At 43.5% G+C, this 288358-nt stretch overlaps 1 protein-coding gene across 1 annotated transcript; it reads left to right on the top strand.

Annotated features, from left to right (window-relative positions):
• Positions 1-73973: 73973 nt before the first annotated feature.
• Positions 73974-242649, top strand: LOC147419191 (Transducin/WD40 repeat-like superfamily protein). Its single transcript, XM_086505596.1, has 15 exons — positions 73974-74061; positions 74165-74665; positions 74750-74812; positions 139119-139174; positions 140220-140300; positions 140908-140981; positions 141060-141142; positions 142754-142860; positions 168605-168747; positions 168834-168881; positions 229098-229150; positions 229230-229314; positions 229414-229480; positions 229584-229721; positions 241900-242649. The coding sequence occupies exons 1-15, from the start codon at positions 74030-74032 to the stop codon at positions 242010-242012; spliced, it is 1644 nt and encodes a 547-aa protein (XP_086361722.1). The 5' UTR covers positions 73974-74029; the 3' UTR covers positions 242013-242649.
• Positions 242650-288358: the final 45709 nt, after the last annotated feature.

The following is a 288358-nucleotide window of genomic DNA, read 5'->3' as shown; positions in this document are numbered from 1 at the left end:
ACTAAAGATGCACAAGCTATGGCTGTGATTGCCTTAACCATAAAGAGGACAATCACACCACATATCAGATCTTGCAGAACTTCTGAGGATGCTTGGAACACTCTGCAAGCTATGTTTGGAGGAAGAAACGCTGCCAGAATAGAGTTTTTGAAGAAACAACTTGACAAAATAATGATGGAAGAAGGTGACGATATCGTCGAGCATCTTACAAAAATCAGGGATCTTAAAGAGAAATTGCTTAGCATTGATGAAGTGATTCCAGAGAAGGACTTGGTTTTCAAAACACTCAATTCACTACCACCATCTTATTTGACTTTTCAGACTTCTTTGACTCTGTCGTTGCGAGCTAATCCTGAGCCTCTTCGTTTTGAAGAGTTAGTGGCTTTGTTATTGCAGGAGGATCAATCACGTAAGAACAAGTCTTTACAGGTGGATGGTATGGATCATGCTCTTGTTGTACAGAACAAAAACAAGGGTAACGAGAGTGCTCATCACTCCAAGTCTGGTGCAGGACAGTCTTCAGAGAAGTCTAAAGGTGATTACGACAAGTCTAAGAAGAAAGGTAAATGTCACTACTGCAAGAAACCTGGTCACTACATTAGTGAGTGTAAAAAGCGAATTGCTAAAGAAAAGAAGAAAGAGTCAAGTTTGGTTGTTTCAGCTTCTAGTGATTCTTCTACAGCTAAAGAAGAGTCTGCAAACTTTGTGCAGGATTCTTATGCTTTCATAGTATGTTCAGATTTTTCTGCTTACAGTGTTGACAAGACACAAATGATTTGGTACTTTGATAGTGGTGCATCCAAGCATATTACTTCAAGGAAGGATTTGTTTTGTTCATTGGATGCAGCTCCAGCAGGAAAGAAGGTGACATGTGCAAATAATGCTTCTTATCCAATCAAAGGCGTTGGTAAGATTTTGATTACCATTTCGGATGGTTCAGATTTATGCTTGCCTGATGTCTTATATGTTCCAGGGATCAAGAAGAATTTGTTGTCTGTATCCTCTCTTGCAAAAAATGGTTTTCGGGTCATTTTTTAGGATGATAGATGTATTGTACGAGATCGAGAGAATGGTTATTCTCTTATCACTACAGGTACGCTGGAAAATGGACTATTTTTGCTAGATCTTTATGAAAAGCAGATTCAGGTATGTATTGTAGAAACAAAGACTCAGGCCATGCAGGATACTGAGTTGTGGCATGCTAGATTTGGGCATGTTAGTTATGGCAGTTCGATGACTTTACAACGTCATAATATGGTGCATGATTTGTCTTTATTGGAGATGCCACCAAGACATGTATGTGAAGGTTGCGTTCTTGGAAAGATGCACAGATTTGCATTTTCGCAGGATGGTTCAAGTAGAGGGACACGAAAGTTGCAGCTTGTACACAGTGATGTATGTGGTCCTATGAGGACGCCATCTATTGGAAACAGCCTTTATTTTGTGACCTTCATTGATGACTTTTCCAGGTTTTGTTGGGTGTATCCACTCAAAGCAAAGTCAGATGTGTTTGCAATTTTTCAACATTATGTCGCCATGGTTGAAAATGAAACAGGTTGCAAAGTACATACTCTTCGTACCGATCGAGGAGGTGAATACATGTCAGGTGCATTTAAGGATTTTTTGGGAAAGAAAGGCATTAAACACCAATGCACTATGCCATACACACCACAACAGAATGGTGATGGAGAAAGGAAGAACAGGTCTTTAATGGAGACGGCTAGATGTATGCTCAAGGCTAAGAGTTTGCCTCATAAGCTATGGATGGAGGCAGTTGCTTGTGCAGCACATGTTTTGAACAGGTGTCCTACTCGTGCCTTGAAGACCATTACTCCATATGAAGCTTGGTATGACAGAAAACCTTCAGTCAGTTATCTTCGTGTTTTTGGTTGTCTCGCTTATTCTCACATCCCTCAGCAGTTACGTGGGAAGCTTGATGATAAGGCAATCAAATGTATATTTGTGGGGTACAGTAGTGGAAGTAAAGGTTATAGACTTTACAATCCTGCTACAAACAAGATTTTTGAAAGTCGTGATGTAATTTTTGCAGAAACTACTCCTCAACCTATGGTTGCTTTTGATGTACCTCATATGCAGACACATGATGTATTTGAAGGTTTGCTTCCTTCTTTTGTGGAGAATCAAGAATCACAACAAGTTGATAATCTTGATCAATCTTTTGATCAGCATGTGACACCTCATGATGTAGAGGAAATTGTGCGTGAAGAGCAAGAAGTTCTCAGGGAAGAAAGAACCTTGCCTAAATGGGTTCAAAAAACTTTGCAGGATAGCAAGTTGGATGCACCGTTGCCACGAAAAACACGTGTTGGTACTACTTTTGGCAGAGAGCAAGTAGATTTGGCTTGCTTTAGCACTCTTTGTGATGCAGATGAGCCTGATTCATTTGAACAAGCTTTAGAATGTGTTCAGTGGAAAGATGCTATGCAGCAAGAAATTGATTCTATTCATAAGAATCATACATGGGATCTAGTGGACTTGCCTACAGGTAAAAAGCCTATTGGTACAAAGTGGGTTTTTAAGGTAAAAAGGAAACAAGATGGTACTGTTGACAGGTACAAAGCAAGGCTTGTGGCAAAAGGCTATGCGCAACAGAAAGGCATAGATTATGATGAAACCTTTGCTCCTACTTCTCGTGCGTCCACAGTTAGATCACTAGTTTCAATTTCTGCTCATCATGGTTGGAAAGTGCATCAGTTGGATATCAAAACTGCTTTTTTGAATGGTGATTTGCAAGAAGAAGTTTATGTAAGTCAACCAAGTGGTTTTGTTGTAAAAGGTCAAGAGCAAAAGGTATGTAGATTGCGTAAAGCTTTGTATGGTCTCAAACAGGCTCCAAGAGCATGGTATGAGAAGATACATACTTATTTGATTGGCCAGGGATTTCAGAATAGTCCAACAGAAAGTACTTTGTATGTCAAAAAGAGAGATGGAGTTCTCATTATGCTAACACTTTATGTGGATGATATGCTTCTTACAGGCAATACTGCATATGAAATTGAAGCGTTTAAAGATGCTTTGAGAAAAACCTTTGAGATGTCTGATCTTGGTTTGCTACATTATTACTTGGGAATTCAGTTTGTGCAATCAGAGGATGGCATATACATGTTGCAGGCAAAATATTTGCATAAAATTTTGGACAAGTTTGGTATGAAAAATTGTAAACCAATCTCTACACCCGTAGAAACTGGATCAAAGTTGAGCATGCATGATGCTGGAGAACCTTTTGATGTACATACTTATGCAGCAGCGGTTGGTTGCTTGATATATTTGGCAGGCAACACTCGTCCAGACATTCAATTTGGGGTTTCACAAACAAGCCTAGAAGTAAGGCAGTACAAATAGCCAAACTCACACAAAAATTTAGTGGAGACGGGGATGTGAGAAAGCATATCGAAGTGTTTGAACAAATATGCAATTCTCTAGGAGAACACAATGACCTACATAAGAGCAATGCTTTAAGCCTAACCTTAAGTGGAAAGGCTGGGGATTGGTATAGAACCCTAAGGGTGGAAGAAAAAACGATTTACCCTACTCTTAGGAGACTGTTCTTAAAAGAATACATACGAGAGGGAGTACTTTGGGGTGTAGCTCTCAGCTGCAGAAAGCCCAACGAGAGGAAGGAGAGTCAGTGAGAGACTTTATAAGTCGCTTGAAGCATTGGAATTCTCGTTGTAATCCAAATGAGCGCTTCAACAATAACCAATTGCTTGATAGATTCATTAGGGGGTTACGACATGAGGATATCTACAATGGCCTAGTCATTAGAGGTATCACCACTTGGGAAGCAGTCACCACCAATGCGATCCAATTGGAGGCTAATTTAATGATTCAAGGACAAAGAGTGTCTGTTGAGCCCAAATCTATTAGCTCGCAAGCATCAGGGCATCAGCCAATGACCCTAAAGCCTATTGCTAAGGAGCCAAAGATATCTGAGATGACTTTAGCAGATCTCACCAAGGCTATTCAAGAGAGTCTTAGAGATAATAGTGCTCCACAAAACAATCATATGTTGTGCGCGTATGTCTCACGTGTCAATGCAAGGAACTTGCCGATAAACCGTGTGCGAGCCACAAATGGCTCCAAGCACACAACAAGCCTAAACTAGTAAGCTCAAAGATGACGATGGTGTGTCACTCACCACTCTACGCTTGCTTTGTGGTGGATTCCTCGTCGTGAAGAAGAGGGAGACGCCGCTACGCCGCGCTCAACTTCCTCGCCGCCGTCGTGCCGCCGTAATGCTCGATCGCACTCTCTCTCTCTCTCTCTCTCTCTCTCTCTCTCTCTCTCTCTCTCTCTCTCTCTCTCTCTCTCTCTCTCTCTCTCTCTCTCTCTCTCTCTCTCTTTCTCTCTCTCACGCATACACACACACACACAAGGAGATGAAGAAGAAGAAGATGGAGATGGAGCAAGAGCACTCTTCAATTGCACAAATGAGAGAATGAGTGAATTTTAGGTTTAGTTGACTTTAATATGAGCTCACCCCATTCACACTTGGGCGTCCATGCTTAGCCAACTAATCCCTTGAATGTTCTAGTTAGAGTGCGCCTCTCATCAGCGATCACTCTTACCCTTTTCCTATTGGACCGACAAGCCCGGTACCTGACTCTACCAAGTAAATAGTACAACGTCTGTCGTATGTGATAGGGTGTCCGTTAGTCGTGAGGGTTAACATGCCCCCCTTCCTAATGTAGATTCCGTCCTCGCAAGCTATTGAGTTGAAGCTCGTTCGTCGAGGTGGAAGAGCATTTGAGATGAATGTCCTTAGCCTTCTTCAGTCACTGCAAAATCAAACAACATTGGCACAGTAATTGCATTCTCATATAGAATTAAAAAGCATATGCAGTTGTAGGCAGACAATGTGATTGATAACAGAATTTTAAACCATTTGTCAGCAATAAACATTAAATTGCAATATAATCAAATGCATAAACAGCTGTAAAGGTAGAAAATTAAACAAGTCTGGGATCGCTAATTTAACGGTCGAAAGGCACTAAGGATCGACTATTAGTACCATGGGTAAGCTTCTCAATTTTCTCTGGTCAATTAAGTTGTTTAATCGTGAGAGCCAAGTATTTCATGTTCGAGGGCTGACTAGAGGCTATACCTAGAAGACCTTGTAGTTAAGCTACGATAAAAGGAATTTCTCATGAAATCATTGCCTAGATGATTACCTTTTCTTTGACCCCCCAAAAGTATTTTCTCATTAATTTACTTTTGATGTGTGTGCTTATTTTGTATGCCTTGGGTTTTTTGCTTTTCAAGGAAAAGCGCCCACACTGGGAACCTCTAGGGCTCTAGTACCATAGGCGATACATGTGAGTGGAGTACCAAATCAAGCTGAGATTTCTCTTCCAGCTTAAGATTTTACATTGTGGCACTTTGATTTTTTTGTTTGTTCGTTTTCAGCATTTTAATTTTGTCACTTTGGGGGGTCATATAACACCGTTACCCTCCCCAGGCTCATCACACTAGTAAACTCCCTTTATAATACTTAAGCTAAAGGTCAATAGGGACTAAGCCCACTAGAAAGCCCTAGTACATTTCACACAATGCTGCCAAAATCGGATTAAGAACCTAAGTAACCATTAATTATTAGGAAGGCATTGCCCATGGTATTAAGAGAAGATCTCTAACACCTAGCTTGGTCAAACTAGCTTAGTCGGACTGCTTAATTTTTAAACCTAGACAAGTGATTATGATAAAAAATTACATTGAATTAAATGTTTGATACTAAGCAAATGCGATGAATATTATGCTACCAATCACAATCAAAGCAGACAACCATGGATGCAAAAAAGATAATGGGCAATGCTAATGGACAAGAAACACCTGTTTGTGTTGATGGTCGCGCTTGATTTGAAGTGTGAACGAGAGAAAGATCCCATGAAGGTCCAAATCCTAACCACAGCAACACGTTCCTGTACACACTATGAAACACAAAGAATACCTCTAGGAGGCGCATCAGTGGAAGAAAGAACTTTGCTAATCACTCAACTCTAAAACAGAAACACTCCTCTCGTACTAATCTTACCTACCCTCCATCACTCGAGTGATGAGGATCAAAGGTGTTTGATGACATAGGTTTCTGTTTTAATGTATCGAATGTGAATGTGTAGGTCTGGTCAATGTTTTATTGTGTATACTCGTTTGCTAATTGCTCTTGCTCTTTATTATTTTTGTTTTTTGTGAGTATAAGGCTTTATATATACATTCCCTAAGATTGGTGATTGAGAGGTCACGGAAACAAGGTTGAGAGGGAAGTGAGTGAATGATGACTGTCAGCAAACACTCCCCCCTTCCTTGGGTAGATCATACCGTTTGAAATGAGCTCGTCACCCTTTGAAACCAATTTGTTCCACTTGGTAATAGGTGGGGATTTTTGCCAGTAGTTTTCTATTACCTTAGGTGCCTCGTCGAGTTGCAAGGGTGGTAAGGTACTCTCCCAGGATCGAACTTGAAGTGGTTCATCAGGTGATTCTTGAACACTGGGAGGTGTGGATTCCTTTGTAACTTTATGGAGGTCCACTATTGTAGGTGGAGGCTTTGGAGAAGCTTTTACCTCTATGGATGAATTACATGAGGATCTAGAAGCTTTATTCGTTTTTTCTATGGTTGAGTTGAGCAAAACAAGCCTTTCTCGCTTGGGAACCCATACTAGCTCTGGATCCGGTGTATAGTGTTCTATGATTTTCCCTGTCCCACGATCTTTCATCGGCTTTGTCGTCACAGGGTTTGACTCACATGGGTCAGGTGACAAGTAAGAACACAATCTACATTTTGGCACTCAGATTTGATCATTTCCTTGATAGTAGCCTTGGGCTTCCAATAGTCGTTTAGGAATCCATCGCAACATTTTCTTACTTTTCTTGGAGCGAGTGGTATGTTTCTTACAAGGCCTCTGTTTTTTAGCACTAGCTATGGTCGCTAAAGAAGCTTTAGGGACCCACTTGTATGTTTTCTTTGTTATATGAGGATGAGTCTTGTCAGAAGCTATATACATTGCTTGTAGCATATTTAAGGGTACGGTGTCTGTAATCTGGATCTGCCTAGGTGCTGGTTCTAGATCCCTTTGGGTATCTTCTACCAAACTCCTTAATTCCTTGACTTGCTCAATCTCCTCTATAGGGTTTGGATAAGTTCCTACCTTCTTCTTGGATCCTGGCCATTGTGGCTCATGAAGATCTTCCTTGTTGGTTTCTATCTTAGTGGTCGTTTTGGTCTCCATGGTTTCTCCTGAATCAGAATCCTCTTCAGTGTCATTCATATATACGGGGTCGTCACCAGTCCCTATGTTGGTCTTTGAACTGGGGTCTGACTTCGCTGCTTTTTGCGATCTCTTTCTTCGTGTTTTCTTCTTTTTCTGAGATTGTGCAAGCGATGTCGTGTCTCTTTCCTCAAGAATATAATTTTGTTTTTGGAGCATCGATCGTGTGAGTACGTTTACTGGTACCACAGGTGTACTTTGTGATGGATCCTCAGTCACTTCAATCAAGTTTAATGGCGTGATCTTCGATGCATTTGGATTATTTGGACATTGGGCAATCAAATGATCTATGCCACATCGATTACACATGAGTATCGGAATTGTAGACATGCTCGCTTGATTGGTTTGCATTAGTGAGGCGCTCTTTTGTAGCCTAATAGGACACTCGGCTACATGATGTGGACCTCCACACTCATAGCATTGAAGAGGTGGTCTGTTAGCAGTGTAATTGATATTTTGGCCTCTTGCCGCAAGAGCAGCTACTTGATATACATGTTTGACTTGTCCCCAATAGTCCTCCATGTAGTATTGTGGTCTTTCTTCAAGCACATCCATCCCATAGGCAATATTAGGATCTATATCTTCCTCACAGCCTTCCAAACAAGCAATAGATGACTCACAACCCACTTGATTCACAGAAGTGATTCTCGGATGTGGTGGTTGTGGTCCTAGCACTGGAGGCGGTAAGGGTGTTGTTTGAACAACATTTAGGACCCTAGGGACCATGTGTTGTGCTGTTTGTTCAAGAGGTGGGGCCGGCATCAATGCAGGCACTCGAGGTGTGTCTGTCCATGCTAAGGTTGGTCTATTGGCCATCGCGTGCTTAAATACTATTCAATCCTTAGCTTCATGACCATACCTCCCACAGGCCTTGCAATTCCCATTGAATTTTACTCTAAAGGTAGGGCATTCACTGGTACTATGCGGTCCATAGCATACTGAGCACCATTGTTGCTCCCTTCTTGGATACATATGATTGTTATGCGGAGCACGATTGTCTCTAACACTCTCTTGAATAGCCTTGGTGAGATCTGCTAAAGTCATCTCAAATATCTTTGGCTCCTTAGCAATAGGCTTTAGGGTCATTGGTTGATGCCCTGATGCTTGCGAGCTAATAGATTTGGGCTCAACAGACACTCTTTCTCCTTGAATCATTAAATTATCCTCCAATTGGATCGCATTGGTGGTGATTGCTTCCCAAGTGGTGATACCTCTAATGACTAAGCCATTGTAGATATCCTCATGCTGTAATCCCCTAATGAATCTATCAAGCAATTGGTTATTGTTGAAGCGTTCATTTGGATTACAACGAGAATTCAAATGTTTCAAGCGACTTATAAAGTCTCTCACCGACTCTCCTTTCTCTCGTTGGGCTTTCTGGAGCTAAGAGGCTACACCCCAAAGCACTCCCTCTCGTATGTATTCTTTTAAGAACAGTATAGGGTAAATCGTTTTTTCTTCCATCCTTAGGGTTCTATACCAATCCCCAGCCTTTCCACTTAAGGTTAGGCTTAAAGCATTGCTCTTATGTAGGTCATTGTGTTCTCCTAGAGAATCGCATATTTGTTCAAAAACTTCGATATGCTTTCTCACATCCCCGTCTCCACTAAATTTTTGTGTGAGCTTCGCTATTTGTACTGCCTTACTTGTAGGCTCTCTATCAGGCGTGTTACGCATATTCTCAGCAATAGATCGACCAATAGCTTGAGTAAATGTTGCCAAGTCACCTAAGTGAGCAGGCACCATTGGTGAAGGTGCTCCAGAGACTACATGTGGAGTAGGTATTGGCATTGGGCTTGGCGCATAGGAAGCCCTTGGGTTCCACGTTGGGTACGATGTTGTGCCATGCGGCGGTCCATAGTTCTTATGTGTGGCCCTAGGCATAGCAGACGCCGGATGTGACATGTTAATGCTAGTCGGTATAGTCCCACGGAAATAAGAACTTGGGTATTATGGTTGTGCAGCATAGGTTGTTGAAACAATGGGAGGGGTAGGGACTACATGAGTGCGATGACCCATAGGTGCATACAATTGGTACACACTTGTAGGTACTGTTGCAGGCATTGAGCTACCATGTAGTGGTGCTTTACTAACAAATGAGGTCCATGGCGTGTTTCTTGGCATGCCCATCATTGGGGTAGGCATGGTAGCCATGGTGTCATCAAGGGAAAGATGAGTTAGACTTGGAAAGGTAAAGCTATCACTTGTGGGCTCAGATTGCACCGAGACCCCTGGCGAAACAACATATGGGGGATCCATCGGACTTACCGATGGGAGTCTCCATTTGCGATAAGGTCGATTGTTTAGCCTTTCCTGTATCCAAGAATCTCATGAGACCCGTTGAAGGCATGTTGATCCCCTTGTCCTGTCTCTCTAACTCAATGACCCTATGGATGACCTCACAAACTCTTTGTTGTTGATCCTCCACACTAGTAGCCTCCATTGTGGATTGTAGGACATCTAAACAACCCACGTGATAGGTGTGACCTGTGTATACTTCGGTCAGAGTTTCTGTTTGTAATTCGTACTCCCAGTTCTCATTTAAGAACACTCCATCTAGGATTGAGGTGCTAGGGGTGTCCTTTGAGCTAGATGCAATGTTGCTTTCTAGAGGTTGCCCTTTAGCAGTTGCTAAGTCAGGAGCACTTGATTGCTCTCTTAGCAAGGATATTGACATAGGGGCTTTCGCTTTTACCTCTCGTCGTTGCTCCGCCTTGCGTAAGCTCTCGACTTCCCTTTCCCTCGCTGCAAAGATATATCGCTCAACCTCTTGCACTTCGGCAAGGCTTCTACCATCGGGTAATATGACCTCGGAGGGAAATAACTCTGAAGAGTCAGGAGGTGCAGTGAGGGAAGTATTCACGTGCACATTCTCTAACGGTATAGGGTCTACGTTGGTCACGAATGGAGAATTTACTTCCCCACCCCCCTCATTTACATCCGTAGCTCCATGTTCGGAGCGAGTGGCTCTACTAAAGGTTTCCTTCAGGCAGCTAAGCACGCTCGGCCCGGACCGTGGGCCCATGGCATGCATGTATTGGCTTGAGCTATCGGGATTAGGCATTGGAAAACCCTCCATGACGTCGTACTCAGAGGAGGAGTCACTAGCCGCTATGTTCGGGTCTTGGTTTGTATTGCCTTGGGTCCCCGCCGAGGGCCCGGAACCTAAAGTAGATGGATATTGAGAACTCGTGTAAGTCAAAATTCTCTCTAGTTGCTCCGTCTCTAGCACACGACGAGAGCGTAGATGCATGTGCCTTTGGCACCCTACAAGCGTCGGCGAATAACCTCGAAGGTTAACCACTTACCTTTTTTAAGCGTCCGTTTTCACTCGCGTTTTTTACGTTTTTAATGTTTTTTAATGTTTGACTTTTTTTATTTAAGTGTTGTGATAACTCGAAATGAGCGTATCACTTAGAGGGTCGCCCTGTGCTTTACAGCGCAATTTTCGGGCATCTGAAGTTCTGTTGTCCTCAAAAAATCAATTTTTAGCTACGTGTGAAGCTAAAATTCGTAATTTTAAAAGGTGACTGAGGCCTAGGCCTGAGCATGAGCTTGGGCTTGGGTTATGGCTTGGGTCTGCGAGATATTCCCGATCCCGGTCCTACCTTTAAATTTTTTTTTATTTTTTTTTTATTTTTTTTTTATTTTTAAGATTAAGGTCGCCGCGGCCTGCGCGAGAGCACACACACACTCTATCTACCTACTCTTAACTAATATACCTACTGTTACACACTAACACACTCTATTAACTCTCACAGATCTACTTCCTACCTACTGTACACAAAAAACTAACAACCTTAGTACACAGAGAATAAACACAGTACCTTTCAAAACTTCATTAACAAAGAAAACTAACAACCTTAATACACAGAGAATAAACACAGTACCTTTGAAAACTCCATTAACAAAAAAAAACACAGTATAACACCAAATCCCTCTTCTCAACACACACACCCTCCTTCCTTACCTTTCCTACAATTGAAATTACACCACAAAAGAAGCACAGAGTGCCATTCAAACTTAGTGTACGGCATTCCCCGGCGGCGGCACCAAAAATGTGCGCGTATGTCGCACGTGTCAATGCAAGGAACTTGCCGATACACTGCGTGCAAGCCACAAATGGCTCCAAGCACACAATAAGCCTAAACTAGTAAGCTCAAAGATCACGATGGTGTGTCACTCACCGCTCTACGCTTGCTTCGTGGAGGATTCCTCGCCGCGAAGAAGAGGAAGACGCCGCTACTCCGCGCTCAACTGCCTCGCCATCGTCGTGCCGCCGCAATGCTCGATCGCACTCTCTCTCTCTCTCTCTCTCTCTCTCTCTCTCTCTCTCTCTCTCTCTCTCTCTCTCTCTCTCTCTCTCTCTCTCTCTCTCTCTCTCTCTCTCACGCATACACACACACACACAAGCAGATGAAGAAGAAGAAGATGGAGATGAAGCAAGAGCACTCTTCAATTGCACAAATGTGAGAATGAGTGAATTTTAGGTTTAGTTGACTTTTATATGAGCTCACCCCATTCACACTTGGGCGCCCATGCTTAGCCAACTAATCCCTTGAATGTTCCAGTTAGAGTGCGCCTCTCATCGGCGATCACTCTTACCCTTTTCCTATTGGACCTACAAGCCCGTTACCTGACTCTACCAAGTAAATAGTACAACGTGTGTCGTAGGTGATAGGGTGTCCGTGAGCCGTAAGGGTTAACATATGTATCCAAGAAGGGATCAACAATGGTGCTCAATATGCTATGGACCGCATAGTATCAGTGAATGCCCTACTTTTAGAGTAAAATTCAATGGGAATTGCAATGCATGTGGAAGGTATGGTCATCAAGCTAAGGATTGCATAGTATTTAAGCACGCGATGGCCAATAGGGCAACCTTAGCATGGACAGACACACCTCGAGTGCCTGCATTGATGCCGGCCCCACCTCTTGAAAAAATAGCACAACACATGGTCCCTAGGGCCCTAAATGTTGTTCAAACAACACCCTTACCGCCTCCAGTGCTAGGACCGCAACCACCACATCCGAGAATCACTTCTGTGAATCAAGTGGGTTGTGAGTCATCTATTGCTTGTTTGGAAGGCTGTGAAGAAGATATAGATCCTAATATTGCCTATGGGATGGATGTGCTTGAAGAAAGTCCACAATACTACATGGAGAACTATTGGAGACAAGTCAAACTTGTATATCAAGAAGCTGCTCTTGCGACAAGAGGCCAAAATATCAATTACACTGCTAACAGACCACCTCTTCAATGCTATGAGTGTGGAGGTCCACATCGTGTAGCCGAGTGTCCTATTAGGCTACAAAAGAACGCCACACTAATGGAAACCAATCAAGCGAGCACGTCTACAATGCCGATACTCATGTGTAATCGATGTGGCATAGATCATTTGATTGCCCAATGTCCAAATAATCCAAATACATCGAAGATCACGCCATTAAACTTGATTGAAGTTACCGAGGAGAAATCACAAAGTACACCTGTGGTACCAGTAAACGTACTCACACAATCCATGCTCCAAAAACAAAATTATATTCTTGAGGAAAGAGACACGGCATTAATTGCCCAATCTCAAAAAAAGAAGAAAACACGAAGAAAGAGATCACAAAAAGCTGCGAAGTCAGGCCCCAGTTCAAAGACCAACATAGGGACTGGTGACGACCCCGTATATATGAATGACGTTGAAGAGGATTTTGATTGAGGAGAAACCATGGAGACCCAAACGACCACTAAGATAGAAACCAACAAGGAAGATCTTCATGAGCCACAATGGCCAGGATCCAAGAAGAAGATAGGAACTTATCCAAACCCTACAGAGGAGATTGAGAGAGTCAAGCAATTAAGGATTTTGGTAGAAGATAGCCAAAGGGATCTAGAACCAGCACCTAGGAAGATCTAGATTGCAGACACCGTGTTCCCTACACAACAACAACCTCACCAAGACCATAGACACTTAGCCATACCTAGTGTCATCCAAGAAGAAAGTGATTTAAAGTCATGGGAAAGTGGGCGTACTCACTTGTTGATGGAAAGAATGTTTACAGAGGGACTACTTGATCCTATCAAAGAAATGGAGATCCCATCTTCCCCACGTCAAGGGATTGAAGTCCAGAAGGTGCCGTTAAACATTGCCAAATTGATGGATTTCATGTCTTCAGAAGTTAGAACCACCATCATGCCAAACTATATAAAGACCTTGAGTTAGTCTCAGCTCTTCGAGCCTTCCTCAATGGAGAACTAAAATTTGGGCTACCACAATTTGCATAGATGGATGGAGCTAGGGAGATGCCAATAGAGGAGGAACACTTAGATCCACAACCCAACCTAGATGAGAACCTTGTTATAGAAATACATGTTAACAAGTTGGGACAATACTTTGAGGGTGATGAATCCTATGCGACCATACCAATCACTACTAAGGGATTAACTGTGAAGGGAATCCTTGATGGTGGTGCTGGGGTTAGCATTGTGAATAAAAATTGCTAGGAAACTATGGGAAGACCTCACCTTGCGACCACAACCATAGTAGTGAAGATGGCCAATGGGTCTATTGTTAAACCTATTGGGATGCTAGAAGATCTCAAGATCAAGGTCTTTGGACATAAAATAAGGATTACCTTTATTGTTATGGATTTCTCCAAACACACTATGGCATCGGAGATGATCTTAGGATGTCCTTTCATGAGGGAAGCAAAAATGGTACATGACTGGTCTAAAAACCATGTCTACTTGTAGTTCCAAGATTCTGTCATTCAAGTGGATCTTGTGACTGGTCGAGCACATCCTCTAGGAAACAGGTTTATAATTGATCATAGATCTGACACCACAGTTCACTCGGCCCCATTGCAGTATTGTTACACATGTAAAGCGGACACTGATGTTGGGGAAGATTCTCCTTATATGGATGTACTACCTGGGATGACTGAGTCTGACAATGTGGATTGGGTCCACCTAGCAGCAACCATAGACACTTGGGGAAATAGAGGGACGACGTGGGTAACACCTGAGGGGGATGAAATACCACCACTTGTACCCTTAAATATGCTACAAGCAATGCATATAGCTTCTGACAAGGCTCATCCTAATATAACGAAGAAAACATACAAGTGCGTCCCTAAAGCTTCTTTAGCGACCATAGCTAGTGCTAAAAAAACAGAAGCCTGGTAAGAAACGTCCCACTCGCCCGAAGAAATGTAAGGAAACATGGCATTGGATTCCTAGACGACTATTGGAAGCCCAAGGCTACTATGAAGGAAATGATCAAATCTGGGTGCCAAAACGTAAATTGTGCTCTTACTTGTCACCGGGCCCATGTGAGCTCAATCCTGTGGCTCCAAAACAAATTGAAGATCACGGAAAGGAAAAAATCACGGAATGTTACACACCCGCTCCAGAGCTAGTTTGGGTACCAAAGAAAGAACAAATTGTTCCACCTAGCTCAGGAACAGGGAAATCAAATGAAGCTTCTTGCTCTTCATGTAGTTCCTATACGGAAATAGAAGCATCGACACAACCTCCACCTACCATTGTACATATTCATACAAGCAAGAAAGAGTTTGCACCTCCCGTTGTAAGTTCATCTTCTACAACAATGTTGCAAATAAAATCATGGGAGAGTACCTTACCACCCTTGCAGCTAGATGAAACGCATAGGACGGTCGAAAACTATTGGTTAAATCCTTCACCTATAACAACTTGGAACAACTGGTTTCAAAGGGTGACGACATCATTTCAAATGGTATGATCTACCCAAGGAAGGGGGGAGTATTTGCTGACAGTCATCATTCACTCACTCCCCTCTCAACCTTCCTTCCTGACCTCTCAATCTCTCAATCTTAGGGAATGTATATATAAATCCTTATACTCACAAAAAACAAAAATAATAAAGAGCAAGAGCAATGAGCAAACGAGTATGCACAATAAAAGTCAAAACATTGACCAGACCTACACATTCACATCTGGTACACTAAAACAGAAACCTATGCCATAAAACCCCTTTGATCCTCATCACTCGAGTGATGGAGGGTATGTAGAATTAGTACGATAGGAGTGTTTCTATTTTAGAGTTCAGTGATTAGCAAAGTTCCTTTTTTCCACTGATGTGCCTCCTAGAGGTATTCTTGTGTTTATAAGTGTGTACAGGAACATGTTGCTGTGGTTAGGATTTGGACCTTCATTCTCTCATCCACTTTTCAAATCAAGCACGACCATCAACACAAACAGGTGTTTCTTGTCCATTAGCATTGTCCCTTATCTTTTTTGCATCTATGTTTGTCTGCTTTGATTGTTAGCATAATATTTAGTGCCTTTGTTTAGTACCAAACATTAAATTCAAAGTAATTTTTGTCATAATCACTCGTCTAGGTTTAAAAATCAAGCAGTCCGACTAAGCTAGTTTGACCAAGCTAGGTGTTAAAGATCTTCTTTTAATACCATGGGAAATGCCTTCCTAATAATTAATGGTTACTTAGGTTCTTAATCCGATTTAGGCAGCATTGTGTGAAATGTACTAGGGCTTTCTAGTGGGCTTGACCCTATTGACCTTTAGCTTAAGTATTATAAAGGGAGTTTACTAGTGTGATGAGCCTGGGGAGGTGTAACAGTGTTATATGACCCCCCAAAGTTACAAAATTAAAATGCTGAAAACGAACAAACAAAAAATCAAAGTGCCACAATGTAAAATCTAAAGCGGAAAGAGAAATCTCAGCTTTGAGTTGGTACTTCACTCACATGTATCGCCTATGGTACTAGAGCCCTAGAGGTTCCCAGTGTGGGCGCTTTTCCTGGAAAAGCAAAAAACCCCAAGGCATACAAAATAAGCACACACATCAAAATTGAATCACTGTGAAAAGACTTTGGGGGGTCAAAGAAAAATTAATCAGTCAGGCGATGATTTCATGAGAAATTCATTTTATCGCTACAAGGTCTTCTAGGTATAGCCACTAGTCAACCCTCGAACATGAAATACTTGGCTCTCGTAATTAAACAACTTAATTGACCAGAGAAAATTAAGAAGCTTACGTATGGTATTAATAGTCAATCTCTAGTGCCTTTCGACCGTTAAATTAGCGACCCCAGACTTCTTTAATGTAAGGTCTCCAACCCGCCGACACCAAAGGCGGGATGGTCCCATTGACAAGTCTCTAGGCCTACTAAAGTCAAAGTCTTTAAACAAAAACAAATTCCAGGGAATTCACCCTTACCATTGGCAATGGTTTAGGTTTATAGCCCTAGAAGAGACCTAGTCCTGTCTCGCAGTGGAAACGGGACCCTATAAAAAAAAAATCCGGCCCTAAATCTTCATCCTTTAGATTAAGGTTTTCTTAGCCAACGTTTTTTTCCCTCTAGCATATGTGAGGGCACAGCCGTTGGTGGATTCCTCGTCCAAGTGGAAGAAGTTTCTAAACGTTTTAGTGCGCGGGAATGGATAGTTACCTGACTAATCAGGTCCACCCGTCCATGATTGACAACCTTAGTCAATCCCCACTTACCACCCCGCACTCACACATGATTCTATTGTTGTTTAATTACTACCACATTCTTTCCACAATTAAAACAATGATTCTTTTTTAACTTTTCAAACTGCATTTCCTTAAGACAACCTTTGAAAACAGTATTGAAGACATCTTTCAGAAAACAGGCATCTTTAAACTTAAGACAAGGTACTGTCATTTTAAAGTATCACTGACCAGTACTAACTTGTCTCAAGACCACCTATACAGGGGTGAAAAACGGCACCGATTCCTTATTTATATAACCGGGGTGGAAAAAGTCTTCACCCAAAGTCCGGGCGCCCATACGCCAAAACCAGTTGCCCATACAACCGGACGGTTCCTCTAGGATAAACTTAAAAGTACTATCCATAAACATAAACAAGCACGGGGTAAAGACTCCACACGTGCCGAGGTAACCGACTCCTCCATGATGGTATCTCCATTATTACTCATTACCTGGAGTAAAATATTTCCAAGGAATCAGAGGTGTCATGAGACAAGCTGTCTTAAGGATGGTCAAAAATTTCTTTCCTAATTCAATTAGTCATAACCCAATCATTCCTTTCCTAGTTACAATCATTGCTCGTGGGTTTCGTGGAAGTTACCTTCCATTTACAGCCAGTTTTTTTTTTCCTTCCTAACCTTACGTATGCAATGCTTAACTTAAAATAAACTCTAAAAGCTATTAATGACATAATAGAAATCCACCTGGGACTGATCGGCCATGTACTGTGGGGCAGGTGCCCGTAGACACTCCTTTGTTGGCGTATGGCTAGGCCCTTCTTCATGGTCATTAGTTGCTTTGTTGCGCTTGTTACTAACATCTTCTTCTTCAGTCAGAGGATTCCCCCTGGATCTCTTGGGAGCCATTTCGGTAGCTTTATAAAAAGACTTAATCCATTAGAAGATTAATTGAATAACCTTTATTTTCCTTATTTACCAAAAATAAGGATTTTTGGAATAGATAGGGATCCCATAACTTAATTATGCTATAAGTAATTTTTTTCCCATCCTTCAATAAGGATTTTGGACCTCGGTTAATTATTTGGCAATTAGATAAATTTATTTCCTAATTTTTCTTGTCCATTATGTACCAAAAATCGGTTACTTTTGACCAAAATGCGTACCTAAACTATTTATCTAAAGTTAGGATAATTATCATAGATTCCTCAAGGTATATTCCTTCTCTGGTATTGATATCAAAGGTTTTCGGTTTACTTTACTATATTTCCCTTTTTATTTTTCCCAAAAATTAGAGTAATTTTAATGGGATATATAGTTAAACTAATTTTCTACTGGTAGCATAATTACCACGAGTTCCCTAAGGTCTAATAAACCTCTAATAAATATCTCAATTCAATTTAAATCTATTTGTTAATTTCCCCTATTTAATATGTCTAAAAGTCACAGTTTTTCTACTAAAATAATTAGCTAGATTAATTATCTGAGGTTACCCTAATTATTAAGGGTTATTTAATACCTAATTAACCCTTGATAAATATATCATAGCATTTTAATTCAATTTACTAATTTCCCCTATTTAAATTACTCAAAAAATAGAGTAATTCTGATTAAGTAATTAGCTATATTTATTTTCTGAGCTTCTCCTAATTATCATGGGTTTTTGAACACCTAAGTAACCACTGATTAATATATCACAACATTTGAAATCCATTTAGTAATTTCCCCTATTTAAATTACTCAAAAAACATAGTATTTCTTCTAACTTAATTAGCTAGATTTATTTTCTGAGCTTCTCCTAATTATCATAGATTTTTTGAGCACCTAAGTAACCACTGATAAATATATCACAACATTTGAAATCCATTTACTAATTTCCCCTATTTAAATTACTCAAAAAACATAGTATTTCTGCTGTCTTATTTATCTAGATTAATTTTCTGAGCTGCTCCTAATTATCGCGGGTTTTTGAACACCTAATTAACCACTGATAAATATATCACAACATTTGAAATCCATTTACTAATGTCCCCTATTTAAATTACTCAAAAAATAGAGTATTTTTGCTAAATTAATTAGCTAGATTAATTTTCTGAGCTTTTCCTAATTATCATGGGTTTTTGAACACTTAATTAACCACTGATAAACATATCACAACATTTGAAATCGATTTACTAATTTCCCCTATTTAAATTACTCAAAAAACAGAGTATTTATGCTAAATTAATTAGGAAAACTACTCAAAAAATTATAGGATAATTTTTATAGATTAACAACTATCTAATTCATCTCTGATAATTACTTCAACTTAATCTAACCTTAATTAATATATTTTCCATTAATTCATGGTTAATTTGGCTAATTTCAACCCTAATATGATAGGATAATTAATTAGCTTAATATTACTAAGCTTAATTATAATAATCAACAGAGATTAATTAATTAAGAGAGGTTTTATAAGTATACATAGGCCTAATCTTTTATTTATTAACAAATATCTTAATCTAACCTTGCTAATTAAGAAGAATTAGGCTAATTACCGTTAGGGTTAATCAATTAGAGATTAAACTCTAATGATTTCTGCGTAGTGTTCTCCCTAGATGAGAGATAAAGTATCAAGGCTCCGAGTCTAACAAAATATGAAGAGAAGGGTCCTTTTTATAGCTTTTTCTGGGCACCTGGCAGATTTTGGCAGTTTCCCCACAGTCCAAACAGCCCCCTAGCTTGCAGTTTGCGCCATTTTTAGCTATCACTGTTCTTGGCAAGTTTCCCCAGCTTCCACACTCACCCCATACCTTCCAGAATTTACCTGGTTGATTTTTGCAAATCCTTAATGATGAAAATTGGAATTTTCTATCTAATTCTAGAACCTTAGTGTAAAGAGTCTTTGCTAATGATTAATAATGGAACCATCCAATTTTTGTTACTAATTGAATTTCTATTGTAATTTTCCAGGACCCGTAACTGTTCCCGTTTTTATCAGAATCAGATTCTGAAAATTTCTAAACATAGTAAAGCTCTGCTTATAATTCCAAAAATACCAAAATTAATAGTGTTTGGAGTCCTGCAATAGTGTTTTCTATTAAGTTTTGCAAGCTTTGTACAATCTTTAAGGTTTCGGAAACTGGAAACCTTACATTTAATTTTTACCTTTACATCTGTTTATGCATTTGATTATATTGTAATTTAATTGCTAAAAAATGGTTTAAAATTCTGTTACCAATCACATTGTTTGCCTACAACTGCATATGCTTTTTAATTGCTTATGAGAATTCAATTACTGTGCCAATGTTGTTTGATTTTGCAGTGACTGAAGAAGGCTAAGGACATTCATCTCAAATGCTCTTCCACCTCGACCAACGAGCTTCAACTCAATAGCTTCTGAGGATGGAATCTACATCAGGAAGGGGGGCATGTTAACCCTCACGGCTCATAGACACCATATCACCTATGACAGACATTGTATTATTTACTTGGTAGAGTCAGGTACCGGGCTTGTCGGTCCAATAGGAAAAGGGTAAGAGTGATCGCCGATGAGAGGCGCACTCTAACTGGAACATTCAAGGGATTAGTTGGCTAAGCATGGGCGCCCAAGTGTGAATGGGGTGAGCTCATATAAAAGTCAACTAAACCTAAAAATCACTCATTCTCTCATTTGTGCAATTGAAGAGTGCTCTTGCTCCATCTCCATCTTCTTCTTCTTCATCTCCTTGTGTGTGTGTGTATGCGTGAGAGAGAGAGAGAGAGAGTGCGATCGAGCATTGCGGCGGCACGACGGCGGGGAGGGGGTTGAGCACGACGTAGCGGCGTCTCCCTCTTCTTCGCGGTGAGGAATCCTCCACGAAGCAAGCGTAGAGCGGTGAGTGACACACCATCGTCATCTTTGAGCTTACTAGTTTAGGCTTGTTGTGTGCTTGGAGCCATTTGTGGCTCGCACGAGGTGTATCGGCAAGTTCCTTGCATTGACACGTGTGACATACGCGCACACCTAATCAATCCTTTTTCTGTATAAATCACCTGCTATCGCAAAAAATGGTCTACTCTTTAGAGAAAACTTCCTCCTCTGATTAGTTGTAAAGCACAATCCATCTGGCTAATCTCCTAGTTAACAATGGCTTCTTGATCAGATACAATAGAGCTTGGTGATCTACATGAAAGACCACTCTATTGCTTAACAAGTAGTGCATGAACTTGTTAAATGCATACACCATCCCCAAATCTTCTCTTTCAGTAAACAACATTATTCCTCTCAGCTGGTGTTAATAATCTACTAGAATAATATACAGGTCTAAACCATCCTCGGACTTTCTCCTGCATAAGAACAACACCAATAGAAACATTCGATGCATCCACAAAAACATGAAAAGGCAATGTCCAATCTGGTGGCTGTAATATAGGTGCTATTGATAGCATTTTCTTCAACATCTGGAATGATTTATCTTGTGGCTCATCCCAAACAAATGGAACATGCTTCTTTGTCGAGTCTGTAAGAGGCATACATACATTTGCTAAATACCTAATGTATCTAGCATGCCACTTAACCTGTCCAACAAACCTGCTAACCTCCTTTACATTTTTTGGAGCTTTAGTTTCTTTGATAACTTCAATCTTCTTATCATCAATGGACATCCCTTCTTGGAAAACCACATGGACAAAAAAGAATCCACTTTTAACAGTAATAACACTTTTCTAAGAATTCAGACACATTCTGAACATTCGACACCTTTCAAAACACAGCTTAAGATGATGGAGATGCAAATCCCTTTTACCAAACACTAAGAAATCATCCACAAAAACTCTCATAAAATCTTGCAAATAAGGCTCAAATGTTTTATAAGCTGTAAAATTGAATGATGGTGGTCCATTTTTAAGGCCAAAATTCATAATTGTGGAAACATATGCTCCCCATTCAGCGATAAATGTTGTTTTGTGATGATCCTCCTCAACAACCTTAATTTGATTTTATCATGAAAAACCATCCAAAAAGTTGTACATCTCCTGCCCTGCTACTGCATCTAGAATTGCATCACAAAACGGCGTTGAAAATGGATCCGTTATAGTGGCTTCATTCAACTTCCTATAATCTATACATACTCTAACTTTGCCATTCTTCTTTGGAACCACAATAATAGGTGACAAACGCGTAACCTCATGAATTGGTTCAATGAAACCCACATCAAACAATTTGTCAACTTCTTGCTTGACCTGTTGTGCAAAATTAGGATTCATCCTATACCTTTGCTGCACAATCAAAATAGCATCCTCTTTAAGTCTGATATGATGTTGGTGCAATCGAAGATCTATCCCTTTTACTCCAAAGTAATCCCAAGAAAACACATCCTTATATCCTTATATCCCTCTCAAAAACTACCCATCAACATGAATGCTAACTTTCACCATCTTACGGTCTTCTTCAGTGCCCACGTTCAACTCTTTAAGCTCATCCTGCTTAACTCTAGTTGATCCTCCAAACATTTTGTTGTATATCTTCTTAGCCAAATCTCTTGCCTTCTTTTCTTCTTGCTACAAAACTTCCTTAGAGCTTGAGCCCATATTCTGCTCCACCATCTGTACCAACTCGCATCCCTGTATTTAATGCCCTGGAACCAAATTTGAATCTGGTTCCTCCAAGTCATCCTCCTTCAAAAAAATTCCTTCAATATCTACTTCAAATATAGGTACAATGGTTGGATTAGCCTGCAAAAATGATTCTTCTTTGTCATCTTCAATCTCCTCAGCCAAGTTAATGGTCTGAGCATACACTGTTCTCTTTTTGACATATATAATCTTCCTTACATTCATATGCATGACTGTTACCTGTTTACCTTTCCTCAAAAAACACCTGATTATCACCCCCAATCGTGTTTAGCTTTAGCTGCTATTTGGCGGACGAAGCAACGAAGCTGCGGTTTCTAAAGATAGAATCTACATTTTTTCGAAAATCTTGACCTTTTGTAAAAGAGCTTCTCTGAGCCGAGAACTTGTAAAGGAATTTCTGATTATTTTTCTGGGAGCAAATGTATATAAGAGAGCCAGTTAGAAGTTTAGGAGCTTTTGGCTGGACAAGCCATTTGTAAAGACCTAAACTATAAAGGTCAATTTTGTAAGTTTGAACATTATCTTTTTTATGAGAAACTGAGAAGACAGCGTACGTTTGAGAGCTTCTTCTTGCACCAACTTGTAATCTTCGCTACTGTGGCTACGGTAATCCGAATTCAATTTCGTTTATTGCATTGTGTTCCTCTTACTTTGCTCTTCCATTCAAGTGTATTCATTCAAGATTCGGTGTAGGTTTTCAACTACGAGTTTGAGACCTTGAATCGTTGTTTTGAGTGCTTATATGTGTATTTTATGTTGTTTTGACCCTAGGAGAGGCTTTAGAGACCCTAAAACGACCCTTTAGAATCACCTGTTCACTGTTTTTGCTGACTTTGGGATGAACGATCGCGATCTTTGTACCTCTCCATAATGTTGTGACAGTGACAGGATATGTTCCTGATAGTCCCCTGTAGCTTCCCTTCAAGTTTCGTGTGATTCCGACATGATTTGCATGGTAAACGGGCGTGATGACTGTAGAGCTGTGTAGAAGGACATAGGCAGATTGCTTGGCTTTTGTGCGTACGATTTGCTTGCAGAGTTAGTAGTTGCATCTCATCGAGTTCACTTCATTAGGATTGACACCCTAGTGAGTTTCCATGCCTCATCCTGGTCGCTTCCCTTGTATTGATAATTTATGTTGATGCGTGAGAGCTATGCTATGGACGTCAGTCGCGGCAACCCGCAAACATTGGCACCGTTGTCGGGGAGTGCACCTTAGGTGATGAGTGACCGAGTGCACAGTTAGCTTCCTTAAAAGAAGATCAATCCACAAATCCATTTTGCACCTCAGTTAGGCTGCTAGACAGGGGTTTAGAGCTTAGTGGAGTCTAGAGTCAGTGGACCGGCTAGATCCTCTCTTAGGAGATTTAGGGAGCTGTGAGTGAGAGTGTTCAAAGCATTTTTTCTCTTCAATTTCTCTAATTCGATTGAGTACTAAAATCTCACCCGAAATTCGTCTTGTTTGTTTTGTTTGATTCATTTCTTTATGTTCTTTCATTTCTGTACTTAGGAGTAGGATAAGTAAGTCACATTCCAGTCAGATTTGGGGGCCAAAGTTAGAGTCGAGAAACCAGGAAACCATAACTTTGGCAAAAAGGCCATAAAACTCTGAAATTTAGAAAATCTGACCAAACAGGGTTGATATTGATTCAAATCACCAAGTGGTAGCACCAAACACTGGGAAACACTTGTCAGAGGGAGCAGACAAAATTTCATCAGATTTGGCCCAGGTACTACGATCGCGATCGGTGTACCTTTGTGTCAGAATTGTACAAGATTTGACATGTGCCTTCCTGATAAGATTCTAAACAAGTTTGTCTAAGCAACCACACCCAAAAACATCAAAAATCAAGGAAATCAGGCCACTTGGGTAAAACTAGCCAGACAGACCCAGAAAGTGCAAAATCTTGGCTTTTGGTGATCCAAATGCAAAAAGACTTGGGGGATAGCCTTAAAACATCAGTGCCTACAAGCATGCCAAATTTGGTCTAATTTGGGCTCAGAAGTACGATCGCGATCGGTATACCCAAGTGCCAGATTTTGACCAGATTTCATATGTGGGATCCTCACGTGTATACAAACATAAAAGTCTAAAGGACCTAGAGCCAGAAACCTCAAAATACCTATCAAATCATATGAATACAGATCCAAGTCAAAAAACTGCTAAACTGATAGAAATTGACTTTCACCAGGATCATACACATCAAAACTGGGAAGAAACCATACAGAGGGATAGCTTGTACACAGGACAACCCTAGATAGCTTCCAAATCCCAAAACAAACACCAAAATCAAGTCAAACTGACAGATTCAGAAAAACAGACACTTCCAATCAAGAACTGGTAAAAGCTTGACTTTTAGGAGTCTGAATACAAAAGTATCATGTGGGTAGCCTTAAAATAGCCTAGTGAACAAGCTGGTGAATTTTCATCAAATTTGGGCTCAGAAGTATGATCATGATCGGTGTACCTCTGGCCCAAATCTGACTCATTTTTGACCTATTCATAGACCTAGACTATTTAAGATATCAGGAGTTGTCAAAACCCAAATTGGATATACTACCAATAATCTGCAAGTATTGTGAGTCATTGTGAAAGTGTTGAATCTGCTGACAGTTGGAATGATACAGTGATCTCATAGCCATCAAGTGTATTGATTTGCAGAGACCGATCAAGTAACAATCCATGCAATCGGGAGGTTTGGAAGATAACTCCATTTCTAGGTAAGAGGTTTGGATTCAGTCGGTAAATTCCACTTTCTTCATGTTTTTGAGATCGGGAAAACAAATCAACAACCAACACCGAAATTTAGCGGATCAAGCAAGTGTTTTATCAACGGAGGACGGTGTAAACCAAAGTGTAGTACGACCGTTAGAACCGATCCCTGAAGAAAGTATTTCTGATACTTCTTCAGAGAGATCTTACGAGTATTTCACGGAACACTTGGGACATTTAAACCTAAACGAAAGAGAAAACATGGTAGCAGGACCATCAGACCCCGGCCACAATGAAGCTATTGTTCATCAAGTATCAGTATGACAACAAGCAAGGTGCCAAGATCTACAAAGATGGTATGGACCGCTACTGTGTGAAAATAGAAGATAGACCAAGTGAGTTCAGGACTTAGTGCTTGTGAGCTATAGCGGAGATAGGTACCTAGATGACGAAGGTATCATGTACTTGGTAGTCCTGAATCCTAACATTGTGGACAAGTGGGGATTGATGGGCTTGAAAGCCAAAGTAGATGAGGAACCTGCGGAGAAAGCACCAACAATGATCTTCCCTAATGCGAGGTTAAGGCAAGAAAACGAAACTTTGAGAATCAACACAAGCAACGTCTACGTGGGGTTATACAACTATAATAATGGAGAGGAAGATCTCTATTATAGATGCGAGGAACCCTATGTCCATGAGTTGACGGAGCGGAAAAGGCTTTATGTCTTCACCTACACAGAGGGATCAGAAACGAAAATCACCGCATATGACAAATATGGAAGACGATACGCAACAATCGATAAAAAGGATTTGGAAGGATATACGTACTTTGAAGGACCACTCCACCATTATTATGTCACTCCAAGCCCACTTAGACCAGCACCTACAACAGTCATGCTAGACCCGATGGCAACAGGTGGAGAGAGGACTCATGTAGCGGATTCTTTCAGTCGACCACATTATTCTATGCCAAGCCCCATGGGAACATTACATTCCAGAGAATCAATGGCAACGCATCGAGGTAGTGCGGTTCCTATCTCTACACATACCGCAGTAGGTCCGACATTTGTAGCAACACCATCACGTTTGCCTCCTAGTAGTAGATTCGTGGCAGGGGAGCCAACGAGAGCAACCCATGACATCCATGATGAACGAGAACGATTAAGTCGAGACGCAGGAGCATTGAGATTGGTTGCAGACCAAAGACGGATGAGGCCATCCCAGGTAGCAAAGGGCATGCCAAAGAAGTATAGCGGATCAGGGGATCCATATGCCCATGTATTGCTCTTCAAGCAAGTCTTAAGAGCAGAGCAGATCACTGATTTCCATACTCAATATGAGGGATTCGAGCTGACCTTGGAAGGGACGGCCTTAAAATGTTCAACCTTTGAACCCTGAAACTTGTCCGAATATTGAACATGTATTACGGGAGTTCGCGGAGGAATTCTCAAAACGGGGTATAAGGCATAATACTGTATCACATATATATGCTTTTAAACAAAAGGAGAACAAAAAAGTGAAGGAAGCATCCTTGACATTCAAGCAATACATTGAGAGGTGCCCAGGGAGAGAATTACCGCAAGACGAGAGATTGTCTGTGCTCTTCATTGAAGGACTTAGAAACGAAACCTTGAAAAAGGACCTTCACTTGAAAGCTTGTAGCTCATTTGAACAGGTTGCAAGGGAAGCGTTATATCTTGTTCATAACTGCAAAGCATATGGGAAAGTGTCAGAGGATATTGATTCAGTGACCGATGGCTCTTCATCTATTAAGAGTGAACCCTCTACCAAGAAAGAAGCTCAGGCTTCTTTGATGCCGACAGCTGACCAAATGATAGAGGAAGTAACGAAGAGAATGCAGCAACATATGAGATTAAATACGGGGATGAGACAGCCTCAAATGAGGAAATGTGACATATGTGGGGGAGATCACCCGACGTCGTGGTGCACACAACAGCCGAAAGTACTAGTTGCGAATGGACGAGTACTGAAATGGTGCACCATAGAGCAAAAATGGACAAACCATGGCACGGATGAGTGTTTTTACAACAAAAACTATGTGAGGGAAAGGCCGTATGGACCTCCAGCAGGACAACCCAGCCACCTCCTCTAAGATATCAAGTTGGACCAAATGTGAATATAATAGCAGGAGCAGACATAACTCAACCTGTGTTGGGTCAACAACCTCCATTACCACAAGAAAATAAGGCCATGATTAGGTATGCACAACCTTACGAAGCATCACTAGGAACAAATAGTATGCCTCAAATTTCTTATTTCAAGGAACCGAATGAGCCTTACATAATTGAACCTGAACCACATATGTCCGCAGACGAAGCCTATCAAACGTGGGGAAATAACGAGGGTATGGCACCACCAACGTATGTAGACAACCTTCAAGGGATCAATATTTGGTGGACGAAAGAACGCTAATGTTCATTGCAAACCAGAACTACAAACCAAGAGGATATCCTAACAGGGCAGGACAACCTATGGGACCACCTCCTCAAAATCAACCACCAATTGGACCATGCTATAGTTGTGGAAGTACAGATCATTGGGAGCGTAATTGTCCTTTCAAGGGCGAAACAGTGAAAATTTTTGGGTTTTGTGACGGTTGTGGTGTGAATCACATACTGCTAGATTGCCCAAAGAATCAGGACAACAAGGGAAAAGCAACTATAAATATTGTGGGGGTGTTACCAAGTGCAAGTAGTGGATTAGAAACCGAACCCATGATCCAAATCAATGCGATAACCAGAGCCCAAGCCAAAGACTTAGAGAAAAACAAGCCATTGGGAGAAAAGGTCAAGTTGCCAATACCCAATGAAAACGAGAGTTTATCTACTGTGAGAACACAGCGAAAATCCTGGAAAATGAAACGAGACATAATGAAAACAAGAAGGACGAAAACCCAAATCGCCATGCAAAATGAGTTACATGAAATGAAAGAGCAACTGAAACAAGATAGAGATCGTAAAACTACTGAGAACAACAACAAGCCGAGGAAAGCATCCTCAGGGGGATCAGTCTTGGTCGAGAAAGTGCTAGAGCCTTTAGATGCTCTATTACAAGCGTATGAAGCGAGGCTAAAAACAAACCAAACCCTAGAGCAGAGATGGTTGACTTATCCTCAACCGGAAGTGGAAACGAAGCGTTTGGAAATGTGTAAACACCTCATTGAAGCAACCCAGGCACTGATGGAACCTGATGCGATTAGAACCCCATAACAAGAAGTGTGATTCACAAAGAGCGAGAAAAACTGAAGGTCGATGAATCAGAATATGTAAACAAACCCAGGCCTGAAATGATAGTATCATTGGATCACCGAGTGGTGCCGAACACCACTGATGATACTAAGTCAATGACTATAATGCCAATTCCAGAAGTGGAAGAACCATGGCCACAACACTTATGGAAAATCATCAGAAATAGAAAGAACGAAAGCGCGACGTTACAGTCTGCACCGATTCCTGAGGTTAATATGGACAATGAATTTTATCCAGGAGATATACAATCACTGTATGGAGACGCACGAACGGAGGTATCGATGGAAAGCAAAGCTCAATCCCTGAAAACCCTACCTTCATTTATAGATGAACACGAGGCACAATCGAAGATAAGATTAGTTCCATCCTAGATAAGGGCTATTCCACAAATGATTGACTCAAAAATTCTTCAAGAGATGTTGTCGACACTTGTAACATGCACAATCACCCTGTCAGAACTCTTGAGAGTCAGACCACACTTATGGGAAGACATGGGGAAACATTTGGTGAACAAAGGAATAAAGATTCCTCTTCAGACAAACCCTACGGTAGAAGAAAACAAACGGGAAGGTCAACCCAAAGCCCAAACTGTGCCCATAAACAAGGTCAGAGATTACTGTGAAGGTGAGGAAGGTAATACAACCTTACCTGTTGAGTATCGGGATATAAAGAGGATAGCTATCCTAGACAGTGGAGCGGGAGTTGCGATTGCTACAAAGAAAATCTGGGAGAAATGGGGCCGTCCAGCTCTCAGAAAGACGAGAATGAAACTGCAACTCGCAGATGGGTATGTAGAGAGACCATTGGGAATCCTGGAGCAAATAGTTGTAACTTCGTGTGGAATTCACTATGAGCACACCTTTTCCGTGGTAGATTTTGGAAAAACAAACAACTTTGACATTATTTTGGGGCGACCTTTTATGCGTCAACTCAAAATGATACAAGATTGGGGGTACGACCAAATTTACCTCAGGCATGAGGAGCTAATAACGAAAATCAACATGAAGGATCACAGCTATAGAGACGTTGCAAAAACACCACTGCAAGAATTTGATTCTACCACCGTGAACGGAAAAGAAATACATGCGTGGCTACAAACGAAAGCACATGTTTGGATGTGTGGAGCATCTGAATATGGAGACTTAATCAAAGAGGAATGTGTATTGGAAAGGTCCGTAGAAGACGAGGCTTATCTCCCAGAACCTTTCCCTGAACATTTATTTGATCCATTTGGGTGGACTCAAATATTGTGAACCTTGGATGTATGTGTTAACGAATGCACGCCTACAAAATTTTGTGACGATGAAGGATACGACCTAGTAACGTTGCAAATGGCTAGCGTCATCCTTGAGTCAGGATCAGAGAGCGAGGAACAAGAAGAACCACTACGTGAGACTCAATGTAAAAGAATAGTTGATGAGATATTTGCAACGCACGATAGGAATCGAACAGAGGAGGAATTCACAAATTCACTAAGCGATGACTTTCCATCACTGGTGATAAAATCCAAATGATAGATGCTGATGATGAAAGATCAAGTGGATTAGAGACGAATAGAAAGTATATGTCGAGATCGGATAGATTTTACGAGTTTCTTAACCAAAAACCTAGTCGACAAGAGCGGTATAGATCAAAGAGAACAAGGAAATCAAGAGCGAATAGGCACAAACCCATGCCTCTTGTCAATGACAAAACGGGATATCTAAGGCTTGTAAAAGCTGACGATTGTGTCAAAGACAAGGTCACTGGCCGGTTTATCAAAACTAAACCATGGAAAAACAACAAGAAGAACAAGCGCAAAAAGCAAATGACTGTGACACATAAGGAGGGGGAAACAGCGTTGAGAATGACCAAAACAGAGAGGAAAACAGAATACAATAAGCTCAAATGGACCCTCAAAGGCATATGGACAACTGAAATGGAAACAGATGACGACACGAATTCTGACAAGATGGATGTGCCATCCCATTAAAAGAAGTATACCATACAAGATAGGAAAATCATAGTGCAACAACCTATGAGGGAATTGAAGAAACCTGGTACGTCATACGACGGTCCTGAAAAGGCCAAACGAATAGATCTACCGGAGCCAGGAGAAGATCCAAAACCTGCATATATTGCCACGGATCTTACTGAAGAAGAGGAAAAGCTTTTGATAGCTACTCTTAAACAGTATAGAGATGTGTTTTCTTGGTCATACAAAGATCTTAAGGGGGTGGATCCAAGTATCTGTCAACACACAATACCCCTTAAGAATGACGCCAAACCAACCAGACAACGTCCTTATACTTACAATGAGACGTTTGCAAGGAAGATCAAGGAGGAGATAGATAAGGTGAGAAAGGCAGAGTTTATTTACGAAATTGAGCACACTGACTGAGTTTCACAAATTGTGGTGGTCCCAAAGAAAAATGGGAAGTTGAGAGTGTGTGTCAATCTCAAGAAAGTAAACACTGCTACAATTCGAGATAACTATCCCCTCCCCATTACTGATCATGTAATAGAAAGAGTGGCAGGAAAAGAAGCTTGAAGTTTCTTAGATGGCTTTTCAGGCTACAACCAACTCGCAATTAAGACAGAGGATCAACACAAGACGGCTTTTGCAACAGAATGGGGCATTTTTGCATTCAGAGTAATGGCTTTTGGCTTAACGAATGCACCAGCCTTATTTCAGAGACTGATGGGTCATGCTTTTAAAGAATATCTAAGACAGTTCTTAGAAATTTACATAGATGACTTGTGCGTTCACTCTCTTGTAAGATTGGAGCACATAGAGCACTTGACCAAAGTGTTCAACAAGTGCAGACTGTATCTGATTTGTCTGAATCCGGAGAAATGTGTCTTCATGGTAAGACAAGGCAAAATATTGGGACATATAGTGTCCAAAAATGGTATTTCGACGAATATAGAGAAGATCAGCGTAATTGTTGATCTACCACGACCCATAAAGGTAAAGGAGGTACAGGCATTTATGGGCCATTGTGGATATTATCGCAGATTTATCTACTCATACGCTATAATTGCAAAACCACTTTACGCGTTGATAACCAAATTTGAGTGGACAGATGAGTGCGAGAAAGCTTTTCAAACTTTGAAGAAAAGATTGATATCCGCCTCCAATTTTGAAGGCTCCGGATTGGGAAAAGATATTCCACATCCATGTAGATGCATCAGCCTATGCTATAGGATGCATACTTGCACAACCTGGAGAAAACAACATGGATTTTCCAATAAGTTACTCCAGTAGACAACTAAACAGTGCAGAGAAGAATTACACAACAACTGAAAGGGAGGGTTTGGGTATGATCTATGCTGTGAAAAAGTTTAGACATTACCTGCTTTCCAATAAATTTGTCTTCTTCGTTGATCACCAAGCACTACTGTACTTGGTAAACAAACCTTGCAATATGGGGTGGATTGTACGATGGTTCATCATACTGCTTGAGTTTGACTTCACGGTTGTAGTCAAAAAAGGAACTACACACCAAAGAGCAGATCATTTATCTAGAATGATGCATGGAGAAAACCCTGTAGGAGTTGATGATGATTTGCCGGATGCATATCTCTTCAACATAGAAATGGTTCCAAGATGGAGCGAGGACATAATTTCTTTGTTGACTATTGGGTCATTGAATTTAACAAGACAACCATCTACCATTGCAGCATCCAGATCATTGGTAATGCTGGCTGGAAGCCTATACAAACAGGGATCGGATCAAATCCTTAGGATGTGTGTTGAATCAAGTGAACACAACTTGTATCTCAACTAGGCTCATGTACAAACAACGGGAATTTACAATGGGCATGCACAGACGTATCAAAGATTAATGAGAATGGGTGTATATTGGCCGAAAATGCAACAAAGTGTTCATATGCATATCAAATCATGTGATATCTGCACTTTTCAAAAGCTGATAGAACATGCGACTCTATTCAAATTATATGTAGCACCCCAATGGAGTAACTACATTGTTGAATACCTCACCACCGGGATACTGCCTAAAGGGATGGGTAGATCACGTATCAAAACGATCACGAAAGAGGCAGAAAACTATGTATTGATTGAGGACAATCTTTACAAGAGGGGAAAAGACAATCAATTGAGAATGTGTGCGACGGAAGAGGAATATGTTCCTATCTTAGAGCAAGCACATGGCAGACAAGTTGGAGGACATTTCTCAGCTGACAAAACGGCCAAAGCAATTCTTATTGCTGGTGTATGGTGACCTACACTATTCATGGACGCTGAAGAGTTTGTGAAACGATGTGACGATTGCCAGAGGACAAAAATTCCTAGAGCACGAGATGACATGCCCTTGAGGCCGATGATGGGGGAAAGAGCGTTTGCAAAATGGGGAATAGATTTTGTAAGACCAATTGCGCCTCCTGGATATAAAACGCACGCTCAATACATTATTGTAGCAACAGATTATCTAACAAAATGGGTTGAAGCAAAAGCAACAACTAAAAATGATGCAAAAACGACAGCACAGTTTTTGTATGAGGACATTTTCACCAGGTATGGCTTACCAATAGAGATAGTGAGCGATAGAGGGACTCTTTTCGTCAATGAAGTGATCGAATTCCTATTGGATGAATTCATGGTAATTCACAGAAAGTCAGCTCCCTCTCATCCACAAGCTAAAGGCCAAGCAGAAAGTACAAACAAGATTTTGGTGACAATTCTCACGAAAATTGTTAGTGAATCGAGAGCCGACTGGAATCAGAAGCTGCATTCAGCTTTATGGGCATATAGAGTAGCGTACAAAACATCAATCAGAACGACTCCGTTCAACATGGTTTATGGAATTCAAGCGATTTTGCCACTTGAATTTCTTATCCCCACACTTCCGATAGGTAAAGATTTAGAATGGACGGGCCATGAATTATCCAATCAAATAGATATCCTGAAAAAACTAGATGAAACTAGATTGAGAGCAATTGCATCAAACTACGTGCAAAAACGAAACATGAAACCATTCTTTGACCAACATGTTATCAGCAAGGAATTTGCTACGGGGGATTACGTCTTAATGTATACCCTGAAACAACATTCTCGAAAACTCAAAAAGCAAGGCAATGGACCCTATGTGATTCATGACATATCATCTAGCGGTGCCATTAAGCTTGCGACATTAGAGGGAGAGGAGATGCCTAATTAGATTAGTGGCTTCAGATTAAAGAAGTACAACCTACCACTAACCTCAGAGATGCTTGCAAAAATCCATGCTACGAAGGAGCGCAAGAACAAAGAAAATGAGACAAAATCTCAAGCACAGAAGGAGGCCAAAATCAGTATTTTAAAGAGGAAACAAAAGTTACAGCAACAAAGACTTCCTCAACCAGCAGATACGGCTCAAATTCCTCTTTCTATAATTCACACTGACGAGCAATGGGAAATAGGAATCGATGTTCGCATCAATGTCAGACTTCCGAATGACAGATATCAACGAGCATTGATTGAAACAGGGGCAAGAGTCAATGTGGTCAACTTCTCCACTTACAAGATGCTTACCGAAGAACCCCTAGTGCGACCCACCCGAGATTTACAAGCCGCAAACGGGGCAACAATGCCAACATTGGGGATAGCAAACTTACCGATCAATATTGATGGAAATAGTTGTCCTCATCAATTTTTCGTAATGAAAGACGAAGAAATCATAGAATCAATATGTTTGGGAGTTCCGTGGATGAGAACGTACAATGCAGTTACTGAATGGTTAGAACATGCGCTGATGTGCACACACAATTCCAACACGTACATGACTCCATTCGCCAAAACAGATCACTCGTGGCCGATTATCCCCATCGACAAAAAGCAATCAGCTCATCAGCCAGAAACACAGAAAAAACGGTTGTTCGGAAAGTATGGATAAAGAAAACCGTCGTGCAGAACAAACGAAGATAGTTATGGCTACCCAAGGCACAACTCAAGACGACAGCAACACCATATCAAAGACCTTCAGGAGCTAATCCCGAGTGGAAATGGCAACCAAAATGGGAGACAACCAACAATTCAGCAACCAAGATCGAAGGGAGACAAAAAAGTCAACAGGGGAAGCCTGAACTAACAAAATGGCAATGGAAACCTAAGAAAATTCAGGAACCTACATTCAAATCTGCAGCTATAAAAACCATTGAATACAAATGGGTTCCAAAAATAGTTGCCATCAAAAAGCCAACAATCAAGGAGAGAGCAATTGAATTGCAAGCTCTTTTGTTCCATAAACAGCTAGCCTCGCCATCGAAAGCCACTGAAAATTACATTCAATCCCCGCATCTTGCACAGCACTTTGTTTCCCAATGCATGGTCTCAAACATGAGGATAGGGCCGCATTACACGTCCATGCATAGACACAAACTTCAAAACCCGTGCACATGCACACAACCTTCATCCAGGACGACTCAGTTTAGGAAGGGAGGAGTAACTGCTAAATCTAGCAGCAATCAGGACTATTGAGGGGTCCAACGTGTATATATGTACATAATGCGTGTGTTTGTTTTTTTTTTCATTTTTTTGAGTTCAATTTCGAACAAATTTGATCAAAATCTGGTATTTTTTAGCGTTTTTATCATCCAACCAGCATAATAACGAGCTGTAATGACAAAATTTGGAGCATTGGGATGCTTCTAGTGAAAATATATGCTTAAGGGTGAGTATAATAATTTTTGGCTAATTTTTGCCAGTTAATAAGTATTTTCAATTTATTTTGTTTGATTTTCGTTAATAATCTTCCAAAAATTAAAAAATATCACCCATAGTGTCGGAATCAAGTTCTGGAAGCAAACGCCGAAGTATCATGATAAGGTTATCAAGCATGGAAGATATGAAGCTAATCTGAAGATGTCGAATTTCAGCCTTAATGATCATGACCACATTTCACCAGAATCGCATCAAATGGTCATACGACGCCAGAATAATGAACGGTTCGACCCACATATGGTATGCAGATTTTATAGGGATCAAAGGTAAGGAAAATCAGCCCTATGTCACGAAAACCTCGGGGAGATATAGGTCAGGTAGGCCAAAATCTAACTCATTGTTCATTTTCACATTTTGAGAGAGAAGAAGAGAGCTTCTTGACCTAGAGCGAGCTGCTACATTTCTACCCCGTACGGACGATTGGAGCCAGCATTTCATACCAGATTTCACAGGTATGTTCCTTATCAAGTAAAGATCAAGTCTATTACGCATGCAAGCGCGAATCATTGCACAAACGGGCGAATGGATCAAATCAAAGTCGGATTGAGTCAAATAGGTCAAGGGACCTTAGAGGCATCAAAACAAAACTTTTTTCAAGCACAGAACACATCAATGTGCTCCCCACATAGACAGGAACAAAGCCATGTGGTCAAATCTCAGTTTGGTGGTGGTGCAACGATCGCGATTGGTGTACCCCACTGACCAAACTTGGCACAAAAATTGCAAAAGGCATCCACTCAGCTTCTCCAACAACCTGCAGGTGTCAAAATTCATTTTGGGATCCAAGGTAAGATCGCGATCGGTGCCCCCAGATGCATGTTTTTGCAACTTTTGGCTTGGCCCAGGCTTAGAACTCAGTTAAAGATACACTCTCTTGAATTTTCATGGAAAATGCACAAATTTTGCTCATAGAATGGGCCAAATTTGTCAAACACAACCGAAACGGGAAAATTTGACCTACAACTACCAAAATTCGATTGAAAGTTATGACGGGTGGTTTGAAAGGCATACCTGTCCGACTAGGAGTCAGCACAGTAGTAGAAAACCCTGAATGGAGCTCAGAATCTCCTACAAGGACGCAGATGACCATTTCAGTTTCGAATGATCACACAAGGAAGAATTTGGCAGAACTAATGTCAAAGACTAAAAGGCGACTTAGAGATACCCAATTATCACATTGGTATCCAAAGAATGCCTGAAAAAATGCACAAATCTGAAAAATCTCCCAAGACGGGGTAAAAAGTGTCGGATCAAGTCAGAATTAGACAGCGGAGTAGGCTGATGATAGCAACACATCATGGAAGCAGTAAAAGCTCAAAAACTAACATCACCTAACTCCAGGCTCCAACCAGAAATCATCAGGAAAACCAAATACGGTTAGACTTAGTAAAATAAGGTCAAACAGTGAAAAATTGCTCTAATTTGTTCATTTTAAGTCCAAACTTGAAAATAAATCATCAGTGGGTTAGGCAGGCATAGGGGACCAAGGCCATCCAGTTTTCACCAAAAAAGCCCAAGTACTACGATCGCGATCGGTGTACCTCAGCATCAGATTTTGACCAAAATTTAACAGATCTCTTGTACACATCCTGTGCAAGTCACACATCAAGTTTCAAGCCAGTTGGACATCAAAAACCCCTGAAAAATCAAAAACTAGTCCAAAACTCCCTTGTAACCCAAAATTGGGACTTATAAACTCAAAAGTGGTTCAAATAAAACACAGAGTGGAACAAAATGACCCACTAGCTATCAGCAAACCACTCATGTGATCAAATGTTATTTTCGCCTCTGTACTACGATCGCGATCGGTGTACCTCAGGCCCAGATTTGGCTCAGATTTCAATCAGTCATAGCTCTAGTCTTCCTAGTCCCACTGGTGAAATATGGACAAGAATGGATGAGATTTGTTCAAGTTATGATCAATTTTAACTTTTGAACTGCTTTTTATTAAAAGTCTAAATGCTACTCATTGCAAAAGGAAAATCCTGAGAGCTTGTGATTCTACTGACACAGAATGCCTTGCCAGAAGAAAGAAAGGCAGTGGACAGCAGCACCATATGAAGCGGATGAGCTTGCTACAAATGAAAAAGCTCACATCTCAGATGAAATACTAGCTCAGATCCCTGTTCACATTTTCATCGCAAAGTTTAGGGATGCTGATGATGACATGGTAAAGACGACTATCATGCCATGAGAAATATGGAATCTCCACCGAAGGCCAGAGGTCACAGAAGCCATGCGGGCTGTGCATTTGGAGCAGTTTTTCAGATTGCAGCCATGGGGAACAGACTACATGAGGGCCCACGAGCTCATGAGCGCGATACAGTATGATGGGCAAGCAATGCTCACTGACAAGGATGGATCAAAGGTAAAAGTAAAGATCACAAAAGAAATCATCAACGAAGCTTTACATTTCCTTCCAGAGCAACACGACTTGCTGGCAAAGACCAAGTCACTGGATAACGAGAAGGCATTTATCAAAGCAAAAGGAAACAAGTACAAATACAGTGACATGATATACGGTGAGCTGGAATTATCGATGAGATTGATCTCTCAGCATTTCAGAGTACAAAAGCCTCCTCGTTACACCGAGCCAATCCTGCACATCGCAGTGGTCATGGCTCTAGCAACAGCTGAAAATAGAACCATCCGCTGCGATTATGGTTCTTACATCTTGGAGAACCTAGTCAAAGCAAATTTGAAAGGCTCGGCGAAGAACAAAAGCTACATGAGTGCAGGGCCAATGCTAACAAGAATAGCATACCAAGATTTGGGAATGATTGAAGATCTGCCGATGGCCAGTTCTCAAACAGCCCTGATTCAGAAAGCAAAGCTGGTTGCTCATTCAGTTAGGACGACCACTAGCGCAACATCATCGCGCTCGACCAAGGCATCCAACAAGAGCTCAAGCGATGAAGAAAAGACGGAGACTGAAGACGAGGGAAACTCTCAAGGGTCTAAAGACAAAGGACCGTCTTAAGTTTGAAGAAAGCGAGGAGGAAGACACAAGCACACCACTTGAGAAAAGAAAGAGGGAAAGAAGTACAGTGCCGCAGTCTGACCTTCAAAAAGCATATGCAGAGGCCCAACAAAGAGTTGAGGAAAGAAGGACCAAGTTGCGGGCTGACAGAAAAGTGGGAGCTGCTGCAACACAACAAACAGAGAAACAAAGGTTCGAGAAGGAAAGACGAGAAAGAATAGAAAATGCGGCTCGCATACGGGCTGAAAAGCAAAGGTTAGAAGCGGAACAAAAGGCTGCATAAGTGGACATTTCTTCGCAGTCCACTGAAGGAACAAAGGAGAAAGATGCGGCTAATGATACAAACCAAGGAGAGCAATTAAAGAAAAAGAGAGAGGAATGTGGAAGCACGACGGGCGGCGGATTTGACTCGCTAAAGGATCATAAAGATTTTAAAGAAAAGAAAAGCGGAAGCTTCTGCTTCACAGCCAAGGGAAGACGCACCGAAGAAGAGGCGTGTACAAGAAGCGGAGAAATCACCACCTCCTCCATCGCCTAAATCACCACCTCCTCCATCGCCTAAATCACCACCTCCTCCCTCGCCGAAATCTCCTCCTCCTCCTCCTTCTCCATCAACCCAAAAACCACCACCTCCTCCTCCTTCATCCTCACAAAAAGCGTCTATGCCTACATAAGCAATAGGATACCAAGAAGCCTGTGAGGCTATTGTTGATTTGGACTACAAGAAAACCTTACAGGAATTAGAAAGGCAATTCTAATGCCAGCGCGTGGTGCTGAGAGAAAAAGAAAAGCGGGTGCAGGAGGCTCAACAAAAGCAAGCATCTGGGCAAGAGGAGTTAGAGAGCCTGCGGGCACAACTGGAGCTCACAACGCAGGAAAGAGACACTGAGCGACAGCAGGCTCAGTCTCTCATCAGAGATCTGGTGGATGTCAGGACGGAGTTGACCACCAAGGAAAAAGAATGCCAATAATTGACAACAAAGGTACAGAAAGCAGCGGAGCAGCTTGCTTACGAAAGCGCAAGGTTTCAGAGAATTAATAGTTCATACATCTTAGAGACTCAGAAACAGATCCGCGAGACACTGCTAAAAGAAAAAGAAGACCTGATTTCTCAACAGCAAATCAGAACAAACGCAGCCCAAGTGCAGCAACCGTGACTGCTTTCAGGACAAGAAATGCCTGACTTGCCTGAAACATCACACCACGGAGAACAAGAGCAAGGATCAGCAGAGGCAGATCTAGATATTAGAGATGAGCTCACTGAAAGCATCAAGGACATGCCAGAGGGACCAGCAAAAGAGTACATGATGTATGAAAAGAAGGTAATGGAGTCAGCGGCCCTGGCATTCTTACAGCCATAAGGGTAGGTGAAGGGGTTCGTCCATGAGTACCTACCTTTTCCCTTGATATGCCACGAAGCAATCCTATGGAAGGAGAAGATGCAGCCAACCCTGCCACGAAACAAAGATGGAGATTACGAAGGTGTAGCACTGACAGCTGAAGAATCTCAGGCTCTCGTTGAAGATCACCCAAAGTGGAGGCAGAAGTGGCTGGAAAAGCGGCCACAGGATCTAACCAACTACCACAACGCTCCTCAGCACATTCAAATAGATCCTACTTTCTGCCCAGTCCCTAGAAGACGCACGTGGAAGGACTTTACCACATGGAAAGGCTCAAGGCAGCAAAAGCTGAACTACCCGGTCCTCACAACGCAGCATCCTCCTACAGTAGCCTATGTAGTCAACACCCTGAATTCGACAATCACCTTGCTGTGGGATGTCCCCGACGTGGCCTGTCAGATGCTAGTAAAGATAGCCCGGATGATCATCACCTGCATCCAGGTGTCTAAAGACACTGAAGGCGACGATCATTCGTGGAATCTGTTCTTGGAAGGGCATAGAGGGATCTGTTGGAATCTCCAAGATTCGCCGCCACGACATATTTTGATGGCAATGTACTGAAGGCTAATGTACTTGCCTTCACATTACTTGCAGACTTTTGAAGAGGCCTTCGTCACAGGTTTCTTCAAAATCGACTCAAGGATCTTCCACCCTATGGCGAAAGACCTCAAGGCACGGTACGTACCATACCAGCACACTTTAAGTGAAAATCCTTTCAGATAGCATCAAGAAGCCCTAGAAGCTGTCCTTCGAACACGGAGTTTCTCAGCAACACTTGCTTCCTTGGAGCCCCATCATCGACCAAAGCTCTGAACATGCACAAGGGCGTGCAAGGATAAGGAAGGGGGGAGTGTTTGGCGGACGAAGCGACGAAGCTGCGGTTTCCAAAGATAGAAACTACATTTTTTCAGAAATCTTGACCTTTTGTAAAAGAGCTTCTCTGAGCCGAGAACTTGTAAAGGAATTTATGATTATTTTTCTGGGAGCAAATGTATATAAGAGAGCCAGTTAGAAGTTTAGGAGCTTTTGGCCGAACAAGCCATTTGTAAAGACCTAAACTATAAAGGTCAATTTTGTAAGTTTGAACATTATCTTTTTTATGAGAAACTGAGAAGACAGCGCACGTTTGAGAGCTTCTTCTTGCTCCAACTTGTAATCTTCGCTACTGTGGCTACGGTAATCCGCATTCAATTTTGTTTATTGCATTGTGTTCCTCTTACTTTGCTCTTTTATTCAAGTGTATTCATTCAAGATTCGGTGTAGGTTTTCAACTACGAGTTTGAGACCTTGAATCGCTGTTTTGAGTGCTTATATGCGTATTTTATGTTGTTTTGACCCTAGGAGAGGCTTTAGAGACCCTAAAACGACCCTTTAGAATCACCTGTTCACTGTTTTTGCTGACTTTGGGACGAATGATTGCGATCTTTGTACCTCTCCAGAATGCTGTGACAGTGGCAGGATATGTTCCTGATAGTCCCCTGTAGCTTCCCTTCAAGTTTCGTGTGATTCCGACATGATTTGCATGGTAAACGGGCGTGATGACTGTAGAGATGTGTAGAAGGACATAGGCAGATTGCTTGGCTTTTGTGCGTATGATTTGCTTGCAGAGTTAGTAGTTGCATCTCATTGAGTTCACTTCATTAGGATTGACACCCTAGTGAGTTTCTATGCCTCATCCTGGTCCCTTCCCTTGTATTGATAATTTATGTTGATGCATGAGAGCTATGCTATGGACGTCCGTCGCGGCGACCTGCAAACAGCTGCTCTGAACTAAGGTCTCTCCAATAACATCTCATATGAAGCACATCCTTGCTCCATTTTGAGCACCACAAAGCTCAGTTGAAAATTTATGCCTACAATTTCAATAGTCTGTTGCCTAAAGATTCCTAAGGGGTAAACCCTCTTTGATCTACCATCTTGACCTGAAATGGTGTTGGTTCCAACTTACCTACCTTCATTTTTTAATATACTGATTCAAGAAGACATAATTTACTCCAGATCCACCATCCAACAACACCTCCTCAGACAAAGTTCCCCAAAACACCACCTGTATAACAGGGACTACAAAATCCACCTATGCTGGATCAATGGTGTGAACTAATGGTTCAACAATTTGGTCTGTCTAAATTGGATATTCTTTTGGTTTTAATATTTTCAGCAATCTCTCCTTAAAAGCTGGAACCGTGCATAATAAGGATCTAATGACATCAATAATGGAGAGTTAATTAATACCTCAAACCAATCCTTATCATCTTTTCTTTCTATAGGTCTTTCCAACTTGTGCTTCAGTTGCTCCACTTGAATGTCTAAATTTAGATCCTCGAGAGTTTGATGCTTTTTTTCCTCCTGAACCTGTTTTTGCTCCTTCCAATCAATTGGCCCCTTTTCTTTGGACCTAGTAATTGCCATTACATCAGCATCTTAATTATCAACACACTCATTACACTGACATGCCCACTCATCACAATGATCCCTCATTAGCTGCTCTTGACTTTCTTGGATTTGCACCTGTGGTTCTTTGTGATCAAGTACATCAATAATGATCACATTCTCTTGAGCTTGTGCTTGATTCTGTTGTTGCTAAGGTTGCATTGCCTGCTGATTGTCTTGATTATAAGGCACTACAGGCGTACCTCTTTCTTCTCTATGCTTTACCCATAAAGCACAATTCAAACCAACCCAATGATCTGGTGCATCATAGTAAACAGATGGCATCACTCCTGGTGGTCTTCTCTAATTATTATCCTTATTTTGTCAAGGTCTTGGAGGTCTTTGAAATGGTGGGCTACCTCTAAATGGAGCCACTTGATTAGTTTCAACATCATTTCTACCTCTACCTGCATTAGTACTAGGTCTACCCCTGTTAGTGGGATTATACCAACATTGTGCTGCATTATGACCTTCTCTTTCACAAATGTGACAATACTGCTTCTTCTTTGGAGATACCATAGCATGCCGAATCTTATTTAACTGGGTAATCAAATCCTCTTCCTTATTCTTCTTATCCTTATTCTTCTTAGCACTATGCTTCTTCTTCTTCTTCCCTTGGTACTTTCAGTCTCACTATCTGATAATACATCAAAATCACTATCTTCATCAGATTTAGAGTCAACATCTGACTCATTCTCTGAATTTGAGCTACTCTTACTTTTGACTTTTGTCTTGGTCATACCAAGCCTTTTCTCAACTCTTGTTGTGCAGCTATAACCAAATTGTTAAAACCATTTGTGATGTCAATGTTGGCTACAACATTCTTCAATCCCTTTCTGAAACCTTTCAAGAAATATCATGCTAACATTTCATCTGTGGGCCTTTCATTACCCTATAATCTATTTGTCCAATAAACTTTTGAATTTTTGAGCATAATCTTCCACCAACATATTGCCTTACGTGTTTTTGATTTTCTTCAATATGTCTGCTGGAGTTTTCTCCTTTCGAAACCTCTATAGAAATGCATGTTTGAGTACACCATAAGTTACAAAATGTGCCATGCCATACTGGCTAGACTAGCTCATGGTTGTACCTTCCAATGTTGCTCCAAACTATTGAAGCTTTATAGGATCACCATACATGGCCTAATATCCACTTACTTACCATTTGATCTCAAATTGAGCCACCAATCTGCATCCTCACTAGACTTACCTCTGAATTTTGTTGCCTTAACCTTAGGGTTAGGAGGTGGTTGAGCCATAGGGGGAGGCTGAGGTACTCTCCTAGGTCTTTTTTTGATAGATACCTGTAGTGGGTCAAAGTGGAGTCTTCTCCTACTTCCTGCATATCCTGCTGTCAAGAGTAGAGCTCCAACCAATTGCCTCACCTACCTACCCTCTAGTGCTCCTGAACTCTCCCCTACTTGGAATTTCTAGCTGCACTTGAAAGACATCTGTTTCTCCTTCTTCCTCTATGACTGATCATATTAAAAGGGATCAATATTTCCTGCTTTGGCCTGAGCCCTAGTGTAATAGCCTTGAGATACCCTTCTGGGTCTCTCTGACATAAATCATTATTCAATGTAACCCACAAACCAACTTTGAATGCTGACTGGAAAGATAATCAGACACAACAACCTCAAGACTTATAGCGGGATTTCCAAATGTGTTGGGGTTCATCAACACATGCAGCTCACTTGCAAACATGCTATCAGGTAGCAAACAACCAGCCATCTCATGATCAGACTCGTCATAGAAACACTCTAACTCTCATGTAAAACTCAGGAACAAAATCAGAGTAAGAAGAAACACACATGAGAAAGATTTGACAGCAGAGAGGGAAGCATTTGGGCAACTCAGAGTTTCCTATTCCTCACCAAAACAGAGTTACAACTCTGACTCTCTCACAGAGCCATACAAAGCGTCAAGTCCTCTCTGTCTAACTAGCGTATTTGAATATGGTTATATCCCCACAAGTCCTCTCTGTCTAACTAGCGTATTTGAATATGGTTATATCCCCACAAGTCTTGGCACACATGCTCACCGTAATTATATGATTCAGCAAGATCCAACTAACCAATTGGTGACTAAATAATATCCAACTGAGAAACATAACAAACTCAACGATATCCTACTAAGCATTATCCAATCAACAATTTCTACAAAGGGAATTTGGGAGAAATAGGAAAGACCATCTCTGAGGAAATTGCACATGAAGTTGCAACTAGCACATGGATATGTAGAGAGACCCTTAGGGATGTTGAAACAAGTTATTGTATCCTCTTGCAAAATAGTGTAAGAACACACTTTTGTTGTAGTTGACTTTGGAAAATGCAACAACTTTGAGGTTATTTTGGGATGGCTGTTCATACGTCAACTCAAGATGGTTCAAGATTGGGGCTACAACCAACTCTATTTGTAGCATAAGGGTGTCACGACCAAGGTTGACACCAAGGATCATAGTTACAGGGATGTAAACCAAACTCCCATATAAGACTTTTCGGTCACTATGGACGACAAAATGCAATTACCTGCTTGGTTAGTGAAAGATGTGCATGTTTGGATGTGCGGAGCATCAGAATGTGGGAGTCTTAGAAAGGAAGATTTCATCCTAGAGAGTTCAATAGAAGATGAAGCTGACATTAAGGAGCCATTCTCAGAGGAGTTGTTTGAACCCTTTGGATGGGATCAAATATTGGAAACTCTTGATGTCTGCATAAGTGAGGTGTCCAATACCACATTTTGTGACAAAAATGGCTATGGTATAAGACCCTTTCTAATGGTTTTGACTATCCAAGAAACAGAGAACCTTTTGGAAAAAATTGAAACAAAATAGATAAGCGATTGCAGTGGCTGCATTGTTGTTACCACCCTTTCTTTGAGCAGCAATTAAGGCATATTCAACTATACGCTGTTTAACTCAATTTTTTTGGGAAAGTGACTCTTGCAATAGCAATGTGCATAATGCATCAAACTTGACATCTTCAAAAGTTCCTTGGGTCATAAGTCTCCAAGTACTAGCAAAAGTCTGGTAAGAATGTAGCAAAGCATCAAGAACACTCTGTACAAGGGAACTGTCAAAAATGACTTCACCTGCAGAAATAAGTTGCTCATTTATATCCTTAACACCAGCAAGTAAAGTTTCCATCTCATCTTCCTCATGAATAATCTTCAGCTCCAGCTCTTTACGCAGCAATTCAATTTTAGCCTCCTTGCGACTTGCATAAAGACTAGCAAGAATATCCCAAGCATGTTTTGTAGATTTTGTTGAACGAACATGAGGAGTAATAATGTGCTTCACAGAGAAGGCAATAAATGCATGATCCTATGCATCTCTTACATCCCAATGAGCTTGATCATCCATAGGCAAAACAGTTCTAACAGCAGCAATCCTGCCAGCAAAACCTATAGCATCCCCAACATCGCATGTATCCACAGAACTAGGGCGTACATCAATGCCCTACACAATATTCTAAACACCCTTTGACACAAGGACATGTTGCATCATATAATCCCACATTGGGTAGTTGTCCCTATCCAATTTGTAGCAGCAAACATATTGATAACATATGTGATGTTGTCAGTCATAACACAAATTGTAAAAGATTGTAAGGGACCTGTTATGCAAAAAAAAGGCAATGACAACAATTCTGCACAAAATGACAAAATAGCCTATAGAAGTACTACTTGTAGTGAAAACGGAGGCTAAAATGAACCAAAATGAAAAATTTGAGAAAATTGAGCACTACGAGCTCATTCGAAGTATTTGTTGACCTACTGACGCTCACCAAAACTCACTAAAATTTGAGGAAGTGAGCAGGCATGTAGTGGCAATGCTCATGACTAAGATCGGGTGGATGCAACTTGCTTTGATACCGATTGTTGGAAATAGAGTTACAAAGAAATGCACACAACTTGGAGAAGACAAATGAATCTCAAGGCACACAACAGAGAGTGTATAGATTAGTGTGCAATGAAAAGATAATATAGCCCGGCCGCCCAAGATTATTAGGGCATGGCCAAAGGCCACCCAAATGTTGATGAAGTGGGAAAAAGAGGAAAAGAAGAGAGGAAATGGCACATCCCAGGAAGCCGCAAGCGACGCTGAGGAAAATTGGCTCGCACAGGCCGCAGTGTTTCTCGGGCGGCAATGGTTGGGAGACGAAAGTTCGTCAGCTTACTGAGGTGCACCTTTTTGGTGTTGAAAGCGGCAAATTCTGTGCTACTCAAATTCCCCACTGCCACGTCATCATGAAGCCATTCCCATTAGCGATATCGCTAATGGGATGGCCGAGAATAGGAATTGTTTTCATGCAACCTATATTAAGGGTCTCTCATATGATTTAGAAGCTCTCTCATCATCATTTTTTTGGAAGCTCTTTCTCCGGGAGAAGAGGCCAAGCTCCTAAGCTACCATTAACCGCTCTTAAGCTCATAAGCCAAACCTCTCTAATCTCTCGAGCCAAGCCCAAGCAAAGTAATCATAATCCTCTTGAGCTCTAATCCTAATCTCGAAAGCCTAATCCAAGCCTAAGGGGGATTCATTTTTTTCTCTCCGGAAGAGCAAACTCTAAGCCTTAAGCCTCTCAAACTCATTAGCCGGGATGATCTTAAGCTTAAAGACTCTAAGCCAAAACTCTTCGAATCTCATTCAAACCCTCCTAAACCAGTTTAATCCAATGCTAAACCAACTCTAAGCCGATCCTAAGCTCCAGAACCAACTCTCATGCAGCAAGCTCCCATAACCATATCCAAAGAGAAGATCAAGCTCTTCTTCTCGACTTTGAAGCGGCAAAGGACGGATGAAGGGGAGAAAAATCATCAAGATAATCTTGGTAGGCCAATTAAGGTAGGTGATGCCGTTGTAAGGAACATAAAACTCCACAATAAGCATTTAATTCAAGTAGTGGTATTATTCATTGTCTGTTTTGGGTATTCAAGTTTTGGTGATCAAGTTGTCTGTTTAAAACCCTGTCTCCATTAATTGTGTCTGCTGCAACTCTTTTCCCCACACCTCTCACAGCCAGGGGCCCAGTGCCTTCCCGGCTCACCTTTCGCACAATTATCCCCTGACATTCTTGGTGAACCCAACGTGAAACGAGCCGGGGTGGGAGGTCACGATGGAGATTCCAGTAGAATTGAACTAGTTTATTGCAGATTACAACCTCAATAGATTTGATAAAAATTTGGCAGCAGCAGATCTGTCAAAGATGTTGGGCTTAGTTCAGAGATGTTTGCAAGAAGTAAAAGCTATGAAGATGAAAGAGCAGATTGATGATGCAGTGGAGATGGCACTTGATGCCACTTGATGCCGTCCATAAACATTATGGAATTTTTCAAGGACATGATCCAGATGGACTCCTTGCATGCTATTACCATATACATGTGGTAGTGATGTGTGTGAACACACTAGGACCGCCGGGGCATTTTTTCCCTCTTTAGGAGGTTTTTTCCCCCGTGCATTGTATATACGCCCATCACTCTAGGGCTATCTATTTTTCCATTGCACACTAAGTAACACACTCTCTATTGTGTGCCTTGAGCTTCCTTCATCTTGTCCAAGCTGTGTGTGTTTCTCTGCAACCCTAATTCTAACAATTGGTATCAGAGCAGGTCACGTCCTCCCAGGCTTAGTCGCTAGCTGCTCCAGCACACACCTGCTCACTTTCTCCGATTTCAATGAGCTTTGGCAAGCGTTCGCAGGTCGACAAATATTTTGGGCAAGCTCGAAGAGCTTGATCTGGTCAGAATTTTGATTTGGGCTCATTTCGGCCTCCGTTTCCACTACAGGCAGTACTGCACAGGCTATTTCGTCATTTTGTGTAGAATTTCTGTCAGTGTCGTTTTCTGCATAACAGGTGCCTTATAGTCTTCTACGGTTTGTGCTATATAGCACAGGTTGTTCCCGCTCCGTTTCTCCTATTTTCGGGCAGTTTTCACATCAGGTGCAGCATTTACCATGGCTGACAACAACAACACAGATGTGTTCAAGATGTTTGCTGCTGAGGACAGGTTGGATGGGGACAACTACCCTATGTGGGCTTATATGATGCAACATGTTCTTGTGTCAAAAGGTGTCTGGAACATTGTGTAGGGCATTGATGTACGCCATGGTTCTGAGGATGTAGGCGATGTTGAGGATGTTGCAGGTCTTGCTGCAAGGATTGCAGCTGTTAGAGTTGTTTTTCCTACGGCAGAACAAGCTCTTGAGATGTTAAGGATGCGCAGGCTCATGCATTGATTGCGTTGTCTGTGAAGCGCACCATTGTTCCTCACATCCGTTCAGCAAAATCAGCAAAACAGACTTGGGATATTTTAGCAGGTCTTTATGCAAGCCGCAATGAGGCTAAAATTGCTTTGCTGCGTAAAGAGCTGGAGTCGAAGATTATGCATGAGGAAGATGATATGGACACTTTCCTTGCTAGTGTCAAGGATATCAATGAGCAGCTTATTTCTGCAGATGAAGTCATTTCAGACAGTTCCCTTGTGCAGACTGTTCTTGATGCCTTACCAGATTCTTACCAGACTTTTGCTAGTACTTGGAGACTGATGACCCAAGGAAATCCTGAAGTTGTCAAGTTTGATGCATTATGCACATTGCTATTGCAAGAGTCACTTTCTAGAAAAAACAGGACTAGGCAGCGTGCAGTTGAACAAGCTTTTATTGCTTCTCAAAGAAAGGGTGGTAACAGTAATGCAGCCACTTCTTATGGTTCTACTGCGAGTGGCAAAAATTCTGTTCCTAATGCTTCTGTTGGTAGCACTTCGTCTGGAAATTCTAGTGATAAGGGCAAAAAGAAGATGCGTTGCCATTATTGTAAAGCCAATGATCACTTGATCAAGTCGTGTCCTAAGTTAAAGGCCAAAGAGGCTAAGAAGAAAGAGGGTGGTTCCACTGCAAATGCTGGTTCCACTACAAATGCAACCATTGTTGAGTCTCTACTGAAAGGAGACTGTGTTGCTGATGTTGATGTAGAATGGGCTTTTAGCACAGAGTGCACTTACAATCCTGTTGTCCATGATGCATGCTTGTCAGTTGCTGCAGATTCACATGTGTGGTATTTCGACAGTGGTGCAACAAAGCACATTACCTCACATCGTGAATTGTTTACCTCTCTCGAGTCAGTCCCTCATGGGAATTCAGTCACTTGTGCCAACAACGCCTCTTATCCAGTTCAAGGAGTTGGAAAGATTGTGCTCACTGCTGCTAATGGAAGTTCCTTCACACTTGTTGATGCACTTTATGTACCTGGGATCAAGAAGAATCTCTTGTCTGTATCCGCACTTGCTAGACTTGGACTTGTAGTCAAATTTGTGGATGACAGATGTACAGTTCATGATCTCAGTTTTGGTGATGAAATTGTTGCATCTGGCCTTTTGTGTTGTGGGCTGTATAAGCTCACTTTGTATGACAAGTGTGGACAAAATTTTGCAAATGCTGTTGCAGATTCAATGGCTATTTCAGATGGAAAACTTTGGCATGCACGTTTTGGTCATCTGAATTTTTCCAGTTTGCTGCGTTTGCAGAAATCTGATATGGTTTCTTCTTTGCCGCCTCTTGAAGCACCTGTCAAACATGTTTGTGAAGGCTGTATTTTGGGTAAGATGCAGCGTTCTAAGTTTCCAAAGGATGGTTCAGTTCGGGCCACATGCAGGTTGCAGCTTGTGCATAGTGATGTTTGTGGGCCCATGCAAACTCTGTCCTTAGGCAATTACCTGTACTTCGTGACTTTCATTGATGATTACTCCAGGCATGCATGGGTATTTTCGCTTAAAGCGAAGTCCGAAGTTTTTATGTGCTTCAAACAATTTCTGGCTATGGCTGAAAATGTCTCGAAATGTACTATGGGCACCCTCCGTTCCGATCGAGGGGGGGAGTATATGTCTCATGAATTTAATGCATTTATGGCTAGTCGTGGGATAAAACACCAATGTACAGTGCCTTATACGCCTCAGCAAAATGGTGTTGCTGAGAGGAAAAACAGGTCACTGATGGAAATGGCACGATGTATGGTCAAAAGTCAAGCTTTACCGCATTCTCTTTGGCTTGAGGCCATCATGTGTGCCACTTATGTACTTAACAGGTGTCCTACGAAAGCTTTGCAGTCTATTACTCCATATGAAGCATGGCATGATAGAAAGCCTTCTATTGAGCACATGCGTGTTTTTGGCTGTTTGGCATATGCTTTGGTGCCACAAGTGCAGCGCAGAAAATTGGATGATAAGGCTGTCAAATGTATTTTTGTTGGTTATAGTGCTGAAAGCAAAGGTTATAGGTTGTATCATCCTCAAACAAAACGTATTCTGGTTTCTCGGGATGTAGTGTTTGTGGAAGATTCTGTTCAGCCCTTGCTGTCATGTACTAGAGACAGTAATGTAAGCTCACAGGACATTTATGACACTTTGTTGCCTCTTTTCAGTGGTGGAAATACGAATGTAAGTTCCAATGAGGCAAATGTACAGCCTATGGGGGTTTCTGAAAATGTTTTAGATCAGCCTATTACTGATGCAGATGTACATGATGTACTTGATGAGGAAAGGGCTGAAAATGAGCAGGCTAGAGGTATGCCAAAATGGGTGGTGCACACTTTACGTGACAGTAAATTGGATGCACGTTTGTCTAGTCGTACTTGTTCAGGCTCTCGCCATGCATCTTATGCATCAGATTGTTATGCTTTGGCTGTGACTAGTTTACATGATGTTGAGGAGCCTCTGTCTTTTGATGAAGCACAGAATTCAGAAAATTGGATGGCTGCCATGCAATCAAAATATGATGCACTTATAGAGAATGACACATGGACTTTATGTGATTTGCCTCCTGGCAAAAAGGCCATTGGTACGAAGTGGGTTTACAAGTTGAAACGCAAGCCGGATGGTGAGATCGATCGCCATAAGGCTCGACTTGTTGCAAAGGGTTATGCACAGCAAAAAGGCATAGATTATGAAGAGACTTTTGCTCCCACTTGTCGTATGACTACTGTGCGTTTTCTATGTTCATTGGCAGCTCATTTTGGTTGGGATGTACATCAATCAGACATTGTTACTGCTTTCTTGAATGGTGACATATTTGAGGAAGTTTATGTAACGCAACCTCGCGGTTTTGTCATAAAAGGACAAGTGCACAAAGTGTGTATATGTAAGAAGGCTTTGTATGGGTTGAAGCAATCTCCTCGTGCTTGGTATGAGAAAGCTGACACTCATTTGGTCAAACAAGGCTTTCGTAACAGTCCAACAGAAAGCACATTGTATGTAAAGCGTCAGGGTGATGTACTTCTCATTGTGGTTCTTTATGTTGATGATTTGCTGATCACTAGACCAAATGAGAGACATATTGCTGAATTTAAGGCTGATTTGAATGCTACTTTCAAGATGAAAGATTTGGGGCTATTGCATCATTACTTGGGTATACAGTTTAAGCAGTGTGATGGTGGTATTGCCTTGTGTCAAAAAAGTTACATAGAGACATTGCTATGTAAGTTTGGACTTGAGGATTGCAAACCTATTGCCACTCCCATGGAAACAGGTTTGAAACTGAGTCTACATGATGCTGGCGATCCTACTGATGTCACTCTTTACCAAACCGCTATTGGCTGCCTCATTTATGTATGCAACATGAGGCCGGATATTGAGTTTGCAGTCTCACATGTCAGCAGATTTATGCATAGCCCAGGGTCTAAGCATTGGCAGGCTGTCAAGAGAATTTTCCGCTACCTTAGTGGCACTTTACATCTTGGCTTGTTTTATCCCAAGGGGGGATCATTGCCGCCAGACTTACATGCTTTTTCGGACTCAAATTGGGCTGGTTGTTTTGACACGTGAGTGTCCACAAGTGGTTTTTGTTTCATGCTTGGCAGTTCATGTATATCATGGTTGAGCAAGAAGCAACCTACTGCGGCCACTTCGTGTTGTGAGGCTAAGTACAGGGCAGTCTTCACAGCTACGGTTGAGTGTGTATGGCTCAGACGCCTTATGGCTGATTTGGGTGTTGGACAGGACACTGCCAACACTATCTACACTGAAAGTCAGAGCACATTGGCAGTTGCGAGGAACCCAGTTTTTCATGCTCGCACAAAGCACATTGAGGTGCATTACCACCATGTCAGGGAGAGGCTCTCAGCAGGAGAGATCAGCTTGGCTTATGTGCCAACACAGGACAACCTTGTAGATCTTTTCACAAAGGCATTGTCTCGTGAGAAGCTTGAAGCTTTCTGCAAAGCTTTGGGCTTACTCCCCTTTGTGGACTGATCCTGTCCTCAGGGCATGGCACTTCCCTTTACTCATGTGCCAGCTCTCATTCACCGCATCACTCCAGGGGGGATTTGTTACCATATACATGTGGTAGTGATGTGTGTGAACACACTAGGACCATTGGGGCATTTTTCCCTCTTTAGGAGGTTTTTTCCCCCGTGCATTGTATATACGCCCATCACTCTAGGGCTATATATTTTTCCATTGCACACTAAGTAACACACTCTCTATTGTGTGCCTTGAGCTTCCTTCGTCTTCTCCAAGCTGTGTGTGTTTCTCTGCAACCCTAATTCCAACACACGCTATCAAGCAGAGATGAAGAGCCGAGGAATTCCAAAAGATCGGATGATTTCAACCTTTGAAGAAGTGGTAACCTCTAAGTTTAAATATACGGTCCGAGAACTGGCAGACACATACCCCACACAGTGGGACTATTTTGCAGATGGTTTTGTTCATGAAAGCTCAAGAATTATCGAGTTAACAATGAAGGAGATTACTGAACGAAGTCAAATTGTTTTCTATAAAGAAGAAGGGGATCATATGCAGTTCCTTAATTATGATCAATTTTGGGACCATATTTTTGCAAGAAGTAAAGCCAAGGCAAATACAGCTTTGGAAGTAGCAGATTCAACGACAAAGGACCATATTTTGAGCAACCGAGCAAAGGTACATAATGAATTTACTACTGAAACACAAATGTATGAAATTTTTTCAAAGATTACTCGCATGGAAGTTACCTCGAATAATGGTTCTAGTGAAGATCCAGACTGTACAACAAAAATTTTCAAGCTACTGACCTTGGCATGGGATGCTCTCAACAAGTCTATCAAGAAGATGAGCCACTACAGGCTTCTAATGGATCTATCGGCACTATAGCTAAGGAGGTTATCATATTTATAGAGATGATTGCATAAATAAATCTATTATATATACAATAGTTGATGAAGTGGCCGAGACTGTGAACCTAACATAGGTTGTGCTTGATAATGTCAATGAACCTATGGTTGCTTCTGGCAATATGTTCGCCGATTCTATTATCACGGAAGCAGATTCCATAATTGATGGGTTTTTGGCCCAATCTGAAGGAGAAGGTTATACAGTATAGAAGAGCTTTGTAATGCATGTACCCCTTCAGAGGGGGTGCCTGATGAACCTTTTCAAAGTTATAATGGCTTGCTAAGTAGTATGGATGCATATAAGTAAGTAGAGGACGATATTGAAGATTTCTACATCATGCTGATTGTGAACAGGATATTGACATGGGATTTTATATCTATGCTTATATACGGGCTGCAAGAGGAGCCAACTCCTATAGCTTTGATGAATGTTGAGACTTCCAAGGGTGATTTTCCCAAGGATGTTATGGATAAAGCTATTATTCATTATTAACCTCAAAAGCCAGGTAAAAATCTCTCTGATGATACAGGTCAAGAAAGTCCTAAGGTTTTTCATAATGGTTATGAAGCTAGAGGGGGTGATGATGCTAAATCATCCTTGATACTGCATAAAGTGCACAGGGTTTTTCATTTCTTTGGACAATGTTCCAAATGTGGCTAGATTTGGATATTATTCCTAATTCTTATGTCAGTGATGTCCTGGCTACCAGTAAAAGGGAGTCAGAGTTATTTAATTCTTGCTGGTAACGACCTTAAGTTACCAAAAGTTTATGAGATGTGGTTGTTGCACTATGCTTCAGGTGAAGCTCTAGTATTTTGCGGAGGCCATCAATGCTATGTGATCTTAATGGTATTTGATCCAGGTGATTCGAAAGATCTTCAAAAGCAGGTTCATTATGGATGGGTATTTTTGGGTCTACATTGTGGTTTCTTTCTGCTAGAACCTGGCATAGCATATTTGGAGCAGAAATTCTTGAAGTTCATTGATATAGGATGTGTGTGCTTATGTGGATATTATGTTGCTCCACTATTGGGGCAATTCCTTATTATTCCATTTGATCTTGGGAGCTATTGAAGAGCAGTTGGCAGATTCAAAGATCTCATTTATTTTCCTGTAGCAGGTTACTTGGCAGTAATTTGTTTTTGGATGTATGATAAGGTAGAAGTGTTTTTGGTTATATGATCAATAAGCTTACATGGCCAGCTTCCAGTTGACATCTTTAGATAATTGTTATAGTATCTTCACATCTTTTGAGATGGTTCTGCTACCAGAACTTGAAGTAAAGGACTTGACGACCATTCCGTGTGCAGATAGAGTAACACATACTTGAGCTTGACAGGGTTCCCTAAAGAGAGCTGATGGTCAAGCCGTGTGCATAAGTAACTGGAGCATTTGAGTCTGGCGGGGTTCACTAAACATATTTTTTTCATAATTGAATGCTTTGGAGATACGACCACTACGGTTCAAAGATTTGTGATGGGACAGCTACTAGATAATTGAGCTAGACTATTGATGCTATGATTTACACCTTCTTTTGTTTTACATGCCTTTACCAACTACGTGAGCTTGATGACAAGTAGCTTAAGGTGTTTATAGCAGATACAGCTTGAAGACCAGTTGGCACAGACCGGAGGCTGTGCAGGTTCAGAGGGGGTGGATGTCGTGCCGCTCCGCTCCCATGACAAGAAAATGAGCAAAGCAATGCCAATCAGGTGTATTCGAATCCTACATGATTATTCAGCAGCTATAAGGGCTTGCTAACAAGCCAATTTTAAAGCTAGCAGTGTACCATATGGGACTCTAAGGACCAGAAGATGTCTTGGTAATGCTAAACAGTGAGTATGCTTGAAGTGGTCATAGCTAGGATTTGATTAATTAGAGTTGAAGTACTTGAAGGGCTCTACGTGCCTGTCTTTACGGCTCGTCAATCGGAGCTACCGATAAGAAGTTATGGCAGCTTAAAGTTAGAGTTGATTTGCAGATCCGTGCCGGATTGGACAACTGCAGCTAAGGTGACAGAATTGAAATGAATGTACCGGCCTGAAGTGCTCACTCTGAGGAGCGCGTCGGTCTTTTGAGATTGGTGATCGGATTTACGGTTGCCAAGTTATTGGCCGTTAAAGATTTACCGGGGGCCGGTTCCGTACCAGTCTAGTCGGCTCGGTCGGAGTGCTATCTGGGAATTTTCGAGCTTTATCCAGGTTTTGGAATGCATGAGCAGAAACTGCTTTGAGGAGTCTCGTGTTCGGAATGTGCAATGAGTGCGAAGGGAGTGCTCTTAGGCCAAAGCAATCACCTATGCTTGAATCTTGAAGGCGTAATTTCACTAAGAAGCTGATAAGGGCATTACAACTTTTGACAATATTGTTAGTCAAGGACTACTGAAGGAAGTTGTCGTGCTTGGCGATGCGGTGTCTGGCAATGCTTTGCCAATATGAGTGCCCAATATGAGTGCCTAATGTGGTGCCCATTAAGGCCGGTCGCCCAAGGAGCTAAGCCAAAGGCTGCCCAAGATTATTAGGCCTAAACCAAAGGCCGCCCAAGATTATTAGGTCATGGCCAAAGGCTGCCCAAATGTTGATGAAGTGAGAAAAAGAGGAAAAGAAGAGGGGAAATGGCGCATCCCAGGAAGCCGCAGGCAACGCTGAGGAAACTTGGCTCACACAGGCCGTAGTGTTGCTCGGGTGGCAGTGGCCGGGGGACGAAAGTTCATCAGCTTGCTGAGGCGCACCTTTTTGGTGTCGAAAGCGGCAAATTTTGCACTGCTCAAATTCGGCACTGCCACATCATCACGAGGCCATTCCCATTAGCGATATCGCTAATGGGATGGCTGAAAATAGGAATTTTTTTCATGAAACCTATATTAAGGGTCTCTAGTGTGATTTAGAAGCTCTCTCATCATCATTTTTTTGAGCTCTTTCTCCGGGAGAAGAGGCCAAGCTCCTAAGCTATCATTAACCGCTCTTAAGCTCATAAGCCAAACCTCTCTAATCTCTCGAGCCAAGCCCAAGCGAAGTAATCATAATCCTCTTGAGCTCTAATCCTAATCTCGAAAGCCTAATCCAAGCCAAAGGGGGATTCATCCTTTTCTCTCCGAAAGAGCAAACTCTAAGCCTTAAGCCTCTCAAACTCATTAGCCGGGATGATCTTAAGCTTAAAGACTCTAAGCCAAAAATCTTTGAATCTCATTCAAACCCTCCTAAACTAGTTTAATCCAATGCTAAACCAACTCTAAGACGATCCTAAGCTCCAGAACCAACTCTCATGCAGCAAGCTCCCATAACCATATCCGAAGAGAAGATCAGGCTCTTCTTCTCGACTTTGAAGCGGCAAAGGATGGATGAAGGGAAGAAAAATCATCAAGATAATCTTGGTAGGACAATTAAGGCAGGTGATGCCGTTGTAAGGAACTTAAAACTCCACAATAAGCCAAGCAGTGGTATTATTCATTGTCTGTTTTGGGTATTCATGTTTTGGTGATCAAGCTGTCTGTTTAAAGCCCTATCTCCATTAATTGTGTCTGCTGCAACTCTTTTCCCCCCACCTCTCACAGCTAGGGGCCCGGTGCCTTCCCGGCTCACCTTTAGCACAATTATCCCCCGACACCGTAATATGTGCTTGACTTAGGTATTGGGTTTTCTCTTCAGGATTAATGTATAAGAGCAATATTCCATCTTGATTTCTTTTGTATAACCTTATAGCTAGTAATTGATACATAGCCAATTGCTCAATTAATCCAACTGTAATAGGAAGTGGTATTTTGTGAATCCACTTGAGCTATGGTCATCAATGATACCATGTTTTCTGACCATCAAGGTATCATTTCTACAGAGAACGGATATGCATATGGTAGATAATCGTCTACACCCTTAGGTGGTTCTCCTGAAACAATCCTTGACAAATGATCTTCTCTTTGATGAGTAGTGCCCTTTTTTACAACTACAGTGAAATCAAATTCCAGAAGAATGATGAACCATCTCACTATTCTTCCTATGTTGCATGGCTTGTTGACCAAGTACAATAAGGCTTGGTGGTCCACAAAGAACACAAATTTGTTAGCCAATAGGTAATGTTTATACTTTTTTACGGCATAGATCATTCCTAGTCCTTCCCTTTTGATGGTGGTATAATTCCTTTCGACTAGGTTCAACTGCCGGCTAGCATAAGAAATAGGAAAATCATTTTTCCATCTCCTGGTTGAGCTAGTATCCATCCGATGGAAAAATTGAAAGCATCTACATGTATGTGGAATATCTTATTCCAATCTGGTGCTTCCAATCTGGTGCTTTCAATCTGGTGAGAGCTTGCTTAAGCTTCATGAAGGATTCTTCACACTCATCAGTCCATTCAAAGTGTGTGATCAATCTGTACATGGGTTTTGCAATTATAGCGTACATGTAAATGAACCGTCTGTAATATCACAGTGTCCCATGAAGGCTTGAACCCCCTTGACTATTGTCGGTTTAGGCAAATCATCAATAACATGAATTTTATCTATATCAGTAGCTATGTCATTTTTAGACACTATATGTCCAAGAATTTTTCCTTGTCTACCCATGAATGTGCACTTTTTCGGAATTTCGAATACCTTTTTGAGGTGTTCAAACTGATCAGCCCGGATTGATGAATGTACGCGTAGATCATCCATATACACTTCTAATAAATTCCTAAGATATTCTTTAAGATCATGGCTCATCAATCTTTGGAAGGTGGCAGGAGCATTAGTTAACCCAAAAGGCATAACCCGATAGGCAAAAATACCCCATTTCGTTGCAAAGGCAGTTTTATGCTGGTCTTCTTTGGTGAAACCAAAAGTTGATTGTATTCCAAAAAGCCATCTAAAAATCTGTAAGATTTTTTTCTTGCAACTCATTCTAAAACATACTCAGTGATTGGAAGAGGAAAGTTGTCTCTAATAGTAGCTGCATTCACTTTCTTGAGGTTGACACACACTCGTAATTTTCCATTGTTCTTGTGTACTATCACAATTGGAGAAACCCAATTTGTGTGTTCAATCTCATAAATGAATTCGGCTTCCTTTAGTTTTTCAATCTCTTCTTTGATCTTCCTGGAAATGTCTCATTATACGTGTATGGCCTTTATCTACTTGGTTTAGCATCATCTCTCATGGGTATGGTATGTTGACAGATTTTTGGATCAACACCCTTGAGATCCTTATAAGACCAAGCAATTATATCTCGGTATTCTTTCAGTAAGATTAACAGAAGCTCTTCCTCTTTTTCTGCATTAGGAAGAGAATGGAGTCTAGGAGGGCCTCTTTATTTGGCAGTTTAAGGGAGTCAAACCTTTAGTATTAAGAAAACAATCAAAGGACAACTTTTGAATTCAAACAGGTAAAACGGCTAGTTTATTTGAATTCAAATTTTTCTCCCAAAATGAAATTTAAAATCTAGCTATATCATGTAACATATCTATGGAAAGAGCTCGGCGTGTAGATTCTAGATTCGAAATCTCTGCTCAAATCAGAGATCGTATGTAGGAGTTATGAAAGGCCGAAAATCATAAATTTTTCCTCCCTTTTTTTGGAAGGGAAAGTGCATTCTTTGACCACTCTTACACCTCTCTTACACACCCACCATTCTTGCATACATGGCATGTATCTATTCGTCCAAATGTTAATTGCCTCCATAATTTCATGGCAAGTAAAGAGGCCCTCCTAGACCCCATCCTCTTCCTAATGTAAGGTCATTTGCAATGTAGGCTGGTCTAGGCTCTTCTCTTGGTTATGCCAGATCTATCTTTTTTGCGTTTTCAGGCCCCTCATAGGACTCACCCTGTTTTTGTAGTTCTATGACAAGTTGTTTGACTATGATTTTCCGGTCTTTGAGAGTATATTTCTTGTAATGGGATGGAACACTCATTACATCTTTACCATCCTCTTCTGTGGTTTCCATTTCTGTCGTATATATCTCCTTTAGAGCTTTTTTCAGCTCTTGATACTTCTTTTTTCGTTCAACTCGTGTCCTGGTTGAACCCTTGTCCTGGTTTTTAGGCTTTATTTGAGTTTTCTTTCTCGTTTTTCTCATTTCATGTTCTTCATTTAAAGGATATCTACCAATGATTTTGTCCTTGACACAATCATGTGCATCTATCTGCATCAGGAACTGTGTTCTACTAGAGACTGATGGCATAGGTCTAGCCTTCAAGTTTCACGTGTCTCTTTTGCGTCTATACCATTTTTGTCTTCTTGGTTTCTGGTTTGGAAAGTCAAAAAACTTTTCCTTCCCTCCTTTCATGAGTATCTTAGCTCTCACATGTTCTTTTTCTAACCTTGAATCATCTGAGGTAGCTGAATGTTCTTCTAACTCATCTGTTGCATCATAGTAGAGGTCTAAAAAGACTTGTTAAGCTTTCATCAAGTCCTTGGATTCCGAAATTTTGTCTTCAATGTGAAGGGTTGAGATCATTTGGATGGGAATTATGTCATAGCCGTCCTCATTGCAAAATTGAGTGGGCATAGACGTATTTACACATACATCCATTGTCGCTAAGATTTGGGTCCACTCAAATGGCTCAAACAAATGCTCTGGACAGGGTTCAGGTATATAGGCTTCGTCTGTGCAATCCCTTTCTAAGATACATTCTTCTCGTTTTAAGCTTCCATTTTTTGAAGCTCCACACATCCAAATAGGAGTTTCTTTGTTCAACCAAGATGGAAGCTTAGTTTCAGCCTAAGAGACTAAATCGAATTCTTGTATGGGTGTTTTCATGACATCTCTATAAAGTGTGATCTTTTAGACTAACCCTTGTTATTGATCCCACTTGCTTCAAGTACAGATAATTGTTTTCCCAATCTTGGATGAGTTGTACTTGTCGCATGAAAGGTCTTCCCAAGATGATTTCGTAATTGAGTTTCCAAAGTCTACTATGGCAAAAGTGTGTTGATATTCAATTCCACAAAGGAATTAACTATCACTTTTTCAAGCAGTCTTAAGGGTCTTTCGATATGTCCATCAACCAATTGCAACTTCATTTGAGTTTGTCTAATGGCTGGTTGTCCCCAGGATTCCCATACTGCTTCGTGGCTATGGCTATGCATGCCCCCCTATCCAGTATTGCCATGGTTTCTATATCATTATACCTCACCAGAAGGGTCGTGTTTCCTTCTTCCCTTTCGTAGTATTCTCTGACTTTGTTCATTGGAATAGATCAAATCTCTTTGTTATCCATTGCGTGTTTTAATTTTCTCAAAATTTTTGTGATTAACCCTGCTATTTCCACCTTCTTTAGAGTTTTCTGTAGATCACTCCATAAATATGGTCTGATTTTTAACAGTTCTCCTAAAGTAAGAGTGCATTGGATGGGTGTAGACATGATTGAATGAAGGTTGTCTACCTCTAGGGTCTGTTCAGCTCTTTTTACTTGAGTGGTTTTACACACATGGATTAATCTTCATTATCTCCCACGTAAGAGGGTATTGTTTACAAGGTTAATGGTTTAAACATTCCTGAAGCTTCAGATCCGCAATTCCCATACAAGGATTGTACATCCATGTCCATATCAAGAGGTAGGTTGTCTAACCAAACTTCCTCTATAGGAGCTGACTTCAGAGTTAGGCTCCCATCATTAATCTCTCTAACTTCTTTCCATAAGTGTCCTGGCCAGTCTTCTTCTACGAATGGAATTCTGTCTAAGGCATCTTCATTGTCCGGCACTATAAGTTCTGGATCTTTTGTTTCAAGGTGGGGTTCTACCACCACTTTGGATTTTTCTTTAATGGCTCTTACCACAAGCTCCTCAGGTTTTGCCATACTCTCGAGCTTGGGTTTTTGTTTTTCCAGCATCTCTTGCGTGATTCTTACCAAATTTTGATAAGCTTCAAGCTTAGCTGCTTCCATATCTGGAGAAGGATAGTTTTTCCATTTTTTTTCCATGTTTTGGTATGCTTTAAGTCCCACTTGGTAAGCTTCCAAGGTTGCACTAATAGGCTCAAAAATTTTGTCAACCAAAATTGATCCTCCAGATTTCATAGTGGTTTCTTTGACTTCGCTTTCAGTTTCTTTCACCTTTTCCTGGAATAGCTTCTTTGCTTTCTCCTTGATTTCAGCCCTTTGTTTCTGTTTTCTCATCTCATATCTTTTGTTTCTACTTCTCTTGGTCTTTTAAGAGAAAATTTTTGTATTCTCCGAGTCATCAGAGGAGTTATGTTTCTTTTTCTTAGCTTGGGCTCTGGTGATTACCTTAATTGGAACAATTGGTTCACTCTTAGATGAGCTACTAGGTATCACTTGAACTACGTTCACTACTGTTTTACCCTTGTTCAAAGGATTTTTTGGACAATCTTCAGGGTAGTGTCCTCCCTTTTTGCAACATTGTATGCAATAAGCTTGTCAGGCTCTGGGCATTCGTTTTTCCACTGATCATCTGCACCACAGTTATGACAGTTTTCAGTTCTTGGCTTAATCATGGGTCTTACCATTGGAGGTCTAACACCTTGATTAGCTACATAGTACATTGGTGCAAGCTCTGGTGTAGTGTCACAGGTTCTTCCATTGGTGGTGGATGTGAATTATACCACTCTCCTTCTACTATTATTGTAGATGGACTAGGATCAACATAGGGTGTAATAGGCATCAATGCTTGTTCATCTATGACTCCCTCTGGATGCATGTACTTTACAGGCACTGCATTATGTCCAGGATATGGAGGTTGTTGACCCAACACAAGCTGAGGTCTTTTCATACCCATCAGTGGTCTTTGAGCTTGGGCCATATTAGGTTGATATCTGTACATGGGTTGTCCTTGTGACCTCATAGGCACATATTGAGCATTCCCATCATACTTTGGTCGGTAATAGCACTCATTGGTCCCATGGTTGGTCCATTTATCCTCAATTGTACACCGTTTTTGCGGCCTAATTGGTTGTCCCTGTTGAGGTATCCCTTGTCCTGGTCCCCTCATAGGTGCTTTTTGCATGTCATTCATCCTTTTGAGCATGTCTTCTATGGCTGAAAGCGGTGCTGCAGCAACCGTTCCTACTTGTGTTGGTTTGGTGGATGTTGTTCTCTCACTTTGATTATCCTTATGAATATCTTCTTCATTGAAAATATCACAATTGTCTTCTAAATCAATAGCATCTGACACACTCTTCTACAGTCGTATATTTCTTGCTATACAGTATAGCATGAAGTTCTTTGTTTAGCAGTCCCTCTAAAAACAAAAATACTAGTTGTTCTTCTGTCGGTATCTCTAGCTCTGGTCATCTTGCAATGTTTTGATTCATTCGAGTTGCACAATCCCTAACAGACTCACCTTGGTTTTGTTTTAAGCTGTAGATTTGAGCTACAGTATTGTGTTTGATCCCTATTTTGGAACAAGCAACTACAAATCCTTGAGCTAAAGTATTCAAGTCCATGATTGACCTTGGTGGAATGTTTTGGAACCATATCAAGCTTTTCCTTCTAATGTCATTCCAAACCCCTCGAATTGAGTATAAAAATCAAATATGCGTTTTACTCTTAGCACTTGTTTAAAGCTTGCTAAGTGGTCATATGGATCTCCAAATCCACTGTATTTTCTCACCCATTTCTGAAAATCAGCTGGTCTGACACGTCTATTTGGTTCAACTCCCGGTCTCCTAGCAGTTGGTCATGTTCCGAGTCCTTCAAACTAGTCTATTGGAAATAGTGATTCATGTAGCCCTAGATTGGCCTTAGCGTCACCCGTTTTCTTCGTGATGAGGTGGTTTCTGGTTTCTTAACATTACTCTCAGAAGATCTCTCACGGTGTTCTTCTCTTGGAATAGTTTCTGGTCCTTGGCCTAATATCCAATCCCTTATCGAGTACCCTTGGTATTTGGTTTGTTCCACCTCCTTAGGAATCATCATAGCAAAGTTATTGTTATAACAATCCCTAAACAGGTAGGTTGGTAGATCTGCTAATCCCTTGTTCTTGATTTTGAAGATATAGATGATCTTCATGGGTGTTAGTTGTCCTGATTTGGCATGCAAAGTCTATAGAAGATCTTTGACGTTTCTATCCTCCCAACAATAGACTCCGATCCTAGGATTATCCGTACTAAGCCGTTTCAAAGGCTTCAAATCAACTTGACCATATCCCTCGAATTCTAAAGGCCATATCTGGAATTATGGTATTTACTTCCAACCTCGATTTGTCTATCATGTCAGGGTTTTCGACTTGTAAATACTGAGTTTCGTGATTGTCTCTTCAAACTCAATACCATAGTCATCAATGCGAATAACATACTCTTCGTTAGGATCCAGGTAAACCTAAGCTCCATGGTGATTAGTCTTATAAAAAGAGAGTATATGCTTATAGCGCATTGTCGTTCCTTTTCTGAGTGAGTCGAATAGAAAGACATTTCAAATGTTGAATCTGAAAAAGTGTCTGAGACTTCCTCAAGGATAGTGTGCAAGGGATTGCCTTGATTCACACTTTCTTCGGTGGATACTCTACTAGAGGTTTCTCCAAATATGCCTTGGTTTCCTAGTACAAGACCAGATCTAAGGTTTATAAAGACTTGTGAAGCCCTGGATAGAGTACTTACCATCGGATTGACTTGTTGTCAACTTCTTCTACTTGACTTGATTTGCAACTTCTGTCAAGCTGTCAATTCCTTGTCTGCAACCTGATTCCTATATCAATTTTGGTCAAGTTAGCTATTCTTTCACAACAAAGACTGTACAATTCTTGCTAACTATTGTGACCAATCTATGTGTATCACTTCAAATCGAGCTAAGTGAGTCAGCAGTTGAGACTTTCAGATATCACTTGTGCAAAAAGCCAAAGGAATAATTTGCAATCTGGAAATTGAGTGAACATGTACCAATTTGGATCCTATTGAACCCAAAATTGCCCAGTGGCCTTGTATTATGTTGGTCTAACACTGTACAAGTTCAAAAGTCAAAATTGGTGTCTCTGTGTAGGAGTAATAAATAATCGTGATTATTTACTTTTGTCAAATTTTTGCACTTTTTGGCTTGTTTTGCCAAGTATACAACCTGTTTAGGTCTCTAGACAAGTTTCACTAAGTTTGAACAAAATTCGTTCAAGTTTATCAACTGTTTCGTGTCCGTAGATTCAGATTTTAAGAATTTGGCTTAAGTCTCACTTTTGTGATCCAAATTTTACCAAAATTGATTTGTGTAGTCTACTTGATATGCTTGACCTTGTGATATACTCAAATGTGTAAGATGATCAATTTTTGTAGCAGATCGCGATTATTTACTCTAGCTAACTTTTTACAAGTTTTTGCCCCAAACTTGACACAGATCTGTTAAGTATCTCAGCTTAAGGTCCCTAGCCAAGTTTCATCAAATTTGGACAATTTTTGTTCAAATGGTCATCAGTTTTGTGTCCGCAGACAGACTTTGAAAATTTGGCCACAATTTTCAATCCAATGATCCAAACCTTACCAAATTTGGTTGTAGGCTTATTACAACATGGTAAAGCTAGTGGTATGCTAACTTGGTCAAAAAAGTTGAAAAATGGGGCAGATGTAAATAATCGCGATTATTTATAACTAGCAAATTTTTGCATCTTTTTGGTCAACTGAGCATGTACACGTGTCTATCACATCAATATCAGCCTATGAATCAAGTTTCATTGAGTTTGAGTAAAATTTTTCCCAATTTATACTCAAGTTTCCAAAAGTCAGTACAGACTTTAGTTTTTACCCAATTTTTGGTCAATTTGGTGATCCAAATCCTATGGTCTTTTACAAAAGTTGTAAGTTCTGAAATTCTGCAAGTTCACATAACAACTCACAATTGATTCTTTCGGAGAGAGAAATATTCTGAAACCCATCTCGGATTCTACTTACCCTACTCTTAGGTTCTACTGCAATGGGGTTGTGGAAAGTGTCCACAAACACTCGTTTTCTTGTTTTTTATGGTTTTCTGAGCCTTGATCTTATGACTTGTCTCGTCCATTAATCATTCTCAAAATCCTAACCTACTTCTACAATCCTACAATCCTAAAAGTACTCAGCAAGTACGATTACTTCCAAGCTACCTTTACACAGTAAAAGACGACAATCTTAAGCTATGTGGTTTTAAAATTAAAGTTTTTACTCTAGAAGATCCTAAAGGAAGTTAAAGGATAACTTCACAAGACGCTCGTGTTTTTCCTTAGTTTAGATCTCTTCGATCTCCGGCAGCGACGCCAAATGTGGAACGGGTGTCTAACCTCACTCCTATCTTATTGCAGATGTAGCGAGAACCACAATTAAATTGTCAATCCATGGGATGAAGCTGAGTCGACTAGTACATAAAGGCTACAAGAGGTTGTCAATCTCTTGGAAAACAACAAATAACTCGCATCTAAATCAGGCTACACTCAAGTGATTGAAATCACCAAAAGCCAATCGCTCATTGGCAAACAAATCACATCCGTTACAACATCAAATGACATCCAAATATAGCAAAACTTCTAGGACATGTTTATAAGACTTAAGCACACATGCTTATGGTCTCAAATCCCACTTTATGTCAAGTGCAAAAATCACGATTATTAACAATAGTGGGTTTTTGACCTAGTCGTTTTCGACCCAGAATGTATCTAAATGCTTAGCAGTGATGCCCCAATATCTCGCCTATACTTAATTTTTGATTTTGAAGTGTAAATTCCTACTTATGATAAAATTAGGCCACGGGTCAGTGATGCCAAAAGCTATGAAATATCGTAAAATGCTTACGTCAATGCGTAGAGCTCTTACCTGCAGTTGCAACACAACAGACGTGACTACAATGTGACAACTGGGGAGGGAGTAGGATGCGTGAGAAGGAGAGAAGTGAGCATCGTTAGCTCACGCTGTGTATTTCATATCCAAAAACGTTAAAATAACTTACAAAAATTGGCTTTTATACTTTAGCCAAGGTTTTTGGTGGTCAAAACTAATAATCTGGGAGCTCTAACTAAAGATAGGTAAAGGAAGGTTGATACAATCTGGAAGCTTGTAGCCCCGGCTCATCAATTACAAAGTTTATTCAGAAAATAGGAGTTACAATATTCCCGATTCATCAAAATAATAAATGTTTTTACAAAGAGAGCTCCAAAAAATGGTATCTGAGTTAGCTTGTTGCTAACAATATGTTTTTTTATATATAGTTTTGTTTTACTCCACTAGGCCACATTGGCTATTAAGTGGGAGGTTATTAGGGTAAGATCCAAGTGACCAGTCAGAAAACCCACACACCCCACTCTTCATTCTCATAGACTCTTCATCTCATGAACCATAACCGATTTCCCACACATTAATCGATTGGTCACAACTAATTAGCATTCCAAAATCATAGCATTGCTAGCACATATGCATACCAAAACCTCACATAATCAATCATAGCATAAACTTGTTGGAATTAGGGTTTCATGAAAACACACACAACTTAAAGAAGACGAAGGAAGCTCAAGGCACACAACAAAGAGTGTATTACTTACTTGTGCAATTGAAATATAAGATAGCCCTAGAGTGATGTGCATATATACAATGCATGGGGGAAAAAACCTCCTAGTGAAAAAATAAATGCCTCGAGGGTTCTAAGTGTGTTTACACACATCACTACCACATGTATATGGTAACAAATCTCCCCTGGGAGTGATGCGGTGAACAAGAGCTGACACATAGAGTATAGGGAAGTGCCATACCCTAAGGACATGATCAGTCCACAAAGGGGAGTAATACCAAAGCTTTGCGGAAAGCTTCAAACTTCTCACAAGACAATGCCTTTGTGAAAAGATTTGTAAGGTTTTCATGTGTTGGCACAAAAGCCAAGAAGTTGATCTCTCCTGCTTAGAGCCTCTCCCTGACATAGTGGTAATGCAACTCAATGTGCTTTGTGCAACATGAAAAAACGGGTTCCTCGCAACTTCCAATGCGCTCTCACTATCAATGTATATAGTGTTGGCAATGTCTTGTCCAACACCCAAATCAGTCATAAGGTGTATGAGTCATACACACTCAACGGTAGCTGTGAAGAATGACCTATACTGGCCTCACAACTAGAAGTGGCCAAAGTAGGTTGCTTTTGCTCAACCATGAGAGACATGAACTGTCGAGCATGAAACAAAAACCACTTCTGGACACTTGCATGTCAAAACAACTAGCCCAATCTGAGTCCGAAAAAGCATGTAAGTATGGCGGCAATGATCCCCCCTTGGGATAAAACAAGCTAAGATGTAAAGTGTCACTCAAGTAGCAAAAAATCCTCTTGACAGTTTGCTAATGCTTAGACCCTGGGCTATGCATAAATCTGTTGACCTGTGAGACTGCAAACTAAATATTTGGCCTCATGTTGCATACATAAATAAGACAGCCAACAACAATTTCGTAAAGAGTGACATCAACAGGATCACCAGCATCATGAAGACTCAATTTCAAACCTATTTCCATGGGAGTGGCAATAGGTTTGCAATCCTCGAGTCCAAACTTACATAGAAATATCTCTCTGTAACTTGTCTAACACAAGGCAATACCACCATCATAGTGCTTAAACTTTATACCCAAGCAATGATGCAACATTCCCAAATCTTTCAGGTTGAAAGTAGCATTCAAATCAGCCTTAAATTCAGCAAAATGTCTCTCATTTGGCCCAGTGATTAGCAAATCATCCACATAGAGAACGACAATGAGAAGTACATCACCCTCACGCTTTACATACAAAATGTGCTTTCAGTTGGACTGTTACAAAGCTTTGTTTGACCAAATGAGTGTCAGCCTTCTCATACCAAGCACGAGAAGATTGCTTCAACCCATACAAAGCTTTCTTACATTTGCACACTTTATCCTCTTGACAAAACCGTGAAGCTGCGTTACATAAACTTCATCAAATATGTCAACATTCAAGAAAGCAGTAACAATGTCTGACTGATGTACATCGCAACCAAAATGAGCTGCCAATGCACATAGAAAACACACAGTAGTTATATGACAAGTGGGAGAAAAAGTCTCTTCATAATCTATGCCTTTATGTTGTGCATAACCCTTTGCACCAAGTCGAGCCTTATAGCGATTAATCTCACCATCTGGCTTGTGTTTCAACTTGTAAACCCACTTCGTACCAATGTCCTTTTTGCCAGGAGGAAAATCACATAAAGTCCATGTGTCATTTTCTATAAGTGCATCATATTCAAATTGCATGGCAACCATCCAATTTTCTTAATTTTGTGCTTCATCAAAAGACAGAGGTTCCTCAACATCACATAAGTTAGACACAGCCAAAGCATAACAATCTGATGCATAAGATGCATGGCGACAACCTGAACGAGTACGACTAGACAAAGGTGCATCCAATTTACTGTCACGCAAAGTATGCACCATTCATTTAGCCATACCTCTAGCCTGCTCATTCTCAATCTTTTCCTCATCAAGTACATCATGTACATCAGCATCAGTAATAGGCTGATATGTAACATTAGAAACCCACATAGGCTGTATATTTGCCTCATTGGAATTTTCATTCGAACTTTCACCACTAAAAAGAGGCAACAAAGTGTCATAAATGTCATGTGACCTTACACTACTATCTCTAGTACATGACAGCAAGGGCTGAAGAGAATCTTCCACAAACACAACATCTTGTGAGACCAAGATACGCTCTTGATATGCTTTGTTTGCGGACGGTACAACCTGTAACCTTTGCTTTCAACACTATAACCAAAAAAAATACATCTTCAGCCTTATCATCCAATTTCTTGCGCTATGTTTGTGGCACCAAAGCACATGCCAAACATCCAAAAACATGCATGTGCTCAATAGAAGGCTTTCTATCATGCCATGCTTCATATGGAGTCATAGACTGCAAAGCTTTTGTAGGACACCTGTTAAGTACATAAGTGGCACACATGATGGCCTCAAGCCAAAACGAATGCGGCAAAGCTTGACTTTTGACATACATCGTCCCATTTCATTAAGTGACCCATTTTTCCTCTCAGCAACACCATTTTGTTGAGGCATATAAGGCACTTTGGTGTTTTATCCCACAACTAGCCAAAAATGCATTAAATTCATGAGACGTATACTCCCCCCCTTGATTGGAACGAAGGGTGCCCATAGTACATTTCGAGACATTTTCAGCCATAACAAGAAGTTTTTTGAAGCACATAGATACTTCAAACTTTTCTTTAAGCGGATATACCCAAGCAGGCTTGGAGTAACCATCAATGAAAGTCACGACATAAAGGTAATTGTCCAAGGATGGAGTTTGCATGGGCCCACAAACATCACTATGCACAAGCTGCAACCTGCATGTGGCCCTAGCTGAACCATCCTTTGGAAACTTTGAACATTGTATCTTACCCAAAATACAGCCTTCATAAACATGTTTGACAGGTGCTTCAAGAGGTGGCAAAGAAGCAACCATATCAGATTTCTGCAAACACAACAAACTGGCAAAATTCAGATGTCCAAAAAATGCATGCCAAAGTTTTGCATTTGAAATAGTCTTAGAATCCACAATTGCATTTGCAAAATGTTTCCCACACTTGTCATACAAAGTGATCTTATACAGCCCGTGACATAAAATGCCAGATGCAACAATTTCACCACCGAAATTGAGATCATGTATTGTACATCTGTCATCCACAAATTTGACTACAAGTCCAAGTCTAGCAAGTGTAGATACAAACAAAATATTCTTCTTTATCCCAAGTACATACAATGCATCAACAAGTGTGAAAGAACTGCCATTTACAGCACTAAACACAATCTTTCCAACTCCCTTGACCGGATAAGAGGCATTGTTGGCACAAGTGACTGAATTCCCATGAGGGACATCCTCAAGAGAGGTAAACAAGACAAACATGCATCATGGACAGAAGGATCATAAGTGCACTCTACACTAAAATCCCATTCTGCACCAACATCAACATCATAGTCTCCTTTCACAAAAGACTCAACAATAGCTACATTTGTAGTGGAACTAGCCTCTTTCTTCTTAGCCTCTTTGGCCTTCAACTTAAGAGATTGCTTGATCAAGTGATCATTAGCTTTACAATAATGGAAATGCATCTTCTTCTTGCTCTTATCACTGAAATTCCAAGACCAATTTTTGCCAGTAGAAGCATTAGAAACATGTGATTTACCACTCACAGAAGAACCATGAGAAGTGGCTACATTGTTGTTACCACCTTTTCTTTGAGCAACAATAAAGGCCTGTTCAACTGCACGCTGTCTAGTTTTGTTTTTTCTGGAAAGTGACTCTCAAGAACAATGTGGATAATGCATCAAACTTGACAACTTTTGGACTTCCTTGGGTCATGAGTCTCCAAGTACTAGCAAAAGTCTGGTAAGAATCTGGCAAAGCATCAAGAACAGTCTGCACAAGGGAAATGTTAGAATTGACTTTGCCTGCATAAATAAGTTGCTCGTTGATATCCTTGACACCAACAGGGAAAGTTTCCATGTCATCTTCCTCATGCATAATCTTCGACTCCAGTTCTTTACGCACTAATGCAATTTTTGCCTCATTGTGACTTGCATAAAGACCATCCAAAATATCCCAAGCCTGTTTTGCAGATTTTGTTGAAAAACTGTAAGGAGTAATAGTGCGCTTCATAGACAACGCAATCAATGCATGAGCTTGCACATCTTTTACATGCCAATGAGCTTGCTCAACCGTAGGCAAAAGAGCTCTAGCAACAACAATTTTGCCACCAAAATGTGAAACATCCTCAACATCGCCTACATACTCAGAACCAGGACGTACATCAAGGCCCTGCACAATGTGCCAAATGCCCTTTGACACAAGGACATGTTGCATCATGTAAGTCCACATAGGGTAATTGTCCCCATCCAATCTGTCCTCAACAGCAAACATTTTGAACACATCTGTGTTGTTGTCGGCCATGGCGAATGTCTGCACCTGATGTGAAAACAGCCCGAAAAGAGAAGAAACAAAGTGAGAACAATATGTGCTATATAGCACAAACCGTAGAAGACTATAAGGGACCTACTATGCAGAAAACAACTTTGATACAAATTTTGCACAAAATGACAAAATAGCTTGCACAACACTGCCTGAAGTGGAAATGGAGACCGAAATGAGTCCGAATCAGAACTCTGAGTAGACCAAGCTCTACGATTCTTCCCAAAATAATTGTCGACCTACTGACGCTCGCCAGAGCTCATAGAAATTGATTAAAGTGAGCAGGCGTGTGTTGGAGCTGCTGGCAACTAAGTCGGGCTCTGATACCAATTGTTGGAATTAGGGTTACAGGAAAACACACACAACTTGGAGAAGACGAAGGAAGCTCAAGGCATATAGCAGAGAGTGTATTACTTACTTGTGCAATGGAAAGATAAGATAGCCCTAGAGTGATGGACGTATATACAATGCACAGGGGGAAAAACCTCCTAGTGAGGAGAAAAATGCATCGGCGGTCCTAAGTGTGTTCACACACATCACTACCACATGTATATGGTAACAAAACTTGTTGCATCAAATGAAAATCAAATCAGCAAATTAGTTTTAGAATATTAAAGGGTTCGTGCACTCACAAAGCCACAAGCTTTCCATCAATTCCAAGCTCCCAATGTAAACTATGTCGATGTGTGAGTGCACAAAAATGTTCATCACCACAACTTTGCCTACCAGCAAGAGATCCAAAAATTAAATGATTAGCACAATATTTTTAATTAGCAATAAAATTTCCAAAACTTCCCCAATTACACACTATAAATCACTCGAATCACATGAAATTGATGCAATTTCATAGAAAAAGAATGATTTCCAAGCCTCTATGGGCACATAAACATGTGTAGCACACAAATTGTCAGTGATGTAGTAGATAATTAGTGATGCGATTAGTGAAAAAGAAGACAAAAGCATGATGATGCACATACATTTTCAACACATTCTCTTCAAAAATCAACCATTCTTCTTCCTTAACACATAAATCTACTTCTAATTTAACTAAATAATGGATTTATGACCCTCATACAGAGTAATGTTTCCTCCAACTTAAGAGCTCAATCCGTGACAACGGTGCCAATGTTCAAGGGTCGATCCGACATAATGTCAATCTGGAGGATCAAACCCCGACCGACTAGGTCATGAAGGTGTGGAATCGTGAATGGTACAAGAAAAAGGTCAAGATACTAATGAAGAGCTACAAGAGAGAGAAGCTCTACTCACATGCATAACATAATCTATGACTCATTCAATCTCACAGTCCAAAGGAAAATGGTGTTAACCTTTCATCAATCCACTAATCACTTGTCATGCACACATATGATATACTCAAAAAGCATTAATTAGAACAATGTCATGCTCAAACTTGCACAAACCTACTCTAATATTATCCTAATCACATGACACACAAGATATATTAAACAATCAAGAGAGTGATTAATTAGTAATCAGAGGATACTAATGCATTAATAGTAGCATCATTAACACATCACTATTAGACAAGAGAAAGAAGAGTAATAAGACTTATCTTTGCATTAGAGCTACAATGTTAGTACAATGAGTGGAGAAGCTCTCCTCCATCCTCACCTCCTTCACAAGCTCCATTTCTACTATAAACAATTTCCTTTCCAAATGATCTCATTTTCACTTTTATACCTAGAGTTGCATAAAATATGTCCAACCAACCAAGGCGTAAAAATGAACATATGGATACAATCTGGAGCTTGTAAGAAGCACGAATGCCTATACACTATAGACATGGAAAATGTGCACATGAGTCAATGAGCAATTGCTACAAGTCTTGGAAGGCTTCAACAATATCTAGTTGCCTTCCTTTAAGCGCAAACAACAGAAAACACTAAATTAGTAATTATACTTGTTTGACTACACATCTAGATTTTTAGTTTCATTTGTGCCCTATAAGTGCATATGGACACACCACACATATGATCGTGATGGATGCGTGTGTAAGGGAGGTGGTGCTATTCTTACTTATTTAAACAATAACAAAAATACCGTCCACCTTTCTAGCTTATTACAACAAGTGAGAAGCACTTATATCTATGTCAAATTGTAACAAAGTTTGTGAACTCATATGGCATGTTCATTTCCTTAGAGTTAGATCATTAGTCCAATTATTTAGGCAAATCAAAGTCAGTAATCATGAATGTCCTACTAATCTGCGAACCAATCATATTTTTGTAGAGATAAAAAAGTCTTGGACTATTGGATTATAATTCTTAGTAAAAGTTACTTTTTTTAAATTCCATAACTCTAATCAAAACAAGGTAATGTAGCATCATAATCATCAAACCAACACAAATTATGCTTCTAGATATTGTAATATAAGATACGATAGGAGACAAAACTCAGCCACCATAATTTTTCAATCATATATCAAAAAAGTCCTCAAGAAAATTCAGGTCTATCACTACCATCAAGACCAATTATGGTCTTCTCAATTATATGTCAAAAAGTTCCTCAAGAGTGTTAGATCCTCTTCAAGTCTATCACTACCATCAAGACCAATTATGGTCATCTCCTCTTGCAAACAACACCATGTTAGAATAGCTTGGCTTGTGTGAGGTTGTCATTAACCTCAATTACTCTAAACCTGGTATATTAAATATATGATTCTCCCCAATGCTTCTTATTAAAGTTGTGCTAGCAAGTAGTCAACTTTTTCAAAATTTCTTACTATTCATAAAGCCTATTGTAGAGCAACAACATAAATCAAGCATAATGCACAACATAAAACACCCATGATGCAAATGGGTTTTTTTGTCCAAAAACAATGTTTTTACTTTTTTTTAAAGAGATGAAGAAAGAACTGGATTAGTTGAAGAAGAATACCAAAGCGCCACCCTCTATTTTGAAAGAGAGAGAGAGAGGGAGAGAGAGCTATGCTACGCTATCTTTACCCCTTTTATTCAAGAGAGAGCAACGTGGGCGGTTCAATGTTCTCTCTTTCTATTGATGTATATATATATATATATATATATATATATATATATATATATAGAGAGAGAGAGAGAGAGAGAGAGAGAGAGAGAGAGAGGCCACAAAATTATTATTCCGAGAGTTGCGTGTGTAGTATGTACGGTTTAATTCTAGCTGCTAGCTGAGCTGCCAGAAGCAAGGAAGCCTAAAATCGATGTTAGGCTTCCCGGGTAACCATGTTCACAGGTCTGTCCGGCCAGCACCTGCAAAGACCACAATATTATATTTTTCAGTTTTTGTTTAGAATTGTTTTACAAAAGAATTTGAGCGACTTTTATTGCTGCTGTAGTGCTTTCACGATGGTTGCAGACGTGAGCGAACTCCTACGAGGTGACGATCATGAACAACAACAGGCGCACCAGCAAGCTCAAATAGAAGCAGCACAAGCACAGCCACAAGCAGAGGAACTAGCACAAGCGCAGCCACAGCCAGATGAACAAACACAAGCACAGCCACAAGCAGATGAACTAGCACTAGTACAGCCACAGCCACAGCCACAAGCAGAGGAACTAGCACAAGCGCAGCCACAGCCAGATGAAAAAACACAAGCTGAGGTACAATCACAAGTAGAGGCATACGCACACTCACTCTCACAAGCAGAGGTGCAAGCAGAAGCACATGCAGAGGAAGGACTACAAGAGACGGAGGTAGACCCCTACCAGTATCACTACTCCTGGCCCATCCTCAGCTTTGAAGAAACACCTCAAAGACTCTACCATTTTCATCACCAGTTCAAAGCTGGCATTAACAATAACTATGCCAAGAACAATTTTCTTAAGGGGGCCAAATGGTATGCATGCACTTGGAAGAACTAGCTCATCCTGTGTTTTGGGATCATGCATTTATACTCATTTCCTTCTTGATTACTCTCCAGGTCCCCTGATGGTTCATGTTTCCTCGTCAGCAGCGAAGATTGTTTCTTGCGCGTCTTTGACTTGTAAGGTTTTGTGACCCTTATCTCGTTGATATTACTGCAATGTTGTTTGCGAGAGTGTACACACATGCGTGCACGCTGCATGTATGTGTGTGCATATATATATATATATATATATATATATATATATATATATATATATAGTGTGCATTTATACACATGTGGGTGTGTGTGTCTACTTATTTTACACATAATTTCATGGGGTGTTTAAACATATGTATATGGACCAGCACTTTTTTTCCTGAAAATAATATTTATTTGATTGTAGATATACAATGTGAATGAGCTTTAATGAGAAGCTCATTCAATGACATAAAGAACACAAAAAGAAAGAGGCACACATAGCTTGTAACAATCCAATAGGATTAATGCAATGAACGCCTATGGCCAGAGAGGTGACGACTCTTAACATCCCCTCTTAGCTCCTGGTGTGGAGTTACTAAGTGACATGTGAAGAAGCTCGTCTATCTTGTGCCTTGCCTGAGAAGACATGAAGGCAAGGCACACCTCCATCTGCACTCCATCAAAAATTCTACCATGTAACAGTAACTGGCGTTTGCAATTGCACTCCATAAAATATTCTACCGTGTAATAGTAGCTGGTGTTTGGGAGTGTCAACATGGCAGTGCTCACGTATCTGGTAGAAAATTTAACACGCTTGTATTCCGGAGAGTAACTCCGGTATTTCCACCATTCAACTGAAGCACACTGCTGCTCCCCGCAAATGTAACCACTCTCGTTTGGCACACCAAGAAACATCTGGTCCGAAGGAACTTGCTTGAGAGTAATCTCTACTGGGTATGAGTCCAAATCGGAAGAAAGCGGATCAAGTGGGTACAATCCACTCACTTCTCACCCGCCCCTGGGAAAGTATTGCAATGGATTTCATCTTTGATCTCTAGAGTGGGCATGATGGCATTTGGACTGTCATTGACAGATTTAGCAAGCAAGCTCACTTCATTGCAATCAAGAAAACAGTCAAGCCGGACCATTCAGCGAGACTGTTCATTGCTCAGATATTTCGGTTACATGGCATGCCTGAGACCATAGTCAACGACAGAGATCCTCGATTCTTGAGTTTATTTTGGAAGGCTATTTGGGAGAACAGTGGCATGCGGCTGCATTTCTCGTCATCATTCCACCCAAAGACAGATGGACAATTTGAGATAGCCAATTCAGTGGTTTTGGATTTATTGAAGTCTTACGTTTCTGATCAGAAGACTAAATGGGAAAAATATTTGCCCTTGGTGGAATTTGCCTACAATAATACGGTTCACTCTTTGACGAGGAAGGGGCCATTTGAAGTAATCGAGGTGCTAAGAAGGTCCTTCCCTTCCTAAGCACTAAGGACAAGATCTTTGAACTTTGAAGCCGATCAATATACGAGAGATCTGGACATTGCTATTGCCAAGATTTGAGAGGTTCTCTAGAAGTCTCAAGCACGGCACAAAAAGGCAGTGGATCGATATCGACGCGACTTGAAGTTGAAGGAAGATGATTGGGTACTCTTACATTTTGAAAAGGCACTCCTAAGGAAACAAAAGGGAAAGGAGTGGCTTTTTCCAAAGCTTAGCATGAGATATTATTGTCCTTTCCAGATCAAAGAGAAGATTCGCATTACCTCCTAGTGTTTTGCACCAGCGTTTTTAGTTTTCAGCAGTCAGATCCCGCAGCAGACCCCCGAACCTCGTAGATCTCACCTTCCCGCAGCAGATCCTCGTCGCACGGTCAGATCCAGCAAAGTTTGCAGTTTCAGCCCGGAAAACACAAATTTCAGCATCTGCGTTTTCAGCGCGTTGTCGTCGCATCGTTGTCATCGACATCGTCACTGACATAGAGTCAGAATTCAGCAGATAAAGATTTGCAAATTTCAGCCGTCTCGCTGTCATCCTCGTCGTCGTCGACATCATCGGCAAGTCCAAGCATTGTAGAGATTTGTGCAATCAATAGTAGACCGCTCTCGCCATAGAGAGTGGGGCCTTTGGAGGAGGGTTTGACAACATTCTGGTGTCGTATTCTCTTCTCTCTCTATCTCTCAGTCTCAACACCTTCATTCATAGTGCTCACCACTTTTGTTTGTGTCCATTGCACTCTCTCACTAAAGGAACAGAAGGCTCTCCCTTCCGTAAGTAAAAGGAACCCTTGAGCACAGTCCGGATCACTCATCTTGAGCAAAGTTCAACATTCACTTCCGCTGCACCTTACATTGGTATCAGAGCTTTGACAGTGTTTGGTATCACTTAAGGAAAGAACCACAAGAACCACATAATCTTTTTTGCTTGTTGCGGTCGCACGTAACCCAAGTCTTCTTGGGCATGTCGATTCCTAATTGTGTTTTTGAAGAGTGACAAGAAACCCAAGAAAGAAGGGCTTGTCCAGCCTCCCCTTTGTGCCTCTTTTCAGTCATTGAGAGCGGACCGTGCACTTAGTGGCCGGCCAATCAATGTTAGGTGGGAAAAAGCAACCTTGGTGTGAGCGCAAGGCCGCTAAGGGGTGCGCCCGCGGAAAAGAGCAGAACTCGGGTGAAGAGAAGATCCTTCTCTAACACAGATTGCAAGCTAAAGAATAACCTCAAGAACCTCAAGACTCAAGAACCCAAAACGGAGAAGAACCCAAGTTCCTCATGGACTTAAGAACCCAAGTGCAAGGTGCAGCGGAATGAATGTTGTATTTTCTCAAGATTAGTGATCTTTATTGCTCAAGGTTCCTTTTAGTTCTTAGGGAAGGAGAGAGCCTTCCGTCTTGTGGAGAGTGCTATGATCACGAACAAAGTGAGTGGATATTGTGCGTGCAAGTGAATGAGACTGAGAGAAGGAGAGAGAAGAGATATGACACCGAGCGGTTGTAAAACCCTCCTCCGAAGGCCCCACTCTCGTCGGCGAGAGTGGTCTACTTTGATTGCACAAAGGTGTACAATGCGTATGCAATGGACTGATGCAACTTGGACTATGCCGATGACGACGACGGTGCTGATGACGACGACTTAGGACTGAAATCTGGGATCTTCTATTTGCTGAATTTCATGGACTGTTTTACTGCTGTCTTAAGGGCTGAAAATGGTGGAGTAGTCGGGGGTCATGCTGATGGCAAAAACGCTGAGGTTATGTACCTGTCAGGCTGCGTTTTTATGGCTTTTAGCACCTGCTGAAAACGCTGCAAAAACGCTGATGTCAAGGGGTCCTTTTGCTGCAAACTAGATGAATCTGCAACCGCTAGGTGACTTGGGGGGCGATGACGATCAAGCATGGGCTGAAATCGCCATAGGGCTCTAAAACTGATGAGGGCAAGCAAAAACGCTACAAGGCTGATGTTGATGGCGATGATGCAAGTGAGGAAACGCTGGGAATTTGCTATTGCCGGCGGTCACTGTGAGAGCAAACGCTGGGCTGATATCTGTATCCAAAAACACTAGGACTCTGATGGTGCAGGCGAGGATGGAAAGCCAAAACGCGAGAGGTTCTGGGGGGTACTGTTGAGAAGTTGCCTGTTGAGCGGGAAGCTCCTGCTGCCTCTTCTGCCAGAAAGTGCTAACTTGGGTTTGCTTATATATTAACTTAGCAAAATTGCCCTACCTACTTTTGTTGGAAAGTCACTTAAAAATACTAAGTGAAAATAACCAAAAATAGGAAAATAGGCTAAATGAACTGAAAAATTCCCCCGACTGAATCTGATGGATTTTGAAGGGAATACTGATGATCATGCTGTGTGCAACCGGAGGATATGCATCTACACTCAGTGACTGGGCATGCACGGTCTACGAATAGACTCACAAAAGTGCCAGATCACTGCTAATCTAGAGTGATTGGACTGACTGAACCCTGCTGTGGTGTAGCTTGTCCACGGACACATAGGGTTGGGATGTGTCACGTGACTGAAACCATTTCCAACACAAAACCATGAACATACCTATTCCATGTAAAGTGGAGGAAAAAAATATTGTCTTCTCTAAAGACTGTCTATGCAATGTAGATGAACAAATGGATGGAGTGACAACCCGTTCATCAAAATATGCAAACAAGAAAATCGAATCTTTTCTGTTTGATCAAAAACAATCAACTGTGGCAAATCACAATGGAAATGCCCATGCTTGGTGCTCATAGTGTCATGTGCTCGTTCGGAAACTGTCATGCCAAGGAAGAGACATGGAATGTGACTTCCTGACATACAAACTTTTCAGCTTTTCATGAACAATCTGCATACATTCGTGCTCATCCATGAGAGAAACGTGCTCAACATACAATACGTCATGCCTAGGAAAAGGGATCACATAACGATGTTGACTAAAATACAGGAAACCTTCACGAATGAAACATTCGAACAATGCGTGCATATCAATCATTCGAACACATAATACTTCCTGTGAGGGTGCTTTGGACCAAGGCTCGAGAGCCAACATCCAAGATTGCTTCTTCGGGATCTATCGAATCTTCTTGTGGGGGACCTGTGGACCTCGACTCGAAAGCCAAGATAGATTCATGGTGATTGATCGAATCTACAACGAGGTTAGCTTCGCTAGAAAAAGCATCAACTAACACATCATCTTTGTGAACAATCACATAATCTTCATGCAATTCATCATGCTTGTGAAAAATCACATCTTGATCATGCAAATCATCATGCTTGTCATTGTCATCCAAATCATCATGCAAATCATTATCCTTCAAATCATCATGCTTCTCATAATCATGCAAATCCTGTGTGTCATGTTTTGGAGAAGAAGAGACTGAGAGAGTCTCCTTTTCCCGAATCTCTTCAACCTTGTCCTGCATATTAGCAATGAGAGTCTGTTAGGTGCAGTGGAATGAATGTTGTATTTTCTCAAGATTAGTGATCTTTATTGCTCAAGGTTCCTTTTAGTTCTTTAGGGAAAGAGAGAGCTTTCTGTCTTGTAAAGTGCTGTGATCACGAACAAAGTGAGTGGATATTGTGCGTGCAAGTGAATGAGACTGAGAGAAGGAGAGAGAAGAGATACGACACCGAGAGATTTGTAAAACCCTCCTCCGAAGGCCCCCCCACTCTCGTCGGCGAGAGTGGTCTACTTTGATTGCACAAAGGTGTACAATGCGTATGCAATGGACTGATGCAACTTGGACTATGCTGATGACGACGACGGTGGTGACGACGACGACTTGATGGCTGAAATCTGTGATCTTCTAATCGCTGAATTTCGGGACTGTTTCGGTGGCTGAAAATGACTGTTTTGGCTGCGTTTTATTGGCTGAAAAATGAGGTTTCTTAGGGCTGAAAACTGATGGTCTTCGCGGGCTGAATCTGCTACACTTTAGGTGAATACTGCCGGTCTTAATTTGCTGCTGAAATCCAAAAACGCCAGGGGCTGAAATTGGTCCTTCTGTCGCCGGGGTTCTGCAAATGCAAAAACGCTAGGCTGATCTGCTGTGTCGTGATGACGCTGGGGCTGATCTGCTGAGCACAAATCGCCAAGGCTGATCTGATGCAAAAACGCTAGGTCTTCTGTGGAGAAAACGCCAGAGTAGTCGCGGGGGTTGGTCTTGCTGAGAAGTTGCCTGTTGAGCAAGGTGCTCCTGCTGCCTCTTCTGCCATTTAGTGCTAACTTGGGTTTGCTTATATAGAAACTTAGCAAAATTGCCCTACCTACTTTTGTTGGAAAGTCGCTTAAAAATAATAAGTGAAAATCCCAATAAATAGAAAAATAGGCTAAATGCACTAGAAAATTCCCCTAACTGATGCTAATGGATTCTGATGGGAATTCCGATGATCATGTTGTGTGCAACCGGAGGATATGCATTTTATGCTAAGTGGCTGGGCATGCACGGTCTACGAATAGACTCACAAAAGTGCCAGATCACTGCTAATCTAGACTTTACTTGACTTGACTGAACCCTGCTGTGGTGTAGCTTGTCCACGGACACATAGGGTTGGGATGTGTCACGTGACATCCCCTCCTTTTCAAAGTGAGGTATTGGTACTGAACTGTATGGCGTCGAAGGAGATCGCCAACAGCATCTGGAATCCTAGAAGAGACTCTTCGCCGGCCCACTCTGATGTGTGGGTTGTGCGGTACTTGAACCTCATAAAGGTCTGCAACGCTTGCTTCTTTGGGCCGCGCCGAAAGCGACTCAAAGTCTTCTGAATCTCCTTTCTTGCTTCAACTTCTTCTAGAGTCCTGCTTCTTTCGTCTTCAAGAATCTCCATGGCTGAAAATTCCTGAAACCATCTCCAACACAAAACCATGAACATACCCATTCCATGTAAAGTGAAGGAAAAAATCTTGTCTTCTCTAAAGAGTGTGTATGCAATGTAGATGAACATAGAGACGGAGTTACAACCCGTTCATCAAACACATGCAAACAATGCGGTCGAATCTTTTCTGTTTGATCGAAATCAATCAACTGTGGCAAATCACAATGGAAATGCCCATGCTTGGTGCTCATACTATCATGTGCTCTTTCGGAAACTCTGTCATGCCAAGGAAGAGACATGGAATGCGCCTTCCTAACATACAAACTTTTCAACTTTTCATGAACAATCCGCATTCATCCGTGCTTATCCATGAGAGAAACGTGCTCAACATACAATATGTCATGCCTTGGAAAAGGGATCACATCACGATGCTGACTAAAATACAAGAAACCTTCACGAATGAAACACTCGAACAATGCGTGCGTATCAATCATGCGAACACATAATACTTCCTATGATGGTTCTTTGGACCAAGGCTCGAGAGCCAAGATTGCTTCTTCTTGAATGATCGAATCGTCTTGTGGGGTATCTGTGGACCTTGACTCGAAAGCAAAGATCGAGTCTTGGTGATTGAGCGAATCTACAACGAGGTTAGCTTTGCTAGAAAAAGCATCAACTAACACATCATCCTTGTGAACAATCACATCATCTTCATGCAACTCATCATGCTTGTGAGAAATCACATCTTGATCATGCAAATCATTGGCATCCAAATCATCACGCTTATCCTTGTCATTCAAATCATCATGCAAGTCATTGTCAATCAAATAATCATCATGCTTTACACAATCATGCAAATCCTGTGTGTCATGCTTGGGAGAAGAAGAGACTGAGAGAGTCTCCTTTTCCCGATCCTGTCGCATCTGTGCTTGCATTTGAGAAAAGAGTCGCAACATCTCTTGCCGTATTGCTTTGTTCTCGCGATCAAATCTTGCTTGACTTTCTTTGTTCTCTCGATCAAATTCTGCTTGACTTGCTTTGTTCTCTCAATCTATGGCTGCCCTTCGTTCTTGGTACTTGCGCTCTATGGCTGCCATGTCTTCTTCGTAGGCTTTTCTTTCTGCTTCTCTTTCTTGGGCCAACTCCTCCATAGGAGTTAGTGCAATCTTTGTCATAGATGGTGAAGGGGGAGGGTCGGTAAAACCTCCTGGTGGGGAAAATTCTTCTTCGCCTCTCTCATGCTCATCACCTCCAAGCGAAGTATCCATTCCGCTTCGAGTGATGATCATTCTGCAATCGTGGGTTCTTGTGGGTTCTTGGGGGTTCTTGAGTTCACAAGGAACTTGGGTTCTTGGGGGTCTTGGGTTCTTAAGTTCACGAGGAACTTGGGTTCTTGCGGGTCTTGAGGTCCTTGATTCGTGAGAATCTTGGATTCTCGAGGTTCTTGAGGTTCTTGAGTCTTGAGGGTCTTGGGTTCTTGAGGTTTTCTTTCGCTTGCAAATCGCGTTGAGAAGGATCTTCTCTTCACCGAGTTCTACTCCTTTCTGCGGGCGCACCCCTTAGCGGCCTTGCGCTCACACCAAGGTTGCTTTTTCCCACCTCACGTCGATTGGCCGGCCGCTAAGTGCACGGTCCTCTCTCAATGAGTGAAAAGAGACACAAGGGGAGGCTGGACAAGCCCTTCTTCTTGGGATTCCTGTCACTCTGCAACAAAACACGATTAGGAATCGCCACGCCTAAGTAAACTTGGGTTCGTGCGATCGCAACAAGCAAAAAAATTCTTGTGGTTCTTGTGGTTCTTTCCTTGAGTAATGGAGAACACTTCCAAAGCTCTGATACCAATGTTAGGTGCAGCGGAATGAATGTTGTATTTTCTCAAGATTAGTGATCTTTATTGCTCAAGGTTCCTTTTAGTTCTTTAGGGAAAGAGAGAGCTTTCCGTCTTGTAGAGTGCTGTGATCACGAACAAAGTGAGTGGATATTGTGCGTGCAAGTGAATGAGACTGAGAGAAGGAGAGAGAAGAGATACGACACTGAGAGATTTGTAAAACCCTCCTCGGAAGGCCCCACTCTCGTCGGCGAGAGTGGTCTACTTTGATTGCACAAAGGTGTACAATGCGTATGCAATGGACTGATGCAACTTGGACTATGCCGATGACGACGACGACTTGATGGCTGAAATCTGTGATCTTCTAATCGCTGAATTTCGGGACTGTTTCGGTGGCTGAAAATGACTGTTTTGGCTGCGTTTTCTTGGCTGAAAAATGAGGTTTCTTAGGGCTGAAAACTGATGGTCTTTACGGGCTGAATCTGCTACACTTTAGTTGAATACTGCCGGTCTTAATTTGCTGCTGAAATCCAAAAACGCCAGGGGCTGAAATTGGTCCTTCTGTCGCCAGGGTTCTGCAAATGCAAAAACGCTAGGCTGATCTGCTGTGTCGTGATGATGCCGGGGCTGATCTGTTGTGCACAAATCGCCAAGGTTGATCTGATGCAAAAACGCTAGGTCTTCTGTGGAGAAAACGCCAGAGTAGTCGCAGGGGTTGGTCTTGCTGAGAAGTTGCCTGTTGAGCAAGGTGCTCTTGCTGCCTCTTCTGCCATTTAGTGCTAACTTGGGTTTGCTTATATAGAAACTTAGCAAAATTGCCCTACCTACTTTTGTTGGAAAGTCGCTTAAAAATAATAAGTGAAAATCCCAATAAATAGGAAAATAGGCTAAATGCATTGGAAAATTCCCCTAACTGATGCTAATGGATTCTGATGGGAATTCCGATGATCATGTTGTGTGCAACCGGAGGATATGCATTTTATGCTAAGTGGTTGGGCATGCACGGTCTACGAATAGACTCACAAAAGTGCCAGATCACTTCTAATCTAGACTTGACTTGACTTGACTGAACCCTGCTGTGGTGTAGCTTGTCCACGGACACATAGGGTTGGGATGTGTCACGTGACATCGTCATACTTACTGAAAGTCAACTTTTCTATGACTGGATGGTTGGAATCCGAGTCATGGCTTGCGCCACTTGACGAACTCCCACGATCTTTGGGTGGTTCGGTCTTCGAGGCTAGGACTTGGGCAAGCAACTCTTGAGTGCGTAGCTCTCGTCGAGCTTCACGCTCGGCCTCCAAAGCCAATCTATGAGCTGTACGCTCGGCCTCCAAGGCCACGTGTGTTGCTGCCTCTTCCGCCTTCTTGAGTTGTTTCCTTTCTTTGCATTCGTTGCGCTCGCGTTCTAAAGCAAGTCGATTGTCTTCTTGTTTTGCGGCAAGTCTTGCGTTGCTTTCGTCGCGCTCACTGGCTCTTTCGTTGCGCTCACGGTCCTGGGCAAGGCACTCACGTTCCTGAGCAAGGCGATTTGTTTCTTGTCTATCCATCATGGCCATTATCTGCTTGACCATTTCCTCCATAGGGTTTGGTGCACTTGGTGGCATAGATGGCGAAGGGGGAGGGTTGAAGAAATCATCTCCGGGTGGGGACGAGTCTTCGTCGCCTCTCTTATGCTCATCACCTGTATGCGAAGTATCCATTCCGCTTCGGGTGACGACCATGCACTATGATCTTGGGTTCTTAAGCTCGCGAGGAACTTGGGTTCTTGACGGTCTTGAGGTTCTTGAGGTCCTTGATTCGTGAGAATCTAGGGTTCTTGAGGTTCTTGAGTCTTGAGGGTCTTGGGTTCTTGGGGTTCTTGAGGTTTTTTTTCGCTTGCAAATCGCGTTGGAGAAGGATCTTCTCTTCACCCGAGTTCTACTCCTTTCTGCGGGCGCACCCCTTGGCGGCCTTGCGCCCACACCAAGGTTGCTTTTTCCCACCTCACGTCGATTGGCCGGCCGCTAAGTGCACTGTCCGCTCTCAATGAGTGAAAAGAGACACAAGGAGAGGCTGGACAAGCCCTTCTTTCTTGGGATTCCTGTCACTCTTCAACAAAACACGATTAGGAATCGCCATGTCCAAGTAAACTTGGGTTCGTGCGATCGCAACAAGCAAAAAAAATTCTTGTGGTTCTTTCCTTGAGTAATGCAGAACACTTCCAAAGCTCTGATACCAATGTAAGGTGCAGCGGAATGAATGTTGTATTTTCTCAAGATTAGTGATCTTTATTGCTCGAGGTTCCTTTTAGTTCTTGGGGAAGGAGAGAGCCTTCCGTCTTGTGGAGAGTGCTATGATCACGAACAAAGTGAGTGGATATTGTGCGTGCAAGTGAATGAGACTGAGAGAAGGAGAGAGAAGAGATACCACACCGAGAGGTTGTAAAACCCTCCTCCGAAGGCCCCACTCTCATCAGCGAGAGTGGTCTACTTTGATTGCACAAAGGTGTACAATGCGTATGCAATGGACTGATGCAACTTGGACTATGCCGATGACGACGACGGTGGTGATGACGACGACTTAGGGCTGAAATCTGGGATCTTCTATTTGTTGAATTTCATGGACTGTTTTACTGCTGTCTTTAAGGGCTGAAAATGGTGGAGTAGTCGGGGGTCATGCTGATGGCAAAAATGCTGAGGTTATGTACCTATCAGGCTGCGTTTTTATGGCTTTTAGCACCTGCTGAAAACACTGCAAAAACGCTGATGTCAAGGGGTCCTTTTGCTGCAAACTAGATGAATCTGCAACCGCTAGGTGACTTCGGGGGTGATGACGATCAAGCATGGGCTGAAATCGCCATAGGGCTCTAGTACTGATGAGGGCAAGCAAAAACGCTACAAGGCTGATGTTGATGGTGATGATGCAAGTGAGGAAACGTTGGGAATCTGCTATTGCCGGCGGTCACTGTGAGAGAAAACGCTAGGCTGATATCTGTATCCAAAAACGCTAGGACTCTGATGGTGCAGGCGAGGATGGAAAGCCAAAACGCCAGAGGTTTTGGGGGGTACTGTTGAGAAGTTGCCTGTTGAGCGGGAAGCTCCTGCTGCCTCTTCTGCCAGAAAGTGCTAACTTGGGTTTGCTTATATATTAACTTAGCAAAATTGCCCTACCTACTTTTGTTGGAAAGTCACTTAAAAATACTAAGTGAAAATAACCAAAAATAGGAAAATAGGCTAAATGAACTGAAAAATTCTCCCGACTGAATCTGATGGATTTTGAAGGGAATATTGATGATCATGCTGTGTGCAATCGGAGGATATGCATCTACACTCAGTGACTGGGCATGCACGGTCTACGAATAGACTCACAAAAGTGCCAGATCACTGCTAATCTAGACTGACTGGACTGACTGAACCCTGCTGTGGTGTAGCTTGTCCATGGACACATAGGGTTTGGATGTGTCACGTGACACCAAGACTTCAGTGGATGGTCATCACCCGAAGCGGAATGGATACTTTGCATGGAGGTGGTGAGCATGGGAGTGGCGAAGAAGAATTTTCCCCACCAGGAGGTTTTTTCGACCCTCCCCCTTCCTCATCTACGCCAAGGATTGTACAAACTCCTATGGAGGCTTTTGACAAGAGGATGATGGACAGGAAGTTAGCAATCAAAGAAAGAATAGCAACCATAGAGCGTAAGTACCAAGAAAGAATGGCAGCCATAGCGCGTGAGCACGAGCAAGCACGCTTGTAAGCCAAAGTAAGACAAGCCGAATTGGGTCGTAAAGACGCAGTTAGAGAAGCAGAAAGAAAGGCAGAGCGTGAGCGTGAGCAAGCGCGCGAAGTGGTCGAAGAAAGGAAGGAGCTAGTGAGCGTGAGCAAGCGCGCTTGGCGGCCAAAGAAAGCCTAAACGAATTCGATCGCAAGTGCGAAGACGGTTAGCGTATGAAGAATAGAGCGCCCGACACATGGAGGAGATGTTCTGACTCTTATCTCAAGTGCAGGCACAGATGCAAGAGATTCATGAAAAGGAGACTCTCTCAGTCTCTTCTTCTCTCAAGCATGACAGATATTATTTGCATGATAATGATGAGCATGATGATTTGAATGATGATGTAAGCATGATGATTTGAATGATAATGACAAGCATGATGATTTGCATGAAGATGATGTGATTGTTCACTAGGATGATGTGTTAGTTGATACTTTCTCTAGTTAAGACGATCAATCACGAAGAACTGATCTTGGCTCTCGAGCCTAGGTCCAAAGAACCCCCACATGAAGTACTATGTGTTCGAATGATTAGTTAGCACGCATTGTTCGAGTGTTTTATTCGTGATCATTTCCTGTATTTTAGTCAGCGCCTTTATGTGATCCCTTTTCAAAGACATGCCATATTGTACGATAAGCACGATTCACTCATGAATGAGCACGAATGTATGCAGATTTCTCATGAAAAGTTGACATGTTTGCATTCAAGGAATTTACAGTCCATGTCTCTTCCTTGGCATGACACAGTCTCAAAAAGAGCACAAGAAGGATTTAGCTTCAAGCATCGGCATTTCCATTGTGTTTTGGCACACTTGATTGATTTAGATCAGAAAGTCAAGATTCGACCCCATTGTTTGTGTGTGTTTGATGGACGGTTTGGCACTTCGTCACTTTGTTCATCTGCATTGCATGCACAGTTTTTTCGAAAGACTCGAATTTTTCCAGTCACTTTACGTGGAATGGGTATGTTCATGTTTTTGTGCTAGAAGTGGTTTCAAGAATTTTCAGCCTCAGAGTTTCTTGAAGAAGATAGACGCATGACTATCGACGAAGTTGAAGCATCGAAGGAGCCACATATGACTGTGTCGCTTTCGGCACGGCCCAAAGAAGCAAGCGTTGCAGACCTTTATGAAGTTCAAGTTTGGCATGACCTACGCATCAGAGTGGGCCAGCAAAGAGTCCTTTCCAGGATTCCAGCAGTTGTTAGTGATCTCCCTCGATGCCATACAATTCGGTACCAATATCTCACTTTGAAAACGAGGGGATGTCACGTGCACATCTAACCTTATGTGTACGTGGACAAGCTACTTCATGACAAGGGTTCAGTTCAGTTCAATTAGTCTAGAATAGGAAGTGATCTGCCATTTTTGTGAGTCTGTTCGCAGACCGTGCACGACCAGACACTTAGTGTCATAATAATCAATATCTAATTCTCCTAAATGATTTTCTCATGTTAAACTGATCATTTAATATGGGGAAGTGCCAGGGGAGAAAAAGCTAGAATATTGGTTAAGCTAGCAGACTGGCCACAGTAGGGATCCAAAGGAGGGAAAATAGGGATCCAAAGGGGGGGCCATCTGCAAAAGAGCCATGTGCAACAATGGGCTAAAAAGACCCCAAGGTTCAGCCCATTAAGACTTCCAAAATGCTAAGGTTCCAAAGTTCAAAGGTTGTGTCCAAAGGTCAACCATAGGGGAATTGGATGCTTTGTGTGTGTCCAAAAAAGTCTTTACACATCCCTACTTAGGAGGGGGCGAGCCTTGCTTGTAGGGGATGAGAGAGAAAGCCACACACACACACACACAAGCTCCCTTTACACAAAGGGAATGAGGGACACATGTCAGCTCCCTAGCCTAGATGCCCACAAGGTGTACCCAATTTCTATTGGATGGCCTTGGAGGTGGACCAATGAGAATTAGGCTAGAGTCAATCTAGTTTAATTAATTTAAAAACACTTAATAAAAGAACCAATGAGAATTAAGTCCTCTAGAAGACTATTGGACAGTCTCCCAAAGGGTCCAATGAGCATTCAACAGCCCAATGGCTTGCCTGATTCCTATTGGCCAGGAGGCAAAGGGGTCCAATGAGAGTTTAGTTGAATTATTAGATTACCTAAAGCTCTCACAAAAGGGGAAAGGGGGACACATGTCAGAAGGCTATCACTTATGCTGCTTAATTGTCATTGGCTAGCTCTAGGGAGGTCCAATGAGAGGACATCAAGAGCAAATAGCAAGAGGGGTCGCCCAAGAGAGAGAGGGGGCTGATTTTTGCAAGGCATTATCACACACACACTCACACAATCTCATGTGGGAAGTAAAGAAGACTCTCTCTCCTTCTCAAGCTTTAATGGAAAGCTTACCACCTACTCCAAGCTTGTGAGAAGGGAGGCCTACACCAACAACTCTTGGCTTTGTGATGCAAATCCAACCAAGAGCCAAGCTTCAATGCATGCTCATCTCCTCTACCATGCTAATTACTAAGCTAAGCTATGCTAATATGAGTGATTATGTGAGGAGATGTACATCTTTCTCGTAAGAATACTCCTTCCTCTCAATCTACTCTCATACCCTGCTAGCTCTCACCATCTTTGAAGGTGTGTGAGGTCTTGGGTTTGAGACCGGGGATAAGTGATGTTGTGTTTGCTAAGTGTTTTGCTTAGTGCATGAAGCTTTCATCTTCATTGCACTAGCTAGTCTTGAAGGAACACAAAGAATTGTATTGTACAATGTCTCTCTTGATGGGAGAAACCATAATACAAAGCCTTTTGGAGGGGGGACCGGCTCCATGCAAATCCGGTCCTCAACTGTTGTCAATAGCTTAATTTCTCTCTCTTTTGAAAGTATCGTTCATGCTATCTAACTAGGTGTTATGCATTTTGTTGCTCTCTCCACCCAAGCACTCTTGTAATTCTCATTAGGAATCTATTCTAATGAAATGCCTACTTATGTTCATGCTAATTTCCGCTGCACACAAGTTTTTAGGCCATTAAATGTTACATTGGTATCAGAGCACAAGGTTTCTCTTTTCTTGCTCAAGAAGGGAGGTCCTCAAGCTAGCTATAAATGGTTGGTATTATTAATTGCCTGTGAGTAAGTAGAATAGGGATTTTTCAGCCTTACAGTGCGCCTGCCTTCGTGGAGTTAACGGGGCATCACCGTCGAGAGCTATGGTCTTAATAGTGGAGTCCTACGGGGTAGCCTACGGCTGAACCACTATTGAGCTATTAGAAGCTTGACAGGAGCTGGTGCTGCTTTGATGTTGAACGACCCTCTCTTCTATTCTTCCAATTAATGGTATTCGAGCCACGGGTACAGTAGCTTGAGTGCTTTTTCTAAAGGGGTAAAGAGGAGTAGCAACTAGGGCTTGAAGTGCCAAAGTACACCTAAAAAGTTTACACCTAAAAATTGTTAGAATGGCTGACAATAGTAAAGAGAGTGAAATTAATGTTGATAACTTTGATTTTGCTAATGAGCAAGCTACTAATGATGCTCCGATGCTTGTTAACTATCTTCTTTCTAGGCTTCAACAAGCCATGGGCAATCCATCTCTCCAAAGTGAAGTGCAACAGCAGCTCCGTGCTCACGGGATTCTCCAAGCTCACCACCATGACGAGAGAACACATAGGAAGCCTCCTTGTGAGACTTCCAAAAGAGGTCTCTCTCCGATTCGTGAAGAAGAAGAGAATCCATACGAAGGGCTCAAGAATTTACTTCTTGATGATGCATCTCCTTCCCAAAGGAGAACTCAAGAGCCTCCACCGAAGGAACGAGAAAGAAGTGAGTCTCCCGCCACCTCGGCGGAGATGGCTCCATGAAGACGGCAGGCTAAACGCTCTCCATCACCACCAAAGCGGAGAAGACCATCGCACCCTTCTCCACACCATAATTCAAAGAGGGATGATAAAAAGCAAGAGAAGAAAAAGGCGAGAAAGAGGACACCCTCTTCTCCATCTTCTTCATCCTCTTCCTCTTATGAAAGTGATGGTGAAGACGACGAAGATCAAGACAAGAAAAAGGCGAGAAAGAGGTCACTCTCTTCTCCACCTTCCTCAAATTTTTCACCTTCTGAAGAAAGTGATGGTGCAACCTTTGAACCATCAAAAAGAAGAGGCCATAGGAAATCCTATGCCGCATGGAAGAGGTCGTCCAAGCTCAAGAAGTTCAAAGAGGGAGGAAAGAGTATCTCTTTCCTTACCTATGATGGCACCTTTGGTGCTACGGACAAAGTCTTGGCCTTTATCCAACAATTTGATGCGGCGTTTGGAGATGAGGGCTTCACGGAGTCCTCTAAGCTACGCCATGTAGCTATGCACTTTCAAAAGTCCGCCAGGCAATGGTGGTCAAGCCTACGAGCCAACGGTGAAGCTCCACGAACATGGAAAGCTTAAAGAGCTTCCATTATGAAGCAGTTTTTGGCCACCGATGCCAAAGACAAAGTACTCACCGAATGGCGAAGCTTAAAGCTCTCTCCCTATGAATCCATCCACAAATATGTAGACAAGTTTTGGGAGCTACAACTCAAAGCCATTGTCTTCAAAAAGTTGGATTTTGGAGAGCAAAAGCAACAATTTTGTGCGGGCTTAACCGAAGAAATGGCGGAGTATGTCAACTCCCAAAGGCCACGTACCATATTGGCGGTAATACACCATACTATGGTGGCCTCTCGAATCAATTTCCAAACGGGGGCTAAAAGAAATAATAAGCCCACGGAAAACAAGGGTTCCAACGAGCCTAAGGGGAAGGACAATGTCCAAAAATCTTGTAAGGGCAACTCCAATAAAGCTAAAGAGAAGGGAGTTCACAAAGGTAAAAACAAACTCTCTTGAAGAGCTTGAGCGTTATCGCAAGGATAACCGGTGTTTCAAGTGCGGCGAACAAGGGCATGCGTACCGTGCTTGTCTCCAAAAGAACAACCGCCAAGATTCTCCTAGAGCTACCTTGGTTGAAATCCAAGAGGAGGAGACTCACCAAACTCACCACAAAGGATCTCCTCTATGCCATGCTTGGGGAAAGGTAAGAGAACATGATGCTTTCATTCTCTTTGACCCTGGTTCTACTCACAATTTTATATCTATAGAGTTGGCCACCAAGCTAGGCATACAAGCCTACGAGATGGGAGATGTCTTACCTGTGACAGTGCTTTCAAGGGGCAAAAAGCTTCAGTTACTCCCTTAATCAGGAAATTGAGGCTTCATGTCCAAAGCTATGTGGACAAAGAGTACTTCTTTATCTCTCCTCTCAAGCATGAGGATGTAATCCTAGGAGCACCATGGTTTGATCGCATGGCTGCCAATGTTAAATTCCCTGAAAGGAGAATCTCCTTTAAGTTAAGGGAAAAAGACATGTATATAGATGCTAAGGAAATGGGTAACACTATCCCCATTTTACATACACCAGCTTTCAACAAATCAATAAAGAGCTCTATTTCCGTGTACATGATTTTTGTTAAAGATTCTCAAAATGAACCTAATGCTTTAGCAAAAGAAATTAAAAGAAACCAAAAGAAATTAGAGTTATCTAATTTTCTCAAGGGGTTTCAAGATGTTTTTATTGACGACATCCCTTGTGAGCTACCTCCTAAACGAGGTAATGATGACCATGCAATTGAACTTCTTCCAGGAAGTTCACCGCCTAACAAACCTCCTTATAGAGTTTCTCAAGCTCAACAAGAGGAGATTATGCGGCAAGTGCACGAGTTAGTTGAGAACGGCATGGTTAGGCCTAGCTCATCTCCATTTTGCTCACCTGTGCTATTAGTGCAAAAGAAAGACGGCACATATCGTATGTGTGTCGACTATAGAGCACTAAATAGGATCACTATCAAGAATAGGTTTCCCGTTCCACAGGTAGAAGACCTATTTGATAAGCTACAAGGATCGACCTACTTCAATAGGATTGACCTAAAAAGTGGCTATCACCAAATAAGGATAGTTGATCAAGATATTGTAAAGACCGCATTTCGCACCACATTTGGTCTTTACGAATACATTGTCGTGCCTTTTGGCTTGACCAATGCACCAGCCGCATTCAACCGCTTGATGGAGAAGCTGTTCAGGCCTCATCAAACCTTCACTGGAGTGTTCTTTGATGATATTATCATCTACTCTAATTCATTAGACGAACACAAGCAACACCTCCAGGTAATATTTCAAGTTTTAAGAGAGAATAAACTTTATGTTAATCGAAAGAAAAGTGAATTTTTCTTGCAAGATATTTAGTATTTAGGTCACATTATCTCTCAAGATGGCATCCAAATGGATCCATCAAAGTTAAAGGTAATAAAAGAATGGCCTAAACCAAAGAATCTTCATGAACTAAGAAGCTTTATAGGTATGTGTGCATACTATAGACACTTCATAGAAAAGTTCTCACAGATTGCGGGACCATTACATGACCTAACAAAGAAAAGCGTTAGCTACACATGGTCTGCTAAGGAGAACAATGCTTTCGAAAAGCTTAAAGAAAAGCTTATCTCTCAACCTGTGCTTACACTACCGGATCTCTCAAAACCATTTGAGGTCCAATGTGATGCTTGTGGTGATTGCCTTGGAGCTGTTTTGCTCCAAGAAGGGCACGCCATAGGCTAGCATGAAAGTGAATTTAAAAAAAAAAAAAAAGCCCTGTGTGCCACGGCGCGCACAGAGCTGTTTTGACCAGGGTTGAGCAAGGGCAAATAGCAAGAGGGCTCGCCCAAGAGAGAGAGAGGAGGCTGATTTTTGCAAGGCATTACCACACACACACTCTCACACAGTCGAGGTGAGAAGTAAAGGAAAGTCGAAGGCTTGACCCTGTTGAGCAAGCTCTAGGCATATATGAAAAGGAACTCCTCGCAGTTCTACATGCCTTAGACTCATGGAAGCACTAGTTATTGGGGACTCCTTTCATTCTGCGAACGGATCACCAAAGTCTTAAGTACTTCATGACGCAGACCAAGCTCTCCGACAAACAAATGAGGTGGGCAAATTTCCTTTCGCAATTTCATTTTCATATTGCTCACATTGCTGGCAAGCATAATCAAGTAGCTGATGCACTCTCAAGACGGCCGAGAGTGAATGCGGTTTCCATAGCAACTCGCAATGATCTATCTTCAATGATAGATGAGTATGCTATTGATCCTGATTTTAGAGATGTGATTTCAGTCCTTGCATTAGGGAAGAAAGAAGAACCATTTACTTTACAAGATGGTTATCTTCTCTATGGCAATAGACTATGTGTTACTAACTCACTACGTGAGAAAGTAATGTATGAATCTCATGCTCCACCTTACGCGGGGCATAGAGGGATTCAGTCTATCTTAAAGGGAATTGAAACATGTTTCTATTGGCCTACCATGAAAGTGAACATACAAGAGTATGTTTCTAAATGTGTGGTATGCTAAAAGAGAAAATTTGATAGAGGGAAGCAACTCGGATTGCTTCAACCCTTGCCAATCCCTAATTCACCATGGGAGAGCATATCTATGGATTTTATCTTTGGATTGTCTAAGTCTATCCATGGGAATACGGGAATATGGACGATAGTAGACAGGTTCAGTAAACAAGCTCATTTTATACCTGTCAAAAAGACTATCAAAGCCCATCAAATGGCAACCCTCTTCATTTCACAAATTTTCAGGTACCATGGCTTGCGAATGTCCATAGTGTCGGATAGAGATCCTAGAATGACCAGTAATTTCTGGAAGGGTCTCTTTGAGAATTTAGGGACAAGGCTAAACTTCTCTTCGGCCTATCATCCACAAACGGATGGCCAAAGTGAAATAGCTAACCTAACAATTCTCGATCTACTAAAAGCCTATGTAACGGAAGTAGATCAAAGATCCTAATGGGAGAAGTACTTACCCTTAGTGGAGTATGCTTACAATAACACTGTACATACTTCCACGGGAAAAGCACCTTTCGAGGTAATTGAGGGAAGATCAAAAAGTCCTTTGCTACTTAAGGTACATGGGAAGATCTTCGCTGCAGATGAGTATAGCCGAGACCTACAAGAATCTTTTCAAAAGATTAAGGATGCTATCTCTATCTCACAACAAAGGCACAAGGCTGCTGCTGACAAGCACAGAAGAGCCCAAGCCTTTAAAGAAAATGATTGGGTCTTATTAAAATTCCCCAAGGCTCGATTAAGGCACACGACGGGCAAGAATCCTACGGGCCACCAAAAGTACTATGCTAAGCTAGCAAAAAGGTACTATGGTCCCTTCCAGATTCTTAGGCCAATCAATGAGATGGCCTATCAACTCAAGTTGCCCAATCATTGGCTCATACACAATGCTTTCCATGTGAGCCTATTAAAGCCTTACAAAGGAGAGCCACCTCAAGAACCAACTACTGAAGATCCACCGGAGATCCAGGACCAAGAGGAGGTGCTGCAACCCGAGTCCATTCTCCGACATGAAGACAAGGTACTAAGAGGCGGTAAGACTATCCGACGATATCTTATTAAGTTTAAGAATTATCCTTTTGAAGATGCTAGATGGATGCAAGGCATATAATTAAAGGATAACCTAAACCTTGTCAATCCTTACAATGCTTCCCAAGAGTAAGCAAATGTACAAAATGTTAAGAATGAACAAAGTTTTTGTCTTATAAGACTCTTTTTCTTTATTGTGCACAAAAATGAAGTAGTATGCATGCTTAGATCAAGTTTGCGGAGACGACGTCTCCCAAACACCAAGTAGAGCTTGTCACTCTACTATGGAAGATTGATAGGACTAATGTGCACATGCTTACGGCAGCCTCAGGCTCTCAAGCACCAAATGGACTAGTCATCCATTGTGGAATGATGTCGTAGGGTAACATAGGGATCCTCTACCCGCTAAGAAAAGGACTCATGAATATGCTTTATCTTCTCTACACCATAGTCGAGGACGACTATGATTTCAAGAGAGAGGTAATGTCATAATAATCAATATCTAATTCTCCTAAATGATTTTCTCATGTTAAACTGATCATTTAATATGGGGAAGTGCTAGGGGAGAAAAAGCTAGAATATTGGTTAAACTAGCAGACCGGCCACAGTAGGGATCCAAAGGAGGGAAAATAAGGATCCAAAGGGGGGGCCATCTGCAAAAGAGCCATGTGCAACAATGGGCTAAAAAGACCCTAAGGTTCAGCCCATTAAGACTTCCAAAATGCTAAGGTTCCAAAATTCAAAGGTTGTGTCCAAAGGTCAACCATAGGGGAATTGGATGCTTTGTGTGTGTCCAAAAAAGTCTTTACACATCCCTACTTAGGAGGGGGCGAGCCTTGCTTGTAGGGGATGAGAGAGAGCCACACACACATACACAAGCTCCCTTTACACAAAGGGAATGAGGGACACATGTCAGCTCCCTAGCCCAGATGCCCACAAGGTGTACCCAATTTCTATTGGATGGCCTTGGAGGTGGACCAATGAGAATTAGGCTAGAGTAAATCTAGTTTAATTAATTTAAAAACACTTAATAAAAGAACCAATGAGAATTAAGTCCTCTAGAAGACTATTGGACAGTCTCCCAAAGGGTCCAATGAGCATTCAACAGCCCAATGGCTTGCCTGATTCCTATTGGCCAGGAGGCAAAGGGGTCCAATGAGAGTTTAGTTGAATTATTAAATTACCTAAAGCTCTCACAAAAGGGGAAAGGGGGACACATGTCAGAAGGCTATCACTTATGTTGCTTAATTGTCATTGGCTAGCCCTAGGGAGGTCCAATGAGAGGATAGCAAGAGCAAATAGCAAGAGGGGTCGCCCAAGAGAGAGAGGGGGCTGATTTTTGCAAGGCATTATCTCACACACACTCACACAATCTCATGTGTGAAGTAAAGAAGACTCTCTCTCCTTCTCAAGCTTTAATGGAAAGCTTACCACCTACTCCAAGCTTGTGAGAAGGGAGGCCTACACCAACAACTCTTGGCTTTGTGATGCAAATCCAACCAAGAGCCAAGCTTCAATGCATGCTCATCTCCTCTACCATGCTAATTACTAAGCTAAGCTATGCTAATATGAGTGATTATGTGAGGAGATGTACATCTTTCTCGTAAGAATACTTTTTCTTCCTCTCAATCTACTCTCATACCTTGCTAGCCCTCACCATCTTTGAAGGTGTGTGAGGTCTTGGGTCTGAGATCGGGGATAAGTGATGTTGTGTTTGCTAAGTGTTTTGCTTAGTGCATGAAGCTTTCATCTTCATTGCACTAGCTAGTTTTGAAGGAACACAAAGAATTGTATTGTACAATGTCTCTCTTGATGGGAGAAACCATAATACAAAGCCTTTTGGAGGGGGGACCGGCTCCATGTAAATCCGGTCCTCAATTGTTGTCAATAGCTTAATTTCTCTCTCTTTTGAAAGTATCGTTCATGCTATCTAACTAGGTGTTATGCTTTTTGTTGCTCTCTCCACCCAAGCACTCTTGTAATTCTCATTAGGAATCTATTTTAATGAAATGCCCACTATGTTCATGCTAATTTCCGCTACACACAAGTTTTTAGGCCATTAAATGTTACACTTAGATTAGATGCATATCCTCTGGTTGCACACATCATGATCATCAAATTACCATCATAACCCATCAGGAGTATTTTTACAGTGCATAGACCTATTTTCCCTATTTTTGACATTTTCCATTTATTATTTTTAAGTGACTTTTGTTGGGAACTGGGTAGGACAAATTTAGTAAGATTATATATAAGAAAACCCAGCGCTAGCATTCTACAGCAGAAGAGGCAGCAGGAACTCCACGTTCGACAGGCAACTTCTTAGCAGGACCCCCATCAACAAAGACCTAGCGTTTTTGCTACAGACAGCCCAATGTTTTTGCATGCAATTCAGTCCCTGGCGTTTTTGCGGTGCAAATGAACCCCGGCAACAGCAAGAAGACAGATCAGCCCTAGCGTTAGGAGATTTCCATTGCAAGCACAGAACCAGCCCTAGCGTTTTTGCATCAGCATTACCTCCTAGCGTTTTGCAGATTCATCGTGACAAGATCATCCCTTGCACCAGTGTTTTTAATTTTCAGCAATCAGATCCCGCAGTAGACCCCTGAACCTCGCAGATCTCACCTTCTCGCAACAAATCCTTGTCGCACGGTCAGATCCAACAAAGTTTGCAGTTTCAGCCCGGAAAACGCAGATTTCAACATGTGCGTTTTCAATGTGTCGTCGTCGCATCGTCGTCATCACATCGTCACCGACATAGAGTCAGAATTCAACAGATAAAGATTTGCAGATTTCAGCCATTAGCATTTTCAAATTTCAGCCGTCCCTTCGTCGTCCTCGTCGTCGTCAACATCGTCGGCAAGTCCAAGCATTGTAGAGATTTGTGCAATCAATAGTAGACGCTCTCGCCATAGAGAGTGGGGCCTTCGGAGGAGGGTTTGACAACATTCTGGTGTTGTATTCTCTTCTCTCTCTATCTCTCAGTCTCAGCACCTTCATTCACAATGTTCACCACTTTTGTTTGTGTCCATTGCACTCTTTCACTAAAGAAACGGAAGGCTCTCCCTTTCGTAAGTAAAAGGAACCCTTGAGCACAATTCGGAGCACTCATCTTGAGCAAAGTTCAACATTCACTTCCGCTGCACCTTACACTTTACTGCTGAAAAATGTTGAAGTATTGATGTTCTAAAGGCTGATTTGGTGCTGTCCCAAAAACGCTGATTGCTGGCTATGGAAACGTTGGATTAGCTTGTTTAAAAACGTTGATTTGCTAGCCTTGGGATTGCTGAAGTGCTGCTGATCTGGCATGAAAAACGCTGTCCAAAGGGGGGCTGGAAAGCGCTGTTCAAGGGGCCGAAAGCGCTGTGTAGTCAAGGCTGAAAACGCAAGGGTTCTTGGGGGGTTCTTGCTTGAGAAGCTGTCCAGAGGCTTGCTGCAACAGGTGCCTATGCTCTCCTTGCTCTTTTGCTAGAAAACCTAGCGCTAGCTTTTCCTTATATATTATCTTAGTCAAGTTGCCCTACCCAGTTCCCAACAAAAGTCACCTAAAAATAGTAAGTGAAAAATGGCTAAAATAGGGAAAATAGTTTTTGTGCACTGGCAAATGCTTCTGATAGATTCTGGTGGTAATGCTGTTGATCATGCTGTGTGCAACCAGAGGATATGCATCTACCTTAAGTGTCTGGGCATGCACGGTCTGCGAACAGACTAACAAAAGTGCCAGGACACTTCCTAAGCTAGAGTGATTGGACTGACTGAACCCTTGTCATGAAGTAGCTTGTCCACGTACACATAGGGTTAGATGTGCACGTGACATCCCCTTCTTTTCAAAGTGAGGTACTGGTACCGAACTGTATGGCGTTGAGGGAGATCGCCAATAGGGTGTGGAATCCTGGAAAGGACTCTTTGCCGGCCCACTCTTATGCGTGGGTCATGCGATACTCGAACTTCATAAAGGTCTGCAACGCTTGCTTCTTGGGCCGCACCGAAAGCGACACAAAGTCATCCGTGGCTCCTTCAATGCTTCAACTCATAGTAACAGGGAATGGCCGTTTTCAGGTCTCCGTTCCCCGTTCCCATTCCAAGTTCCCGTTCCGAATCCCCGTTCCGTGTTTCAAACGTGAGTACCCGTAATAGGGAATGGCATTTTGTTCCGCGTTCCCGTTCCGCGTTGCCGTTCCGTTTTCCCGTTCCTGGTAACTATGCAGTTCAACTTCTTCGATAGTCATGCATCTACCTTCTTCAAGAATCTCTGAGGGTGAAAATTCCTGAAACCACTTGCAACACAAAAACATGAACATACCTATTCCATATAAAGTGACTGGAAAAATTTTAATCTTCCTAAACGACTGTGCACACAATGGAGATGAACATAGAGACGTAGTGCCAAACCGTTCATCAAACACACGCAAACAATGGGGTCGAATCTTGACTTTCTGATCTAAATCAATCAACTGTGGCAAAACACAATGGAAATGCCGATACTTGATGCTCAATCCTTCTTGTGCTCTTTCGGATACTGTTTCATGCCAAGGAAGAGACATGGAATGTGAATTCCTTGGGTGCAAACATTTCATCTTTTCATGAGTAATCCGCATACATTTGTGCTCATTCATGAGTGAATCGTGTTCAGCGTACAATATGTCATGCCTATGAAAAGGGATCACATAAGGACGGTGACTAAAATACAGGAAAGCATCACGAATGAAACACTCGAACAATGCGTGTTGATTAATCATTCGAACACATAATACTTCCTGTGGAGGTTCTTTGGACCTCAACTTGAGAGCCAAGATCGGTTCTTCGTGATTGATCGAATCTGCAATGAGGTTAGCTTCACTAGAAAAAACATCAACTAAACCATCATCCTTGGGAACAACCACATCTTTGCCCTGCAAATCATCATGTTTGTGAGTAATCACATCTTGATCATGCAAATCATCATACTCGTGAGAAATCACATCTTGATCATGCAAATCATCATGCTTATCATTATCAAGCAAATCATGTGTGTCATGCTTTGGAAAAGAAGAGATTGAGAGAGTCTCCTTTTTCTGATTCTTTGCAATCTTCGCCTGCAGATTAGAAATGAGAGATGAAGAATGAATAACTTGCTCTCCATGAATGACAAGGGGAGAGTCACTTTTGGCATTGAAAATGAATGTATTTTCCGCCCAATCAATGAGAGGGTTATGCTCACGAAACCATCGAATTCCCAAAAGCATATCACATCCTGAAAGAGGAGAGACTACAAATTTTCTGCGGAAGGACACTTGTTGAACAATGAACAAAACATCAAGGCACTCTTGCGTGATGAAAGAATCCATACCGGGAGAGAAGCCTGACACCTCGAAAGGAGATGTCTTGCGAACCTCCAAGCGGGCTCTTTCGACAAGAGAGTCACTAATCAAATCATGCATGCTACCTGGGTCAAACAATATGACAAAAAGCTGACCCTTCACATGACCATAACACTCAATGAGAGACTCATCAATGGGGGGATCATGAGAGACTTGGGTCACTCATCGTGTTCTCATTTATTGGATTGACAAAGGAAGTGGGTTCTGTGGGTTCTTTAGATTCATTAGATTCAAGCTTAGGACATGTTCTTTTTATGTCATCCTTGATGTGACAATGAAAACAACGACCTTCCTTAGAATAAATGCTTTGTTCTTCCGACATGATGTATCCTCTTAAAATTCCTTGTTCTGCCTTTTCATTTGGAGTGAGCTTAGGTTTAGCAATTGTGTTAGCTTTACCCTTAGGTTCATTTGGAGAGTTCTTTTTTGAGAGACTATTGGAAGATTGGTTAGAAGAGTTACCGTTCTTACCATTCTTACCGTTCTGAGGGTTGTGAGAAGTCTGAGAGGTTCCTTGAGAAGTCTTGTTCTCCTTAGCCTTTCCCTTATTGTGCTTCATCTCATGTGCGAGAGCAATCACTACCGCCTTGTTGAGATCGATTGGATCAAGTATCTCCACATCAAACTTGATATACTCGTCCAATTCATAAAGGAATGCCTCTTTGCGCTCCGCATCCGACTTGCGTAATTGAGTGCCGAGTTGCAAAACACGATTAGAGAAAGACATGACTGGCATACCATTTTGCTTGAGAGCGCGCCAATCGTCCTTCAATCGTGTTAGGTAATGTGGTGGCATGAACCGCGCCTTGGGCTTGTCTTGGAAGTCGTCCAATTGAAGGAAAGGGGTGCGTCTTTGTCGGCTTCCTCTAGGTGCGTGGCCAACTGTGCCTCTTGCCATGTGTGGTACCAATTAATGGCATCACCGGCAAAGTACATAGCTGCCGTCAAAACCTTCTGTCTTCTCAGTTGTCGCAAAATAAGCATTAAATTGATGCAACCAAGAATGAATAATCGTAGCATCCATCTTACCATCATACTTACTGAACGTCAACTTCTCGGTGACGGGGTTGTTGCGCCACTTGATGAACCACCAACTTCTTTGGTTGGCTCTGGTTTCGAGGTGAGAACCTGTCGGACCAATTCTTGCATGCGTTGGTCTCTCTGTACCTCACGCTCAGCCTCCAAGGCCGCTCGTCTTTCTTCAGCCGCTTCACGCGCTTGCTCACGCTCACGCTCAATAGTTGCCTTTCTTTCTTCGGCCGCTTCCTTTTTTGCGTCGGCCGCCAAGCGTGCTTACACAAGCTCACGCTCCATAGTAGCCTTTCTTTCTTTGGCTGCCAAGCGAGCTTGCTCCAAGTCGCCCTCTCTTGCTTCGGCCGCCAAGTGAGCTTGCTCCAAGTCGGCCTTTCTTGCTGCTTTTCTTTCTTTCCGTTCCTCGTCCGCCAAGCGTGCTTGTTCATGCTCGCGATCTTGTCTTTCTTGGCGTTCACGCTCCACGGCAAGGTGAGTCGCTTCTTGTGTACCATCATGTCCATCATCGACTTGACCAAAGCCTCCATAGGATTTGGTGCAATCCGTGGCGTAGATAGGGAAGAGGGAGGGTCGGAAAAACCTCCTAGTGGGGAAAATTCTTCCTCACCTTCTTCATGCCCATCACCTTCATGCAAAGTATCCATTCCGCTTCGGGTAATTCTTGAGTTCTTGAGGTTCTTGAGTCTTGAGGTTATGGAGTCTTGAGGTTCTTGACAATCGTGAGGTTCTTCTTTAGCTTGCAATCCGTGTTAAAGAAGGATCTTCTCTTCACCCGAGCTATACTCTTCCCTGCACCCCTTGGCGGCCTTGTGCTCACACCAAGGTTACTTTCTCTCACCTCACGTTGATTGGCCGGCCGCTAAGTGCACGGTCTGCTCGCAATGAGTGAGAAGCGAGCAAGGGGAGGCTGGACAAGCCCTTCTTTCTTGGGTTTCCTGTTACGCTTCAAAAACACGATTAGGAATCTCGCCCAAGAGGTCTTGGGTTACGTGCGACCGCAACAAGCAATTTTTTTTTTGCGATTCTTGTGGTTTTTTCCTTGAGTGATACAGAAAACTGCCAAAGCTCTGATACCAATGTAAGGTGCAACGGAAGTGAATGTTGAACTTTGCTTAAGATGAGTGCTCCGAACTGTGCTCAAGGTTCCTTTTACTTACGGAAGGGAGAGCCTTCCGTTCTTTAAAGAGAGAGTGCGAGTGATCACAAACAAAGTGGATAAACACTGTGAATGAAGGTGCTGAGACTCAGAGATAGAGAGAAGAATACGACACCAGGCAAGTTGTCAAACCCTCCTCCGAAGGCCCTTGTCTCGATGGCGAGAGAAGTCTATGCTATTGATTGCACGAATCTCGTACAAGATGCTGATGCAAACTTGTGAGGCTATGATGCAGTGTGTGGAGACGACGGTGACGACGGGTGCGGCGACGACGACGTATCTGCTGAAAACGCTGGTTTTTGCTGCTGTCTTTACTGCTGAAAAATGCTGAAGTATTGCTGTCCTAAACGCTGATTTGGTGCTGTCCCAAAAACGCTGATGGCTGGCTATGGAAACGTTGGATTAGCTTGTTGAAAAACGCTGATCTGCTAGCCTTGGGATCGTTGAAGTGCTGCTGATCTGGCATGAAAAACGCTGTCCAAAGGGGGGCTGGAAAACGCTGTCCAAGGGGCTGAAAGCGCTGTTTAGTCAAAGCTGAAAACGCCAGGGTTCTTGCTTGAGAAGCTGTCCAGAGGCTTGCTGCAACGGGTGCCTGTACTCTCCTTGCTCTTCTGCTAGAAAACCTAGCGCTAGCTTTTCCTTATATATTATCTTTGTCAAGTTGCCCTACCCAGTTCCCAGCAAAAGTCACTAAAAAATAACAAGTGAAAAATGGCTAAAATAGGGAAAATAGGTTTTGTGCACTGGCAAGTGCTCCTGATGGATTCTGATGGTAATGCTGATGATCATGCCGCGTGTAACCAGAGGATATGCATCTACTCTATGTACCTGGGCATGCATGGTCTGCGAACAGACTCACAAAAGTGTAGAACACTTCCTAAGCTAGAGTGACTGGATTGACTGAACCCTTGTCATGAAGTAGCTTGTCCACATACACATAGGGTTAGATGTGCACGTGACAGCTAGCAAAGACAAGCCCTAGTGTTTTGGCTCCCAGATCAGCCCGAGCAATTTTGGACTCGATCAGCCAGCGTTTGTGGTTTCCAGCCCTAGCGCTTGCTATTCCTGCAGATCAGCCCTAGCGTTTTCAGATTTCAGCCCTTGCCTCGCCGGAATCGGCTCGGATCTACACACGCTAGCCATCCTGTTGTAGCTTGGTACTTCGGCAGCCCATTCAGCCTCTTCTTGGCCATTCCCTGGCTGCATCGTGTGCTCCCATTGCTGTCCATCATTGGCATTGTCGACATCTGCGTTTTTAGCCCTGCTTTACGCGATAGATCTGCTGCGTTTTGTGTGCCAGATCTGCGTTTTTGCAGCCAGTTTTCAGACCTTCATTCCTCTCACATTGGAAGCGCAATTCAGCTCCATATCTACCCCTTGGTGGCCATCAACAATCCCACATCGAGAAGGATCCAAAGTGCATCAAATCAGCCCTGGAGGTGCCTCATCTTGAGGACTAATGCGGTGACATTCCCCATTCGAGTCAGTCGAGTCTGTACTTGAGGTATTGCATGTGTGTGCATTCCATTTACGCAATCAAAAGCAAATACCACATCGGCAACGGTGTGGGGGGGCCTTGAGAGGGTTGGTTGAGACCCCATTGAATGTCATTCTCCTCCTCTCTCTCTCTCTCTCTCTCTCTCTCTCTCTTTAGAGAAAGCAAAAGGAACCATCATTCAAGCTAAAAGCAACCTATAAGGCAAGAAAAAGAAGTAAAAGATTTGTGGAAGTGTAAAACCTAGATTTTTACCATTTCAATTCCATTGCACGTGACAAGCCCTTCATTCCTCTCACATCGAGATCAGCCCTAGATCTACCCCTTGGTGGCCATCAACAACCCCTCATGGAGACGGATCCAAAGGTGCATCAAATCGGCCCCGGAGGTGCTTCATCCTGAAGAGTTACCGCAGTGGCATTCCCCATTCGAGTCAGTAGAGTCTGCATTGAAGTATTGCATGTGTGTACAATGTACATTCCATTCATGCAATCAAAAGAAAATACCACATCGGCAACGGTGTGGGGGGCCCTTGAGAGGGTTGGTTGGGACCCCATTGGGTGTCATTCTCCTTCTCTCTCTCTCTCTCTCTCTCTCTCTCTCTCTCTCTCTCTCTTTTGTGCACATTTCTATCTCTCTCTCTCTCTTCAGGGAAATAAAAGGAAGCATCTCTCATGCTAAGTAGCAATCACTAATGCAAGGAAAGAAGTAAAGATTCATGGAAGTGTAAAGTCTAGATCTTTACCATTTCAATTCCGCTGCACCTAACAATCCGGCTACACATGGTTTCATCCCGTCTACCTACCCCCGGCTCTTGCGACCTCCCAAAGATTTCAAGGATAGCATTTCTGCTATAAAACTCTTCATTTTGTTAGGTACCAAAGATTCCAAGAATACTCTCAAGTTCCTATAACAATTTGTCATATTTAGCGGCACCAACAATGGTATTGAGGAGTGTAAACTCATTTGTTATTTTTTCTCAAGGATAGTGCCTTGCATGGTGGGTCGCACTCTTTGCAAGCCTATGATCTAAGGACATGGCAAGAATTGAAGACTGCTTTCTATTTGAAACTTCTTAGACGACACATTTGAACTGGGCCTAGTCTCTGCATTGCCCAACCTATGGATGTACCACACCGATACACTCCACATCTACAACCAAAGGTTCAAGGGCTCTGGGATGTCTATTTACGTGTCTACTTTCCAAGATTACAATTTGGCAGATCAGAGTAGGCGTCATACAATGGCTTACCTTTTCCTCCGAGGGACTCTTGTTTTAACAAAGTTGGTGGAAACATAGAGCAATTTATGTCTCATGCCCCAATTGGATACCACAAGATGAGGAGATATTTGGTTAGTGAAGATTTGGCTACTTGTGAGTGTGCGCGTGTGCGGAAGCGTGAGAGGAGAGGAGAGAGAGACAGAGAACACAAATGCCAGAGATGGTGAAGAGGGGGCGATCAGCCTCCCATGGCTACCATGAGCAGAAGACCCTGTCAATACATCAGATGATCTCTGTGTGATGAGATGTGGAAGTGGGTACCCCCTTGGCCCCATATCTAGGTGCCCAGGGGGAGGTAGGGCAAGGCCTGATAAAATCCCCACGACGCAACAGAAAAATGAAATATATGAGGGCGCCTGGACAAGTGGGCGGCCGGTCGAGAAGTGGGCAGACGAACAATGATGCAGCCTAAATGCATATGCAAAGGGTGGCCAGCCTTGAGGCACACTAGCCGTACATGCATGCCCTAGACCTGGGAAGCAGCAGAGTGGTGTAAGTCTTAACACCCCCTCTCAGCATCTGATGCTGAACAAACCGCATGAAGCTGAAGATGTGAGGCAAATGATGAAGATGTCTGCTGCGATGTCCAACAAGGACAATACTGCAACGAATTGTGCGAGTGTAGCAGCAGTCTGGGGTGTCCCACCGCCAAGAAATCTCCGTGGAAAGATGTTGTCACGAGTAGTGTAGCAAACTGCTCTACTCCGCCGATGTAGGGTGAAGATACTGCATGAAGGTCCCGAACTGAGTGTGAAAACAACTCCTTGTCGTAAAAGAAGTGCCAATAGACGTGCAAGTGTCCTGCCCAATAGGATCCGTGGTGTCTGTAGTCGAACCGTCTGGAGAAAATGAGGTAGTGCAGGAACTATCATGAGAATGACTGGAAGCCTGTCAATGCATGAACCTGTAACCCAGTGTGGCCAGGTGCCTAAGCTATGAAAAACTCCAGGAAGGCTAGATGTGGCAATTTGCGCCGTGAATAAAGGAAAGCTAGACTGAGCAGTCTGCACTGTAGAAGCTACCGTAAGTTGCAACAGTCACCGAGAGACCACACGGACCACCACTGGATGTGTCTTGTCAGTAGATAGGGTAATTCAAGATGAGGGTAAAGCCAGACTCAACAGTCTGCGCTATGAAGGGCCTCTAAGAAGAGGCGTGGTCAAACCAAGTTGTCTGCACCGTAATCATCGTGATAAGTAGGGAAGCCAGACTGAGCAGTCTGCGCTGTGAATAATCTATGAGAAGAGAAGTGGCCAGACCAAGATGTCTGCACCGTCTTGCCTGTATCTCCTGCCTCCAATCCTCCGGTGTCAACCAAAAGAGAATCCACACCAACAACGCCACCAAACCGCATCTCGGTGTGGCTTTCAATGTAAATGAGTTGGGAGTGGCCTACTGCCCAAGTTGGGGGATAAGTCTGCTATAAGGTTACCGAGGGTCAATATAAGCAACTTTGAGGGTAGCAATCCAAATGGTCAGGAGTGTAGAAGAGCAACTGCACTACCATCCAAGCCAAACTTCGGTTGACTCCGGACGTAGTCGCGGGATGCCTGATCTTCCGCATCTCGCGGGTAAACTCTCCAAGAGAGTCCAAAGCACTGAAGTCCCACTTGAGTCTGTAGATCCAAGCAATGAACCTGTCCAAGAAGAGATCCAAGATCCTCTCCCTAAGTCCATGTAGATGCTCTTGTGTAAGCAAGTGATCTGACGTGTCGAGGTCAAGTGGTAAGTGTGTAACAGACTTGGACACTCCAAGTCAAGAATCAATCACGACAGCACCAAATAACCACTTCAAACAATTCACAGATCACAATAGATTTGCACTGGCCTGGCGGAGTTCCGTGCCTAGAGATATTGGCCCCAAAGATTGGCGCCCCTTTCGGTATTTCTTTTTGTATTAATCAATCATCAAAGTACAAGAGAGCGGATAGGGTTTCACTCTCAGACTCTGCGTCCAGATGCTCTGAGAAGTGAGGCCCTCACCACTAATTTAAAGGTTACAAGGGATGCCCAAAAGCAGAGCCCCAAAAGCTTCAAATCAAAAGCAACTGCTCTCTCTCTCTCTCTCAGAGAGTCAAAACTTGAAAGCAAAAGCATTCTCTCTCTCTCTCTCTCATTGCATAGAGAAAAAGCAAGATTTGCGTCGCTCATCATTCTTAATTAAAAAAAAAAAAAAGCCTCTGCGATTTCCGGAAATTAGGGTTTTTGGCAGAAATTAGGGTTTTTGTTGTCCGCCACGTCATCACTTTGTGACATAGCCCCCTTTTGAAAGCATTGTAATCGACCGCGATTACGCCTGCAAAACCGACAAAAGCCATAAACCGTCTTAGCAGACACTGACTGTTAGTACCTACATACTAGGAACACACATCTAGCACATGTACAAAATCGACAGTCACATCACATGACATCACAGGACATCACATGACATTCAACATTCATTCGGATCTTAGACCATGATTTATCGACAATGTAGCTAGCAATCACATCTAGGTCCAATCGGGACCTCATCGATGTCCGATTGACTAACCCCTATTGCAACCATGTCTATTCAAGATTAATCAGACTAAAATGCTGCAGTCATTTCGTCTATCAGTTCTTGCACTCACAAGAAGTCAAGAACAAATCAGTATCATAATCAGGAATTCCATTTCATAAAGTCATCCAACAGAATATTGTCAGCTATCAGTATCCCTGAAGCTCAAAGAGACATCAGTGACTTTAGTATCAAAATCAAGGCATCTGTTGACAAAGGAGCAGAGTAACTCCCCTCTTGTGCATCCCACTGCACCAGATCTTCGGCCAAGCTGAATTTTTTGGTTCTGTTTGGAGTAGACTATGCTAAACCAAAACATCGAGGTAAAGTTTCACAATCCGAAGAGTATTTGCTAGGTCCTCCTCCTCCATCCACTTCGCATCAAATGCATGAAAGTTCTTGAACTAAACCAAGAACTACCTTCGGACTTACCTTTCTTAATATCCGTATGTGCCAAAATCTGTTCAGGAACAAGGGTCGCCTTGTTTTCTTCCACTGTGGGTTGCTCATCAGGCTCCCCATCATCAGGCACATCACCCTTAACAGTTTCAAGAGACTCACATGCAATGCATTGTGAATCCTCCAAGTATCTGGCAGTTTCAATCGGAAGGAGACATCATTTATCTTTTCAGTAATGTGGAAAGGTCCGTAGTATCGCATACTAAGCTTTGGAAAAAAGCCTCTCCTTCCCCTTGTTCTTTCTTAGGTGTGCCTTCTCAATATGTAAGAGCACCCAATCATCCTCCTTCAGTTTCAAGGTGCGACGATGGCGATCCGCTGCCTTTTTCTGTCCTTCTTGAGACTCCTGCAAAGTCTCGCGAACCTTGGCAAAAACCGTATCCAAATCTCGCGAATATTCATCCGCTTCAAATATCTAATCTTTCGTGCTCAGGAAGGATGGAACCTTCGCAGCACTTTCAACAATCTCACATGGCGTCTTCCCCGTCGAAGAGTGTATCGTGTTATTGTAGGCAACTTCCACCAAAGGTAAGTTCTTTTCCCATTGAGTCTTCTGATCCGAGATACAAGACTTCAATAAATCTAAAATCACTGAATTGGCAATCTCAGATTGTCCGTCAGTCTGCAAGTGGAACGATGACGAGAACTGCAACTGCGTGCCAATGTTCTCCCAAATTGCTCTCCAAAACAAACTCATAAATCTGGGGTCTCTGTCGGAGACAATCGTCTCAGACGTGCCATGTAATCGGAAAATCATCGTGATCATTCTGTGTTCTCGGGAGATCAAAAATGAAATCCATTTCAATATTTTCCCAGGGGCGGGTGGGTATGGGTAAAGGCTGTAACAATTCCTGTGCCTTATGCCTGTCAAACTTGACCTTCTGGCATACTGCGCACAAACTCTTCCACATCCTTTTTGAGTCTCGGCCAAAAGAAGTATCTCTCTACCCCCTTCATGGTGGTAGCAATGCCGCGGTGAATGGTAAAAGGTGGACAGTGGCATTCAATCATAACCTTTTCCCTCAACGGTTATGTAACGCACAACATAGTCTTTTTTATCAAGTAGCCTTCCCGAAGGGAGTATCCAACTACTGTCTCCCCATCCCCTATTCGTGTGAAAATATCTGCAAAATCTGTATCTGTGGCATACTGATCGACCATATCCTCGAAGCTCCTATGATGTATCGCGGAAATAGCCAGATCCAACGGCTTCCGAGACAAAGCATTTGCCACCACATTCTTCTGTCCCTGCTCATGGACAATCTGGAAGTGAAACTGTGACAAGATGTTCGCCCACTGCATCTGCTTTTCCGAAAGCTGCTTCTGTGACAAGAAGTAGCGCTAACTCTGATGGTCTGTAAAGACAGTAAAATCCGCTCCGAGTAGGTAATGCCGCCACTGAGTAAGAGCATAAAAAACCACCAAAAGCTCTCTCATAAATCTGTGCTGTCATCTCCGGCCTAGAGAACAATCGGCTCTCGTAAGCAATGACATGGCCTTCTTGCATCAAGACCGCACCCAGACTACGACCACAAGCATCACAATATACTTCAAATGACTTCTGCAAGTCCGGCAAAGTCAAAACAGGTTCTGTAGTCAATTTCTCTTTCAAGGTCTGAAAGGCAGTCACCTCTGTGGATCCTCACGAGAAAGGTACTCCTTTCTGTGTCAAGATATGCAAAGGGGAAGCAACCTCTGCAAACTTTCGTATGAACCGCCTGTAGTACGAACACAGTTCCAAGAAGCTTCTAACTTCATGGACATTCCTCAAATCGGGCCAATCACAGATAGTCTCTATCTTGGCCGGGTCCATTTGCACTCCTGCTGTTGACACAATGTGTCCCAAAAAGTGTATCTCTGGTAGGAAAAAATCACTTTTCTTTGCATTAATCACTAACTTGTGATCTCGTAATGCCTGAAAGACTTGAAGCAGATGATCTCTGTGTTCTGCCTCATTCTTGGAGAAAACAATGATGTCGTCAAAGAAAGTGCCAACAAATAGCGTGTACTCTTGAAACATCTTGTCCATTATCCGGTTAAATGTCGCAGGAGCATTGGTTAAGCCAAAAGGCATCACCAAAAACTCAAATAACCCAAAAGTCATCCGAAAAGCTGTCTTGTAGACATCTCCTGGGGCTATCCAAATCTGATGATATCCACTCTTCAAGTCAATGATGCTAAAGCACGAGGATCCATGTAACCTGTCGAGTATATCATCGATCCTAGGAATCGGAAATCTGTTCTTGATGGTGATTTCGTTGAGAGTGCTATAATCGATGCACATTCTCCAAGATCCGTCTTTCTTCAAAACCAACAACACTGGAGAGCAGTACGGTGAAGTACTAGGCTGGACAAGACCCTTTTCCAAGAGGTCTTTCACTGGGTTCATAATCTTTTCATTCTGTACTCGGCTCACACGGTAAGGTGGCCGGTTTGGTGGCATGCTTCCAGGTATCAGATCAATGGTTTGATCTTCAGGCCCTCTGAAAAGCAATCGGCATGAGTGTGGAGAAAAATCTTGGCGTTCTTTTGATCAGGTCAAAACATATTCAACCTTTATCCATCGTTCAGTTCTCTCCCAAAAGAATGAGTAAGAAACTGAAGTTCATCAAGTACAATCTCTAAGCCCTTCATTTATCAAAGTCACTTTCTCGGCTCGGTAGTCAACCACGGCGTAGTTCTTGTGGTACCAAGGGATCCTGAGTAGAACGTCGCGCGCGTGCCCTGAACACCCCTGTCATTGCAAACGAAGTTTGCCAATGCTCGGTGTAATGGCAACATCCCATCCGGGTGCCAGTCGAACTACCTCCGCCTGTGGCGTCAGTCTGTCGGGCGTAATTTTTAAATTGAGCCTCCAATTCCAAGTGAAAAGAAGTTGGCCTTGGCTCCTTCAAAAGAGCTTCTTGATCCTTCACTTTGCCCCAAAAAGCGGCAAAGTTTGTACTTTCATTCATTTGATTCGGTGCAAGTCCCACCCCATGTGGTACTAGTTCTGCTTTTCTATCTGTCTTTTCTGCCACGTTCCTTAGCTGCTCTCGAACTCTCAGGCCTGTCGTCGTTCTTATCATTCTGTTCTTTTTGTGCCTTTTTAGGGCACTTCGCGGAGATATGTCCATGTTCCCCGCATCCAAAGCACTTCCCCTCTCTAATGAAGCAAGCTTTCTCCTGAGGAGTAAGCTTGGGTCGTGCATCCTTCTTCTCTGGGTTGCTCTTTTTCCTTCTACTTTCATTCCTAGAAGTCTGTTCGGCTCGTTGTGTCATGGCCTCATCTGTGGGGTAGGTCAGCCTGCCAGAGTGAATGGCAAAGCACCGCTTCGCATGACTCATCAACTCCTGAATAGAAGCTGACTTCTGTTCCAAGCAGTGATCTCGGATCTCTGTAGGTAGACCCAAGGTAAACCGCTCAATTTGTTGAACGAGATCTTCTTGAATGAAGAGGCGGGTAGAAAAGAGCTCTAGAATCTTTCACGATAAGCATTGATTGTATCTTTCTTGGTCATCCGAAGATGGTTCCAAGCAGCTCGTACATCTCGTTCATATTCTTGCATCTACCAAGAAGAAATAAAAAGCTTCTTAAATTTCAGCCATTTAACTGGCGCAGTCTTGTTTAAAAGAAGCGTGGACCACCAAGTACGAGCATTCCTCTTAAAGTAAGAGGCAGCTCTCCGAATCTTGGAGTGCTCTGAATAGCGTCTTCCCGCGAAAGCCATGTCAAACTGCTGTATAAAAGACAAAGCCTTCGAAGCATCTGAGTATCCTGAAAAAGTATCAAACTTGATCGAGTGGCCACCTTCCTTAAACTCTTGGACTTTCTTGCTTTTATCTTCGAGAAAGTCATACTGGTTAGCTTTGTAAAAATTCTTCTTGTTCGCATAAAAGTTTCCGTCATCGGAATCTGAGCTGTCTGTAGACGGGTCCTTAGTAGAACTGTCAGTCTCTGGGCGAGATGTAGCCTTCTTTGCCTTTTTCTTGCCCTTTCCGAAGCTTTGTTTCTTGCTTCTCTTTTTACCTTTTCTGTCTTCTTCGCTCGAATCTGAAGAGCTAGAAGAGCTGTCAAATGAAGAAGAAGAAGAAGAAGAAGAAGAAGAAGAAGAAGAAGAAGAAGAAGAAATGGGTACTCCTTCAAATCGAACACGCTTCTTCCGTTTCTTTGCCTTGTCAAAGTCGACCGATGACCCAAATATCCCGGGAAGTCAGTTCTTTTCTTTTGCTTTTTGCCTTTCTTTTGCGCGTCAAAAAGCTGAGCAATCCGTGCATCAACCACCTCTTGTAATTCCTTATCTTTGCTCTGCCTGAGTAGGCCGAGGCGGGCCATACTCTCTGTCTGAATCTTCGTTGTGACCCAGCCCGCATCTCCAGATGCACAGGGAGTCGACTGATCCTTGCGTGAAGCCATAGGTGCCGCGGAAAAAAAATTGGGGATCGGATTTCCCGTAGAAGAGAAATCGGCCGTGCTCTGATACCACCGTAACAGACTTGGGACACTCCAAGTCAAGAATCAATCATGACAGCACCAAATAACCACTTCAAACAATTCACAGATCACAATAGATTTGCACTGTCCCGGCGAAGTTCCGTGCCTAGAGATATTGGCCCCAAAGACTGGCGCCCCTTTCGGTATTTCTTTTTGTATTAATCAATCATCAAAGTACAAGAGAGCGGTTAGGGTTTCACTCTCAAACTTTGCGTCCAGATGCTCTAAGAAGTGAGGCTCTCACCACTAATTTAAAGGTTACAAGGGATGCAGAGCCCCAAAAGCTTCAAATCAAAAGCAACTGCTCTCTCTCTCTCTCTCTCTCTCTCTCTCTCTCTCTCTCTCAGAGTCAAAACTTGAAAGCAAAAGCATTCTCTCTTTCTTTCTCATTGCATAGAGAAAAAGCAAGATTTGCGTCGCTCATCATTCTTTAACAAAAAAAAAAAAGAAAAGAAAAGAAAAAAAGCCCTCGTGATTTTTGGAAATTAGGGTTTTTGGTAGAAATTAGGGTTTCTGCTGTCCGCCACGTCATCACTTTGTGACAAAGTGTCTGTCCACCCAAGATGGTGGCGTCGTCTCCAAGAATGTCGGAATCCCATATGCCATGAGCATGGCCATATCGCGTGGGGACTCCTCTGATGAGTGCATAGGTGTGTCCATAGCAAACCACAAGTCACCACCCCCTCTAGAGTCCGTGATCGCCGATTAATGGCTGGAAAAGCCTCGAATGAATAAATCTTCCAAGGATCATATGTCCGTGGATGATCAAGCCAATGTCGAAGATACCGTGTACTGTAGCAACTTAGAGATCGCATGGACCACCATCGGATGGTGTCCTGGCAGGAGGTAACTTGTCACAAACTGATGACGTGGCTCGACCTTTAATAAGTTGTTCCAACTTATGGACCTCTGTCGAGGGGCCTAAGGACACCTAGGCAATAAAATCAAGCGAAGAGCATGTTGACATGGCTGTTGTACGGACAACCGCGATTTCCGCTGACTGTTGTACAGATTGCCGCAAAACGCGTTGGTTGCTGACGTGGCATGACTGTACGGATTTCCGCAATTAGAGCTGACTTCTTTTGGCTGGCAACTTTTGGGAGAAGTTGCTTTTGAGTTTCATGCTTTTGGGGCTTTGCTTTTAGCATCCCTTGTAATCTTTATAAGGACCCAAGGGGGGCTCACTTCTCAGAGCATCTGGACGTAGAGTCTGACTCTCTCTCTCTCTCTCTCTTTCTCTCTCTCTCTCTCTTAAATTGTGGATTGTTTTAAGTGAATCTCTGCTGTGTTGGGACAGAATCTTGACTTGGGGTGTCCAAGTTTGTTTCAGTGGTATTAGAGCACGGCCGATTTCTCTTCTACCGGGAAATCCGATCCCTTTTCTCGCGACACCTATGGATTGCGAAAAGAATCAGTCGACCTCTTCTGCAACCGCTGAGGCGGGAGGAGGCAATACGGCAAATTCAAGCAATTTAGCAAAAGACGAGTAGGGGCCACCTCGGCCTACACAGTATGAACTTTTGGAGATGCAACGTCGACAACAAGTTGACGAGTGCACAAACAGATGCTTTAGTTTGCCAAAGATCCCCAGTTTGCAAAATTTTTGACCCAGCAGTCCATGACTGAAGAGCATACCCAGTGGCAAAAAGCCACCGAACCCATAGTTACCTGGAATGGGAACGGGAGGGTACGGAACGGGACGGGAACGGGAGGGAGGAGGGGGGCCGGAACGGTAGACCAAAGCAACTATATATATTATATGTATTATAGGCTCATATGTTAGTGAAAAACTGTAAGCTAAGCTTTTGAATTTGACCATCCTAATTAGAGCCATTATAGACATGTTTTACGATGATTGAGCTTGAGACAAGGATGGAGTTTGACTCTTGAGAGAGAGAGAGAGAGAGAGAGAGAGAGAGAGAGAGAGAGAGAGAGAGAGAGAGAGAGAGAGAGAGAGAGAGAGAGAGAGAGAGAGGAATGGAGCTTGAGACACGAGAGGGAGGGATGGAGCTTGAGAAAGAGAGGTAGAAGCCACATTTGTTCTTTGAGGGTGTTGTGCTTTCCGCCAAAAAAGAACAGGCAGAAGGCAGAGCTCCATGTCCAAGCTTAGAGCTTTAGCAAGGAGAGTAGCTCAATAGAGATGTTGAGAGCTTGAAGAGGAGGTGAGATGAGCCTCCAAACAACCCCAAATCAGCCCTCTAAATAGCCCCAAATCAGCCCTCCAAATAGCCCCAAACCTGACCCCAAACAGCCCCAAACATGCGCCCAAATGGCTAGTAAAAAAAAGTTGACTTTTTGGTTTGACCGTTCCGGATTCCCGTTCCACCATTCCGGGTGCCATTCTGCCCCTTTCCCCCTCGTTCTGGGTCGCCGTTCCGGTTACACCCCATTCTGGAACGGTGTTCCGTTCCCGAATCCGTTTCGGGAGCCAGACCCGTCCAGAACGCCGTTTCGGAACATTTAGGGTCCGTTCCACCCGTTCCGTGTTATTATGTCCGAACCACCAATCAAACCGGCAATCAAGAAACCTCCTACTCCGAGGATGTTTACAAAAGAAGAACTTCAAGAGGTGGTTCAGATCAGATCAGTCAGCTTTTGGACACGAAGAATCAATCGAAACAGCAATTGAAGAAGCGCAAGAAGGGGACTGACTACCCCGGTTACCTGGGCCATCAATCTTCTTTTGCATCTGCAAGAAAGTAGAAGAAGCGTGTGCGTTTTGAGGGACTACCCAGTTCTTCTTCCTCTTCCTTTGACAATCCTTCTAACTCTTCCGACTCGAATGAGGAGGCAGAAAGGGCAAGAAGCGAAGCAAAAAGCAAAGCTTTGGAAAGAACAAGAAAAAGGCAAAGAAGCTCATATTTTGACTAGTTTCTGATAGCTCTACGGAGGAGTCATCCTCTGACAGTTCGGACTTCGACGACCACATGCTTTATGCGAAGAAGAAGCACTTTTATAGAGCCAACCAATACGACTTCCTCGAAGATAAGAGCAAGAAGGCCAAGGAATTTAAAGAGGGTGGACAATCAATAAAATTTGAATCCTTTTCTGGATTCTGAGATGCTCCGAGGGCTTTGGCCTTCATCTAGCAGTTTGACATAGCCTTCTTTGGAGGGCATTACTAAGAGCACTTCAAGATCAGGAGGGCTGCATCATTCTTAAAAGGAAATGCTCGAACATGGTGGTCCACTCTTCTTCTGAGAAAAGAAGCGCCAGTCAAGTGGTTGAAACTCAAACGGCTCTTTATTTCTTCTTGGTTGACCCGGGAGTACGAACGAGATGTAAGTACCGCTTGGAACCATCTTCGGATGACCAAGGGATATTCTTTGGACGCATATTACGAGAGGTTTTGGGATTCTTTTCTACCGACCTCTTCGTTTAAGGACAGAAAAAGCGGTTTTGCTGCGGACTTCCTACAGAGATCCGGGATTACTGCCTTGAACAAAAGTCTGACTCTATTCAAGAACTAATGGGTCATGCCAAACGGGGTGTAAGGTGCAGCGGAATGAATGTTTGCGCTTTGCTCAAGATGAGTGCTCCGAACTGTGCTCAAGGTTTCTTTTTGTTCTTATGGAAGGGAGAGCCTTCTGTTCTTAATGAGAGAATGCTATGATCACAAACAAAGTGAATGGACATTGTGCATGCAAATGTATGAGATTGAGAGATAGAGAGAGAAGAGAGATACGACACCAGAGACGTTGTAAAACCCTCCTCTGAAGGCCCCACTCTCGTCGGTGTGAGTGGTCTACTTATGATTGCACAAACTAGTACAAACTGAATGCATGTGACTAATGCAAGTCTAAGCTATGTCGATGACGACGACGGGGATGACGACACCGTCCTACGGGCTGAAATCTGCAATCCTTTATCTGCTGTCCAAAAACGCTATGGGCTGAAATCTGCTGCAGGTCCAAAAACGCTGATTCTGGGGCTGTTTCTGTAGGTCTTTGACGCTGAAAATCTGCAAGTCTTATGGCTGAAAACTAGGTTCTTAAGGCTGAAAAAACTGCTGGTCTTTCCGGGCTGAATCTGCTACTCCTTAGGGCTGAATATGCAGGTGCTTCATTGCTGAAAACGTTGCATTGCTGTGGCTGAAAACTGTCAAAAGCGCTAGGTATGCTGAGCTTCTTCAAAAACGCCAGGGGATGGGGTCTGTGGCGATGGTCTCCTGATGCAAAAACGCCAGGTTGATGCACTCTAGAAACGCTAGGTGCTAAAGCTCCAAAAACGCTAGGTGGGGGATGGTCTTTGCTTGGAGGAAATCCACCAAGTTCTTGTTGGAGAAGTTGCATGCTGAGCTTGGCTCCTATTGCCTCTTTTGCCAAATAGTGCTAGTCTAGGTTTGCTTATATACAAACTTACTCAATTTGCCCTACCTACTTTCCAACAAAAGTCACTTAAAAATAATAAGTGAAAAATGTCAAAAATAGGTAAAATAGGCTAAATGCACTGGAAAATTCCCCTAACTGATTCTGATGGGAATTCTTATGATCATGCTGTGTGCAACCAGAGGATATGCATCTACACTAAGTGACTGGGCATGCACGGTCTACGAATAGACTCACAAAAGTGCCAGATCACTTCTAATCTAGATTGACTGGACTGATTGAACCCTTGTCATGCTGTAGCTTGTCCACGGACACATAGGGTTGGATGTGTCACGTGACAAGGGGGTTCTTGATACATTCGGGGAATTTGACCTGCCCCACTAATGAAATCTTGACTCAAAGGACCAGACAACCCTCCAACAATGAAAATAGAAAGAAAAATAATCCCCAGGAAAAGAAAGATACACGACCCCGATTGACTCTTAGAGAAAGGGCTAACTATCTCTAAGAGGGGAAGTGTTTTGGTTGCGGGGAATAAGGGCACATTTCCAAAGTGCCCCAAAAAGGCACAACAAGGACAGACTAAAGATAGGCCAGAGAGTTCTAGACCAGCAGAGGAACGTGGCAGAAATTACTTTCTTTGATGATATTGTAGTTTTCTCCAAGGATGAAGAAGAACATCGACACCATCTGCTACAGGTCTTTCAGGCATTGTGTGATCATAGATTAGTTAGCAATGCCAAAAAGAGTGAGTTTTCTTGCCGAAGGTACACTTTTTGGGACACATCGTCTCAGCTGCAGGAGTACAGATGGACCCGGCCAAGATTGAGACTATCCGCGATTGGCCAGACTTGAAGAATGTTCATGAAGTTAGAAGCTTTTTGGGCTTGTGTTCTTACTACTGGCGGTTCATTCCGAAGTTTGCAGAGGTAGCTCCCCTTCGCACATATTGACTCAAAAAGGAGTACCTTTCTCGTGGGGACCAATAAAGGTGACTATCTTTCAGACACTTAAGGAAAAACTGACTACTAGACCAGTGTTGGCTTTGCTGGACTTGCAAAAGTTATTTGAAGTTTATTGTGATGCTTGTGATCGTAGTCTGAGAGCGGTCTTAATGCAAGAAGGCCATGTGATTGCTTATGAAAGAAGAATGTTTCCAAGGCCAGAATTGGTAGCACAGATTTATGAGAGAGCTATTGGTAGTGATCCCATGCTCTTACTCAATGGCGACATTACCTACTCGGAGCCGATTTCACGGTCTTTATTGATCATCAGAGTTTACGCTACTTCTTGTCGCAGAAGCAGCTTTTAGAAAAGCAGATGCGGTGGGCTAACATCTTGTCACAGTTTCACTTCCACATTGTCCATGTTCAGGGACATAAAAACTTAGTGGCAGATGCATTGTCTCGGAAACCCCTAGTCTTGGCTATTTTCGCGATTCATCATAGAAGCTTCGAGGACATGGTTGATCAGTACGCCACCGATCTGGATTTTTCTGATGTGCTTACTTGGATACAGAATGGGGAGATAGTACCAGGGTATTCCATACGGGATGGCTACTTGATGAAGAAAACAATGCTGTGTGTTACACAGCCGTTGAGAGAAAAGGTTCTGACTGAGTGCCATTGTCCACCTTTTACGGGTCACCGCGGCATTAACACCACCTTGAAAGGTGTGGAGCGTTATTGCTTTTGGCCGAGACTCAAGAAGGATGTGGACGACTTTGTTCGCAGTTGTTTAGTATGCCAGAAGGTCAAGGTTGACGGCATAAGGCACAGGGATTACTATAGCCTTTACCCATTTCCACCCGCCCCTTGGAAAGTATTGCAATAGATTTCATTTTTGATCTCCCGAAGCATAGAGTGGGCACAATGGCATTTGGACTGTCATTGATAGATTCAACAAGCAAACTCACTTCATTCCAGTGAAGAAAACAGTCAAGCCAGATCATTTAGCGAGACTGTTCATTGCACAATTTTTTTGGTTACATGGCATGCCTGAGACAATAGTCTCCGACAGAGATCCCCGATTCACAAGTTTGTTTTGGAGGGCTATTTGAGAGAATATTGGCACGCGCTTGCAGTTCTTGTCATCATTCCACCCGCAGACAGATGGGCAATTTGAGATTGCAAATTTAGATGTTCTAGATTTATTGAAGTCTTTACATCTCTGATCAGAAGATTCAATGGGATTTTTTTTTGCCTTTGGTGGAATTTGCCTACAATAACACGGTTCACTCTTCGACTAGGAAAAGGCCATTTGAGATTATTGAAGGTGCTCCGAAGGTTCCACCCTTTCTCAGCACTAAAGACAAGATTTTTGAAGCCGACCAATACACGAGGGACTTTGGACACTATTTTTGCCAAGGTCTGGGAGGCTTTCGAGAAATCTCAAGAACGATATAAGAAGGCAGCAGATCGACATCGACGAGATTTGAAGTTAAAGGAAGACAATTGGGTGCTCTTACATTTTGAGAAGGCACGCCTAAGGAAACGAAAGGGAAAGGAGCGGCTTTTTTCAAAGCTTAGCATAAGGTATTATGGCCCTTTTTAGATTAAAGAAAAGATAAATGATGTTTTCTTTCGACTCAAGCTGCCCGATACTTGGAAGATTCACAATGCATTCCATGTGAGTCTCTTGAAACCTTTTAAAAGTGAGGTGCCAGTTGATGGGGAGCCTGATGAGCAACCCGAAGTGGAAGAGAGCGAGGAGATACTCGTTCTTGGACAGATTTTGGCACACAACAAAAGAAAGATGAAAGGTAAAGTGATTCGGTGGTTCTTGGTTTAATTCAAGAACTATTCGGAATTTGATGCGAAGTGGATAAAGGAAAAGGACCTAGCAGATACTCCGCAGATTTTGGAACTTTACCTTGAGGAATTCGGTTTAGCTGTGTCTATTCCGAGAGATCCCGCAGATCAGCAGGGTTGAATCTGGTGTAGAGGGATTGCACAAGAGGGGAGTCACTCCGCTCCTTTGTCACAGATTACCTGGATGGAATAGAGTCACCGATATCCCTTTGGGTTTCAGGGATATTGCTGTGCTGACAGTATTCTATTGTATGACTTTATGAAATGGAATTCCTGAAATTGAACATGAATGATTTGTACTCTCTCATGCGACTTGTTTGAGTCCAGGAACTGAAAGACAAAATGACTACAACATTTTTGTCTCGACAATCTCTATAGACATGATCGCAATAAGGATTAGGTAATCTGACATCAAAGTGAGGTCCGGGATGGATCTGAATGCGGATACTAAATACATTGTTGGCAGTCATGGTTTGAGATTTGGAATGATTTTTTTTGTGATTGATTTGTCATGTGGTCTTGTGATGTCGAGTGATGTGACTGTCGTCTTTTTACAAGTGCTAGATGTGTCGTGTCTAGTGTGTTGGTATTTAGATTTAGTGTCTACTGAGACAATTCATGGCCTCTGTCTGTTTTGCAGGCGTAATTGAGGGCGATTACAATCCTTTCAAGAGGGGGTTATGTCACAAACTGATGACATCAGAGGGGTCCTCCAACATGTTGAAGCCACCCCCTATGCACCATTGCTCTGCCTGCGGCAGAGACTCAACAATATGTAACTAAAACTCTGCTCGTGCACTCGCCACATTGGGCGCATAGATGTTCAGGAAGCCCACAAGACAATCCTGAACCTGCATAGTGATCCACTCAGCCCTGCTTGGCACAATAATCCCTCTGCCCACAATGGCATGCTGCAAAGAATCCGCAATAGTCATACATACCCTGCCTTGGATGCCTCCAGGTCCAAAAGCAGCTGACCAAAAAGTATCACATCGTCCACGCAAAAGCTGACCACAACGTCTAATGCCGGCTCTCATACAAATGATACTCGTGTAGCATAAGAAGGTCAATCTCTCCTCCCACAAGGCATCGCGGAAGCTCTTGACGCAATCTGCCCCTCTGACACTGAAATTGGGGCCCACACAATCCCTGTACGTTCCATGAGACGATCCTCATGGGGAGCGAGAGAGAACAGATGCTGCCGCAGCGAGGTTGGCTTGGATGGGGAGTAATCCGCATCCGAGCGTCCTCGAGATAAGCGTGCCTGCAAAGAGTGCCTAGCCCAAGCCCAAGTAGACCCAACCGTGCGTAAAGCAACCTCCTCTGTGCAGGAGTCCTCATGAATGTGTACATAGCATGGTGGGCACTACGTATCAACAAAAAAGTGAACCACAATGTGTCTACATCCTGTTGCGTCTCGAGGTGTCACAACAAACTTGGCCAATGGCCAAAGAGTCTGAAGCATGTCTGTAACCCTTAAGTCTCCCATGTGGTGTGAGAACTCTAGGGCCTGTGTCTGTAGCCACTCCATCACTGAGTCTACAGTCCACTGAGTCTGGTCCCTGCCGCAAAGGGGAAAAGAGAAGCCAACCGCAGAGTCCAAGGCCTCTATTTCCCTAGCTGCAAGGAACAGAACATGAACCCTGAAGCAGGCTGCCACAAGGTCAGGTGAGGAGCCGTCGAGAAAACGTGTAAAGTCGTAGGCAAAAAAGTCCCACCGACGTCAAATGTCGAAGCTCGTCAGACCACGAGGGACTGTTGTCACCAGCGTGTGACTACTATCTATCCTTTTTGTTGATTTCTTTCTTATTATTTATTTACTTTCACTTTTTGGAAACACCCCTCGGGAAATCTAACTGCCCTATATTGCATAGCTAGTGTGGAACTGTCCAGAGGGAGTCCAGGCCTAAGGGCAAGAGAGCACTAAGGTTGGACAAGGACTATGGTTAGCCAAAGTGGGGTCATTGACTAGCCAAAGTGGAATCCTTTGCTACAGAGGCTACATTTCAGTTCTGGGTGTGGCTGCAGTGTACAAAGGGGGTCAGATGACCTAGAAAGATACAATGGCAGCATCTCCTAAAATTTAGGGAACTGCTATTTTGGGACCTGAAAATGTGTTTGCGTCATTACCTCCGGAATGACAAGGAGAACATTTTCTTACTCTGCCGTGAAGTCAACTGGGCAACCGGTTGGGAGATTTTTAGGCGGCAACCCCGAAACGGGAAAATGCTTGTAAATGCGCCAAGTGGCACATTCTGGTGCACTTTCCTCATGCAAGAGAAGGTGGCGCTGAATTTGAAGAGCAAAGAGGCTCATTTTCAGATTTTGTCACAGGTTAAGAGCTATGGAGTGCTTCCTTTCCCTCCTATGTACAGTGCGGTGCCAGGAGTGATGCCCTGCACGCTACGCACTGCCCTCTCTCTCCCCTATGGCCGTATGTTATGACTCACTAGTGGGATTTTCAATTGACCAATGTACAGTTGTGTGGGTTCATGCGCGATTGCCGAGGCAAGAGCCTCTTGCACAGGTACTAGATTAGCTAGCGGCTAATCCCTCCGCAGGTACAGGTGAATTCGGAGAGGTTTCACGCCAGAAATCTCGTCCGATTCAAAGGGCAAGTAGCCCTACAGGTGCGGGAGCTCGAGGACTTGCTACGGATGCGACCGTCACGCGAAACGGAGCCTGAAACAGTAAATTACAGCCTGCTGTGTATTTTTGCAGGTTTAGGGTTTTGGCCCTAAACGGTCCCTAATACCCCCAGGAGGTTCGGGGAGGCGAGGGACTGTTGTACAGGTGATCTGACGCATTTTCGGGGCTGAAAACAGAGAATTCAGCGTGCTGCAGATTCTCGCCAGGTTTTGCAAAGTGCCCATATGCGTCGGGAAAGTCAGTCAATGCGTGGAAATATTGACTGTGAAGGGTCCTAGTACAGTTATGGTGCCGAAATCGGGTTGGAACAGTTGAAATTCAGCCGAGTTTGTGCGGGGCAGTTTGTAGGGCACCACAACGTTTATTCCCTCTTTTAAACAATAAACAATACCGAAAGGGGCGCCTAAGTTAGGGGCCAATCTGGTGTCGGTCTACTCATACAGGTGCAATCTAGTAGCCTGTATCCCTCTCCCCTTTGTTGTGTCTTGAAAGTACAGGTAAAGTGGGCGACAAATTAAATGGGTGAAAGCAACTAAGGTTTAAGTCTAAAGTCTACCGCCCTTTTTGGATTGAACATGCCGGTTTCATGGTTCCATCGACGGGATTGAATCACTTTTTCCCATAGAAGTGAGCCTTGGTTAGTTTGGGCTTGAAGACACAGGGGATCATAGACCAGACACAGGGAATTACAATTATGGCTGACAGACCAGATGATGTGACTGAAGAGGTTTCCTCTTCACAGGGTCAACAGACACATGAAATGGGTGAGTCTTCAAGACCACCACAGACGGATGATGATATATTCAGGACCCAGTTGGCTATTGCTGTGGCTATGTTCACACAACTAATGCAAAACCCGAGGTTCTTAGCCTTTCTGCAACCTCCTGTTCCGTCTCAGCAAGTTGGGTCGCTGGATCATATTCAAAAGCCTGTTAAGGCTCAAGCACAGGTGATTCATACTACACAGTCAATGGAAACACCTGTACATTTGACGGAGAACATGCAGTCTCCACAACCTATGCCTAAGGTGCAAGAACAGGTGGCTGAGATGCCAGTCTTTGAAGCTGTACCAGTTCAGCCCGCCACTTTTCAGCAGCCTATAGCTGGTTCTAAGGGCAGGGAAGCAACCTACAGGCTATGCAACAGGTCTTCCCACCACCTTCATTACACCCAGGCTATTTTGGAGGTGGATCGGTATTCCAGAGCATGGCTGGTCATGCACCTGGAAATCAGTTTTACACGCCAGGAACAGTGTTTGGGGGTGCTCAAACGATGATGCCTAACCCCATGTATGGTGTCACGGGCATGCTACCAGGGTTTCAGAGCACTCAGGGCCAATTTGGGATGCCACAGGCAAATTTTGGTATGGCTGGAATAACAAATCAGCAGCCAAATATGGCATTTCCAGGTCAACTTAATTGCGGCCAGGGAACACAAATGAACCCTAACAGTGTTCCCATGTTTGAGTCACTTCCATATGACAATTTGACGCCGCTGGAGAGGCCAACTCCGTACAAAGAAGGTGGCAAAGGTGTGACTTTCACGACCTTTACAGGGTTTGATGACAGGAAGAAGGCTCTCTCATTCCTCCAACAGTTTGACAAGGCTTATGCAGGGGGAAACTTTACAGTGGCTTCAAAGGTCCGCAAGGCAGCCACTTTCTTGACAGGGAATGCGGGACAATGGTGGACAACTTTATTGCTCCAAGGGCAAGCTCCGTCCACATGGATTTATTTCAAGTAGATTTTTGCAGCAGCATGGTTATCTGATGATTTTGAAGCAGATGTCATGACAGAATGGCACCAGCTTAATGCTGCTACTTGCAAGAATCTGGATGATTACAATCGGAAGTTTTGGAAAGCTCTACTTCCAGTAACTTCCTATAGGTTTGTGCCATTGACAGAACAAATTGAAAAATACTGTTGTGGCCTACCCAAAGGATTGAGAAAATACAAGACCAAAGTCACTACTTTGACGCAGCTCATCGAGGTAGCAAACACTGGCAATGGTTTGCTCTAGGGAGAATGTCCCAAACGGGAACGTATAACAATATAAAATACATTCGGATAAATAGACTTTATCACTTAGTACTGAAGCCAAAGTATATAGAGAGAAATAGATAGAGACAGAGATAGAGAGTGAGAAGATCGACACAGTACTGGGGACGAGAAGATGGGCTGGTCCCCCCCCGTAATAGTATCTTTATTACTGAGGAGAAGTCTATACAAGCACTTGAACCGAACGTATTACCACGTTCGTTCTAGAATAAGACTTGATGGTTCCCGGAAGCCTCGGCTTCCGATTCCTAGAGCAAAACCCTATTCCAAGGAACTTCCGTTCCTTATTCCAAATCCTTGAGAACCAAGGTTCTCGCCTCTGGATCACACCTTCTAGACTCAGGGCATGGCATCCCTGCAACTCTTTTCCAACTCTCTTTCCAGAGTCCTCTTCCCGCAGAACAACTCTGCTTTCCCGGACACGAAGTCCTTACTTGGGAATCCCAACTTCCGGATCACAACTTGAGAGACTACCTCTCTCCGATCCGTGGATCTACTTCCCAAACTCGGGTACGAAACCCTTGGGCTGATCTGGCTCTAGTTCCTCAGAGCGCTTTTCTCCTGCAGAGGCTCATACCTTCCTCTGCTCCTACTCCCTCACTAAGAGGAAGTACACCTGCAAACAAATACTTAGAGTTCATAACATGAAAATCGTTACCTTCAAAGTCTCGACGCTCGAAACGCAACTCCGTTCTCGAAAAGCAATTCCCCGGAAGAGATCTCTACATAGAAAATTCCTAACTCGCGCACTGGGTCTTGGCGACATCGGGTACACTTGGGGCAGCCATGGGCATCACCAGCAACGTTTCTTTACGGCTGAAATCTGCAGCAACATCTCCTCCTTGCAAAGATTGGTCCTCTCCTCTGAGTGAGGGCATGTGATGCTTTTATAGCTCCTAGCCACGGGCACGAATAGCTGCTCGCGTAGAGATCGCGACCGTTTTTTTTTTTTACCGTTCTGCCAGAAAAAGAGAGAGAGAAAACGCAGGCTGATCTGTTGCCCTATTTATCAGATGGCTGCCCACTTATTAAATGGGCGGCCGACGTATTTTAAAAATAGTCTGAACCTGCCCAAAAACTCAATAAAACCTTATAAGTTAAAAACAATGCTTTCACAGCACTTCCCAGGCGTCCCTGGATGCAATCACACGCACAATTGCAATGCAAACATAAACTTCCTCGCGGAAAAGCATTTCCTTTCCCGAAAAGCAATCCGCTTTCTCAGAAAGCATCTGTTTTTTCCTCAAAGTTTCCTTTGAACCCATCTTCATTCAAGTGCTTGCTTTTTCCTTGTGCACAATTCTAACACAGTTCGGAATTTCCTCTCGACTATGGATATTCCCTTTCCGATGCACCCGTCACCCACCTTGTGACGCATCAGGAATACCCATCACCTAGTCCTTTCCTACCGAACTTACGATACAATCTCCTTCACTTACGCACTTGTTTGTACAGTGCCCTGAGCTGGACAATCTCAGAAGCTCAATACGACCCTGTTTGGAACATGCTAGACGGCTGTTAAACAATCCGAGCGGTGAAGATACCGAAGTGTTACTCCTGGGAGGGGAGATTAGCGGAAAGCGATTGCCAGGATGGGTTGTCCCCCGTGGGGCCCATAATGGTCGTCGTGGACCGCAGCTGAGGAGTGCCTATGCGGATAACGTTGCAGCATTCCTCTGCGGGGCCGTACCGCGATACTACAATGCTCTGGCCCGTGAGGGTGTTGAAAGCTCGTAGGGCTTGTAGTTATTGCGTACGGTGCGGTCCCGCCTAACATGGTCCTGGGGCTTTCCGAGCGGGCCTTGGTGACCATGGTTGGCCGGATCGGGATGCCTCCTTTGAGCCGACGCCCACCTTGGGTATGGCAGTCCTACCGGACATCCGCTGGACGGGGGCCTTTTTCTACCAGGCGAAAATCCTGGAGTACCTGGGCAAGATTCAATACGGTCTGTGAGTTACAAGGGTTTGTCCCTCTCTCTCAGCCTTGGTCCTTAAATGCATCATTGAATTCGTTTGGTGATTTCCCGACGTTACCCTCGGGTGGCGTGACTAACAAGGGAACATGGACTGACTAACATGGCATGAAAAGACTTTTTACTCCCCCGAGGGGGAAACTTGCTTCCATTCCCCGTTGACATGCCACGATACGGCATGGAAGCGCTTTTCCCTTTGTCGGCAAGTCCGCAAGGTAATTTGTCTTTGACTCGTTTGCGCGCACGCGAAGCAAAGGCAGCTCCTTGCTGGCTTACCGGCTCTAGCCCAAAAAAGTAAAAAGTAAAAAAATCTCCTTCACGATGCTCTATGTCACCCATCCTATGACGCATCAGAGATGTCCGTTCCCGGATGGTCGGATACTTCTTTCCGATGCTCCCTGTCACCCATCCGATGTGACGCATCAAAAGTACCCGTTCCTGGTGGCCTTACAGATATTCCCGTTCTCAGTGTTCCCGTCATTACTTTAAATGACGCACTAGGAATACTTTGTACTCGGATGTCTCTAGTGAGAAAAGCTCTCTCACTTAAAATTCCAATAATTCATTTAGAATTATTTTTCCTTGGTGTTCCAAGCGAGAAAACCCTCTCACTTATAAATCCAATAATTCATTTAGAATTATTTTTCTGTAAGATAAAGCTAATTTAGCAACATCCCTCTCACTTATAAACAGTTGTCCTCAACTGCAGAGGTCCAACTGAACTGCCGGGGAGAAACCGAAAAGATTCCAAATCTTGCTCAACGGTGAGTTGAGCTAGTCCTTTCTCAGAAGAGAACTTAAAAATTAAATTTAACAAGAATTCACGAATTCAATACTTACCTTACCGGTTCATGTCCTTCCTCTAGTAGCTCGAGGATATCCTTCACCAATCATCAAACTTACGAGCCATGTAAGAACTCGTCATTCACATCTTTCCAACAGATCGGAAGTTTTCCTTATCCGAGAATCTGTTAGCTCAATTCCACCTTCTCAATCCCGAGAAGAATAATTCCTCCTAGAAATCAATCTAGGTCTATGTCCTTGCGCATAACCTTGCGCTATTAGTCCTGAGGATATTAAACCTCTTTTGTCCTCCCGCATAGGGCATGTCGAGAGCATTAAGCTCCTGTGAATCTTCCTGTGGCAGACAAAGTGTGTCATCTTACCAAAGTAAGTTCTTATTCCGGGCCTTTGCTTTGGGTAGGCCAATTGTTTCGAGAAGAATAATCTTCCTAAAAATCAATCTAGGTATTTGTCCTTGCGCATAATCATGCGCTGTTAGTCCAGAGGGTATTAAACCTCTTGTGTCCTCCCACATAGGGAATGCCCAAATCATAAGAGTATTAATCTTGATGTCTACCTTCACAAACAAAGTGTGTGATCACCTTAAAGAAGGTTCTTGTTTCGGGCCGTCGCTCAACGTAAGTAGACGGTTCCAATCCGAAGATTCTTTGTGCACGGCGGCACTTCCTTCCAATCTTTTCCTCCTACGAGTTATTACCACCAACAGGGATTTCCCGACGCCCATTAGCGTCTGTTCCTTACAAAATCATAAAAAAAAATGATTCGCCTTGCGAGCATCAATGACGATTTGCAAAATCTCAGGTAGATAGGATTCTAGCCATAGCATTTTCTGAACGTACGTTCAAACCCGGTTCACAATAGAGCGAACCTTCTTTGATTCTCAGGGATGTTCTCCCATATGTAATTCTTACCATTTTGAAACGGTTGGCGAGCTATATTCTTACGAACATAATAGTTCGAATTTATTCCACCAGCGTGTAAATGCTACTTGACCTGCTCATGGAGAAACATATACTGCAACCAAAAGTTGCTTCTGTAATGGTAAAAGCACATAGCGTACTCAATGATCAACGATCATCAGAAAACCTCTTCTCCGTAGAGAAACTCAAATTCCTTCTACCGAACACATCTCAAATAGAGATTCTCGGGTCAGAATATCCTTGCGCGCAAAAAGGCGCTCAAGAGAGTATAACAAACTCTCGTCCAGTTCCAGGCATAGGTCTGCATCTTCGTGTGTTATCCATGTACTCAAAAGTGTACATAATTCTTAAGCTGTGTTAGAGTTTCGGTGAACCTGGGAAATTTCCTTCCCTTCGTAAGATCCTTAGAGCGAAGACGCTCAACTTGACGATCCCTTGGCTCGATCTTAGAGCAAAACCCGCTCATCACATAATCTAGGATTTCAATCTTTGGATTCCTGGAGCACAGGCTGTAGTCGTCGCTCGTTCCTTCCCTCGTAAAGAGAGTGTTCATTCACTTGAGTGAAAAGCACTACCATATCTTCCCTTACCGGGTAGGGGGTGTGGGCCTAAAGACTATTCAAGCTTAATGAAAGCTTTTCTTTGCTGGAAAGCTCAGAATGGTTCCTTCATAATTTCCTACCCGCAGTAGCAGGTAATCTGTTCGAGAATTACCGGATACCAGATCAATAGTTGACCTTCCGGCTAGTTAAGCAAACCAATTCATCTCAGAAAACAATGTTTCAGTTTGATCTTGCTCTCATAAACACTCGAGAGTGGTAGTCCCGGTTAGACATAACCATATCTTGTGCAAAAGAGCAAACAAGCACAATGCACTTTATGATTTCCTCAAAGATGTAACTTGATTGAAAACCTGCCCTCTCACTTAAAGTTCGAGGGTCTTCTATTCAAGAACTCCGGAGTTAGATTGAATTCCCTTACTCCAAACTTTCTGTGTTCAATGATTCCCGTCCCACTACGGGGATTGGATTCTATGTACACTAAGGTGTACACTTTCAGCTTTTATTGCTGACTCCACCATCTACTGCAAAGTATCTTGCAAATGGGTTTACAAAATTCGGGCAAAAGTCCTCCGTTAAATTTGTTTATCTTTCCTTCCTCAGAGAGGATCAAGAGTGGAGCTACTTTGGCAAGAGTGAACCACTACTTGCTTTGACTCGCTCGTGTTCCTATTGGGCAAACCGATCCCAATCTTCTTGGATGCCTTCCTCAAAGCGTAGAGGAAAAAAATTTCTCGGAAAATTTAGCCTTGAATTGAATCCAAGTCTTGTTGTAAGTTCCTTGCAGAGCTTTGGTATACCACCAAGTACTTGCAATCCCCTTGAGGTGTTTAATCACATGCTTCATCTTCGACGCTTTTCAAAAATTGCTGTTTGCAAAGGCAACTTCAAACTTGTCGAATCAAAGCGGTAGCTTTCAGGACATCTTCCCTTCCGTCAAAAGTATCAAACTTGATTGGTCACTGGAGTGTTCCTAGGTCTAGAGACCTTCTTCATATCCTTCCCGAAATGACGGGATTTCATGGCTATAGTTCTGGATTGACGTTCATGGATATTTTCTGGATTCTGAAGGATCTCGAGCATTCCGCTCCTTGGATTCTCTAGGTTCTTGAGCATCATGCTCTTGTCGCCTTCTCAGAGAATCCCAAGTCTTGTGTCGCCTTCTTGCAGAGAAAGAAAAAATTTCCAACTCTGCGAGCTTTTCCTGCAGGACTTAGGTTTCCGCCTGCTTACTTCTCTCTTGGCTTGTCATGGCTTCTTCCCGTATCTTCCCAGAGTCGTCCTCCTTTACAGAGAAAGAGAGGAGACCATGCTCTGATACCACTGTCACAAACGGGAGCGCATAACAATATAAAATACATTCGGATAAATAGACTTTATCACTTAGTACTGAAGCCAAAGTATATAGAGAGAAATAGATAGAGACAGAGATAGAGAGTGAGAAGATCGACACAGTACTAGGGACTAGAAGATGGGCTGGTCCTCCCCCGTAATAGTATCTTTATTATTGAGGAGAAGTCTATACAAGCACTTGAACCGAACGTATTACCACGTTCGTTCTAGAATAAGACTTGATGGTTCCCGGAAGCCTGGGCTTCCGATTCCTAGAGCAAAACCCTATTCCAAGGAACTTCCGTTCCTTATTCCAAATCCTTGAGAACCAAGGTTCTCGCCTCTGGATCACACCTTCCAGACTCAGGGCATGGCATCCCTGCAACTCTTTTCCAACTCTCTTTCCAGAGTCCTCTTCCCGCAGAACAACTCTGCTTTCCCGGACACGAAGTCCTTACTTGGGAATCCCAACTTCCGGATCACAACTTGAGAGACTACCTCTCTCCGATCCGTGGATCTACTTCCCAAACTCGGGTACGAAACCCTTGGGCTGATCTGGCTCTAGTTCCTCAGAGCGCTTTTCTCCTGCAGAGGCTCATACCTTCCTCTGCTCCTACTCCCTCACTAAGAGGAAGTACACCTGCAAACAAATACTTAAGAGTTCATAACATGAAAATCGTTACCTTCAAAGTCTCGACGCTCGAAACGCAACTCCGTTCTCGAAAAGCAATTCCCCGGAAGAGATCTCTACATAGAAAATTCCTAACTCGCGCACTGGGTCTTGGCGACATCGGGTACACTTGGGGCAGCCATGGGCATCACCAGCAACGTTTCTTTACGGCTGAAATCTGCAGCAACATCTCCTCCTTGCAAAGATTGGTCCTCTCCTCTGAGTGAGGGCATGTGATGCTTTTATAGCTCCTAGCCACGGGCACGAATAGCTGCTCGCGTAGAGATCGCGACCGTTTTTTTTTTTACCGTTCTGCCAGAAAAAGAGAGAGAGAAAACGCAGGCTGATCTGTTGCCTTATTTATCAGATGGCTGCCCACTTATTAAATGGGCGGCCGACGTATTTTAAAAATAGTCTGAACCTGCCCAAAAACTCAATAAAACCTTATAAGTTAAAAACAATGCTTTCACAGCACTTCCCAGGCGTCCCTGGATGCAATCACACGCACAATTGCAATGCAAACATAAACTTCCTCGCGGAAAAGCATTTCCTTTCCCGAAAAGCAATCCGCTTTCTCAGAAAGCATCTGTTTTTTCCTCAAAGTTTCCTTTGAACCCATCTTCATTCAAGTGCTTGCTTTTTCCTTGTGCACAATTCTAACACAGTTCGGAATTTCCTCTCGACTATGGATATTCCCTTTCCGATGCACCCGTCACCCACCTTGTGACGCATCAGGAATACCCATCACCTAGTCCTTTCCTACCGAACTTACGATACAATCTCCTTCACGATGCTCTATGTCACCCATCCTATGACGCATCAGAGATGTCCGTTCCCGGATGGTCGGATACTTCTTTCCGATGCTCCCTGTCACCCATCCGATGTGACGCATAGAAGTACCCGTTCCTGGTGGCCTTACAGATATTCCCGTTCTCAGTGTTCCCGTCATTACTTTAAATGACGCATAAGGAATACTTTGTACTCGGATGTCTCTAGTGAGAAAAGCTCTCTCACTTAAAATTCCAATAATTCATTTAGAATTATTTTTCCTTGGTGTTCCAAGCGAGAAAACCCTCTCACTTATAAATCCAATAATTCATTTAGAATTATTTTTCTGTAAGATAAAGCCAATTTAGCAACAGAGAAGATTGTGAATTCAATACTGGCATCAAGGAAGGATCAACCAAGAAAAATTCAGCGAAGAAGTATGTTCCCAAGGAGGCTCCGAAAGTGACACAGGAGCCGGCCAACGCAGGGAAAGACAAAGCTACGGCTGAATCAGAAAAGGGACCAGTGAAGAAATGGAAAAGACGTTTTCGTCACAAGTCGGAAGAGCAAAAGAAGGTCCCGAGGTCAGAGAACAAATGCTTCATCTGTGAGCAGCCTGACCACATTGCTTACAATTGTCCTACAAAGAAAAGGCCAGTTGATTCTGAAGACAAGGAGGATAGGAAAGGAAAGAAGCCCATGGCTGGTCTAGTGCCGGATATGGTGGGCGACAAGCCAAATTCAGATGCAAGTGAGCTTTGCAGAGCATGGGGAAAGGTCAGGGATCAAACAGTGCTTATCTTCTTTGATCGAGGTGCCAAAGCCAACTTCATTTCCCCAGAATTGGCTTCAAAGTTGGGAATCAGACCTGAAGAGATTGGGTATACAACAGAGGCAGGTTTGGCATGTCCTGGCCATACAGAGGCTGTGACACCCATCATTGGAAAGTTGCGCCTACATATCCAGTCCTATGTAGATGTTGAAGAATTTTACATCATGCCACTGGACGGATGTGATGTGTTGCTAGGTATTCCTTGGTTGTTTCGTGTACAGGGAATCATGGATGCCTACAACAAAAAGATCACTGTACAGAGCAGGGGAAAGACTCACATTCTGGATGTAAAGCTTAAAGGGGAGTCTATTCTCACTGTATTAGCTTCTGCTACTACTTCTGTAATGAAAAAGCATCTTTCTGCGTACTTGGTTTTTGCACGTGAAGTGTCAGATTGTGATGAATCAAATTTATCTGTGGTAGATAAAGAAAGGTCAATGTTTTTACAACAGTATATTGAATGTTTTTCCGATTCATTACCGTCTCAATTACCGCCAGAGAGACCCGAGGACCATGCGATAGATTTGGTGCCAGGCAGTAGCCCACCAAATAAGCCTCCGTACAGGGTTAGTGCGGCTCAGCAGAAAGAGATAATGGGCTAAGTACAGGAGCTGTTATAAAAGGGGCTGATTCAGCCCAGTTCATCTCCATTCTGTTCTCCAGTGTTGTTGGTGGAGAAAAAGGATGGCTCATGGTGTATGTGCATCGACTACCGTGCACTGAACAAGAATACCATCAAGAATAGGTTCCCTATACGTAGAATTGATGATATTCTAGACAAATTAGCAGGAGCAGCTATGTTTAGCACGATAGATCTAAAGAGTGGGTACCATCAGATCCGCATTAGATGAGAGGATGTGCAAAAGACTGCTTTGAGAACAACGTTTGGCCTTTACGAATTTCACAAATGCTCCTGCTACGTTCAATAGGATGATGGATAGAATTTTCTGTCCACACCAGTAGTTTGTTGGTACATTCTTTGATGACATGATAGTCTACTCAAAGAATGAAGAGGAGCATAGGCATCACTTGGCCATTGTGTTCAAAGAGCTACGCAGTCATAGGTTGCTCATCAATGCAAAAAAAAGTGAATTTTTTCTGGAAGAGATTCATTTTCTCGGACACATTGTCTCAAAGGATGGTGTCAGAATGGATCCTGCAAAAGTTGAAGCGATCAAGTGATGGCCAGATTTGAAGACGGTTCATGATGTCCGAAGCTTCTTGGGACTATGCTCCTATTACAGAAGGTTTATCCGAAATTTCGCTGAGATTGCTTCACCTTTACACGCTCTTCAAAGGAAGGCAGTCAGTGACCTTTAGATGGACACAGAAAGAGATTTCAGCTTTTAATCTCTTAAAGGAAAAGATGACTTCACATCCAGTCATTGTGTTGCCAGATCTTAGGAAGTCATTTGTGGTCCAGTGTGATGCCTGTGGTAGTAGCATTGGTGCAATGCTAATGCAAGATGGCAGGGTAGTAGCCTATGAGAGCAGAATTTTGCAAGGGCCAGAGATGACCATGTAGGTCTATGAGAAAGAGTTACTGGCTGTGATTCATGCGCTCTTAAGTTGGAAACACTACCTGCTAGGTGCAGATTTCGTTGTCCAAAAGGACCATCAGACCTTGCGATACTTCTTGACACAGACAAAGTTATCTGAGAAGCATATGCGATGGGCAAATATCTTGTCCATGTTCCATTTTCAGATTGTGCATGTGGAAGGCAAGAAGAACGTTGTGGCTGATGCCTTGTCAAGGAAGCCACAAATTTCAGCTGTGTCGATTCCTTATCATCATGAACTTGATGATATGAGAGAACAGTATGCAAATGATGAAGATTTTGCAAGGGTCTTCGAGCAGCTAATGGATGGACAACGTCATGAACACTATCTTCTCAAAGATGGGTTCATGATGATGCATGGCAGATTGTGTGTCACAAAGCCATTGCGACGCAAAGTTATGGAAGAGAGTCATGTCCCACCGTATGCAGGGCATCGTGGTATCGATGCTACAGTTAAAGCGGTTGAGACATTCTTCTATTGGCCTACATTGAGAAGAGATGTGGATGCCTTTGTGCGAGAATGCCTAATTTGCCAGAAGGTCAAGTTTGGCAGGCAAAAGGCACCAGGGTTATTGCAACCACTACCTATTCTAGATAAACCATGGGAAAGTATTGCTATGGATTTTATCTTTGATCTTCCGAGAATGCAGACAGGAAACGATGGTATTTGGACCATTATTTGCAGATTTAGCAAACAGGCTCATTTTATTCCTTTCAGGAAGAAGATAAAACCAGATCAGATGGCAGGCTTGTTTATGAGCAATATTTTCAAGTATCATGGCATGCCGCAGTCGATTGTTAGCGACCGTGATTCACGCATGACAAGTTTGTTCTGGAGAGCCTTGTTTGAGAATATGGGCACCATGCTCAAATTCTCTTCGTCATTTCATCCTCAAACAGATGGGTAGTTAGAAGAGGCAAATTCTACTGTCCTAGATCTGCTGAAGTGTTATGTGTCAGAGCATAAAGGAAAGTGGGAGCAGTATTTGCCATTGGTGGAATATGCATACAATAATACAGTGCATTCATCAACTGGCAAGGCACCTTTTGAGATAGTTGAAGGTGGCAAGAAAGTTCCTCCCATACTGCATACAAAGGACAAGATATTTGAAGCAGATAAGTATTATCAGGACATGGATGAAATGTACCAGAAGGTCAAAGTGGCCTTAGAAAAGACTCAGGCAAAGCAAAAGAAAGCAGCTGATCGTCACCGTTGTGAAGTGGTATATTCACTTGGTGATTGGGTGCTTTTACGCTTTGAAAAGGCAAGGTTAAAAAAGATGAAGGGCAAGGAAAGACTGTTTCCAAAGCTCAGTGTTGACTGTGAGCATGTACGACATAGATGCAAACGAGGACGTTTGAGATTTCAAGAGGGGGGTATGTCACTAGCGTGTGACTACTATCTATCCTTTTTGTTGATTTCTTTCTTATTATTTATTTACTTTCACTTTTTGGAAACACCCCTTGGGAAATCTAACTGCCCTGCATTGCATAGCTAGTGTGGAACTGTCCAGAGGGAGTCCAGGCCTAAGGGCAAGAGAGCACTAAGGTTGGACAAGGACTATGGTTAGCCAAAGTGGGGTCATTGACTAGCCAAAGTGGAATCCTTTGCTACAAAGGCTACATTTCAGTTCTGGGTGTGGCTGCAGTGTACAAAGGGGGTCAGATGACCTAGAAAGATACAATGGCAGCATCTCCTAGAATTTAGGGAACTGCTATTTTGGGACCTGAAAATGTGTTTGCGTCATTACCTCCGGAATGACAAGGAGAACATTTTCTTACTCTGCCGTGAAGTCAACTGGGCAACCGGTTGGGAGATTTTTAGGTAGCAACCCCGAAACGGGAAAATGCTTGTAAATGCGCCAAGTGGCACATTCTGGTGCACTTTCCTCATGCAAGAGAAGGTGGCGCTGAATTTGAAGAGCAAAGAGGCTCATTTTCAGATTTTGTCACGGGTTAAGAGCTATGGAGTGCTTCCTTTCCCTCCTATGTACAGTGCGGTGTCAGGGGTGATGCCCTGTACGCTACACACTGCCCTCTCTCTCCCCTATGGCAGTATTTTATGCCCCACTAGTTGGCTTTTCAATTGACCAATGTACAGTTGTGTGGGTTCATGCGCGATTGCCGAGGCAAGAGCCTCTTGCACAGGTACTGGATTAGCTAGCGGCTAATCCCCCCGCAGGTATAGGTGAATTCGGAGAGGTTTCACGCCAGAAATCTCGTCCGATTCAAAGGGCAAGTACCCCTACAGATGCGGGAGCTCGAGGACTTGCTACGGATGTGACCGTCACGCGAAACAGTAAATTACAGCCTGCTGTGTATTTTTGCAGGTTTAGGGTTTTGGCCCTAAACGGTCCCTAATACCCCCAGGAGGTTCGGGGACGCGAGGGGACTGCTGTACAGTTGATCTGGCGCATTTTCGGGGCTGAAAGCAGAGAATTCAGCGTGCTGCAGATTCTCGCCAGGTTTTGCAAAGTGTCCGCATGCGTCGGGAAAGTCAGTCAATGCGTGGGAATACTGACTGTGAAGGGTCCTAGTACAGTTATGTTGCCGAAATCGGGCTGGAACAGTTGAAATTCAGCCGAGGTTGTGCAAGGCAGCTTGTAGGGAACCACAACGTTTATTCCCTCTTTTAAACAATAAAGGAATACCGAAAGGGGCGCCTAAGTTTGGGGCCAATCTGGTGTCGGTCTACTCATACAGGTGCAATCTAGTAGCCTGTATCCCTCTCCCCTTTGTTGTGTCTTGAAAGTACAGGTAAAGTGGGCGACATATTAAATGGGTGAAAGCAAATAAGGTTTGAGTCTAAAGTCTACCGCCCTTTTTGGATTGAATAGGCCGGTTTGAACTGTTGCAAAGGGAGACGTATGTACCTAACGAGGGGGTCGCAAGAAAGGCTGTCCCTCTCTCGCCAAGAGACTCGTGGCAAAGGCACTGCCAAGAGATCTCCTAGCAGCCGAGGATGGCCTTGCCTCTTGGTTCGATTGTGAGACTGGAGCCGGGGGAGGGGAGGGGGGGTGTGGGAGTAGGGGTGAGGGGGATCGGCAAAGGTAGAAGGGCGAGGTGGAGAGGCGGAGGGAGCTGGAGGCGGGTGGGGGGCTGTAGAGGAGGGGGGGAACTCGGGGGGAGGGGGGGGGGAACTCGGGGGGGCTGTTGAGGGTGAGGTTGAAGTGGAGGATGGGGCAGAGACCTCGTCCTGCTGAAGAGGGCCGAATCGGTTCCCCGTGGGAACCCATTGTTGTCGGGCAGGCGCCTGAGGACCACTCTGAGTGCTGAGCTGTCGCTGAGGCCCCTGCCGTCGTCGACCACGAACCTGCTACCATCCCTCCTCCGCTTGAGCCCCAGGCTCGGAGGGCGGCTCTGCTTGTGTGCTCTGTCTCTGCCTACTGCTGTTGGCCAGTCCTTGAAGGCTGGGGCTGGGCCTGTGGTGTAGGTCGGGGCCTCCTCCGTGGACAGGCCTTCGCAAGATGGCCCATTTGTCCACAAATGAAGCACTGATTCGGAAGGCCCAAATACTCCACGCTCTGTCTAAACCAACCCCCACTCACCCGAGGAAGTAGGATGAGAGTGTGGGTGTCCCTAACCAGAACACGAACTGAGGGAATGCCAGTCGCCTTGGCAGCTAGTGAGGCTGCCGTGCGAGGTGTCTCCAGGACAGTCCCAATCGCTGAGCCTATCCTGGACAAAAGTGGTAGGTACTCCCTCCTCAAACGAGCAAAACAGACGGAGATGGGAAGGTCTGCCTCCTCTACCAGAACATCTGAAGCTGGGTTTTGCATGTCTCCATTGTCGGAACTGGGCTCGAATTGCGCGGATGGTTAGGGGACTCATCGCGATGACCTTGGACGCCATCTCGGAGGTCTCGAACTCTATCTGATAGTAGCTGCGTCCGAGGAACTGGATGTCCAAGATCTTGCCCACCTCTGCGAGGAGGCGGGTCTGGAGAAGATCACGCAGCTCTCCTCTGCTGGGTTTGGTGTCGAGAATCTTGCAGATGACGGGGGCCCGATGGCTTCTCCTCATAATGGGGGCCTTACAAATGTGCGTTTTTACCACGGAAATTACAAGGGGTAAATCAGGCTCCCTACTTAACAGATACCATATGAGAGTGCACGTGTACAGAAGCGTGAGAGAGGAGAGGGGAGAGAGACAGAGAACACAACGCCTGAGATGGTGAAGAGGGGGTGATCAGCCCCCCATAACTACCATGAACAGAAGACCCTATCAATACATCATATGATCTCTGTGTGATGAGATGTGGAAGTGGGTACCCCCTGGCCCCATATATAGGTGCCCAAGGGGACGTAGGGCAAGGCCTGATAAAATCCCCACGCCCAATAGAAAAATGAAATTTATGAGGGCGCCCGGACAAAGTGGGCGGCCGGCCCAGAAGTGGGTGGTCAGACAATGATGCAACCTAAATGCATATGCAAAGGGTGGCCAGCCCGGAGGCACACTAGCCGTACATGCATGCCCTAAACCTGTGAAGCAACAGAGTGGTGTAAGTCTAACACTACTCCCCAACGAGAGAGAGTTCTATGCCACCTTTTATGGTGGACTTGGCAATTCTTATGAAACAAAGTGACTTGGTACTTTTTAAGAGACACGATTAGGGTCGATTACCTTCTATGCTTTGTTGATAGTCCAACAACAACAGAGTGTCTAGCTAACATTTTAAGCACATAGTTAAACTTTGGATGGACTCATTATGAACAATGCCCTTTGAGGGAGGACGATAGCTTTTCTGGTCATGAGCTTGCTTTCAGAGGTTGTAATCCTATACTTGCGCTACCTTGCAAGTTGTTGGCTAGAGATTTTTTACTTTCCAATGTGGTGCTACTGTAGCAGAAATCTCAATAAATCTCTCGAGCTCACACTCTTTTAAAAGAAAAAGGTTTAAACATGGGACATTGTATGTTCTTCACAAGGGCATGTTCTGTTTGTGTGATTACTACTAATTAAATTTGTCTTTCTGCTGTGTAAATGTTCATAGAAGAGAAAATGTTAGTGTCCAGAAAAAGTATCCCAGCTTTTGTGCGAGTTTCAACGGGCCAATTTATTTTTTGAGATATGAATACGTAAAGTCAACCTCATGTTTTGCAGGCCAAGTAACTCGGATTGTTATGCTCGCACATTGAGTGATGCTGCCATATATGCTGGTAAGCTACTGGATGTATCGGCAATTTTTGTGTGACATATCATGAGTTCTTGATTTGGATAACATATGCTGTTAAGTCATTTTTAAGAATTTATATGTTGCTCAATCTATGTAATCAAGCACGTGAGCCAATCAATGGCTCAAGCATCTGCTAAGGCCCAGCTAGTTGGCTTAACAGTGAAACAAGTGATCGTGTTTGCCTTTGTCCTTTTGCTACATTGATCGCAAAAATTCTTTGACTGGTTTTATATAGTTGACTCTGTTCGTATTTCAGGAAAGCAAGGGCATACTTTCAGTCTATTGAATCAGGGATTTTTTTAAAATTTTTTTATTTGTTTTTGCTTTCTTCAAGGGTCACATGCAATTTATTAGGAAGTGCTGCTTCCTCGTACTCCCATTTAATTATAACAAATACACACTCCAAACCTTGTTCACCATATCTTCACTTACGTATGGGTGTTTTTCTTCCTCTTCTTTTGGCTCTTAATTCTAAAACTCTTGCACTACATTGTTTCAGATGGGCACTTTATATTTGAGTGCCTTATTACTTGGGTAGTGAAGTAAAACCCTAGAAACTTTTGGTGAGAGCAAAAATCCTTAGGAGTTTAGTCTACATTCGACAATGCTGAGCTTCGTTTTGATGGCCACAATTTTTTTCAAAGAAAGTCATTATCCTGGTTTCACTGGCTGCATGAAAGAGCTATGGGATTCTCGATAATAAAATCTTATAAATTCGGAAAGAGAGCTATACAAATTGAGACAATTCTTACATGGAGTTCGCATGTAAAATGCTGAAAGAAAACTATTAAAATTCGGAAGGGTTGACTGCATTTAATTCTATCAAGGGTGAGCAACAGGTTGAAAAATGTCTGCCTCAGAGTTTGGGCGTTTTCAAGTTAGTCAGTATGATGTTTTTCCCTTCAAAGCATCAATTATCAACTCAAAACAAAAACCATTCCACATTTTAGGGAAATTCCAGCTTTTGGTTTTTGCTGTGGCCATGTCAAGTTTTGAAGTGGATGTCAAACCTAAGATCTTTCTTCCAGATTCGTTTGAATCAAATTTGGAGCTCTGCGAAGGTGAATCTGTTTACGATTTCTGCTGGTACCCTCACATGTCAGCCTCAGGTACCTCCTAGATTTTGCACACCACTTTCTGCTTTATCAAATGGTAAAGAGCCCTGGTTTTTAATTGGTTATCCTGACTGATGGGCATGGTTCAAAGTACTAAGTTGTTAGCCCACTGAGTTTTTGAATAATACTTTTTATGTAGACAGTAGGTTGGTTTGTGTTTGAAGTTGTTTGGCATAGTATTCACTTATGAAACTGGTGGGCATGGTTAAAGCACTGAATTGCTAGCTCACTGAGTTTTTGAATGATACTTTTTAGGTAGACAGTAGGTTGGTTCGTGTTTGAAGCTATCTGGCATAGGATTCACCGATGGAAGATATGGGACATTTAAGTATTTTGTGATTGGACCAGTTTGGTGTAAACATGAATGGAGATTACACAGACTATGAAAGACTTTTCCTTCTTGATGAAGGAAATCTTGAGTGATTAGTGTGCAAGTCAAGCTGGTTATATTTGTAAGAAAAGCTGCATATTACCCCTCATGCACCTTGGATGAAGTTTGTAAAGCTTGAATTTTCTTGTTCTGAAGGGCAGTTTTTTTTCTTTCCTTGCCAAGTACTTTCTAGTGATTTGAAAAGTTTTTGACGTCTGTGGTTTACTACAGCTCCTGATAGTTGTGTTTTTGCAACAACAACAAGGGACCATCCAGTTCATCTCTGGGATGCTATAACAGGCCAGGTCTATACTTGGAAAGATTCTTGTTTGTAATATTATCTTTTTGATATTTACTGAAGTCAATAAGGTATTGCAAAACAGCTCCGCTGTTCATATCGAGCATATGATGCTATGGATGAGATAACTGCAGCCTATTCTATTGCATTTGATGTCACTGGAGCAAAGTGAGTCTCTCTTAATGTTTTTGTTCATATGGAGCCCTGCTTAAGTTGTTTACAATGATAAGTCCGTTCTGAAAAAAATGCTTTTCTTTTCTTCTATTGCAAAATAGCATATCTAGACATGGACTGCATGGAAATGTACCACACCCACAGGTGTTCATGTACACATTTTACCCAATCTTTCTTTCACTCTCCAACTCTCCATTCTCACTTACATTTTACCCAATCTTTCTTTCACTCTCCAAGTCTCACTCTCACTCTCACTCTTGGTCTTTCATTATAAAATATTGGCTGGATGGGGCTTTAGGCAAAAGAGCAGTTCTATCTTCATCAGGAGAAAAATTACTGCACGCTATCTTCAGCTAACAAGGTCACAGTAAAAGTTCATGTACCACTGGCCACTCCATGGTGTGTTGCCTCGTTTCTATGGCATGCTTTAGGAAGTTACAGAGGCTTGCAAATTTTGATAAGAAGTATTTACTAGCTCTACTGATTTAAGGGCTGCAAACAGATGGTCACAGAGGTGCAAGGAGCAAGGGTTTCTTGGACATGATGATTGCAACAGCAGTATGAGGTGAATAGGGGATGGAGGTATAACAAAAGAGAGGCAAATTGGTGGTCAAAGCTTTTATTCTAAGTTCATTCGGGCACCTTAGATATGTTCTTTGAAGGGGTATTAGACATTGTACTTCTCTGCTAGATGTTGATTACTAGCTTCAATAATGTGGTCGAAGATTCCTGAGTCCCACCTGCCGATCTTGTCTAACGGTGTCTATGTGGAGCATGGAATATGGTTGTCTAACATTAATAAGTGTTGCAATGGGAGGAGATTGTCTAATGGCCTCCCTTTTTTGTGGAATTTCTTGGTCAGGGATTTATTTAGGATATGTTGGGGGAGAGGACAGTTTCTCTGATTGAACTTTTGATACAAATAGTTAGCATTGTTTGGTTTGGAAGATCCAAATTTTCATCTGATAGGAGTGCCTTATATAACATGATGTAGTGCACAAGATTTGGTGGAAGTTTTGTTCACAAGATGCAGAATAATTTTTAGATACAAGAGTGCAACACCTATCAGTATATCATGGAGAACAGTTGGTGCATGATTCCTTATACGTTGGTTGAGAGTGGGGTTACCATGTAATATACTTTTTGAGAAGTAGCAAGTTGTGAAGCAAGCATTTCGTAAAGAATTTGATAATATGACTACCGTTTTATGAGGTAAGGAATTGTCATCTTGAAGAGGATGATGAACCTCAATGGTGGGCCTCTATCTATATTATGGCTTCATAAGTAGGTTGTATATTATGGCATTATGTCTTGTGTGTATTTGTTTTTTAGTAAAAGAAGCAATTTAAATCGTAATGATCAGAAATCAGGACAAAAACCTCTGTTTAAAATTATCACAAGCAAAAACAGATATATAAATTTCATTTGGTACATTATAAGGAACTGAATTGCCACAATGTGCCTTGTACGCCTTTATAGCATAGATAGCTCTACCTTGGTGTGACCGGAAATAATTGGTCATGTCATTATTAATATCACTTTTTATTGTGTCACTCATCCAATGTGTTGCTTATCCAAGTATTGTACATTGATCTCCTTTTGCAGATTGTTTTGTGGATATAACAAAACTATAAGAGTCTTTGATACGTCCTGTCCAGGTAGAGATTTTAAGCAACAATCCACCATCACGAGTACAAGAGATGGCCAAACTGGTAAGTTAAAGCTTTCTACGCTTTGGACAAAAGAGACATTTGTATGCGTTGAGACAAGTTTGAAATGTGCATTTGCACCTCCAAATTGTCAATTCAACTCATGGTTTGTCGTCCGTAAAAGATGGTTTTGCCCAAAAGTCGTCCCAAAAGTTGGAGGATAATCATCATTGTCCTCATCTTAATGTTCATCCTCATCTTCATCATCTTCCGGATAATCATAATGTTTTTTGTGTCGGCGAGAATCTGCTCTTTTCTTCTGCGGTCTTTCAATCTCTTCCTCATTGCTGTCCAAGTGCTCGTTGTCATAGTCGATTACATCTCTGCAGTGTTTCCAAAAGCACTTCTATGGGTACTCCGAGAACCAAATGCATTGAGACGAGCACCCCTGTTGAAAAAAGCTGGCTTTTTGCTCAAATAACCGGGAAAAGACTTTGACTTTTCAAGTTTGGGACTTGGTACATGTCCCAATTGAACCAACCGCATGTACACTTGACGCTCAATTTCTTTTTACAAATCTCACGGAGTGGTAGAAGAGTTTGACCCTTTCTTGCTGGTAGAAGATGTGGCTTTGCTTTGACTTTCGTTAGCGTTGTTGATTTAGGGTTTACAGTGTTTTGTCACTTCTCAAAAACTTCGGTCATAGACGGAGTTCGCATGTGCTTAGCATAAAGAGGGCCTGAGCACAAGCAAGAAATCGATCCATACAAGCTTGCACTTCCTACTGTCGTCGTGATTGGCAAGAATAGGGTCTTCGAATCTACAAGGTCCTTAGGGTGAGCTTCGTCTCGCTGAACCTCCTCATCCGAGCTTTCTCGTGATCGGTTTCCTCTTCTTCAATTTCTCTCTCAGATTCCTTTGATGCTTTATCTTCAGATTTGGTCTCCTGCTCGTGTTCTCTGTCAGATTTTTTGTCGGAATCTATGGTGTATGCTGTAGAAAATCGCATCGGATCCACTAGGAGAAGAATCAACCTGCTTTGCCCTATCTAACCAATAAGTGCGAGACAGAGCATAGTGCAAGCTTCATACAGTTGAGCACTAGACATGCGCCAAATCTTATATCCGTTGCAAATTTCGCACCGAAGGTTAAGTAGCCTTTCAACGAACTTTGTAACTGGACTTTTTCATACTAGCAGAGGTCATGATGTCTTAAGGTTGATTGTGGCAGCTTGAAGCCATGGCAAAGATCATCTAGGCTCAACTCTTTGCGGAACACTTATATTTGCTATATGGTTCGCCTGAGGTGTTTGACAATAATTGTAGAATGTAGCTCTCTTTTCATTTTTGGCAAATGACTATTCTATGATTGAAAATCTAGTTGTGTGTGTTGTCCGCGGCTTGAGACTGGTGGACAGGCAGAATGCACGCACGCGATGATGGAAGACATGTGCGCGTATGCCTCTTGTCGTTAGAGTAAATGGGAAATGATCTCCTACACATGCGGCCACTAGTTATTGTCCGTACATGCATATGTCAACCATTCAATGCTATTGGATTGCAAGAAGTCAAGATGCAAATTTTTTTTTGCAAGGAAAGAGATCCTTTCATTAGTTAATGAGAACTGCCCGAAGGCTACAAACCACCTCTATGAGAGGGCTACAACAGAAAACATGGGGAGACTGTCCCAGTGAGAAAAAGTATGTACATTGAGGGCTAGATCACGAGATGGGAGGAGGAAAAAGCCACACTGGTGGCCGGTAGTGCCATCTAGGCGCACCCTGAACCATGGTGAAGAAAGGCCTTGGGTGCCATAGTCGCAAGAAAGCCTCACGGCACTCCCGCATGCGGTCAGAGCTGCCCTGAAGTCTCTCATACTGACCCCTGAGTGTGTGTTTCAGCTCCAACCAAATGTCCCGAACAGTCTCTGCCGGTGGAACAGGGCGAGCCTCGAAGATGCGGAAGCAGCGGGCCCGCCAAATGAACCAGAGTGTCAGGCCGCAGATGAGCTCCCAACACCACTCTCATTGCACCACTCCTGAGGGATGAGCTCTGCGGCAAGCTGCAGTGTAGGTTGACCCTCCTGGATCACTATCATCCTGCTGGTGAAAGCCAACTCAAAATGGAGTGCTGGGCCCGTGAGAGTGGACCAAGCTGCAGTACCCCAAGTGTACTGTCGGGCTGTAGAGAGGGATGGCATCAGCCCGAGAATCCGAAGCGAAACCTGATGTGCCATGGGGCAGTCCCACAAACAATGTCCCTGACTCTCCACAGGATGGGCACAGGCTGTCAAAAAGCCGGTGTGTACCAACCACAGCCACTGAAATATAGTAGCTCTCCTTGGCTGCCTGCTGTCCCACAACCGCTCCCAAAAACTTGTCCAGAACTCAGCTGTGAGACCCTCCTCCTGCTAGTGAAGTGCTGCAGCTGGGCGAGCCTCTCTCTGTGCTGTCAATATGTGTTGCCCCAAAAGAGCTGTGTACTGGAAAAAAGGAACCCCTGGGTGATCGGCTGAAGCGAGAGGATCCCTCCAGAACCACTCTCCTGGGTCCCGCTGTACTCGTACCAGCGGGCGGCTCTCTCAAGCCCAAAGCCACCAGTGTCGTGACTCAAGATCTGCTGGGTGAGGATCGATCACATAGGTCCTCCCATAGATGCCCACAACTCTAGTCCTTTGGAAACAACCCTCTGCAACCTGTGGTGCCTCTATTGAGACACTGTGAAGTTGCCTCTCCCCCTGAATCTCAAAAAACATGTGGGGCACAGTCTCTGAGCAAGCCCTAACTGCAATGAGGACCTCCAGGCGTGTGAAGGCCCCCATCCATCTGGGAGCTGCTACCTCGAGAGGGGTGTGCCACTCAGCTGGAATAGCTTCTGTAATATCTTGCACATGCTTTACACCCCCCGCATGCCTCGTAACCGGATGCTCTGAACCTCCTCAGGAAGGTCTGAAAACTCTAGCCAGTCACCGAACGTGCAGGCTGGATCCTCTGCCATGGGACCCCAAGAAACATGACGCTTGCGGCCAACCAAGTGGCCTCTGTGTGTGCTAACCATGGGGTTCCAAGCAAGAGGTTGTCTCAAGCGCTCCTCCATGCAAGTGGGCTGGTGCTGCTCTAGGCCACTCCTTAGATGCTCCCAGGACCTAAGAAGACTCGCGGAAAATCGGTCCTCCCAATTCCTGCTCAAGCCGATCCGGTGCATCTCTGTAAAAATTCAATTGTTGGACGGGCTCCAAGGGCCACCCGTATGAGGGACTCCAGCACGAATCCGATGTAGCAACAAATCCTTCCAGGGCTCCTCTCTTGGAAGAAGTCCTCTGACCACCAACTTCCCAAGGACGGCTCTGCTTTGCCGTGCTGGGTCGATGATCCTTAACCCTCCCTGAGAACATGGTAAGGTGATGACCTGCCAGGACACCTTGGCCCTGGCTGACTGGGTGTCCAGCTTTGACCACAAAAAATTCCTGATCAGCCTCTCCAGTTGGTTGATAGAGGAACTCGAGAAGATCCAACAAGACGTGATGTACCACATAGTAGCCAAAAGCACCTGGTTGGTCACTACCACTCTACCAGCCAAAGAGAGTCGTGTAGAGCTCCAATGTAACAACTTTCTCCTAATGGATAGGAGGAGCGGGGCAGACTGCTGCTCTGGAGACGAATCGAGAACCTAGATATTGTACAGAAGTCCCTGGGAGGATCCACTTGAAGCCCTTGCCCAACGACCAATCAGGCGTAGGAGCACTGCCAAACCAGAAAGCCGCAGTCTTTCTCCAGTTGATCAGTGCCCCTGATGCACAACAAAACACCTCAAGAGCTTGCTCACACTTGTTCAAATTGGCCTCATGGCCCTCCAAGTACATGCCTGATTCGTCAACTCATTTGCGTTAATAGGGAGCTATAAACCACACAAACCAACCTCTTGTGAAGTTAAAAGTCTGGTCATCGCCTCAGCATAGAAGAGAAAGAGGAAGGGGCCAAGAGAGCAACCCTGTCTAACTGAATGCGTGAGCATGAAGCGTTCCCCTCTTCCCATGCCAAGAGCATCTGACTATGCACACATCTGTAGAGACCCGGCACCCCTCTGATCCAAGCATTTGAGAATCCCATCTTGCGTAGAGTGCCCTCCAAGAAATCCAAGTCAACTCTGTCGTAAGCCTTCTCAAAGTCGAGAGGGAGTATCACAAGTTCCTCTTCTTGGAGATGTGCGAGGGCCTACGCCTCCCAAAAGGTAAAGATGTTGTCAAGGATACTGCACTCCTTGACAAGACTTGTCTGAGTCTCATGTATAATGCTCTCAAGTAGCGGCTGAATTCTCAAACTCAGAGCCTTCGCTAAGATTTTGTAGGCTGAGTTGAGAATAGTGATGGGTCGCCATTGCTGAATCTCATCCAAGGAGGGTCCACGGAGCTACCTGTTGATGAAAGGAAAACTCATGGTGCCGCTCCTCAATGGTGGTTAGCTCCTGTCGAGCTTGCTGCATGTGCTCCTCTAACCAAGGATTGTCAGGGTGGCACTCGTGCATCCGCTGTAGGGAAGCAATGCCTCATCTGAGCTGCTTCTCCTTCGCCTTGGCCGCAACCAAACGAGCTTCAGACTCCTGAAGGAAGAAGCGGCTAAGCTCAACAAGTCCAGTGCCACTCTACTAGCAGGGGAGCCCTGAGTGCCAAAGCTCTCTGTCCAAAGTGCTGCCACCCACTCTCTGAGCTCTGTATCTAGCAAGATTCTCTCGGGGATGCGCAACATCACACTCCCACTTCTTTGTCTGTCTGTCACAGTAAGAATCAGTGGCGCATGAATGTAGATAGATCCTTCCATGTCATAGAGACGGTCACTCGCGTAGAAGCGATCTATCCAAGATAGATTCTGTAACAAACTGCTGACGTGTCAAAGCCTAAAGAATGGAGACGACTTATAGATGTGGCCGAGGGCCCTAAACCCTAAGAAGAACAAGTAATAGAAGAAGTCCTACCAACTTATGGGGACCTCGTTTGATGGGGCCTCAAGTGACATAAAGGAAGAAAATAAAGCAGGATCCGGACACACGCAAAAACTGATGACGTGGCAGATTTCCAAAAATTGCGCTGGCATGATGACGTGGCAAGCTGTATGGATCTCCGTAAATTACGTTGGCAGCTTTTGGCATTGCTTTTTGGACCAGAGCTTTTGAGTTTTAAAGGCTTTTTACTGTAACTGCTTTTCAGGCCAAGGGCCTTTAAATATGAGGCTAGGGCTCTTTCTCTGGCATGCTTCCTAGAGAAGGTGCAGAGTTTGGAGTACCAGCTTGTACTGTGTTGATGCAATATAAAGAAATACCCAAAGGGGCGCCAAGGTTTGGGGCCAATGCTCTCTGGGGTGGAATTCCGCCACTCCGTGTCGCGTGTTGTCTCTCTCTCTCTCTCTCTCAGTTCAGTTGTTATTTGAAGTGCTTAAAGTTGTTCAGTCTGTTCTTTTCTATTGGCACGTGGTGCTCGTCTTGTGACAGATTCACTCCTCCTACTCTGCGGTCAGAGCGAGAGAAAGATAAGCTGTCTGGAGGCCACACAAAACCTGCATGTTGCCAAACATCTGAAATTTTCAAGGTCGCCCAAGCTTCTAACTTAGCCCTGTGCACAGTAGAATGACTACCTCGAATCCTGTCCGAGGGGTCCTTTAACTGAAGTCTCCCCCAACACACCATTGCTCTGCATGCGGCAAAGACTCTACAATATGTGACCGAAACTCATCTCATGCACTTGCCACATTGGGCACATAGATGTTCAGGAAGCCAATGAGGCAACCATAAACTTGCGTAGTAATCCACTGGGCCCTGCCTGGCACAATAATACCTTTGCCCACAATGGCCTGCTGCCATGAGCCGCAATAGTCATACAATGCCTCCACGCCCAAAAGCAACTAAGTAAAAAGTCTCATATCTGACCACATCGCCAAATGCATCTCTCACAAAGACGATGCTCCTTGAGCATAAGAATATCAATCATACCACCCACAAGGCATCTCTGAAGCTCCTGGCGTAAGCGACCCCTTGGCGCTGAAACTGGGGCCCACCTAAACACTGTACATTCCATGAGACAATCCTCATGGAATCAATGAGAGAAAACCGAAGCTGCAACAACATCCAATTTCGCTATCTTCGATCCCGGTTTGAATGGGGAGTAATCCACATCTGAGCGACCTCGAGACAAACGCATTTGAAGTGACTGTCCCACGCAAGCCCAAGCAGAGCGTGCAGTTTATAGGGCTACATTCTCTGTCCAAGAATCCTCATGTACAAATACATAGCAAGGGGGGCTCTGAGTGTTAGCAATCAAGTGCACCACAAGGTGTCTACATCCTGCTCCATCCGGTGGCGTCACCCCCATATCCACTGTGTGGTGTGAGAATTCAATAGCCTGGACCTGGAGCCAGTCAAGAACTGTGTGCATGGTCCACTCTATGTGATCCCTGCTGCACAACGGAAAGGAGAATCCCAGGGGACTCCTGCTGTAGGGGGTCAAAACGGCTCCCTGTCGGAACTCAATGCTGCTGAGCTACAGGAGGTCAGCCACCAGGGGGGGACCATGTGATGAGCCCGCCCCTGTCGACGGCGGCTGGGCGCCTGCTGCCAACCGTCAGCTGGCTGGTCGCTCGCCTCTATCGAGGTGCCAACCTGTGTGTCTTGGGTACCTGTTTGCTGGGCATACTCAGCCTTGGGGGGTTGAGCATTAGTTGCGTGTCACCAGCGTGTGACTACTATCTATCCTTTTTGTTGATTTCTTTCTTATTATCTATTTACTTTAACTTTTGGAAACACCCCTCGGGAAATCTAACTGCCCTGCATTGCATAGCTAGTGTGGAACTGTTCAGAGGGAGTCCAGGCCTGAGGGCAAGAGAGCACTAAAGTTGGACAAAGACTATGGTTAGCCAAGTGGGGTCATTGACTAGCCAAAGTGGAATCCTTTGCTACAGAGGCTACATTTCAGTTCTGGATGTGGCCGCAGTGTACAAAGAGGGTCGGATGACCTAGAAAGATACAATGGCAGCATCTCCTAAAATTTAGGGAACTGCTATTTTGGGACCTGAAAATGTGTTGACGTCATTACCTCCGGAATGACAAGGGGAACATTTTCTTACTCTGCCGTGAAGTCAACTGGGCAACCGGTTGGGATATTTTTAGACGGCAACCCCGAAACGGGAAAATGCTTATAAATGTGCCAAGTGGCACCTTCTGGTGCACTTGCCTCATGCAACAAGAAGTGGCGCTGAATTTAGGAGGGGGAGAGCCTCATTTTCAGATTTGTCACAGGTTAAGAGTTATGGAGTGCTTGCTTTCCCTCTTATGCACAGTGCGGTGCCAGGAGTGATGCCCTGCACGCTACGCACTGCCCTCTCTCTCCCCTTTGGCAGTATGTTATGCCCCTCTAGTGGGCTCTTCATTTGACCAATGTACAGTTGTGTGGGTTCATGCGCGATTGCCGAGGCAAGAGCCTCTTGCACAGGTACTGGATTAGCTAGCGGCTAATCCCCCCCGCAGGTACAGGTGAATTCGGAGAGGTTTCACGCCAGAAATCTCGTCCGATTCAAAGGGCAAGTAGCCCTACAGGTGCGGGAGCTCGAGGACTTGCTACGGATGCGACCGGCACGCGAAATGGAGCCCGAAACAGTAAATTACAGCGTGCTGTGTATTTTTGCAGGTTTAGGGTTTTGGCCCTAAACGGACCCTAATACCCCCAGGAGGTTCGGGGACGCAAGGGGACCGCTGTACAGGTGATCTGGCGCATTTTCAGGGCTGAAAACAGAGAATTCAGCGTTCTGCAGATTCTCGCTAGGTTTTGCAAAGTGCCCGTATGCGTCGGGAAAGTCAGTCAATGCGTGGGAATACTGACTGTGAAGGGTTCTAGTACAGTTATGTTGCCGAAATCGGGCTGGAACAGTGGAAATTCAGCCGAGTTTGTGCGGGGCAGCTTGTAGGAACCACAACGTTTATTCCCTCTTTTGAACAATAAAGAAATACCGAAAGGGGCGCCTAAGTTAGGGGCCAATCTGGTGTCCGTCTACTCATACAGGTGCAATCTAGCAACCTGTATCCCTCTCCCCTTTGTTGTGTCTTGAAAGTACAGGTAAAATGGACGACTAATAATGGGTGAAAGCTAAATCAAGGTTTGAAGTAAAGTCTACCGTCCTTTTTGGATTGAATAGGCCTGTTTCATGGTTCCATCGACGGGAGTAAATCACTTTTTCCCATAGAAGTGAGCCTTGGTCAGTTTTGGGCTTGAAGAGACAGGGGATCATAGACCAGACACAGTGAATTGCAATTGTGGCTGACAGACCAGATGATGTGACTGAAGAGGTTTCCTCTTCACAGGGTCAACACACACATGAAGTGGGTGAGTCCTCAAGACCACCACAGACAGATGACGATATATTCAGGACCCAGTTGGTTACTGCTGTGGCTATGTTCACACAAGTAATGCAGAATCCGAGGTTTTTAGCCTTTCTGCAACCTCCTGTTCCGTCTCAGCAAGTTGGGTCAGTGGATCATATTCAAAAGCGTGTTAAGGCTCGAGCACAGGTGATTCATACCGCACAGTCAATGGAAACACCTGTACACTTTACGGAGAACATGCAGTCTCCACAACCTATGCCTAAGGTGCAAGAACAGGTGGCTGAGATGCCAGTCTTTGAAGCTGTACCAGTTCAGCCCGCCACTTTTCAGCAGCCTATAGCTGGTTCTAATGGGCAGGGAAGCAACCTACAGGCTATGCAACAGGTCTTCCCACCACCTTCAGTACACCCTGGCTATTTTGGATGTGGATCGGTATTCCAGAGCATGGCTGGTCATGCACCTGGAAATCAGTTTTACACGCCAGGAACAGTGTTCGGGGGTGCTCAAACGATGATGCCTAACCCCATGTATTGTGTCACAGGCATGCTACCAGGCTTTCAAAGCAGTCAGGGCCAATTTTGGATGCCACAGGCAAATTTTGGTATGGTTGGAATTACAAATCAGCAGCCAAATATGGCATTTCCAAGTCAAGTTAATAGCGGCCAAGGAACACAGATGAACCCTAATAGTGTTCCCATGTTTCAGTCACTTCCATATGACAATTTAACGCCGCTGGAGAGGCCAACTCCGTACAAGGAAGGTGGCAAAGGTGTGTCTTTCACGACCTTTACAGGGTTTGATGACAGGAAGAAGGCTCTCTCATTCCTCCAGCAGTTTGACAAGGCCTATGCAGGGGGAAACTTTACAGAGGCTTCAAAGGTCCGCAAGGCAGCCACTTTCTTGACAGGGAATGCGGGACAATGGTGGACAACTTTATTGCTTCAAGGGCAAGCTCCGTCCACATGGATTTACTTCAAGCAGGTTTTTGCAGCAGCATGGTTATCTGATGACTTTGAAGCAGATGTCATGACAGAATGGCACCAGCTAAATGCTGCCACTTGCAGAAATCTGGATGATTACAATGGGAAGTTTTGGAAAGCTCTACTTCCAGTAACTTCCTATAGGTTTGTGCCATTGACAGAACAGATTGAAAAATACTGTTGTGGCCTACCCAAAGGATTAAGAAAATACTGCACGAAGACAAAAGTCACTACTTTGACGCAGCTCATCGAGGTAGCAAACACTGGGAATGGTTTGCTCAAGGGAGAAGATTGTGAATTTAACACTGGCGTCAAGGCAGGATCAGGCAAGAAAAATTCAGCCAAGAAGCATGTTCCCAATGAGGCTCCTAAAGGGACTCAGGAGTCAGCCAACGCAGGGAAAGATAAAGCTACGGCTGAATCAGAAAAAGGACCCGCAAAGAAATGGAAAAGACGTTTTCCTCGCAAGTCAGAAGAGCAAAAGAAGGTCTTGAGGATAGAGAACAAATGCTTTATATGTGAGTAGCCTGGCCACATTGCTTACAACTATCCTACAAAGAAAAGGCCAGCTGATTCTGAAGACAAGGAGGACTGGAAAGGAAAGAAGCCCATGGCTGGTCTAGTGCCAGATATGGTGGGCGACAAGCCAAATTCAGATGCAAGTGAGCTTTGCAGAGCATGGGGAAAGGTCAGGGATTAAACAATGCTTATCTTCTTTGATCCAGGTGCCAAAGCCAACTTCATTTCCCCAGAATTGGCTTCAAAGTTGGGAATCAGACCTGAAGAGATGGGGTATACAGCAGAGGCAGGTTTGGCATGTCCTGGCCATACAGAGGCTGTGACACCCATCATTGGAAAGTTGCGTCTACATATCCAGTCCTATGTAGATGCTGAAGAATTTTACATCATGCCACTGGACGGATGTGATGTGTTGTTAGGTATTCCTTGGTTGTTTCGTGTACAGGGAATCCTGGATGCCTACAACAAAAAGATCACTGTACAGAGCAGGGGAAAGACTCACATTCTAGATGTAAAGCTTAAAGGGGAGTCTATTCCTACTGTATCAGCTTCTGCTATTACTTCTGTAATGAAAAGGCATCTTTCTGCGTACTTGGTTTTTGCACGTGAAGTGTCAGATTGTGATGAATCAAATTTATCTGTGCTAGATAAAGAAAGGTCAATGTTTCTACAACAGTATAGTGACTGTTTTTCTGATTCATTACCGTCTCAATTACCGCCAGAGAGACCCGAGGACCATGCGATAGATTTGGTGCCAGGCAGTAGCCCACCAAATAAGCCTCCGTACAGGGTTAGTGTGGCTCAGCAGAAAGAGATAATGGGCCAAGTACAGGAGCTGTTAGAAAAGGGGCTGATTCAGCCCAGTTCATCTCCATTCTGTTCTCCAGTGTTGTTGGTGCAGAAAAAGGATGGCTCATGGCGTATGTGCATCGACTACCGTGCACTGAACAAGAATACCATCAAGAATAGGTTCCCTATACCTAGAATTGATGATATTATGGACAAATTAGAAGGAGCAGCTATGTTTAGCAGGATAGATCTAAAGAGTGGGTACCATCAGATCCGCATTAGATCAGAGGATGTGCACAAGACTGCTTTGAGAACAACGTTTGGCCTTTACGAATTTCTAGTGATGCCCTTTGGTCTCACAAATGCTCCTGCTACGTTCAATAGCATGATGGACAGAATTTTCCGTCCACACCAGCAGTTTGTTGGTACATTCTTTGATGACATGATAGTCTACTCAAAGAATGAAGAGGAGCATAGGCATCACTTGGCCATTGTGTTCAAAGACCTACGCAGTCATAGGTTGCTCATCAATGCAAAGAAAAGTGAGTTTTTTCTGGAAGAGATTCACTTTCTGGGACACATTGTCTCAAAGGATGGTGTCAGAATGGATCCTGCAAAAGTTGAAGCGATCAAGTCATGGCCAAATTTGAAGACGGTGCATGATGTCCGAAGCTTCTTGGGACTATGCTCCTATTACAGAAGGTTTATCCGAAATTTCGCTGAGATTGCTTCACCTTTACACGCTCTTCAAAGGAAGGCAGTCACCTTTAGATGGACACAGAAAGAGATTTCAGCTTTTAATCTCTTAAAGGAAAAGATGACTTCAGATCCAGTCATTGTGTTGCCAGATCTTAGGAAGTCATTTGTGGTCCAGTGTGATGCTTGCGGTAGTAGCATTGGTGCAGTGCTAATGCAAGATGGCAGGGTAGTAGCCTATGAGAGCAGAATTTTGCAAGGGCCAGAGATGACCATGCAGGTCTATGAGAAAGAGTTACTGGCCGTGATTCATGCGCTCTTAAGTTGGAAACACTACCTGCTAGGTGCAGATTTCGTTGTCCAAAAGGACCATCGGACCTTGCGGTACTTCTTGACACAGACAAAGTTATCTGAGAAGCATATGCGATGGGCAAATATCTTGTCCATGTTGCATTTTCAGATTTTGCATGTGGAAGGCAAGAAGAACGTTGTGGCTGATGCCTTGTCAAGGAAGCCACAAATTTCAGCTGTGTCAATTCCTTATCATCATGAACTTGATGATATGAGAGAACAGTATGAAAATGATGAAGATTTTGCAAGGGTCTTCGAGAAGCTAATGCAAGGACAACGTCATGAACACTATCTTCTTAAAGACGGGTTCATGATGATGCATGGCAGATTGTGTGTCACAAAGCCATTGCGACGCAAAGTTATGGAAGAGAGTTATGTCCCACCGTATGCAGGGCATCGTTGTATTGATGCTACATTTAAAGCGGTTGAGACATTCTTCTATTGGCCTACATTGAGAAGAGATGTGGATGCCTTTGTGCGAGAATGCCTAATATGCCAAAAGGTCAAGTTTGACAGGCAAAAGGCACCAGGGTTATTGCAACCACTACTATTCTAGATAAACCATGGGAAAGTATTGCTATGGATTTTATCTTTGATCTTCCGAGAACGCAGACAGGAAACGATGGTATTTGGACCATTATTTGTAGATTTAGCAAACAGGCTCATTTTATTCCTTTCAGGAAGAGGATAAAGCCAGATCAGATGGCAGGCTTGTTTATGAGCAATATTTTCAAGTATCATGGCATGCCACAGTCGATTGTTAGCGAGCGTGATCCACGCATGACAAGTTTGTTCTGGAGAGGCTTGTTTGAGAATATGGGCACCATGCTCAAATTCTCTTCGTCATTTTATCCTCAAACAGATGGGCAGTCAGAAGAGGCAAATTCTACTGTCCTAGATCTGCTGAAGTGTTATGTGTCAGAGCATAAAGGAAAGTGGGAGCAGTATTTGCCATTGGTGGAGTATGCATACAATAATACAGTGCATTCATCAACTGGCAAGGCACCCTTTGAGATAGTTGAAGGTGGCAAGAAAGTTCCTCCCATACTGCATACAAAGGACAAGATATTTGAAGCAGATAAGTATGTTCAGGACATGGATGAAATGTACAAGAAGGTCAAAGTGGCCTTAGAAAGGACTCAGGCAAAGCAAAAGAAAGCAGCTGATCGTCACCGTCGTGAAGTGGTATATTCACTTGGTGATTGGGTGCTTTTACGCTTTGAAAAGGCAAGGTTAAAGAAGATGAAGGGCAAGGAAAGACTGTTTCCAAAGCTCAGCATGCGTTACTATGGGCCTTTTCAAGTATGCGACATAATTAGTGATGTTGCATATAGGCTGAAATTGCCTGACAGCTGGAAGATTCACAATGCGTTTCATGTGAGTCTTCTCAGACCCTATGTGGGTGATGTGCCAGAAGATATGCCAGCTCAAGATCAGCCGGAAGTCGAGGAATTTGACGAGATCTTGGTCCCTAAACAGATTTTGGCACACAAAGAAGGGAAAGTGAATGGCAAGGTTGCTAGGCGTTACTTGGTAAAGTTCAGAAACTATCCACCAATGGATGCTAAGTGGATGGAAGAAGGTGAACTTGCAGAGTCACGAACTGTGTTAGCACTTTACCTGGAAGCCTTCGATTTGCAACCTACCTTGACCCCTTGAGTTTCAAAGCTACATGGATTGTCAGTGTGACAATGGCTTCTGAAACAAATGATGTACATGGTATTTAAAGTGAGCTCAAATCAAATACCTGTAACATGAATGTTAGAGCTGTACAGATTGTCAGTTTGGCAATTGCTCTTATGGAATGTCCAAAAGTTTGGTTAGTGCTATAGAAGTGAGTATTTCTTGTCAGTTTGTCAAGGATACAGTGATTGCTTCTATTGAGGAGTACATGCGTAACTGCATTCTTAAACTGTCGGTTTGGGTATGCTCGAAAGTGTTACGGGATCCAACGTGCACTATAAGACAGTGGCAAAATGTGCAGCTACCATTTTGTCATTGGAAAGTTAGTGACTCAAAGCAATGGCAGAGTGCGAAGCTACCACTATGTCATTGGGACAGGGTTCACACGCAGGCAATACATGAGTCGATGAGATGTTGAATACACCAGGGTTGCCAATGAGCATGTATGTGTCGTACATGTGTCGACAGGTGTTGTATACATCACTGTTGACTAGGAGCATGAACGACATAGATGCAAACGAGGACGTTTGAGATTTCAAGAGGGGGGTATGTCACCAGCGTGTGACTACTATCTATCCTTTTTGTTGATTTCTTTCTTATTATCTATTTACTTTCACTTTTTGGAAACACCCCTCGAGAAATCTAACTGCCCTGCATTGCATAGCTAGTGTGGAACTGTTCAGAGGGAGTCCAGGCCTGAGGGCAAGAGAGCACTAAAGTTGGACAAAGACTATGGTTAGCCAAGTGGGGTCATTGACTAACCAAAGTGGAATCCTTTGCTACAGAGGCTACATTTCAGTTCTGGATGTGGCCGCAGTGTACAAAGAGGGTCGGATGACCTAGAAAGATACAATGGCAGCATCTCCTAAAATTTAGGGAACTGCTATTTTGGGATCTGAAAATGTGTTGACATCATTACCTCCGGAATGACAAGGGGAACATTTTCTTACTCTGCCGTGAAGTCAACTGGGCAACCGGTTGGGATATTTTTAGACGGCAACCCAGAAACGGGAAAATGCTTATAAATGTGCCAAGTGGCACCTTCTGGTGCACTTGCCTCATGCAACAAGAAGTGGCGCTGAATTTAGGAGGGGGAGAGCCTCATTTTCAGATTTGTCACAGGTTAAGAGCTATGGAGTACTTGCTTTCCCTCTTATGCACAGTGCGGTGCCAGGAGTGATGCCCTGCACGCTACGCACTGCCCTCTCTCTCCCCTTTGGCAGTATGTTATGCCCCTCTAGTGGGCTCTTCATTTGACCAATGTACAGTTGTGTGGGTTCATGCGCGATTGCCGAGGCAAGAGCCTCTTGCACAGGTACTGGATTAGCTAGCGGCTAATCCCCCCCGCAGGTACAGGTGAATTCGGAGAGGTTTCACGCCAGAAATCTCGTCCGATTCAAAGGGCAAGTAGCCCTACAGGTGCGGGAGCTCGAGGACTTGCTACGGATGCGACCGGCACGCGAAACGGAGCCCGAAACAGTAAATTACAGCGTGCTGTGTATTTTTGCAGGTTTAGGGTTTTGGCCCTAAACGGACCCTAATACCCCCAGGAGGTTCGGGGACGCAATGGGACCGCTGTACAGGTGATCTGGCGCATTTTCAAGGATGAAAACAGAGAATTCAGCGTGCTGCAGATTCTCGCCAGGTTTTGCAAAGTGCCCGTATGCGTCGGGAAAGTCAGTCAATGCGTGGGAATACTGACTGTGAAGGGTTCTAGTACAGTTATGTTGCCGAAATCGGGCTGGAACAGTGGAAATTCAGCCGAGTTTGTGCGGGGCAGCTTGTAGGAACCACAGCGTTTATTCCCTCTTTTGAACAATAAAGAAATACCGAAAGGGGCGCCTAAGTTAGGGGCCAATCTGGTGTCCGTCTACTCATACAGGTGCAATCTAGCAGCCTGTATCCCTCTCCCCTTTGTTGTGTCTTGAACGTACAGGTAAAATAGACGACTAATAATGGGTGAAAGCTAAATCAAGGTTTGAAGTAAAGTCTACCGCCCTTTTTGGATTGAACAGGCCGGTTTCATTGCGGGTCGAAATCTTCTGCGAGGACAGGCCTTCGCTAAGCGGCCCATCTGCCTGCAAATGAAGCATTGGTTCGGGAGTGCCGAATACTCCACCCCCTGGCGTGACCACCTGCCACTCACCCTAGGTAGGAGAACCAGCTTTGGGAGGTGTGAGTGTCACGAACCAAAACACATTCGAGGGGAACATCTTCTGCCTTGGTAGCAATCGAAGCTACCCTGTGCGGGGTCTCCAAGACACTCCCGATCTTGGAACCAATCTTGGAGAGAAGCGGAAGGTACTCCCTCTACTCAGGCCGGGGAAACAGACTAAAACGGACAGATCTGCCTCCCCATCTGCCTGCAAATGAAGCATTGGTTAGGGAGTGCCGAATACTCCACCCTTTGGCGTGACCACCTGCCACTCACCCTAGGTAGGAGAACCACCTTTGGGAGGTGTGTGTGTCACGAACCAAAACACATTCGATGGGAACATCTTCTGCCTTGGTAGCAATCGAAGCTACCGTGTGCGGGGTCTCCAAGACTGTCCCGATCTTGGAACCAATCTTGGAGAGAAGCGGAAGGTACTCCCTCTACTCAGGCCGGGGAAACAGACTGAAACGGACAGATCTGCCTCCTCAACAAGAACATTTGAAGCTGGGTCGAAACCATGGCGCCACTGTCAGAATGAGCCCTGACCGCTCGTATGGCCAACGGACTCATCGAAATGACTTTGCAGCCATCTAGGGAGTCTCAAACTCGATCTGATAATACCCTCACCCAAGGACCTGTATGTTGATGATCTTTCCCACCTCTGCTAAGAGATGGGCTTGAAGGAGGTCCCACACTTCGCCTTCTTGGTCGACTGTTGATGATCTTGCAGATAACAGAGGTGGTCTGGAGGCGCTCGACCTTTGCTGCGAGGCTTGCTTGTTGTGCTGGCGACATAGCAAGTCGAATGGTGGGCTCTGTGGGGTCGGTCGAGGGAGCTTCTTCAGAGTCCCTCTATGGCGAAGCATGAGTCTCCATTCTGCTGTGGAAGGAGGCGAGCGACGGGGGTGATGGAGCGTTTGTTGACAAGCTGAAATCAGCCCACCAACAATGCTGGCGAATGGGGGGATGGATGGATAAGGTGGGCTGGTGGCACGCGGCGCTGGCTGGGGGCAGCGCCCCGCCAGGCTAGCGTGCAACACGAGGCGGGAGGGAGGGGAGAGCGATGTCGAGAGGGGGACTGGTGAAGGGCAGCGGGGGGGATGATGCGCAGGCTAGCGGGAGCAGCAACGAGCTCGTCTTGCCCAGAGCTAATTCATCTGCATTCTGCGTGGTAGATTGATGATGCCTCAAATTTCCGTCAAGATGCAATTTTTTTGCAATCTTAGTAGGAAATGCTCACTATTGGGAAGGAAACCATAAGGATTGCAAATGATTGTGCAGCCTTTTATGCCAGGAAGCATCAACAGCTCTGAGAGCTCCTAGGGAGCATGCATGCATGTCTTAAAATACCCAAGGGCTCTTAAACTCTTCACGCCAACATGTAATCTGCATTATTGATTGTGGACCGTCTCAAGTCTTGGAGAAGATAAGTGCGGTGTCCTATAAGTTGGAGCGAAGCTTACAACTTGGGGTTCACCCAGTGTTCCCCGTTAGCCTTTAAAATGACCATTTTTGTAGGATAAACAGGCTATTCTGCTTGAGGTATTTACCGGGAGGGTATTACTTAGTATATGTTTCACTTGTACCTGAGTTGGTCGTTGAACAAATGGGAAAGTTTTATCGTGAGGTTGGTGAAAAGAGCCGCTACCTTGGTATGATAGCCATCAAACTCTTTTCTGAGGTTTTGGATGAGGATTTTTAGGGCTTCAACAAGAGCTTGGGTGTCACAAGACGGGCACCACGTGCCAATAGAAAAGAACAGGCTGAACAAACTTTTAACACTTCAATAACAACTGGACTGAAAGAAAGAGAGGACACGCGACACGGAGTGGCGGAAATCCACCCCATAGAGTATTGGCCCCAAACCTTGGCGCCCCTTTCGGTATTTCTTTATATTGCATCAACATAGTACAAGCCGGTATTCCAGACTCTGTACCTTCTCCAAAAAGCATGCTAGAGAATGAGCCCTAGCCTCATATTTAAAGGCCCTTGGCTTGAAAAGCAGTTACAGTAAAAAGCTTATAAAACTCAAAAGCTTTTGGTCCAAAAGAAAAGCCAAAAAGCTGCCAACATAAATCACGGAAATCCATACAGCCTGCCACACGATCAGCCAGTGCAGAACGCGGAAATCTCCCTGCTGCCCTTAGGGTTAGGGTTAGGATTTCTGCAGTTTTAGGGTTTTTGGCAGCAGAATTAGGGTTTGCAGGTTTTAGGGTTAGGGTTTCCAGAATTAGGGTTTTCAGGTTTTAGGGTTAGGGTTTCCAGAATTAGGATTTGCAGGCTTTAGGGTTAGGGTTTCCAGAATTAGGGTTTGCAGGTTTTAGGGTTAGGGTTTTTACTCTCGGGCAGCCACGTCATCACTTGGTGACTCTTTATGCCCCTCGGCCACATCTGTAAGTTGGCTCCATTCTTTAGGCTTTGACATGTCAGCAGTTTGTTACATTGGGTATAATCCAATTGGTATTTGGATTGCGAGGGAGGTAAGCTTGGCGGTGAGGACTGCTTGGGCTTGGCTATTCTCTAGATTGAGTCGAGGTGGTTTCATGTTGAGACTAATGGGTGGTAAATGGACTTTATGAAGCTCTTTTAGGTGTTTTACAAAACCAGTGGCTTTAGTTATTTTCTTGTAAAGTTCAAAAGTTCAAAGAAGTCCTCAAGAGAGAGAGTAATGATTTTATCAGACGCTTTTAGGTGTTTCACAAAGGCGGTGGTTTGGTAAGGGAGGTAATGGGGCTAAGAGGGATTTCAGATAAGAGGATTAGCTTTGGGGTTTCAGCTAGAGTAGGGGCTTTTGAGTTTAGATGAGGGGATATTTGGTTTGATTGTAGAAAGGGTGATCCGGAGGTTGGGAGGTTTCTTCTTGATGGCCTATGGGGTTAGGAATGAAGGAGGTAGGGTTTTGGGCGCGGCTTTGGTTGGGTTGGATAATGGGATGCATCTGCCAAGGTTCTTTATGCTCCGGATTAGGAGAGAAATCACAGGAAGATGTCACGAGGACGTGGCAGCTGTTAACTATGTCACGAGGACGCGGCAACTGCTAACTTTAGTTGTTGCTTTCTTTCCAATGGGTTTTGTTTTAGTTTTGAGACCCTCTTTTTGAAGTAGCAAACGATCGGACACATTGTATGGCCAATGTGAATGGTAGTTTCACCCGCAGACGGGAAGTGGTCGGCACTGGAATTCGTAGAGTAAGAGGATGTCTAGGCTCAGAGCAAGATCATATAGGTCCCCCCGTCGCACTTAGCAAGTTGGTGGATACTAGGAAGTGAACTCAATAAAGACACAAAGTCAAGGTGGGACTACCAACAGAAAGTATCCGACAGTTGGGCCACATTACACTTTTGGATGTGGTGCCAATGAGGATAGATGGTCAGATGATCAGTGGGAGCCCAACGAAATCACCTAAAATTTAGGGAACTGATACTTTGGGCCGCGAAATGTGTTCGCGTCATTACCTCCGATATGACTAGGGGAACACTTTGCAACTCTGCCGCGAAGTCAACTGGGCGACCAGTCGGGAGATTTTTAGGCGGCAAACCGGAAACGGGCAAATGCTTGTAAATGCTCCAAGTGGCAGTTTTTCATGAACTTGCCTCATGCTGAAAAATGGGCGCTGAATTTTATGCTGGGAGAGGCTCCTTTTGCATTTTGTCACAAGTTAAGAGCTATGGAGTGCTTCCTTTCCCCCTTATGTACAGTGCGGTGCCAGGAGCGATGCCCTGCACGCTACGCACTGCTCTCTCTCTCCCCTATGAGCAGTGTGTTATGCCCCTCTAGTGGGCTTTTCATTTGACCAATGTACAGTTATGTGGGTTCATGCGCGATTGCCGAGGCAAGAGCCTCTTACACAGGTATTGGATTAGCTAGCCGCTAATCCCCCGCAGGTACATGTGAATTCGGAGAGGTTTCACGTGAGAAATCTCGTCCGATTCAAAGGGCAAGTAGCCCTACATGTGCGGGAGCTCGAGGTCTTGCTACAGATGCGACCGACACGCGAAACGGAGCCCAAAACAGGGAATTACAGCCTGCTGTGTATTTTTGCAGGTTTAGGGTTTCGGCCCCAGACCCTAATACCCCCAGGAGGTTCGGGGATGCGAGGGGACCGCTGTACAGGTGAACTGACGCATTTTTGGGGCAAAAAAACATAGAATTCAGCGTGCTGCAGATTCTTGCCAGGTTTTGCAAAGTGTCCGTATGCATCGGAAAAGTCATCTATTGCGTGGGGATACTGACTGTGAAGCGTCCTAGTACAGCTATGCTGCCGAAATCGGGCCACAACAGGTGTTTCTTAGCTTAGATTGTGCGGGGCAGCTCGTAGGAGATCACAGGTTTTATTCCCTCTGTTAAAGAATAAAGAAATACCTAAAGGGGCGCCAATTTTGGGGCCTACAGGTTGTCGGCTTTTGCTCGGAGCATTCTAGCTTCCGAGCCGTGTGTGTACTTAGGTTTTAATCCCCGTTACAAGTTATCTTTGCAAAGTACTCTGTGTGTTTCTGAAGTAAAGAATTTCGGGTGAAAGCCAACGTTTGCTGCCCCACGAGCTGGTTTCATGGTTCCGTTCCCGGGACATCAATCACTTTTTCCTCAAAGAGTGAGCCTCGGTTGTTTTGGGTAAAGACACAGAGTGCAGGAACGCGGGATTTACACTATGGCCGACAAGGGGAAGGGCATTATGGAAGAGTGTTCCTCTTCAAAGGACAGGCAGGAGATTCCTATGGTTTTCGAGATTGGCGAGAGCTCATGGCCACGTCAGACTGTACCTCCTGTCAATGTGAATGTCCCTCCCATAGTACAGGGCTTTATGACTGGGCAACTTGAGGATGATGCGTTCAAGAGTTAGTTAGTTGCCGCGGTGAATGTCTTTTTGCAGCTGGTGCAGAATCCAAGGTTTCTGGAGTTCTTGCAGGCGCCACCAGTGCAGCAACAATATAGGCAACCTACGCCGCGCACGGAGCTTGTTGAGGCTCAAGCCCAGGTACTTCATGCGGCTTAGGAGGATAGGGAACACTCGCATGTTGCGGAGTTAGGGGCTCCAAAGCAGGTTCCTCCCGTCCTCTAACAGGTGGCTAGAATGCCTATTCCACCGGTTATGCCAGTTCAGCCCGCCACCTTTCAGAGCGAGCATGCTGTCTTGAATGGACAAGGAACTGGTTACCAGGCTATGCACCCAGTTTTTCCACCACCCACGGTACATCCTGGGTATTTCGGAGGTGGATCAGTGTTCCAAAATATGGCTGGTTATGTGCCTGGAAGTCGGCCGTACGTGCCAGGAACAGTGTTTGGGGGTATGCAAGGCATGAGGCCAAACCCCATGTATGGTAGCATCGGCATGCAACAGGGTTTTCAGAGCAACCACGGCCAGTTTGGGGTGCCACAGGGTCATTTTGGCATGGCTGGTTTTTCTTGACAGCAGCCAGATATCGCACCTCGGATGCAAAATGTGAATGGCCAAGATGTGCTGATCATGCCTACTACAGTGCCCATGTTGCATAAATTCCTTATGACAACTTGGGGGCACTGGAGAAGCCGAAAGCTTACAAAGAAGGTGGTGCAGCTGTAAAGTTCAGTACTTTCAGTGGCTTTGAAGATAAAGCAAAGGCTCTTACCTTCCTCCAACAATTTGATACAACTTATGCAGGAGGGAATTTTACAGAGGCCTCGAAAATCAGGAAAGCTGCCACTTTCTTAAAGGACAGTACGCTTACTTGGTGGACGACATTGTTAATGCAAGGAAGGCACCTGCCACTTGGGTTTACTTCAAGCAAATGTTTGCATCTGCTTGGTTGTCAAATGAATTTGAAGCCGACGTCATGACAGATTGGCACCGGCTTACTTCAGCTTCATGCAAGAGCTTGTTGGAGTACAACAGCAGGTTTTGTAAAGGGTTACTCTCAGAGACCTCCTACAGATTTATGCCATTGACAGAGCAGATAGAGAAGTATTGTTGTGGGCTGCCTAAAGGGCTTTGCGATTACTGTACCAAGATTAGAGTGGCTACCCTCACTCAGCTAATGGAAGTTGCTAACACTGGTCTTGCCTTGTTGAAAGGAGAGGACAGTGGGTTTCCGAGCAACGACAAAGGAGGGCAGCAAAAGAAAAATTCAGCAAAGAAGCCCTTTGTAAAAACGGTGCTTAATGCGTCACAGGGGTCAGAAAAGGCCACCAAGGACAAGGATTCAGCCGGGACTTTTGGAGCGCAGGCAAAGAAACAAAAAAGGAAGCCTTTTGTGCGCAAGTCGCTCGAGGAAAAGGTCCTAATGGCTGAAAATAAATGCTTTATATGCGAGCAGCTTGGTCACTATGCTACCAATTGTCCACAAAGGAAAAGACCAGTTGACTCTGATGATAAAGAGGACTAGAAAGGCAAGAAGCCTAAACCCACGACAGGTTTGGTGCCAGACATGGTGGGTGACAGGTCCAGAACAAATGCCAGTGAGTTATGCAGGGCATGGGGTAAAGTTAGGGATCAGACGGCACTCATCTTTTTTGATCCAGGTGCCAAAGCCAACTTTATCTCACCAGAGTTAGCTGTGAAGCTGGGCATCAGAGCTGAAGAGATGGGGTACACAGTAGAGGCAGGGTTGGCATGTCCTGGCCACTCGGAGTGTGTTACTCTCATTATTGGAAAGCTGCGTCTGCATATCCAGTCATATGTGGACATAGAAGAGTTCTACATCATGCCGTTGGAAGGATGTGATGCCTTGTTGGGGATCGCGTGGATGTTCCGAGTGCATGGAGTCTTGGATGTCTACAACAAAAAGATCACTGCACAACATAGGGGCAAAACTCACATCTTGGATGTAAAGATAAAAGGAGAGTCAGTCCCTATTGTATCTGCTTCTGCTATCACTTCTATAATAAAGAATCATCTTTCTGTGTACTTGATTTTTGCACGTGATGTCTCAGATAGTGATCAATCAATTTATCTGTGTTAGATAATGAAAGGTCAGCATTTTTGCAAAAGGTTAGTGACTGTTTTTCTGATTCATTACCGTCGCAATTGCCGCCAGAGAGACCTGAGGACCATCGGATAGATTTGGTGCCAGGGTGTAGCCCACCAAATAGACCTCCCTACAGGGTTAGCGGGGCGCAGCAGAAAGAGATTATGGGCCAGGTTGAGGAGTTATCAGAGAAGGGATTGATCCAGCCTAGTTCTTCACCCTTTTGCTTTCCAATGCTCCTAGTGCAGAAGAAGGATGGCTCATGGCGCATGTGTATTGATTACCGTGCGTTGAATAAGAATACCATCAAGAATAGGTTTCCTATTCCTCGAATTGATGATATTCTCAATCGTTTAGAGGGTGTTGCAATTTTCAGCAGGATAGACCTTAAGAGTGGGTACCATCAGATTCGTATAAGGCCAGAGGATGTGCACAAGATTGTGTTTAGAACAACATTTGGTCTTTATGAGTTTCTAGTGATGCCGTTTGGGCTAACAAATGCTCCTGCCACGTTCAACAGAATGATGGACCGGATTTTCCGCTCGCATCAACAGTTTGTTGGGACCTTCTTCGATGACATGTTAGTGTATTTGAAGAATGAAGAGGAGCATAGGCGTCACTTGACCATTGTGTTCGAAGAGCTGCGCAGTCACAGGCTACTTGTCAATCCTAAGAAAAGTGAATTCTTCCCGGAAGAGATCCACTTTCTTGGCCACATAGTCTCAAAGGATGGTGTCAGAATGGATCCCGCAATGGTCGAAGCTATCAAGACATGGCCAGACTTGAAAACTGTGCACGATGTCAGAAGCTTCTTGGGATTGTGTTCCTACTATAGAAGGTTTATCAGAAATTTTGCAGAGATAGCATCGCCTCTTCATGCTTTGCAAAAGAAAGAGGTCACTTTCAGGGACCCAAAAAGAGATTTCAGCTTTTAGTCTCTTAAAGGAAAAGTTGACTTCAGATCCAGTAATTGTTTTGCCAGATCTCAGGAAGTCATTTGTGGTCTAGTGTGACGAGTGTGGCAGTATCATCGGAGCAGTGCTAATGCAAGATGGACGGGTAGTTGCTTATGAAAGCTGAATTTTGCAAGGGCCGGAGAAGACTATGCAAGTCTATGAGAAAGAGCTCTTGGCCGTGATTCATGCGCTTTCTAGCTGGAAGCACTAACTCTTAGGTGCTGATTTTGTTGTCCAAACCGATCATCAGACCTTGCGATATTTCTTGACACAGTCAAAGTTATCCGAAAAGCATATGCGATGGGCAAACATTCTTTCCATGTTCCACTTTCAGATTATGCATGTGGAAGGCAAGAAGAATGTTGTGGCTGATGCATTATCAAGAAAGCCACAAATTTCAGCTGTGTCAGTTCCTTATTATCATGAGCTAGATGACATGAAGGAATAATATACTGTTGATGAAGATTTTGCAAGGATCTTTAAACAGTTACAAGAGGGGCAACATCACGAGCACTACCTCCTCAGAGATGGTTTAATGATGATGCATGGTAGACTTTGTGTCACAAGGCCACTGCGACATAAGGTCATGGAAGAGAGTCATGTCCCACCGTATGCAGGGCATCGTGGCATTGATGCGACAATTAAAGCGGTAGAGACATTCTTCTATTGGCCTACCTTGAGGAGAGATGTGGATGCCTTTGTGCGAGCATGCATGGTTTGGCAAAAAGTTTGACAGGCAAAAGGCACCAGGGTTGTTACAACCACTGCCGATTCCGGATAAGCCATGGGAAAGCATTGCTATGGACTATCTTTGATCTTCCAAGAACGCCAATAGGGAATGATGGTATATGGACCATTATGTGCAGGTTCAGCAAGCAAGCCCATTTTATCGCTGCCAGGAAGAAGATAAAATTTGATCAGATGGCACGCTTGTTCATGTACAATGTGTTTAAGTACCATGGTATGCCACAATCGATTATCAGTGACCGTGATCCTCGCATGACCAGTTTGCTCTGGAGAGGATTGTTTGAGAACATGGGCATTATGCTCAAGTTTTGGTCTTCATTTCATCCACAAACTGACGGACAGTCAGAAGAGGCTAATTCTACTGTTTTAAATCTGCTGAAATGCTATGTGTCAGATAATGAAGGCAAGTGGGAACAGTATTTGCCTATGCTTGAGTATGCGTACAATAATACGGTGCATTCATCTCCGCTTTCCCTCTGCAGTTTTCCACAAACGGTTCTGGGCTTTTGGCATTCTCCCATCTTCCCTTCAACGATTCGTGGTCTTCTTCACATGGGTCAGATTTTGGGCTCTATTGTCTATGTGGTATCAATGCAATGTTCCATCAGCATGATGTGGATCCCTTTTCTTTGTTCAAGATTTCACCTAGGCAATCCTTACATTTTGCCCTTGATGTTGGGGACATATATCATACAGCCTTCTATGTTTTCTTTTAGAGCCTTCACTTTACGGAACACTTGTGTGTTCTTCCCTTTGTATCTGATCGTTTTATGGTTTTATACAGCCTTCTATGTTGCTTTTAGAGCCTTCACTTTACGGAACACGTATGTGTTCTGCCCTTTGTATCTGATCTTTTTGATGGTTTTTCCTCACTTTGAGGTTTCCCATCTGTAAATTAATCAAGAAAGATTTACAAAACAAGTGTGCGCATGCATGCGCACTAAGTACTGACCTGTATGCAAGTAGTTAGATTTGCTTAGTGTCTATGTTGCGGTGGATGCTATGCTTTATTAGAGGAGAGTGGGCCAAAGATTTTGAAAAGAGTACAGATTCAGAGGCAGGGGACAGATTTCTTCCGGAGCAGCAGCTCTCAGCAGGTGCCAATAACACATCACTTTTTCAGCTCATTGGACTCTCGTGGAGATCTTGATGCCCTTGCCCCCCTCGCAGATCATTTCACTGATATATTTACCATTGCTACATCTAGGCTGTTCTGCAGAGGCAAAAAGAAGCTCCTATGAGGTTCTTTGCAGAGGAGATTGGTGCCATAATGCAGCAGCCCATGAGAAAATTTATGTGATGTTACAGTGGCTTCCTCCTCTGGAGATTAGGCTATGGGAGATATGCTACAAGCTGGCTCTACTGATTCACTTATTTGTTTACATGTTTAGCATCTTTTACCCGAGTATTTTGTATGGGACATTTGGATCTATTGCATCAATAGTGGCGTTGCGAATTTGTTGTTTCGAACACTTTTTGAGTGCTAGCCATTTCAGCATCAATTTAGTTGCCTGGTAACTACGCCGCAAACATTGGTGATGGCAGGGTCGAGGGAATAAATTAGATTCTTGGATGTTGTTAACACTTGGATTGCTGGCGAACTTTTATCCATGCCCTCCTTGTGCAGGTATAATCTCTTGCCTAGCTTTCAATCCTTGCAACACTGGAGTGTTAGCTGCTGGTTCTTATGACAGAACTACTGGTGTATATGCTGAAGATAACATAGAGCCACTCTTTGTTTTGCACGGACAGGAAGGTGGTGTCACACAGGTGATCGTCATTTATATAACATTCATAAATTTGTTTTCCTTTGAGTATTGACAAAACATGCTACTATTCATCAAGTGTAATCACAGGTGCAGTTTTCTAAAGACGGTAACTACCTCTATACAGGAGGGCGAAAGGTAACATCTCTTTACATACAAGTTAGAAATATGATGCAAGTCTTTTTCCAAAACATGCACTATCTGTTTTGATGGTAATGGATGTGTCATATAGCCTTCTTGTTTGATCTGACTTTCTTAAATTTTTTATAAGTGGAAGCATTGTGCTCCCTGTGGAACATTCTAAATTGTTGATTTTTGCCAAAGTTTGGGAATAAGATTCTTTGATCTGTATGTTTCTTGAAAATGTATGTGGGGGCGTGTCTCATCATTTATTGTGCTATTAAGAGGTTGACCCCTTAGGTACCTCAGTGTTTCTGATGGTACCTTGAGCTAACAATTGATGGATTCAAGACTTGGAAGGTGGACTAATGAGCTCTTTACATCACTTGGTGCCATAAGGGCACCTGACAGATTTATGTAGGTGCCACATGGCCATTCCATTCTTTGCCACCTATTACTACTGATCGTATCATTACTTTTCTCGCTGTCCTCCTCTGAGTATAATCCCCCTTGAAGGAACTATATTTTTGTTCATTAGGATTGAGCTCAACTACTATCAACCAGAGAATTACTAGCATTATCCATGTTTTAACCCTGTGCATGGTCCACCTTAACCTTGACTACTCATCAGTGGCCATTCAAAAAGCATTTTTCTAGCTACCTTTAGGTTTAACTAGTTTGCTTTGACTATGTCACACTAGTAATGGTGCAAATTCAAAAAGCAGAGTAGTGTTGTACCTTTCATATCTTATTATCACACTGGAAATGGTGCAAATTCAAAAAGCATAGTAGTGTTATACCTTTCTCTCCTCCAAGATTTTTTCGAAAGCTCTACGACCTTGCCAAATGATTAAAATTTAGAGTTAAACTATGTGTGAAGGAGAAGAATTTGCACATAAAAATGCAAAGAGATGCATTTCGTGCACGAGGATGCCTGTGCCCATAAAAAAAAAGTGCCATACATTGTGTTGACGTATGGTGTGGAGTTGACACCGTTCTCCACATTGTTAATAATACCGTAGGGAATGTGCTCTTCCCCCGCCGCGTCTATCCCCTCTAGTGTTGGAGGGGGACTTATGCTTGCCTCTAGTGTTAAGAGGGACTTTCTTGTAAAAATATTCTAACTGCATAGAGAATAATTCATTACCTTTGATTTCACGTAAACTTGTGAAATTCTTCATGATGTGGATAACATACTCCGGATTACTCTCCTCGTGTCCACACATTGGACAATGCGCATGCTTCTTGGTGTCCTTGTCATCGTCATCTACAACCTTTTAGACACAAACATTGTGGATTGATTGCTTTAATGACAGATGATGTAAATGATCTATGTGCTTTTGAAATTAGACAAACCAAATTGAAATACGGAGTGTAAGTTTACCATTTGTATTGATCGTACCTTTCAAAGCACAACCTTACATGGATTGATACTTGAGCCTTCCACTCGTTGTTCCACCACCAAGCCATTAGAATGTTGCTTTGATAGTAGCCTCCATTACACCATAACCTTCGACGAGTGAAGGAGGAACCAGAGATGCGAAAGAGAATGAAAATAAGGGTTGTGTGAGGATCTCTCTAGCTGAGGAGGTCTTGCACCTCTAAGTTGACCTTTAGAGGCACTTTGCATTATTCCCAATGAGCATGAAGTCATTCGTACCCTAGCTTGACAATATCTAGAACATTGAAGCTTTGAACAATATCTAACTCATCCAGAAAGGCTATAGGTGAAAGTGTCGACATAGTTCTATATCAGTTGGCCATAGGGCATCTTAAGCTCCCAAAGCTTGAGTTGGTATCCAATATGAACTAGAAAACTTGGTGCTTATGCAATGGCTTTGAGCCAACCAATCTTAATGCCACCAAATTCATCGCTATTTGTATAAAATGCAAATATAAGTGGGTACATATAATGCATCTTAGGTAGTAAGGATTGCATATAATCATACATAACTACCAAAGTGGAAGTAATCAAAAAGCTTACCTCATTTTACTGTTCTCTTGGCACCACATAAGTGCACTACAAGAAGGGATAGGAGTTCATATAGCCACAAAAAGGCTTGTAGTGTAGATGAGCATAACTTGACCATCCCTATGCCAACATATTGATGCAGCCCTTCTCAGTGTGTGTCACAAGACGGGCACCACGTGCCAATAGAAAAGAATAGGTTGAACAGACTTTTAGCACTTCAATAACAACTGAACTGAGAGAGAGACGACACGTGACAAGCGGATTTCCACCCCAGAGAGTATTGGCCCCAAACCTTGGCGCCCCTTTCGGTATCTCTTTATATTGCATCAACACCATACAAGCCGATACTCCACGCTCTGCACCTGCTCCAGGAAGTATGCTAGAGAATGAGCCCATGGACTCATATTTAAAGGCCCTAGGCCCAAAAGTAGTTTACATGAAAAGCCTTCAAACTCAAAGCATCTGGTCCAAAAGCAATGCCCAAAAAAAACTGCCAGCGCGATTTACAGAAATCTGTACAATTGCCACGTCAGCAGCGGAAATCGCAGAAATTCGTACAGGCTGTCACGTCAGCATGTCAGTGCGATTTTCGGCCTGTCCGTATAGCTGCTACGTCTCTGGCAAGTCTTTGTGTGTATGTGTGGGTCTTGCTCTATTTTAATTCCTTTATGTCACTTGGGCCCTATTGAACGGGGTCCCATAAGTTGGTAGGTCTTCTTCTTCTACTGTTGCTTGTTCTTCTTAGGGTTTAGGCCCCTCGGCTGTGATCTGGAGGTTGGCTCTTTTTTTCACTGACTTGACATGTCAACAGTTTGTGATATCCCCCCTTCTTGAAAGAAAGTAATTGTCCGCGATTATAGCATATCTGCAAAACAACTCAAGTTAGCTCAAAAATTTCCGAGGGACATCCGGAGGGACAATCAATTCACACTTTTTTTTTGAAGGAGTTGGCTTCTCTTTTCGTCCAAGTCGGAACTTTTGATATTCCGGGGTAGTAAAATTAGCCATCACACTCAGACCCCACCGATCTTCCACGGGTGTCTTGATGCACTAAAATTATATACCCAAGCAATCTTATCCAATTAGGAATATTCAGTAGTTGACACATCACAATACAACACAAATGCTGACATATTCATGTTACAAGACACAACAAATAGCGCCGCTGAGCACTCCCCCGAGACAAACGGTCTGTGGTATGAAGCTACTCAACGACTACCTCGTCATTCCCCCTGCAAATAACCTAAAAAGGTTCGGCTTATGAGCTCAGAGGACTGTACAACCAAACGCTCCCTAGACCGCAGTCTTCGTCGCTTGGAGGTTCAAGCATACAACTAAACGCTCCCCAGACATCGGCCTGTGTCGTTCGGAGGTTTTCTAGCATACAACGGAACGCTCCCCAACATCGGCCTCCCTCATTCCGAGGTTTTCAAGCATACAACGGAACGCTTCTCAAACATCGGCCTGCGTCGTTCCGAGGTTCAAACAATACCAAAACAGTATTTCTCACTTCTCCATCTAGGAGTAAAATCAGCAATCAATGAAAACCAATATTAAAACCAGAGTCAAACTGTTCAAATCCACACCAAGACAGGTTTAAAACAGATAGCATTTATTTCAAACAAATTTCAAACAATACTGTCTCAAACAATGTTCAAAAGTATCTAACTAGAAAACCACTAGAGAGGTCATTCGGGGCTTTGTTCGGACAACCAAACTTTGAAGACAACTGGCTTGCCCTTATGCATCACGGTGATGGTTCGGTTCCGAACCTTGAGAGTCGCATCATTCTTGTCGTGCCAGGGCATGCCCAAGAGAACGTGGCAATTGCCCAACTTCATAATGTGAAAATTGGCTTTTCCATGATAATCTTGTATAGTCACTGGAAGAGCACCAATGAGCGGTACCACTTTCTGAGTTTGCCTCGTGGCTAACTCAGCTTCAATGTCTCCACCCTCTGCATCATAATCAAGGTGCATCTGCTTCAAAAATTCTGGATGGATGAAGTTCTTTGTAGCGCCGGGGTCAACGAAAATAAGGGCTTTCAAGCCGTTGACTTTGCCATATGCTCGACACAATTCATTTGTACTTTCAAGGCGTATGCCATAGATATCAGGGACTAGCCTCTTAGCCGGAGGCAGCCGTTGGGATCTGTCTGTCGTGGGAGCAGAAGGTTGCTCTGAGGATGTCGAGGTTTGCTCAGGACATGTATTGAACGTATGCTCTGTTTGGAAACATTCGAAGCATCGGCCTTCTTGTAACAAGGTGTCTCGTTGACGATGTGTCAGGCGAGGCCGTTGAGGCTAGTTTTCACGGGGTTTCTGAGAATTTGTTCGTTGTTGGCGGGAGTTTTGATTAGTGGCTGGAGTTGCTTCCATGGTAAACTCCAACTTTCCATTCATCATTTTGTAGTCGACCGCGGCATGGTCCATAAGCTCTTGCATGGTTGAAACTTGCTTGGACAAACAATATTCCTGCAATGGTGATGGTAATCCAATGGTGTAGCACTCACATTAGTCTTCAAAGGGAATGAGCTTAAAGGACATCGGAAGGTAGACATCGAGAAACGTTTGGTTATAGTCCTCCATGGTCTCTATGGTAAGCATTTTCAAGTTGCCCCATTCTGACCTAATTTGGACTTCGAACATAGAAGTCATGTAACTACGTGCAAAAACTGTCTTGAAAGCTTTCCAGGTCCTTGGAGCATGCGGTTGTGTCACGATTGAGCTCCACCGTTGCATAGCATTATCTTTAAGAAATCCCGTTGCTCGAGAAATCTTGGATTCTTTTGGATAGTTCCCCAAAGCATAGATGTTGTCGAATTGTTGTAGGAACTGCAATGCTTTCTTCCGATCTTTCACCCCGAAAAAAGTGAAAAATTTGACTCTCGTGCCGCCATCCTTGAAATCTTTGGGATGGTTAGGCACGTATCCCGTGTACGGATAATAAGGGTATCCATATGGGCTCCAACCATTGTAGCCTGGTGGCGGCGGTGGTGGGGGAGGTTGGGGCAACGGCGGTTGCATTGGATTAGGGTCAGATGGCTGCACCATATTCCTGAAAACTCCCCTGATCGGCATAGACGGCTAGGAAGGTTGCCGGTTGGAAGCTCTCGTACTTTCTGGTGCCAGAGGAGGAGGTACCACCTGAGGCATCAGAGGGAGTAACATGTAATTCAAAAATTGTTGAAAACTTTGCAGCATCGAAAGGTTCTGCTGAGGATGCCGTGAAAGAATATCACGAAGCTCATCGAGAAGAAACTGCAAATATTCTGCTGAATCCATGAACGCCATGTCTTGGGTTCTTTATGACTTTATGCCCTGTAAGACACAGTGATGAAGACGGAAGCGTACCCGATGCGCGATGAAGGAAGGGTGGGAGTTGCTAATAAGTCCGGGGTCGGGCCCCGAAGATACTTCAAAAAAAATTCCAGTAGTCTCTGGTTTGCTGTCTGCTCTTTTGTAGGACAGATATGCTTTCAGAAAAGCACACGCCTGATGCTTTGATACCATTGCCACAAGACGGGCACCACGTGCCAATAGAAAAGAACAGACTGAACAAACTTTTAGCACTTCAATAACAACTGAACTGAGAGAGACGAAACGCGACAAGGATTGGTGGAATTCCACCCCAGAGAGTATTGGCCCCAAACCTTGGCGCCCCTTTCGGTATCTTTTTATATTGCATCAACACCATACAAGCCGATACTCCACGCTCTGCACCTGCTCCAGGAAGTATGCCAGAGAATGAGCCCATGGACTCATATTGAAAGGGCCTAGGCCCAAAAGCAGTTTACATGGAAAGCCTTCAAACTCAAAAGCATCTGGTTCAAAAGCAATGCCCAAAAAAAACTGCCAGGGTGATTTACGAAAATCTATACAATTGCCACGTTAGCAGCGCAAATCGTAGAAATCCGTACAGGCTGCCACGTCAGCAGCTGCTGCGCAAGTCTTTGTGTGTGTGTGTGTGTGTGTGTGTGTGTGTGTCCTGCTTTATTTTAATTCCTTTATGTCACTTGGGCCCCATCGAACGGGGTCCCATAAGTTGGTAGGACTTCTTCTTCTACTGCTGCTTGTTCTTCTTAGGGTTTAGGCCCCTTGGCCATGATCTGAAGGTTGGCTCTGTTTTTCACTGACTTGACACGTCAGCAGTTTGTGACAGTGTGTTGCAGGTGAGAAATATCACACACCCCATCGTAAGCATTGTGCATAGGCCGCACTTTCACTCCCAATCGGCCTTGTTAGTGTAGAGCTGCCTTACCATAGTCATGTTAGAAATATTGTCCTCCAACCAAGGCACTCCAAGAGATGGCACATTGGTGAGGACGACACATTTGGCATACTTGCAACCAAAGCACCGCAAAGCCAGACATGTTTCTACCAAAGCTTGAGAGAATTTCATGAGCTTTGGTAGCGCAAAGCTTCCTTACCGCAGTCATGTTGGACATGCCTACAATTGTTACACTCCAAGAGAGAGTAGTCTGGAGAGAAAGCTGATGAATAACTTAAATTTGTGCTGTCGTTAGGATGACACATTTGGCATATTTGTCGGCCAAGCAGGATATTACAAAGCTCGCAAGAATTTCATAAGCTTTCGCAGCACAGAGCTGCCTTACCACAGTAATGCTGGATATATCCTACAACCAATGCATTCCAAGAGCGGCATTCTGGACAAAAAGCTGATCAAGAACTTTTTGTGCTTTTGTGAAGAGGAAAATTTGGCATACTTGTCAATCAAAGCATCACCAATCAAGACATTTTTTCACAAAAGCTCAAGAGAATTTCATCAGCTTTGGTATGCTGAAAGGTAGGAATCACCTGCATGGCTAGGATAGGGCAGCTTGGTTGAATGATATGAAGCTAAGGAACTTTGTGCCCTGCTCACATGATCGCCGGTGTATCAAGGAGAAGAGTTTAAAGTATAATTTCTATAGATGCAGAGAGATCCAATATGTGCCCAGGTATGCTTGTGCTCATAAAATAAAAGAAAACCTATACACACATATGGTGCGGAGTTGACATCTCTTGGAGACAGGCCTATGATTCTCCTCCATGATAGGAAGTCCTTTTTTTTGTTAAAAAAACAATGCACTTGTAGCACCTTTGAGTTCATGCAGATTCATGAGCTTCTTGTTGCTGTGGCTGCCATGCTGCGGAAACTCTCCATGTCAACTTCAATGTCTTCTCCAAGAAATCTGTGATGCTAATTAGCCTGAGCATGTAGTTTGTACACCTTTCTCAATTGCTCCAATAGTGCCACATGTCTTCTAGGTGATCGTTCACATCTTCAGGACCTCTCAATAGTTTCTAGTCAAAGATACTATATTGCACAACGGAGATTGCAGAGATTTCCTTTCTGATTCTTTAAAAAGTCTTTGTACTGGGTTATATTCACTTAGATAGGTCTTCTGGTTTTTTGTGGCTAAGAAGGAGAAGGCGCAGAGCCTAGGCCGGGTGGAGGTGGCGAGAAGAGGAGGCGCAGAGCTAAGGCTGGGTGGAGGTGGCGAGAAGAGTAAGCGTCTGCAACTTGGGCTGTGCATCATCGACCTGCATAGCTCCTGATTATGCAAAGGGAGGGTGTGCACACGACGTAGCTACAACCCTACAGTGAGCAGCACGTCTGCTGGCCCATCTTAACCTCTACTTTTCTTAGCCATGCAACTCCCCAATCTCGCAACTTTCGCTTTTAATTTTCTTTGTCAAATGAATTGATGCCAAGTGGCATGCCTCTCCTTGCAGCGTTCTCAAAACCGCTCTTAGACAATCAAGGTAAAGAGGAGATAGATCATAGTAACAGGGAATGGCCGTTTTCAGGTCTCTGTTCCCCGTTCCCATTCCAAGTTCCCGTTCCGAATCCCCGTTCCGTGTTTCAAACGTGAGTACCCGTAACAGGGAATGGCATTTTGTTCCGCGTTCCCGTTCCGCGTTGCCGTTCCGTTTTCCCGTTCCTGGTAACTATGAGATAGATGAAAATATGTGAATCCCTATGAGAAGAGTATAAGCTCTCTCTCTCTCTCTCTCTCTCTCTCTCTCTCTCTCTCTCTCTCTCTCTCTCTCGGCATGTACCCAAAGTGGAATGTAAAACCTAATGTATATGGTTTTCCCTATAGGTCGACACTTTGGCCTCTAAAGGACGTTAATATAATCTCCCTGTATCAGATATTGTATAACCCCCCCCCCCCCCCCCCCCCCCCCCCCCCCCACACACACACACACACACACACACACACACACACACACACTCATCGTCTAGTAGGAAGAGATTTTTGATATTTTTTTCAGCACCCCACTTTTTATCTTTTGTACCCAGACATTGTACTAGATTCCACGATGTTGTAACTTTGTGGTCTCATAGGTCATTTTGGCCTTTTCAAGACGTTAATGTAGCATTTCACTAGATCTCTCTCTCTCTCTCTCTCTCTCTCTCTCTCTCTCTCTCTCTCTCTCTCTCTCTCTCTCTCTGGTTACGCTGACTATGCGAGAAAAGCTGCACGCAAGGCTGGTTGATGTGCACAATTGACGGTGGATAGCAATAGGAAAAGCCTCACACGAGGTGCCTAAGGATGGACCAATCAGTTGACCTCAGGGATGACGTTATCTATGAAACCCCGCCTAAATCGAAAGCGACATTTAGGCAAAGGATTTGAGAGAGTACACTTTCGCCACGTTCTCTGAGAGCAGAGAATTTTTTTGGAGTCAAAGATGACTTTATGTATGAGAAGATACAAGTGATGATTAAGGCGGAGCTAAGCCTTTTGAGGGGTGACATTAAAAAAGAGATGTATGCAAATGTGGAGACTTACAAAAAAGCTATGTATGCAGATATGAGGAAAGAGTTGGACAAAGAGATGCTTGGTATGCATGACTTAGATGTACACATCATTGAAGGTCGAAATGCAGACTATAGTGAGGGCAGAAGTGAATATACTGGAATGCATGATGCAAAAAAGATTAGAAGATGCACTTGCTGCTTTCAAATCCGGAAATAAAAAATGGAAGAACGCATGAATGAAAAGGATGCATTGATTGAAGCACTTAAGAGAGAACTCGCAACTTGCAAAAATACCCCCGGAAAGGAGGGAGAAATCAACCTTCAATGATAAAGGAGCTCAAAAGCACTATGGAGCAGGTGAAAACTCTACGGGAAAAGGAAGAGCAGAAGGCACGAACAACCTCTTCATGGGCGGAGCACCTATTCAAAACACAAGAGAAAGTTGATAAAGCTGAAAAGTGGATCAAGGACGTAAGGAAAGGAAAAGATAAGATGCATGAAGCCACAGCGGCATCCACTATCATCAATATGAAAATTGAGGAGGAGCAAAAGAGGAAGACTAGAGCCCTTCATGTGTGTGTTACAGGTCTCAAATGTTACAGGTCTCAAAGACACAGGAAAAGTAGACGAAGAAGTGCAAGAGCTCTCGAAGCGCATGGGTATTTCTGAACCCCCACACACAGGTGCTTGGAGAGCTAGCAAGAAGGGAAGTGAGGAAAGAGCACTAATTGTACGTTTCCTTATGCTGGAAGCTAGGAAGGAGTTCCTGAAGAAGAGACCAACACTCAAACAAACTGGGATATTTTTGGGTGATGACCTAACACAAGTAGCACACATGCAAAAGCTGATGCCAGAGATCAAGGGGGCGAGGGAGAAGGGAAAATTGCATTCTACAGGGGAGAGAGAGTAGTGGTGTTGAAAAATGCACCGCATGACGGTGCGAGACCTAAGGGACCAACTTTAAAATGGCAGCATGGAATGGTAATGGATCAATGAAGCTAGATGTAGGCGCATTTGAGGATAGCTTTAAGGGAAGAGACATTATTTTTTACTCGAAGACGCATCAGGCTCCTGGCAAAGAGCCCTCAAACGTCTGGCCGATGAGTCTTGAATAGAGGACTAGTTATGCAAGAGGGAAACTTCAACAGGGATAACCCATCCACCACACTAGAGCCAATTGGGATGATATAATTCAAAAGTACTTGCACTTCCAGCTATGCAAGAACTCGGTCATTCCTCTCAGTAATTGTAAGCATGTGATCTACGCAAAATAGAAACTCCATAAAGTGGCCAATGACCAAACCACCATTCTCACTCCTAGAGCTGAGCACATAACTTCCAACCATTAGCATTGAAGACTTGCTGCGCTGGGCTTCGACAGAATTTAGATTCTTGGGGTCACCAGATTGGTGGATAGATATACTAATATTCATGGACCCATGACTAAGGGGAAGCCCTCTCTACTGCTCTGTAGCGCGGATAATGTGTCGTGCTCTCTACAATAGGTGCTCCTCAGTGCAATGTGCATGGCAATCTCACTCAAACAGACTGAAAACAAAGGAACAAATAGACAACAAGTTAACAACTGAGCTCGTAGAGACACAACAGCAGACCAGAACATATGACTCGACTATCTCAAAGAACTGATACACACTCTGGCGTGGCAGCACACTCAGCTCCAGCCCAGGACTCACAGGTACAACGGGGGTGTCGAGGCTCAGATGTGTAGGGATGGTGAATAAGTGCTCTGTGTATAGACTCTCTGCTCTCAACGACGATGCTGGACCATATGTGAAGAAGATGATGATCCTGACCCAACCGCTACTACTCACATGTACGATCATAAAGAGCCACCAACGGTGTTGGGGTTAAGGCCTATGTGCCTTGACCGGTCGCCCAGGTCATGGGCGCCCGCCCACTGTTACCCTATACTTATAGTGAGTATACTGTATAGGGGGAGCTGCCACTTCACAGTCTCCCCACCCACATCGTGTGTGTGTCTCCTCTCTCTCTCACTCTCCGTCTGTGGTGCTCCCCGATCCCCTTCAATTGGTATCAGAGCTATGGTGACCGCGGAGAGCACAACGGCTTTGAGAGCTTCGAGGCGATAGCTCGCTCGCTCTCGACGGTAGAGAGATTAAGAAAGCTTGGAAGCTTTGTGAGAATGCAATGGGAGCTTGTGAGCTCAGTTGAGAGTGATGTATGCTCTTGTGGAAGCTCAGAAAGGAGTGTGGAAGATTGTGTGTAAGTGAAGGTGCTGCCCTAAAACTGTGTGCGCAGCAGCACAGTTTTCAGATTCGTTTTTCTCCTTGTAGAATGCAGATCTGAGAATTCTGTCCATTAAGCCCATCCATTTCGACGTGGTCTACAACTTTGCAGAAGAAACTTTTTGCAAATTCCTCACCGTTTTGCTGATATTCAACTCAGACTGACTATATACACAAATTCCAGATTTTCTGTTGTCGCATTGTGTGCGAGTTTGATGCACTTTTGGAAGCACGGGAGATGCTTGAAGTTGAGTGCATATATTCTGAGCTGAAGATGCAATTGCAACTTGTGTTAAGCTTGTGGTTTGAGGGTTTTTGGTAGACTTGGGCAACGAAGTACGGAGACGTTTACACACCACCGAAGCGGTCTCTTGAGAGACGCAGGTTTTTGGAGCACACAGGTGGAGCTTCTTTCACTGGTTTTCACAAAATACTTTGGCAGTGATTTTGTGCTTGGATTCATGGTCTTTGCGGATGGTTTACATATGGTTATGGCACATGGTTGATGCCCATTATATATGCATTTTGGCGAGCACTTTCAAGTGCCGGTAAGCTCTCTTGAGAGCATTGTTTTCGCATTGATCAAGTTTCCGGATTGCAAATCTTTTGGCGTTTGCTTATGCGCAGTCACTCCGTTGATGTACGTTGAGTGCGGATTGCCATTGTATGTGAAAATGTGGAGCCATTTTGGCATTTCTACTCATTGGCATTGAGTAGTGTTATGGTTTATGGTAGAGATTGTACTTGAGTTTTTTGCTCAGTTTTGAGGGGAAATTCTGTCAGATTTTTCCCAGATTCTCGCCATAGTTTGTGATCGAGTGTTTACTCTCACTTTGACAGGTTTTGTCAGTTTGTACACAGTTTTGTGTTTTTGTATCCACTCTCGCAAGAGTGAGGAGTTGTGTATCTTTCTTTGCTTGAGATAATGGTTTGCTCTCAGGTGGGAGAGTCTTGTGATCTCGAGCATTGTTTGCCATAGTTTTGCAGAGCTTATGCATGTATATTGAGTGTAGTTTGATGCGCATTGATTGCTCATTGTATTGAGCTTGCATGACAATGGTTATTTTGTGTTGACAGCCATTGTGCGTCGAAACTCTGGCGAAATTTTCCCAGAGTTTTATGCGTATCATTTATGTGATCTAGGTAGAGATTGCGGGTTGCACTCAGCGTTTGTGTGCGGTGTAACACTCTGCAGGTGGGAGATTTGTGCATGTGTATGCATCGATACCGCATAGTGTGGGCTTCATGATTAGCTCACAGATTGCAGTGTGATACTAGAGCATGCGAGGCTTGTATTGACATTGTGGGAGCTCTATTTTGGAGTGTGTCTCACAGGTTTTACATTGTGTTTCTGGCCATATTGGTAGACAGTTTCCAGGTGTTGTTGGTGAGGTGGTTTTGCTTTCTAGTTTGCTACATTGTGCTCATGGCAGAGACAGGTGATCGATCAGATTGTGACCTCTCACAGATGCGTGTGTTTGATGGGTCAGACTTTGCGGCATGGAGAGAGTGTATGCTTGATGCATTGACACAGCGAGGGTTGCATCGACCATTGGGTGGTGATGCAGGTAGACCTTCAAACATGTCTGACGATCAGTGGCAGGAGCTAGAGGAGATGGCACTATCTACACTCTCTTTGCACCTTGCGGAATCTGTATATGCTCTTGTTATGTATGAGACTACTTCGAGAGCACTTTGGCGCAGATTACATGATATGTATGATAGATCTGAGTCATCACGGACTCGTGTGAGACATGTACATTCACGAGTATGCTGACAGGTGACATGTTGGTATTGTGGTCATTCTGGACACGTTAGACGGCGTTGTTTTCGTCGTATGCGACATCGTAGGAGACATGGCAGTCTCAGAGATGTATGTAGTGATGCCATGGACTCAGTTGCTTTGACAGTTGAGGCACATGTAGTGTCGGAGTATACTAGTGACGGGGATGTCACTTTTACCTCGAGCTATGCACGAGATGCTATACATGTGGATAGTGCACTCCCTTCGCAGTGGTTGCTAGACGTAGATGCTATGTTTCATGTCACGCCGCATCGTACATGGTTTTGTAGCTATTCTAGCGGGATGCTTGGCAGTGTACGTTTGACCGATGGATCGGTGCATGCGATAGCAGGTGCAGGAGATGTGAGACTGTCATTACCGAGTGGTGCATCTTACTTGTTACGACATGTGCGCTATGTACTAGATTTGACAGTGAGTTTGATCTCGATTGGTCAGCTTAGAGATTGTGGATGTCAGATTTCGCTACGAGAGCAAGATTTTGTGATGCATTTGGGTTCGCTAGTGATTGCGAGAGGTGCCAGGAGTGGTACAGGTTACCCATTGCATGTGGATCACGAGAGAGACAGTGTTGTCTCTGTGATCATGCAGCCAAGTAGAGAGCGAAAGAGCAGGCGAGTCTCTTTTGCTTGTGGGTTGCGGGATGCTTTGCATGGAGTGCAGAGCAGTGACCTTGTTGTGCAGGTTGCGTCTACGGATGCACAGGTAGAGCGGGACAGCTCTAGTGAGTCACAGCAGGATGAGTCATCAGAGGTGATGACAGAGATGACTCACATGGATGCTGAGATGTCGGCTATTGTGGAGTCATTTCTTGATATGCTTATGCCAGAGCTTGATGCAGATTCAGGACAGATGGATACTCTTGGTACACATGTGATATGTGGTGGGCACGAGGAGTCACTCCAGAGCTCGGAGTCAGAGTGCCATGGTCTCTATGATAGGGGACAAGATTGCCATGAGTTGAGTTCTGAGTTGGAGGTGGCAGAGGTTGCCAGGGTTGCATCAACATTCGGTGTCCTCATGTACGAGATGCTGATCTCGAGGCCCGACATAGCAGCTGCAGTGGGAGCATTTGCAGTAGGGTTGATTAGTTGTTCGATGACTGATCTCGGCATAGAGCATAGGGGAGGTTTGCAGGTATTGGACCGATACTTGCAGGAGTGCATGAGCTCTTGTAGACTCTTTGCAGAGCTTGGAGCTAGCTCTGTGTGGCTTCCGCAGCGGGATGTTTGTCTATCAGTAAAGCCGGATGCACTAGCTCATCGAGAGTCAGTGGGCATAGGTTGAGAGAATATCTCACCTTCTATTAGTTGTACACTAGTAGATCTTGCTTAAAGGCACATTGGCCTTTAAGTGGGAGGTTGTTGGGGTTAAGGCCTATGTGCCTTGACCGATCGCCCAGGTCATGGGCGCCCGCCCATTGTTACCCTATACTTCTAGTGAGTATACTGTATAGGGGGAGCTGCCACTTCACAGTCTCCCCACCCACATCGTGTGTGTCTCCTTCTCTCTCTCTCACTCTCCGTCTGTGGTGCTCCCCGATCCCCTTCAAACGGATCATAAATGTCCAGTCAGCTAAGTCTATCTCCAACTGAGTGGTGGTGGTGACCTGGTCACGATGTTCACTAGACCACGGTCGGTACCCTGCCATGTGTCACTCCCCAGCCCAGAGGGTGCGTCCAGTGTGAACAAGACCAACTGTAATCAACTGTCCAGCTATCTGTCTTGTGAAGTGACACTGTAGCCCTGCTACAGGTTGCCGGCCACAAGACCGCTCACCGTCTCGGTGAGAGGAATACTGAGAAAACGGTGAAGGAAAACCACTAGGTACTGCATTCGTACATCATAATTTAAGCAGGCGTTAGGCCCATGACCTTACATACCTCAAAAGTGGAGTTAAAAACACTGCACTGCTTGCAATTGCCTTAAGCCTCTAACTAACTAAGCAGGAACCCAGTATGTATGATTGCATAGCCTAAGAATCTCAATTGGCAAAAAGATGAGGCTCTACAACAAAGAGATAAGCTCAGTTTGATTCCAACGCATCTTTATCTTCCTTAACCATAGTGATAGGAAAATGACCTCGTCCATGCTTGCAGTTGCAGATGAACCTTGCCACACTTTTTGCAACAACCTCTTCTTGAAAAGAGGGATGACCATAAGACCCAAGGAAACAGCCAAAAAGGCTCTTAAGCTTGCTGCTGTGATAGGATTACACAAAATTGCTCTATTCCTTTGTGTCTCTGGCCATCTCTCGTGACGAAGGAAACAAAGCCAGAGGGCCGCTTGATAATCTAATTACAGGAGGTCTCCATTTCCTCGCAAGAGAGAGAGAAGAGGATAGACAGTGGGGGGTGGGGAAACTTGCTGAGGTTGAGTGCGGAGGGCTAGATAGGGGCGAGTGGTGGAAGGGGGTGGGTAGGGGCGAGGGGGGTCTGGGTAGGGGCGAGGGCAAGGGAGGGGGTGGGTAGGGGCGAGGGTAAGAGAGGGTAGGGACGAGAGGGGGTGGGTAGGGGGAGGGGAGAGAGGGAGGGTAGGGGGAGGGGAAGGAGGGGTGGGTAGGGGCGAGGGGGGCTGGGTAGGGGCGAGGGAATGTGAGGGGGCTGGTTAGGGGCGAGGGGAAGGGAGGGCTGGGTAGGGGCGAGGGAATGTGAGGGGGAGGGTAGGGGTGAGGGCATGTGAGGGGGAGGGTAGGGGCGAGGGGAAAATGGTAGGGGGACGAGGGGCTGTGAGGGGAAGGGTAGGGTGTAGGGGATAGAGGGTAGATGGGGGCGAGAGAGTGTGAGGGGATGGCCGATAGCAATTATCAATCTCCAATGCCAGATATGACCGGAAGAGTTCGTGTTCCATTGCAGACGAATTTGGACCACTGGCTGAAAGTTCAGATGCCACAGAGCGCGGCAGTTGATGGAGAGCATGAGGAGGTACCATAAGCAAGACAACTATCATGAGCAGGGAATTCATCCAGTAGGACGTGCTGTGTGAAGGGAGTTCGCTAGACCCAGAGGAGATCTTTGTTGTGGTCGGAGAAGCAGACACCACTCGGGTTGATGTTTGAGGGGGGGTGAACTCCTGTAGAGGATATTTCTTACTGCTTCTATGCTTCTTCATAGGCTTAGGTGGCTCATTAGGTTTAGTTACTGTGGAAACATTTGAAGAGGGTGTACCTTCAGGCAAAGAGTGAATAGAGACTCCATAATAAGGCATAGATTTGGTAGCCTCCAACACTCCAATAGATCTTTGTCTGACCCTTCTGGTGTAGTAGGCTGTTCTTTATCAGGATTGGTAACCGCGGCTCCCACAACCTCGCCCAAAAAGCTGACAAGAACTTAGTTGTGAGACCCTCCTCCTGCCAATGAGGTGCTGCAGCAGGACTAGTCTCTCGGTGTGCTGCTAGTATGTGACCTCCCAGTCGAACAGTGTACTGAAAGAAAAAGACACCTGGATGGTCGACTGAGGAGAAAGGGTCCCTCCAGGATCCCACTGCACTCGTGCTAGTGGACAACGCTCCCAAGCCCACAGTCTCCAATAGCTAGTCAGGATCTATGACACAAGTCCTCCCACAAATGCCCACAACTCGGATCCTATTGAGTAGCGTTAAATGGTAACCTTGCATTTGCACTACATTTTTACTCAAATGTATATATTTTTTATCAAAGTTTTAACCTAGTGTTCATTCTCTCTTTCCGTAATAGCCTTTTTCCATACAAACACCTTACCCTTCTTAGATCTTTATGCATTTAGATCATATTTCTCTCTTCATGCTAAATGTAAATAGTAAACTTAATTCTACTCTCCTAGTTTTTTTACTGCATATTCTTTTAACTAATTACCTTTACTAATTTAAATACCTATCTACATCCCATAATTTGTAAATAAATAATTTATGGGCACTTATCTTAGCCATCTTCTCTCAAGGGTAGGGTTAACCTTGTAGGCCTTCCCTTTCCCACCACTATGTGACCCAACTCTTGGATCATTTACTTGTGTTGGTCAACAAATCTTAAATATAATGTAGATCCCCAATAAATCAAACTTTATTGGAGCCTACCTCATTTGTTTAAGGTGGATTCTCTTTTGAAAAAAGCATGCTACACCTTGGATGCATACTAAAGGGCCCCCTACAAGGAGACTTGGTTCAAAAGGTGTTTTGGATGCATCTTGAACGCCTTAGCTCGTGGGTATACTTGAGGAACACTCCAAAATCAGCTTAAACACTTTGAGAAGGTCAACTTTGCCTTTTGCAGCACCCAATTCTGAGTTACAGGCTGAAAGTTATGGTGAAAACAAGGTGCTGCGGACACTGTTACTGCAGGTCAAAGTTACAATCAGGTAAACCACAGAGGTGAAATTTTTTCTTGACTTCTTCAACATTCTAAAATACCAATGGGGAGTTAAAAACCACTTGCATGTGGAGGGGTCGGCTCAAGATGCTTCTAGAGACACAACAAACAGGATGGGGATACTCTGCAGGAGCCACTGGAGGGACATCATGGTGGGGCCCACATACATTATCAACCCTTATGGAGCCTCCACGACTTAAAAGGCTATTTTCAATGAAAAAATAAGTCCTTTATTTGCATAATTGAAGGAATGGTCAAAAGGGAACCTAACTATGGTTAATTACCTACCCTAGTCAAGTTTAACTTAACCCAAGGTCTTGTACAACTATAAAAAGGCCCTTTGGCAAGCACAAAAATACGCACACCTACTCCATTGCTGCAAATAAGCTCCTCTAAGGTTAGGGAAGCCCTAATATCTTTTTCCTCTCGTCTCCCTATCCATTTCCTAAGCTTGCTATCATAAGCGGCACCATAGAGAGAGCATCAATATGCTATTGCTACCATTCTCTTGCAAACATTTCTCTTATCATACTCATCCCTAAATAAGGATTGTAAATTCTATATGAGAGCAAGGATATCAAGTTCAATGATCTATCTCATGGTTTGATCAACAAATTGTTGCAATTGGGGTGTCGTCGTCACACTTTTGCTCTAAACGCATGTAAAATTGGTAAGCTTATCTTGGCAGCTTCTCATATTTTGTGCTCATTGGGTTGCTTGTTTGTTGAGAAAGTTTTTTGTGCACCATGGTGTCTATTTGCTTGGCTTCTCTCCTTATGTTGTGTGTAAGTAAGTCTTGGGGCTGCATAGATGGAGAAGAGCTCTCTATGCATGCCGCCTTATGTGTGTAAGTAGTCTCTTCTTTTGGGAAAGGAAAGGAGTTGTCAAGTATTTGTGCATTGTGGTGTTTTGAGTTTTGAGGTTTTGTGATTGCTTTTCTTAGAAGTATATGAGCACTAATATGGTGAAGGTCAATCTTTGCATGTGAGTATGTGCAGCGTTCAAAGGGATTGCTTAAGGAGTGTGTGTTGAATGGTTGAAGGGCATTTTGTGTTGAAGCACATAAGGAAGGTGTGAGTGTGTGTGTGTGTTGTATATGGTTTGTTTTGGTTTCCTTCTTTCTCCATAAAAGAGGGTGGTGCCCCTAAGAAATATGCGTGTGTAGGGTCTCACGGAGTGGTTGTCTGGTGGGAGCCTTGAGTTGAGCCCCATCTCAAAAAATCCGCTCTCATAAAAGTGGTGCCCCCACTGAGGAGCTTTCCTAATTGCCTTCTATTCTCCTCATGAACAATAGAGTTGCACCATATGCTTTTCATTTTTCACAACGCATCAGAATTAACATTTGTGTTGATCGCAATTTTTTTTACCAACAACGCATTGTTTTTATGTTTGGAGCAGAAAGACTTGGTGAAATCTTGGCATCTCCAAATCCCATCATTCTTCCATTCATTAATTATGATGATTCATTTTATGTCCATGTTTTTATTTTGTTTTGAGGCAGGGACAAGAGGCGCTTAGATAGCGATCCACTCAAAAGAAACTTTCTTTAAGAGAAAGAAAAAGGAGAACACATTGTCACATGAACGAACCTGGAGCTGCTTCTCCTTTTACACCCATAGCTCGTCAATCTGTGCACATCATAATTGCTACAAAATTTAGATTTCAAGCAACCATTAGGAGAATTTTTGGACCCACTCGCCTTAATGAACTTAATGCCTCAATCAACCCTTTTATTTTGCCTATGATAAATTATGAATTAACACTTGATGTATATATTTTCATTTTGATGTGATCACTCATCGTAGTCAAAACTTTGTGGTACACAAACCTCCTTGTATTGTAAAAATGTCAAGCACTTTTCCTACCTTTCATTCTAAAAATGGTGAGGATGCACAAGAATTTCTGGATAATTTGGAGATGGCACACCTCATCTCTGGGAGAGATCAAGAAGAGGTAAAGCTGCGTGCTTTTCCACTCGTTCTCAAAGGGGAGGCTAAGGCATGGTATGAGGCCTTGCAACCTCAAAACAAAACCAATTGGGAGAGGCTACGTGCAATTTTTCTTGCCAAATTTGGGCAAGGAGATACTCCAGAGGGTCTTTGGAATTGTCTACTTCAACATAAACAGGTATTCCTTGAAGACTACCCATCTTATGAGGCCGTTTTTCTTAACCTATGGGATAGATGGGAGGCTACCTTACAAAACCAAGGTGGTGCACCAAACTTTCTAAAGAAAGATAGTTTCATGGCTGGCTTGTATCCAATTTTGAAGACCAAGGTAGAGTTAAAATTCCCATCAACATTTGAGGAAGCACGTGAGGTGGCCATGGTCAAATTCAAGAAGTTAAATTTTCAAGCACATAGAACAAGGGACCTAAATGAAGTCATTGAGAGGGATTTTTCACCAAGCATGGGAGCACAAGTTAGGGGCTCTCTTGCCCAAACTTCACAAATAGGGAAAGGATCACAACAAGAGATCTTGCAAAGATTAACTCAACAACTAGAGAGTCTCACCTTGAATCTAGTGCAGGGCCTACCCCAACAACGACAACCAAGAGAAGGGAATCGCAATCAACGACGTCAAGCACAAGAGTTGAGATGCTGGAATTGCAACGAAGTTGGTCATGGCATGTATAATTGCCCTCACCCTCGAAGGCTTCCAGGGGACATATACCCTCCTAGACCCCCTCCGCTCATGGTGCAGCAAGAGCATGCTCAAGCCCCGCAAATTCTTCGTCGACCACCACCACCTCCAGTGGCAAACATCCCTCCTGTCCCACCAGTGGAGGAAGAGAGAGGAGTAAACGTCATAAAGCTGGAAGAGGAGATAGAGGTGAGCCCTAAACATTTTGATGTTATGCCAGCAGAAAAGCGCACAAGAACACACAACAAGGATGAAGACACAAGGAATGAAGAGTTAGAACCTGCAAGGAAGGAGAGGAAGAAAAAGTCAAAGGAGGAGGAAGGAGGCAAGAAGCAGAGGTCAAGGCGAAGGGAGATCGGCATCAACGATTTTCCATTAGGAAAGAATATGGAACCCTACAACATCTTAGAAGATTTGCAAACTCAAAAGCCCAATATTTCTTGGCCTCAACTCCTACATCTATCACCCAAGGTGAGAAAGCACTGGTCCAAACTTGTAAGCACAAGACTCCCAAGAAAGAAAGAAAAGGTGACAGTAAAGGCATTGACTTCAAAGCCACAACAAGATGTGGAACCTATTGTAGATGCTTATGTAAGGGGTAGGAAGGTATCCAATGTGTATGTTGATGATGGAGCACAAATGTGTGTGATCACGGAAAGAGCCATGAATAGACTAGGGCTTGAAATCACTAAATCCTCTAATTGTCAAGCTAGGCTGGCCAACAATGCAAGTGTGAAGTGCCTAGGGATCATCGAGAATGTAAAAGTTTCTGTATGTAATATAGATGCACGTGTGGACATGTATGTTATGCCAGCCAAGGGGGAGGGCTATCCCATCATCCTAGGGAGGCCTTGGCTCATTGCTGTGAATGCAGATAAAAAATGGGGACGAGGTCAATTGATTCTCAAAAAGGGGCAACATGTAGTATACGATTGGCATGAAGGAAAGCAGCTCGACATCAACTATGAGACCACGGCTGATGAAGAAAGTGAAGAGAGTTTTGGCTCAAGCGACGAGGAAGGTTCAACCACTACATCCAATAGCGAAGAAGAATCATCTTTGGAGGTAATGGGAATCATCTTCAACACATCAAAAACTCCATCAATAGAGGTTGATCCAACAAAGGAGCAAACAAAGGATGACAAAGGTGACCACAAGCACTTTGAAGACTTTGAGAGGATGCTTGCAAAAGATCTTACCCCTGAGGAGAAGCGGTCCTACATCGATATGCTCAAGAGGTATCCCAATTTGTTTATCACTGATTACTCACAAATTAGAGGTGTGGATGTTATAGAGCATGGCATAGAATTAAAACCAGGTACTAAACCTGTGGCTCAAAAGCTAAGGCGCCTAGGAAAAATACAACAAGAGGCACTTTTGACAGAGGTTAACCGACTCCTCAAAGCTGGTTTCATTTACCCTGTGTCTAACTCTGAGTGGGTGTCCCCAATTGTAGTAACCCCTAAAAAGAACGGAAAATGGAGGGTCTGTGTTGACTACAAACCGCTCAATGCTGCAACAAAGAGGGATCATTTTCCTCTTCCTTTCCAAGATGAAATCTTAAACGAAGTAGCCGGCTATGAATGTTACACAGTGTGTGATGGGTATTCAGGGTATTTTCAAATCAGAATAGCAGAAGAAGATCAATTAAAAACCACTTTCATTACACCTTGGGGTTGCTTTGCCTATAGAGTGATGCCATTTGGGCTCACAAATGCTCCTAGTACCTTTATAAGGTTTACAACTCTTGTCTTTCAACCCTTCTTTGGAAAGTCAATTAGGGTTTTTATGGATGACTTCTGTATCTATAGTAGCCAAAGACTTCATTGTCAAAAAGTTGAGGAGAGGCTTAGGAGGCTTCATCAATTTGGGGGACAGCTTAACCCTGAGAAGTGTCACATTGCAGAGTCACAAGTGGTATTGCTAGGTCATGTGGTTTCTTTGCAAGGAATTCAAGTGGATCCATCAAAAGTAAATGCTCTCTTGTCACTACAACCACCAACGACAACCAAGGAGCTCATGACTTTCAACCACAAAGTAAGGTACATGTCTCGTTTCATTCACCTTCTAGCGGAAGCTATTGCACCTTTGCACAAGCTAGCAAACAAACCTACATTTGAATGGAGAGAGGAACACGAATTATGCTTTACTGAAGTAAAGGGCATTCTCAACTCTCTTCCAACAATAATGCCACCTAACCCAAAGGATACATATTACATCACGCCAAGTGTAGGAATGGAGGCCATCGGTGTAGTTCTCATGCAAAAAGACCCAAAAACATGCTACATGAGGCCAGTATACTTTGCAAGCAAAGTCATGACCGCTGCAGAGAAGGGCTACACTGATATGGAGAAGGTGGTATTCACAATTATGTTTGCGGTAAGAAAGTTCCGATCATATCTCTTATCTGCACCATTTGTCATTCTCACCATGGAAAACAATTTACCATATGTTGTGCAACACATGAGCCTCTCATCTAGGATAGCCAAATGGGTTCTAGAACTTCAAGAGTTTGAATACACTTTTCTTGTGGAAGATAGCACAAGGGCAGGTCTTGCAGACATTCTCACATACAAAGTGAGAGAAAGGAAAGAGTCACCAAAGGCAGGAGACAAAGCTACACCACAAAATAATGAGGAGGAGATGGACAATGCACACATTTTCTGCTTTGATGGAGCTTACCGACGACAACACGATCAGGCAGCAGGGGAGGTTCTTATTCTAAGTCCACAAAGGGAAGTTCTTGTTAAGAAAGGTATCACCTTGGAAAATGTTCATTCTAATAATGAGGCTGAGTATGTTACCTTAAAGTTGGGGCTTGAAGAATGTAGAAAACTTGGCATCGAAAGACTTATAATAAGAGGTGATTCCTTACTAGTTATTAGGTAAATCCAAGGGATATGGAAGTGCAAGAACCCTACTCTAGTGGAGTGGCTTAGACAGGTGAAGGCTTTGATAAAGAACTTTGAAGCTACACAGGTACAGCATGTTGTGAGAACCCTCAACAAGGAAGCAGAGTATCTCGCCAATGAGAAACTTCAGATCATGGTGGGAGGTGTGAATCTCTACGAACCAAAGTACCAAGGCCAAGAGGAATTGAAGGACATCATATTTTTCCTCCAAACTGGTGAGTGTCCTAAACACTTGGATAAAGTGCAAAAACATAGGTTGGTAAAAAAGGCAACTTCTTACCAACTCATAGGAGATGATCTGGATCATAAAGGGAAAGATTTGGTGCTAAGAAGGGTGCCCTCTATTCAAGAAATAGAGAGAATGCTCTTTTCATGCCATGATGATGTCTGTGGGGCTCATTTTTCTCATGATATTACAAACAGGAAGATTTTGCAAGCAGGGTTTGTTTGGCCAAGTCTACACCGTGATGTCCATCATTGGTGTAAGTCATGCAAAGGTTGTCAGATTGCTGGAGATCGACGACTCACTTACGAACCTCGAGTTCCAATAATTTCGTATGGTCCTTTTGAGAAGTGGGGTGTGGATGCAATAGGCCCCTTACCTCGCACATCTACCGGGAAGGTCTTCATCATTGTGGGAGTAGATTACATGACACGATGGGCGGAGGCAGCAAGTACAACACGAATTACAGCCGAGGAGGTATCAAAATTTATCTTTGATCACATATGCAGTAGATTCGGCACACCATTAGAGATTTTGTCAGATCGTGGTCCAGGGTTTAGAGCAGAGCTCCTAGATAATCTTTTGGCAAAGTTAAAAGTCAAACATTTGCATTCTACACCTTACTACCCTCAGTGCAATGGGTTGGTTGAAAAGGTGAATGGAATGATATGTAAGATCATTTTTAAGCAGGTTGCAGATCGACCAAACGACTGGGATCGTCATTTGACCGCAGCTCTATGGGCATACAGAACATCTTTCAAGGTATCCACTCAATTCACTCCTTTTCATTTGGTATATGGACAGGAGGCACCCCTGCCTATTGAGGTGGAGATTGCAAGCCTACACATTCTCTCACGGGGAGCAAAGAGGCCAAAAGAAGCTTTGCAGGAAAGAATTTTAGATCTTCAACGACTTGCGCTTGATAGAGAAGAGTCTATCGACTATTACATTGCCCAAGCCACAAGCCAAAGAGACAAAATCAACAAGAAGCTCAAGGGGAAAGGATTGAAGGAAGGTATGTTGGTTCTTCGCTATGATAACCGACTTGATACTCGACTTGACAAAAAGTTTTTGCAAAGATGGGAGGGACCTTTCATGATAAAAACAAAGTTTGGGAATGGTAGTTACAGATTAGCAGATTTATCAGCAAAACTTCACAAGACCAGAGTCAATGGCTGGAGATTAAAGCCCTACTTTCAACGTATCAACCCGTTGATAGGAAGTCATCTACCTACATCGTTTAAGCTCCAAATTGGCATGGCTCCCTTCGGCTTGGCAAATGCTCCACCTATTTTTAAAGCTTTGATGTGCAAAGAAGAACCAGCCTTGGAATCTCAACATACCCAATGCAACCCTCCCATCTCCGATTTATGGGATTGAGGTAATGAAAAGCAGGTCTAATGGAGTAAAAGAGTGTATATCACTCCTCCTTTTTTTAGAAAAAAAAAGAAAAAAAAGAAAAAAAAGAAGAAAGAAAGAAAAGAAAAAGGAAAAAACTCTTTTGTTTCATCTAGGAGCATGAATGATTTTAGATAAAGGGGGAGGGCTAATATGAGTAGCGTTAAATGGTAACCTTGCACTTGCACTACATTTCTACTCAAATGTATATATTTTTTATCAAAGTTTTAATCTAGTGTTCATTCTCTCTTTCCGTAATAGCCTTTTTCCATACAAACACCTTACCCTTCTTAGATCTTTATGCATTTACATCATATTTCTCTCTTCATGCTAAATGTAAATAGTAAACTTAATTCTACTCTCCTAGTTTTTCTACTGCATATTCTTTTAACTAATTACCTTTACTAATTTAAATACCTATCTACATCCCATAATTTGTAAATAAATAATTTATGGGCACTTATCTTACCCATCTTCTCTCAAGGGTAGGGTTAACTTTGTAGGCCTTCCCTTCCCCACCACTATGTGACCCAACTCTTGGATCATTTACTTGTGTTGGTCAACAAATCTTAAATATAATGTAGATCCCCAATAAATCAAACTTTATTGGAGCCTACCTCATTTGTTTAAGGTGGATTCTCTTTTGAGAAAAGCATGCTACACCTTGGATGCATACTAAAGGGCCCCCTACAAGGAGACTTGGTTCAAAAGGTGTTTTGGATGCATCTTGAACGCCTTAGCTCGTGGGTATACTTGAGGAACACTCCAAAATCAGCTTAAACACTTTGAGAAGGTCAACTTTGCCTTTTACAGCACCCAATTCTGAGTTACAGGCTGAAAGTTATGGTGAAAACAAGGTGCTGCGGACACTGTTACTGCAGGTCAAAGTTACAATCAGGTAAACCACAGAGGTGAAATTTTTTCTTGACTTCTCCAACATTCTAAAATACCAATGGGGAGTTAAAAACCACTTGCATGTGGAGGGGTCGGCTCAAGATGCTTCTAGAGACACAACAAACAGGATGGGGACACTCTGCAGGAGCCACTGGAGGGACATCATGGTGGGGCCCACATACATTATCAACCCTTATGGAGCCTCCACGACTTAAAAGGCTATTTTTAATGAAAAAATAAGTCCCTTATTTACATAATTGAAGAAATGGTCAAAAGGGAACCTAACTATGGTTAATTACCTACCTTAGTCAAATTTAACCTAACCCAAGGTCTTGTACAACTATAAAAAGGCCCTTTGGCAAGCACAAAAATACGCACACCTACTCCATTGCTGCAAATAAGCTCCTCTAAGGTTAGGGAAGCCCTAATATCTCTCTCCTCTCGTCTCCCTATCCATTTCCTAAGCTCGCTATCATAAGCGGCACCATAGAGAGAGCATCAATATGCTATTGCTACCATTCTCTTGCAAACATTTCTCTTATCATACTCATCCCTAAATAAGGATTGTAGATTCTATATGAGAGCAAGGATATCAAGTTCAATGATCTATCTCATGGTTTGATCAACAAATTGTTGCAATTGGGGTGTCGTCGTTACACTTTTGCTCTAAACGCATGTAAAATTGGTAAGCCTATCTTGGCAGCTTCTCATATTTTGTGCTCATTGGGTTGCTTGTTTGTTGAGAAAGTTTTTTGTGCACCATGGTGTCTATTTGCTTGGCTTCTCTCCTTATGTTGTGTGTAAGTAAATCTTGGGGTTGCATAGATGGAGAAGAGCACTCTATGAAAATAGCACTCTGCCATTTGTGAGGCCTCTATTGAAACTCAGGGTATGCGACCGTCACCCTGTAGCTCGAAAAATAGGGAGGGTACAGTCTCTAAGCAAGCCTGGACTACGATGAGAACCTCTAGTCGCGTGAAGGTCCCCATCCATTTGGGCGCTGCTGATGCGAGAGGTGTGAGCCACTCAACTGGTACTGCCTGATGTCCTGTAGCTGGATGGTCTGAAGCACCTCTGACTAGCCTGAAAACTGAAGCAAGTCACCTAAAGTGCATGCTCGACCCTCTGCCATGGGACTTCAAGAAACATGAGGCCTACTACCAACCAAGTGGCCTCTCTGAGTGCTAACCATGGGGTTGCAAACAAGGGGCTATCTCAGACGCTCCTTTGTGCAAGTAGGCTGATGTTGCTCCGGGCCTCTCCGCAGCGGCTCCCAGGAGCGGAGCAGACTCATAATGAAACGGTCCTCGAGTCTCTTGCTCAGGCCAACTCTGCGCATCTCTGTGAAAACCCATCTGGTCGAAGGTCGCAAGGGGCCTCCAGCCTGAGGTACTCTTAGCGCTAAGCCGCAGAAGCAAAAACTCCTACCAGGGCTCCTCCTCTGCTGTGCTGGGTCTATGATCCCCAACCCTCCTTGAGAACAAGGAAGAGTGATGACCTGCCAGGCCACTTTGGCCCAGGCTGTCTGAGTGTCATGCCCTGACCAAAGGAATTTCCTGATCACCCTCTCTACCTGGCTGATGCAGGAACTCGAAAAGATCCATCAAAAACTTATGTACCATAGTAGCCAACAACACCTGGTTGGCGATTAGAATGCTGCCTGCCAAAGCAAGTCGTGCGGAGATCCAATGTAACAACTTGCTCCTGATGGATAGGAGGAGGGGAGCAATCTGCTTCTCAGGAGACCAGTCCAAGCCAACCTAACAGGCCCTGTATTGAATTGCAGTCTCTGGGGGATTCCATGTGAAACCCTCACTGGCAGCCAATCAGGCGTAGGAGCACTACCAACCGAGAAAGCCATTGTCTGTTGATCAGTGCTCCTGATTCATAGCAAAAGGTCTCAAGAGCCTGCTCACACCTGTGAAGGTTGGCCTTCTGGCCCACTAAGTACAAGGCCGAGTCGTCAGCAAACTCAACATCCAGTAGCTCATCTCCCCGAATAGGGAGCGCTAAGCCACGTAGACCAACTTGCTTTGAAACCAAAAACTTGCTCATTGTCTCAACATAAAACAGAAAGAGGAAGGGGGCAAGAAGGCAGTCCTGTCTCACCGAACGTTTTGAGCATGAAGCGATCTCCTCTACCACCTGACAAAAGTACCTGACTGTGTGCCCGTCTGTAAAGAGCTGACACATTTTTGATCTAGGCATCTGAGAAGCCCATCCTACGTAGAGTGCCCTCCAAGAAGTCCCAGTCAACTTTGTCGTAGGCTTTCTCAAAAGCGAGAAGAACTATCACCCGATCCTCACCAGGGAGGCGTGGGAGGGCATATGCCTCCTAGAAAGTAAAGATGTTGTCAAGGATACTACGCTCCTTGACAAAACCTGTCTGTGTCCCATGTATGACGCTCTCTAGAAGTGGTTGAATCCTCAACCTGAGAGCCTTGGCAAGAATTTTGTAGGCTGAGTTGAGGATGGTGATGGGCCGCCACTGTCGAATCTCATGCAAGGAGCCACCCTCCTTGGGAATGAGGTAAATCAGGCCCTCACTCATGCTGTCAGGCATCTCCCCTATGTGTAGGATGTATTGAAAAGTGTTGCAGAGATCTGAGCCAAGTAAGTCCTAGTACTCTAAGAAAAAGCTGGTAGTCAAATCATCCCGACCTGGACAGCTACCACGTGGAAGTGCTCTGAGGGCCGAGTGGAGCTCCTCTAACTGAAGAGGCAGCTCAAGCCTCTGGCGCATCTCCTCACTCACAAGACAAGGAATCTGTGCCCACACCTGCTCTCTGCGTGCATCCTGAGGCTCTGTTGACAACACGTCACGGTAAAAGTCGGTGGTAACTGCACGCATGTTCTCTAGCTCTGAAGCAGCTCACCCGTCAGGCCTCCTCAACTGGCTGACCTTGGCATGCGCATGTTGGGGCCCCACTGTCTCAAAGAATGCCCCTGTCACTCTGTTCCCACCCGGGTCCACTGAGATGCTTGTTGATGAAAAGTAAACTCCTGGCGCCTCTTCTCTGTGCTGGCAAGCTCCTCGCGAGCTTGGTGCAACTGCTTCTCCAACCAAGGACTGTCTGGATGCTGCTCCCGCATCCTCTGCAAGGAAGCAACACCTCGTCGAAGACGCTGCTCCTCTCTCGTTGCAGCCAGGCGGGCCGTAGACTCTTGGAGAAATAGCCGACTAAGCTGAGCAAGTCCAGAGGCCACTCTGTCAGCAGGAGAGTCCTGCATGTCTAAGCCCTCTGTCCAAATAGCCACCACTCGCTCTTTGAGCGCAGAGTCCTGCAAGGCCCTCTCAGGGATGCGAAGCATCGTGCTCCCCCTCCTCTGTCTATCTGTCACTGTGAGGATCACTGGTGCATGGTCTGAAAAAGAAGTCCCAGCCAGAATGCAAACTGACCCACCCAAGTCACAGAAGTGGTCATTAGTGTAGAAACGATCTATCTGAGATAGATTCACTCCTCCCACTCTGCGGTCCGAACGAGAGAAGGCGGAGCTGTCTGGGGGCCTCACAAAGCTAGAATGCTGCCACACATCAGAAACCCGCAGTCATACATAACCTCTCCCAAGCTGCCAACTCAACTCCATGCACAGTAGTATGGCTACCTCCAATACTTTCAGAGGGGTCCTCCAACATGTTGAAGTCACCCCCAATGCACCATTGCTGTGCCTGCTGCACAGACTCTACAATATGAGACCAAAACTCTGCACGTTCACTCCCCACATTGGGCGCGTAGATGTTCAAGAAGCCCACGAGGCAACCCTGAACCTGCACAGTAATTCACTGAGCCCTGCCGGGGACAATAATCCCTTTGCCCACAAGGCCTGCTGCAAAAGAATCCGCAATAGTCATACATACCCCACCCTTGATGCCTCCAGGTCCAAATGGAATGGACCAAAACGTCTCATAGCGACCACGCAACATCTAAGTCTAATGCGGCTCTCACAAAGATGATGCTCCTGTAGCATAAGAATGTCAATCTCACCACCCACAAGGTGTCTCTGAAGCTCCTGACGTAGCCGACCCCTCTTAACGCTGAAACTGGGGCCCTGCTAATCCCTGCACATTGCATGAGATGATCCTCATGGAGTCAGTGGGAGAAAACAGATGTTGCCACAGCAGCCAACCTCGCTATCTTTGAGGCTGGTTTGGATGGGGTGTAATCCGCATCTGAACGACTTCTAGACAAGCACGAAAGAAGTGACTGTCCCGCCAAGGCCCAAGCCGAGCGTGCAGCCCGAAGGGCTACATCCTTTGTCCAAGAATCCTCATGTACAAATACATAACAAGGAGGGCTCTGAGTGTCAGCAAACAAATGCACCATAATGTGCCTGCAACCCAATGCATCTGGAGGCGTCACGTTGAACTTGGCAAGAGGCCAAAGTTTCTGCACCCGATCAGTCACCCCTAAGTCCCCTGTGTGGTGTGAGAACTCAGTAGGCTGAGTCTGGAGCCAGTCAAGAACTGTGTGCTGAGTCCACTCACCGCTGTGTCCAAAGCCTCAATGCCTCTAGTTGTAAGAAAGAGGATGTGGACTCAAAAGCAAGCCTCCTTGAGGTCAAGAGAAGAGTCACCCAGAAACCATGTGAAATTGTAGTCGAAGAAGTCCCAGCGTCTGCGAATGTCAAAGCTAGTCAAACCTCTAGGGACTGGTGCAAAAGGAGAAGTCTGCACCAAAAAAGGCGGCCTCATGTGGGGCTGTCCCTCTCGAGCCACACGGCTCGTAGCGATGAGCAGATTTTTGACTTCTCAGCAGGTTGGCTTGCACGGCCTCGAGCTCCCTATTAGGGCAGATCAGATTCTTGACGCCGAGTTTGCCGACGACTCGGTCTTTTACTTGGAGAGCCACGAGGCCAATCTGCACAAGTGTACCCCCTTGCGTCCGAGGAGGAGTGGTGGAGGGGTCGAGAGATGAGGCTGTGGGCCCCACCGGAGAGAGAGGAGGGACGGGAGGCGAAGGTGGAGGGGGAGGGGGAGGCGGAGTGGCAACGACTGAGGGAGGAGGGGTTGGAGGTGGAGGAACTGAAGTGGACGGGGCCTCCTCAGGCGGGTCCTGTTGAAGTGGGTCAAAACGGTTCCTAGTCCACGAGGCCAATCTGCACAAGTATACCCCCCCGCGTCTGAGGAGGAGTGGTAGAGGGGTCGGGAGATGAGGCTGTGGGCCCCACTAGGGAGAGAGGAGGGACGGCAGGCGAAGGTGGAGGAGGGGGAGGCGGAGTGGCAACGTCTGAGGGAGGAGGGGTTGGAGGTGGAGGAACTGAAGTGGACGGGGCCTCCTCATGCGGGTCCTCCCGAAAGGGGTCAAAACGGTTCCCAGTCGGAACCTAGTGTTGTTGAGTTGCAGAAGGTCGGCCACCAAGGGGAGCATTGGGGCGAGCCCCCCCCCCCCCCCCCCCCCCGTGTGAGCGGCGGCTAGGCACCTGCTACCAACTGTGAGCTGTCTGATCGCTACTCTCAGTTGAGGTACCTGCCTGTGCGTCCTGGCTGCTGGGCTTGCTTAGCCTGGGGACGCTGCGCCTACGCTGTGGGTCAGGTCTCGTGCGAGGACAGGCCTTTGCCAAATGGCCCATGTGTCTGCAAATGAAACACTGATTCTGGAGGCGTGAATACTCCACGCTTTGACGAAACCAACCCCCACTCACCCAAGGTAGTAGGATGACCTTCGAGAGAGTGGGTGTCCCGAACTAGAACACGTACCGAGGGGATGCCGACTGCCTTGGCAGCTACAGAGGCTGCCGTGCGAGGAACTGAACATCCAAGATCTTGTAAGAAGGCGGGCTTGGAGAAGATTACGCACCTCTCCTTTGCTGGGTATGGTGCCAAGAATCTTGCAGATGACGGAAGTCGCCTGAAGGCGCTCCACCTCTGCTCCGACGCTCGCTAGCTCTGTCGGCGAAAGAGCAAGTCGGATGGTGGGCTTTGCAGGGTTGGGCGAGGGGGCTTCTTGAGAGTCCCTGTGAGGTGGAGCATGAGCCACCATCAATGTCTGTTGCTGTGAAGAAAGGGCGAAGTGGTGTCGGCGAACGAAGACCTTCTACTGGACCAAGCACGTCGAAGGTGCTGGCGAGACCAAGCAGGACCGGGAGTGGGCGAGGAGGTGGGCAGTCAAGCATGCAGCGGGCAGGTAGGGGGGGAGGGCGGGAGAAGGGGGGAGCGCGATGGCGAGCAGGGAGGCGAAGGGAGAGCAACAACAATGAGCGCGTTGACTGTTCGTGACTTTTGCTTGGAGTTGATCCATACTCTCAAGGGTCAGTTTGAGAGACTTCAGGGCAGCTTTGACCGCATGCGGGAGCGAAAGAGGCTTTTCTACGACTCTGGTGTCCATGGCCTTTCTTTACCATGGTCCAAGGTGCGCCCATATGACACTACCGGCCATGTGTGTGGCTCTTTCCTCCTCCCATTTTGTGATTAGCCTCATTGTACATATTTTGTTCACATATTGGGACAGTCTCCCTATGCCTTTGATGTAGCCCTCTCTAGTAGAGGTGATTTGTAGGCCTATGGGCAGTTTTTATTAATTAATGGAAGGATCTTAAACTATATGAGCAACCAAATACCGAAAAGATGCCATTTTATCGTTCATTCCTATGTATGCCCTCGTTTTTTAGTATCGAGGATGTATGTGGTGGGCTTGAAAAGTTTGTCCTCGCAAAGCGGGAGATCTTTAAGGTATCAAGCCGAAAATGATTAAATGGATGGGAGATTTATTACATGAGTGGATGTGTGATATGTTTAACCTTGCACATGGTATGCCTTGTGATTGGAGTATTAATTGGGTTAAGCCTTTGCATAAAGGAGGGGATGTAAAGAATGTAAATAACTATCTGATGATAATGATTGGGTCGCTTATAACAAAGTTTTCTGGGTGCATAATGGAGATAAAATTAAGTGATTAAGCTGAAAAGAATGGCAAGTGTGTAAAAGGACAAGTGGGTTTTTGTAAACGTTATAGCATTATTGACCATCTTGTTACTCTTCGTGTTCTCATGGAGGAAAGTCAGTTTGAAAGGCAAACGATTGTGTTGTTGGTTTGTGGACTTCAAAAGAGCCTTTGATATGATTCCACGTAAGAATTTGTGGAGAAGGATGAAAGAACTCCAAGTGCCAAGTGAGTTTATGCTTGGAGGTTTCTTGAATCTATGAGAAGGTGATATGTCAATTGCATATGGAAAGAGGAATTTCATAAATTTTTGCAAGCATTATTGGGGCTAAACAAGGATGTCCGTTGTCACCAACTCTCTTTGGTCTATGCATCGATCAATTGGAACAAATCAATGTAGGATCAAAACGTATGTACGGTTCCGTTCCGTATTGTACGAACGTACTGTACGATCCGTATGGTACAGATCGATCCGTACAGGGCGCTTTTCAATTTTATTTTTTTTGAAAGATAAGTGTGGCTGGAGGTTTTTGATGCATTTTTGTTGACTTCTAGGCGACCAAACCAGTTCTCATTTGAGCTTTGATATGCATGTTCAATCATCAATGTTGTCTAAACTTTAAAGTCTCTTGCAGTAGTTACACATTATGTGGTTGTCTTGTAAAACATGTCTCTAAATGTCTCTAGAAGTTGTTGCCCTCTCTTGTTTTTTATCAGAAATGTCCTAAAAAGTTTGGTAAATTGAGTTTTTTTTACAAGAGTACGTACATAAATTTTTTTCCTGTATAGAACAACGTACAGTACGTACATATATGCCACGTACAGTACGTTTTGAATTACCCTGGAACAAATGGTACTCGACTTTATGCAATAAGAAGGCATTGAAGAGGTCACTATTTGCTATGCGGTAATCATGCTTTTATTGTATGTGGATGATGTAGTGCTTCTATCACACGCTTTAGAGGATGCACAAAAGCTTATGGTTGTTCTAGAGAACTTTTACTTGCAGAGTGAGATAATTGTGAATGAAATCCAAAACAATGTTTATGCTTGTGAAAACCAACCATTAGGAGAAGCCATGCATTTTGTACAACGATGAGACACTTGAATTTATTGAGATCTTTAAGTACCTTGGCCTTGAGGTTCCGACCAATCATAAGTGGCATGCATGTGCTATGCGTCGTTTGGAAGCTGGGAAGAGAGCGTACTATGCATTTGAGAACATGTATAATGCGGGGATGTCATTAAGCCGTCTACTTTCATAAGCCACTGCATGGGGTTCTTGGTTAAGCACTGCACCGATGGAGTCACTTGAAGCATCGCATTGAATGAACCTTGAATGGTTTCCTTAAGTTTGGCACTATCAAAATAGGACCATGGCTTAATAAATACTTTAGCCTATCAAAGGCTCCTTGTTGTCTTGAGCCCCATCTGAATGGGATCTTCGTTCTTGTGAGGTCATGGAGTGGTCTTGCTACATGAGCAAAGCCTCAGATAAACTTTCAATATTAGAAACACAATCCCAGAAAGCTAGGTACATCATGTACCGTAGTGGGAGTTGGCCAGTCTTGTACCACCTGGATCTTGGCTAGATCCATACTCACTTGGTTGTGAGAGACTTTATGGCCGAGATAGTGTATTTTTGTAAAAAAGAACTCACTTTTCTTTGCATTTACATGACACTAATGCTTTTGCAATTCCTGAAACACTATATCCAAGTGCTTCCGATGTTCCTCCTCTGTCTTTAAAGCGGTGGTTGAAGGCCTGCTTCAAATTTCCGCATCTTTTCCTCGTCGGAAATCTTTATTAAAGTGATAACTTCCAGAAGGACCAACCAATACTCGTCAATCTAAGCTGTTTCTTCTCATGTTCCTTCAGGGTGTGCCAGTCCCATTCCTTCTGGATGTCCTCCTCAAAGTCGAGCGGAAGGAATTGCTCATAAAATTCAGCTTAAGTGAGTCCACATTTTAGCTTGTGTATCTTCTAGAATCTTGGCTAACCACCAATTGCTTGTTGTCTCCTTGAGATTCATCCCAACGTGATGCAACATGGATTTTTTAGTAAAGTTTTTGTTGGCAAAAGCAACTTCAAACTCTCTGATAAAAGATAGTGCCTTGGAGATATCTCTCTGTCCTCTGTGACTATCAAACTTGACATCCTTGTCAACCGATTTGAAAAGCCGATGCTTGCGACTGTCGTTCTTGAATTTGGGTTTCTCCTTAGTTTTACGGAGGGAAGTAGTAGACGTTCTCTTCTTGGAAGAAGGCTTAGATACTGTATGAGAAGTGGAAGTAGTAGTATAATCAAGAGATTATGATGGAGAAGAGATAGAGACATCCTTGCTTTCATTCAACAAAGAGAGCTCTTTTTCCTGGCCCTTACTTTTTTAGTCCGTTTGTTCCGATCTGGAGATCCCTTGTGCGCACGGCACCGAAGTAGTAGTATAATCAGGAGATTATGATGGAGAAGAGATAGAGACATCCTTGCTTTCATTCAACAGAGAGAGTTCTTTTTCCTGGCCCTTACTTTTTTAGTCCGTTTGTTCCGATCTGGAGATCCCTTGTGCGCACGGCACCTCTTTCCGCGTTTGCCTCCTGCTGGTTATTGCCACCGGGAGAGTTTTCCTGACACGCATCGACATCTATTCCTTGCGGATTCTTGATTCTGTCCAAAGATTTTTGGACAGCCGCCATCATGAGAAGGTGCTGAAATTCTACGAGTTGAACTGGTACTTGTTGAAGTTCTTCTTCAATGGTTCTCCCTTGACTCGTCATGGTTCTTCTAGAGGCATTGAGCTCTGATACCACTATCACAAACTGGAACCGTTGAAGTTCGTCTTCAATGGTTCTCCCTTGACTCGTCATGGTTCTTCCGGAGGCGATTGAGCTCTGATACCACTATCAGAAACGGGAGCACACATGAATAACCAATAAGCTAAAAATAAATAGACTTTTGACCTAAAGAGACGAGAGAGGAGATCGACATAGTATCAAGGATAAGAAAATGAACCCCCCTCTCTTCCCCCCCCCCCCCCCCCCCCAAAAAAAAAAAAAAAAAGAGAATCTTTATTTAGGGAGAACTCTTTTTACAAGCACAAGAATCGGAGAAAACCCTTCCATTCTAGATCTTAGACTCGATGGCCGTTTCCTTCCCGTTAGGGAAATCCAAAAGACGAGCTCTCGATTCCTTCTGTATTGAGAGCGTATAGTTGTGCAAACTGTTCCGGATTCCGTTTCTTGAATTCCCAAGTGTAGGCCGAAGCCTCCTTGCTCTCCACGATAGAGTACCTGCAAAAAGCACAAACACAAAAGCAACAACTTGTAAAGCATATTCACAAGCTTCACCTATCGCTCCTAGTACGGAAAAGCGACCTCCTACGTCGACTTCTCACGATCACTTGCATCTTCCCGGCGGCAGAGTCTCCTTGTGCTAGTGTTAACAAGACCGAGATCAGAGAAGGTTCTCTAGGTTGCTTTTATACGCCTTAGGCACCTGCAGGAATAGCGGACGATCTCCTTCCAACAATAGCAGAGCCAGAGAGCGCTGTAATAGCTGGGAGGAGGGAGAAAAGGGATGGGGCAGAGAGAGAGAGAGAGAGAGAGAGAGAGAGAGAGAGAGAGAGAGAGAGAGAGAGAGAGAGAGAGAGAGAGAAAAGAAATGGGTGGGCTGAGAGCGACTGCCTATTAAAGAGGGAACACAACCTGTCTTGTGATGCATAAGGTAGAGCTGCACCCGCAATGGCCCTTCTGAGTCACCGCACATTTCAGCCCGATGAGTGCCCCAGGAAAGAGGGCAAGAGCTGAGAAAACTGCATGGGACGTAAGTATGGGCGGCTGAGGGAGGGGGAGGACCAGAAGGTGGAGGAGGGGGAGTAAGGGCGAGAGGAAGAGGAGAAAAAGGGAGAGGCAATAGCGGTGGATGATCCATCTGCATGGGAATAGGGACCTCGGGAAGAGGGGAAGGAGCGGGCAGGGGAACGGCAGGTGAAGGAGGAGCTGGTAGCAGAGGTAAGTGATCCCGTGCTGAAGAAGAAGAATGGTGAGGAGAAGCAGGGGATAAGGGGGTGGTGGAAACTTGAGAGGGAGCAGGAGAGGTAACACTGGGGGCTGTAGGCGATGTAGGTTGCTGACAAGGACGGAAGGAATGTTTACGACCCACTGTCTGCCATGCTGCCTCAGTAGGAGCTGAAGCGGGGGGAGGAGCATGGAGGTTTGAAGCTCTAGGAGCACCTGCAGGCTGCTGAGGTCCTCAAGTAGTAGTAGGAGGAACCGGTTGTTGACGCTGACTTCGTGGCTGAGCATGAGAGCCACAAGCAGGTTGTTGTTGCTGCCGATGGCGTGGCTGGGTGGGGCATTCACGCGCCAAGTGTCCCATCTCGTGACAGCGTAAGCACTGTCCTGGGCGGCCAGTGACTACCATTCGGCAAGAGTAGTCTCGATCGCGCACAGCCACAGTAACTGTATCTGGTAGTGAACAGTAACTGTATCTGGTAGTGAAGTGTCTCCAAACACCAAGACCTGAATGCGAGGTGGGCCAGAGGAGAATATGCAAGATCCTGGAACTACTGTGCCAAAATGAGCAGCAATCATCTGAAGAAGATGCTCATCAATAAAATGGAGAGGCATATCCGGGAAGGAGAGCGTCAGAGGGAATCTGAGGTGTCAACTGTCAGTAAACTCGGGATACCACCTCGTCAAGTATATCATCCTGCGATCAGAGAGTATCGGAGAGCGAGCCAGGAGAGCTGAGGCAGTTGGTGTAATGAGACACCATATTTTAGAGAGGGCTTGCGGGTTGCTTTCTTACCGCCCGAAGCTCACCCCTTGGATGGCCCAGCTGCCTCCAAGAAGATGCACAGTTAGTCAGATGCTTTACAAATTCTTTCATGCAGACTATGGATTTACATGTAGTTTCTTGGAATGCTAATGGTTTACAGACTTCTCGGGTAAGAGGTTCCCGCAAGCTTTTACTTCGCAGAGATTTACACGCTCATGTAGTGGGTACTGTGGATATATTACTAGTACAGGAGCATAAGATTGCCACTCCCTTTGGTAATCTCATGCCATCGGGTGTCCACACTTTTTGGGAGCCTGCTCTAGGCCTTCATGGACAGAGTTGCGGTGTATGCATCTCAGTGGGGCCACGTTACTTGGCCTCAGTTCAGCAGCATGGCACACTTGTCGCTGGCAGAGCAGTCTATGTTTCTATTCGGATTCGGGACTCTATCATTGGTTTTATGTCAGTCTATGCACCCACTACTCCTCGGGAGAGGGCTACTTTTTTGTCCTCCTTGGCTGCTGTTCTACCTGCTGTAGACTCTTGGGTTGTTGGAGGCGACTTCAACAACGTCGAGAGCTACTCTGATTGGCGATCCACCACACCTCCAATTCTATCATCCATTTCTCCCGATGAGCAGCCAGCTTGGGATCGATTTCTTCTAGCTATTCAAGGTGTTGACGCCTGGCACTTACCCTCTTTTGGTCACCATCCTGCTACTCTCCATTACTCGTGGGGATTTCAGAGACAACAGGGGAGATTATTAGAGCGACTTGATCGTTTTTACATTGGCCCTTGGGCAGAAGCTCTAGGTGGATTTACTACGATGTGGAGAGGGACCAGCCTCTCAGATCATTTACCCATCTCATTGTTTATCTCCTTCACTAGATCCTCTGCATAGAGACGAGGCTGCCGCATCCCTGACAGTGTTCTCACCACTGAAGTCCTACAGCAACAGATTCGTGACTTATGGTCCACAGGTGCTTCTTATTATGGTCCCCCTGGAGAGTTCCTTGCTCATTGCATTACTCAGTCTAGTATTTAATGCCGTGATCAGATTGCTATTATTCATCGTCAGTTGAGAGTACACGAGTCTGATCTTCACATTCCTCTTGGTTCCACTCAGCGCTTGCTTGAGGAGTGGCCTCAGGATGCTTATCTCGTTGCTAGACAGACAGAGCTCACAGAGGAGATTCGTCGCATACAGGAGGCTAGGTCTGAGTTCACTCATCATGCTTCAGTCTCTCATTGGATAGCTAAAGCTGATCGAATGAATAAAGACTTCTTTGCTGCGCATAAAGAGCGCCCTCCTAGCACCACCCTTCGGATTTTGTGCGATGCTCAGGGGACACTATATCTGCATCCTGATGTTATTCTTGATATGTCTGCCGATTATTTCGAGACATTGTTCATGCTGATGTATGCACTACTGAGGTTTTACTTGCCCGTGAACAAATCTGGCATCACACCCGACACCGTTGTACAGACACTATGGCAGAGATCTTGTTGGCACCTTTTACACTAGCAGAGCTGCATGATGCTATCGAGAGTCCTGATCCATCCTCCTGTCCAGGAGAGGATGGCCTCACTAGAGCTTTCTTTTTGACTTATTGGGATGTATTGCATATACCACTGCTTCGCAGTTGTCAGGACATCTTTACATCTGGGTATATGCATCCGGATCTTTGTTCAGGTCTCATATCTCTTATTCCGAAAGGGGGTGACACCACTCAGCTCCGCCAATGGAGACTTATTACCCTACTCCCTTCAGTCTACAAGATATTAGCATTATTGATCAGCCATCGCTTGCGACCGTTCTTACCAGATATTATTCATACTTCTCAGACAGGCTTTGTCATGGATCGATGCATACTGGATAATATCTTCACTTTTTATGAGGCAGTAGAGTGGGCCAGATCATCTTCTGAACCTCTCGCTTTTTTCATCCTTGACTTCGAGAAAGCATATGATCGTGTTGAGTGGGACTTTCTCGAAGGATCATTATCCAGGATGGGTTTCCCTTCGAGATGGATCTCCGGCATTTCTGCTCTCTTCAGGACTGCAAGCAGTGCGATTACTATTGGTGGCCGTGTCAGTCGCAGTTTTGAGCTTTCACGATCTGTCCGTCAGGGATGTCCTTTAGGAGCATATCTATATCTGTTTGTAGGAGAGACTATGTCCGACTTTCTTCGTGCTTAGAGTCATGCATTGCGTGGTTTGGCCATGCCAGTACCTTCAGCTCCGGACCTTATCGATCAGGGGTTTGCTGATGACACTATGCTGATGTTGCGTTATTCGCTAGTTGCACTTGATGCCATGCGGGAGGCCCTCGAGGTTTTTTGCATTGCAAGTGGTGCACACATTAATTGGCATAAATCCTATGGGTTACTAGTTGGCAGTGATGACATACCTACTTGGGGGGTAGCTGATGGTTTCACTTGGCTGCAGCCGGGTTAGACATGCAGATATCTGGGCTTTCAGATTGGCTTTGATGTTTCCTCACAGCAACAGTTTGCACCTGTACTGCAGTCTATTCGCAGGAAGCTATGTCATTGGTCTTCTCGTCATCTGTTGTTGGCTGGCCGTGCATTGGTCGCTAACCAGGTCATTCTGGCTACAGTATGGTATACGGCCTCCTGTTGGATGCTACATTCTGGTGTGATAGCTCAGTTCCGCCGACTAGTGCGTAACTTTTTATGGAGTGGCACAGATGGGACTACTGATACTCGTGCTCGAGTTCGCTGGTCCACGATTATTCGTCCTAGGTCAGAAGGAGGCCTTGGTATTATTGATCCAGAGTTACAGAGCCGCGCCCTTCTTACCAAGCTTATTGGTCGGGGCCTTTTTCCCGGGCAAGAACCTTGGAAGATGCTTCTTCAGGCCGCTATTTGCACCGTGACTCCACGTCTCGGCACTAGAGACGGTCATACTTGGCATACAGGGTATCGTTTTCTCTTTACAGATGCTCCCTTGTCCACCAGCACTCTCTCACCCTTCATCCGATTGCTCCTTCAGATTTGGGTTTCCATGCGACGGGCTATCATACGCTCACCTCCCTCATGTCGTGAGGAGATTGAGCGCCAGCCTCTCATTTGGAATGATGCAGTTCTTGATTCTTCGGTTAATCCCCCTCGTCAGCTTGGAGAGAGGACTCACATTGATTGGGCTGCTTGGGACACTGGCCCTGCTGCCTCTATGCGGTTGTTTCATGAGACACGTATGCTGGATGCAGATTTTGTGGCAGAACATTATGACATTGGTCGCGGGGTGACAGACAGACTGCTAGAGATTGACTTTGCCGTTCCTTCACAGTGGGATGCAGTTATGCGAGGCATGGTTCAGATGCCTCCACATTGTGGCTGGGAAGGCCTCTTTGCTCAGAGCACTCTCTTATTAGCTGGTTTAGACACCATGCTGTTCATAGTTGACACTGACTACTCACAAGGGATTCATCCTAGATTGACATATGCTACCACCTCTCCACACCTTGTCTACCCCGGCGCTCGATGGGCGGCCATACGAGTAGTTGGCTCCCGTGGGAAGCGTCGTTGTGTTGACCCCCGTTTCGCCTCCGCTGATGCCGCACTTTGGAGGCTTTGGGTGTGGGAGGGTCGTGCCCTATCTCAACTTTATTGGGACCCAGGAGAGTGGCATTGGCCTCACTCTAACCCCACCGGTGCACATGTATCATTCTTTGAGTACACTGTCAGAATTGGAAGATTAGCATTGATGCGACAGCACCCAGAGCAGCCCACTTGTATGCGTTTCTGGTTACATTCAGGTCTCTCCCATGCCTATCTATAGCAGTTTTGGTCAGCCATCTGGGATTTACATGCGGCTCGTCGTATTTCTTTTTTCATGTGGATGATTGCACATGCAGGACTTCCAGTTGGGACTTGGTTAGCTACTATGGGTCATGATTCGTTATGTACTCGCTGTCCTTTGCGACTACTTGAGTCACCTGTACACTGTCTTCGGTCATGCTCAACTTCTCATGCAGTGTGGCTAGCAGTTTTCTTTTTACTCAGCAGAGCGGGTGTTCAACATGGATTTCTCACTTGGGGATCTGTCTCATGGTTGATGCCGATGCCCGGACCGCATCTTTTCTATGAGGGCTCAAACACAGATCAAGCTCTTATGCTTACCTCGACAGGTTATCGGCGAGGAACTTTGGCTATGTTACCACAGATTGCTTGGCAGGGGGATCCACAGACACGTGATGAAGTATTTTCAGTCATCACTAGCATTACACTATGGAATGTTTGGCGAGCTCGTTGTCTTCACATTCTCATTGCGGCTCCATAGCTCCTTCAGGATACCCTCACTACCATCTGGCTGGACATCATTCACACCCTGATTTGGCAGTGGGATTCTTCCTCAGGTACCCTTCGAGCAGCCGAGGCTCCTCGCTTTGCCTTCCTTAGGCGTTGGGCCCGATCCCCACTCTTCTTCACACTTACAGGTAGCGAGATTACATGGCATTATGCTCCCCCTCGGTGGTTTCTCCTCCACTCATCACACAGACCACCATGAGATTGTTCTAGTTGAGTTGTCACTATAGTGGCTCTCACCCTTACATACAGCTTGTACACCCCACGTGATAGGCTATTTTGGCATCCGTTGTGGATTATATTGTACTCAGTAATATACAGCCCTGACTTTTTCCAAAAAGAGAGAGAGAGAGAGAGAGAGAGAGAGAGAGAGAGAGAGAGAGAGAGAGAGAGAGAGAGAGAGAGAGAGAGAGAGAGAGAGAGAGATTCGTCGCTCGTTTTAGTCGTAAGGGGGAGCGCTCCTTTTTTGAAAGTGGGCTGTCCACTTATTAAGTGGGCAACCAGTCACCTTTTAAAAATAATGTGAACCTGTTCAAAAACTCAATAAAAACTCAGTGAGCTGAAGACTGAATCTACATAGCACTTCCCAGGCGTCCTTAGATGCAACTTCCTGTACAGATCCATGCAGACATAGATTTCCTCGCGGGAAAGCATCTGCTTTCCTGGAAAGCACTCAAATCCCGCTTTCTAGAAAAAGCTTCTCAGAACCCCTCTTTATTCTTGTACCTGCGTCTTTACGCATAATCCTTTGTCTAGTTCGAATTTCCTCCCAGGCCATTGAAGTATTCCCTATCTGATGCTCCCGTAACCCATCATGTAACGCATCGGGAATACCCATTTCATGGTCTTTTCCACGAACTTACGGAACAACTCCTTGAGGATGCTTAATGTCACCCATTATATAACACATCAGAGTTATCCGTTCTTGATCGCATTTATAAGTTCCAATAGATCTATAGCTCCTACCTTTTACAGTTCAAGTGTACACATTTAAATATCTTTATTTCACTAAATAGAAATTAGTTAGAAAAATATGAAAATAGTCCATTTAGCAAGAGCCGTCTTCATTAGATGTCTTCTATCTTGGTTGGAGACCTTTACCCTACGATGCATGCTCTTGTTTGCTACCCAAACATGTGAGCAATAGGTTGCGTCGTCGGCCTCCTTGTGTAGTGTAGAGGAAACTTCTTGGAGGGGCTCCCGAGTCTTGCTTTAGCCAGGCTTGTAGCGAACTTTGCGCAAGCACAGGGCCCTACATTGAGTCGCAGTGGTTGGTATCCATGGAGCAGTGGAAGTTTCTCGCCATGGCGGAACTATGGTGAAAGTTGCTAGGTAGGTTTGCTTTCTTTTTTTGCGTTTTGTTTTGTTTTGCTTGTTTTCTTTTCTTTCAGCTTGCAATTCCTTCTCTACTATATGTGTGTGTGTACGTGTGAGTTTGGTGTGTGTGTAAAGTTGGTTTTGCATGCTCTGTTTTCTTCATACTCTATCAACCAACTTTGGGGTGAGTGAGTGCGCAGGGGTGTGTGTGTTTGGGTGGGTATGTAGGTGTGAGTGATGTTTGTTTTTAGTGCATGTTTCTTTTGTTTGATTTTCTCGGTTTCTTATTTGTTGATATCTCCTATGTTCTTGCTTTCCTTGTTTCCTTGTGTTCTTTGCATTGGGTTTACGTTTGTTGACTTGCCGTTTTGCTCTCGACTTGCTCTACCAGGTTTCTACTACAAGTTTTCAAAGATGTCCCCCGCGCTGCTTCACTGTCTTCATGGAGTTCCCTCTCCAACTTTACCTTTTAGGAGCCACCTTTAACAAGTGGACTGGTTTTCACCTTGGCTCATAGCTCCTTGTCAGCTCCAACGCAATGCTGGCATCTTCTTGCAATTTCTTGGTGATGTCAGTTGCCTCTTCTCTCTTATCTTGGTCATCGACAGCTCTCTTTCTTGTGTCTTTCGATCGCCTGTTGCTATTAGGTTCTACTAGTTGGTGGGGAATGCCCGACGTTTGAGCTCTTGCCATTACAGATGTTCCTTGTCCTTTTCACGACTGGTGGCTTCTGATGGTTTCGGGTTTTGATTTTCCTTAGAGGAGTTTTCTCTTGGTGGAAGTACCTATCTTTTAGAGGCTGCCATGATCCTCTCTCCACATATATATATATATATATATATATATATATATATATATATATATATATATATATATATATATGAATATTCTTTTAGAGGTTGTCGCGATCCTCTCTCCACACACACACACACACACACACATATATATATACACATATACATACATACATACATATATATATATATATATATATATATATATATATATATATATATATATATATATATATATATATATATATATATATATATATATATATATATATATATATATATAGAGAGAGAGAGAGAGAGAGAGAGAGAGAGAGAGAGAGAGAGAGAGAGAGAGAGAGAGAGAGAGAGAGAGAGATTTTATTATCGTCTTCGGAGGTCAGATATGACCTATGGGACCAAAGTTACATGTGATGTAGTATGTGTATGGCTGATGAGTGACTCTCAATGCTCCAATAGTGTGGTGATGAGAGTTGCAATGGAGAGCCCACACTGTGGCTGGGAGAGGAAAGTGTGGGGGTCTAAGTCATGGCTGAAAATGTAAGAGAAGCAAGTTCGGGTGTGACCAAAAGCTGAGCACTCTTGTAGTGTGTTATACTTAGACTCTCAAACTTGCAGTGAGCATAATATGCATAGTCGATTTGACCCTTCTCCATTGCCCCAACGCCCTGTCTCGCATCAAAAGGAGCTTAGCCGAATGGTTGCAATAATGCGTATCGCCGACAAGGGGATAGGCTCAGGCAGGTAAGTGTGAGTATGGTTTTTTCTTTCAGCAAAGAACATGGTTTTGTAGTTGGAGGCAATATGGGTGGTGTAATGTGAGAAGCATGACCCACTGGATTTCTCCCAAGCCGTAATACATTGGCGTTGCATGTAGCAAGTGTAATGCATCCCATCTCCCAAACCACTTCTTTATGTCTTGCATCCATCCCGTGCTCAAGATCTTGCTTTTATGCGTCTTTTGAACTTTTTTGCTTGTTTTCTATGCAATTGTAGGAAGTCGATGTGAGGGGTTTTGACGCATCTTTATCATGTACTCCACAACCCTTTCCATGCCCATAACCTCAATTGGAAGAGATTCCGACTCAAGAAGTAGGAGTATATATGGTGTTTGTGTTTGAACTTGGAGAAAGTTTGTAAGAAAACGCTTTTGGACATTCTCAAACTCTTTCCAAGTAGATTTTGAGATGCTCCCGTCCCACACTTGAACTCCATAAAGAAGAACATGTGTCACCAATGCATCAAAAAGGTACTTCTTGAGAACTCAACACTTGATGTTTCCTGCATTACACATATTCTCAAATGCATAATATGCTCTCTTTCTTGCTTCCAAACGATGCATAGCACATTCATGCCACTTGTGATTGGACGGAACCTCAACGCCAAGATACTTAAAGCTCTCAACAACTTCAATTGTCTCATTGTTGTACACAATGCATGGCTTCTCCCTATGGTTGGTTTGCGCAAGCATAACCTTTGTTTTGGATTCATTCACAATCAGCCTACTATGCAAGCAAAAGTTTTCAAGGACAACCATAAGCTTTTGTGCATCTGCTAAAGTGTGTGCTAGAAGCACTACATCATCCCCATACAACAAAAGCATGATTACCTCATTGCAAATAGTGACCTCTTTAATGCCTTCTTCTTGCATAAAGTCAAGTACCATTTGTTCCAATTGATCAATGCATAGACCAAAGAGAGTTAGTGACAACGGACATCCTTGTTTAACCCCAATAGTGCTTACAAAAATTTCTGAAATTCCTCTTTCCATGCGCAATTGACACATCACCTTCTCATAGATTCAAGAAACCACAAGCATAAACTCACTTGTCACTTGGGAGTTTTTCCATCCTTCTCCACAAATTGTTACGTGGAATCATATCAAAGGCTTTCTTAAAGTCCATAGAACAACAAAAAAACGCTTGTCTTTCAACTGACTTTCCTCCATGAGAACACAAAGCGACAAGATGATTAATGGTGCTATGGCATCGACAAACACCTGCTTATCCTTTTGCACGCTTGTCATTCTCTTCATCCCATTACTCAATTTCATCTTCATTATGCACCCAAATAACTTTGCCATAAGAGACCCAATCATTATAGTCCGGTAGTTGTTTACAATCTTTTCATCCCCTTCATTATGCAAAGGCTTAACCCAATTAGTACTCCAATCATAAGACATACCATGTTGAAGTGTGAGGTTGAACATATCACACATCCACTCATGGGTAAAATCTCCCATCCATTTGATAATGTCCGACTTGATACATTGAAGATTTTCCGCTTGTGAGTGGCCAACTTTTCAAGCCCACCGCATACATCCTCAATAGTAAAACAAGAGGGCATACATGGGAGTGAACCATAAAATGGCATTTTTTCAGCATTTGGTTGCGTATATAGTTGCCTACAATGTGTGTACATATCCACAAGACTCAAGTTACTAAAATTCTCAACCGGCTTGCCTCTCAAGTTTCTCCAAAATCTTCCACATGTAGGTGCCTTTTCTTGGGCTTAAAAAAGTTGTTGCTTTACTTCCCATCTTCTTCTCTTCTTTTGAGTCAATGTTTTGTATGTATGCAAATGACTTTGATAGTTGTCTTTGTACATAGTTGCATCAAGCTTTATCAAGGACTTTCGAGCATCTTGACATTCTTTATCAAACCACCTTTTGCGTGATTTATCTTTGTTGATACCATGGAGATGCTTATGGCAAAGCATCCTTCGGCACAAGAACAAATAACTTTCTTGAAAGATTTCCATTTGGTTTTCAATGGTGCGTCATATTGAAGGTTTGTTATCCATAACTTTTGCTCAACTATTTCAATGTACATTGGTGCATACATAGTGACAACTTCTCTGTCCTTAGCTGAGATTATCATACTTAGTTGCTTCTCCACATACAAGGTCAATACATAAGGTCCGATGGTCTGATTCCAGGGTCCATTGGCCAAACATAAAACTCTTTATGTGATACATGATGGCTTTGGAGAGCAGCATATAGTCAATTACACTATCTCCATTATGTTTTCTACATGTAAAATCCATTGGTTCCACTCCACAAAGATACACCATTGGCAATGAGCATACTCGTGCTATTACACATGTGTAAAAGTAACTTTCCATAGTGATCTGACTCTTTTTCATCCATTGAAGTACGATTATACAAGTGAACTTTCTCCAACTTCCTTGAAATGTATGGCATATCAAATTGCTGAGTATCACGTTGCAATGTTTTTGTGGGAGCATTCATATTCCCAAATACAATAACATCACCTTCACCTATGAAATAAGAAATGTCCTCTTCTAAATCAAAACATGGTTCATCTCTATTCATGCAAGCATAAAAGGAGAATCATGATGAGGAATGTAGCAACTGGCTACATGGGTGCTCTTTTTGGTGTCATAATTTTTAGCCATACATAACGTTTGTATTTGTTATCTTTCACAATTGATACAAAATCTTCCAATCTTTCTTAACCACACATGCTACCCCTCCTTGCCCTCTTCGTTACTTGAGATTCTTTGGCCACATCAATGAATGTACATTGTAATCCTCAAGCCGTTAATCCTTTGTGTACCATGCTCCCAAGTTTCAACAAGAAGTATAACATCGGCTTTGCTTGTTAGTTCATCAATGCCAACCCCCGCATTTCATGGGTATCCATTGCAATTCCAAAAGCATATTTTCAATTGTAACTCGGCCGCATAGGTCGCGCATCCCTATTTGCTCGAGGGACTTGCCTCCTCCTTAGGCACATTTTCTTTGTGAGAGATCTCCTTGTTTTTTCTTTTTCTTTTCCTCATATGCTTGTGACACATATTTTGCTACTTAATAGTGCGATCTTCACTTAGAAAACATTTTGTATCCTTCAAATAGATCCAACTATTATCAAGGATAATCTTTCGTTTCGTCTCATCGGGCATGGTGCATACAATTGGCCGTTCTCCCGAGCGAGGAGCTCCTTGCTTACCCACTCTATGTGCTCCATAGACCATAACTCTGCCAAAGTGGATTTTGAAGAAATCTTCGATAACAATGGCAATAGAAGGAGGTGTCTCTAACTTCTCTTCGGGAATTCCACAAATGACAATGTTCTTGGAACGTCGCTCCTGTTCCTTTAACTCCTCCACATCCACATTCTCAACATTCTTTGTTTGAGCCATAGCTTGTGTAAGTGAGGAATTAGGAACCACATTGTTACCACATACATCAGCCCAAGACTTGTTTGTGCATACATTTTTCATGTTGCATACATCCCAGCTCATGGTGTCAAATTTCTCCTCTTTCAATACATGGTCATGCTATACTTTGCTCATGCGCTCCTTCAAAGTATTCAAGTCCACAAGAGAGTGTTTATATGGTGGTTGAAACGAACGGCTCGCTGCTGCTGCTTCGCACGTCATCGCCATCGCCATCCCCCCCCCCCTGCCCCCACAGCGCTGCCGGCTGCTCCTCCCCCCCCCCCCGGCTGCCCTTACTGCCTCGCTGCCTGCCCGCCTCTGCCACCCCCTGCCTGCTTGCCCGCCCGCTGCCTGCCCTGCGTTGCCTTCCTGCCACTGCCGCCCCCGTCACCCCCTCCTGCTGCCGCCAGCGCTCCCACTTGCCCCAGCCTGCTGCCCCCCCCCTCCCCCCTCGTCCGTCTGTCCGTCCGCCTAGGTTTCATCCCGACAACCCTGCAATTCGGCCCATTCAGCTTTGTTTCAATTCTTGGGACGGTGCTTTCTGCGCCGGATTGCAGCATCCTCCCGTCGACATCTTTTTACGACACAGCAGTAGACACAGATGGAGGCTCCAGCTTCGCCTCAGAGGGACTCGCCAAAAGCCCCCTCGCCCGATCCCGCTGAGTCCACCATTCGACTTGCTCTCTCGCCGACAGAGCAAGCGGGCCTTGCCGCAGAGGTAGAGCGATTGCAGGTGACTGCGGTCATCTGCAAGATTCTCGGCACCCGACCTAGTAGAGGAGAGTTGCGAGACCTTCTCCAGGCCTGCCTTCTCGTAGAGGTGGGCAAGATCTTGGATGTCCAGATTCTCGGACGGGGTTACTATCAGATCGAGTTTGAGACCTCCGAGATGGCGTCCAAGGTCATAGCTATAAGTCCACTGGCCATCCGAGCATCACGCACCCACTTTCGACAGTGGCGACATGGTTTTGACCCGGCTTTGGATGTTCTAGTAGAGGAGGCAAACATCCCCATCTCTGTCTGCTTTCCGGGTCTACGGAGGGAGTACTTACCACTTCTTGCTAGGATCGGCTCCGCCATTGGGACTGTCCTGGAGACACCTCGTACGGCAGCATCAGTAGTTGCCAAGGCGGCAGGCATCCCCTCAGTTCGAGTTTTGGTCAGAGATACCTACACGCTTCCGAAGGTTGTCCTTCTGTCTCGGGTGAGTGGGGGTTGGTTTAGACAGAGTGTGGAGTACTCGGGCCTCCCCAACCAGTGCTTCATTTGCCGACAGATGGGCCATCTAGCGAAGGCCTGTCCACGGAGGAGGCCGTGACTTGCACCACAGCCTCAGCCCTAGCCTGCCAAGGCTGGTCCGCAGTCACAGCCAGTGGCACAGCGCACACATGCAGAGCCACCCTTCGAGCCTGGGGCTCCAGTGGAGGAGGGGTGGTAGCAGGCTCGTGGCCGACGACGCCAGGGGCCATAGCGTCAGCCTTCCACTCAGAGTGGCCCTCAGGTGCCTACTCAGCAGCAGTGGGCTCCCATGGGGAACCGCTTTGGTCCTCTTGAGCAGGAGGAGGTCCTTGCGCCAGCCCCCACCTCCGCTTCACCCTCGACAGGCGCTCCCCCTCCCAGAGTTCCCCCCCTCTTCCTCATACTCCCCCCCGCCTTCTGCTCCCGTCGCCTCTCCACCTTGCCCCTCTACCTCTGTCGCCCCATCCCGCCCCTCTTCTCCTCCGCTCCCCCCAGCTCCTCCCCCCCCTCTTGCTTCAGTTTCACAGTCGACTCAGGAGACAGGTCCCTCTCCGGCGGCTAGGAGATCTCTTGGCAGCGCCTTTGCCAGGAGTCGCCTAGCGAGAGAGGGTCAGCTTTTCTTGCAGCCCCCTTTGCAGATTCAGACATCTTCCCTTGCAGCTATCCCTCGTGGTCTGACGAACATTGACATCCGACGCCGCTGGGACTTCTTCGACTACGGGTTCACTCGTTTTCTCGGCGATTCTGTAGCAGACCATGAGGCAGCTTGCTTCAGGGTCCATGTTTTGTTCCTCGCCGCTAGGGGGACAGAGGCCTTGGACTTGGCAGATGGTTTCTCCTTCCCCCTCTGTGGTAGGGCCGAGACAGAGTGGTCCCTCGACTCAGTGGTGGGATGGTTGCATACACAGGTCCTAGAGTTCTCTCCCCACATGGGAGAACTTGGAGTTACAGATATGTTGCAGACTTTGTGGCCATTGGCCAGGATTGCGGTGACACCCCCAGACTCAGCAGGATGTAGGCACATTGTGGTGTACTTCTTTGCTGATACGCAGTGTTTGCCTTGCTATGTATACATTCATGAGGACTTCTCGATAGAGGAGGTTGCTTTACGCACGGCTCGCTCTGCTTGGGCTTGGGCTAGGCACTCACTGCAGTCACGCCTATCTAGAGGATGCTGGGATGCGGATTACTCCCCATCCAAGCCAACCTCGAAGATAGCCTGTCTTGCTGCTGCGGTAGCATCTGTTCTCTCTCGCTCCCCATGAGGATCGTCTTGTGGAACGTGCAGGGACTAGGTGGGCCCCAGTTTTAGCGACAGTGGGGCCGATTGCGTCAGGAGCTTCAGCGTTGCCTTGTGGGAGGAGAGATTGATCTCCTTATGCTTCAGGAGCACCATCTGTGTGAGAGCCGCATTCGGCGTTGTGGTCAGATTTTGCGTGGACGATATGATACCTATTGGTCAGCTGCTTTTGGACCTGGAGGCATCCAGGGTGGGGTATGTATGACTATTGTGGACTCATTGCAGCAGGCCATTGTGGGCAGAGGGATTATTGTGCTAGGCAGGGCTCAATGGATTACTATGCAGGTTCAGGGTGGCCTTGTGGGCTTCCTGAACATCTATGCGCCCAATGTGGCGAGTGCTTGTGCAGAGTTTTGGTCACAGATTGTTGAGTCTTTGCCGCAGGCCGATCATTGGTGTATCGGAGGGGACTTCAACATGTTGGAGGACCCTTCTGACAGGATTGGTGGCAGCCATGCTACTGTACATGGAGTTGAGTTGGCAGCTTGGGAGAGGTTGTGTATGACTTTGAGGGTCTCGGATACATGGGAGCACTCTCGTTTTGTGAGGCCCCCCAGACAGTCTTGCCTTCTCTAGATCGGACCACAGAGTGGGAGGAGTGAATCTATCGCGGATAGATCACTTCTACACTAGTGACCACTTCAGTGACTTGGGGGGACCAATGGACATCCTGGCAGGGACATCCTTCTCGAACCATGCACCAGTGATCCTCACAGTGGCAGATAGGCAGAGGAGTGGGAGCACGATGCTTCGCATCCCAGAGAGGGTCTTGTTGGACTCAGCACTCAGAGAGAGGGTAGAGGCTCTCTGGACAGAGGGCATGGACAGCCAGGCTTCACCCGCAGACAGAGTGGCCTCAGGCCTAGCTCAGCTTAGCCACTTTTTTCTTCAGGAGTCTCTGGCTCGCCGGGCTGCAGCGAGACAGGCGGAGCAGCGTCTCAGACGAGGCATTGCTTCACTACAAAGGATGCAGGAGCAGCATCCAGACAGTCCATGGTTGGAGGAGCAGTTACAGCAGGCTTGACAGGAGCTTGCTAGCACAAAGGAGAGGCGTCATGAGTTTGCCTTTCACCGACAGGCATCTCAGTGGACTCAGGTGGGGGACAGAGTGACTGGTGCTTTTTTTGAGACAGTGGGACCTCGGCACTCGCATGCCAAGGTCATTCAGTTGAGGAGGCCCGATGGGTCAGTTGCTTGTGAGCCCGAGGATATGCGTGCAGTTGCTACTGACTTTTACCGTGAGTTACTGTCGGCTGAGCCTCAATCAGAGCGGCAGGATGCATGCAGGGAGCAGGTTTGGGCACAGATGCCATGTCTTGTGACAGAGGAGATGCGCTAGAGGCTAGAGATGCCACTTCAGCTTGAGGAGCTGCACACGGCTCTTAGGGCCCTCCCTCGTGGAAGCTGTCCAGGTGAGGATGGGTTGACTCCCAGCTTTTTCTTGGAGTACTGGGACCTGCTTGGCCCAGATCTTTGTAGTGCTTTTCAGTACATTTTGCACACAAGAGTGATGCCTGACAGCATGAGTGAGGGCCTAATCTACCTCATTCCCAAGGAGGGTGGCTCCTTGGATGAGATTCGACAGTGGCGTCCCATCACCATCCTCAACTCAGCCTACAAAATTATTGCCAAGGCTCTGAGTTTGAGAATTCAGCCACTTTTAGAGAGCCTTATACATGGGACTCAGACAAGTTTTGTCAAGGAACGCAGTATCCTTGACAACATCTTTACTTTTTGGGAGGCTTCTGCCTTGGCACGGCTCCGTGGTGAGGACCTTGTGATTCTTCTTCTTGATTTTGAGAAGGCATACGACAGAGTTGATTGGGACTTTCTAGAGGGCACTCTACGCAGGATGGGCTTCTCAGATGCTTGGATCAGAGGGGTGTCAGCTTTGTACAGACAGGCTCATAGTCAGGTGCTTTTGGCAGGAGGGAGAGGTGAGCACTTCATGCTCACACGCTCGGTCAAACACGGTTGTCCTCTTGCCCCCTTTCTCTTTCTGTTCTATGCGGAGGCGATGAGCAGATTTTTGGTGTCACAGCAGGTTGGTCTTCGGGGCTTAGCACTCCCTATTCGGGGAGATGAGCTACTGGACACTGAGTTTGCCGATGACTCAGCCTTGTACTTAGATGGCCAGGAGGCCAATCTTCACAGACGTGAGCAGGCTTTGGAGACCTTCTGTTGTGCATCGGGCGCACTGATCAACTGGAGAAAGACACTGGCTTTCTCGGTTGGTAGTGCTCCTGTGCCAGATTGGATGCCAGGAGAGGGTTTCAGGTGGATTCCCCTAGGGACTGCAGTTCGGTACTTGGGTTGTCAGGTTGGTTTGGACTTGTCTCTCGAGCAGCAGATTGCTCCTCTTCTCCTGTCCATCAGGAGAAAGCTCTTACATTGGAGCTCAACACGACTTTCGCTGGCTGGTAGAGTAGTAGTTGCCAACCAAGTGCTGTTGGCGACTATGTGGTACATCACTTCCTTCTGGATCTTCTCGAGCTCTTGTATCAGCCATGTAGAGAGGCTGATCAGGAACTTCCGTGACACTCAGATAGCCCGAGCCAAGGTGGCTTGGTCGGTCATCACGCTTCCTTGTTCTCAGGGAGGGCTTGGGATCACTGATCCAGCACATCAGAGTAGAGCCCTTCTTGGGAAGTTCATAGTCAGAGGACTTCTTCCAGGTGAGGAGCCCTGGAAGGAGTTCTTGCTGCAGAGGCTTCGTGCCAGGGTACCTCAGTCAGGAGGCCCTTGGCAACCTTCGACCAGATGGATCTTTACAGAGATGCGCCGAGTTGGTTTGAGCAGGAGACTGGAGGACCGCTTCGCTGTGAGTTTGCTTCGATCTTGGGAGCTCTTACGGCGTGGCTTGGAGCAGAGACAGTCGACGTGCACGGAGGAGCGCCTACGGCAGCCCCTCGTCTGGAACCCCATGGTTAGCACTCAGAGAGGCCACTTGGTTGGTAGTCGGCCTCATGTTTCCTGGGGTCCCATGGGAGTAGGTCCAGCGCGCTCTCTAGGTGACTGGCTAGAGTTCACAGGTTTGTCAGAGGAGGTACAGGGTTTGCAGCTACACGGCATGAGAGGGGTGCAGAGCATGTGTCAGGACATCTTAGAGTCAGTTCCAGCTGAGTGGCTCACGCCTCTCGAGCCAGTAGCACCCCGGTGGATGGGAGCCTTCACACGACTGGAGGTTCTCATTTCAGTCAGGGCCTGCTCAGAGACTATCCCAACCCTGTTCTTCGAGCTTCAGGGTGGGGGACGATTACAGCGAGTTGCAGTAGAGGTCCCGCAGGTAGTAGAGTGCTGTTTCCAGAGGATCCGAGTTGTGGGCATCTATGGGAGGACTTGCGTCATAGACCCTGACCCAGCAGCTCTTGAGACTGGACACTGGAGGCTATGGGCTTGGGAGTGTTGTCCACTGACACTAGTACAATGGGATCCTGGTGAGTGGCTATGGAGGGACCCCTTCTCTTCTGCAGACCACCCAGGAGTCCCCTTCTTTCAGTACACTGTTCGGCTTGGACGTCATATACTTGCAACACAGAGAGAGGCCCGCCCCGCTGCAGCACATCATTGGCAGGAGGAGGGCCTCACAATCGAGTTCTTGGCAGCCTTTTGGCAGAGGCTGTGGGACTCCAGACAGCCGAAACGCGTCACTTTGTTTCAGTGGCTGGTTGCACACAGAGCTACAGCAATAGGGAGCTGGCTTGTGCATAGTGGTCTTTCGGCCGCATGTGCAGCCTGTGACCAGTTGGTGGAGAGTCAGCGTCATTGTCTTTGGGACTGTCCCTTAGCCCTGTAGGTGTGGCTACGAGTTCTTCGGCTGATGCCTACTCTCCACTGCTAGACAGTACACTTGGGGGGCAGCAGCTTGGTCCACTCTCACGGGCCCGGCACTTCAGTTTGAGCTATCTTCCACCAGCAGGATGATAGTGATACAAGGGGGGCGACCTACACTCCAGCCTGCTACTATAGAGCTTACTCCACAGGAGTGGTGCAGTGAGAGAGAGGAGTGTTGGGAGCTCATCAGTGGCCTGACACTTTGGTTCATCTAGCGGGCCCGCTGTTTCCGCATTTTTGAGGCTCGCTCTGTGCCACAAGCAGAGACTGTTTCGTAACTTTTGGCTAGAGCTGATCCATACTCTCAAAGGACAACTTGAGGGACTATAGGGCAGCTCCGACCGCATGCGGGAGCGCCGCGAGGCTTTCCTTCGACTCTGGCGCCCTGGGCCTTTCTACACCATTGTCCAGGGTGTGCTCAGATGGCACTACAGATCACCTGTGTGGCTCTTCCCTCCCCCCATCTCTTGATTTAGCCTCATTGTATATATGTTGTTCCTTCATTCGGAGAGTCTCCCCATCATGTTTGTTGTAGCCCTCTCTTGCAGAGGTGGTTGTAGCCCTACGGGCAGTTTTCATTAACTAATAGAAGGATCTTTTTCTCGAAAAAAAAAAAAGAGTGTTTATATTATTTGACTTCATCTTCAAGTTGCATCAAACGTGTTGTTTGCATCTCAAGTGTTTTCTTGAGATTCTCATTCTCAACCACAAGTACCTTTAGTGTGCCATTCTCCGTTGTAAGTGCCCGTAAGTCTTCGCCTTGTTTGTTTACGGTCTCTTGCAACGATACCAAGTATGCCATGATCATGGTTTCCGATGTCGTTGGTTGAGTGATTTTGTTGCTATCTTCACACTAAGGAGATTTAGGATCATTTTCCAGAATGGTTGTGGACCTTGGTAAAGCAGAAGAACCCTTGCGAGTGCTGGAAGACACTGTATGTAAAATAAGAGATGAGAGTCAATTTTTTTGAACCTGTTCACGTCAGAAATGATGCTACAGAAATGCCTTCCATAACTCTAAAAATTTCTATCTTTACATCAATGCGTAGAGGGTGTCATGCTCTTCGATTGAGGCTATAGATCACCCAAATCGGAGTTCGGATGAAGAAGTTATGATAAAAAAGAGTGGACTGCTTTCTACTAGGTCACAAAGCGGCTGCACTAGAGAGAGAGAGAGAGAGAGAGAGAATGAAATGAGACGATACATTAACGTCTTCAAAAGGCCAAAATAACCTATGAGACCAATCTATTACAAACTGGTGTATCTAATGCCATGTTTTAGTACAAAAAAAGAGATACTAAATTGAATCTAGAAGTGCTACTAGCTGGAATTGTGGGGTATGTATGATGACTGATACAATGGGTGCCCAATACAAGAGAAAGATACAATGGGTGATGATCCATCCTCATCTGTACTCTGGATGTCGAGATAGTATGGTTCAAATCCTCTGTTGTAGTCTTCGTTGATGTTGTGAAGCTCCTCTCCTTAGTCGTGGGCGTCTCGATCTTCCTAGCTCCAATGCTCGGTCAATGAGAGTACCGTAGGTGTGAGTATGAGCTGAGCTTTGCAATGGTGGCTGCTCCTCTAGTGTGCAGTGTCTATGTGAAGAAATCAGTTTTCTGTCTCTTGGATTGTCTCTCTCCAGTTCTCCTTAGTTAACTATCTTTGTGTCTGTGTAACTCAAGTAAATATAGTCCAAGTCTGGCTCTGTATGGCACAGGCGGCATATCTTGTTAGCTACTAGTATCCTATGAATCTCACTCTCAATCTCAAGCTGGTGTGAAGATGTCCGAATCTGACCAATGGCACACCATAACCCATGAAACGGATGTGTATCCATATAGCTGGGTGGAATCACAAACCCATCCCCTGTGAGTTGGAGAAGATGCTCTCTATAGAAAGCCATCTTCGTGCCCAACTCTTGTGTCGGCTCTATCCATGTCCTCTTGGTTTCCGTCTGGCTCAGGTCTTGGAGAATGAGTCTAGTAATCTCCACCCATGTAAGAGACAACGATGGAGCATCAAGGGAGTATTGGAAGGGAGGCAGGCTGTCCATGTTGAAGCCATGTATCTAGAACCATGATGACAATTGTGCATACCAGCATGATATGTCCCCTTGTAAAGCTAATTGTTTGGAGGATTGGAGGGACAATCTAGCATATCTGTCTTTTGTAGTATCCCATAAGCTCTGCATAACGGAGACTAATTTGGTAAGCGCCTCTATCTCCATAGGGGGAGCTGCTAACTCCGTTCTAATGATCTCCTGTGCCACAGAGGCCTTTACTCTGATCAACCTAGAGATCATAGATACCAAGGGCCTCTCCATACCTCTCCTCCCTAACTGACCCACAGAGGGTCCCTAAACCCGAACCCCATAGAGCATAGGTGAAGCTACCAAGGTATCAAAGAGACATAGCTTTGCTCGGGGTTCCTTGAATTGCACCTGCAAACACCTCCTCTCCAATCCTCCCAAGGCCGCATACACTCTGGTCAGTCTAGTCTCTGCTGCTCTCTTCAAAGAAAACTTTGGCCTAGTGAAGACTACCCCAAGATAAGTGTATGCATTTGTTTACTCCACAGTCTCCTGACTATAAGTGAATGTAGGTACTGATCCTATGGTCCACTGCGGTGTGGTGTTAAACACCATAACCTTGGTTTTACCAAGGTTTACAAACAATCCACTATCCTCTGCAAAGCTATGTAATGCATCCAAATCTCTCTGCATAACCTCCGGTGAGTTAGAGATAAACACATTATCGTTAGCATGTAGTAACAATGGGATCCATGTCCCTGCCAGCTGGGCACCTCTGTCACCCTCTTTGTCAATGTAATCAGAACCTCATCTATATACGTACTCAAATTGAGTAGGAGACAATGAACAACCTTGTTTCACTCCAATAGTGGAGTGACTAAATCAGATATCCCCTCTGGAGTGCATACTTGTTCCAACACCAATTTGTATAGAGCCATGATCCCCCAAATCAACTCAGTGGGCACTCCCATCTCTTGTAGTTTGCGCATCAATCTGGTTATGGGCACCATGTCAAATGCTTTGTGGCAATCCACAAAGCTACAAAATATCTGTCTCCCATGTGCCCTACCCTCCTCAATGATGGCTCTGAATGTTAGAATATGGTCAAGAGTAGAGAAGCCTCTCCTAAAATCGGCTTGTCCCGCTTCTTGACGCCAAAAGTGGGCAACTTGAAGAAGGGGAATTATCCACCTAGGGGGCATTGGCTCTAGTTAGAGAAGAAGAAGAAGAAGAAGAAGAAGATAATTTTTACGTCGTAGGAAACTATCCCAAGAGACCTTAAAGATCTATCCGAGAGAGAGGAATGAAATGAAATGATATATTAACGTCTTCAAAAGCCCAAAATGACCTATGAGACCATCAGATACAAAGTGGTGAATCTAGTACAATGTCTGAGGTACAAGTACAAAAAGTACTGAAAGTAAAAAATGAAAACTGAAATGAAGTGTGAAATGTGAAAATGTAGAATAGGCCCTCAATGACAATCTGGGTGTCGTGCTAGAATGCCTCTGATCCTCTGCTGGAGTCTCCGTCGATGCAGTGTGCTCCTGTGTCTCGGTCGTGGTCGTCTCGATCTCCCGAGCTCAATCACCCTGTCAATGAGGGTGCCTCTGGTACGAATGCGGGTACAAGCCTGTGCTGGTGGTTGGTCTCTTGGCTCCCTCGATCCAAAGAAATCTATGATCTGTCTCTGCGACTGTCGTACTCCATGTCTCCCCAACAGACTGTCTCTATGTCGATGTAGCTCAAGTAGATATAAGCCAAGGCATCTCTGGTCCTGATACCTCATGACTCTATCTAGGGGTCCAAAACCCTCCCCGAATAAGCAATGGAAGCGCCCTCGTATCTCATAATACACAGTGCAGTGGCATATGTAGTGTAGCTCTGTCTCTGGCTCTCTACCGCATAGTTGACATATCCTAGACTCTGGTGGTATCCCTCTGAATCTACCCGTCTCAATCTCCAGCTGGTGTGAGGATGTGCGAATCTGACCAATAGCACATCGCAGACCATGAGATAAATGAGTGTCCATGTAGTTTGGACGAGTCACAAACCCATCCCCTGAAAGTTGGAGAAGGTGCTCTTTGTAGGAAGCCATCTTCGTGCCCAACTCCTGTAGCGGCTCTACCCATGTCCTCCTGGTGTCCAACTGTATAAGATCTTGACGAATGAGTCTAGTGATCTCCGTCCGTGTGACTGGCAGGGAGGGTGCATCCAGGGAATACTGAAAGGGAGGCAATCTATCCATGCTGAAACCATGCCTCTGAAACCATGAGGTCATCTGTGCATACCAACATGATGCATCTCCCTGCATCGCTAACTGTCTAGAGGACTCAAGAGCCATTCTAGTATATCTGCCTCTGTGTGTATCCCATAGACTGTGCATAAAGGACACTGATCTGGTAAGAGCCTCAATCTCTATAGGAGGGGCGGCTACCTCCGCTCGAATAATCGCATGTGGTACAGAGGCCTTGGCTCTAATCATCCGGGATATCATAAATACCAAGGGTCTCTCCATGTTCCTCCAACTGTCATGATTCACAGATGGTCCCCAAACTTGGACCCCATAAAGCATAGCTGAAGCAACCAAAGTATCAAAGAGCCATAGTTTTGTTCGTGGTTCTTGAAATTGAACCTGCGAACACATCCTCTCTAGCCCTCCTAATGCCGCATAGGCTCTGGATAGTCTAGTCTCTGCTGCTCTCCTCAGGGTAAACCTCGGTCCCGTGAATACCACCCCCAGATATGTATATTCATCTGTGTACTCCACAGTGTCCTGGCCATATACGAGTGTAGGTGCCGATCTCTTGACCCACTATGGTGTGGTGTGAAACACCATAACCTTGGTTTTACCAAGGTTCACAGACAGTCCACTATCCTCTGCAAAGTTGTGCAATGCATCCAAATGTCTTTGCATGCCCTCTGGCGACTCTGACATTAACACAATATCATCAGCATATAATAATAAAGGGATCCATGTCCTTGCCAGCTGAGCACCTCTGTCACCCTCTCTGTCAATGTAGTCAGAGACCTCATCTACATACATACCAAAAAGTGTAGGGGACAAAGGACACCCCTGTTTCACTCCAATAGTGGAATGAACAATGTCAGAAATCCCCTCAGGAGTGCGTACCTGGCCAGTCACTGAGCCATATAAAGCCATGATCCCCCATATGATCTCTGTGGGTACTCCCAACTTCACTAGCTTGTACATCAATCTGGCCCTCGGCACTGTGTCAAATGCCTTGCGGAAGAGAGAGAACGGCTCCCCACTTTAGACAACCACCGTACTTTAACTACGGTGGTGGCTTAAGGTTTAAAGAACCGTAGGTGCTCTACTTGGCCACCTTTTCCAGATGTTTGCTCTCCTCTTATGTCACCTGTGCTTTCTACGACGGTTTTGTTCCTTTCGTTTTGTTTGCTGTTCTTACACATGTATTTTTCTTTGTTTTTCATGGTTTCTGTTTGTTGAGCTTGCTTGCTTGTATGCGCCTTAATTCTTTTGTGTGTGTGCTTGTGGATCTGGATGTGCTTGGTGTGAGCGCGTTCTGCATGACTGCTTGTGGCTAAGGTGTGTGCACGTGTATGCTTGGTTGTTCTGCCTCTGTCTTGCTTGTTCTTTTTTGTTTTTTCTCCTGTTTGATGGTGATTTAGGTTTGGAATTGGTTTGGTTGGTGTAGGTTGGTGCTTTAGATTTGCACTATATACTACTTTTGCTTGCAGGTTGAAGAATGTCATAGCCTTATTGATCATTGCCGGAGATGGCTAGAGGCTCTCTCTCTTCCGGAGTTTTGGTGTAGAGTCTTCTTGCGATAGTGATGTCTCTTTTGCTGGGATGCACCATTGTATTCGGCCTTGGAGATCTGGAGTTGGCTATCGGAGATTCTTTGGTGGAGTTTTTGGCCTCCGCTTGACGTCAGGGTGGCCTGTTTCTGCTTGAGCTCTCTACTATTTTGTTCCCTCACTCCATTGCTCCTAGCTTTGTTGTATCACCAATCTTTTGTAACTTAACATCACCAGTAGTTTTTCCCTTATGGTTTGTAATCATTGAATATTTCAAGGGTTTTCTCACTATCAGATCTGTTATGTGTGTATGCCTATGGGCTGATGTAATGCCTTCAGGCTTGTAAGTTTGATTACGTAATACAAAAGGGTACCAAGCCCCACTTTTTTGCAAGAGAGAGAAATCAAATGAAATGTTATATTAAACGTCTTCAAAAGGCCAAAATGACGTGTGTGTGTGTGTGAGAGAGAGAGAGAGAGAGAGAGAGAGAGAGAGAGAGAGAGAGAGAGAGAGAGAGGTTTAAGAGATGTTTTATGTGACAGGACTCTTACATATTGTGCTGGGATCTGCGGAACACTAGTGGAACTGTATACAAGTAAGAAGGGGTTTCTATGATATTGTAGTTATTATCATCTGCTGAATAATAAAGCACAAATACCCCTTTTGATTCGTAGGTTAGAACGCCAAGCAAAAGATACAAATCAAAGAATATACTTTGATATTGAACCTTGTGGGCGGCATCTCTGTTCTGGAGGTCAAGTAAGCTTGCATTGGCATGGAGTAGCTAGATTTACTTTTTAAATGACTGCAAATGGAAATTCTGATTGTGTCATTGTGGGTTGATACTTCTTATCTTAGGATGGAGATGTTCGTGTATATGACCTGCAAACTGGGCAATTGGTTACCAGTTTTCAAGTAGCAACAGGTGGAGATTTTGTAACTAAGATGGTTGACACAATCATTCTCATTGTTTTTTAAGTGATGTTTGGAAAATTAACCTCGTTAAAGGTACCTTGCTTTAATTTTAGATACGTGCAATGGATTTTCTTTCCATCCATCACTCCCCTTAGGTGTGTCAACTTCCGGGCACCGCAGATATGTAGTATACAACGAAGAAACTGCAGATAAAGACTTCACCGATGCAGTGGAAGAAAAAGACAAAAAGGGTAAGAAAAGCTCGTAGACTTGCCTGCATGTATAATTATAATGTATGGCAGTACGCCATTATAATGGCTGTAAAGTATTCTGTGAAATTTTTTACTTGAACATCCTGGTTTATACTTCAAAGGCCAACATGAGGCATCGACTATTTAGCTGGCAACGTGTGGCTGGGGTGGTGGTTGGGGGAGGTGAACTCTCTGAAGGCGTCTGCCCAACATGTTAAATTGGCAACAACTTTCTTTTGATGTTTGGGAGAATGTTTTCGGTCTTTCTTCAGACAAGCTGGGATGTCGTGGATGGACTTCGGTTGGCATTAACTCTCATTGTTGTCTTAAGGGTAAATCTTCTTGTAGCAATTAATCCAGATCTGAAATGGCAATTAATCATTGTTGTCCTAGATATGCTTCCGAACATCTCCACTGGGCCAAGCTCCTCTATAAATAATGAGTGGGATATCCCTTGAAACCTCATTTCTTTGCACAAGATGGGCTTGTAGAATGATCTCGGGCAGTGGGGGGCCTTCAAAAAAAATAATATATTGACTGTTCAAAAGCTCCCACCCGGAGCCCTTTGCACATATTTAAAGGCCCTTGGCCTATGAAAAGCAGTTTACATGAAAAGCCTTCCCATCCGCCTTCTTAAGGGACCTTCTTCTAGCGCCTGCTGCTTGCTTTCCATACATTGGTAGCCACAGGAAATGAGCCACATATATCATATATAGTCGACGAAAGGTAGATGTAGTAACTTCATATGTGTATCTGAGGGTGACTTTCACTAAGTCTACATCGAGTGACAGATTTTCCATGAGGCTGGCAGCTCAGGCCAGATTGACACGGGGACACAGGGGTATGCAGCATTAGTCACATTAGAGGGACAGTGCTACTAGCTCCATTTCCAGGAGCCGGTCACCAAGAGGTGGTGGTTTGATACTACGGTTATTCCAGTTCTTGCGTATGCAGCTCCAGTATGGGCCCTAGGATTGTCACAGGAGGAACAAAGATAGATAGAGAGGCCTCAGGTTGTTATGCCGTCAAGGATGATTCACAGAAAACCTTGGTACCGCATGACATAGTACAAGCTCAATTTGTTTTTCACAGGGGAGGAGACACACATGGTATGCTAAGCTAGAGAGGTGGTTTGCCAGACATTGCCTGAATATGAAGAGACTTTGACCATTTAATTACGATCTAGACACACATGGTATTATGCTGCAGTAGAGGGGTGGTTTGCTAGACATGGCCTGGATATGGAGAGAGGTCGATCATTTGAGTATGATCTACACGCACCGCGAGAAAAGGAGCCGCATCCAATGAACAACAAACCAATGTAATGTAGAAATAAATCAAAAAATACAAAAGAAAGAGAATAAACATGAGGTAAAACCTCGTTTTTATGACATTTAAGGTATCTATATATGTGGGCTTAGGGTTTGAATGTAGTTAAGGTACTGAAAAACAACCACGATAATATATCATACTCCCGTCACCAAAAGATCTTGCTCAATTAACCAGGTTTTCAAAACTAAATTTCCCTCCATTGGAAGCAAGTTTATGGTATCTTCTACCACTCAGAAAGGGCCATGGTTTCTTCTTCTTCTTCTTCTTCCCACCCTAATAGCTCTAGGGGTTGTTGTGCTCTCTCCCCAGCCATCCTCGCAATTAATGTCCCAAGGAGGCCAAGTAGCACCATAAGCTCTATCACTATCTCGAACTCCATTAATATAGATAGTCAATGGCAACAACAGACAATATACAAAGGTTCTTAGGTTCTTATGCAACCAAGGAGGAAAAGATCCTCAACAGAAAATCTATTTTTTTAGCATGGAAAGCACGAGTGCTAGATTTCAAAGTGGAGGTGGGCAAGAAAACTGTTAAGGAGGTTTTGGTACAGCATGTTTATCGTCACTCCAATGTGATTTCTAATGGCGGAGATGTCTCATTGGCTTATCATCCTCGATGCAATTGTATGTGGTTGTCTGATTGGAGAGGAATCAGGTTAATGAATGTGATTTGATACAGGATTATGTGTGTCAGACATGGGTAGACTCACCAACTCCTTTGCCCACGAAGATGAAGTTCTATAGAAATCATTTCTTACCAATTACAGAGTAAGCACTCATTCAGAGACCATGGTATATGGAGATATGCATGTTACATGATGCCATGAGGAGCAGCATTTCCCCCAGCTTAGAGTACTCACATAGACTCGAGGTCGAGACTGGGGTGGCAGCTGACATACACAGAGAGGAGAGGACTTTAATATTGTGCAGGCTAGAGCCAGAGAGAGGATCATTTCACTCACTCACACACACACACACACACACACACACACACACACACACACACACACACAGAGGAAGGAATGTTATATTAACGTCTTCAAAAGCCAAAATCACCTATGAGACCAAACTGATACAATCCTTGTGGATCTAATCCAATGTCTAGGTACAAAAATAAACTGAAGTAAAGTGAAAGACTAAACTAAAAGACTAAAAGCGTCAAATTGAAATCATCATCATCATCTCAATGCCCAAGGATGCCCGGTATCGGACGTTGTTCGAGAAAGTATTGCATGGATCGTTGAAGAGATTCATCAATGTTCGCCTCTATAAATAGTGGTACTAGGCGTCTCCCATATCGTGCTAGAATAGTCTTGATCCTTTGATGGAGTGTCCGTCGATGTCATGGTCGTCCTCGTAGACATGGGTGTCTAGCTCTCTCGAGCTCAGTGGCTTTGTCCACTAATATACCTCAAGTATAAGTAGGCTTTGAAGTTTGTTGTGAAGCATGCTCATCTGGCTGCTGAGTCCCTGCTATAAAGAAGTCAGTTATCTCCCTCTATGAATGTCTCCCATTGCCTGGTCTCCTCAAGAGACTCTCCTTGTGTCTGCGCAGCCCTAGTAAAAACAAGCCGAGGCATCTCTGATCTTGATATCTTATGGCTTTAGCCAACGGTCCAAAGCCCTCTCTGAATAGAGGCCTTGTCACAAACTGGTGACGTGGCATGCCCGGACACACAGGTAGCAGGGGATAGAATCCCGAAAATTACGTTGCATTGCTTACATGGCAGAATCCCGGAAATCACGCTGACATGCTGACATGGAAATCCGTACGTTGCAGATGTGGCAGGGACGGAAATCATGCTGACATGTACGGATTTCCACAAATCACGCTGATGCTTTTTTTTGAAAGCTTTTTGGGATCAGTTGCTTTTGGAACAATTGCTTTTTTTAAAAGCTTTTAAAGCTTGAAAGATTTTGAGTTTAATTGCTTTTGGGGCTCTGCTTTTGGCATCCCTTGTAAGAATAAAAGAGCCCTCGGGGCCTCACTCTTCAGAGCATCTGGACGCAGAGTCTGAGAGCAGAGGTTCCTGTGGGAGTTTGTACTTTGCTCAAAGATTAATATAAAAGAAAGTATCGAAAGGGGCGCCAGTCTTTGGGGCCAATCTCTCTTGGCACGGAACTATGCCAGGCCGTGTCCACCAAATCGAACTGTGATTTTAAAGTTATGAAGTATTTAAAGTGATTCTCTCTCGTGTCGCGGTATACTCTTGACTTGCAGTGTCCAAGTTTGTTACAGGCCTCGTATCTCATAGTATACCGGACAATGACAAATGTGATGTAACTCTGTCTCTGGCTCTATATGACAACTGGCATATCCTGGTGTCTGCTTGTACTCTCCTAAATTTGCCAGTCTCAATCTCTAGTTGATGTGATGATGCGCTCATCTGACCAATAGCACATCGTATCCCAGAGGATAAATGAGCGTCCATATAGGCCGCTCTGATCACGTATCCATCCTATGTTAGTTGGAGAAGATGCTCTCTATAGAAAGCCAACTCTTGTATCAGCTGTATCTATGTGCTTCTGGTATCTAGTTGAATTAAATCATGACATATAAGTCTAGTAATCTCTGTCTGTGTGAGAGAAAGCGAGGGTGCATCTGTAGCAAGCTTGGACACTCCTAGCGAGAAATCAATAGCAACACACGAACATAAACTTCAAAATCATTGAACTTTAATAGAGAGAGAGAGAGAGAGAGAGAGAGAGAGAGAGAGAGAGAGAGAGAGAGAGAGACGTCTTGGCGTAGTTCCGTGTCTAGAGGTATTGGTCCCAAAGTTTGGCGCCCCTTTCGGTATTTCTTTATCAATAATCACTGCAAAGTACAACTCCCATGGGACCTTTGCTCTCAGACTCTACGTCCAGATGCTCCGCAGAGTGAGGCCCCAAGGGCTCTTATAAATAGTACATGGGATGCCCAAAAGCAATAAGTTCAAAAGCACTTTCACCCAAAAGCTCTGGTCCCCAAAAGCTAGCGCTGGAGATATTTAAAAGCAGCCATTGTAATTTACGGAGATCTGTATAGCCTGCCGCGTGGCACATGCAACGCAAATCACGGAAATTCCGTACGGCCTTTGTCACAAGACAGGCACCACGTGCTAATAGAAAAGAACAGACTGAACAGACTTTTAGCACTTCATTAACAACTGAACTGAAAGAGAAGACGACACGCGACACGGAGTGGCGAAATTCCACCCTAGAGAGTATTGGCCCCAAACCTTGGCGCCCCTTTCGGTATTTCTTTACAGCTTGCCACATCATCAGCCAACGCAAAACGTGAAAATCCGTACAGCTTGCCACGTCATCATGTCAGCGCAAATTTTGGAAATTTGCCACGTCATCAGTTTTTGTGTGTGTGCAGGTCCTGCTTTATTTTAATCCCTTTATGTCACTTGGGCCCCATCGGACGGGGTCCCCATAAGCTGGTAGGACTTCTTATGTTACTTGTTCTTCTTAGGGTTTAGGCCCCTCGGCCGGCTTTTGTAAGTTGGCCCCATTCTTTAGGCTTTGACACATCAGCAGTTTGTTACAGCCTTGCCATGTCAGCATCCATACGATCTGCCATGTCAGCATGTCAACACGTTTTACGGAAATTCCTTTCAGGGTTCAAGCTTCTGTCTTTTAGGGTGTCGGGCCCCACGGCTAGTGCTTCATAAGTTCTTCAAGTTAGTCCGTTCAGTTTCTCTTGTCCGCTTGGCCATTTCTCTGCAAGATTGTCATGCCAGGTCATTACTTTGTGACATACCCCCCTCTTGAAAGAATTGTGATCGCCCTTGATTACGCCTGCAAAATCAGAAATAAGCCATAAACTAGTTCAATAGACATTGACTACCTTTGTTGCATGGACGGATCATCCTTGCGCTATGTCTGTGATCAGGGTGCTCTTAGAGGTCGGAAGGCTAGATGTGTTGAACTTATGCAAGAGTTTGACTTTGAGATTCGCTGCAGAAAAGGATCGAGCAATTGAGTTGCTAACGCACTCAACCGGATTCTTGAGGTGAATGCTTTATCTATGGTTGAAATCTCGACGGATTTCTCTCTCTCTCTCTCTCTCTCTCTCTCTCTCTCTCTCTCTCTCTCTCTCTCTCTCGCTCTCTCTCTCTCGATGAGGGCTACGTCGTTCCGATAACCATTTTGGCAAGATATAGAGTGAGGTCGAAGTAGGGCGTGACTCGCATACATGCTTGGGTGATCCGAAGACTTAAGTGAGTCGTGCTAGAGAGACGAGAGAGAGACAATATTCCATTAGAGGTGGACCACTGTTTAGAAATGGAGAAGTCTGTGTGCGGGAAATTGATGAGGTTCGACAAAAAGTTTTGTTCAAATGCCATGATGTTCCTAGGGTTGGGCACCGAGGCATCCAAAGAACTTTAGCATTGGCCAAATGATATTTCTATTGTCCAAGGATGCGCTCTTACATAGAGAGCTATGTGAAGAGATGCACTCAGTGTCAGGTCAACAAGGCAAAGCGCCTTAGGAAAACTGGCCTGCTACACCCATTGGAAATTCCCAATGCTAAGTGGTAGAGTATTTCTATGGATTTTATTAATGGAATACTAGTCGTGGCAACGATGCCATTTGGGTTGTGATCGATGACTCAAAAAAATGTCAAAGTTTATACCAACGAAGTTGATAGGAAAAAGCGATCAATTGGCGGTTTTATTTGTTAATCAGCTTTATAAGCTATATGGTTTGCCATAGGATATTGTCAGTGATTGGAATACCAAATTCACTAGGCGATTTTGGGGAGATGTTTGCTCACCTTCGGACGAAGTTGAGTATGTCCTCTAATCATCTCGAGTCTGTCGACAGACAAATTGAAAAGATGAATCAGACATTAGAAGACATGTTAAGGGCTTATGTCTCTCACAGACACTCTTTTTGGGAAAGATATTCTACTATTGGATTTAGCCCATTCATGCTGATGCATGGATTTGAGCCTAAATCCCCTATTGCTATTGGCTTTGATAAAGTCAAAAATCGCCAAGCTTGTGATTTCTTGTATGATATGCAAGAAATGCTCGAATTGGCTAAGGATAGTATAAGGACAACTCGTGATCGAGTTACCACTTATGCTAATCAAAGGAGATCACCAAGGACTCTAGATGTGGGACAATGGGTCTATCTGAAGATACCCAAGGATTCCAAGACCATGCGAATTGGAAAACGTTATAAGCTTTCAGCTAAATAGTGTGATCTATTCTTGATCGTAACGCATTGTTTCTATGTGAAACCCCGAGCAACAAGTCTGGCCTTGTGTTTGTCGAGGGAACCGTTGGCCTTGTACTTTGTCTTGAAAATCAATTTCGTAGAAACCACCTTCCGCTTGTTGGGCGTGGGAACCAAACTCCAGGTTTTATTCCGCTCGATAGCGTCCAGCTCTGTCTGCATTGCACGCTTTCAGCAATCATGCTGGAGTGCTTCCTCCACCGAGGAAGGCTCAACCGGTGAAGCTTGAATGTGGGACACGAGTGCAAAGTTCACGAACTCTGCGTGGTCATAAACTTGCCTCACCTTGAGGCATGCAAAATGTTGAGGCTGTCCAAGGTTTGGCGAGTCTGGTAACTTCGTGATTCCGTAGGAAGAAATCGTAGAGTAGAGCCAACGAGGTACTAACTTCTTGCGAGGTGGGACCGCCTCTACCAAAGGATTTACCTGAGGAGTCTCCTTCTACCTCCCTCCCCCTATCTCATAGTAACAGGGAACAGGCGGAACACACCCTAAACATTCCGAAACGGCGTTCCGATCGGTTTCGGCTTCCGAAGCGGAGTCGGGAAGGGAACGTCGTCCCGGAATGGGTGTAGCTGGAAGGCTGACCCGGGACGGGGAGGGGGTGGAACGGCACTCGGAATGGCAGAACGGGAATCCGGAACGGTCAACCAAAAAAGTCAATTTTTTTCAACTAACCATCTGGGGGCATGTTTGGGGCTGTTTGGAGAGGCAGATTGGGGCTATTTGGGGACAGGTTTGGGGCTATTTCCAAGGGCTGATTTGAGGCTGTTTGGGGGCTACTTGGAGGGCTGATTTGGGGCTGTTTGGAGGCTCGTCTCATCTCCTCCTCAAGCTCTCAACATCTCTATTGAGCTACTCTCCTTGCTGAAGCTTTAAGCTTGGACATGGAGCTCTAGATTCTACCTGTTCTTTTTTGGCGGACAGCACAACACCCTAAAAGAACAAATGTGGCTTCTACCTCTCTTTCTCAAGCTCCATTCCCCCCTCTCTCTCTCTCTCTCTCTCTCAAGAGTCAAACTCCATCCTTGTCTCAAGCTCCGTCATTGTAAACATGTCTAAATATGGTCGAATTCAAAAGCTTAGCTTATAGTTTTTCACTAAAATATGAGCCTATAATACATATAATATATATAGCTTCTTTGGTCTACCGTTCTGGTCCCGTTCCGCACCCTCCCATTCTTGTTCCCCGTTGCCATCCCGAGGAACTATGCCCTATCTTCCCCACTGGATCCTCATCATCTCCTGGCCCATCTCACACTCCACCTTTAGTTCGGGGGACAGGACACTCCTCAGCGGGTCGGAGACCTCTTGGTAGTGCTCTTGCAGCTTTGTCTGCATTGCACGCTTTCAGCAATCATGCTAGAGTGCTTCCTCCAACGAGGAAGGCTCAACTGGTGAAGCTTGAATCTGGGACATGAGTGCAAAGTTCACGAACTCTGCGTCGTCATAAACTTGCCTCGCCTTGAGGCGTAGAAAACGTCGAGGCTGTCCAGGGTTTGGCGGGTCCGGTAACTTTGTGATTCCAGACGAAGAAACTATAGAGTAGAGCCAACCAGGTACAAACTTCTCCTTGCGAGATGGGACCGCCTCTACAACAGATTTACCTGAGGAGTCTCCTTCTACCTCCTTCCCCCTATCTTCCCTACTGGATCCTCAACCTCATCTCTTGGCCCATCTCACACTCCACCTTTAGTTCAGGGGACAAGACACTCCTCAGCAGGTCGGAGATCTCTTGGTAGTGCTCTCGCTACAAGCTACATGAGGTCGCCACTTTTGGTGCAGGCTTCGCCTTTTGCGTCAGTCCCTCACGGGTTGACCAGTTTTGACATTCATCAATGATGGGATTTCTTCGATTATGACTTTACGCGCTTTCTTGGCGACCTATTTCCTGAGCTCGAGGTACCTTGTTTCAGAGTACATGTGCTCTTTATGGCAGCCAGAGGTGCTGAGGCCTTGGAAACTGCGGTTGGTTTCTCCTTTCCGCTGTGTGACAGGGATCACACAGAGTGGACTCTGCATACAATACTAGATTGGTTCCATGCAGGCTCTTGAGTTCTTGCACCACATGGAGCTAGTTGTAGACATAATGTGATATACTTTTTTGCAAACACCTAGAGTGCTCCTTGCTATGCATTTGTACATGAGGATTCCTGGACAGAGGATGTAGCCCTATGGAGTGCATGCTCATCTTGGGCATGGGTTGGCAATCACTTCACGCACAACTCTCTCGGGGTCGCGTGGATGCGGATTACTCCCCATCCTCGAAGATTGTGAAGTTGTTTGCCGCGGGAACATCAATTTTCTCTCATTGATTCCATGAGGATTGTCTCATGGAATGCGCAGTCTAGGTGGACCCTAGTTTTTATGCGAGAGGGTTTGTTTAAAACAAAAGCTTCAAAGATTCCTTGTGAGTGGCATGATAGGTATTCTTTATGCTTCAGGAGCATCACCTTTGTGAGAGCCGTATTCGGTGTTGTGGATAAATGTTGCATGGCCGCTTCGTCAGCTGCTTTTGGGCTTGGAGGCATTCAGGGAGGTGTATGTGTGATTATTGTGGACTCATGGCAACATGCCATTGTGAGTAGAGGTATTATCGTGCAAGGCAAGGCCCAGTGGGCCACTTTGGAGGTTCAAGGTAGCCTTGTGGGCTTCTTGAACATTTATGGGCCCAACCATGCAAGCGCTCGGGCTATGTTTCTTCACATATTGTGGAGTCCTTGCCTCATGCAAAGTAGTGGTGCATCGCGGGGCGGGGGGAGGGGACTTCAACATGCTAGAGGACCCCTCAGATAGGATTGGGGGCAGCCATGCTACTGTTCACGAGGCTGAGTCGGCTGCTTATGAGCGCCTATGTACGACCTTGAGGATTTTATATGTATGGGCATGTAGGCTTTGTATGTTCCTCAGATAGCCTCTCTTTCTCTCAGTCCTGAATGCAGAGTAGGGGGCGTGAATCTATCTAGGATAGATCGTTTTCATGCTAGTGACCACAACTGTGACATTGGTAGTTTAGTATGCATTTTGGCAGGGACTACTTTTTCTAATCATGCGCGCCAATGATTCTTACTGTGTCAAATAGAGAGAGGAGTGGCAGTGTCATGCTATGCATTCCAAAGAGGATTTTTCTAGATACAAAGCTCAGAGAGCAGGTTGTGGTGCTTTGGACAACGATTATGGACACACAAGGGGACCTTGCTGCTAGAGCGGTCACTGGCCTTGTGGACCTTAGTCGTTTTTCCCTCCAAGAGTCTGTAGCTTGCTCGGGTGCGACCAAAGAGGAGCAGCAGCGGCTCCGACGGGGCATTGCTTCCTTATAGCAGATGCAGGAGCGTCACGCAGGTAGCCCTTGGATGGAGAAGCAGATGCAGCAAGCGTGGCAGGAGTTGATCACCATTGAGGAGCGGCACCACTTAGTTTGTCTTTCATCATCGGGCATCTCAGTGGACTCAGGTGGGCGACAAAGTTACTTGTGAGTTCTTTGAGATTGTTGGTCCTCGCCACGCGCACACCATTGTTTTTCAGTTGAGGAAGCCCTATAGGTCTGTTGCTACAGAGCGCCTGATGATATGCATGCAATTGCCGCTAAATTTTACTGGGAGTTTCTTTCAGCCGAGCCACTGTCAGAGCATCGTGATACATGCAGAGAGTAGGTGTGGGCACAAATGTGTTGTTTAATCATTGAGGAGATGCACTAGAGGCTTAAGAGCCCTATCTAGCCAGAGGAGCTTCAAGACGCCCTCAAGCCCTTAGGGCACTTCCTTGGGGTAGTTGCCGAGGGGAGGATGGTTTGACTCCGAGCTTCTTCTCGGAGTACGGGGAGGTTCCTGGTTGGGACCTTTGTAGTGCTTACCAGCACATTTTGCAGACTGGGGAGATGCCAAGTAGCATGAGTGAGGATTTGATTATCTTATCCCCAAGGAGGGAGGCTCCTTGGACGGGATTCGGTAGTGGTGACCCATCACCATTCTCAACTCAGCCTACAAAATTTTAGCAAAGGCTCTGAGTTTGAGAGCATCATACATGAGACACAGATAGCAAGGAGCGTAGTATCCTTGACAACATTTTCACCTTTTGGGAGGTGACTGCTCTCATTCACCTCCGAGGAGAGGATCTTGTGGTATTGGCAGTGGGAAGAGAGAAACGCTTCATGCTCACACGGTCGGTATGACAAGGCTGCCATCTTGCCCCCTTCCTATTCCTTTTCTATGCTGAGGTGATGAGGAGCAAATTCTTGACCTCACAAAAGGTTGGTTTGCGTGGAGTGCAGCTACCTATTGGGGGAGATGAGCTTTTGGATGTTGAGTTTGTTGATGACTCGGGCATGTTTTTGGAGGGCCGGAAGGCCAACTTGCACAGGTGTGAGCAGTCTCTTGAGGTGTTTTGTTGTGCGTGGGGAGCATTTTCAAAGTCACAAGAAGGCCCCGCGGCACCCCCGCATCAGGGCTGCTCTGAAGTCTCTCAAACGGGCAGCTGAGTGTACTGGAAGAAGGGGGTCCAGGGTCCTTCACCATGGTTCATGGCGCACCTAGATGTACCATCTACCAGTGTGGTTGTTTCCTCCTCCCATATCTTGATCTAGCCATCATTGTACATATCTTACCTTTTCATTGGGAGACTCTCCCCACATTTTGATGTAGCCGTCTCTAGCAGGGGCAGCTGTAGCCCATTGGGCAGTTTTAACTAATGGAAGGATCTTTTTCTTGTTAAAAAGAAGATCAGGCACGTAATTGCTATTGTATAAAAGGACGTATAAATTTAAAAGCTAGTTCATTATTCCACACAAGTCCAGGGGAGGGGGGCGGCCAATCGGGGTTAGCCATTTACTAGCGATTAAAAGGCATAATATCAGCCCATGCATGCTCCGATGCTTGCCAGCTCAGCACCTGGAACGTGAGCCTGCAGCAACCTCTACCGCGTTGAAACATCAGCACACGAGAGCCCATGCGTCGCTGTCACAAGCTGGAATTTACTTGCAGGTTACTGTCGCTGCAGGGAATTGCTTCGACTGTCGCTGTCAGCTGGCCCCCCTTGCCCTGGACGTATTCTTGTAATCAGGGCTCCCGGCCTCCACCGGTCGCCCATGATTAACGGGAATGGTCAGTGCACGACCATTTCCTACACCTTGCAAGCACATTTGTGTTTTTCTCTGCGAGCAGTCTTAACAGGAAAGGGCACTAAAGGGAAATACACCAAGTTTTGACAGAAAGAATCACCACTTCTTGGAACAAAATCTGCCATTAAGCTTTGTAGAGAGGATAGATTTTTAACACCGAACGAAGCTTAAGGTAGAGAATCAGCAATGCAGATGCCTGAATATAGGCATATCTAATCTATGTTCGAATCATTTTCTGCCCATCATCAATACCAAATGTATTGACAATCATCTTGCATGTTGGTTTTGGACCTCGACGTCCACGCATGTCTATTGATAACTGTGAATAGTTTGTGTATTCCTAAAAGTACTTGTATACTGTAGTGTATTTAAAATAGCCCTTCAACAGTGTCTAAGCTAAGAAATACTGCATGTGCTGTTGTTTCTGCTGTGTGCAAGCATGACACAAATGCTAGAATTGGGTTTTTTTCTATTGATCCATGGAATTGCTTGCCTGCAGTTTTGGAGAATTGTGCTTCTATATGGAGGTTTCCATGCTCATGGGATAAAACCGAAATGACTGATCTTCAAGCGGATCAACCAGATTCTGACATGATTAACCTGGATGCATGACATAGTGCTTGCATTATTTGTGACACGATTGAAGCTTCCAGTCTAGTGTCCTCCAGACTCGTACCCAAAGGGAAGTGCTCACAGTATGTGATTTTTTCTTCACCAGAAGGAAGTGGCTATGAGGAGTTTAGACAAAGTCTAGCATGATGATGGAACCCCTTTATACAAGAGGCACAGGCTTTGTAACACAGCACTTTGAGAAAGAGAGAAAATATGGAAAACAACAAAGAGTCGGAAAGTTTTTGTGATCCTGTTGACACATCTCAGTCGGAAATTTTGACGTGTTCAAGCTCCTCAAAGGCTTCATAAGTAGATGTGTTTTGCACTCAATCTTGTACATGTTTTGTGGCCTCCCAAGAGCACGGCCTTATGGTCATCATGAAATCTTTGATTCTTGGAAAAGACTCATGCAATCTTGTGGCCCCCCAAGAGCACGGCCTTATGGTCATCATGCAATCTTTTGTTCTCGGAAAAGAATCATCTTTGCGCACGTCGCGCACGCACAAGGCATAGTAATTGTGAAGGTTGTTTGAAAGGATTGTACAACAGCTAGTGGTTATTTTGATTTGTGAGAACCTGCACCTTCTTTGGAGTATTGGTAGTGCAGAACACCTATGAGGACAGACTTTGACTCGCATTTGTTCCTTGTCAATGTGACCTCAATGTCTCTTAGCGAGTCTTGTAATGGGCGAGAATATCCTGTTGCTCAAAATGAGTCTTTACAATGTTGGGGAGAAAGTTTTTAGTCCAAAAGACAAGGGGTGGGAAATAAAGGAGTTACGGAGGATAAGAGAGAGCCATTTGTAATGGAATTAATACCATAACTTACATCATTCACAGAGAGTGTACAACTAGCTGACACACAAGATTAAACAAGCTTGCAAGTGGGAAAACTTGCCTCCGTTGTAAGGATGCTTTCGGACTCTTGCATATGGCTGAAGGGATGCATCCACTCCATGCATACAGCATGGAGACTAGATGTCATTAATTCTTTTACAATACAGAAATAAAACTAAAGAAATCTGGACCCTATGCAACCCGTTAAAGTTTGTTTGCCAAAAAACATTGTACTCATTGTGAAGAAAGAACCATTCATCGTTAAAAGAGCTGCTTCAAAGATCAAGAAAGCATCAACAAAGTTATAATAGAAGCACAAGGAGAGTAAATTTAGGTAGAAGGTGAAGAAGAAAAAACAGGAAACAACATAACAAGTAAGTTTATAGTGATAGTGATGCATTGCAAATAGCCTCCATCTCTTTAGAGATAGCTATTAGCATAACCATGAGTCGCTCCTTGTGTTCGGTTTTACGAGATTATACAGTGTGAGATTGTCAACCACCTTCATAAATGATGGTCCAAAGCCTAGGGGATGGTATATGATTGGATTGTTGTCAATGACTCTTCTTTGTGTACTCACTTGATATATGTAACAATGATGGAGGTTCTCACTCTGCAGAACAAGAACAATATTTCTAGAGATTAGGAAGAGGTTTTAGAAGACTATCTTCTTTGCTTGTTCTATTACTTCACTTTGGTTATGAAGTCAGTTGCATGAAAATGTTAAAAGTTTTTTGACAAGACGAACTCCTTATCCATGATGATTTTGTATTACTGCATTCTTAGCCCAATTTTTCCTTTTTTAGCCTTACCACCAAAATTTCTTTTCTAAGGCCCATCAAGCATCATACATCCTAGTGCACTCATCTACAATATGCACAAGTGGGGTTATTATGATTCCTAGAGCGTGTTCATCTTTGGCTTAAATTTGTCCAGTAGTCTGTGGAGATGATGCTCTAGTTTGTCAGTCCTCATTTTCTTCTTGAAGTACTATAGTTGCTTTTATTTTTTCCATAATTCATTAGGTAGTCTTTTAGCTTTTGTTTGCTAGTATGCAACCCAAACCCACCAAACGTCTCAATTCACTTCTTCCTTTTTGGCAATCGGGTAGTCTCTTATGTCAGTGCCAAACGTCTTCAGGAAATACAAAACCATCTCTAAAAATGTAGATTTAGGTGAATATTTTTTAATATAATACTCATTTGTGCAAAAGTAATGTGAAGGCTCCATCGAGAAAAGCGGGTGAGAATGAAGAAAACTGCCAAGTACCTTTTGGTGCTTACAAAAGGGGAAAAAAAGGGTTAGTGAGCTGAGGTAGAGATATTACATAAAACAATGATGTGCAAGTAAACCGAGGGAATGATGGATTATTCTTCATCAAACAATAAATAAGATTACTGCTACCTTCACAACGAGCCAAAAGTTGTTGCTAGTTGAGCCACAAGCTCCCACTATGTGTGTACAATATTAGTCAATGTAGGTTTTACTTACAATGTGTGATGATACTGTTAAGTTGGACTAAAGAAAAAACCTAAGATGAGAATTGCAATTCTCTACATATGCACCTACTCTTATCTCTTCCCGTCACAAAAAGAGGGTAATGGATCAATGGACTAATTATGAATTTCTCTACACTTATTCGCACATAAATTAGAGTAAAATTTAGCTTAATGTAATCACCACAAGGCTTCATGATAAGATCTCTATGTTTAAGAGGTGCTAATCTCTAGTTAGTTTCAGTAGCACTTAAGGGATTAGGGTGGATAAGAGAGAGCCATTTATAATGAAAAAATACCATCATAACCTACATTATTCAAAGGTTTTATCAGTTGGCTTATGGTGATAATCATTGTTCTACGATGTTAGGAAGATGGCTAAGCACTATGATGCATGCCAAAGACTAGGCAGGTTGACAACTAAGGATATGATGCCTCTTCATTCGTTAGCACCGTTAGAGACTTTCATGAAATGGAGATTGAACTTCATGGGTAAAAAGACCACTAGGGGAAAAAATGGATACATTGTGGCGGCCATGGATTCCGTCCCCAAGTGGGTAGAAGCTAATAAAATTGGAGTAGTATTTGATAATGGCATATACTTCATCAATGAAGTGGTGGAATAATCAGATTGCTTTTGGACTCTTACACATGGCATAAGGGATGCACATACTTCCTAGATTTAGCATGGTTATTCATACCTCAATTGGGATTTCACACGAAGAAGAAGTCCTTCACTTTCTTTCATGTACTGTGCTTACTTTGAGATGAATAATTGGTGGTAGGTCATCCAAAACTCATTGATAACTTAGTGCCAAGATTTCATGCATGTCATCATTTGAAGCAATAGAAGGAATCAACTTGCAAAAAGTGAACAGTGAGACAATGGTTCATTCCCGATCCCTTGAATTGTTTGAAAATGGAACCTAGTCATGTGGCAATACTGGCCAACCTTGACATCGTAGTGAAGATTTGCCTTTAGGATGTCTTGACTCATCCTTATTGATGAAAGACAAACTTGAATTTGGTTTTCTAAGAAAATTTACCTCACAAGATGTTTGATGAAAAAGAATTCTCTCTCTCTCTCTCTCTCTCTCTCTCTCTCTCTCACACACACACACACACACACACATCATTTGGGCATAATTGATCTCTCACCCTTGGAGATTCTAGTTATTGGATCTAAAGGGTATACACTTTTTTCCCTACAAATGCCTTGTTCAATATTATCAAAGAGGACAACTAGATAAGCACCAACCTATTCATCAAGTAGGGATATTAATCCAATCTCACTTAAAAACTCTTTTCACAATGGGTAGTTTGAAATATTGCAACTAGCCTTGTCCACGAGAATCCTCTCTTCTTTAAGACATTCTTGAGTAGTACATTATGAAAAATATGAAATTTGAATGGCGTTCTAAGGATCCCTTAGTTTAGAGATTAAACAAGTCCTTTTCTCTCTCTACCTTTTTGAAAGTGAAGGGTTCGGAAGGACAAGTGGAATTATCTAATCCGCTCCTCTCTCTTTCTCATACCACATCATCAAAATGTACATCAATAAGGGATTAAAAATGACCTTTTTAACAAAAAATGCAACTCTTCAACAAGAAATGTAAGAGAGAGATGCCAAACTTTCAAAGCTTTGCAACACCATTGTGCACTTGGAATTAGACACCCATTGGTGGGAGAGAACACAAGCGCAAATTCACATCCATTGAAACACTTTTCCACATGGGTGGCGCACACAAACGACGAGTGACAACCACAAGGTGATTTTTGTTCTTCATTATTCTAATAGAGAAGGGAGAGTCCAAACCCATGCAAATAACATTAGATGTGAATGACATAGATGCTTAAGAGACACTTGAAGATTTCAAATAAGTAATGGAGAAGATCCAAAGAAAAGAGGTTTTGGATGTGGAAAAGTTCAAGGCAAGGAGCATCACGAAGGTAGATGAGTCCATTCATATTCTAAATGGAAAGCTTGTGACCCTTGATGTGCACAACAACCCACCTACAAGATAAAGACTAAGGAGTATGTATTGCTACATGATATACATGTTGGGTAAGGGCCATGCGGCTCGGCGCCCTTGTAAACCTACACTAGCCCTTCATTATCCATATATACAAAAATAATAAAGAGACACAAGCTCTATGATCTGAGCTATGTGTTTCCCCCAATTCTCTTCCTCTTCTTCTCCTTCCCTCTTCCTTGCATGCACTCGCACGGGCTTTCAAACCCTTCACATGGTATCAGAGCACTATTGGCTTGCCGATACCCGCTTCCCTCGTGGTGTGTGCAACTTCTTTCCAAGGAGCTTGTCTTAGAGGCAGAGGCTCTATAGAGAGTCGAGTAGAAAGAGGGCTAGATTTGCAAGGGCCAACATAGAACAGTTGAGGCAGCTTGTCAAGCAAAGCAAAAACCAGGCAATTGAGCAATCGGTGTTTTGGATTTTGAGAGTAGGCAAGCAATCAAAGCTTTTGTCATTAAATCGGACAGAGTCAAGCGGGAGCGAGCAGGAATTGAAGGTTAGAATGGAGCAGCAAAAATCTGCAGTGCTGGGTCAGGCAAATTGAAACTAAGTTAGGAGGGGAAATTGTGTGTGTTTGGTGTATAAGAATCAAAACCAAGAACAAGGGGGATTGAAGCAAAGCGAGAATCATGATTGAGCATTACCAGTTGGACGTTGTGTTGAATATGGCAAGCAAGTCGAGTCTTTTACTCCATCGCTGAAGCAAAGCCACGTCGGCTCATTCTGGTGTGTTACACACACACTTTTTTTTGTAAATCTGCTTTGATTAATTACAAGTGGGAAACCTCAAAGCGAGGAAAACCCAAGAACAGAAAAGGATACAAAAAGCGGAGCACTATGAGGCTCCGAAGGCTAAAAACAGTCAAAGTAAATCCTATAGGTATCAAGAGTGATGTCTCCAGCATCATAGGCAAAATGCAGCGCTTGACCAAGAGATGATCTGAAATAGGGAAAGGGATCAATAGAAGTGCCTTGGAACATTAAGGAGTTCCTATGGTGTCAGATGGCCCACATAGTCCAAAATTTGACCCAGCTGAAGAACATCACAAACTGAGATTGCGGTGACTGGAGCACTCCAAAAATCCAAAAGCGTCTGTGAAAAGAGCCAGAAGGAAAACGAAGCCGAAGAGTAGTCGACAATTGCCGAATGAAGGCTCTGGAGTGACCACAACGCGATAGTAGAAAAGGAAGGAGAATCTTATGCATTATTGATTTGGAGTTAACAAAGTATTATCAAATTCAAGCCTTATTCATTTGTGGACACAAGGCTTGCACATGAAGTCAAGAGGGGACCAGCTGGAAGACTTTTGGAAGGGAAAAGACGGACACATATTTTTGTGGGATTTTTCTCTATTTTTTTCATACGGGATTGAAAAAAGTTTTCAACAGCAAAATTGTAGGCGTTGAGTTGGTCTTTCAATCCCTATTTTTTTAAATAATTTTTGGAGCTATGGTTTGGGAGATATGACCGAAATGGTGGAACCTATCTGTCCACTTAGGAAGAATTCATGGTTATCCAACTCCACACACACAATTTCTTATAGGTTTCTCTCCATTATTGTTGATTTTCTCTTATTTTATCAAGATTCTCTCAAATATTATAAGGAAGCTCTTACTCAAGCTATGGAAGGTGGTAAGGAGACAAAGCTCGCCATGATGAAGGTGATTAGGAGGAAATTGGTCAATAAGCAGGGCACACGGAGCTCTTTCATTGGGAAAATGCCTTTAATTGAGGTTACTCTATAATAACTCCTCTTGCTCATAATCTCTTCCCTAATCACTCTCTTGGCCTATAAAAGAAGGCTCTCTTTTGTAAATGGGGACTCACACTATACACTACCACACACATTACACACACACACACACACACCCCTCCTTATGCACACTATCCCATACCCACACACCCACACACCTACACATACATGAGCCAAAGCATGTATTGGTGGTACAAAAAAGGGGTGTCTTGGACACTCCTTTGGTAGCACTTTACAAGCCCCATCTTCATGTGTTACACGTAAAATAAGCTAGCATGTTATATAAGAATGGATAGATTTTTTCATGTAGAATCTAAGAGTTTAAAGTCCGACAACTTTAGAGTTTTTTCGCAAAAAAAATACCGGTCCCCACTTTTTTTAAAGGGTACCACCAAAAGGTGCAAAAAGTGGTACCACCAATACATGCTTTTACGCACACACCCTGGTGCTACATGGTAGCAGCATGAACCCTAATCACATAATCACAACACCATCACCATTACCATGGACAAAATGAGCACCATATCTCCACACGCTTGAAGGCACGGTTTCAAGAAGAAGAATGATGGCTATACTCATGATATTCCTCGCCATCAACTCCCATCCCCCCATTATCCTTCATACGGTCTTGTTTCCTTCTCATCTTCTTTCCCTATGCTACCTATTGTATTTATCTTTTGCAAGCAATAAACACACTCCATCTCGGTGCCATACCTTGTGTCGTTTGGGATATACTTCATTGTGAGTATGGTTTATGCTTGTTTCTTTCCATTTTGCTTATGTTGAGGTGTGCGGATTCGCCACCATACACACACACAAACTCTCTCTCTCCCTCTCATATTCCTAGCATCTGGCTACTTGTATCTTAAGGTGTGCGAATTTGCCACCTTTGGTATGAGAAGTGAGCATACTTGCATGTTTTCCTTACCTCAATATCTTCCTTATTACATGAGCGAGTAGCAAGCCCATTCTTACTCACTCACAATTCCTCTCATCTTGTTTTGCGACCAACCCACCCCACACTTGGACATGGATCTTGAAATTTTTTTCCATGGCATGTTTGATTGTGTATATGTATGTGTCCTAGCCGCATATCTTGCTAGGTGGTGCCACTATTGTGTACCTCCCATGATGAGGCCATTGTGCATAGTTCTGGTGTAGAGGCTACCTGGTCTATTTTGCACTTCCGCTTCTCAATGTCACCACCCATTCTCTTTGGTTTGTCACATTGAGGGCCCTTATGAACCCATTCACCACCACAATTGTAACATTGAAAAATATCTCCTCTTCCAGCCATGCCTTTTTCTCCACCACTTGCAAGCCCCTCATTGCTTTCATAACCATGACCATATCCATAGCTTTGACCTCTTCCAGCTCCCACCTTGCATCTCCTTGCAAAAAGCATTTACATCTTGAGAAGCTTAAGGATCATAACTCGGCTCCTTGATGAGGACCCTTAGTTGCTCTATAGGTTTCACTTCAACCTTTGGCTCAACCTTTGGATTGAAATTGAATTCAAGTTGATTAAGACACTCTACTTTTCACTCTTTATTCTTTGGAATTTCAATTGCCTCTTCAAAGGTCTTTGGTTGCTTAAGCTCTACCTTCAAGCGTAGGCCTTTTATCAAGCTTGCAAGAAACATATCTTTATTTAACATGGTTGAAGGAATCTGAGCTCCCAAAGATGTACACCACTTTTTCCATAATGCTTTGAATGCCTTCACAAAGACTTCTATAGTATGGCTCGCACCTCGTACTAAGCTTTGAATAGACTACCATATCTTTTGTGGGTCTTACACATGTTGAAAGTGTGTAAGAAAAGCATGTATTACCATTTCATAAGTCATAACGTTAGGAGGTTCGCCTGATTGTAGATCCTTTTCATTGCCTTCTAACCATTCTCTAGCATCTCTCTTCAAACAAAAGCAGAAGATTTGTAGCACCAACATGTTGGGGTAAGTTGTTTAGCTTACACTTGATGCATGACCAACCTGTAAGCCAAGCATGCAAACCATGCACCATTATGTGCATGTATGCATCCAACTTTATAGTCACATGCTATTCTCTATAGCCACATGCTATTTGACCCTTCTCCCACATGTGATGGAAATCATTTTCTAGCATTAAATGCCACCTTTCCACTTTGAGCCTATAAAAGGCCATATTGCTTACCTTGTATTTTCTCTCTTTTCATTCTAATCAATCAAGCGAGCCTATTTTCATTGAGTGCTCTCTCTTTAATTTGTTTGCTCCTAATTATTATGAACCTCTCACTACCATGAATGCAACTAATATTTTTCCACTTTAATCAAACCTTACAAGTGGTATCAAAGCGTAATGTAAGGTTTATTTAGCTATTACTAGAAAAGTTTTTCATTAATAAAAACATATAAATAAATTATTGTTCTCTCTCTTCAATCTTGGAGACCAAGCCTCACGCACTAAGTAAAATTATCAATTGGTGGCCTTGTGAACATCCAAATCAACACAGAATGTGCTAGTGCTGATCAAGAGTATCCAAGATTGCTGCAATTACTCTTGCTTTGCATCCTTGTGCCGCTGACTTGGTGTTGACCATTGGGACTAACTTCTTAGTGTATGGATTGGGGATTACGGCTTTGAAGATGGGAAGAAAAAATCACTGAATGGTTGGAGTCCTATTTTAAATAAACGACAAAAGGTTTTTTTACTTGGTGAGCCAAAGCTCTTTTTTCCAAACAAGGCCAAGGAATTGAGCCACTTGGCTCAATCCAGACCCTAGATCCTCAATTATTACTTTCTCAATCGTGACCATACAATCATTAAAAAAAAAGAGAACAAAAACAACAGGCTTTTTTCACCACATTGCAATCCGCACTGCTTTTTATCTGCGCTGCTATAAAATAAAAAAGTAAGCAGTCGCAAGCCAAAACCAGAACGATGAAGCGCAGGAGAAGAGCATGATTGATCAAGTGGATGTCTCGATAAGGGCAAAGCAGCACTGCTCTTCAAGAGCTTCTCAATCTGTATGCTACTCTGAACTAGGGAAGGAGGTGGTTGTGGCTTGTAAGCGACGCCTCTGGCCTTCCTTTTTTCTCAGCCCTTCTTACTAATCAACACTTCTCGTTCTCTTCACTTCCTGCAAGTTTTCCCTGTGCTCTGCTCGTCAATGGGTTCCCTTGCGATGTCCTGAACTTTGTCTTGCTGCTCGTCAACGACTGCCGTCGCTTTGCAACTCGCCAAGGCTTGTCTGATTTCTCTATTATCGGCCCGAAGGTCTTGATGAAGTCCTCACTATTAGCGAGCTCATCTTCAATCAGTAGTTCCGCCATATATTACCTTTCTGAAGGTCGCCACAATCAAGAAGCAAAAGAGGAGGACTCAGCTCTCCAAGCCTTGGCTCTGCAAAAGGACTTGCAGCCTTCTAGTTCTACTGAAACAAAAGATATCAAAGTTCAATCAATGATCAATTGGCCTAATCTGGAGTCGGATCACCAACACTCATTGCCTTCCCAAGCCCGTTCAACACATTTTTCTACTGATGCTATCTGCAGGTTGTTGGCGATGGAGACAGCAGAGGTAGAAGAAATGGAACGAGTAAACGTCAAACTAGACATGAGGGCAGAAAAGCTTAGCAGGATCGATCACACAAAAGCTTCCGATGGTTATCCTCAAGTAATTATAAGCTAGTGGCTTCAGTGCTAGCTGCTTGCACTTTTAGCAAAGTGTGTGAGGGGATTAGTGGCAGACAACTCAATGTCGAGGGAGAGGCATTGGGGAAAATTTCCACTAGTGCAAGTCATGGTTTGATGAACCGTTGACTTCAGTCGCACTCCTCGTCCAACTCTGTTGATAGCCTATTTGAAAATTTGATGAGGCAAGCATTTTGGAACAATCTGTAGACAAACAGAAACATCTCTCATGACCAATTCAACGTAGAATATGGTGTCCGCCGCCGCAGGAGTTGGTTAATGTGTAGCTCCAAGGAGATGCAACAACATTGCAGTGGAAGTCAAGTAGTAAATCATGCAGGTGCCTTCGTTGTTGATCAGGATCAAAAGAATAGTCAAAGAGCAGAAGCAGAAGCTAATTCTTTTTTCCATACAAAGAGATTGATGCTAGAGAAGCTGACGAACACGGACTGCAAAGTAATGGCAATTTTGGAGACAAGCATACCAATATGTCTGCACCTATTAGCCTCTAGGAGCAGTTCATTGTTGTCCATTCAACAATTGGGTGGGATAGCAGAAACTCTATAGACAATATGGCCAATATTGCGGCCTGTAAAGATCTTCTCTTGCTAATAACCATGATTTGGTCGCGGATCCTATGAGAAAAGGTCCATGTATGCAACAGCTATCAGATCAAGTTCAGATGACTGCAAGTGACAAACATCAGTTTGGTATTGTAGCCAACACAAACCCTCATTTTTCCTTGGGGCAGTAATAATCTATTCACATCTTCTCAAAGGTCTTTTGTGCAACAAGCGGTTGAGGTAGAAACCCCATATAACAAGCACGACTTCAGCTCGACAACACTGCAAGGTTCGTTATCTGCATCCAATTTTCCACGCGCATGCGTTTGCTTGGCGCAACACATAAATGCTACATGACAGGGCACGGCTTCCGTTTCTTATAATTTTTTGGAGAGACCACAGTGCCAACTCTCCACCCTACTTTTGTATGGCACCTCTGTATGACGTGCACTGTATACTTTGCACTTTCAATCTATGACATTTCATTGCAAGACGATATGTTTAACTATTCACATTGCTTTTTTGTAGCTCGACTCAAAAATCGGCCTGTAAATTGGACAATCGAAAAGCAACAGTACAACATTGTAGGTCAGTAAAGCACCTCATTTATTGTTGCAAGACATTTATGCTTTATCTATTTGCTTGTTTTAGAATTTTTTGCATTACTTCCTTTGCTTCGGTTTATTTGGATCTCGTTTTCGAGACTATACACTTGATGTCGATCTCTGCACATGCTAGTTACACATACAACTCTTTACATGTGGTTGCTAGCCGATGCATGTGATGTATTACAATAGTGAATGCATGTAGTGTATCACAATAGTGAATTCACCTTGTGCATCTTTACTTTAGATCTAAATAATCGATACCATACTAGGTGTTGAAATAATTAATATCATACTATATATGTCCTCATTTCTCTCGTACTAGGTGTTAGTATGAAGTTCTCAAGACCTAGAAGATTACAGTCCAAGTATCAATAAGCTAGGGAGCAAACTGTAACCAACTTGAAACTAGCTTACCGTCCATATGCCAGATCATGGTTTAAAATTACTGCATTGTATAAAGATTGGAGCATGCAATTTGACATCTTTGCTCACAATCGAGAAATATGTCCCTCCTGCACGGCAGCATACCTAACATATATAGCGATAAACGAGGTCGACAGACAAATGAAATAGACACTCCTACTGTCCTCACTTCTGTATTATTGTTGGACGCTTTGCCATCGAAGCGGGAACAACAAGACTTAGCAGTATTGCATCTAAAATACATTACCAGTTCAAGATACCAACCATGAATCAACAGTAACCCCTCTCTATTCATGACACCAATGAGTGATATTTCGATAGAAAAGGGGCATATCTTATAATTATAGACGAGCTATCCATGTTAATCCAAACAACATTTTACCTTATCGTAAGACAAAATGTTAACGTAACAAGGAATACATTGACAAATCACTTCAACAACAAATGTGTTGTCTTTCTCGGTGATCTTGCCCAACTACCCCCAGTTTGTAGTCACGCACAGGAGCTTTGTAACACATGCTATATCACAAGCTCGGTCCACTTTCTACATGCAACTTTCTATAGGACCCTGAATTGCTTCAGTTCTTGACCATTATTCATGAAAGAAAACCAGATATAGATGAGATTAATTGTACCTTGGGTACATGTATTATAGATGAAGCACATATGCATGACTACATCAACAACTCTACTCCGATAATTTGTACTCACAGATGAGGCTTCCAATACTATAAAAACCTGGCCTTGAATAATTTGTACAATCAAACTGATATTAAACATGTTGCAAACGGTGCAACATGTTTTGTCGATGCCATAGCACAAAAAAACAAAGAAGGTGAGGTTACATGTATCGCTGTCCTCATTCATTGTACTCATATTAACTACAAAAGAAGAAAGGCAAAACACAAATAACTACAAAAGAAGAAAGCAAAAACACAGTCAACATCCACCTTCTATGCTATTCGATGAAAATTTTCTTTTTAAAATACTTTCCGTTTGCAAGAATTTACATGTAGCACGTATACTAGAAAAAACAAATCATTAGTAGACAACCTCCCTTTGGATATAATCTCAACTGTAATTATCCCTATAATCTTGAATAATTGATGCACTTAACTTTCTCCTCCCATAAACATTATTTCAAATGTATATCCCTTTCACGCAGTGCCGCCCTTGCCAAATTAATCATGCTCTTGTTTCCTTCAATGCTAGATACTAAATGTCAATTTGCATATGTCCTAGTGTATTCTATAAATGTTATATAGCAAGGCCCACCAAGCAAGACTAGTTTTTGTGTCTTTTATTAACATGAGTCATTTGATTTATTGACTTTGGCTCTGGAGTCTGGCACGTCTCGTCACCGACTACCCTCAACACCTACTAGTACTTGCTACGTGCCAGCCACCACATTTCTGTTCATCATCATCCCGCCATTTGGAGCCTCAGCCCCACACACTACATCACTCGGATATTGCATCTTCCCTGGATCTACAAACAATCCTTCATTGGCTGCCGTCCCCTGGTCCCTCGGATGCTCACACCAGCCCTCTCCATCGACACGCTTTGAAGAGCTGGCAAACATGCAACGAGCCGCTCCTTTCTCCGATTTGAAGCTGTACAGAGCTCGCGACCTTCAAACTCAACCACATTGTATTAATCCTCCTAAGGGTAGTCTCCCACTGGCGACGCTTCAAAAACCCAAAACCTTCATTTTTTGGTCTTTTTCTTGCCATTGTCATGGCCTTGATTTCCAAAGTGACACCAAATGCTCATATTTAAAGGGTAAGTCTCTCTTGTCAAGCACGCTCATCACCACCTTGGGTTGGACCTATGCACTTTTCATATGGTGTAGTGAGAGAGAAAAAGTATTGCCGATATCTTTTTCTCCCCCAACGTAATACCGACTCTCAAGGAGAAGCTCAATGTAAGAAAAAAAGTGCCGATGTCCTTTTGCAAGCACACTACTATGTCGAAACCCAAGAATCTCCAAGCCATTAATTCGCACAAGTACAAATCTATTGAACCCGTATGTTTACAAGCACTATATTATCCACCAATAAGAAGGGGCCTGTACCCAACCCGTGTTTCCTCAAAGATAATTCTAGGAACCAAAAAATCCTAGAGATTCCAAAGGAAAAGCACACATTGTAGAAGAAGAAGAAGAGAATGTAGACAGTCTGTATGAGGATGTATTGTAATGGGTTTTAGACACTGCCCAAAACCCAAAGTTTGGAGATAAGACCTACACTAAAAACCTATGCATGCATGTATCCAAGTGTGAACCCAAGTGTGATGCATCTAATTAGAACCGCGTTTTGATGAATCCAAATGTGAACTCATGCATATTCCTAATGATGCTGTTGTGAATCATGTGCTACTGAATCCATAGAGAACTAGCCATGATGTATCGAATCATGACTAGGATCAGTCTAGGTTTAAGGGAGCGATTGTTAGGTAAACCTTATCTTCATTTACGTACCCTCTCTTGCAGTTTTCCACCTGATGAGCCATATGCAGTTACCTTAAGTAATCCATATTATCCTTGGTTAGAATCCATGCACTTCGGGTAAGCTTCAACTTACGGGGGCGTATGTTGGGGTAAGTGGTTTATCTTACACTCAATGCATGACCAACCTCTAAGACAAGCATGCCAACCATGCACCATTAAGTAATCCATATTAGCGTTGGTTATAATCCATGCACTTCATGTAAGCTTCAGCTTACGGTGGCATCTATTGGATAAGCCGTTTAGATTACACTCGATGCATGACCAACCTCTAAGCCAAGCATGCCAACCATGCACCATTATGTGCATGTATGCATCCCACTTTATAGTAACATGATATTATCTATAGCCACATGCTATTTGACCCTTCTCCCACATGTGATGAAAATCACTTTCTAGCATTAAATGCCATTTTCCCACAATGAGCCTATATAAGGCCATATTGCTTAGCTTGTATTTTTTTTGTTTTAATCCTAATCAATCAAGTGAGTCTATTTTCATTGAGTGCTCTCTCTCTAATTTGTTTTCTCCTAATTATTATGAACCTCTCACTACCATGCATGCAACTAATATTTTTCCACCTTAATCAAACCTTACACACCATTGGGTCTTGCTTGTCAACAAGGAGTCAAGAAAAATCCATTTTCTCAATGAAACCTTTAACACTTTCATTTTCCTTTCCATGAAACTCTAGAAAACTAAATTCCATGGCTTCTAGAACTTGTAAGTCGAAGGTAACTTGAAGCAACTCCTTAGTGGGACACCAAAACACTAGTGCAAAAACAAGAACAAGGGGCACGTCTATATCAATTTAATCCAAGACACAAATTTAGCACTAAAAACCATATCAAAGGAACTCCCAAAACACCCTAACTCAAAGGTAAATGATCCCTTGGGCATTTACAAGTAAACACCCACCCAAAAGACCACCACCGAACTAGGAAGCACTTGCCCTGGCACGGAAGCACAACACACACGAACCAATGCACTTGAGGAAAAGATCTTCCCCCTTCACCAATTGGCCCTTCAAAATCACAATTTCATAGTGTGAATATGCCACAAAACATGTAAACCTTCACAACTTACTCTGCACCAAATCGCTTGTGGGCTGCTATGTCATGTACCCTGCAGAAAACAGAGTGTAACTCCCAAACCACAACTTCAAAAGGGATTCTTCCAAGTCTCAAAATTTCTCTGCATTTTTTACCATTAATTTTTTCAAGACCAAAAAATTCAAATCTATTCACCTCTATGTACAAAATTGTCACAAATAGCATAGTACGACTACACGTAGGCAACGCTATTCAAGGGTTAAAAATTGCATGAAAAAGCATGAGGAAGGCACAACAACCAAAAACCTAAGTAATTATGATATTTGATTGAACTTTTTTATGTTTATACATGAGTTTTAGCTGTATACAAGTTAAACTTCAAAAAACTTACTTATGGGCACTCAAGAAAAAACTTACATATGGGCACTCAAGAGTAACCCAACATCTAGCACTACACTAGTGACTGGAAATGCATGTACATGTGCTTGATAAAGTAAGATAAAAATCCCACAAAAATAAAACCTACACATAGGAATTGATCATGTAGTGTATACCTTGAACATTAGGATCCCCTGCTCTCTTAGATTTTCTAGCAATCATGCACATACTTCACTGACCTTGACCACTCTTTCAATGCTTCTTTTTTAGAGTACCACTCAAGCTAGAATTCCTTCTACTATATCACCTCCGAGATCCTCAACTCCTACATAGATTTACATGATAGCACGATAGATACCCTTAGATCTAGAGTGATGAAGGACAAAAAGAGGAATGCACATATTAATACATAGAGTGAGATGCACTCATGATAGTCACTTCATGTAGATGCTGCCATAGGGTCATCGGCAATTGATATTTCATGATCACATTTGTCAACCAATGATAAGAGAGATACTACATGTATGACTATAATTGATGAGTTCTAGGAGACCCTAGAGACAACACCACCAACGTGGAGGTCACACCACACATATCTGAGCATAGACATCCTAAATTGACCTCTATAGATACCATGTAGTGTGCACGCAAGCACATGAAACATTCTATTGAAAACCATGAACACATGTCTAGCCTAGTGAGGCTAGAGATCCTAGATGCCATGCACAAACACATGAGATTTATGAGACCCTATTCACATTAGTATCACCATAGAGGCTACACTTGTTTCCTCACAAGACACATTGACTAAAATGACCTCTATATCCCATGAGGTTTTGTGAGACTACAATCACATTAGTATCACCATAGAGGCTACACTTACTTTCCCACAAGATACATTGATTAAAATGACCTATATCCCATGCACATGAGCCCGATAGTGCATCGAAGGGATCCTTTGATAAGAATTCATGAAGACAAGAGCATCACATTTGTTTATGTGCCACATGTTGAGATCTAGGCTAGATCATTAATTGTTTGGATGGGGGGCCATGAGAGATTAGATGGTAGATACCAGGGTTGTCTCACATCCATGCAATCTTTAGAGGCATAGAGATATTATGAGGGTTGTATATAGTCTTGGCTTGCTTAGGCCATGAGTTGTAGCCTATCTACAGAGATCACAACATTCATAGTTAAAGGCCAGATTTTGAGTAGAGATAGTTAGATAATTACATAGTCATTGACATGGACATCTTTAGAGACTTTGTATGGACCTAGAGAAAGAGTTCATACTTTAAGATTGACTTTTAGGAGAGCTCGAGTAGATTCACACATGAGACTATATACATTGAAAATTTGGCTACCAAAGAGACCTTTCATTGTTCCTCCAAAGGTTGAGATGAGTCATAGCTCACTCGAGACTTCTATTGACCATATAGATGACATAGAAATATGTGAGACTTATACCTCTAATACCACTGATATTTTGAGTCCAGTTATCACAAATCCAAAGGTTGACCATGGCCATAGCTTTTTGAAGAGTTTTAGAGACCATGTAGATATGTTAGAGCTATGCATGAGTTTATGTTTGATCCCATGAGATCCTCACAGACACATGACCAATGAGACCCATTATTTTCCCTATGGAGTCTACCATTCATATGGAGCTAGGTGATAGCTAGACTTTGACCATTAGATAGAGAGAGAGGAGTTTGCAAATTTTATTATTTGGTGAGAGCTCTCTTACCACTCATAGATGTACTAGACCTTTGACTTGAGCATATTGACCATGGTGCATTAGACCCATGAGCACATACTAGAGGCTCTTTTTTCCTTTGGGGTTTTTTTCCTCTAAATATCTAGGATTGAGACCTTAGTATAGATTTATTGTTATTTCTTTTTAGTATAATAAAACTCTTACTTTTATGTTGACACACTTTTCTAGGTGATAGTGTCTTGTTCTTTGATTTTGTGCATGAATACATGGATCTTGAGCATTAGGAAATTTTTACCATCTACATTGATTGTATGTGCTTCACTTTCATATGAGTGCTTTGTCACATAGTTTTACACATGCCATATTTTGCTTTCTATAGGTTTAGCACTCTAACTTTTGTAGGAATACCGTATTGAAAATTTGACCTTATTTTTTGGTAAACATCAGTAGTTAGTAGTGACATTTGGCTAAATTGAGTCCATGACCTAGCTAGCTTGGTTGATGGGAGATTTTTCTTAACATTATTAGCATGCTTTAAGCTTATGGTGTAAGAACTAGCTCTTGACTTGATATCATTAGCACCACATTCTTGTGGAAGATTTAAAAAAAAAAGAGTAAATCAATAAAAAAACAATAAAAAAGAAAATAAATGAAAGGGCCTGAAAAAAGGCAACTTTGACACCAACAAGCAATAAAATACCTATGTCTTGTGAGTATCATATGTGGCCTAGTGCCTTATTGATACATGTTCGGTGGAGGGAACCACTTTGGCATGCATTGTGAAGGTCCCCAGCTGATGCCAAGGGTTAGTTGTTTCCATGATATGTTGGTAGATTCTTGGAGACCCTCCTTATGGGTATAGGGAGCCGATAGTCATAGCTTGATTAGCCTTGGGGTGGTCACCATGTGTTGTGATGCTTGCATTACTTCTTTTGAATGAATTTAACAAAGAATCTATTCTAAGTACTCCATTTGGTGCTAGCAAATCCTTTTGCAAAGAACATGTGTTGTTTTGTTACTAGCAAGCCACTTTGGCAAAGAACATGTTCAAGATTTGGTTGTTCTATTAGGTCAAGGCTTTTATTTTCTAGGTTTGTGAAGTTGTGAACTAGTTTTAGCTTTGATTCATTGCTCTCCTGATTATGGATTACCACTAATACATTCATGGCTCTCTTATGAGTGTGAAGATTTGGTGTAGCCTCGCTCTTCGGATTATGGATTACCACTAATACATTCATGGCTCTCTTGATTATGGATTACCACTAATACATTCATTGCTCTCCTGATTATGGATTACCACTAATACATTCATGGCTCTCTTATGAGATTTGGTGTAGCCTCGCTCCCAATTGCACAGATGTAGTGCTCTTTTGCCCTAATAAAAACCCTAAATTAACGCTTCAATTATTCATGTGGCATTTTATGGAAGCTTCAGAACTTAATTAGACGATCCCAATTATTTATTTGAAGAGGGAAAATCCTTATATTATATATATATATATATATATATATATATATATATATATATATATATATATATATATATATATATATATATATATACACACACACACACACACACACACACACACACACATACATACATATATACACCTTGTATTCTTATAACACACACCTCCATGTGGGTTTTAGTTGAAGATGTGGTAGCATTTGGTGAGAAGCCCTCTTTGAACCACCCAGACCATCACAAAAAGAAATAACCTAAAATGACCACCCCTAGAATATTTTTCTCACATCGTGCTCAAATTGGGTTGTGAAAAGCATGTTGGATCCCCGACCTTGGCAGCCTTCCCCAAACCACTGGCTTGGTCTCAAATCTCATTAAAAAACAACCCTTCATTTTGCCAATGTCACATGCATCCAGAGTATTGGAGCAATGAGCAATCATTTAAATCTTCATAAACAACTTAATCAAGGCTTGAATCAGACATCATAAAACTCAAGCACGTCCAAAAATCATCAATTGCAACCCAAGTATCATCCTTATATGAAATTCTTGCAGCCTAACCCACCCTTGCATTTTATTTTCCTAACCAACCAAGCCCAAAAATTGCAAATATAATCAACTAGATATTTTTTAGCTTAACTTGACCATATGAAATTTGATTCAAGCATCATCAAGCACATCTCAAAGACTTCATTAGATTCTATCAACCAAACCCTTGGTCAATTGAATATGACTCCCTAGCATGCATCCCAAAGCCAATCCAAAAACAACAAACCCAACCCTCAAAAATTCTCAAACTGCTCATAACTTTCTTGCCTAAATTCCAATGAATGAACATTGAGACTTCGATCATTGAGCCATAATAATAGTCTTGGAGAGAACATTGAGATTTCAATAAGTGAGCCAAAAAGGTAGTCTTGGAGAACATTAGTCAAATCCGTAAAGACAAGCTTTAAGAGAACATTCAACACTAAATCTCCAACACATAAATTTACCTTTTGAAAACTGCCATACATCTTGGCTCATGGGTATCAAACCATACGTAATAGTCCCAAATCCACATTTGGCAAACACTCTAATAATTTGACATCATAGGAGAAACTTGGCCTGAACCATAAAGTAAGAAAAAACACCAAAACGCATCCAGATTCTCATTTTTCATCCCATGCGTGCAAAACATCACAACATCCACCCCCTCTAAATGTACATATCCTTTGGCAACCTCCAACTTGTATAAGTTATCTAAGTCGGAATTTTCATCCGAAAAATCATCTTTGTCATCCAATTAGTAGTTTTCAAGCATGTTTAAGCTTGTATCTTCAATATAAGCTTTGCATTTTGCTTTTTATACAGTTTCACACACTTGCTTGCAACTAGAATTTTTAGGTCCATGCCATCCATTTCACATAACCTAATAGGTAGAGTTAGGAAAAGCATGCTTAAACAAGTAAAGGCCAAACCATTGCTTTAACTAGCTTTCACATAGTTGTGTAGTGTTTGTCCAAAATGCTATCGTAAACAAGAACCCGGTCACATTCCTCGATAGCACTTGGCCTTAGCCTGTGTGGCTTGTCAAAAGCATCCTTGTTCTTTAAATTGACATTCACCAATTTTTCTCTTTCCACTTCAATAACTTCATCTCTCTTCTCAAAGATGTTAAATCATCGAGGCAAAAAAATCTTATCAACTCTGTATCACATGGCGGTATATTGCATGTAGTCATTGCCACTGTCCATTTTAGGTTACGTGCAACTCAGAGGGTTGGAAGTTAAAACTTTATTGGCAATAACACATCAAAGTCCATATACTAGATGAAAAGAAGTACCGTTAGAACTATTTTGTAGGAAACCCTTTAAGCCCAAAGAGATGAATGAAGATTCATTTTCAAGTCAGTACATCTGGAGCTTACAATATTTGTAAGCTCTAAATGGACCACTTAGTACATCCAGGGCTTAAAATCTTTGTAAGCTCAATGGAGTTTCATCTCCCAATCAGTATGTTTCATATTTGTAATCATAAGGTTAAGGTTTTTGTTGTCTGCTCTTCTTGGCCATGTGCTTAAAAATGATACGGCACGGATTTGTTATGAATAACCATAAACTTTTAACTCATTAAGGAAATGTGTTCCTTGATCACTCACAAGCTGAATAAGATGTTTGTATCTTGTGCATATACATTCATACAAGAATGCACCTATAGTTCCTACATTGTTCTTCCTAATGACTCTCTCTTCCATTCACTTTGTCTTATAATTTGTGGCTACAATTTATATTTTGCTTGAGTCTTATAAGAAGGTGGTTGTATAGGACCAACGAAGTCAATACCCCACTTAACAAATGCTCTTGCCTCCCATCATTGGTCTTAATGGCATGCTATCCATACTAGTGGGCATTTTGGCCCTTTGGCAAGAATCACATCTTTTGACAAATTCTTTAACATTTACAAATAGAGTTGCCCACCATATGCTAGCCATCACAATTTCTCTAGTCGTGGTTTCATAAGAGAAATGAACCCCTATGAGACTCACATGTATTTTTCTTCTCTAAGACAGGAATATATTCATCTTCATTGGCATATAGTCTTAGCTGCTGGTCCGTTCCTTGTTGATATAGTTGTTGGCCAATCATAACGTAATTGGCAGATTCTGTTTTGATTGCCCTTTGGCAACGTTTACTCATGTCTTCAAGAATAATTTGATTTGTCAAGTGCTTCACCAAATATTCTCGACTTAGGTGTAACAGATATTTGGAATAAGGTGGCATGCAGTGTAATTGCTCTCTTATTGCATTTGTTTGTGATGTGATGTTTGGTGTGGTTATTGGAGTTCTCTCTCTCTCTCTCTCTCTCTCTCTCTCTCCTTACTCTCGTTCTTCCTTTTTGCACATGCACCTTATCACCCTCCTCATGTCGATAGAGCATGCCCCCTTCCTGCTTGAGCTTAATGAGTGTGAAAGAGGGCATTCTAGTGTCCTTGTGTTCATGTGTTATTTTTAAAACCTCACCTTGCATCCTAGCCCCACTCTTAGCTCCCCTTATGTACCCCACGATGATCCCCATGTGCATTGCCTTGGTATAGACGCCATCGGGTATGATTTGAACCCCTCACATGCATACATTACCAAATGTCAAGCCAATGAGGCCATTGTTGAAGAGAAACATAGGCATGAGAATGGGGATGAGGGACCTTCAAAAAGTACCATGAGGAGTGGAGGAATAATTCAACACAGTGCCTCCTAGATTAGCTTTTCCACAAGAGGTACCTATGCATGAAGATCCTATGAACAAAGCTTCTAAAGAAAATTAGAAGGAAATAAAAAAAGGTAAAGAAAAGAGTCCGGCTTACAGGCTCCAATCTATAAAAAAATCCATATCTACAAAAGAAATATGGAAAAAGTGAGAAAAAGCAATCCTCAAAAAACCAAGGAACTAGAGTTAGTAGATTGCTACATTGAAAGATCCATAATAATATTAGATCAAGTGATAGTTACTTCATGTGGAATTGAATACGAGCATATATTTGAGACATAGACTTTGGAAAAGACAACAATTTTGATATCATCTTGGGATGTCCATTCATTAGGAAACTTAAAATGGTACAAAATTGGGGCTATGACCACATCTACCTAAGACATGAAAAACCAACTAAGACATCTATTGAAGAGTTTGATTCAATTACCCGAGGTTACAAACGAGAAAATAAACTTTGATTTGTGGCACATTTGAATGTAGAGTGTAAGGAAGAGTGTAAATTGGAGAGGTCGGTGAAGGATGATGAATACATTCCCAAAAATTTCCCCAAACATATCTTTGATTGAGTGAGATTTGATACAGCCACACCAATTCATGCGATTCAATCATTAAAAAAATGTATAGGTAGCTATGCATTAATACGCAACTCCTTGATGGAGCTTTTGAACGTGCATTAGTTGACACACTGACGATATAAAACCTATTACAAGCTAACCACTCCACCTCTATCCAAGAAACAACTAAACCTCAAGGCTGCCAATTGAGGCATTGTGGTCAGTATGGGTTGTGCTAATGTCAACATCACTATTGAATGTCAACAATGTTAACACCAATTCCATATTATGGACAAAAAAGACATCAATGAAGCTATACTTCTTGGAGTACCATGGATATGTACTTATCAAGCTACACCAATATTGTCTATAAATACCCTACAATTTATCAAGCACATGAAGTTTCCTCAGCAACTTCGAAATATGAATAGCTCATACTTCAAGTCATACATCCTCTTTCAGCTACACAAAAATGAGTTCCATACACTTCAAGTATACAAGAAATCAAGAAAATATGGTTGCCCAAGAAAGTGCTTCATAAATTCCCTCTATCAATCAAGGTACCAAAACACAAACTCCAATCAATCCTACCATAAAACCTTGTGGCATTAAACATGGGAACAAACCTTGCACTCCCAAGACCATTACTATCCACTGCCCCTCAAATGTTCCCTTCAACCAAAAATCAAACTATAGATTTGGCTACTAGAACAATCAAAACCACCCTTGTAAGAGCCCCAACATGTTGAAGTAGTCAAACAAATATGGAAAGCCAAACCTCGATGTCATATTGAGATTCCAAATCAATTTACCATATAGAAATGGTAAATTGCTACCATCTTGCAAAAGTTGCTTTTTAAGAAGGTAACCAAATAGAAAGCTTCACCACCCACTAACCATGAGCGACCCGCTCAAGATCCACTTCTTGCACCACATTTTTTTACCCCATGCATTCACTTAATTGGAATGATAGAGCCACATCCACAACCTTCTACATGTACTTTTTAATGGCCCAAGCACACACTCCACCCTCGTATCTATGTTGTCTGGGAGGACTCCAAGCAGGAGGAGGGAACAAACACAAATAAACCACAAGATCAATGTGTGTATTTTGTACAAAGTGTGTTTTGTTTGGAAATTTTGTAGTTTTTCACTTATTTTTGCATAATAACAGACCGGGAAAGGTTAAATTTCCATCATTAAAAACCCATCAAGAGTTGTAGTAGTTAAGAAGTGAGACAACAATTTTTGGCTAATTTTTGGAGAGGTTATGAGGATAGATCTAAAAAAATGGAGGTCATGATCCTTTTTTGGAGAGGTTATGAGGATAAAAAATCAAGAAATGAAAACATCTTTTGGAAGCCTTTATAAGCACCTACAAGCTACAAATTTTAGAATTTGAAAATGTGCAGGGACATTGATCATGATCCATGTACCTCACTATAGTAGAAAATATAGAGCTCCAGTAGCTATTTGCAAAAAAAATCTATATGAATAGGAAATTGGATTCTGATCCATGTATCTACCCACATCCCATGAAGGACTTTCCAGTTGGGGTCAGAGTGGGGTGCAACAAGCAGGTGTAATCATCAAAACATAAAGAATCTCTCCACCAACACTAAGAAATGCTATTACCTAGAAATTAAACCAATCTTCCAAAGCTCTAGTATGAGAATTTAGTAGCCTAATTGCAAAATTGGAAATTGGCACAAAATACAACTTAGGACCATTAAATTTGCACAAAAGTTCCAAGAAAACTAAGAAAATGGAAATGGAAAGCGGTCTAATCATTGGCAAAGAGAGGTCAAAAAATAGAGTTAGTGCAAAAAAGCAAAAGTATGACAAAAAATACTAAAAATGGACTAACTTGTGCTTTTCATGTCCAAATTTTCATTAGACTTCACTAGTAGGCTTAGAATGCTGTTTAGAAGCAAGTGCATAAATATCATCCCCAAACTAAAAAATAATTGGATTGCAATCCATGTTGCCTCCACCAAAGTAGAATTTGACTACATAAATTTGATCCTAAGGCTGTTTTCTCTCAAAAATTTCATAATTTCTCCTTTGTTCAAAAGTCAACTTTTGTACCCAAGGGGCCCAAAAATTTGCAAAAAGGGCCTAAAATTCGAACCAATGCCCCAATGTTGAACAAAGTTATACCATCAAGATCCAATTTTGCAAAAAAAAAAAATTGCCATCCATGTATCTTTTTCTTGGATTGACTTGCTAGCGGTAATGAAAATGGCCTATGAAATTTGAGATTAGCAGAATTTAGAGAATTAGAGTGAGCATTTTTGTGAGATTACTTTGAGAACATAGAGGGTGAACTTAATTGATAGTAGCAACATAAAAATAGTACTTAATTAACTTGGCATGAACAATACTTTTGCAAGAGAGAGAGTATTAGAGAACATGACAATAGTTGAGGACCTGATTTACTTGGAGCCGGATCCCTCTCCAAAAGGTGTTTGTATTACCCATCAAGAGAGACTTGATACAATACAATCTTTGTGTTCCTTGTGACCTAGGTGATGCAATGAAGATGGAAAGCTTCATGCATCACAATCATAACATAAACTTTGCAAAAAGCATTAAATATCTCAAGCCTCAGTCCCAAGGCCTCAAACACTTTCGAAGGTGGAGAGATCTAGCGGGGAATGAGGGTAGGGAAGAGGAAGAATAATCATACATAGGAGAAAGAATTAGTTCCTCACTTATCATCGCTCTTCTTGCTTAGCATAGCATAATAGCATATAATGAAGATGAAGAAGATGGCAAGCTTAAGCATTGAAGAATGGCTCTTGGTTGGATTTGCATTCCATAGCCAAGAGTGTTGGTATAGGCTCTCCACTTCTCAACAAGCTTGCAGAAGGAGATGGAGCTCTTTCATTTTCTACTCCACACCATGAGAGAATGTGTGTGTGTGTGTGTGGGAGAGTATACCCCCCTCTCATGCTTGGTCTCTCTCTCTCTCTCTCTCTCTCTCTCTCTCTCTCTCTCTCTCTCGTATTATTTAATTATTTCATTTGGACATGTGTCCTATTTTTCCTCTTTGAGAGAAAAAACTTAATTATTTATTTTTATGCATCTAAATTATTATTGGAGCCCTTTAAAGCCTATCCAGTAGGATTCAAATACATCATGAGGGCCACATGTGGAGGATCATTTGGACATGTGTCTTTTATGCTTCTTAAGATATCATGTTTGAATTGAACACTTCAAGCACCTAGTCAATTAAGCATGGAAATCGTTTATGCCTCTTGAGAGTTTTTTGAATTGAACACTTCAAGAACCTTAGTCATTTAAGCATGAGAAACATCTCAAGCTTTGGCAAGGTTCCCACAAACACTTTAAGCACTTTAGTTAGCAAGTCGACAAGCACCTCATGTTTGGGTAGGGTTCCCACCTCAAGGTCAGCCTTAGCTTGCCTAAGGTCAAAGGAATTTTGAACACTAACTTTTGGAGGTCTTGAATGAAGCTAACCCTAAGGTATTTAAATTGCATTAGGTAGCATTTCTCTTTAACAAACCATCTCTCGTTTGGACCCCTTTAACCTTGTCCCCGTGTTGAGACAGATCCATAAGCACATGTCTATATTCTAACCCTTGTTCCCGTTTATTATCCCGCATTAAATGATCAATTTAATATGAGAAAGTCATTTGGGTTGGTTATATAATATATTTTATGACATTACCTCTCTCTTGAAATCAGTCATCCTCGACTCTATGAGGAAGAAGAGATAAAGTCTTAGTTAGTAGTCTATGTTTCTTAGTGGGTAGAGGATCCCTTTTCACCTACAACATCATTCCAAAATGAATGACTAGTCCATTTGGTGCTTGGAAGACGTAGCTCTTGTAAGCATGTCTACTCTTTAGTCCACATCATACTCCCAAAGTAGGACAAATTGTACTTAGTTTTTGAGTGACATCGTCATCAGAAACATGATTCTAAGCATGCATACTATTTAAATTTGTGCACAAAAGAGGATTAGTCTTATAAGACAAAAACATTGCTCATTTAGAAAGAATTTACATTTGCCTCTAGTGCAACATTATAAGCATTGACAAGGTTCATACTATCCTTAAGCTGTATTCCTTGCATCCATCTAGAATCTTCAAGGACAATTTTTGAACTTAATAAGATACCATTGAATAATCTTACCATGCTGTAGTACCTTGTCTTCATGCCGAAGGATAGCTTCGGGTTGTGGCACTTCTTCTTGGTCTTCGATTTCTGGAGGGTCTTTAATTATTGGTTCTCTTGGTGGCTCTCCTTTGTAGGGCTTAAGTAGGTCACATGAAAAGCATTGTGTATGAGCCAATGATTGGGCAACTTGAGTTTATAAGACATGTCATTGATTGGCTTCAAGATTTGAAAAGGACCATAGTATCTTTTTGCTAATTTAGAATAATACTTTTGATGGCCCGTAGGATTTTTCCCATTGATTGCCTCAATCGAGCCTTAAGAAACTTAAGTAAGAGCCAATCATTTTATTTGAAAGTTAAGACCCTTCTGTGTTTGTCAGAAACATCTTTTTGCCTTTGTTGAGAGATGGATATAGCCTCAACCTTTTAAAGAGATTCTTGTAGGTCACGGCTATACTCATTAGCAGTGAAGATCTTCCCATGTACTTTAAGTAGCAAGGAACTTTTAGGTCTTCCCTTTATGATCTCAAAAGGTGCATTTTCTATAGTAGTATGGATAGTATTATTGTATGCAAACTCTACAAGGGGTAAGTACTTCTCCCGTTGTGATCCTTGATCTACTTCTGCAACATAAGTCTTTAGTAGATCGAGTATCATAAGATTGGCTATCTCACTTTGTCCATCTGTTTGTGGGTGGTAGGCGGAAGAGAAATTCAATCTTGTACCTAGATTTTCAAAGAGACCTTTCCAAAAATTACTGGTCATTCTAGGATCTCTATCTGACACGATGTATGTTGGTAATCCATGGTGTTTGAAAATCTGAGATATGAAGATGGTTGCCATTTGGTGTGCCTTAATAGTCTTTTTGACAAGAATAAAGTGTGCTTGCTTGCTAAACCTATCGACTATTGTCCATATTCCCGTATTCCCATGGATAGACTTGGGTAATCCAAAAGATAAAATCCATGGATATACTCTCCCATGGTGAATTAGGGATTCACAATGGTTGGAGTAATCTAGGTTTCTTGCCTCTATCATACTTAGTCTTTTGGCATACCACACATTTTGAAATACACTCTTGTATGTCCACTTTCATGGTAGGTCAATAGAAGTACGTCTCTACTCCTCGAAGAGTAGGTTGAATGCCTCTATGTCCCGCATAGGGAGTAGCATTGGATTCATACATGACTTTCTCACGAAGGGAGTGGGTAACACATAGCCTATTGCCATGGAGAAGATAACCATCTTGAAGGGTGAATGGTTCCTCTTTCTTCCCCAAAGGAAGGGCTAACATTACATCTTTAAAGTCAGATTCAATAGCATACTCATCTATCGTAGAAGATAGATCATTGTGAGTTGCTACAGACTCCGCATTGACTTTTGGTCTTTGTGAAAGTGCATCGGCCACTTAATTGTGCTTACCAGCAATGTGAGCAATATGAAAATAAAATTGTGAAAGAGAATTTGCCCACCTCATTTGTTTGTCGGAAAGCTTGGTTTGTGTCATGAAGTACTCAAGACTTTGAAGGTCTCATCATAAAATGAACGGAGTCCCCAATAAATAGTGTTTCCATGTTTCTAGGGTATGTAGAAAAACTAAAAGCTCTTTCTCATAAATTCCCAAGACCCATTCATCCGTATTGATTTGATCCTTTGGCTCTCATATGCTATGGCATGCCCTTCTTGAAGCAAGACTGCTCCAAGGCAATCACCACAAGCATCACATTGGACCTCAAATGGCTTTGAGAGATCCAAAAGCATGAGGATTGGCTGAGAGATAAGCTTCTCTTTGAGCTTGTCAAAAGAATTTTTCTCCTTAGCAGTCCATGAATACTTAATGTTCTTCTTTGTTAAGTCATGTAATGGTCTTGCTATTTGAGAAAATTCTGCTATGAAGCGTCTATCGTATGCACACAACCAATTAAGATTCTTAGCTCATGTAGATTCCTTACATTAGGCCAAGCTTTTATTACCTCTAACTTCGATGGATCCATACAGATACCATCTTGAGAAATAATATGACCTAAGTATTGAATCTATTGAAGGAAAAATTCGCTTTTCTTTTGGTTGAGAAAAATCTTGTTCTCCCTCAATGCTTGAAAAATCACTTGGAGATGTTGCTTGTGTTTCACCAAGGACTTGGAGTAGATGATAATATCATCAAGGAACACTCCAATGAACTTTTCGTAGGGTCTAAATATTTTCTCCATCAAATGATTGAATGTGGCTGGTGCATTGGTCAAGCCAAAAGGCATGACTAGATATTCATAAAGACCAAACGTTGTACGAAACGCGATATTTATGATACCTTCATCCACTATCCTTATTTGATGATAGCCACTTTTAAGGTCAATCCTACTGAAATAGGTAGAGCCTTGTAGCTTATCAAACAGATCTTCTACTTGAGGCACTAGAAATCTGTTTTTGATAGTTTTCATCCACACACATACGGTATGTACCCATTTTCTTTTGCACTAAAAGGACTCGAGTACAAAAGGGAGAGGAGCTAGGCCTCACCATCCCTTTGTCTACCAATTCCTATACTTTCCTCATGATCTGCTCTTGTTGAGCTTGGGAAACTCGATAAGGAGGCTTCTTAGGCGGTGAGATTCCTAGTAGGATCTCAATTCGATGGTCATCATCCCCTCGTTTTTTTGGAGGTAAGTCCATAGGGATATCATCGATGAAAAAAATCTTGGAATCCATTTAGAAAAGTAGACAAGTCTAACTTTTCTTGATTTCTACCATTTTCATTTGATAAATCATTAGCGTCATTAGAGAATTCTTTGACAAAAATCATGTACGCAGTGAGGCGGTCCGGGGCGGGCAACAGGAGAGGCGACCTCTAAACACCCCTCAAGGCTCGTGTGTTGCTCAATTGGGACTAGAGCAACCACAAGCAAGAAACAACAACAACGAACCCACAGCCATACAAGTGAAGGGGCACCACCTAGTTTATAGAGCGAACTAGGACGCAACAAATGAGAATCCCTGAGCAATACAAGCGACAAGAAAGGGTACACTATCACTAATATCAATGCTACAAATACACACACCAAACACCGGGAGATGGAGAGAGAGAGAGAGAGAGAGAGAGAGAGAGAGAGAGAGAGAGAGAGAGAGAGAGAGTTCTGTGCAAGAATTTAGCTTCAATGTTGATGATTGACGCAAGTGTATAAACAGCTTGGAAGAGAGTCAAGAGACACAATTAAGTTTGATGATGTTGCAATCTACACATCATCTTAGGATTATGAGAGTCCTCTCACCATACAACCCTCTTATAATGTTCTCCCAAGCAACAAAACAAACACAAAATCTCTTGAGCCACATACAAGCAAATACTACAAATGAATCTCAAAATGAAAACGCGTCACCTTTACCAAACGAGATGAGGTTTCCAAGCGTGAATTGGAGAGATTCAAAAGAGTTTTGAACCATGGTTGCACCCAACTTATCGATTCAATTGATGCACAAGAGTAGGTACAACTTTGATTGGAAGTTATGAATCACTCACTCCCTTGCAATGCTATAACTAGCTCAAAGAAGATTTCCTATACACCACAAGTAATGGTGTATAGAGATCTCACTCTCTCTCCCTACAACTAAGATGGATAATGGTATGCTCAAAGTAGTGAGCAATAGTGTAGAGATCATTCCCCTTACAAAGGGAAAAGGTCTCTATTTATAGGTGAGGAGAGCCCTTATTAGGATTATCTCCTGATCAACATTTACATAGAAGACCATGTTTATGAAATTTTTTATATGTTCTTATGAGAGTGGGGCTCTCTTGTCTCTTGAGTCACATGGATGTGGGATCAAAAGGAGAGAATTATTGAGCTGAAATAGAGAATAATTTAGAGAGGTGAGTGATTTTTTTGTGAGGTTGCCTACTCCAAGGTAGAGTAGAGTGGGTGTGATTTACCAGAAGGGTTAGTCATTAGTGTTATTAGTTTGTAGTTAGTAGGATGGGGTAAAATTACATGGCATATGCACTTAAGGTGCATTACATGATTTACACAATGATAAAAAGTAAGAGAAGGATGAGAGTATACACAATTTTATGGAAATCACAAGATGAAAAGGAAATTTTTCACCTATCTCCTCCAGTGAATGAAGCGGTTGTAAAACTCTGTTGGTTTAGTTCTTGTGACAAAGTTGAATTTTCCATGATCAAAATCCTCCTTTCCAGAGCGTGAGCTTGGTTATTTGCTAATGTTTTCTTTTTTTGTGAAAAGATGAAGAGGTTATGGTAATATGAATTTGATTCTAGAGAGATAAAGTGAGCTATATGTGTGTAGAGATGATAATTTTGAGCTATGGAGTTAGGGAGAGATGGAAATGGTGAAGGAGATGAAAGAATTCATGAAAGTTACAGGTTTGAGTGAGAGATGGAGAGAAATGAGTGTCTGTGTGTGTGGATGTAGGAAAGGAGGTGAGAGAAAACTATGGGTTACTTTGTGATAAAAGTGGACAGACTCTGAGGTCCACACAAAACTGATGGTAGCTCCAAAAATGAAGAAAAATGTGAGGTGATTATTTAGCTTGTGGCTACATTTTCTCTGTTGACCACTTCTTCAAATTCCGAGCGGAGATAGGCGCCAAAAATCTCACCAAAAAGCCTTTTTTTAATGCCTGCAAAAGTCCTTTAGTAGCCCCCTCCTTTGTTGAATTCGTACAATGCATCCAAGAGTGAGCCCCTCCTTTGTCATATCATGATACAAAGCATCCAAGTTACCTTTACACATGCATGGAGGAGGATTATATGTGAAATAAGAAATATATACATGGTGGGACTAGTGTATGGACTATTCATGGATTTTAGCTCAATGAGCACATGATGTTAGAATAATGAGTATATAATTAAAATATATATATAAGAATTATGGATATGAAAAAAGATATTGGAATCATATGATATGGTCCCTCTTTTGTGTTGTTTTGGATGCAAGAGGAAAAACTATGCAAGTAAATGAGAATTATATAATAAAAGTGACTAAGGGAGTAGAAGCCGGTTTTTTGTTTTCACAAAGGTGAGGGTGAAAATGTGGGGGTGATTTATATAAAAGAAAAATATGAAGTTAGGGTATGTACACATTGGCAAAAAATATATACTTATGGTGCAAGGGGATAAAAGAAGGCATACATAGCCTAATAAAACACACACCTAATTATAAATATTCAAATAAAATACCAAAATAATTATAAAAAATCCCTATATTTAGGCCATATATACAATGAAATATTCACACACAAAAGAGGCCATAATATACTTCTATTTTTTATTTATTTTTATTTATTTTGGCTCAACTAGCCCAGTGACTAGCTAATTGAGGGTTTTTAAGGAGATATGGGGAAAGTCTTCTAACTCACACACGCCTATGTACAATGAAAGGGTGAGGATAACCACAGTTTTTGAGTGATTTGATAGGGTGAGGTAGCTCACTATGGCAATTTTGAATAGCCAAAAAATGGCTATCAGTAGAAATCGAGCTTTTCATTGACTTATCAAAAGCTGGTGAATTTACAAGTGCTATAGTATGACCAGACTCATTGGCATCTATATACATGTTCTTTCCCTTGTAAGTGAAGTAGATTCTCCTTTCAAGGAACTTCATGTTGGCAGCCATGTGATCAAATCATGGCGCCCCTAGGACAACATCCTCATGTTGGAGAGGAGAGATGAAAAATTCTTCTTCGTCGACATAACTTTGGACATGAAGCCTCAACTTCCCAATCAAGATTGAGTAACAGAGGCTTGCTGTTCCTTGAAAGCCGTGTCAGCTGTTATGATATCTCTCATCTTGAAATCTTGAATGCCCAACTTGGTGGCCAGCTCCGTTGATATGAAGTAGTGAGTAGAGCTAGGGCCAAACAAGATGAAGGCATCATGCTCCCTAATTTTCTCCAAGCATAGGAGAGAGATGATCCTTTGCAATGAGCATCCTCTTTTGGAGCTTCGATGGTGGAAGCCCTAGGAGTTTCATTGTGATCATTTTTCTTGGGGAAGGAACGATAGCCATGTCCTTGCTCCCCATACTTAAAACACTTATGGTCCTTGCAAAAATCTTCAAGCTCTTCATGAGAGAGAGTTTGTTTTTACCTTTGTAAACTCCCTTCTCCTTGGGCCTATTGTTGTTGTTGTTGTTGTTGGAAATGCCTTGGGAAGAATTTTGGGCATTGGTTTTTCCCTTTGCATCATTTTTGTCTCTCTTTTCCATGGGTTTGACATTTTGTCTAGCCCCTTGTTGGAAATTGATGCGGGAAGCAAACATGGTGATAGAACTAAGCCATTGGGAGTTGACATACTCGGCCATTTCTTCGGGTAGCCTTGAGATGTAAATCCCAAAACTTGTCCATATATTTGTGAATAGACTCATGTGAGAGAAGCTTCAAACTGCGCCATTTGGTAAGTACTTTGTCCTTTGCAACGCTTGCAAGGAATTGCTTCATGATGGAAACTAGTAGAGTTTTCCATGTCTTTGGGGCTTCACCGTTGCCACAAAGGCTAGCCCACCATTGACGGGCCGATTTCTGGAAGTACATAGCTACATGGTGTAGCTTGGAGGATCCATGAAGCCCTCATCTCCAAAGGCCGCATTAAATTGTTGGATGAAGGCCAATACTTTGTCGGTGGCACCAAAGGTCCCATCATAGGTGAGAAAAGGGATACTCTTTCCTCCCTCTTTGAACTTCTTGAGATTTTGTGATCTTTGCCATGCAGGGTATGATCGGGGGTATGATTTGCGATGTCCTCCTCTCTTGTATTCTCTAGGAGAATAGCCATAGATTTCGTTAGGAGAGAAGGAAGGAGAAGGAGAAGGAGAAGGAGAAGGAGAAGAGGGTGACTTCTTTCTTAACCTTTTCTTCCTTTGTTTCCTCTCTTCCCTTTTGGAGTGACGAGGAGAAGGACCGTGTGTTGACCGTTTCCTCATGGGAGGAGTTTGCGATCGTCGAAACCGCCATCTTCGTGGAGACACATCTTAGGGATTCATTACTTTCTTGTTCTTTGGATTCCTCCTCTCATATGGGAGAGAGTCTTCTTTTGGGGGTCTCATCAAGAGGCCTCCTAAGATCTCTCTACTCTTGGAGAGGAAGGGAAATTCCATAAGCACAAAGTTGTTGAGAAATTTTGGCTTGCAAAATAGGGTTTCCCATAGCTTGATGCAATAAGGTAATTGATAAACATGGGGGCATTATCATTAGCACCTTCATGTGCAAAATCAAAGTTATCATTGTTCATTCTACTCCCTTGGTTATTGTTAGTCATGCTAATTATACTTATGTGTTTACTTCGTGTATTCTTTGGCAATTCAAAACATTAGTTGCTACTCCCCAAAGCTCACCCAATTTGGAGAAAGAGAGCGGGGGGTGCTAAGAAAAAATTGTGATTCAAAGTCTTCAAAAATTATTGGGAAGTTGCTGATTGAAAACTGATTTTGGCATTGTAGGCCATGACTTGACCACAACACAAAACAAACATAACTAATGCATCCCTTATTCAATTTTGACCAAAATTTTTCCAACTAGCCTAGACTAATACTATCCATAAGATCTAACATGTCAATTTGAGAAAAAGATACATGGATTGCATTTTCTTTGGTAAAATAGGACTTTGATGGTATAACTTGGTTCAACCTTAAGAGTAGGTCCTAGGGTAGCACGTTTTTTATATTTGTGGAATTGGTTGAAATTTGGTCCCGTTTTGCAAAGTTTTGGGCCTTGGGTACAAAAGCTGACTTTTGTTTTTCACTTTGAACTAAGGAGAATTCATAAAGTTTAAGTGAAAACAGCCTTATGATCAAATTTGTGTGGTCAAATTCTACTTTGGTGGGGGGAACGTGGATTGCTGTCAGAGTGCACGTCTCTCCGGGGTCGACCGAGAAAGCATCGGGCTTCTACCTTTAGACAGATAATTAGAGTATCCTCAAACCCAAGGAATCGGGTGCAGATTGGGTAAATTTAAGAGTAAATAGGAGCGTTCAGAGAGTAAATTGAGAGAGACAGACACAATTGGAAACACAATTTAAGGTTTAAATGAATTGAAAAAAGATAACGTCACTTGAATGACACTGGCAACAACCAAAATATGTTTCCATTAGTTCGATATCTAAAACCCTTGATGCAAATCGGTTGCATATGCCATCATTGTATGCCTGTTGATTTACGATCCCCTATTCAGATAACCCAACCACCCATATGAAAAAAAATCATAATTGTCAGGTAAATTTCACCCTGTATAACTCCTTTGCCTATCAAACTTTGAAGAAAATTCCCTTCCACCCTGTACACGATCAAGATTTGTCCCCTTTATCAATTTTCCCGAGTCTTCTCTCCCCAAGGTTGAGAGAGAGATCTAGAGAGACTCTTCCTTGATTTGCTTGCTTATCCTTGTGCCTCTCCTCTCTAAGGTCGATAGAGAAAGAGAAAGAATCCTTCTCTAATTCTTGCAAGCTCAAAAGAGCCTCCTTCAAGCTTCCTAAAGGTCTTGCCAAGAGTTCCTCATTGAGCTCCCAAAAGACTACCTGCAAACTTCCCCTTGAGCTCCAAAAAGAGGCCTCTTGAGAGCTCCTTCGTCCCCTCCTTTCTACACTGCTCCCTCCTCCTTGCCCTTCACATTCTTCCCTTATTGCATGGTCAAAAGCCCCTTTTCTTAAAATAGCCCCCCCCCCCCTCCCTAAGCAAGGACGGCGACGTCGTTGCTAGGGCCATGGGAAAAGCCCCTGATGATGTGGCATGTCGCCTTGGAGCTGCATTGTTGGTGCCACATACAAGCACCATGCCCTGCTCTTCATCTTTCATTTCATGCGTGAGTCCGTCGGAGCGCCGTACAACCCGCCATGAGCGCCTCCATCTCCCTCGCCTCCCCTACTCGCTTCCAACATGTTATGGCCTTCTTTTTCCCTTCCCCATTCACGGTTTCATTAACCCTTTGATGGGTGGCCCTTTCTTGGGCCCCGTGGTCGTTATGGGTGGCAATACACCTCCCAATGGGCACCAAACTTGGCATATACGTCAACCAAATTATTGTTGAGCATCACATTTAGCATGCACATCGATGAAGGCATTGTCTTGCACCACATCTGAGATGCAAAGCTCATCAAGAACTTAACGCGCTTTCATAAAGGCACCACATTTGACTTACATAACGATCAAAGCTTTGTCTAGTTAAATACATTGCTATGGAAATCCTCCCTCGGCAATTAAGCATGTCTAATCACAATATTTTTTCCCAATATTCCCAATAGTCCTCATAATACAACACATTTGGGATACACATCGGTTAAAGACTTGCCAAATTCCCTGGTTAGCATAAGTGCTTTGCAGTAGTGAAGGTACAACATTTAACAGACATAACCACCATTGTAGTGTCGAATACAACTTTCTAATCCAAAGCATTGAAAATCATCAAAGACTTTGACTAAAGCACGGTTGATCTCAACTTCAACTACATGCACACCAATTTTCCCTGGTCATAGATGTACATGCAGAGAGAACCGTATCGACCATAGGTTGAGCATTTAACGCCCGATTTGAGTCTTGTAAAACACATGTTGTAGCTTGCCAAACACTAGAAACCAACCTATGTTTAACTTAATTCATTGTCCTCGACACACATCCCATGATAGGAACACTAGTTTGTGGAGTCTACTGGATATGCTTGACCTTGTGGTATACCCAAATGTGACAAAATGTTCAATTCTGAAGCAAATGTAAATAATCGCGATTATTTACTTCTAGTAATTTTTTGCAACTTTTTGCCAAAATGTTGATACTAGCTGGTTAAGCAACTCAACTTAAGCTTTGTAGCCAAGTTTCACCAAGTTTGGATAATCCCTACTCAATTTGTCAATAGTTTTGTGTCTGCAGACCGACTTTACAAATCTGGGCACAATTTCTACTTTATAGATCCAAATCTTGCCAAATTTGATATGAGTGCTCAATATAACATGATAAACTTGTGGTATGCTTGGTTGATCAAAAAAGTTGAAAAATAAGACAAAAGTAAATAATCACTATTGGAGTTAATGCAGATCCGCACCGGATTGAGCAACTGCAGCTAAGGTGACAGAATTGAAGTGAATGCATGAGCTTGAAGTGCTCACTTTGTGGAGCGCGTCGGTCTTTTCAGATCAGCAATCGGAGTTACGGTTGCCAAGATATGGGCAGTTAAAGATTCACCAGGGGCCGGTTCTGTGCCAGCCCAGTCCACTCGGTCGGAATGCCATCTGAGAATTTTGGCTACCTCAGTAGGTTTTGTATGCGTTCTATGCAGTTGGAGATGTCTAGAGGAATTTATGGCTCATCAAGAGATACAGCCCGGGTTGATCGGATAATCTGGATTAAGGCCGGTGTCAGTTGCCGACGCGGTTGAACTCGGTAACTTTTGGTGTTATTTGCAATGTTGTTATGAGCATCAGAATTCACAAGAAGCTACCATGCCTCTTCTGGGTGATGACCTTCTGCTTTCTTCAGAGTCTTGCCTTGCCCGATATTGTAACAGAGTGGCGCCTTTACGAAAGCATCACTTGCATGCCAAATGTGGTGCCCTTACAAAGGAAGACGGCCGCCAAAAGGCCGCCCAACTTAACCCATGAAGGCCGCCTAATTGTTTTCCTTGGCATTGCCTCAGTCGATATGTATGCCAAATGTGGTGCCCTTCATAACCTAACGGACGCCCACCTAAAGGGCATGGTAAGCCAAATAGGCCGCCCGCCCAATGGGAAAAAAGAAGGCTTAAGTGGTGTGAAGCGAAAGAAACGAAAAGAAGGCCATGGCGTTGCAGCGAGCAGTAGCGCAGGGAAATGCATGGAGGCTCGCGTTGGGCTGCAGAAGGCTCGGGCGAGCTCGCAACAGTGAAGAAAAACTCCTAGCTCACCATGGCGCACAAGTTCGGCACTACTTCCGCTGAATTTCGTGCAGGTCGACTCCGCCTTGCCACATCAACAGGAGGAGGTTTTTACGCCTCCCTAGCAACGACGGCGCCGTCGTTGCTAAGGGAGGGAGGGGGTTATAAATAGAAGATTTTTTTCATGAAGGAGGGGGATTTTTGAGAACGTGAGAAGAAGTTAGAAGCTGGAGAATAACAAGGAAGGCAAGAAGAGGTGAGGGAAGCTCGAAGGAGAGCAAAGGAGCGGGGGGGAGCTCAGAAGGGAGGCAAAGCTCTCCTTCTTCTCTTGTCCTCGGCTATCAAAGGAAGTGAAGGTTTTCTCTCTCTCGTACTCTCTCCTCGAACTCGACTTAGTTCAACAGAAGGAAGGGAGGAAGCAAGGCATCGAGGTTCTCGGCAAACAAGCAAGGGGAGAAGAAGAAGGCCGGTATCCAAACGGAAGAAAACGGGCAAGGAAGCAAAGAGGAAGGAAGGAGCTCTCTCTTGATCTCCGGCTCAGGCAAGGAGGTAAGGGCCAAGAAGGCAAGCCCTCTCTCTTAATTCCTAATCTAAACAAGGCGAGGAGAAACGAGGAGGATAAGCAAGGGAGATATCTCTCTCTCTCTCTCTCTCTCTCTCTCTCTCTCTCTCTCTCTCTCTCTCTCTCTCTCTCTCTCTCTCTCTCTCTCTCTCTCTCTCTCTCTCTCTCTCTCTATGTCGACCTCAAGGAGGATAATTGAAAGCACTCGAAGGGTTTACGGGACGAGCAAGAAAGCAACAAGGGTATCAAGCAGGGGATTTTGCCGGATACTTACGTACTAATCAGCTTATAAAGACTCTAATGGTGAGCATAAGTGGAAATTTTACAGTCTTGATCTAATTTGAGAGCATTAAACTCTCCTAACTCCATCAGTGCCGTTAACGGCAACCATTTATAATCGAAATCCACTTCGGCTAATCATTAGTAGTTTAAACCATTTCGGTTGTGAAGTTTAAGTATTAAAGTGTTGACAGAATCTTTTGCCTTGTGTCGTGCGTCTTGTCTCTCTTATTTCCCACAGCAAGCAGCCCGGTGCTGACCCGGCTCACCTCACGAACCCATATCCCCTGACAACGTAATGAGCCTCCTAGAGCTAACTTGGTCAAAATTGAAGAAGAGGATCATCATCACAAAGGATCTCCTCTATGTCATGCTTGGGGAAAGGTAAGAGAACATGATGCTTTTATTCTCTTTGACCTGGTTCTACTCACAATTTCATATCCACAGAGTTGGCCACCAAGCTAGGCATACAAGCCTATGAGATGGGAGATGTCCTACCTATCGATGGTGATTTCAAGGGGCAAGAAGCCTCGGTCACTCCCTTAATTGGGAAATTGAGTCTCCATGTCCAAAGCTATGTAGACAAGGAGGATTTCTTCATCTCTCCTTTCAAGCATGAGGATGTAATCTTAGGGGCACCATGGTTTGATTGCATGGATGCCAATGTTAAATTCCCTAAAAGACAAATCTACTTTAGGTTCAAGGACAAAGATATGCACATAGATGCTAAGGAGTTGGGTAGTACCATACCCATTGTACATAAGCAAGCTTTCAATAAGTCAATAAAGAGCTCTATTTTTCCGTGTACATGATTTTTGTTAAAGATTCTCAAAATGAACCTAATGTTTAACAAAAGAAGATATAGCCAATCAAAAGGAATTAGAGTTATCCAAGTTCCTCAAGGGATTCCAAGATGTGATTATTGACGACATCCCTTGTGAGCTACCTCCCAAACGAGGGATAACGACCATGCAATTGAAATTCTTCCAAGAAGCTCACCGCCTAATAAACCTCCTTATCGAATTTCCCAAGCTCAACGGGAGGAGATTATGTGGCAAGTGCATGAGTTGGTTGAGAAAGGCATGGTTAGGCCTAGCTCATCTCCATTTTGTTCATCAGTGTTATTAGTGCAAAAGAAAGATGGCACATATCTTATGTGTGTCGACTATAGAGCACTAAATAGGATCACTATCAAGAATAAGTTTCTCGTTCCACGGGTAGAAGACCTATTTGATAAGCTACAAGTGTCGATCTACTTTAGTAGGATTGACCTAAAAAGTGGCTACCATCAAATAAGGATAGTTGATCAAGTCATTGTAAAGACCGCATTTTGCACTACGTTTGGTCTTTACGAGTACATTGTCATGCCTTTTGTCTTTACCAATGCACCAGCCACATTTAACCGCTTGATGGAGAAGCTATTCAAGCCTCATCGAACCTTTACTGGAGTGTTCTTTGATGATATAATAATCTACTCTAATTTATTAGACGAACATAAGCAACATCTCCAGGTAATATTTCAAGTTTTGCGAGAGAATAAAATTTATATTAATCGAAAGAAAAGTGAATTTTTCTTACTTCAATATTTAGGTCACAAATGGATCCATCAAAGTTAGAGGTAATAAAAGGATGGCCTAATCCAAGGAATCTGCATGAACTAAGAAGGTTTATACGTATGTGTGCATACTATAGACGCTTCATAGAAAAGTTCTCGCCAATTACGGGACCATTACATGACCTAACAAAGAAAAATGTTAGGTATATATGGTCCACCAAGGAGAACAATGCTTTCAAAAAGCTTAAAGAAAAGCTTATCTCTCAACCTGTGCTTACACTACCGGATCTCTCAAAGCCATTTGAGGTTCAATGCAACGCATGTGGTGATTGCCTTGGAGCTGTTTTGCTACAAGAAGGACATGCCATAGCCTACGAAAGTCAAAGCTCGACCCTATTGAGCAAGCTCTAGGGATATATGAGAAGGAACTCTTAGTAGTTCCACATGATCTAGACTAGTGGAAGCACTATTTATTGGGAACTCCTTTCATTCTACGAGCGGATCACCAAAGCCTTAAGTACTTCATGATGCAGACCAAGCTCTCCAACAAATAAATGAGGTGGGGAAATTTCCTTTTGCAATTTCATTTTCATATTGCTCACATTGTTGGCAAGCATAATCAAGTGTTTGATGCACTCTCAAGACGAACGAGAGTGGAAGCGGTATCCATAGCAACTCACAATGATTTATCTTCTATGATAGATGAGTACGCTATCAATCTCGATTTCAGAGATGTGATTTCAGCCCTTGCACTAGGGAAGAAGAAAGAACCATTTACCCTACAAGATGGTTATCTTCTCTATGGCAATAGACTATGTGTCACTAACTCACTACATGAGAAAGTAATGTATGAATCTCATGCTACTCCTTATGCGAGGCATAGAGGGATTCAATCTACTCTAAAAGGGATAGAAACATACGAAATTCAGTCTACTCTAAAAGGGATAGAAACATACTTCTATTGGCCTGCCATGAAAGCAAACATACAAGAGTATGTTTCAAAATGTGTGGTATGCCAAAAGACGAAGTTTGATAGAGGGAAGCAACCTGGATTGCTTCAACCTTTGCCAATCTCTAATTCACCATGGGAGAGAATATTGATGGATTGTATCTTTGGATTGCCCAAGTCTATCCATTGGAATACATGAATATGGATGATAGTAGACAGGTTTAGCAAACAAGCACATTTCGTACTTGTCAAAAAGACTATCAAGGCTCATCAAATGGCAACCCTCTTTATATCACAAATCTTCGAGTACCACGGCTTGCCAATGTCCATAGTGTCGGATAGAGATCCTAGAATGACCAGTAATTTTTTCTCTTTGAGAATTTAGGTACAAGGATAAAATTCTCTTCGGCCTATCACCCGCAAACGGGTGGCCAATGTGAAATAGCTAACCTAACAATTCTTGATCTACTAAAAACTTATGTCACAGAAGTATATCAAAAGTTCCAATGGGAGAAGTACTTACCTTTAGTGGAGTATGCTTACAATAACACTATACTTACTTCCATCGGAAAAGCACCCTTTGAGGTAATAGATGGAATATCAAAAAGTCCCCTTCTACTCAAGGTACATGGGAAGATCTTTGTTGTAGATGAATATAGCCGAGACCTGCAAGAATCTTTTCAAAAGATTAAGGATGATATATCCATCTCTCAGAAAAGGCAAAAGGCTGCTGCTAATAATCACAGAAGAGCCCTAGCCTTTAAACAAAATGATTGGGTCTTGCTTAAGTTTCCCAAGGCTCGATTAAGGCACACGACGAGCAAGAATCCTACGGGACACCAAAAGTACTATGCTAAGTTAGCAAAAATGTATTATGGCCCATTCCAAATTCTTAGGACAATCAATGAGATGACCTATCAACTCAAGTTCCAACCATTGGCTCATACACAATGCCTTCCATGTGAGCTTACTAAAGCCTTACAAAGGAGAGCCACCTCAAGAAGCAACCATTGAAGACCCACCGGAGATTGAGGACCAAGAAGAGGTGTTGCAGTCCGAATCCATTCTCCGACATGAAGACAAGGTATTACAAGGAGGTAAGACTATCCGATGATATCTTATCAAGTTTAAAAATTATCCATTTGAAGATGCTAGATGGATGCAAGGCATACAATTAAAGGATAACCTAAACCTTGTCAATGCTTACAATGATTCCCTAGAGTAAGCAAATGTAAATACGTATAAATGAACAAAGTTTCTATCTTATAAGACTCTCTTTTTTTTCTTGTGCACACATCCTAATAAGTATGCATGCTTAGGATCATGTTTGTGGAGATGATGTCTCCCGAACACCAAGTATAGTTTGTCACTCTACTATGATAGAAGATTGATACAGACTAATGTGCGGACATGATTGCCGTAGCTAAGGCTCTCAAGCACCAAATGGACTAGTCATCCATTCTGGAACTATGTCATAGGGTAAAATAGGGATCCTCTACCCGCTAGCAAACAGACTAATGGCTAGGCTTTATATTCTCTACCTCATAGTCGAGGACGACTATGATTTTAAGAGAGAGGTAATGTCATAAAAATTAATATCTAAATCTCCCAAATTATTTTCTCATGTTAAATAAATCATTTAATATGGAGAAGTGCCAGGGGAGTAAAAGCTAGAATATTGGTAAGGTTGCCAGACCGGTCTCTGCAGGGAACCAAAGGAGGGAAAATAGGGATCCAAAGGAGGATAGTCTGCAAAAGAGCAATGTGCTTCAATGGGGCTTAAGAAGACTTAAGGTTCAGCTCCATTAAGACTTCCATAGGCTAGAGTTCCTAAATTTAATTCAATTGTCCAATGGCCAAAGTAGGGGAAAATTGGATGGTCATGGGAAGACTTAAAATTCTTCCCACATCCCTAGGAAGGAGGGGGCGAACCCTAATGGTTGGGGATGAGAGAGAAACACACACAAAAACACACACTCCCAAGCTCTCCCCAGAGGGAAGAATGGACACATGGCAAGCTCCTAGGCCAGTTGCCCCAATTTTCCCTCAAATCCTATTGGATGGCCATAGAGGTGGACCAATGAGAATTAGGCTGGAGTAAAATTAGTCTAATTAATTTAATGATGCTTGATAAAAGAACCAATAGAAATTAAGCTCCCTAGAAGACTATTGGACAATCTACCAAGGGGTCCAATGAGCATCCAATAGCCCAATGGCTTGCCTGATTCCTATTGGCTAGAAGACTAAAAGGTCCAATGCGAGTTTAAATGAATTATTTAATTACCTAAAGCTCTCACAAAAGGGGAAATGGGGACACATGTCACAGGGCTCTCAATTATGCTTTCAATTTGTGATTGGCTAAGCTTTATAGGAGCTAATGGGAGGCCAGCATGAGTAATTGGCAAGAGGGGTCAACCAAGGAGAGAGAGAGGGCTGCATTTTTGTCTAACACAATGCTATACACACACACAGACAACTCATGTGTGCAAGAAGAACTCCATCTCCTTCTCCAAGCATTGAGAAGTAGAGTCCTACACCAACAACTCTTGGCTATGGAATGAAAATCCAACCAAGAGCCAAGCTTCAATGGCATGCGCATCTCCTCTACCATGATAATTACTAATCTAAGCTATGCTATTAGAGTGATTATGTGAGAAGAATACTTATTTCTCATAAGACACATCTTATTCCTCTCACCATTTTTGAAGGCGTGTGAGGTCCTGGGACTGAGGCTAGGGACACCATGTGTGTTTTCCAAGTATAATTTGGTGCATGAAGCTTCCATCTTCATTGCACCAACGAGTTTTGTCAAGGAGCACAAGAATTGTATTGTACAAAAGTCTCCTTTGATGGGAGAAGCTATAATACAAAGCCTTTATGGAGGGGAGACCGACTCATCTAAATCCGGTCCTCAACTATTGTCAATTGTTCTATTTTTGTCTGTTTTCAAGTATTGTCAATGCCAAATTAGCTAGGTGTAATTGCTATGTTGCTTTCTCAAATTAAGTACTCTCTCTATGCTCATTAGGAACTTGTTCTTAATGAAATGCTCACTATGTTATCAATTTCCACTACACACAAGTTACTAGTGCATTAAATGTTACACAGCCTCACAATTGGAAGTGGCCACAGTAGGTTGCTTCTTGCTCAACCATAAAATACATGAACTGCTAAGCATGAAACAAAAACCACTTGTGGACACTCGCGTGTCATAACAACCAGCCTAGTATGAGTCCAAAAAGCATGTAAATCTGGCGGCAATGATCCCCCCTTGGGATAAAACAAGCCAAGATGCAAAGTGCCACTCAAGTAGCAGAAAATCCTCTTGACTGTCTGCCAATGCTTAGACCCCGGGCTATGCATACATCTGCTGACCTATGAGACTGCAAACTTAATATCCGCCCTCGTGTTGCATACATAATGAGGCAGCCAACAATAGTTTGGTAAAAAGTGACATCAACAGGATCACAAGCATCATGTACACTCAACTTTAAATCTGTTTCCATGGGAGTGGCAATAGGTTTGCAATCCTCAAGTCCAAACTTACATAGCAATGTCTCTATGTAACTTTTCTGACACAAGGCAATCCCACCATCACACTGCTTAAACTATATGCCCAAGTAATGATGCAACAACCCCAAATATTTCATCTTGAAAGTAGAATTCAAATCATCCTTAAATTCAACAATATGTGCGTCATTGGGACCAATGATCAACAAATCATCCACATAAAGAACAACAATGAGAAGTACATTGCCCTCACACTTGACATACAATGTGCTTTCTATTGGATTGTTTTACGAAAGGCTCGTTTGACCAAATGAGTGTCAGCTTTCTCATACGAAGCATGAGGAGATTGCTTCAACCCATACAAAGCCTTCTTACATCTACATACTTTGTCCTCTTGTCCATTCTGGACAAAACCGTGAGGTTGCGTTACATAGACTCCCTAAAAAATGTCACCATTCAAGAAACCAATAACAATATCGGATTGATGTACATCCCAACCAAAATGAGCTGCCAATGCACATAGAAAATGAACAGTAGTCATATGACAAGTGGGAGCAAAAGTTTCTTCATAATCTATGCCTTTCTACTGAGCATAGCCTTTTGCAACAAGTCGAGCCTTATGGCGATCAACCTCACCATCCGGCTTGTGTTTCAACTTGTAAACCCACTTTGTACCAATGGCCTTTTTGCCACGAGGAAAATCACATAAATTCCATGTGTCATTTTCTATAAGTGCATCATATTCTGATTGCATGGCAGCCATCCAATTTTTTTGAATTCTGTGCTTCATGAAAAGAGTTTCCTCTATGTCACATAAGCTAGACACAACCAAAGCATAAAAATGTGATGCATAAGAGGCATGACGAGAACCTAAACGAGTACGAATAGACAAAGGTGCATCCAATTTACTGTCATGCAAAGTGTGCACCAGCCATTTTGGCATACCTCTAGCCTGCTCATTTTCAGCCCTTTCCTGATCAAGAACATCATGTACATCTGCATCAGTAATAGGCTGATCTGTAACATTTTCAGAAACCCCCGTAGGCTGTACATTTGGCTCATTTGAACTTACATTCAAACTTCCACCACTGAAAAGAGGCAATAAATTGTCATAGATGTCCTCTGAGCTTACATTACTATCTCAGTACATGACAGCAAAGGCTGAACAGAATCTTCCACAAACACAACATCACGTGAGACCAAAATACACTTTGTTTGCAGATGGTACAACCTGTAACCTTTGCTTTCAGCACTATAACCAACAAAAATACATTTGACAGCCTTATCATCCAATTTTCTGTGTAGCGCTTGTGGCACTAAACCTCGGGCAGGTCACCTAAGAAAAATGTAACCTAGCACGTGGGTTCAACAAAAGGGTATTTAAAGTTCTTGAAACTTACAGTTATATATATATATATATAGAAGGATAATTTTTTTCCAAATTTGAAAAAAACTTACAGATTTTGAAAGAAAATGGTACATTATATCCCCTAAAAAATTCACAGATAAGGGGTTTTACAAACATGTCTTGAACGCACGTGATATGGTAGTTTTACACATAATGACCCCCCGAGCACTAAACCATAAGCCAAATAGTCAAAAACACGCATGTGCTCAATAAATATCTTTCTATCATGCCATGCTTCATATGGAGTCAAAGACTACAATGCTTTCATAGGACACTTGTTGAGTACATAAGTGGCAAACATGACAACCTCGACCCAAAACGAATGTGGTAAAGCTTGACTCTTAACCATACATCATGCCATTTCTGTAAGAGACCTGTGTTTCCTCTCAGCAACACCATTTTGCTGACGCGTATACATCACTGTACATTGGTGCTTTATCCCACGACTAGCCAGAAATGCATTAAATTCATGAGACATATACTCCCCCCCTCGATCGGAACGGAGGGTACCCATAGTACATTTCGAGACATTTTCAGCCATAGCAAGAAATTGCTTGAAGCACATAAACACTTTGGACTTAGCTTTCAACGGACATACCCATGCATGCCTAGAGTAGTCATCAATGAAAGTCACAAAGTACAAGTAATTTCCCAAGGACGGAGTTTGCATAGGCCCACATACGTCAATATGCACAAGTTGCAATATGCATGTAGCACGAACTGACCCATCCTTTGGAAACTTAACGCGTTGCATTTTACCCAAAATACGGCCTTCAATAA

Source organism: Adiantum capillus-veneris, chromosome 29, assembly GCF_014529385.1.
Source record: "Adiantum capillus-veneris isolate H3 chromosome 29, ASM1452938v2, whole genome shotgun sequence".
NCBI lineage: Eukaryota > Viridiplantae > Streptophyta > Polypodiopsida > Polypodiales > Pteridaceae > Adiantum > Adiantum capillus-veneris.
Note: the sequence above shows the minus strand (reverse complement) of the source record. Positions and strands in the feature narration are given on the sequence as shown.

Coding starts and splice junctions, on each gene's coding strand:
- LOC147419191 (XM_086505596.1), top strand. CDS start 74,030: ATGTTAGGCTTCCCGGGTAACCATGTTCACAG. Junction 140,982..141,059: donor GGGATGCTATAACAGGCCAG/GTCTATACTTGG, acceptor ATTGCAAAACAG/CTCCGCTGTTCATATCGAGC. Junction 141,143..142,753: donor TTTGATGTCACTGGAGCAAA/GTGAGTCTCTCT, acceptor CTCCTTTTGCAG/ATTGTTTTGTGGATATAACA.